This window comes from Astyanax mexicanus, chromosome 1, assembly GCF_023375975.1.
Source record: "Astyanax mexicanus isolate ESR-SI-001 chromosome 1, AstMex3_surface, whole genome shotgun sequence".
Lineage (NCBI taxonomy): Eukaryota > Metazoa > Chordata > Actinopteri > Characiformes > Acestrorhamphidae > Astyanax > Astyanax mexicanus.
Genome location: NC_064408.1, coordinates 121,077,031 through 121,365,388, shown reverse-complemented (window position 1 = coordinate 121,365,388; position 288,358 = coordinate 121,077,031). Strand labels below are relative to the sequence as shown.

The following is a 288,358-nucleotide window of genomic DNA, read 5'->3' as shown; positions in this document are numbered from 1 at the left end:
TTGACCCATGTGTGCATTAGAGGGGTAGTGATAGGCTACAAAAAGGGCTTTTATTCAAAAAGTAGAAAAAAATTAATAGAATAAGGATGTATGATGATTAAAAACAAGTAAATTATTAGTCTGTTTAATATGTTAAATACTGAATTATTATTATTATTATTATTATTATTATTATTTTGCAAAGATACAGAAAATTTACACTCAGCCAGGTCATTTTTAACCCATGTTGCACATCAAAGGGTTAATTTGTTATATTCTGTATATATTTTCAGCAAAGGAGATTTTGTGAGATGCTGTGAGGTTCAGATAGTGTTTGGACACCTGTGGAAAGTGCAAGATGGTGAAATCACCAGGAGATGGAGCCATAGTGTCGTGTGTACTGTTTAAGAACAAATTTCTTAAATAAAATAAAATAAATGGTAAGGTTTTATATAGTACAACAGAAACAAAAAAAAAATTAAACCTTTTTAGATTTTGTAAATAACAGCAAATTACCAAGATTCTGACTTTTATACACAGATTGTGTTATTAATAATACTACTACTACTAATAATAATAATAATAACAATAATAATAAAAAAGCTTCACAGAAAATGCTTAAAAAAAGAAAACCACTATCACAATATGTATTTTTTTAACCTATATACTTTTCTAAATAAACACCAACGCACCAGCTAAGTACTTATAACCAAAAGTTATTTTAGTTAAATAAAAAGTATTTATTGCTAAAATATATCGTAGAACCCCTCAGCCATACATTAAATTACATCAGAAATTAATGCAGCTCATTTTTGACCAATGCTGCACATTAGAGGGGGTGTGCATAATCAATCAATCAATCAACCGATCAATCAATATTTATTTAACCCTTGTGTGGTGTTCATATTTTTGTTACTCGTTTACTTTGTTACTTGTATTTAATTCAGCAAAATGAAGCAATTTTACATTAAAATTAGGGGTGGGAATCGATTACTATCTCACGATTCGATTCGATTCCGATTTTGGGGGCCACGATTCGATTCAAAATCGATTTTTGATTCAAAACGATTTGAATTATAAAAATTTCTGCTTCTGGCTTATGAATCTTATTGAAAAAAAAACCCTCCATAATATACACTGGTCCTGGAGCAAGTAATGTGTTACAAAAACAATAAAATGTGCAGGAATGTGGGTCCTCAGTGACAGAGGAATCACTGGGATATCACAATGACGTTAATGAACAATAAATAAATAATAAATAACACTGCTTTATTACCAGGCTACTAGCGGTGGTGTGTAGGTGACGCTGCTGGGCTGATGTGATGATAGCACTGGAGCGCTAAAGTTCAGGAGCAGCTGCTGATTAACTAGTTAATTTAAGGTCGTTGTATTTCTTCAGAAAGGGGGCAGGAGGTGGAGAAATTAATTCATATTGTCCATTCCTTAATTCCTCTGTGATGAGGAGCTGAAATGAGCTCTGATTAGCTTATTGTTATTTTTCCGTTCCGCCTTAAATGCTGCAGCCCGCAGCCACCTGTAGCGTTATTTAAGGTGGAACTGGAAAGTTAGCTTGTTAGCTAGCTAACAGTTACTGAAACTAACTACTAGCGATCTTTTTTATGCTTGTTATGAAGCATTCTGCCATAAAACATTAAAACTACACGTTAATCTAAGGTAATATAGTGCTTGTTCTGCCATCTTACCGGTGATTCTCAAACACCTACTACGCTCTGTGTGGGTCTGGAAGACCTCGGTTTGAAGGGACAAGCGGGTTGCCAGGTCCAACAAAAATACCCAGCCCAAAATCAGTCCAAAACCCGCCCCTCAGAATCGATTTTGGGACATTTTAAATCGATTCTGAATCGTAGTAAATGAGAATCAAGATTCTTATGTGAATCGATTTTTTGGCACACCTCTAATTAAAATGCTTTACACATGCTTGCTTCACCTAAATTGCAAGCAATATAAACAGCTTACATGGTTAATATTTGCCCTTTACCTTTCTTATGTTACATTTCTTTTAAAAAGTGCTACTCTTTTTTTATTAGTTTTTTAATAAAATGTAAAAGAAAATGAATTAAACTCAAGATATGAGTAGAAAATTAGTTTAGTTTCAAATTTACAAATGAAGCAATGTTTATTAGCCCTTGGCCAAACATACTGTATGTAATATAAATGTGTGTGGGTGGGGGGGGGGGGGGGGTGTACAGTGTGTGTTTATTGAAAATGTGTTTTGATATATGTTTTTCACAAAAAATGAGCCAATGCCAATGAGTTTGAGTTAGAAAAAATATTTTTTTAGTATCATTTGATGAAAAATGAAAACGGGTCCCACAGACCCGAACACCACACAAGGGTTAAACTCAGAGTACATTTATGAGTGGCTGTCATTTACAGTGTATCCAACCCAATAAATAAGGAAGTGATTGTCAAAGACAAATTATTATTAAATACAAAGACCCAGCATTTTAATAACAAATATAAGATATAAAATATATATATATATAAAACAAATAAGATAAAATAAGAATTTAGAAGGAATCATAAAATCATGGGTAATAAAAATAAGAATGCAATTACAGATGAATAAATAAAATAAAGTGCATAAAGGAGTAAAAAAAAAAAAAATTAAAAAAGTAATAAATAAAACAAAAAAAGAAATATATTAAAAATATGTTAAAAAAAGTAACTATAAAAGGAAAGTAAAAGGACTAAATCAAGCTGCACAAAGATGGTTGACAATCCAGTGGCTGAACTGTTGGAACACCGTGTACTATTCCTTTTTTTTTCTTCTGTGAAATGTTTTGGTACGTTTGTGTTTTCTGTTTCAGTTCCTCAAAAGAGCCGAAAAGCTCAGCGCAGTTTAATCACCTCCAAGATCACCAGCTCTTCACCTGAACGCAGTTTACACTGTTTCCGGCTGTGGGCCACAGGAATAGAACAGATTAAACGCTGATTTTTGCTGCACAAACCATCACAAACGCAGCGCTAACCAATGGAAATATGTTTATTTCATTTCTGATTATATGAGAGGCCAGCTTCACGACCATAAATTATTTTTTCTTATAAATCAATAACGATAACAGCACAAATACACACATCCTGCACCTGCACTACTGCTGCACTCATTCACTTTACCAGCCTTAAGTGTTGCCTACTCCTCAGTGAGGAAAGTAGCTATTGGCTGTCCTAGAAGTCGCTAGAAGTCGCTAAATGACGTCATCGCCTAATTTGCATAATACATGTTTTTGAAGCTGTAAAGGATTAGGGTTGTGGGACAGAGAAAAGTGAGTAAAAAACACCATAAATGTTTTAGAAATGTTACAAATGAACAACTTCTGGTGCTTTTTAAATAGGAGGTCACTTCTTTACAGTAACTTAATTTTTACATGAATTACATAAATGAGTTTTTTGCCATGTTCTTAAATGTAGTATTTTGGAGTAATGAGAAGTCAAACTTAGAAAAATGCCCATTTGGTTTTGCGTAAAAACAGAATTTGGACAGTAAATTAATGTTAAATAGTGGGAGGGGGCACCACAAGGCATTTGCGGTAATGTAACCATTTGTTACAGACGACAGACTCCAATCAGCACAAACTCTGGCCCTCAGAGGCTGGTAATTATACTCCGACTTATGACTCAGACTTCCTCAGCTGTAACTCACCTCCAGCATCACTCAGAGATCCAGCGCTCAACCAACACGCCTCCATGTGTCCTCAGCACCTTCCTGAGGGGACGCTCCGCTCTATGCAACATCTGGATGAATGCTGGGACACTGAGAGTCATTAGATTGTGTTTTTTTTGGGTTACGGCTCTATTTTTACCCTGGGTAACTTTCTGTCCTAATAATAATAATAATAATAATAATAATAATAAAAAGCTCGGTGCATCCCGCTGTCTTGACCTTCCTATTTAAAATAGCACGTTTTCTAAAAACAAAGCAGGAGAACAGAGTGTTCCTGTCCCTCCGAGCGTGGAACAGTATCCCGTCACACCCAGCGCCGGGCCCGTTCCAGTACAGCGAGTCCGGAACAGCGTGTCCTCTCAGCTGAGCACCAGCAGATCAGCGGGGATGCCATGTAAAACCGGTCTGTCAGCATCGGCCCCTGACTGCAGAACGACCTCACGTTTCTGCTGCTGCTGCTGCTGCTGCTGGCATCACACGAGCTTCAGTGGAGCCACAGGTACGAGGAACCAGAGTTCCAGTACGTCCTGAGATGTTGAAACTCAACTGGAACTCATGGAGTCTTTAAGAGTCATTATCAAAATGCTTTGTGTAAGACTTCACAGAAATCATATTTCCCATCTTGCGAGAGTCTGAAACAAAGAAAATGTGCAAGAATGCTTTGTAAAACCATTAACAATGATTAAAAATGTAAGGATTCAATGTGTCTGCATTGTAGATTAATACTAAAGTCATCCAAACTATGAAAAAAAAACATGTAAGTATTATTTATTATACCACAGTTAGTTTCGACACTGAAATGTGATTGGCTGAGCGAAGTTTTATGAGGACCGTATCAGCCGGTAATGCACTGTCTGTCTGTAAACGAAGCTCTCCATGTATTACTCCATGTATTACACCATATACAGGTAACCTAGCAACGATGCAGCGCTTACAAACCAAATACAAACCAAATGCAATGTCATTATTTATACACCACTGGGAGCTGCTGGATCCCATAGAGGCACAGTACAATAACGCCATGTCTTCACAGCAAAGACATGGTCCACAAATAAGCCCAGAGATTCAAAAATACACATTATTACACACATTATCAGCCACTAATATCAGGTTAAGAGTTTTTATTATTAAATAATAGCTTTAGTGTATGTATTTATCAGTTAATATAGGGTATTTTAAGCTGAATGTAAAATAGGTGAACCCTTGTAATTCTGCAGGTCTTACAAAAAAACTGTAATTCTTAAAAAAAAAAAAAAAAAACGTGCCAAAAAAACATAATTTAGGTCGGCCGGTCACTCCTGGGAAGGTTCACCAGTGTTCCATGTTTTCTCCATTAGTGAATTTCCTTAATAAATGGAATCATCAATTTAAAAAGTGTTTTGTTTTTTTATATATTTACTCAGATTATATTTGTCTGATATTAAAGTTTGTTTGATAACCTGTATGACAAAAATGCAACAATAAAATTCTGTAAGGAGCAAATACTTTTTTTTTCCCTCCCCTAAAACAAATAAGAACAATATGATGAGTTTATGGCCAATAAAAATACCAAATATGCAGATTTTAATTACTATACGTAGGGGCACCAAGTGGTCCAGCAGTCCAAACCGCTGCTACTTTGATCAGGAGATCGCTGGTTCGAATCCCAGTCATGCAGCTTGCCATCAGCTGCTGGAGCCCTGAGAGAGTACAATTGGCCTTGCTCTCTCTGGGTGGGTAGATGGCACTTTTTAGCCTCATCACTCCTAGAGTGATTTTGATTAGCATATATATATATATATATATATATATATATAATGTATATATTTGTACAGTACCTGTGCAATATTAAGTTCTACTAAATCACAGAATTTTAAAGCATGTGATTTAACAAAGCTGAATTGGAAAAACAATACAATTAATATTATGTATAAAACATTTATTATACTTAAATTCTAAGTACAGGTTCAGATAACAAAACTTATAAAGCTTATAAATTAATTTAAAAAAAAAACTTTAACCGTCATGTCTGATTATGTGTATGTAAATTTTCCCTTTAAATGTCCATATTTAGATATAGTAGCCGGGAATATCTCTGGCATTCGCTCATACAGTGCCAGTATGTCCCGGTACAGCATGTTCTCCACCACTCCACCACAACATTTCTGATGTTTATACACTCATCATGCATGTGAATGTTATGTGTTACAGCAATACTGTGCTTTTTTTTTTTTTTTTTTTGGAACATTTACTGATTGTTGTTGTGCTGGTGGAGAAATAGGGACATCACGCACACATGCTATATGGACAAAATTATTGGGACACTGTCACGCCTGGCCCTGTTTCCTGTCTGTCCTCGTGCCTGTGTTGTCCCACGTGACCCGTGCCCCTGTGTTCTGCCTGTGATTTTCCATTACCTCATGTCTCATTTGTAGCTCCACCCCTTCCCCAGGTGTTTCCACTCCCAGTGTGTTTCCTGTTTAGTTATATAGACTTCCTCTGTTACTTGTCCTCTGTCGGTCTTTGCACTGTCCCCCGTTGTCTGTCTCTCTGCGTTTCTCTGTCTCTCTCTGTGTTTCTTAGCCTCTCAGTGTTTCATTAGTCATTGCCCTAGGTCCTTGTTTAGTGTTTATCTCTGTTTGTTTCTAGTTTCCATAGTTTACTCCATTTCCCTGTTTAGTGTATTCATCCTCTGTCTAGTTTAGTTTCTTGTTTTATTTTCTTGTATATATATATCCCTAGTTTATTTCCCTTGCCCTGTTTAAGTTCATCCTGTCTAGTTTTATAGCCTCCTTGTTTATTTATCATTAGTCTCTCTCTCTTGTTTATTCCTAGTTTATTTTTCCAGCGTTTGTTTCTTGTTTATCACTAGTACCTCTTGTTTGTTTAGTTTTATGTTCTCTAGCCTCCCTCGTTTGTTTAGTTATTTTGTTGTTACGTGTTTACTTGTCTCTTTGTTTATTAAAATTCTCACCTTACCTTTGATTACGTCCGCCTCCTCGTCTCTCTGCCTGGGTCAACCCTGACAGACACACAAATCTTATTCATTTAGAATTTAATTTAATTGATTATTAATTAAGGAAGTAAGTAATATTTATTTATTTATTTATTTTTATTTATTTAATTTAGTAAATTATAATCTTCGCTGTTACAATGTGTATGTTTAGATTTTCAATTCATGTATAAATGTAGATTGTTAATGTGATATCATTTATTGATTGTATTTCAGTTTCACATTTGGTGCTTGGATACAATTAAAACATAAAAGACAAGTTACCTTTGGTTCCTACTTATTTCAAGGCCACTTTTGTTGGCTGTCTGTCGAGTTGGCAAGTAACGTTCAACAGTGGCAGAACAGTAAGGCACATTTTAAGCAACACTAGTAAGGAACAAGGATGTCCCACAGTAATCTACACAGATTTCTCTCCTGAAAACTGTTCATTTGGGTGATTAAAGAGCTTCTGTTTATTTAAAGTAAGCTTAGATTTCCAGTATTTTCAACTGGTACATGCCGCCTGATAGCGCTACACTGAGGAACCCTGAGTGTTCTGGTAAGCCAGGGTGATATTAGCTAGCGGTTCGTCCCATATAGCTTGTTTTAACACGGTAAACATGCAGACTACAGTCTGATATACTTACACCTCTGAACGGCGAACTAAACTGAAACTCCTGTATAACTCTGTACTTCAGCAGAGTGACTTTACTGCTCCTTAATACCTGACTGATAGAATTCATACATAAGGAGCACCGGATTATAAGGAGCTCTGATGATTCTTGGTCAAATGAAAGGATTTTAAGTGCACACACTTTGATTGCTGGACACATTCACTGTGGCATTGTTTCAATAAGCTTCTGCAGTGTTCAGTGTTGGGCACGTTACTTTAAAAAAAGTAATTAGTTACAGTTACTAGTTACTTCTCCAAAAAAGTAACTGAATTACTAACTGAGTTACTCCACTATAAAAGTAACTAGTTACCAGTAAAAGTAACTATTGCGTCACTTTTGTGTTACTTTTCCTTTTGAAGTTTAAAAAAAAAAGTTAATTGAGCGGCTAAAGTAACGTGTCGGAAATGGTAACGTGTTATAGTTACAGTCAGAGTAATTAGTTAGATTACTCCTTACTGAAAAAAGTAACGGCGTTAGTAATTATTCATTATTAATAACGCCATTATTTCCATCACTGGCAATGTTTCAAGGCTTATTTCAATCCAGTGTTTCTGGATTAATTTTTTTTACCAAGATCTTGCAGCAGCATTGATGATGGTAGAGTCTGACCAACCGCTGCACAAAGCAGCTCTTCTCCATCCAGCACATCCCAAAGATTCTCAATGAGGTTAAGATCTGGACTCTGTGGTGAACTCTCTCTCAATCCATGTGTAAAAATGATGATCTCATGCTCCCTGAACCCTGAACTCTTTCACAATTCCAGACCCATGAATCCTGACATTGTCAGAGTCAGCTGACCTCATTCTTTCAGACCACATACTGTTGCTGAACCTAAACCTGCAGACCAACTGCAGCATCAACCAACCCCACATCATTTACTCACTTACATCCAGATGGACTTGTTGAAGTAAGAGCCTGTTTAGTTTGAAGTGATAGAGAGGTTGCAAAGGTTAAAAAAAGGCTTTTTGATACATAAACCCACAAAATGAACCAATTGTATGAATAAATGTGGATAAACTGTGATAAAGCAGTAGGACACGGGCCATTTAACAAATCATTTGAAGCACATGTGGAACGTCTTGAAGAAGTCTGCTGGAGAAGCTTTCCAGGTGGCTCCTCAAGAAGCTTGTTGATAAAACGCCAAGAGTGCTGACGCATTTCCCTGTACTTAAAAACGAAACTCCAGTCTCAAGTATTTTGTTGCATTTAACAGGTTTTCTTTTTCCTGGATTGCCCTGTATTATATTTATCTCCATCCTTCTTCCCATCAACTCCAATAAGATTCTCTGTCCCTGCTGAAGAAAAGCATCTCCACAGCATGATGCCACCAACACCATGTTTCACAGTGGGTTGCTCTCATCTGAACACAGAAATCAGTTGTGGATCTCTGCAGCTCCTCCAGAGTGCCCATGAGTCTCTTGGCTGCTTCTTTGATCTTCTTTTATCAGTTTGGGGGAATGGCCATGACTTTGTAGGTTTGCAGGTGTAGAATATTTTTTTTATTTTTCAATATTGGATTGTACAGGGGTTGGACAATAAAACTAAAACACTTGGTTTTAGAGCACGATAATTTATTGTCTTGACGGAGATTGATGGACAGCCGTGGTTTTATGTTTTTTGGATACAATCCGGGTTAGCACCCGAACATCCCTTTCAGACAGCTTCCTCTTACAGCATCCACAGTTAATCCTGTTGGATGTGGTCGGTCCTTCTTGGTGGTATGCTGACATTACCCTGGATACCCTGGCTCTTGATGCATCACAAAGACTTGCTGTCTTGGTCACAGATGCTCCAGCAAGACGTGCACCAACAATTTGTCCTCTTTTGAACTCTGGTATGTCACCCATAATGCTGCGTGCATTGCAATATTTAGAGCAGAACTGTGATCTTACCCTGCTAATTGAACCTTCACACTCTGCTCTTACTGGTGCAATAATGTGCAATTAATGAAGATTGATCACCAGGCTGCTCTAATTTAGCCATGATGAAACCTCCCACACTAAAATGATGACAGGTGTTTCAGTTTCACTGTCCAACCCCTGTACATTGCTCCTTGGGCTGCTCAAAGCTTGGGATATGTTATTATAACCTAAACATAAAAAGTCTGTTTAGTTTGAAGTGATAAAACAGGTTGAAAAATTGCTTTTTTGGTACATAAACCCACACAAATGTCCCAATTGGATGAATAAATAGGGATAAACTGTGATAAAACAGTAGGACATGGGCCATTTAACACAGAGTTTAGAGCATATGTGGAGCTTCTTGAAGGAGTCTGCTGGAGAAGCTTCCCAGGTGGCTCCTCGTGAAGCTCGTTGAGAGAACGCCAAGAGTGCTGACGCATTTCCCTGTACTCAGAAACGAACAGAAAACCTGCTGATTCTAAACACACTCAGAACAGAAACCAGTTAACAGCTGAGCAAACTGTTAACTATTATAAACAGACTTTTTTTTAAAGATCACTTTAAAGCAAAAACAAATATATATGCAAATAAAGCTTTGAATTAAAACGATGGAATTAACTCTTACTAAAACAACCCACAGAGATAAAAAAAAATAATCTAAATACAGTGGCTTGCAAAAGTATTCAGTACCCCTTGAATGTTTCCACAGTTTGTCACCGTAAACCAAACAAAGTGAATGTATTTTATTGTAATTTTAAGTGACAGACAAACACAAAGTACTGCATAAGTGTGAAGTGGAACGAAAATGTTTTTATGAAATATGAAATTTTTATTAATACTCAGTAGAGCCACCATTCACTGCAATTACAACTGTAAGTCTTTTACCAGCTTTGCACATCTAGAGACTGAGATTTTAGATTTTTGCTCATTCTTCTTTATAAAACAGCTAAAGCTCAAACAAGTTGGATGAAGAGCGTCTGTGAACATCAATTTTCATGTCTCTCCAAAAACATCTAAACCATTCCACTGTAAGTTTGGCTGTATGTTTAGGGTCATCGTCTTGCTGGAAGGTGAATCTCCTTCCCAGTCTCAAGTCTTCCAATCAACTCTAAGCAGCTCCCCTGCTAAAGAAAAGCATCTCTACAGCACAATGCTGCCACCACCATGTTTCACAGTGGGGATGGATGCTGTGTTCAGGGTGATGAGCAGTGTTACTTTTCCTCCCCATATATCACTTTGCACTTAATTCATATTAATGAATGAATGAATGAATTTCAACTTATATAGCGCCTTTCTAGAAACCCAAGGACGCTTTACAATTAACACGTTTTACACACAAGCATACATTACACATTAACACTCATCCACACACTGGTGAGAAGCGGCAGCCAATAGCGCACAGCGTACTCTCAACCGGAAACCACCGTCCACCTGGATGACTGCATCGGGCACTACAGTAATTACCCAGGACAGAGTGCCAATCCATATCTGGGCACACACTTACACACACGCAAACCTACATACACACCACACACTTTACACATACACACCGGATCAATTTAGAATAATCAATTTTTCTGGACAATTTAGAGTATCCAATGTAACTGATCTCCATGTTTTTGGACTGTGGGAGGAAACCGGAGTCCCCGGAGGAAACCCACGCAGACACAGGGAGATCATGGAAACTCCACCCAGATAGGGACTTGAACCCAAAACCCCAGTGCTGGGAGGCGAACGTGCTAACCACTAAGCCACCGTGCCGCCCAATAATTAAGTATACTAGTCATATGTTATTTTCGCCACTATTTTATATAATTTAAGTATTTAATTTATTTAAATTATATTAAATAGTGGCGAAAATAACATACGACTAGTATACTATAATATGAATTAAGTGCAAATTTATATTATTTTAATTACAAATAAGTAGTAATTAAGTACAAATTATTGGTTCCTAAATAACATAATTTAAGTATACTTCTTTTTCACAAGGGCAGAACGTTCAACATTGGTCTCATCTGGCCACAGACCCTTCTTCCACATGTTTGCTGCAACTGCAAACAGCTACCCATATGTTTCTTTTAACAATGGATTTCTTTATGACACTCTTCCATAAAGGCCATATTTGTGGAGTGCATGACTTTTGATACTTGTCCTGTCGACAGATTCTCCCTCCTGAGCTGTGGATCTCTGCAGCTCCTCCAGAGTGACCATGAGCCTCTTGGCTGCTCCTCTGATTCCAGTGCTCTCCTTGCCTAAGCTGTCAGTTTGAGTGGATCATGGCCATGACTTGGTAGGTTTGTTGAAACAGTTGTAAAATACATTTTCTGGTTTATTTTTTGGTGACGGATTATAGAACAGTACTGCTTGTGATGCTCAAAGCTTGGGATATGTTTTTTATAACCTAACTTATAACCTAAAACCCAACTTTATCAATCTCTGATCTGTCTGGTGAGTTCCTTGGTCTTCATGATTCTGTTTGTTCACCAGTGACCCATAACAAACCACTCAGGCCTTCCCAGAACAGCTGTTTATATTTATACTGATAATAAATTACACAAAGCTGCACTCTATTAACTTATTCAGTGACTTTTGAGTGAGATTATTATTAGATAAAAAATTTGAGAACCATGCATCATTTTCGTTCCACTTCACACTTATGCAATAATTTGTGTTTGTCTTAAAATCTCAATAAAATGCATTTACGTTTGTGGTTGTAAGATGTCAAAATGTGGAAAAGTTCAAGAGGTAAGAATACTTTTGCAAGCCTATTTTTTTTACTTTTACTAATCTAAATATAATAAAATAAGTAAAATAGTAAAAAAAAATAACAAGTTGGAAATACCCCCAGTGGCTAAACTGCCCCAAAACTATCAAGCTTGGTGGAAATAACCCAATTAAACTATTTATACAGTGGATAAACCACAAAAAAAACACAAAACCATATACTGGATATTACTTGAATTTCTTGTCTCTTAATAAAGTGTTTGAGAGCATCAGTTAAAGTAAAGTAGTGAAGAGGTAGAGTTACAGGTATACAGTGAATAGAGAATATTTGAGTAATGTTCTAATCCAGATTATGAGAAGCAAGAACTACTCAACTAAATAAAGAAAAAAACCTAATGAAACTATATTTATAGTAGAAAAAACTGCCCCAAAAATACAAGCTAGGTGGAAATACCCCAATTAAATTATGTTTTACAGTGAATAAACTGCCCCAATACTACAAACTAGGTGAAAATAACACAATTAAAATATTTATAAAATAAATAAACTGCCCCAAGACTACAAAGCTAGATAAAAATAACCCAATTCAACTATTTATACAGTGGCTAAACTGCCCCAAAACTACAAAGCTAATTGGAAATAACCCAATTAAACTATTTTACAGTGTATAAACTGCCCCAAAACTACAAACTAGGTGGAATTACCCCAATTAAACTATTTTTACAGTGGATAAATTGCCAAAAAACACAAAACTATAGGATATACTGACCAAAAACACTACCCAGCGAGGAGTGAATAACTCTCAGGCTAATTTCAGTTAACAGCTGTGCTGAACTCATCAAGAGTTAATTACTTGAATTTCTTGTCTCTTAATAAAGTGTTTGAGAGCATCAGTTAAAGTAAAGTAGTGAAGAGGTAGAGTTACAGGTATACAGTGAATAGTGAATATTTGAGTAATGTTCTAATCCAGATTATGAGAAGCAAGAATTGATGGAACTGGCACTCATCAGGGCCAATTCCTTATGTGTTCCTTTATAGTCTGAATCACTTTACTGTTCATTTGCAATGTAGGAAAATCATAAAGACATTAAATCAGAAGAAGTGTCCAAAGGTTGACTGGTACTGTATGAAACATGTACAGTGAGTCCAAGAAGTATTTGATCCCTTGCTGATTTTCTTCGTTGGCCCACTAATAAAGACATGATCATTCTATACTTTTAATGGTAGATGTATTCTTACATGGAGAGACAGAATATTAAAAAGAAAATCCAGAAAATAAATCTAAGGAATATATATTAATTGATTTGTATTTCATGGAGTGAAATAAGTATTTGATCCCTTAGTATTCATTAGCAGTTCTGGCTTTTACAGACCAGTTAGACACTCCCAATCAACTTGTTACCTGACCTGAAGCCACCTGTTCTCACTAATCACTAAAACACCTGTCCACAGAATCAGACAGATCACACAGATTTCAAGTCTCCAACATGGGTAAAACCAAAGAGCTGTCACAGGACCTCAGAGTCAGAATTGTTGACCTTCACAAAGCTGGAATGGGCTACAAAAAGATTAGTAAGGTGTTGGATGTGAAAGTAACAACTATTGGTGCAATTATCAGAAAGTTTAAAGAGTATAACATGACAATCAACAGACCTCGGCCCGGTGCTCCAAAGAAGATTTCGCCTCGTGGGGTGGCAATGATGCTGAGAACGGTCAGAAATCGTCCTGCAACCACTCGGCAGGAGTTAGCAAATGACCTGAAGGCAGCTGGGACCACAGTTTGCAAGGAAACAATTGGCAACACTTTGCGCAACAATGGATTCACATCCTGCAGTGCCCGAAAGGTACCCCTGCTGAAGAGAGCACATGTGGAGGCGCGCCTCAAGTATGCCAATGATCATTTGAAAGATGAACCAAGTTATTGGGAGAAGGTTTTGTGGTCAGACGAGACCAAAATTGAAGGAGGAAGAAAAATGCTGCCTATGACCCCAAGAACACTGTGCCCACCGTCAAGCATGGAGGTGGAAGCATAATGTTTTGGGGGTGTTTCTCTGCCAAGGGTACAGGGCTACTTCACCGCATCACTGGGAAGATGGATGGAGCCATGTACTGCACAATCCTGAGGGACAACCTCCTCCCCTCTGCCAGGGATCTGAAAATGGGCCGTGGTTGGGTCTTCCAACATGATAACGACCCTAAACATACAGCAAAGGCAACAAAGGATTGGCTCAAGAAAAATCACATTAAGGTCATGGAGTGGCCCAGCCAGTCGCCAGACCTCAATCCGATCGAAAATCTATGGAGGGAGCTGAAGGTCAGAGTTGCCAAGCGACAGCCCACCAACCTTCATGATTTAGAGAGGATCTGCAAAGAAGAGTGGGCCAAAATTCCCCCTGGTGTGTGTGCTAAACTTGTGGTTAACTACAACAAACGTCTCACCGCTGTGCTTGCAAACAAAGGCTTTGCCACTAAGTATTGAGTGTGTTTGGCAAGAGGGATCAAATACTTATTTTCCTCATTGAAATACAAATTAATTAAAATATATTCTTTAAAATTATATTCTGGATTTTTGTCTTGATATTCTGTCTCTCCATGTTAGAATATATCTACCATTAAAAGTGCAGAAGGATAGTGTCTTTATTAGTGGGCAAACAAAGAAAATCAGCAAGGGATCAAATACTTCTTGGACTCACTGTATACGTATTTATAAAATTTGAAGGACTTTTTGCTGGTTTGTCTCTTTGCTTGGTTATTAAGTTATTTTCTTATTGGAAATAGAAGAAAACTAAAAGCTTGTTTAGTAGGTAAGCTTTTGAGTGGAACACTAAGATACTGTAGGTATACAGTGTTCTTTCTTCAGTCAGGTGGGATTAAGAGGGAATTGGTGTACTGAACTGTATCAGGACTCCTGGCAGCACAGATCCCAAAGGAGACAATATCTATCACTGAACGTCGAGCAGAGCTGGTCTGGGAACAGCAAGCTGTCTGAGTGGGCGGAGCCTTTATACATTATATCATCTCCAAACCCGAATACTTATTCTAACAATCTAAAGTACATAGTGTTATTCTCTCTGGAACATTTAGATCCAACCAGAACTCTCTGCTCGCTCCTACTGTGGTGGTGTTCCCCCTCGGGCTCATGGTGACCATATTGGTGCCAATGAAATGTTCTCATGTGCACAGCTGGTGCACATCATTGGGCAGTTTTGATGTTTTGATCACTTACAAGCGAAATTAAACGTTTTTAGTCTGTTTATTTAGTAATGTCTTCACATTTTTTCATCTGGCACACACGTTTTCCATGTCTCTTTCTAAATAAAGAAGAACTCCACACTACAAAAAGAGCTATTAGCTCATTAGCGTAGGAACCGAGGGCAACATTACCGCAGAACAAGCAGAAATTGGTTTAAAATAAACTTTTATTTTTAAAGAGCGCCAAAATCTGCACCCCCGCCATGAAAAGCACCTGCTCTCAGGAGCGGTAATAAACTTCGGGTTTGGGTTATATTAACGTTTATATTAACTGCTTCCAAAAATCTCTATAAAATGTAAAGTTACATTTTTTTAAATTGAAGGACAAGTGCTTTCAGTTGAAAAAAATCAAAATAGAGGACACAACACTACTGAGTTTTTTTTTTTTTAAGAATGGAGAATATGTGAGTATACCCCAGAATTATCATGCCAATACATTATAATTCTATATATAATAATAATAATATGATAATAATAATAACCAAATCTGTAATATTATTTTACATATTACGTGATAACTGACCTTCAAGTGACCTCTAAGTGACCTTTAGTTGAATTTAACTAATAATAAACAAAAATACAGAAAAATATATATTTAGTTCTAAGTCACTATAGGGTGGCCTTTGATTCATTTTAGCAAATGTGACACCCCCCCATGTCAAACCCACTACTTCACATTTGACTGCACTACTAATATTGAAAAAATATATATAATATGCAAAAAGATAGATGAAAATTATATGCAGTCAAAGATGTTAAAATAGACACTATAAAACAGTCCAAAAAATAAAAAATAAAATGCTGGGGATCCTTTCTGAGTCTTAAGTCTCTGGCGAGTCAGTTTGAGTCAAGTAATATATCATTTAAGCTAAAAGCTCTACAGTTGGTTGCGCACTCTCTCTGGCGGAATGGGATTCCAGGTAACAGAGAACATTCAGCAATGTGTTCAAGCCTTTCCAGGAAGTTTATCCTGTAATGTTACAGAAATAATGTTCCAGGAATGCTCTTGAAAAGTAACCACTAATTCATGTCAGTGAATGTAAGAACAAAGAGTCCTGGGAGGGAGGTGTCCAAATATCCCAGTGTCTATGAGCATCGTAAGACCATGTTTCGTCCCTGTTCACGTGATAATGTCCGCGATTCGTCATCATTGCCCTCGTTTTTTAAAAACGCCCAACGGCGATTATATGCCGTCCATCACTTTAACGCTTGCTCTGGATTGGTAACGTATTACAGTTTATAGGGTCAGTCTGGCTGCTGAGTGGTATAGGTAGTAAAACCTCAGTCATGTTTAAATGTTCAGTTTAAATGTTCAGTCTGGCTGCTGAGTGGTATAGGTAGTAAAACCTCAGTCATGTTTAAATGTTCAGAAGGGTGTCATTAAATTCGATTTCATCCAGCAGGTTCACCTGAGGTAGGTCAGCTGGGACGTCACCGAGAATACTACAGTCGAATGATGCAGTAATTAGACTGATAACGTTATCTTATTGATGGAGATCATATACAGAGCTGGTACACACTATCGCAGCGTGCAGTCTGGATGAATTATAAACCAGACGGGATAAACCATATCCTGTTCCTAACCTAATTCTGATGGGTTCATACTTTTCATTGGGTCTGGAATGGATTTTGGAGTTTCATGTTCTCAAACTAATCTCACACAGGTCCCATTTAGGCCCTAGATTTGTAGTGTACAACCCAGATAAGGCCCAAGCTTGGTCATATTGGTGGTCTAGATTGGTTTTGGTCATAGTGATGGTCTAACTTGGTCTTAGTCATACTGGTGGTCTAGTTTGGTCTTGGTCATAGTGATGGTCTAACTTGGTCTTAGTCATACTGGTGGTCTAGTTTGGTCTTGGTCATACTGGTGGTCTAGATTTCTTTTGATCATACTACTGGTCTAACTTGGTTTTGGTCATACTGATGGTCTAAGGTGGTCTTGATCATAGTGTTGGTCTAGCTTGGTCTTCGTCATACTGGTGGTCTAGATTGGTCTAACTTGGTAACCCTTGGCCAAACTTGTTGTCTTTCATCTCCATCTGGTCTTACTTATGGTCTAGCATGGTCAAATCTGGTCTTACTGATGGTCTAGCTTGGTAAAATCTGGTCATACTGATGGTCTAGCTTGGTAAACTCTGGTCATACTTATGGTCTAGCATGGTCAAATCTGGTCATACTGATGGTCTAGCTTGGTCAAATCTGGTCATACTGATGGTCTAGCTTGGTAAAATCTGGACATACTGATGGCCATGCTTGGTTTTGGTCATACTGATGGTCTAGCTTGGTAAAATCTGGTCATATTGATGGTCTAGCTTGGTTTTGGTTATACAGATGGTCTAGCTTGGTCAAATCTAGACATACTGATGGCCTAGCTTGGTTTTGGTCATACTGATGGTCTAGCTTGGTAAAATCTGGTCATACCGATGGTCTAGCTTGGTAAAATCTGGCCATGCTGATGGCCTAGCTTTGTTTTGGTCATACAGATGGTCTAGCTTGGTAAAATCTGGTCATACTGATGGCCTAGCTTGGTTTTGGTCATACTGATGGTCTAGCTTGTTAAAATTTGGACATACTGATGGCCTAGCTTTGTTTTGGTCATACAGATGGTCTAGCTTGGTAAAATCTGGTCATATTGATGGTCTAGCTTGGTTTTGGTCATACAGATGGTCTAGCTTGGTAAAATCTAGACATACTGATGGCCTAGCTTGGTTTTGGTCATACTGATGGTCTAGCTTGGTATATTCTGGTCATATTGATGGTCTAGCTTGGTAAAATCTGGACATACTGATGGCCTAGCTTGGTTTTGGTCATACTGATGGTCTAGCTTGGTAAAATCTAGTCATACTGATGGCCTAGCCTGGTTTTGGTCATACTGATGGTCTAGCTTGGTAAAACCTGGTAATACTAATGGCTTAGCTTGGTCTTAGTCATACTGGTGGTCCAACTGGGTCATTCTGGTGGTCTAGAGTGGTCTAGCTTGGTAATCCTTGGCCAAACTGGTTGCCTAGATTGATCAAGCTTCGTCATGTTGGTCAAACTAGTTGTCTAGCATGGTCAAACCTAGTCATACTGATGGTCTAGCATGGTCATCTTGGTTGACCCAGCACCCAAATAATAGGTGCTCTGTGTTGGACTTTCCAATGGGGTACTGAGTATTGAGGAATTGAAGAACAGGAGGAATAAGGTTAATGTGTTTGAGAGCATCAGTTGTAAAGTAGTGAAGAGGTAGAGTTACAGATATACAGTGAGGAGCTCTATTTGAGTGATGTTCTAATATTCCATAAGAACTACTCAACTAAGTGAAGGAAAGTTTAAAAACGTCATAATGATGAAACTGGTACTCATCAGAAATGATTCACAGAGTATTTTGGTTTGTTTAACACTTTAACTTGTACAGGTTTACTACATGATTCCTAATATAGTATATAGTAACAGCCCAGCTGGCATTTCAAGGTTGAATCAACTTGTAAAACAAATAAAACATGAACATACCCCCAGGTATGGTAAAGAATTGGAAATGGAAATAAAATCACTTTTCATCCCTCCATCCAACCGTTTTGTTTATATTGTATGGTGATGAAATATAAAATGCTAGTTCAAAAATTAAGTCAGAGGGTTAAGGACATTATGTTGTGTTGATTTAACGTTAAAAAATTTTAACGTTTGCACAACCATTTAACATTAAATGTTGATTCAATGTTGTTTCAACGTTGATACAACAGCAGACATTACTTCAACCACATTTCAACGTTAAAGATCAGTTGTGTGCCAGCTGGGAGTATTTAACTGCACGTGCATTTAAGTTCACTATATTTCTACTGCATGCACTAATGCATTCCCCAGAGTGTGTTTCTGCTGTGTGAGTGTGTGCATGTGCACGGGCATGTGCATGTGCATGCGCGTGTGAGCGCGCGCTCCGCCCAGCTCGGTGGAAAAGTGTGTCACTGGGTTAAAGTGAGCGCGAGGCGCTGGGCTGGGTGTAGGGGGCGTGGCCTCTTCAGCAAGAACATTGAGTACCCAAGAGCAGCAACCACCACTCACTCATCATTCACCTCCCCAGGCTCGAGCTGAAGCACGAGCTCGTATCTCCAGTACAGCATTGTTCTTCTGTTTTTATTTTATTGTTGGGAGGATTTGGGGAACTTCTGAGAACTCGAGGACTCCTGAGAGCTGAGTTGGATGGACATGGTCCTGTGTGCTGACTCCAGAGCTAAGTGCTGTGTGTGAACCAAAAACAACAGTGTTCATTGGTGTTAAAGCTGCTTTACAAACACTTCTGCTCTAAAGAAGATTTCTCACTGTCCTGCAAGAAGAAGCTGATTTTCTAGCTGGAGACATGGCAACCCAACCAGGTGAGAACCTCTCTGAGACTCTCAGGTTAATTACAGGTGGTGTGATGATGGTTAAAAAGAGTTAAATGTTGGTTATGAAGGTGGAAATGTATCCAATACTGACATACTTACTGCTTTATGTTGCATTTGATTCTGGTCTTGTTGGTTGACCAGCTTGGTCATGTTGGTCATACTGGTTGTATAGCTGCATTTGGTTAATCTTGGTCATACTGATGGTCTAGCCTTGTTATGCTTGGTTATATTGTTGATCAAACATGGCAAAGCTTGGTTAAATTGGTTGCCTAGCTTGGGTTTGATCCTATTGATGGTCTAGCCAAGTTAAGCTTGGTCATAACCTAGTTTTGGTCTACCCTAGTTAAGCATGGAAAGATTGGTAGTCTAACATGGCCAAGCTTGGTGAAACAGGTGGTATAGATTGGTAAACATTGGCCAACCTGGTTGTCTTTTTCAAGCTTGGTCATACTGATAGTCTAGCTTGGTAAAACCTGGTCATACTGATGGTCTGGCTTGATAAAATCTGCTAATATTGATGGTCTAGTTTGGTTAAACCGATGGTCTGGCCAAGTTAGGCTTGGTGATAACCTAGTTTTGGTCTACTCTTGTTAAGCTGGGTCAAATTTGTGGTCTAGCTTGGTCTTGGTCATACTGGTGGTCTAGACTGGTCTAGCAGATTGACCTAGCTTGGTAAACCTTGGCCAAACTGGTTGTCTAGCTTGGTCATACTGATGGTCTAGACTGGTCATAATCTTGTGTTGGTCTGCCCTAGTTAAGCTTGGTCAAATTAGTGGTTTAACATGGCCAAGCTTGGTCAAACTGGTGGTGTAGTATGGTCTTTGTCAAATTGGTGGTCCAACTTGGTTATACTGGTGGTTTAGATTGGTAATCCTTGGCAAAACTGGTTGTCTAGTTTGGTCAAATCTGGTCATACTGATGTTTCAGCATAGAGAGGCTTGGCACTGTTGGTAATGCATTGTTTAAACTGGTTGTAGCTTGGTTTATCATGCGTATATAGACCAGTAAAACCATCAAATTCTACCAAAAACAGCTCATCTATTGGTCCAGATCTAAGCAATTGAAATAGTGTTCTGCTGGTAGAAGAAGCTCGTGCTTATTTATCTGGTGCATGGTAAAGCAGCAGCTGCTATTTTGGTTCTGTAAGCCAAGCCTATGTGGGTTAGGAGTGAGACAGAGGGTGTGCGTGAGTGTGTGTCTGTGTACTAGTGCCTCGTGCTCACATGGACCGGCCACACGAGCCACGTGCGCGTGTGTACCTTCCGCGGCTCCTGATTGGTCGAGACGCGCGGATGACGCGCTCATTGCATAATTGCGTGCGGCGGCGCTGCAGCACCACGTGAGGGCAAGACTGACCCACATACACACTAGAGGAGGAGGGGAGGGGGGGGGGGTGTACACACACACACACACTCAGGCATTTAAACACTCCTTTGCTCAGCTATACACACACAATACACACCTATATGTGTGTATATAGGATATGTATATGTATATACATTACCCAGTATTGTATTGGAAGTCTGTGTGTGTGTGTGTATATATATATATATATATATATATATATTTATACAATAAGATCTATATTTGTATATATGTATTTTTGAATTAAGTTATTTTAAATAAAATCTGGGCAATATGACAATATATTATCCACATTTTATTTCTTTATTTATTGATCTATTTTAAGTGTTTTATTGTTTATTTTATTCTTGATGATTATGGCTCACAGCCAATGAAAACCCAAAAATCAGTCTCTCAGAAAATTAGAATATTGTATGTATATTATAAGACCAATCTGTACTTTTGGCTACAGTGTGGGCAGTGTGCCAAGTCCTGCTGGAAAATGAAATCTCCATACGCATCCCCATAAAAGTTGTCAGCAGAGGGAAGCATGAAGTGCTGTATGATTTTCCAGGACAACACTGCACTTTTATGAAGATGTGGATTTCATTTTCCAGCAGGACTTGGCACACTGCCCACACTGCCAAAAGTACCAACTGGTCTTATATTATATTTACATTTTTCATTGGCTGTAATTCACAATCATCAATCAACAATAAAAGAAATAAACGCTTAAAATACACATTTGTAACTGAATTACTGAAATAAATAAACATTTCAATGATATTCAATTTTTTTAAATACACCCCTATATGTATTTGTAGCGAGATAAAAATGGTCTTATTGATGGTCTAGCATGGATAGACAGATAAACTCTTTTTAAAGTTATATTAGAGTCAAACGCTCATATATAATCTATATATAGTAACAGTAACAAGTTTGGACACACCTTTAGAAATTTTAAATTTTAGTCTTTTAAAGTATCCTCAAGTGCAGTTACCGCGAAGACCATCAAAAACGTTATAACGATGAAACTGGCACTCATCAGGCTCGCCCCAGGATAGCAAAAACAAGAGTTCCCTCTGTTGTACAGGATAAGTTCATCAGAGTTACCAGCCTCATTTTCTACCAATATAGCTAGGCCAATTATCCCACTCATTCAGCTGCTAATTAGCTGTATATCCCTGTATATCACTAGTGATGCTACAACACCAGGAGGGTGAAGACTAGCACATGCCTCCTCTGATACATGTGAAGTCAGCCACCGCCTCTTTTTTTTAAAAACTGCTGTTGATGCAGCATTGCAGAGTAGCATCACAGCGCTAACACTCGGAGGAAAGCGCAGCGACTCGGTTCTGATACAGCAGCTCACAGGCGCAGCCTTGTGCTGATCCACATCACCCTAGGAGTGATGAGGGGAAAGAAAGAGCGCCATCTACTGTACCCTGTACACACCCAGAGAGAGCAAGGCAAGACCAATTGTGCTCTCTCAGGGCTCTGGCAGCTGTTTAACACGTTTTTTTTAAAAGTTACTACATGATTTCTTATGTGTTTCTTCATAGTCTGGATGACGTCAGTATTCATTTACAATGTAGAAAAAAAAATTCTAATAAAAATATTAAAATGAGATTCGGCCTAAAACCTACAGAGTGATCGTGCTGCAGCAGGAGGAGGAGGAGGAGGAGGAGGTGGGTGGGGAGGTGTTGGAGTTGGAGACCCCCATTCATAAACACAGGAAGTGGAGGCGGTGTGCTGTTTAGTGTTCACCATTAGAAGAACACAGCGGAGATATTCCTGGAATGGTCCAGCATTCCCAGTATTTCCTGCAGGGGCTGTGGGTGAACCGTGTGACCCGGCGGGGGCTGCTGGGTGGTCTTTAGGTCTGTGGGTAATGCGGGTAATGGGGTATTGGGTGGAGAAGCAGCTCACTGGTTTTATGTAAGAGTGTTATCCAGATCCAGTATATGAATGGAGAGATGATAACACAGAGATAACACACAGAGATAACACACAGAGATGATCTCAGGCTGGATGTAGGACACTGGAGGGGGAGGCTGGAGCTCTGCTGGACTCTCTATTAGAACATTAAAGTCCGCTGAGTCAGAGCTCAGATCCAGGCCAAGAGTCTGAATGTGACGTTTTTACTGGTAAATCATCAACTTCAGCTGTTTCCACTGTAATAATGAGGTTTATGCTGGTTTTTACTGGGAAAAAACAACATTTAACTTTATTAACAAAATATAGATATTTAATAACATTACATATTGTGTTTTTTTGTGTTATATTTCTGTTTTAGTTTGTTGAAATTTGTGACGTATCAAGTATGATGAAAAAAAAAGACATAAAAAGGCATATAAGGTCATATATCGTCGCTGTCCTATGAAAAACACTTTTCTCCATTTCCGTCGATTTTTAGTTTACTACATAATTTGAACAGACAAACTGTCCCTTACACTGTGCCAAAATTTCTTGATCAACGGACCAATAGAAACTCTTTAAAATGACCTGAAATAAACTCTTTTTACATTGACTTCTATTGAAAGTCTACAAGGTTTTTTCTCTCTCCTGTAAAGTTGCTATTTTTAAAAAATAAGTGTTTTTCATTGGACAGCGACGATATACAGAATCCAATTTTCTTTCTTTACTTACTTACTTACTTATTAAATAATTGGGTTCCACTTTAAAATAAGGCTCCTTTATAAATGGTCTATAAATAGTGTATAAAGGAGTTTATTAATGGTTATTTATTAGGTCATAAACCATTAATAAGCAGTTACAACACATAAATAGAATGTACCTAATAATGATTCAACATTGATTTATTTAATACACTGTTAAACCTCAGATCTTTCCATCAATCATCGTTAATATTTCTGTTAATAACTTTTCTATTCATTTAACTGTTTTTTTTTTTTATTGTTTTAAAATCTTCTGCATTGTAAATTAATACTAAAGTCGCCCAAATTATGAAGAAAAACGCATTATTATTAAATTATTTAGTAAACAAAGAAGTGTTAAACAAAGAACAATGTTTTATATTTTACATTCTTAGAGTCACCTGGAATTCAGGCTAGTTTCAGTTAACAGCTGTGCTGAACTCATCAAGAGTTAATAACTACTTGAATTTCTTGTCTTGTAAATTTGTGAAGAGGTAGAGTTACAGGTATACAGTGAATAGTGAATATTTGAGTAATGCTCTAATCCAGATTATGAGAAGCAACAACTAACCATTATACTGATGGAACTGGCACTCATCAGGACCACCCCAGGAAAGAGGTGTATAAAAAAAAAGTAAAGAATACACTGTACTGTACGTTTCTCTGACTGTATTTATATTTATTTATGTATGTTTCCTCAGCTGGAGTGATCGCCTACATCCGCAGTTCAGGCTTCGCCTCCAGCCCGGAGTCGAGTATGAGCGACAGCTCCAGCAGCCAATCGCCTTCAGCGTCTCCGCCCCCGCCCGCAGCCCCGCCCCGCAGAGTGGAGCTGCCCACCGCCGGCGCCCTCAGTGTGCCAAAACCCGCCCCCTCCCGCTCCGAGAGGAACACTCTGTCCACGGCCAAGAGCGGCATCACCAGTAAGTACTGGTTTCCTGTTATTAACCCAGCCGGACCAGTTTCCTCAATAAACACAGCCCAGCTGAGCTCACTTTCACCATTAACCCTAGTGAATAAAAAAAGTAGATTAAAGTATATTTAGCATTATTATACTATAGTGCACTAAAGTGTTCTTGTAGCCACTTTATTATTAATCAGTATATTTAAAGAGTGATAAAATGAAACAACTTTTTTAAAGTACTTATTATACTTTAATTACAGTATAAAAATAGTAAAAAAAAAAAAGTCTTACTTAAATTGTGCAAAGTGCGCTTAACTGTACTAAAATGAAACTATTTTAAATATATACTAAATATAAGTAACATTTAAACATTTAAACAACTTCATGTACAGTATGTAACCCTATATTTTAAATATGGTTAAAGTAAAATTCTAATACATTTAGTACATGAGTATTACAACTGTATCACTATTCATTATACACCAGGCATATTAGAAATATACTAGGAATATATGTTAAATATATGTGATCTATTTACATTAGAGTACAAATATAGTTCAAGTAACATTTAAACATTTAAACTACTTCATGTACAGTATGTAATAGAGGTGTGCCAAAAAATCGATTCACATAAGAATCTTGATTCTCATTTACTACGATTCAGAATCGATTTAAAATGTCCCAAAATCGATTCTGAGGGGCGGGTTTTAGACTGATTTTGGGCTGGGTATTTTTGTTGGACCTGGCAACCCTGGGGATAGCGCTTGTCCTTTCAAACGGAGATCTTCCAGACACACACAGAGCGTAGGTGTTTGAGAATCACCGGTAAGATGGCAGAACAAGCACTATATTACATTAGATTAACGTGTAGTTTCAATGTTTTATGGCAGAATGCTTCATAACAAGCATAAAAAAGATCGCTAGTAGTTAGTTTCAGTAACTGTTAGCTAGCTAACTAGCTAACTTTCCAGTTCCACCTTAAATAACGCTACAGGTGGCAGCGGGCTGCAGCATTTAAGGCGGAACGGAAAAATACAATAAGCTAATCAGAGCTAATTTCAGCTCCTCATCACAGAGGAATTAAGGAATGGACCATATGAATTAATTTCTCCACCTCCTGCCCCCTTTCTGAAGAAATACAACGACCTTAAATTAACTAGTTAATCAGCAGCTGCTCCTGAACTTTAGCGCTCCACTGCTATCATCACATCAGCCCAGCAGCGTCACCTACACACCACCGCTAGTAGCCTGGTAATAAAGCAGTGTTATTTATTATTTATTTATTGTTCATTAACGTCATTGTGATATCCCAGTGATTCCTCTGTCACTGAGGACCCACATTCCTGCACATTTTATTGTTTTTGTAACACATTACCTGCTCCAGGACCAGTGTATATTATGGAGGGTTTTTTTTCAATAAGATTCATAAGCCAGAAGCAGAATTTTTTATAATTCAAATCGTTTTGAATCAAAAATCGATTTTGAATCGAATCGTGGCCCCCAAAATCGGAATCGAATCGAATCGTGAGATAGTAAACGATTCCCACCCCTAGTATGTAACCCCATATTTTATATATGGTTAAAGTAAAATTCTAATACATTTAATGAGTATTACAACTGTATCACTATTTATTATACACGGAGTATATTAGAAATGTACTAAGAATATATGTTAAATATATGTGATCTATTTACATTAGAGTACAAAAATTTGCTTCTTGTTCCTGTCTTTTGTAAGCAGCACACTTCTAGTATACTTTGTTGGGTATAAAAATATATTTGAATATATTGTACAAAAATAATGTATGAATATAGTAAAAATATAAACAGTCAAATATAAATCTTTGCATATTTTTTGCATTTATACATTTTTTTGTAATTTATATATGTAACAATATATATTTAAAAAATGAATAAACAAGTAAATACATCGAAAAACATACTACATATACTGTATGGTATGAAGGGGTGTTACAACACAATGTTTGAAGACATTTTCACGATACATATATAAAGATACATTCAGATTTTCTAAAAGAACTTAATTATCATTAACTATTTTAAATATTCTTAAGTAACATTTAAACTACTGTATGTATGTATGTTTACAACCCTAAATATATTTTTAAAACATTTTACCAATGTAGTAATTTAATTTACTTTCTAAAAAGTTACATGATACATTGTACTTTAAGTGAACTTCTGTAACTTTTAACACACTTTACTAAAAATGTACAAAAGTATATTTAGAAATAAGTATTTTAGATGTATTTTGAATTATATTAAACAAAGAGTGTACTCCATAGTAGTCTATTTTTTTAATAAACACTATATTGTACTTTTTTAAAAAGTATGATCAAAGTTTACTTTTAAATATTTGATAAAGGCATAATATTAATGCACTTTTTGAAATATATTTTAAGTAAGTACATAAATCTGTTATTATATTTACAGCATGCTTAGACATTTCTCAATATGTTCTCAATAAGTACAATTAAGTTTTTTTTTTTCACCAGAGAATCTTCTGTGGCAAAAGTACTGTTTTGAGTTTTAAGTTTACAACAAGAATGTATGAATACAGTTAAAATATAAACAGTCAGATATATATGTCTTTGCATATATTTTGAATTTATACATTTTTTTTTTTGTAATTTATAATGTATGACCCACTTGTACTCCTCATTTCGTTGGACATAGTTGTGCCATGTCACATATATAAAACATAAAAAAATGAATAAACAAGTAAACAAAAAATTGTAGAAAATGTAGAAAAAGTTTGAATCGTGAAAAAAAGAGCAGCACTGTAATAAACACTGTTTTCTCGCTGTGTTCCACAGAGCTGAATGGGATGGTGCTGCTGTGTAAAGTGTGCGGAGACGTGGCCTCGGGTTTCCACTACGGCGTGCACGCCTGCGAAGGCTGCAAGGTAAGGACATAGTGTTGTGCCAGATCCCGTTTCACAGGCTATTGTTGGTGCCAGAAGGGAACACTTTAGACCCGGGCTGTGCCGGAACGTCTGGCACAGTTTAACCAGCTGAATCACTGGCTGCATTATTCTGCTTTAAACGCCTGGAACTACACCGTGTTCCCTCTCCTATCTTTTTCATTTAATGCTCCAGAGGCCCGCAGCCGTTTAATTAAAGCGCACCTGGCAACCCTGTGTGTGTGTGTGTGTGTGTTGCAGGGATTTTTCCGAAGGAGCATTCAGCAGAACATCCAGTATAAGAAGTGCATGAAGACGGAGAGCTGCACCATCGTCCGCATCAACAGGAACCGCTGCCAGCAGTGCCGATTCAAGAAGTGCTTATCGGTGGGCATGTCCCGAGACGGTGAGCTGATCTCAGACGCTTCGGTTTGGATGGATGGAGGGATATTAGATAGATGACAGGCTAGATACTGAACATGGATACACGGACAGTCAGACGGGAAGGGAGGCAGGTAGACAGATAAAGGGACAGACACTGTAAAGACACACAGTAGATACTCCAGCTACATGCTGGATATACAGACAGATGGGTAGATACTATAGATATTTATAGAAAGATAGATGACAGATGAACAAATGGATAAATTAATGAATGTATGGATTGATATTGTAAATAGATGATAGATAAATGAATGGATGGATGGATCGACACATGGATAATGGATTGAAGGATGGATGAATACTGTAAACAGATGACAGATAAAAAGATGCATGGATGGATGTGTATTGTAAATAGACGATAGGTAAATGGATAGATGGATGGATGAATACTGTTAATAGATGACTGATAAAGAGATGGATGAATGGACATGTATTTTAAATGGATGGATGGATGGATGGATGGATAAATACTGTTAATAGATGACTGATAAAGACATGAATGGACATGTATTTTAAATGGATGGATGGATGGATGGATGGATAAATACTGTTAATAGATGACTGATAAAGACATGAATGGACATGTATTGTAAATAGATGATAGAGAAATGGATGGATGGATTGATGGATAAATGAATAGATGGATGAATGAATAAATACTGTAGGTAGTTGACAAACTGATGGATGGATGGGTATCATAAATAGAAGATAGATAAATGGATGAATGGATAGGTACCATAAATAGAAGATAGATAAATGGATGAATGGATAGGTACCATAAATAGAAGATAGATAAATGGATGAATGGATAGGTACCATAAATAGAAGATAGATAAATGGATGAATGGATAGGTACCATAAATAGAAGATAGATAAATGGATGAATGGATAGGTACCATAAATAGAAGATAGATAAATGGATGGATGGATAAATGAATGAATACTGTAAATAGATAACAGAAAAACACACGGATGAATGGATGGATATATGTATGTATATAGGTGAATACTGTAAATGGATGATAGATAAAGGGATAAATGGATGAATACTGTAAATAGATTTCAGAAGAATAGATTGATAGAAAGACATATACTGTACATAGATATATAGACTGATAATCACACAGATGGATAGGTACTCTTTATAGATGGATAGATAGATTGCTATAAAATCGTTAATTTAATGGTGAATTGTTTGCTCTCCCGCAGCCGTGAGGTTCGGACGCATCCCGAAGCGAGAGAAGCAGCGGATGCTGCTGGAGATGCAGAACGCCATGAACAACATGATGAACGGCGGCCAGCTGCACAGCGACTGCACCGTGCTGCAGGACTCCGGCTCTTCCTCATCCTCGTCCTCCTCGCCTCCCTCGTCGCCGCAGTGCCCGCGGGACTCGGAGTCGGTCGTCTCCATGGAAACGTCGATGAGCTCCGCCTCGTCCTGTTCGTCGGACAGCGGCGAGGAGGACGCGCTGGGCTCCGGGCCAGCAGGGGGTGCCCTGTCGCCTCCGCTCACCGAGAGGCTGAGCGACAACTGTGTAGACGGACAGCGGCCGTGGAACAACGACGCCGACTTCACCAGCCATCACAAGTCTCCCTACGACCGCTGCCCGCGGATCACCAGCGGGTACCACACAGCACCGCCGCAGTGCAGCAGCGCCCCCAGTGGAGCACGAATGGATAACAGCGCTTACTGCCAGTACAGCAGACATAACATGAACGAGCTCGCCGCACAAGGAGGGAATCGAGGACACCTGGTGAGTTCGTGGTTGTGATGTACGCTTCATATTTTTTGCACTATAAGGTGAACCAAAAATCCTTTAATTTTCCCAAAATGCTCCTTAAGGTGCTCCTTATGTATAAATTCTACCAGTCAGGTATTAAGGAGCAGTAAAGTCACTCTGCTGAAGTACAGAGTTATACAGGAGTTTCAGTTTAGTTCTCCAGCACTGAGACTGGAGCAGTATTAGCATTAGCTAAAAGCTAACCGCGCTAAGCGCTAACTCTGCTAACTCTGCTAACTTTTGTGTTAAGAGGTGAGTATTATCAGCCTGTAGCCTGCTGCTAACCCCTGGCTAGCACTGCTGGAGCAGCATTAGCATTACCTGCTAACCACGCTAAGCGCTAGATCTTTCACCATTTAGAATTGAATATATCGACCTGTAGTCTGCTGCTAACCCCGGCTAGCACTGCTGGAGCAGCATTATCATTAGCCGCTAACTGCGCTAAGCGCTAGCTCTCTCGTTGTTATTAACATCATTTAATTTTTTCTAGAAATCAGGCCAAAAGTAATTAAATGGAGTGAAAAACCTTTAATTAGCACTTTTAAAAAGATCTTTTAGTTTAGTGTTATCTTTAGCTGTAACCGGGATGTTCAGTAAATACAGCTCTGAACAAAATGAAGAGAGCACTCCAGTTTCTGAATCAGTTTCTCTGATTTTGCTATTTATAGGTTTGTGTTTGAGTAAAGTGAACATTGTTGTTTTATTCTATAAACTACAGACAACATTTCTCCCAAATTCTGAATAAAAAGATTTTAGTCATTTATTTTTAGTCATTGCAGAAATCAATATTTGGTGGAATAACCCTGTTTTTTAATCACAGTTTTTATGTATCTTGGCATCATGTTCTCCTCCACCAGTCTTACACACTGCTTTTGGATAACTTTATGCTGCTTTACTCCTGGTGCAAAAAATTTAAGCAGTTCAGTTTGGTTTGATGGCTTGTGATCATCCATCTTCCTCTTGATTATATTCCAGAGGTTTTCTATTTGGTAAAATCTGTATATGTCACTTAGGGACTTTATGAGTTAAAATGACTGATGTATATTTAATTTTCCTACAGGTGTGTCCTATGAACACCTCACCTGTCGTAGACCCGTCGAAGCCCAGTCACGAGATCTGGGAGGAGTTCTCTCAGAGCTTCACTCCGGCTGTGAGGGAAGTGGTGGAATTAGCTCGACAGATCCCGGGTTTCCAGGAACTTTCCCAACACGACCAAGTCAGCCTGCTTAAAGCAGGAACGTTTGAGGTAAGAAATTATGTGTCATTATCTTAAACTCCCGTTAACAGCCTATTTTCATGCTTTTCTCACAGGAGCTCCACTGACTAAATACAACCTAGACAGACGTCAGCAGTCAGACGTTCATTGCTATCTTGGCAGTAGTGCACAAATCCAACTTTTACATCAATAATAAACAGAATACTAAATAACTGACACGTCCAGGTAGCTGCACTGTTAAAATAGCAATCCGCCAATGTCAGAGCTCACCTGACTCTTAAAGGGAATGATGAGCAAGTAACACACTGATTGGTTTATGTCACATTATGCAAATTACACCGTAAGTCAAAATAAGCCAATAATAAAGGAAATTATTGTATGATATGCTTACAACAGTATAAAAATGAGAAATATCAGATATAGTTTTACTTGCTAAAATTGCCGAGGAGGAGATATTTTATTATGATTATATTGCAATCGTATCGTACGCAATATAATATAAAAACACCTACATTTTTTAATATGGTGAACGAATATCATTTCATATCACTCACCCTAATTATCACATAAGGGGACTACTTTTTTTTTACTGTTTTCATCAAAAGAAAAAAGCACACTGTTCTCATTTCCCATTATATATATATATACAAACTAGAGACAGATTATATCTGTCCAGTATCATTTATTTTATTTTAATTCTGGATATATGGAGATATTTGGAGGACTGCATTATTATTAGTATCATGATATTCTGTTAGGATCATTGACTTCTGTTACAAATCTGATAAAATTATTGTATTTTTTAAAATATCTCAGTAAGGGGTGTGCCATATTATATTGTATGAAATAATAAAATAAAATTTTATATATATATATCTTTTTTTTTTTTTAGTGTTTTGTTATATTGCGAAATATTGTGATATTATTTTAGGGCCGTATCGCCCTCTCCTAATTGGTAGTGTCTTGTTTTATCTGAAAGATGCTCAGACCTGTCGCTGTAGAGTCTAATGTAAACGTAATTAATTATATAACTAATTATATAGTAATAATGTATTAATTACTAATAATTGTAGGGTTTAATGCTTGTTAAGTAGATGATAGTGTACTAGTTTATCCAGTTTAATGGTTTATTTCGGTTATTAATAGACACTAATCTCTGTGTGTGTGTGTGTGCTGCAGGTGCTGATGGTGCGTTTCGCCTCGCTGTTTGACGTGAGGGAGCGCACGGTGACGTTTCTGAGCGGGCGGAGGTACAGCGTGGAGACGCTGAGGTCGATGGGAGCCGGAGAGCTCCTCGCCTCCATGTTCGACTTCAGTGAGAAGCTGGCGGCTCTGCAGCTCAGCGCTGAGGAGGCCAGTCTCTTCACCGCCGTGGTTCTGGTGTCTGCTGGTAAGAACTTTCCCCTCTAACATTGAACCAAGAAGTGTCATAAAGCAGCGTTTCTAAAAGGAGAATTCTGGGCTTTTATTTTAGGTTTTAGGTTAGTTTTAGGTCAAATTGATGAGCGGCAAACTTTCAGACACCACTACAGGCTGATTAGATTGTTTTAATATAAATGCATTCCTACTTTTAGGACTTTTATTTTAGGTTTTAGGTTAGTTTTAGGTCAAATTTATGAACGGCAAACTTTCAGACACCACTATTGGCTGATTGATTGTTTCATTATATATGCCTCCCTACTTTTAGGACTTTTATTTTAGCTTTTAGGTTATTTTAGGTTAAATTTATGAATGGCAATTTTTTTAGGTCAAATTGTTAAACGGCAAACTTTCAGACACCACTATTTGCTGATTGATTGTTTCATTATATATGCATCCCTACTTTTAGGACTTTTATTTTAGGTTTTAGGTCAAATTTATGAACGTCAAACTTTCAGACACCACTATTTGCTGAATGATTGTTTTATTATATATGCATCCCTACTTTTAGGACTTTTATTTTAGGTTTTAGGTTAGTTTTAGGTCAAATTTATGAACGTCAAACTTTCAGACACCACTAGATGCTGAATGATTGTTTTATTATAAATGCATCCCTACTTTTAGGACTTTTATTTTAGGTTTTAGGTTAGTTTTAGGTCAAATTGATGAGCGGCAAACTTTCAGACACCACTAGATGCTGAATGATTGTTTTATTATATATGCCTCCCTACTTTTAGGACTTTTATTTTAGGTTTTAAGTTAGTTTTAGGTCAAATTTATGAACAGCAAAATTTCAGACACCACTATTGGCTGATTGATTGTTTCATTATATATGCCTCCCTACTTTTAGGACTTTTATTTTAGCTTTTAGGTTATTTTAGGTTAAATTTATGAATGGCAATTTTTTTAGGTCAAATTTTTAAACGGCAAACTTTCAGACACCACTATTTGCTGACTAGATTGTTTCACTATATATGCATCCCTACTTTTGTTTTTAGGTTTTAGGACTTTTATTTTAGGTTTTAGGTCAAATTTATCAACCATTATTTGCTGATTGATTGTTTCATTATACATTAATACAGACAGATATTCCTGCACAATCCTGTTTTTCTAACTATACTGATCCTACTTATCTAATTTCTTAACTACTTCCCCGTTCTCCAGATCGCACAGGCATCGAGGACGTGAGCTCCGTCGAGGCTCTGCAGGAGAACCTGATCAGAGCCCTGAGGAACCTCATCATGAGGAACCATTCCAACGAGGCGGCCGTCTTCACCAAGCTGCTGCTGAAGCTTCCAGAACTGCGCTCCCTCAACAACATGCACTCAGAGGAGCTTCTGGCCTTCAAGGTCCACCCTTAACTCTGAGACCAGCCTCCCAAAGTCCCCCGGACCCCCTCTTTCCTTCCTCCCGCGGACCAAAAAACGGGGGTTTTAGATTAAAACTGAACTGAATGTATTTACTGCAAGCAGTTTAGGGGTCCAAGCACCAGAGGTGTAGGAATCCCTGTGTTTTATATTGATTATATTATTACTACTATTATTGTCCTTTTAATTTTAAAGGCTTGAGGAACAGAGTGTTGGAAATGCTGTATTTTTCTGTAAATATATATATATATATAAATATACTTAACATATTATGTTTTATTACATTTGCACTCGTTAATGATTGCAGTATTGCAGTATTGGAGACGTATAAGAGATGTTTTACTGTTTAAAAGGACGTCGAGACAAACACTGAATGATGTTGAGACCCGTTTCTGACTAATGGCACAGAACCACTGCTGTTTTCTTGCCAAGTGTTGAGTATTGAGTCATAAGCGTATCGTCACTGTCACGCAAAAGCAAAAAAAAAAAAAAAAATCACAGTTTTTTAATATTTTGTCCATTTTTTATGACAATTGGTCCAGTTAAATACTCCAAAATATGGCTTGGGCTACAAAACAGGTTAAATTTTATGGTTTCCATTGCAATATGGCTACCCAAACTGTTCCCACATAGACATATCATCTAAGAAAGAGCATTAAAAGGTTAACAGACAGTTTCTCTCTCTGACTCCGGCCACTGATGCCGAAGAAGCAAGACTTTCTAAGAATTTCTAAATAGTGATTCCTTGAGCCACTAAGTATTTTGGTAACGCTTCCTATGAACCCTGTATTCATAATGCACTATATGACATGCATAATTCCTTATAATGACTGTAATACGCCAGTATTATAGTTCATAAGTTCTTACAGGGACATTCATAACACATTATAAACTACAAGTATAAGGGTTTATAAAGAAAGGGTTCATAAGAACATTGTACAATGTAGTCTTGCAGACTTTAAGTGAAGTGAGCACTTGAAGGCACTTAAAAACACACTTTACTTAAAGCCAGTAAAGAGCACTTATAATGCTCTATAAGACATTACAACAAGGCATAATACAATACAATCCCACAAATTTGAACAATGATACAGCGTCACAGTCACAATTAATTCATTCTTTTAAATATTTAAAACTTGATGTTTCTGGATTTTATTTTTTGTCAGAAAAAATCCAACTTAGTGTAAATGGGCCTCAACCTTCTGTGGCATTAATTATATTTTTTGGGAGAAAAGACATGCAAAAGTTTACAAAACAAATGTAAGAATATAGCAAGAATATAAATATATATATATATATAATATTTACATATTCTTGCTCATATATGTACAGCTATGGAAAAAATTGAGTTTCTCTGATTTTGCTATTTATAGGTTTATGTTTGAGTAAAATGAACACTGTTGTTTTATTCTATAAACTACAGACAACATTTCTCCCAAATTCCAAATAAAAATATTGTCATTTAGAGCATTTATTTACAGATAATGAGAACTGATAATTGACTGAAATAACAAAAAAAAGATGCAGAGTTTTAGACCTCAAATAATACAAAGAAAACAAGTTCATATTAATAAAGTAGTTTTAAGGGTTCAGAAATCAATATTTGGAGTTTTTTTTTTCATGCATCTTGGCATCAGGTTCTCCTCCACCAGTCTTACACACTGCTTTTGGATAACTTTATGCTTTACACTCCTGGTGCAAAAAACTAACTTTTTTTTTATTTAGGAAAATAAAAGAAACTCATTGTATTGGACGTGCACTGAGCCAATCAGAAGAAGCCCAGATATGAGTTTTTTTTTTGTTTTGTTTTTTGCGTGACAGTGGTTACTATGGCTGTTCTTATGCTTGCTTTTTTATGTGCACTACTCTTTTTTTACCCCTGTACGGAATAAAGAGGGGATATTACGCAGATGATCAGAGTTTCTGGACTATGTGCAATAGGTGCTAATGCGATGTTGTATGTGTAACTTCTTTTTGCATCCTTTTAGAAAAAAAAACGACTCCAAATGTAAATGTCACACAGTTGTCTTTGTGTTATTAATGTTATTACTGTTAAAATTGACGTTATGTTTGTTTTATTCATGAATGTATGACGGCTAGCAGCCGGGATGCACTCCGGCTCTGCGTTCGCTTTGAGTTTATTTTATTTTATTTTTGTGGATGCGCTGCTTTTTGCACATGGTAAAGTGGAACAGAACGGAACGGAACTGAAAAAACAAGCACAAATTACCGTTTTTACATATCTGTATTATCTATGCAGAAGCCCCTGGCATCACAGTGGTATGATACAGACTGGCACTCATTGGTCTGTTGACTTAAAAGACTGATTGGGGTCGTTTTAACAGGATTAAAGAAGAAGAATCGAATTCAGTATTCGGATTAACGCCTGCCGTTCGTCTTCCGTAAGAGAAAAAATACAGGAAACCTGCATGAAGCCTGATGATGACTCGTCATTCCTGCAACTAACAGAAGGGATTCTGTTATTTACGAAGCATAAGAAGACAGGAAGACGCATACGGATGGCCTTTTTTATAACGACTTGATGTGTTTTAATCCAGTCAGTATGGGAGTATGGGAGGAGTTTCTCCAGGAGCTCTGTAGCTCCGCCCCTTTTCCACCCCCCTTTTATCACTATGCAGCTCAACAATGCGGATTAACGCTCCTGTAACGAGTTACAGACCTAAAATCTCCATCATTTCTCCATTTTTGTCCACATCTGCTCTGTTGTGTTCTTCAGTTTCAGATAACTCTCTATATATAAAGTGTATAGCGTATGAATAAATATCTAAAAGTGAATTGTTGAATAAACGTTTCTGCTTTCTTATTTCACTAATAATCACACTAATAAAGTGTGAGAAAAGTATATCCATTTATTACTCTGCATGTAGAAGTATATTTGTAGATACTAGGGTTTAAAATAAGACTTCTGTAGAAGTTGAGGAAATATCAATTAAAGCTTTTTACTGGTTTTAAAAAAGTACTGGTGTTAAAACTACTTAAAGTATAAAAGTAAAAGTAATGTAAGAAAGAACAGAGTCCTATTGTGCACTGTTTTTTAAAATGTTAGGAGTAAAAAGTTCAGATAATTGTGTGAAAATGTAAGAAGTAGACATTAAAAGTCATCCTAAAAAATAAAAGAATTACTCCAGTAAAGTAGAGATAACCAACATTTCTACTTAAGTAACGTTTGTTATTTGACATCTCTGAAAATCAGTAACACACAGCTCTTACTTAAACGTACTGTTGACTTAATTTTAAAAAGCTAATTATAGATATTTATACAGCAGTTTTCATACTAAAACTCACATTACAGATCTCCATAACGCACTTTTTTTTTTCTTTTTTACATTTTTAAGTTATTAGTTATTAGTTGAAAGCCTGAAAAAAGGCTTAATTTTAATATACTAAACTTAAGTTACTAGGTTAAGTTTTCAGTAGCATAAAAATAAGTGAGAATTAAGTCAAACGTTTGGGAAAGTAACTCTTTTAAATGCTTTAAAATGACTTAACCTAGCTGGATACTGACGCCTTACTATTGAGAAAGCTTAAGTCCAATATTGTAGCGATAAAATCACTGTAACTAAGTGACTCATTATTTGAAAAACAAATTAATCAAAAATGCTAAGAATATTGTAAGTCACATGTCACATAATCTCAAAAATAAGGTCATTATTTTGTAATACCAAGTTAAAGAAACACCGGTCAGTAAATACAGAAAAAACACAATATGTTTTTAGAATTTGAGTATTTATTCACAAAATAGTTGTTCAGTATCACATAAACAGATTGTATGTTTATAATATACCGACACCAGGTCTTTCTGCAGTGCTGTGTTTCAGATAAAGTGCATAGTTTAGCCTGAGATTTAAAAAAACCCACAAAGAAAAGTCATCACATCGCATCAGATCGCATTCTATAGTCCTCATTTCTATAACAAACCCTAAAATCACACCAGCTATACAGGCCAAATCAGTTTTTAACTACTAAAACTCGAATTACAGATATTTATAATACAGTTTTACTACTAAAACTAGAATTACAGATTTTTATAAAACAGTTTTGCTACTATAACGCAAATGACCGCTTTCTATAATGCAGTTTACTACTAAAACTTAAATTACAGATCTCTATATGTAACGCCAGATAGAGGGGAGAGACGCGAGCCGAGTAAAATGAACAGACTGGTTTATTTACAGGCTGATAACCAGGTGTTATAAACAATAGAGCCAAACAAACAATAATCTCACCAGATACAAAAGACGTAGTCGTATATACAGTCCGTGTTCGAAACCAAAAGACAGTCCAGCCAAGCATTAAATCCAAAAGGGGCAAATCCAGAGACATAAACCAATAAACCAAAAACCAGGGTCGTAACGAGAGATCACACAAGAAAAACATAGAAGAACCGCTTAGTATGCAACAAAAGTCGACAATACCTCGCGAAGAATGTTTACATAGTGCTGCCTTAAATACTTAAACATGATCAGCATAACCCGGAACTTCCTCAGAACACAGGTGAGTCTGAGCGTCGGAGCGTAACGTGATTGGGCGAAGGAGAGCGACTGACAGTAACGTCATAAGCCAAAGGATTCTGGGAAATGGAGTCCGGCGGTGTGGAAGGAGAGTCGGGCTGCATGACACTATAACAGTTATAACTGCTAAAACCCATAATTACAGATTTCTGTAGCAAAGTTTTTACTACTTAAACTAAGATTACAGATCTCTATAATGCAGTTTTCTTAATAAAGCTTGAATTACATATATCTATAACAAAGTTGGTACTAATAAAACTATAATTACAGATCTCTATAACAGTTTTACTGCTAAAACTAAAATTACAGATCTTTGTAATGCAGTTTTTAGTACTAAAACTCAATTAGATATCAGAAATGTTGACTAGTGATATCAGATGTACATTTTTTTTTTATTGGTTTACATCAAATTTTACTCCCTCTTCTCTATATTTCTGTTTTTTTACTAAAAGAAGTCTCTAAAGAAATCTATATTTTATTTTTTACTAGCAGAAATTGTAATTACTTACATTTACACTGTAATTTTGACTAGTAAAGAATATAGTTTGAGATATACTATTATAAAAATATATAATAAATGCTGTATTATTACTAGTTAAATTTTAGATATCTAAAATATTGTTATTCAAATAAAAAACTACACATATTTAAAATGCACATTACTACTAGTCTAAACTATATTCAAAACTATTAGCATATTGCACTAATAGTGTAATTACTAATCAGAATGTATGAAATACAGTGTACATATATAAAATAATAATTTATACTAGTAATAAAGTGATAATATCTGTAAATTAATCTTTTTTAAATGTTAATATGGATAAATGTAAATCAGCGGTAACATATGACACGCATGAGCAAGACACTGTGCCCATTCCTAGAGCTATAAACACTGCAAACACTCGTGCAACAGCTGTGAACAGTGCAAGAACAGTGCATTTTCACAGCTACTGGTATGTCTAAGTTTAGCCATCAATCAAAATGAATGAAATCGATTAAAATTAAAAGTAAATATCAGTTCATTTGAGAAAGTTAGAGCTTATTAATGGATATTTACACTCAGCACTCATTCACACACACACTGGTGAGAAGCAGCAGCCAATCGTGCACAGCCTAATCTCAACCGGAAACCACCGTCCACCTGGAGGATGCATCCAGCACTGAGGAGCTGAGCTACAAACACTGCCAACACTCATGCAACAGCTGTGAACAGTGCAGGAAGGACAGGAGTTTCACAGCAACTGATGTGTTTAAATTGAGCCATCAATCAGCATAAATGAAAGCAATTAAAATTAAAAGTTAATATCAGATTATTTAAGAAAGTTCCAACTCATTAATGAATATTTTCTTTACTTTGGCATCCTTTCTAGAAACCAAAGTGTGCTTTGCAATCACGTTTTTACACACAAGCATTTACACTCAGCACTCATTCACACACACACTGGTGAGAAGCAGCAGCCAATCGTGCACAGCCTACTCTCAACCGGAAACCACCGTCCACCTGGAGGATGCATCCAGCACTGAGGAGCTGAGCTACAAACACCACAAACACTTGTGCAACAGCTGTGAACAGTGCAGGAAGGACAGGAGTTTCACAGCAACTGATGTGTTTAAATTGAGCCATTAATCAACATTAATAAAAACAAGTTAATTCGAGAAATGTCCAGCTAATTAATGGATATTTGTGCTTCTACAGCACATATTCAGCGCTGGCCGTATTTCGTCACACAGAAACTCGTGTCCCTGAGTGTAAAACAGGGAAATGACTGTAATTGTTCTCAGTTCTCCTCATCTTCTTGTGCTTCTGCATATTCAGTCTTGCAGGTCATTGCATCACTCGAACTTTGTAGATGTCTCTGCAGGCGTAACGGATGAAGTCATGGGCTAGCAGCTCTGCTCCTTCCCGTTCTTATCTCTGACTTAGTCCTGCAATCCACAGAAACGGCCAATCAACAGGAAGAAAACTGGGAGAAAACAGGAACAAATCAAAAAGAATAAAGAATACCTGGCTGAAGGTGTGCTGTAATAGCTGCTCTGCTCCAGCACCTCCTCAACCATGCTCTGGGGAAAAGCACAAACATACATTATGAGCCAGAGCCTGATTTAAACACAACATTTTTACATTTTTTTGTAATTTTAGAGTTAAAACTGACCATTTTTAACTACAGTGTTAAAGAACAGTGCAACACAAAATAAGCATAGGTCTTGAAAATGTTTTTTTTTTTTTCAGGTTAAATCCACTATATTTAAAACATTAAGTTACATATAGACCACAAATTGAATCAAATAAATCCACTGTTTTCTCGAAAAACACTTTCCACAGTATTAATAATATTTAATTTTTAATTATATTACATTATCAATAAATGTCTATTTTCACCTGTGTGTGTCCAATGTCTAAAATCACCTGTAAAGCTAAGGTAAGTTAAGTAAACAAGTTAGGTAAAAAAAAAAACAGTAAGCTTATATTTCCAGATTTCCACTAAGGCTGGGTGCAGCAGCATTAGAATTAGCCGCTAACAGACTGACTACACTGAGGAGCCCTGAGTGTTCCGGTAAGCAAATGCGATATTAGCCAGCGGTTTGTAACACGTAGCTTGTTTTAACATGATAAACAAGCAGACTACAGTTCGATATACTCTCCTTTGAATGGCGAAAGAGCTAGCGCTTAGCATGGTTAGCGGCTAGTGCTAATTCGGCTTCAGTCTGGAGTCTGGGTGCTGGAGAACTAAACTGAAACTCCTGTATAACTCTGTACTTCAGCAGAGTGACTTTACTGCTCCTTAATACCTGACTGATAGAATTCATACATAAGGAGCACCGGATTATAAGGAGCTCTGATGATTTTTGGGAAATTTAAAGGATTTTTAGTGCACCTTATAATGCAAAAACACGGTACAATATGAGGAATTATCTTACACACTGACCTGTATCTGCTCGTAGGTGATGCCCTCACGAAGACAGGAATAACCCGACTCCCCTGATAAAGATGTGAAATGCATTATTATTTATGATATAATACACTATATAGTGACAAAGTGATGAGACACCTGGTCATTTATTGCTTCTTCTAAAATAAAGCATATTTAAAAAAAAAAAGAATGTCTCCTGCTTTTGTTGGAGTAACTGTCTCAATTCTTAGCCTTCTAATGAATGCAATAACTAAAATCTTCCACCTGCATCGTTTAAATAGCAACAGTGCTTCTGAATAAATCTACACTGATGGGTGTGGTGGTCTAGAAGTGGGGTGTGTTCAGGTACATTTTTGGTGTATTGCTATCTTGGCAAAGGAAAACACAGGTGCTCCACTGACTGAATACAACCTAGACAGACGCCAACAGTCAGACGTTCATTGCTATCTTGGCACATAAACACGCAGCAGTGCACAAACCCATAGCGCATGCCTGTTGGCAGCTATGTAAACTTTTACATCAGCAATAAACAGAATGAACGAGGTTGAATAAGCACGTCCAGGTAGCTGCACCGTTAAAATAGTAATCCGCCAAAGTCAGAGCTCACCTGACTCTTAAAGGTAATGGAAAGTAACGCTGATTGGTTTATTTCATGTTACGCCCAAAATTAACCACACCTATGATTAATTAAGAGAATAAGTATGTGTCTTTTGTGTGTTTCAAGGTGTACTTTGCCCGTTGTTACGATAGCAAAGACACTGACACATCCTAAATCAAGCTGCATGGTTCATGGCTTGCCAACAGATTGCCAAAATATGGCCCTTGTTGTTAGAGCATGGTGTGGTTGCCAGGTCTGAGAAGAAAAATTGTGCTTAGTCTGTTTTAGTGAAGGCAGTGCTGTTACCCACACCGCTATACAACCACTGCTGCTTTAAATATCGTTTTAAGTGACATTCTAGGCAAATGTGCATCGTTGGTTCGAATCCCGGTTATGCAGCTTGCCATCAGCTGCCAGAGCCCTAGGAGAGCACAACTGTCCTTGCTCTCTCCGGGTAGGTACAGTAGATGGCCCTTTTTCTCCACATCACTCCTAGGGTGATGTGGATCAGCACAAGGCTGCGTCTGTGAGCTGATGTATCAGAACCGAGTCGCTGCGCTTTCCTCTGAGCCTTAGCGCTGTGATGCGACTCGGCAATGCAGTTCAAAAAGAGGCGGAGTCTGACTTTAAACGAATCGGAGTAGGTGTAGCTAATCAGCTAACAATGATAATCAGCATAGCTAAAGTTTGAGGAGAAAAAGCTGGTTAAAATAGTAAGTTAAAACAACCAAAAAACCCCTCACTAATTTCAGCACCTGACAGAACAGAAGGTGGTTTGCCAGTCTTACCATGTGCCTTAGCTGGGTGTCTGCTGAGAGACTGGACCCTAGGCCACCATTCCCTGCTGCCTGACACCAACTCCACCACCTCCTGGCTTCCCTGGAGGACCTATCAAAACAGGAAGTGGTTATGTTAATGCTAAAGCAGCTACAATAGTAATGGCTAATTACTGTATTATTAATTCTAGAATATTTAAAGGCACACTATGAATAACTTTTCTGTTCCTCTGCCCGCACAGCTCTCATGACTCTCGTGATTTTACATTCAGCTTAAAATACTCTATATTAACTGGAAAATATATACAGTTAAACTTTTATTTTAATAATAACAGCTCTTAACCTGATATTGGTGGCTGATAATGTGTGTAATAATGCATATTTATTTTTTGACTGCGCCACCTATTGGTGACATGGCATTTCTGCACTGTGTCTATGGGATGCAGCAGCTCCCAGTGGTGTTTAATGACATCGCATTTGGTTTGTGTTTGGTTTGTAAGCGCTGCATCTTTGCTAAGTTACCTGTATGTGGCAGAGTAATACATGGAGAGCTGCTGGTTACAGTGCATTACCGGCTGATAATGTCACTCATAAAACGCCTCTCAGCCAATCACATTGCAAGGTCAGAACTGTGGTATGTTACACATTATAGCACTCTCTTTCATGTATTATTGCTTAAATGTTGCATAGTGTGTTTTTGCTCTACTTGATATTTACTCCATTTGGTTGTACTGAAACAAAACCGCAGGGTTTTTAAGCTATAAGTAATCTGTGTTTATTTACACTTACACATTTGCATTTTTAGAATTAACATTTCTGAAGCCAGACAGCCCAGAAACACATGTATACTAGTGGTGACAATCGATTAATCAGATTAATTCTGACAATATTCTGTGATTAACTGCAATTAATCTCATTTGTTTTTCTTCTAAAGACGCAAGTTTTTATAGGGGATATTTAAATGTAAGTAAAATAATGAATGTAAGAAATGTAAAATGCAATTATTATATTGATATTAGCAGTGTCAGTATTAAAATACTTGTATATACTTGTGTGTTTGAGGGAAGATAAAGCCTGGATGTGGGATGCTGGAATAATGAATGCAGAATAAACTGGATGGAAGGAAACTTTCTTTTACTTCATGGTAAAGATCTCAGCTTGGTTGTAAGGATTTCTGATTTAGGAAGTGAGGGGGGATGACCATTTAAATGGCCTGGGGGAAATACTGTATGTAACGGCCAGTATTCAGTAATTTGTACACTGTCCCTTTAAGAGACTCTTACACTAAGTGCATGGGGCAAGTGTGTGTAGCTACGCTGAAAGCGTATAGAACCTGAGAGTGTGTTGGTGGTGCGTTAGGTCATGTATGAACTAATAAATAAACTTAGTGGCGCAATTAATGTGCGTTAAACCGATAATAATTGCATTACTGATCCAAGTGAACTGTGTGCATTAACCCTTTAATGCTGACAGCTTTACCTTATTGAGCTCCACCTTCAGGTGAAAGGGGCCGGTGCCACTCTGGAACAGGGATTTTTTAAAGCGCTCTATGGCTCTCCGCTGGAAGGTGCTGTTGGGTCCTGGAGGAAGCTGAGGATGTGGATTAATGTTACTAGTAAAATAGCTCCTTAATTATCGTATTTATCGTACTAATTAAGACACATTCAATAAAACTCCTATTGATTTGTGAGTGTCTCAGGCGCTGTCTCACCTGAGTGATGAATATGATCTTATGGAGTAATCCGAGGAGCCTCAGGTTGGGGTCCTCAATTTCCCGCACTTTTCTTTGGGACACATAGATTCCTCCTGATGCTAATGTACAAAAATATCGTCATTTAGAGCATTTATTTGCAGAAAATGAGAAATGGCCGAAATAACAAAAAAGCAGAGCTCTCAGACCTCAAATAATGCAAAGAAAACAAGTTCATATTCATAAAGTTTTTAATCACAATTTTTTTCATGCATCTTGGCATCATGTTCTCCTCCACCAGTCTTACACGCTGCTTTTGGATAACTTTATGCTCTTTACACTCCTGGTGCAAAAATTCAAGCAGTTCAGTTTGGTGGTTTGATGGTTTGTGATCATCCATCTTCCTTTAGATTATATTTCAGAGGTTTTCAATTTGGTAAAATCAAAGAAACTCATCATTTTCAAGTGCGCTCTATTTTTTTTCTGCACCGGTTCGCTTGTGGTAAGAATGTGATCTGTACTCATTCTGACCTAGCTATCAAATTTACTAAACTGCTGATCAGGTGCAGTTTAATCTGATATATTAGCCAAATAATATACTGCTATGAACAAAACACTGTCTCTGCTGCTTCATGCTGTTTACACACTAAGAGCGAGGTATGTGCAGCGTTCACTGCATTTTTTTTTCTTCATTTTTTTCATCCTATATATAATATATATTTTTGGTACTTAAAAATAAATACTTTTTCGAGTGCTAGATATTTATAAAGAGAAGTCACTTTAAAAGGCTGCATTTTATCACTAATAAAATGTTCATTTAGGTAATATATTGATGTTCAATAATGTGCATAACAGAGGGGTAACAATTTATAATGCATAATTTATTTCTTATCTCTATGCATGTCCTAATAAATGTGCCATAATTAATAAAGTATAAATTAATATAATGAATAAATAATTTGGAAAGATGTAGTTCAGACTTTATTGTACAAAGAAAAAGTAAAAATCAAAATTCATGTTCCATAAAAAGAAAATATTGCAATGTTTTAGTGGATTGTTATTTCAATATTATTTTCTATTCATTATAGATTATTTACATTACATTTGAATTATTTTTCTATTTAAGATCGTGGCTTTATTCATTGTCTATTTCTATTTAAACCACATGATTTCAGACACAAAATAATACACAATTAATTATAACTATATATATATATTTAGTTATTTTTCTCTCTATTTTATTCTCTACATTTTAATATCAAATATTGAAACAAGGGCTGTTACCTGGCCGAGCTTTAGACTTCACACAGTCTCCACTGAAAAACATAAGTCAAAAAGAACAGTAGATATTATAGAGATTTAACCAGGAAACCCAAAACACTGATGAAACAAAGCAACACCTATTATCTAAACACTGCACCACACCCTCAGTGTTCTGGTGTGGTATAATAAATAATATTAGACAGAAGACATCTGGAATGTCCTCCATAAAATGCCCCGAACCCTTTATGTGTATTAAGAAGAACACTATGTACAATTTACTCATTCAGGCAATTATCTGAATAAGACAAACCTGTGGCAACAGTGCCGTTTATAACACTATGTTCTGAATGATGTTATGAGATGTTATGCACTGAACTGGCTTATTCAGATCATTACAGACCAGAAGCTTCAGGCATTGATCATGTCATCATTGTTCATGTCATCAATCAGAAAGAGGACAAATTGTAATTTCAGTGATTTTCAGTGTGGAATTATTGTGGTTTAAGTGTTTCTAGGACTGTGAATCTTGTAGGACTGGTTGGAGCTGACAGAAAAGCTACAGTAACATTTGCTGGAGCACCACTGACTGCAAGAAATACACACGCATCTCAAAAAAAAATTGAATATCATTAAAAAGTTGCTTTATTTCAGTAATTCAGTAAATAAAACAGGGGTCTGCAATTAAGTTTGGCCACGGGCCAGATTTTTTCAAACCATTATGTGGCCACAAAAAAAAAAAAAAATCATTTTGGAAAATGAAGTGTAATAGGATGGAGTGCTACAGACTAGTAGCTCTCCAGCCCAGAGGGTTGTTGAACCCAATTGCAGAACAGTTGATCTAAAAGCAGGTAAACCCAAGTAGAAAGGAAAAATTAAATAAATAAACCAAGGAATAGGGAGATAGCGAAAAAAAAAAAGAACAGGCGGAAACTAAAGTCACGCTGAGCACGACAGAAAGGGAGAGAGAAAGGGGAGGAATGTAAACAAAAGCTCACCAGAGAAGATTTTTTTTCCCCATTAACGTTCTTTACAGTTCAAACAACTTCACAGGCCACATGTTACATGCTTCAGGGTTCATACACCTTTTAACTAATAAATTTCCATGATTTTTCCATGCTATTTCTATTACTATTCCATGGCTTCAAGGCAAATTTTCATGACTGTACGATTTTTAAACCATCAGTGCAGACATGGACAAAAAAAGACCAAAAATCAACTAAAACTATAATTAAAATTGATTATAGTAGGTCTAAAATGATAAAAATGTTGACATGCAATCTTTATTAATAATAAAATGTGTGTCAGATCCTGAGAGCTCCATTGTGTAGAGCTAAATTACTGAATTAATTCTGAGGTGATGGATTTTTTTTTTTTTTTTTAGCTCAAAATAGATTTTCTACATTGATAAACTGAAACACAAAGATTTGTAGACCAAACTTCCATGACTATTCCAAAACTTTCAGGGTGTTTTTATTTTTCTAAAACTTATCCAGGCCTGGAAATTGCTATTTTCAAATTCCATGACTTTTCCAGGTTTTTCATGACCGTACGAACCCTGATGCTTGCAGGCCACATCTGGCCCATGGGTCAGCAATAGTTTAAAATGTGAAATTTATATATATTATATAGATGTATTAAACACAGAGTGATCTATTTTAAACGTTTATTTCTTTTATTATTGATGATTATGTCTTACAGCCCAAAAAAAAAAAAAAAAAAAATCTGTGTCCCGGAAAATGTGAATATTATATTATAAGACCAATTGGTACCTTAGGCAGTGTGCCAAATCCTGCAGGAAAATGAAATCTGCATCTTTATAAAAGTTGTTAGCAGAGAGAAAACACTGCACTGACTTTAGACTTGATAATAAAACACAGTGGATCAACACCAGCAGATGACAGACATGTCTCTCCAAACCATCACTGATCATCAGTAAATTTTACATTTCATTTAAAGGAAATCAAGGGAGCAGAGTCTGGAGGAAGAGTGGAGAGACACACAGTCCAAACTGCTTGAGGTCTAGTGTGAAGTTTCCACCAATCAGTGATGGTTTGCAGAGACATGTCTGTCATCTGCTGGTGTTGATCCACTGTGTTTTATTATCAAGTCTAAAGTCAGTGCAGTTTTGTTTTCCCGCAAAATCTTACAGCACTTCATGCCTACCTTTGCCGTCCCATGACTTTTGACATGCCAGTGTATTCTCTGCTATCTGTAAAAACTTACCAAGCTTGGCTTTGTTCATCTGAGCAGCTGTCAGGTTGCTTGGCAGCATCTAGATTTTCCAGAAACATGAGATTCGTTAATTTCTCTACAGTATTAATAACAGCAAATTAATTTTTGTATTGCACACTATTCAGGCCCGGTGCAACAAGGCAAGCAAACCAATCAACTGCTTAGGTTGGTTAGGAACTGAATGCAATGACAAACTGTGTGGTTGCCCATTTAAATTCTGTGAGTTGTCAATGCATGAAAGTACAGCGACACTGTTATCAATGAATCCCCCTTATGGGAACTCCTCCCACAAGATAGATCCCACAAGTTTATGATAAAAAAAAATTGCATTTTGGAAATATAAGGTTTATCTTCTGACAGTGATGAAATATGTGTTTCCAGCACATACTAAAACTTACTTGGATTTTGCAGTAGACTGTCCTGAGCTGAGTCTGATCTCAGGACAGACCTAACTGTGGCCGGAGCATCACTGGATTCTGGGTCTGTTTTAAAACACAAACAGAGTTAGGTGATTTGGTTCTGATCTTATACATTAGGACACTCTATAATAGACACTCTATAATAATTACAGAGCGTAGTTCTGTATCTGTGTCTCTGTATTCTTTATTATTATCCTCCTTTCTGCCTGTTCTTCAACACTCAGGACCCCACAGGAGGGATTTTAGGCTGATTTTAAAACCGATCTGGTCGGATGCGACTGAATTTCATTAACGTGTCGAATTTTTGCTTCATCAGGCATCGTTCACTGCAAAATTCACTGCAAATATGCACATAAAAAGCCTTACTTTTGGATTGATGGCCTTTCTTTTATATATATATATATATATATATATATAGAAAGAGAGAGAGAAACTTTTTCGAGGAGATTTCGCTGAAGTCCTCAAATGATATGTGCAGCAGGTCACCAAAACCCTTCATATCATCCATATACATATGATATAAAAGAGGAAAACCAGTACTGTATATTGCATACATCGTTAAATACTAATACTGGATATTTAACTAACCAGCAGACAAAATTCCAGTCACTGAAGACCAGTGTTGGGCACGTTACTTTGAAAAAGTAATTAGTTATAGTTACTCGTTACTTCTCCAAAAAAGTAGTAGTAGAGTTACTAACGGAGTTACTCCACTGTAAAAGTAACTAGTTACCAGTAAAAGTAACTATCGCGTTACTTTTTATTATTCGCCCGTCAAAAAAAGGAAATCAATTATGCATTTACTATTATTACTAGAAAAATAACAAACGAAAATGAACCCAAAATGTTGACAAAAATATAATCTAACGAATTTCAAAAAAATAAAACGAAATTCTTCACAGAACCAAAGAAAATTACTAAAACTTGGAATACTGAAAAAAAAAAACGGAAAAACGGAAAAACGCATCTGGGGATGAAATTAAACAAACCAAGCCACACTCAAAGGAAATATGTATATAAACAAAACAAAATAATGGACAAAAATAACAATCTAATGACCGTTAAAATGGTATTAATATAACAGCTTCACCAAAAGAGAATAGAGCTTAGATCATGCCCAAAAAATCCGACCCAGCCGGAGCCCGTGCACATTCTGCCCAAGCCCGAACCATAAACTGTCATTATGAGCCCGAGTCCGACCCAATCCGCCCCATAAACTGTCTGTTTTCGGGCTGATTGAATGAGCGAAATATGATCAGAATTATGTTAATTAACACTGAAACATAGAAGCACAGAGCTATTATTTAATTAAAATGATTTTTATGAACAGCTACACACAATGCTGCAAGTCAAACGCTGAGGCGTTCACGTGCGCCCAGAGCTACGTGATCTCCTGTTTCTCTTTCATCTGCCTGGCGCTCATATTGTAATCCCATACATAGTTCTGCAGTTTCTCAGTGTTTTCTGTCGTATTTTGCGGCTAGCGCGAGCGCTGTACACAAGAACTAACGCCACGGACCACGAGGTGCCGCGCGCTCGGCACAACACCGCCCGCTGTACAACTCCGCTGTACAACAGCGCTTATAAATAAAATAAACACGAAAATGAGGGTATTCTATCAATAATTTCAGTTCGTTTTAGTTAGTTTTATAAACACAAAATACAGTTTGAGATAGTTATGATGTTTTTCCTTTTAATTACCGTTTTTATTAGATTCAGTTAACACAAATGTTTTTCACTTTCAGTTTTCGCTATTTCGTTCGCTTTAGTGAACAATAATAATTGGTTACTTAGCAACATTGTGATTATCACACCAGAGCTTTATATAAAACAAAAATAGGAGCCTGATTTCGGGTCGGTCCTCGGGTCAGGTCGGGTTCGGGCAGAGAATCTAAGCTCTAAAAGAGAAAGCAGCAGTACCACAAAAACCGGAGCAGCTAAAAAGAGCTTAACGTCCTTAAATCGGAACTTGGGTTGTCCACGGCAATCACTGAATTGATTAGAGCAGCAAATCGTCACAATTGTGCCTCACTTCACTACGCCAAACCACGTAAACCTACAGCCACAGCAGCCAGAAGCTCAAGTTCACCGGAAAGAGGAGGGGTTAACCAGGGCAAAGCGAAGTAAAAAAAAAAAAAAAAAAAAAAAAAAAAAAAACGTCTAAAGTAACGTGCAGTAACGGGGTGTCGGAAATGGTAACGGCGTTATAGTTACAGTCATAGTAATTAGTTAGATTACTCGTCACCCGAAAAAAGTAACGCTGTTAGTAACGCCGTTAGTAACGCCGTTAGTTTTAACGCCGTTACTCCCAACACTGCTGAAGACATGTATACACTAAGGTAGCAGCATACCACCAATTCCCTCTGTAAAATGGACAAAGCCTAGAGTCCATGTTGTCTCAGCCACCTGCGTGTCCATGTACGCATCTTCTTGTTACGTAGAACTTCAGCGCACAACAGGATGGCACAAGTTAGCACAGCTATGAGCTTTCTCATGATTCTGCAGGGCAACATGTTGTGCTGAACTGAGCGCTTGTACGCAGAAAGAGCTCTGTCTACGGTTTGACGTTTGATGTGCAGTGTGAAAATCTCAGGCGATGTTCTTACACGACAAACAAATCAAACAGGCAGTATGAGCTCTCCACAATGCACCTTATTAAAAGAATCACAGTGTCAGATACAGCAGTGCTGCTGGAGTTCTTAAACACTACTTAATATAATATGAAAAAATCAAATGTAAAGTTTGTGTGAGAGAGATATGTGAAATCATGGGCCATTATCTTACACCCTGCGAACTGTCTATTTTCATGCGGCATGCGTTTAAATAGCAGAGACTGTAAAAAAAGATGGACGCTGTGTCGCGTTCCCATTCGTTCAATGAAAATGAAGCCAAAATCTTCCTCCATGTTGGTGATCCTGAAACCCGATTCTGTAGAGCGCAGTAGAGACCAGAGGAGGGAGAAAGACTGTGGAGAGACAGCCTACTCATTTAAATAACTCCGCCCCTGAGGGCTGCCTCGAGGTCACAGGCTGCAGAGCGGGGCTGACGGTCTGTTATTGGTCCCGCCCATAACCAGCCCTTTTACAATAACCACACCTTTTTTGAATAGAGCTGAATAACGTTTTTAAAAACTTTATTTTTAAAGTTGTCTGTTTTGCCATTGAAACCTATGGGGATGGGTTGGGTTACACAGCTTTCTGCAACCGAACAGCAGGGGGCGCCCGACCTGTAGTGGCTTCACTTTTGAGAGACGATGGTTTGTCCAGCTATATACAGTCTATGTTAAATAGTAACAGAGCTTCTGAATACATCTACACTGATGGGTGTGGTGGTCTGGAAGTGAGGTGTGTTCAGGTAAATTTCTGGTGTATTGCTTTATATCTTGGCAACAGAAAACACAGGAGCTCCACTGACTGAATACAACCTAGACAGATGCAAACAGTCACATGTTCATTGCTATCTTGGCAACACAGGCTTGCTCCACCTACTGAACGCATGTACATGAGTTGCACAAGGTGTACTTTCCTGTTGTTAAGATAGCATAGACACACTGACACGCACTAAATCTAGCTACACAGTGCGTGGTTGATGGTATGCCTATTTTAGTAAATCACATATAAAATAAGGCCTTTTACGGACATTTCTTACCTTGATCTTGTCTTTCTCCATCAGCTGAATCACACAAATATAGGTCAGACTGGTGGCCATCTCGAAGTAGTGGATCTTTAAAGTCCATTTCCTGGAAATAATGATCAACATGCTGTTATTGTAAGATTAAGGGAACCTTAAGTAAAATACTAAATTATTTTAGTATTTACGGTCAACAGTAGGGGTGTGCCATATCGTATCGTACACGATAATATTGACAACATTTTTGAATATCGTGAACGATATTATACCCTGTAATATCGTGCCATAACACTCACGACTAATTATCACAGCAGGGTACTACTTTTTTGGCTGTTTTAAGCAAAATAAAAATTCACACATTTTTTTAAATTTCCTATTATATGTCTACCTGTCCAGTATATCTGTCCAGTATCATTTATTTTTCTTTAATCCTGGATATATGGAGATATATGGAGTGCATTATTATTAGCAGTATAATGACATTCTGAATCATTGACTTCTGTTACAAATCTGCTAAAATTCTTGTTTTTTTTTTTTAATAAATGTCTTAGTTAGAGGTGTGCAATAGCATATTGTATACAATAATAAAACGTAAGTTTTGTTTTGTTGCAGTAGTGTATTTTTTATTTTTTTGTCATATCACCAAGAGTATCGTTATCGTGATAATACCATGAAATATCGTGATAATATTTTAGGGTCATATCACCCACCCCTAGTCAACAGTTATAAAAGTATGGACACACCTTAAATTTATCGTTTTTTCATTATTTTAGGGTTTATACATTAATACATTTTCATTATTTTTCCATGATTTTTTCATGCCTTCAAAGCAAATTTTCATGACCATATGATTTTTAAAACATTAGTGCAGACATGGACAATAAAACCAAAAACTCAACTAAAACTATCATTGAAATTGATTATAGGAGACCTAAAATGAATCAGATAAAATGTCGACACACAAGCTTTAATAACAAAATGTGTGTGTCAGATCCTTAGAGTTAAATTGTGTTCGGCTTAATTACTGAATTAACTCTGAGCTGATGTATTTGTTTGCTTACAATAGATTTTCTCGATAAAATCGATAAAATAAAACACAAAGATTTGTAATCCAAATTTCCATGACTTTTCCAAAACCTTTTTGGGTGTTTTCATTTTTCAAAAACTCATCCAGGCCTGGAAATTGCTATTTTCATATTCCATGACTTTTCCAGGTTTTTCAAGACTGTACGAGCCCTGTAATTTTTGTTTCTGCAATGTTCTGCATTGTAGACTAATGCTAAAATCATCCGACAAAATATATGAAAATTATTTAGTTATTTAGTTATTTAGTTGTTAGAGTTGGTATACAGTGAATAGCTCTATTTGAGAATGTTCTAATGCAGATTATGAGAATAACTACTGAATTAAGTGAAGAAAACAACTATTTTAAGAAAAAATGAAGGTCAGTCAATCTGAAAAGAAGAATTTCAAGAACTTCAGTCACCACAAAGACCATCATCAACATTATAATGATGAAACTGGCACTCATCAGGACCACCCAAGAAAAGGAAGAGCAAGAGTTACGACAAGTTAACAGCTACCCAGAGAAGAGCACCTACATACTTCTTCACAGGGTATTTTAATTGTTTAACACTTTTTTAAGTTACTACATGATTCCTTATGTGTTCCTTCATAGTCTAGATCACTTCAGTATTCATTTATAATGTAGGGAAAAAAAATAATAAACCCCCTGAATGAGAAGGTGTGTGTTATAATGCTGTGAATTGTTAGAAATATGCTTTAAAATGTTTACTATAATCATTAACTTTACTAATATTAATACTAATCAAGGTAATTAAGTATAATTACAGTCATATGAAAACGTTTGGGCACCCCTATTAATCTTAATCATTTTTAGTTCTAAATATTTGGGTTTTTGCAACAGCCATTTCAGTTTGATGTATCTAATAACTGATGAACACAGTAATATTTCAGGATTGAAATGAATTTTATTGTACTAACAGAAAATGTGCAATATGCATTAAACCAAAATTTGACCGGTGCAAAAGTATGGGCACCCTTATCATTTTATTGATTTGAATACTCCTAACTACTTTTTACTGACTTACTGAAGCACAAAATTGGTTTGGTAACCTCATTGAGCTTTGAACTTCATAGCCAGGTGTATCCAATCATGAGAAAAGGTATTTAAGGTGGCCAATTGCAAGTTGTTCTCCTATTTGAATCTCCTCTGAAGAGTGGCATCATGGGCTCATCAAAACAACTCTCAAATGATCTAAAAACAAAGATTGTTCAACATAGTTGTTCAGGGGAAGGATACAAAAAGTTGTCTCAGAGATTTAACCTGTCAGTTTCCACTGTGAGGAACATAGTAAGGAGATGGAAGAGCACAGGGACAGTTCTTGTTAAGCCCAGAAGTGGCAGGCCAAGAAAAATATCAGAAAGGCAGAGAAGAAGAATGGTGAGAACAGTCAAGGACAATCCACAGACCACCTCCAAAGAGCTGCAGCATCATCTTGCTGCAGATGGGGTCACTGTGCATCGGTCAACAATACAGCGCACTTTGCACAAGGAGAAGCTGTATGGGAGAGTGATGCGAAAGAAGCCATTTCTGCAAGCACGCCACAAACAGAGTCACCTGAGGTATGCAAAAGCACAACTTTTTGTGAGTAGCTTTGATGAGTACAATAAACCTAATTTCAATCCTGAAATATTACTGTGTCCATCAGTTATTAGATATATCAAACTGAAATGGCTGTTGCAAACACCCAAATATTTAGAACTAAAAATGATTAAGATTAATAGGGGTGCCCAAACTTTTTCATACGACTGTAAATGCATTATGAATAAAGGTGTGATACTATGGTAGGCAACATGACTTAACATAAGCTTGCCCCACTGACCTAGAGGTCAGCTAAAGGGAAGGTGTTGACATGTTACGAGCAGAGCGGAAGAAGGCAGCTGAGACAGTCGCCACAAACTACTTCTCTAACTGTCTTTAACTTGCAAAATCTGGCTGTTAGCTCCTGGTCGTTAAGACCAGCCAGTTGTTAGCCAAACGGTATGTGTAAGAGAAATGAATTGAGAGACAAGATCTGATCAAGACCAGCCAGAACCATTTTTTTGGGGAACTGTCTAAGGTGCCTTCCTCCGTGACCTTGAGGTGTGGTTTGTCTATAAATGCTTGTGTCTGTGAAATACTCTTCAGACCATTTCTTTTGAACTCCTTGTGAGTGGAAGTGGTCCCCAGAGATCTCTGTACAAATAAGTTTTGAGGTGGACCTCCAGGTATCCAGTCTCAGTCAATCCTTTTCCCATTTCAAATGAACGCATGAGCATAGGCGTAGGAACCGGGGGTGATATATAGAAACAGGTGGATTTGTCCCCCCCAAAAATGATATCAGTTCGCTCAGGTCAGCTGTACTATTAATGAGGAGACAGACCGGACCAATCACGGAGCCGGTTCAGGTATTAAGTCACGCCTCTCAGTAGAAACAGCCAATCAGCTTGCTGGTTTTGCGGCGCGCAGAGCAGAGGCAGTTTGCTGTTGGGGAAGCCCCGCCCCCTCGCTGTGAGATTTAGCAGCGGGATCGGGATGCAGCAGTTTCAGCTGATTTTAAAACAGATCTGGATATACGGAGATTTTACTAACAGAAAGGTAACGGTAGGCTAACCACTTCAACTGTGATGATATGTTTCTGATAGCTGGTTAAAAATACACGTCTCTGAATCAGCACACAGTTTAAACACACTGTGATTAATAAACTCTAGCTGTGTTAGTGTGTAAGCTTATCTTTAGATTGGGAGTCAGGGTTAAAGGAAAAAAATAAAATATATATGGACATCTACACCTCCAGATTGGACATCTACACCTCCAGATGCAGGAAGAGGGCCACCTGCATCAGGAAGGATCCCACCCACCCAGCACATGCACTTTTTGTCCCGCTTCCCTCAGGACGGAGGCTGCGGAGCATCAAGTGCAAAACAACCAGACTGAGAAACAGCTTCATTCCGGAAGCTGTAAGACTCTTAAACTCCACTTAACAACACACTGCACTGACACCAAGGACAAATTACTGTACAAACACGGTCACTTTACCCGCACTGAGACACTTTATTTTCTACTGCTCTAATTCATTTCATGCTGCTATAGCACATTTGCACTCTGGACTTGTTGTTGCAACCTGTCTACTCTTTCTATTTATCTCATTTGGGGTATTTATCTTTAACTATTTTGTATATTCTATTTTTATTGTATTCCTTCATTGTACTTTTATCTATATATATATCTATTTAATAACAGCTCCTGGGTGTAAACTGGATCGTGAGATCACAATTTCGTTCCACCTCATGTACCACATAAGATGCGAATGACAATAAAATCTCCTTGAATCCTTGAATCCTAATGTTTCCCTGTACCTGATCAGCTAATCACTTTAATTTTCAAACTGTTTATTCATTTAGGATTACAGGACTTACTGTGAGCTATAATGAACGAAAATTGATTTAACTAACTAGTTATCTAGAAGCTGGATGTAGATGATCGCCAGAATTTAGTACAGTACTTTAAGTTGGTAGTTTAAAGCAGTTACTTAACCCCGATCACTGCCCTAAACTAGTGTTTTCCACCTGATCAGCTAATAAACAGAGTTTACCTGTTAAAATCCTTTAGCCCCCTATGGAGCCTAAATTAATCATGTATATCCACCAGAGGAAGCTGAATATGCAGAACAGTTTTAATATGCAGTAGAATATGTAAGAACAGGGTTGAGAAATACTGCTGTAACGTGACTTCTGTTCATTTGTATTTCACAGTAAGACCACATGTCCTGACGTTTATAAAAGTCTCTATGAAACGTAAAGTTACATTCTTTTACATAAAAGGACACCATCTTAAGAAGAGCTCTCAGTAGAAAAAAATAAAAGTGCAGGAGAAAATGTAAATATACAACAGAATTGACATGCCAATACATAATAATAATAATAATAATAATAATAATAATAATAATAATAATAATAATCTGTTATATTATTTTAAATATTAGGTGATAACTCAGACATTGCTTGCATAATTTTTCTAACAACAGTAGCTGTAATGTGGAGTAACATGTTTAGGTTGTAAAATCACCTTATAATAATAATTTACTTTTAATTAAAAGTAATTTCCACAAATGTTGTTCTAGGAAACTATTGGGTGGGCTTGGGTTCATATTGGCAAATGTGTCCCCCCCAATATCAAGCCCGCTCCTACGCCCTTGCGCATGAGTAACGCCAATATACAGGGTCAGAGGGCGTACTCAACAGACTCTACCTGAGGCATGGCTGAAGACCTGCTCATCAGTTTCATCCGGTTGCTCTCTAAGCAGTACTTCTGCGCTCTCCTCCGGTCTCGCTCGGCTCTCTTCTCCAGAGACACCTGAGAGCTGCTCAAACCGTCCATGAACCTCATCATCAGGTCACAGATCCTGGAACTGACCTCCACCACGTCTGGACGCGCGTCTGGGTTGGGCGTCAAACACCTGTCCAACAGACCACAGCAGCACCACAGCACGGGAGATGATTCATCAGTAAATCACATGATTAGAAACAAAAAAAATCACCCATTTATATCTGCAGGTGTTGGACAATGAAACTGAAACACCTGTCATCATTTTAGTGTGGGAAGTTTCATCATGGCTAAATTAGAGCAGCCTGGTGGCCAATTTTCATTAATTGCACATTATTGCACCAGTAAGAGCAGAGTGTGAAGGTTCTATTAGCAGGGTAAGAGCACAGTTCTGCTCTAAATATTGCAATGCACACAACATTATGGGTGACATACCAGAGTTCAAAAGAGGACAAATTGTTGGTGCACGTCTTGCTGGAGCATCTGTGACCAAGACAGCAAGTCTTTGTGATGCATCAAGAGCCACGGTATCCAGGGTAATGTCAGCATACCACCAAGAAGGACCAACCACATCCAACAGGATTAACTGTGGACGCTGTAAGAGGAAGCTGTCTGAAAGGGATGTTCGGGTGCTAACCCGGATTTTATCCAAAAAACATAAAACTATGGCTGATCAAATCACGCAGAATTCAATGTGCACCTCAACTCTCCTGTTTCCACCAGAACTGTCCATCACCGCAATAAATTATTGTGCTCTAAAAACAGGTGTTTCAGTTTCATTTTCCAACCCCTGTAAATATCTCTAAAGTGTCTCACCAGTTTATCATGTCTGTAACTCGTCCTGAATACGCAGTGTCCTCCACCGGCTCAAATGCAGCTTCTACGATCTAGACAGCATCAAAGCAGTTAATTTAAGATTTATTAGTAGATTAATTGAATTTAATTAAAGATTTATTGGTACACAACACTGAACAGCATTCATACAGTTTATACCCACTAATACAAACTGATAGTAAAATAAATACAATAGAGACAAAAAAGCTTATTTTCATTTTCATTGTTGTAACTGTTGTTAATTTTTTAGAGCCTGCACAAGAAAATAATTGCTGAAAATGTATCATTCTTTTAAAACTGGAGTGTTTATTTGACCCAGAAATAAATAAATAAATAAATGTTATATATTTTTTTAAATAAACAGAGGATAAAAAACTATAAATAATAAATAAATAGTGGTCCTCTAAATGCTGGTAAATCTTTAAATCGTGGACCATAAAATCATTGCCAGAATACTGTAGTCCCCCCAAAAAAGTTTATTTCTAAAGCTTTGGGACTCTAGTAAACCATAGTGATTCACTATTATTCACTAATGGAGAAAACATGGAACACTGGTGAAACTTCCCAGAAGTGACCGGCTTACCGACCTAAAGAAATTACTCCAAAAGGGCATGAACAACTCATCCAGAAGATCCCAAAAGAACCCAGAACAACATTTAAAGAACTGCAGGTCTCACACACTTGGGTTCTGCAGCAGGACAATGACCCAGAGCACACAAACAAGTTCACCTCTGAATGGATTAATAAAACTAAATGAAGGTTTTGGAGGAGTGGTCTAGTTAAAGTCTGATTGAGATGATGTGGATGATCTTAAACAGGATGTTTGTGCTGGAAAATCCTCCAGTGTGTCTGAATTAAAACAATTCTGTAAAGAAGAGTGGAACTAAATTCCTCCACAGAGATGAGAAAGACTCGTTGCTACTACTGAAGTTAGACAGGCTGTGTGTGTGCATGCCTCTATAGTGAGGTTTGTTACCTTGGTGGCGAGGGAGAGCATGTTGGTGCTGTAGAATGGAGGTTTGAGGGTGACCATCTGATACAGGATGCAGCCAGCAGCCCAAACATCAGCCTTCTCTCCATACGGCTCACTCTTCACTATCTCTGGACTAACACACACACACACACACAAAAATAACATCACTAATTACTATTACTACATATCACAAGTAATTTTCCCTGTATTACATATTTTTTTCCACTAAAAAAAAAAATAACCGCAGCCAGTAGTAACAATAAAATATAAAAACAAGATATATTACAAGTTTTGACTCTACTGAATAAAACAAAATGCTCTAATATAAACCATTTTATAAATTCAACAAAACAAGTATGTTTTGTCTTCTATTGAAAGTTGTTAATGATGGGTGCAAAAAACAAAGCTAAAAATGCATTCATGGCAATTATTTAAAAAAAGATATAAAAAACACACTTGTGATAAAAATGCCAGCTGAAGCACTAAAACAACACAGTACGACTGTCCTAAAACTAAGCCGCTGTAATAAAGGAAAACTGTGCTCTGCATGTCTCAAACCAAAAGTCTTCTCAAACTCTGGTAAAACTGATGGATAAAATTCTACCATAACTAACAATAATAGCTAAAATATTAGCACAACTAACAACGATACCTAATATATTAACACAGTAATAATAGCTAAAATACTAGGATAACTAACAATAATAGATAACATATTAGCATAGATAACAATCATAGCTCAAATATTAGCATGGCTCAAATATTTCCATAGCTAACAAAAATGGCTAAAATATTAGCATAGATAACAATAATAACTTAGCCTAAGCATAGCTAAGAATAATAACTGAAATATAAACATTGCTCAAATATTAGTATGGCTAACAATAATAGCTAAAATATTATCATAAATAACAAAAAATCCTAAAGTATTAGCATAGATTACTATAATGCCTTATATTTTAGCACAGCTAACAATAACAGCTAGAATACTAGCATAGCTATCGATAACAGCTCAACTATTAGCATAGCTAAAAAAACAGCTAAAATATTAGCATAGCTAACAATAATAGCTAAAATATTAGCATAACTAAAAATAATAGCTAAAATATTAGCATAGATAACAATAATATATATTATATTAGCATAGATAATAATAATTTAGCTCAAATGCTAAACAGTTTAGCTGTTAATTGTTAACAATGGTAAAACTGTGTATCTGTTATTGTTGGTTTATTATAACTGTTTTAGAATAAATAGCATTAATAGCTAAACTGTTTCAGCATGGTAAAAATAGGCTAAAAATTATGTGGCATTAAATGGATTACATGGAGTCCAATTAATTACCGCAATATTTAATAATTTATAGAGCTATATACAACAAAAATATACCAACCAGGAGTACAGAATGGTCCCGACCACAGACATCAGTTTGCTGGTCTCTTGTTTCTGCTTTGCCAGGCCGAAGTCGGCTAAAAAAACAAGATTTTTTTTATTCATGTTTTATGTGTGTTTTAATAATTAGTTATGATTTATGAATAATTGTGCTCCACTGACTGATTGTGACTTTATCTCTCTCTCCCAGCATGATGTTATTAGGAGTAAGATCTCTGTGGACGATCCTCTTCTCCTTGTGTAAATATCTCAGAGCCAGACATATCTACAATATATACAATATACACATACAATTCAGACATTCAAGAATCTGGAAAGCACCTAATGTAATATATAATACTGTAATAATGTAATAATGGCACCCAGATGTCTTAAACAATAACTGACAGTCTACATTAGAAACAGAAATAATATAAATGTAAATTGATGATTTTTTTAATTACCTGAATGAAAATATTCCACACTCTTTCTTCTGTGAAGGTTTGCTGCTTTTCCTTTAGTGAGCTGAAGTGGTCAGCAAGTGGTGCACCTTCCACAAGCTCCATTACAATATATAACCGATCACCTGATACGCAATAATAATTACTTGAATTACTTGAATTTCTTGTCTCTTAATGTGCATCAGTTGTAAAGTTGTGAAGAGGAAACCATGTATTTGTGTTTAAGACCAACTTTAAAATAAAGTGATATATAGCAGCAAATTTGCATTAGAATAGTTCAAATCAGAGAATCAGCTTCAAGCACCCTAAACCTGGTGGGTTTGGGAAGATAATGAATGGCGTATTGGTTCCATCTACAGGCCAAATTGGGTAATCACCTCAGTTTATGTATCAGTTTCTCTGATTTTGGTATTTATAGGTTTATGTTTGAGTAAAATGAACATTGTTGTTTTATTCTATAAACTACAGACAACATTTCTCCCAAATTCAAAATAAAAATATTGTCATTTAGATCATTTAACAAAAAAGATGCAGAGCTTTCAGACCTCAAATAATGCAAAGAAAACAACTTCACATTCATAAAGTAGTTTTAAGAGTTCAGAAATCAATATTTGGTGGAATAACCCTGGTTTTTATCCACAGTTTTCATGCATCTTGCCATCATGTTCTCCTCCACCAGTCTTACACATTGCTTTTGGATAACTTTATGCTGCTTTACTCCTGATGCAAAAATTCAAGCAGTTTAGTTTGGTTTGATGGTTTGTGATCATCCATCTTCCTCTTGATTATATTCCAGAGGTTTTTTAATAGGGTACAAATGAGGGAAAGTCATATTTTTTAAGAGGTCTCTTGTTTTTTTTTTTTCAGAGCGTTATCTTGGTATAGTTAACCTGAGATAATAAATTTGAGGGGAAAAAACAACTCAGGTGACCTTCCCAAATCTCAAAAAAAGCAGATAAATGAGTATTTAGGTTTGTTTAACACTTTTAAGTTACTACATCATTCCTTATGTGTTCCTTCATAGTATGGATCACTTCAGTATTCATTTATAATGTAGAAAAAAATATAGAATATAGAATATTTAACATTTAATGATGAATAATGGACACTTACTTTCTAAAAACGTCTTGAAGTATTTGACAATATTTGGATGTGCCATCTAGAAAACATATTAACATAAGTTCATTACATTAATAATTAATAAACTCATTGAAATAAGATACAGTACATCCAAGGTCTAAATAGAATGCACCTGTATAAACACACAGGGACAGTAAATCTACAGGAGAGATCAGTACTGTACTCATGACTGAGAGACAGTTTAAATGGCTGATACAGTGTTAATGTAAGCATAACAATGTCCGTGACCGAAATGGCTCCCTACTCCCTCATTAGTGTTGCGCTATTTAGGGAGACACTATGTAGTTCACTAAGTAGTGATAAAACAGGAGTGAATTCGGACACTACCTCATCATTATCATGCGCCAGCGCCGGTCGCATAAACACACACAGGTGAGAGAGGGGGTTGAGCCGTATTTAAAACTCCATAAACACACTGAACTGAGCTCTGAATTACAGTTAGTGAAGCTCTGAGCTGATCATTAAGTTATTTATCTGTCTGTTACATTTACTGTTTAAAAGATAATCCTCACATTACTGAACTTCATTAAGAAAACCTGAAATTAACAGCGCACACCTGCTCGCACTGTTGCCAGATTGGGTGGTTTTATGCTAAATGTCGAGTTGTGTCTGAATTTATCTGGAGGAAAGGCTGTGATTTGACAGGTGAACAAAACTACCAAGTGTTAGGAGTTTGGAAATTGAACTAATCAGTGCTGTAGTTAGATATCTAACCCTGCAGAGACAGAGCTTTTAGTCCTACTGATGGAAATTTGAAGCTGTGTTAATGTTCGTTATTATATGTATTTCTTTCTTTCATTGCTTGCAAGATTATTTTATGTACTGCATTTACTTTTTTGTTTCGTGTGTCCAATGATACAAGGCACAAAACACATAATACAAACATGCAGATAAACTCATTTAAATATCGTTTTTTGTAATTAGTGGTATTTAAGATAATTAAATTATTTTAGTTAAGATCATGTTGGAATAAACCCTGTAATATTGTTAATTTGACGAACATCAGCTGTTTGGGTGGTTTTCTCAGTATTTTGGCCGATTTGAAACACGTTTTACCCAGTGAATTGGTTTTGTCTGAATCCCTCTGTAACAATCTGGCAACCCTGCTGGCTCGCTGTCCGCCGTTTCTTCGGCTGTCTGTTGCTTAGTAGCGAAACCCGCAATGCATTTTGGGACACATTTAGCTCGCTTAGTAAGCAGTGATGTTTACTATAAATCATGATGCATTATGGGAGTTTTTAGTGCACTTAAAAAATCACGTTCGAATTCCCCCTTATGATTCGGACACTCAAAGAAAAATGGCTGACATACTCAATAGTGCCCTAACTAGTAAATAGGGAGCCATTTCGGTCACAGCCAATGTCTGTAATTAACATAAATGTAGTGTAAATGTTGAACTTGTTTAATCGCACTTGTTCTTCTTAAGACGCAAGTTTTTTATAGTGGATATTTAAATGTTAATAAAATAATGAATGTAAGAAATGTAAAATGCAATTATATTAATATTAGTGGTGTTTAGTGATGGGTTTGTCGCGAACGATCCGGTTCTAAGAGCCGGCTCTTTGAAATGAACGATGGGAGCTGGACAGCATAAAAATATACAATAAGAAAGAAAAAAAATGGAAAAAATATCGAAATATTAGGCCAGTGAAGGCTCATCATAGATTTCTAGAGTTTTTAGGCATTTCGTATTCTTAGGAATTCTAAAGGATTTCAAAAGTGAAGTAAAGTTGATGTTGTTCAGTGCTGTTTGCTTCACTGTATATATAGTTGCAAATTCACAAATAATATACACATTTAGAGACTGGACCTCTTTGTTTACTTGAGATGGGCCTTTGTTTTTGCATTTCATAACTAATTTTTGTATAAATAAAGCCATATTAATAATCCATATTTCATATAATGTATGTTTTTAGACTAGTAATTAATTTTACACATAATTTGGTAATAAATTCTCCCTAGAAAGAGCCGGAATTCCCATCACTAGTGGTGTTATTTAAAATACTAGTATATACTTGTATGTTTAAGTGGAGATAAGGCCAATGTGATGCACTGGAATAAAGAATGCATGATTAATTGAGGAATAGAGGAAACTTTTTTTTTCTGATTTTTTCCCATTTTCTCCCAATTTGATTATATAATTGTCCCACTCCTATGTGAGTCCTCATCACCAGTGGCACCTGCGACCCTATAGGTGGACACGTGTGAAGTCAGTCACCCCTTTTTTTGAGCAGCTGCTGATGAATCATTGCCTGAGCAGCTAGCGCGCTCGGAGGAAAGCACAGCAGCTAGGTTCCGATACATCAGCTCACAGATGCCTCGGGTCGCCCGGCGCCATCTTAAGTGCGAAGTGGAGAGAGCGCCATCTACCCACCCGGAGGGAGCAAGGCCCATTCTGCTCTCTCTAGGCGCCCTCAGCCAGCAGCTTGATGGTAAAGCTGCATGAGCGGGGGTTCAAACCTGCGACCTCCCGCTTATAGTGGTACCACTCAGTGCCCCTGAGGAAACTTTTTTTTACTTTATTATAAACATCTCAGCTTGGTTGTAAGGATTTCTGAATTAGAACTTAATTTGTTGAGTATAAAAATCTCAGGAAGTGTTTGGGGGGGATGACCATTTAAATGGCCTGGGGGAATTACTGTATGTAATGGCCAGTATTCAGTAATGTGTACACTGTCCCTTTAAGAGGCTCTTACAGTAAGTGTGCGGATATGTGTCCAGCTATACACTGAAAGCGTAGAGAACCAGAATGGGTGTTGTGCTGTATCCCGTAGATCACTGGACCAAGCTTCTATCTTTTATTTTTTTATTTGTGTATATAATGTGCTTTGGTGATGCATTAGTTCATGTATGAACTAATAAATAAGTAAGTGGAACATCTCCAGAGCAAGTCAGAGTGTTCTATCTGCTCCATGTGCTTCATGTTTCACCTGCCCCAAAGCTCTCTATCTGGGTCGGAGCTAAAAAGTCTGATCTGAGACCAGCTTTGGAGTGCTACAGCTGGACACTGCACAACTGGGGATGTCTCCTTTGCCATTGTGTTATCTGTGTTGGAGTTTTTTTAATCATTTAAAAAACGCTTTTTTAATGGTTTACCATTGACAGCACTAATGTAAACACATTCCTCAGCTCAGGCAGTAAAGATGTGCTACCTGTTCTTTGATGATGGTGAGCTCAGACACAATCTTTTCCACGTTTCTGTCTCTGGACTTTTTGTCGTTGCCGAAAGCAGGATTGTGAAGGTTGACCTCTTTCAGTGCCAGACAGTTCTGCGCACCCTGTTTACGCACCTTTCAACAGAAAAGACCATATCATCCTACACTGAGTCAACATAAGTGCAATAAGTGCAGTAATCGCAATAATCACTTACCCGCAGTAAACAGGATTATTTTAATCAACCAACCAACCAACCAACCAACCAATCAACCAACCAATCAACCAACCAACCAACCAACCAATCAACCAACCAAACAACCAACCAATCAACCAACCAACCAACCAACCAACCAACCAACCAACCAACCAACCAACCAACCAACCAACCAACCAACAGAATCAAATCAGAATCCATGTGTCTTTTTCATGCTTTTACACATTAGCATTAGCTCTATGTGCTTCTCTCTCGTACCCACAACACATCACTTGGTGCAGCTAAACAGCAAAAGCAAACCGCCTGGCCTTTATTCACCTCCTGGACCTGAGCTTCAGTACTTCAGAGCAGCTGTTTACTCTCCACTCCAGCAAAAGATGCTCCACATATGAGCTGCTAACTCATCCATTTCCCTTTAAAGCTATGAGTCTCTCCTCTCTCTAATATAAGTTTTTTTTGTTGTTGTTGGTGAAGAAGTCGACATTTATACAGGTATCAATGTGAGCACATGAGGCAATTCAGGGACGGATTCGGTTACATTACACACAGATACAGATCACTTACGTTTGTAAATGTTAACCATCAAGATCTGAGTAAAAAATCTGATTTGAGCAATGTGGTTTGTAATGTGAATGTAGCCAAAGTGTTTCCTATGGAAAAAGAGAGTTTGGGTACTGGACTGGGCAGTATTTCAAAGTGGCAAAAGGACTGAAATGAAGGAATGCATGTATTTTAATAAATCAAATTAAGCTAAGCAAGTAAAAGTCAAAATATTTTTAGATTTAATTTATTTTTAAATCTGCCTTGTACCGTAGTTACAACAGTTCCCATGCAGATAATTAATAACTAAAAATGATTGTTTTTACCTTGAAAACACTTCCAAAGGCTCCACTGCCCAGATGGTCCAGGATGGAGTAGCTATTTATCACTTTAATAGGCGGCCGGTTCTGGTTTACTGCCTCGATTCTCTCCCTCAATCCATCTAACTCTTCAGCCTGCGGAAAACAAAATCACCTTTAGACTCGAAAAAGAACTTATTGGTTACACATCTCTTTGTTTAAAATGTTGAAACACTGTATTCTGTTCATTTAGTACAGAATGTTCAGTTTTGGTTTCACACTGCAGTTTAGGGCGTTTTCACACCAGCACTGTTTGGTCCGGTTAAAACGAACTCTGGTCCGTTTGTTACTTTAGTGCGGTTCGATTGAGCAGGTATAAAAACAGTACGGTCTAAAGTGCTGCCACTATGAGTGGGAGGTCGCAGGTTTGAACCCCAGCTCATGCAGCTTTGCCATCAAGCTGCCGGCGCTCAGAGGGAGCACAATTGGCCCTGCTCCCTCCGGGTGGGTAGATGGCGCTCTCTCCCCACATCACTACTAGGGTGACGTCCACAGCACAGGGCGTCTGTGAGCTGATGTATCGGAACCGAGCCGCTGCGCTTTCCTCCGAGCACATTGTGATGCTACTTGGCAATGCTGCATCAGCAGCAGCTTGAAAAGAGGCGAAGTCTGGCTTCACATGTATCGGAGGAAGCATGTGTTAGTCTTCGCCCTCCTGGTGTGTTGGGGCATCAATGGTGATAGGGGGAGTCCTAATGAGTGGGTTGGGTAATTGGCCGTGTAAATTGGGGAGAAAATTGGAAAAAGTAATCGCACTCGGGTTCGGATCAAAAGAACCAGACCGAGACCTGCTAGAGGAGGTGGTCTCGATCCGGTCCCAAACAAACTCTGGAGCGGTTCACTTTGTGGTGAGAACGTGATCCGGTCTTGATCCGACCCAGCTACTAAATATAGTCCATTAATTTATTTATTTGAGCTAAACTGCTGAAGAACGCATTTTTAAACTGATATATTAGCCAGATAACGCTAATTAAAACATCTATGAAGGAACGCTGTGTTCATGCTGTTTACACGCGCTGTCTGTGCTGTGTTTACTGCTCACAGCCACGTGATGCACTTTACTATGTGTACATAATGTAGCATTTCAGCGTTCAGTGTTAAAGCAGCCTGTTATTTTCTCAGAGGACGTCATTCTGGACTGGAATAAAATCACAGAGGACACCCCCCCACAAAAAAAAGAGAAAATTACATCAGGACCGCCTAAGAAACTAATCCCACAAGCCATCAAACCAAGCTGAACTGCTTGAATTTTTGCACCGGGAGTGTAAAGCATAAAGTTATCCAAAAGCAGTGTGTAAGACTGGTGGAGGAGAACATGATGCCAAGATGCATGAAAACTGTGATAAAAAAAACAGGGTTATTCCACCAAATATTGATTTCTGAACTCTTAAAACTTTATGAATATAAACTTAACTTGTTTGTTTCCTTTGCATTATTTGAGGTCTGAAAGCTCTGCATCTTTTTTTGTTATTTCTGCCATTTCTCATTTTCTGCAAATAAATGTTCTAAATGACAATATGTTTATTTGGAATTTTTAATTGGAGGGGTTCGCTTGTGGTGAGAACGTGATTCGGTCTTGATCCGACCCAGCTATTAAATATAGTCCATATATTTGAGCTAAACTGCTGATAAACGCATTTTTAACTTGATATATTAGCCAGATAACGCTAATTACAACAGCTATGAAGGAACGCTGTGTTCATGCTGTTTACATGCGTGATCTGTGCTGCGTTCACTGCTCACAGCCGCCTGACTCAGTTTACTATGTATACATTGCTTAGCATTTCAGCGTTCAATGTTAAAGCAGCCTGTAATTTTTAACAAACACATACATGGTCGTTCTGAATGGGAATAAAATCACAGAGGACCCCCCTAAGAAGAGAAAATTACCCCAGAACCCCCTGAGAAACTAATCGCTACTAAAAGTTGTAGATTATTTTAAAAAACACATTTTTTTTATGGTGGTGTCTTATTCTTTTCAGATTTTAAGAGTTTGTAGTTCATTGTAGGCAAAATTCATAGAAAGAGTCCCAGTGGATATCAGCCCCCACACAGTGAACTGACCGTTAGCTGTGAGACTTTCTCCTGCAGAGGTTCGTACGCAGCGATGTCTCTGGCGTAGTGCCCGATGTCGATAAACATCTCGAACAGATCCGGCGGGAAGAGCCTTTATTCACAAATCACAGAGTTAAATTAAATAATGCACATTTAGTGATACTTTAGTGAAAAGTAAACTGCGATAATAAAGCTTACAGAGGAATGAAGCTAACACTCGTTTGCATTCATCGTTTTTTTGCACCTTTTGAACAGATGTCTGTTGCGCTCCATGCTGAAAAGGAAGCGCAGAGCCCTGAAAGCGTAACACTGAAACAAAATATTAAAATTTCAGCATGAAAAACAAAGATATTGCTAATTTCCTGTTGCTTTTTTTCTCTTCAGATTGTCAGAAAGCCTTGAAATACACAAATACAGAGCAAAAACTACAGAGAAAATTAAATAAGTAGCTAAATAAAATAATCTACTTTTTTTAAATTCACTCATGAACTTAATAAAAATGTTCTGTTTTACGCTAGCTAGAGATGCAGAAGTGTTAAACAAACCTTGGTCTACCTGTTACTTAGTACACCAGTGACGACCTTCTTCTGTGAAGCATTTAGGTGTCTCTTATTTGGGGCGGTCCCATCATTATAATGTTTTGGATGGTCTTTGTGGCGACTGCACTTGAGGATACTTTCAAAGTTCTTGAAATTCTTCTTTTCATTAACATCACTCAAATAGAGCTATTACTCACTGTATACCTGTAACTCTACCTCTTCACTACTTTACAACTGATGCTCTCAAACACTTTATTAAGAGACAAGAAATTCAAGTAATTAACTCTTGATGAGTTCAGCACAGCTGTTAACTGAAAGAAGGTTCTGGTTTATATAACACTTTTTTGTCTATTACATAATTCCACATTTTTGTCATAGTTTGGATGAGTTTACCTGCAGTGATGCTGCTTTTGGTCGTGTCTCTGAGCTTTGGGGCAGTATCAGTTTGCCCATTATGTACACTCCATTCTCCTGAAAGAGAGGGACAGATTACATACATGTCAGAATACAGCTCTGGAAAAAAATAAGAGAGCACTTTATGTATTTTAAATTATGAGTTTCTATCATTTTACCAAATTGAAAACCTCTGGAATATAATCAAGAGGAAGATGGATGATCACAAACCATCAAACCACCAAACTGAACTGCTTGAATTTTTGCACCAGGAGTGTAAAGCATAAAGTTATTTAAAAGCAGTGTGTAAGACTGGTGGAGGAGAACATGATGCCAAGATGCATGATAAAAAAACTGTGATTAAAAACCACCAGGGTTATTCCACCAAATATTGATTTCTGAACTCTTAAAACTTTATTATGATTATGAACTTGTTTCCTTTGCATTATTTGAGGTCTGAAAGCTCTGCATCTTTTTTGTTATTTCAGCCATTTCTCATTTTCTGCAAATAAATGCTCTAAATGACAATATGTTTATTTGTAATTTGGGAGAAACGTTGTCTGTAGTTTATAGAATAAAACAACAATGTTCATTTTACTGAACATTGAAGAACAGAGATGCTCTCTTCATTTTAGCAGAGCTGTATAGCAATAGAAATATAACTATAATTAGAACTGGACTGATTCAGGTACCTGTACCACGAGGTGGGCCGCTGTGTCGTCCAGCGCCAGCTCCGTTATTGCAGCGCAGCAAGCTAAGAGGATAAAAAATAAAGCTGTGTTTTTCAAAGCATGATCTCTCAGTGCACCTATACTATTAATTGGAATATTATCGTTAGGGGTGTGACATATCGTATCGTATGCAATAATATGGCCAATATTTTCACCCACCCCTAATAATTTAGGGTGTCAGTGTGTCTTTGCTATCATAACAGCGGGAAAAGTACAACTTCCACAGCTCAAAACAGGCAAAAGTCATGTACTAATTCTCTTCATTAATCATGGGGGTGTTTGGGACGAAACGTAAAATAAACCAATCAACATGTCACTTGACATTCCCTTTAAGAGTCAGGTAAGCTCTGACTTTGGTGGATTGCTATTTTAACAGCGCAGCTACCTGGATGTTTCTAACGCTTCTCAGCAGAGGACACTGACCTACTCGTTCACGCTTGTTCATGCCCCTGTGTTGACAGTTCACTGCCAAGATAGCAATGAACATCTGACTGTTGACGTCTGCGTCTGTCTAGGTTGTATTCAGTCAGTGGCGCACCTGTGTTTTCTGTTGCCAAGATAAACAATGAAAACTCCAGAAATTTACCTGAACACACCTCATTTACAGATCACCACGCCCATCAGTGTAGATATATTCAGAAGCTCTGCTGCTATTTAAACGATGCAGGTGCAAGGTGTGAAAATAGACTGTTGGCGGGGTGTAAGATAGCAATAAACATCACAGCCTAACTGATGGTGTAGGTGTTGGTTCTCACCAGAGTAGAGAGCCATAATGTTCTCCTCGGCCTCCGCTGGGCTCAGAGACTCAGGAACATGCTGTCTGTTCAGGCGGCCGGAAGCGTTAGCACTGGAGAGGATCTCTATAGACGAGCGGTCAGATACATACACTCGCTCTCTGAGGAGAAATAAACATGGACACAAGAAGTGGGACACTAAATGATCATTCATCTTTCCTTCTAAAATCAAGAGTATTTGTGGAGGATCATCACCCCATCCCATCTCCAACTCATCCCACTAGTACTGGATGGAGCTCCATTATTTCATTGAACACAGTTCCATTATACCCCTCTATCTAGGCGATACCTGGTATTGGCATGGTGCCGATAGGTTTGACTGATTTGTTTTTTTGCTCCAGATAATTCTATTCTATTGGAAATTCGCAAAACTGAGGCCTCAGGCCTTTTTTTTGCTCCAAATCCACCAGATTCAAAGAAACAGTTCATTGACCACCCCTTTCTGTGCTGCAAGGGGTGTATTAATGCAGGGAAATCACAAAATTTGAAACAATCTTGAGCCTTATTTTAGCATACTTTAGATGAGCTGTCAACAGCAGACAGTACTGCTTGATTTAGGGCGTCAGAGTGTCTTTGCTATCGTAACGATGGGAAAAGTACACCTTGCACAGCTCAAAACATGCAAAAGGCATGTACTGATTCTCTTAATTAATCATGGGTGTGGTTAACTTTTAGGCTATAACGTGAAATAAACCAATAATAAATCAGAGTGTCACTTGCCATTTTAAGCCTTTAAGAGTCAGGTGAGCTCTGACTTTGGCAAATTGCTATTTTTTTATTTATTCTCTTTATTTTTTTTTTTTAATGCGCTTGTGTTGACCATACAGTGCCAAGATAGCAATGAACGTTTGACTGTTGACATGTTTCTAGGTTGTATTTAGTTGGAGCACTTGTGTTTTTTGTTGCCATGATAGCAATACACCAGAAATTTACCTGAACACACCTATTTTCCAGACCACCACACCCATGAGTGTAGATTTATTCAGAAGCACTGTTGCTATTTAAACAAGGCAAGCAGAAGGTGTGAAAATAGACTGTATATAGACTGTAAATAGACTAGATAGAGCTCTTAAAGTGCATAGTAGAAGCATGTCTAGAAAGTCTAAATTCTGTATCATTATCCTCCTTTCAACATGTTCTACAATACTCAGTATTACCCACACAATATAAAACCACCACAGATCAGATATAAATATTATAATTATTATTATTTGGGCAGTGGGTCATTATTATTCACACTTCTACAGTGATTAGCACTGATTAGCATGGTGGTGGTGTTTGAGGTGTTAGTGTTACAGAGTAAATCAGACACAGCAGTGCTGCTGGAGGTTTTAAACACATGTTGTTCAGACTGTAGAGAGTAGTCAGTAGATGATCCATGCTGACCCGTGCAGGATGTGGAGGAGCTGCTGGACTCCGCCCCAGGTCCGGATCAGTTCGCTGGTGTGTGGATCCTGGCACAGCTGGACCAGAACCCACACTGAGCTCCACAGCAGTTTCAGGTCATCTTCATGGAGCATGCTCAGCAGCACGGGGACGCCCTCACACTGGCACACCTGCTCCCGCACACAGGGCACCGGGCTGAGCAGCCGCAGGAGCTCCACACTCAGCCTGCAGGGGGCGCACATCAAATACAATGCACATTAAATACTATTCACATGAAATACAACGCACATTAATTAATGCAGAACAGTTACACGGATGTTAGATGGTTGCTATGGTGTTACTAAGTGGTGTCATTTTTGTTGTTTTGTAATTTATTTGCTCATTAACTACTTCCAAATGATTGCAGTGATTCTGCTACATCTGCTATGTGGTTGCTTGGCAGTTGCTATGGTATCCCAGGTGGTTGTTATAGGGTTGCAAGGCAGTTGATGTGGCATTACAGGTGTTTGCAAAGTGATTACATTTTGGATTTCCTTAATGATTGCTATATGCTGTTGCTTTGTAGTTGCTAGGTAGTTGTTGTGGTATTCCAGCTGTTTGCAAGGTGGTTGGTTTTGACTTGCTTAGTGGTTGCTATTCTGTTGCTAGGTAGTGGTATCTCAGGTTTTTGCAGGGTGGTTGCGTTTCACTTGCATAGTGGTCGCTATGCTGTTGCTTGCTAGCAGCTACAGGTTGTGTTAGGAAATCTGCTCATTTACCTGCTCATTTTCCTGCTTTTATAGGAGTACCTGTCTCTATTGTTCACCGCAGGGTGGTTGCTTTTAACTTGCTTAGTGGTTGCTATGCTGTTGCTAGGTAGTTGTTGTGGTATCCCATGTGTTTGCAGGGTGGTTGCTATGCTGTTGCTAGGTAGCTGCTACTGTAGGTGATTATTAAGATGTCCCAGGATGCTGCTTTGGGGTTGCTTGGTGATTACTAAGCAATACTATGGTGTTGTAAAGTGGTTGGAAGTGGCAGTTGACATGGTATGTCAGGTGGTTGGTATGGTAAATTGCTCTGAAACCATAATAATTGTTTGGGAATTTAAATATATATTGTATATCCCCAGATAACATAAAGTTCCATTTTGTTCCATTTTACTTTTTGCAGCCAGGGTGTTGCCACACACAGCTTGGGCTGATTCTTGTATTATTATCGGCAACCGGGGTGTTGTTACAAGTGGTTCAGGCTGATTACCACATTATACTCCACATCAACACCAGGGATTTGGGCTGATTTTTGTATTGTACTCAACAACTGCCCTGTAAAAAAATTCATTGGCAAAAACTAGACAAAATATATGCAAATTAAGACAAATATATGTATATTATGCAACAAAAATCTGCCAATGGGGTAAGCAATTTTTTTAGTAATATTTATTACAAAAAGCAATGGCAAAATCTCAAAATGAGTGAAATAACACCTAAATCAAGCAAAAAAGTCCCTGTTTTTGGACACAAGAATCAGAATAACGTGATTGATGCTTGATTGTGCTTATTTTTAATTCAAATGACTAAGAATGATTAAGATAATTATCCCTAAAATAAGCAAAACAATCTAACACTTACACAATGCTTAGTAAGACAAAAAGTCTTATCAGAGAGGAAAATAAGATTTATTGCCTTAAATTTAGAAAATTTCACTTGCTAAGGTTTAGTTTTTTGCAGTGTGGAGTGTTGGAGTAAGTGGTTCAGGCTGATTCCCAAATTATATTCAGCAATTTTTGCTACCTGGGAGAAACCACTTCAGTTTCTGAATCAGTTTCTCTGATTTTGCTATTTATAGGTTTATGTTTGAGTAAAATGAACATTGTTGTTTTATTCTATAAACTACAGACAACATTTCTCCCAAATTCCAAATAAAAATATTTTAGTCATTTAGAGCATTTATTTAGAGCAGAAACTGAGAAATGGCTGAAAAAGGAAAAAAAGATGCAGAGCTTTCAGACCTCAAATAATGCAAAGAAAACATGTTCATATTCATAAAGAGTTTTAAAAGTTCAGATCATATTTGGTGGAATAACCCTGTTTTTTTATGCATCTTGGCATCATGTTCTCCTCCACCAGTCTTACACACTGCTTTTGGATAACTTTATGCTTTAGACTCCTGTTGCAAAAAAATTAAGCAGTTCAATTTGGTTAATTTTATGGTTTATTATGGTTTATATTCCAGAGGTTTTCAATTTGGTAAAATCAAAGAAACTCATCATTTTTAAGTGCTCTCTTATTTTTTTCCAGACTTATGTTAATCTTACCTTTTTGATAACCTGTCATATTCCTGCAGTATCATAAGAAGATCCTCCACGACGGACAGCTCCCCGATCTTCTCTTTACACAAAGGGCTATAAAACATTTTTATATTTTTATATAAGTCTAAAATATAGAAATATTGTATTGTAATATTCTGAATTGAGTGTGTATTTAAAAACCCACCTGTCTGCGAGAGTAGTGAGAGCCAGCAGAGCACCTAATAACACATTACTGTCCCGAGCTGAAAGCAGCTTTACCAGGGTCTACAGAAAGGTACAAACAGGTAAAATACTGCAGTAAATGTTCAAATTAACACATGCAACTAATTTGGAATCAGTAACGCATTACTATTAATTAATTACACCACCAGGTTTGACCCCAAATTCCCATCGTAATCTGGAGCGGTTCGTTTGTGGTGAGAACATGATGTGGTCTTGATCTGAACCAGCCATCAAATATTTTCCTTTTTAACTAAGCTAAACTGCTGATAAGGTGCAGTTGAATCTCATATATTAGTCAGATAATATACTGCTATGATCAAACGCTGTCTCTGCTGCTGCTCCATGTTGTTTACACATGTGGTCTGAGCTGCGTTCACTGCACGTCCGATTGAAAAAACACTGTGTTTAAAAGAGCAGCAGCATTTTTTTAGCATTCTGTGTTAAAGCATCTTCACACTACACCAGGGGTGTCCAAACTTTTTTTGTTGGGGGCCAGAAGGAGAAATATATTTGAAGTTACGGGCCACACTCTGTAATAAAACAAATAATGAAATATACCACTTTAAATAATACATTTTTCCTGATTACTTCATTTACACACCATTTTACTTGACTTACTATCTTTATCTTTGACAGGGTTGTTTAAACTAAGATTTTTCAAATTGATGTTTAATTTCATGATGTCTCTTAATATTAAACTCCTTAATTACGGCAACTTTTAGACTCTGTTTTTCTGCACTAGAAATGCGCACCCTCTCCGCTTTTAGACTCTTTGGCCCGCTTTTCTGTGCTAGAAATGCGCACTCTCTCCGCTTTTAGACTCTTTGGCCCGTTTTTCTGCGCTAGAAATGCGCACTCTCTCCGCTTTTAGACTCTTTGGCCTGTTTTTCTGCGCTAGAAATGCGCACTCTCTGCTTTTAGACTCTTTGGCCCGTTTTTCTGCGCTAGAAATGCGCACTCTCTCCGCTTTTAGACTCTTTGGCCCGTTTTTCTGCGCTAGAAATGCGCACTCTCTCCGCTTTTAGACTCTTTGCCCGTTTTTCTGCGCTAGAAATGCGCACCCTCTCCGCTTTTAGACTCTTTGGCCTGTTTTTCTGCGCTAGAAATGCGCACTCTCTCCGCTTTTAGACTCTTTGCCCCGCTATTCTGCGCTAGAAATGCGCACTCTCTCCGCTTTTAGACTCTTTGGCCCGTTTTTCTGCGCTAGAAATGCGCACTCTCGCCGCTTTTAGACTCTTTGGCCCGTTTTTCTGCGCTAGAAATGCGCACCCTCTCCGCTTTTAGACTCTTTGGCCCGTTTTTCTGCGCTAGAAATGCGCACTCTCTCCGCTTTTAGACTCTTTGGCCCGTTTTTCTGCACTAGAAATGCGCACTCTCGCCGCTTTTAGACTCTTTGGCCCGTTTCTGACACCTAGCGTTCAAACTTTGAATCTCACATTATAAAAGCCTGCTTAACAGCGGGCCAACTTTCATTCTATTTCTAAAATACCTTGCGGGCCGCTCCAAAAGAGTAAACGGGCCGCAAATGGCCCGCGGGCCGTAGTTTGGACACCCCTGCACTACACAGATATACAGGCTGGAACACAGAATATTCTCACTACAGTATATTTACTTTCTTACTCCTGCTACAAACAGCTCTGACCAATCAGAGGAGACGATGTGCTCGTGTGGTGTATTGGTGGGTATTTTGGTGCGTTTAGTTTAAATTTATGCCTGTGTGAAACCAAACCAAACAGAAACAGTGGACCATAGAAACTTTCACAACTACAGGTGTTAAAACGTTCTTTAATACTCAGCTAGTTAAGTTCTTTATTTTTTATTCCAAAGTATGTTGGCTTTATCTCCCCTCAAACATAATATAAATATAATTGCATTCTACATTTCTTACATTCATTCTTTTATTTACATTGAAATATCCACCAAGAACTTATGTTAAATATATGTGATCTATTTACATTAGAGTATAAATATGCTTCTTGTTCCTGTCTTTTGTAGATAGCACACTTCAAGTATATTTCGTTGGGTATAAAAATATATTTTAATATGCTACATTTAATATGTTACAAAGTTGCTTTAAATTTAAACGTGTTATTTAACACTGTATCCTATAATTTAGTTAAATGAATATTTTCCTAATTATAATTACAGAGCATTGACTTTCATTTTAACTGTTATATTATGTAATATCTAAATATATTTTTAAAACACTATAAAAACTTGCGTCTTTTGAAGAACAAGTGCAATTAGTAGCAGTTAATCACAGAATATTGTCGTGATAAATCTGATCATTTTTTTAACAGTTTAAACATATTTTTCCACTTTTTTTTTTTGCACAGACGAATTTCAAGCCTTTATCTGACCTTATGAGCGTCACATTCGGTCACCCACGGCCTCTGGTCTTCAGTTATGGACAGTTTCTGACACATATCTGCAATAGAAAAGGTAGAGAAAATGTAAAAAAAAAAGGAGAAGGTTGTCTGGTTTGTGGTTTGGTTTGTTTAAACGATGTGTTCATTGATTGGTATGGTGAATGGTAACTCACGGGTCATGGTCACCAGTTGCTCTTGTTCTAGTGCTTGGTCCCCATTTCCTAGATATGAACTGGCCACTGACTCCATATACTGAAAAAAAAAAACATGTATCTCTGTTTAAACGTGAAGCACCAGCTACTATAAAATTGTCAAACAGGTAAAAACAGCCTAAGCTGAGTTCCTAACTTGTGATTTTCAATGGTTAGAAAACCATCCCACAAATCCCACCCATCCCAGTCCCACAAATTGAAAGAATACAGCTTAAAAGTCTCTTATTTGGCAACACCCGCTGACCCGAATTCAGCACCCCTCGCCAGGAAAAGCACCCTTTCTCGGCAACATGAGCTATGTTGCCTAAATCTAAAGCTAAGACAATCTGCTGACATTCGTTTTTCTTTATTTTGACCAAATAAACTTGAATAAGTCTCATTTTACAAATCAATAACCCAAGAGGGGTGCTTTTCCTCGTGGGGTTGTTGAATTCAGCACAACACCAGACAACGAGCGCACAATTCAGCACCCCCGCCAGAATTTTTTTCCCCACAAATTCAAGGAATGCAGGCTAAAAGACATATATTTGGCAACACATTTATTTTGTCTTCGGAGCCTGTCACACACATCATATGTTGTTATGAACAAACCACAAAACAAAACTTAAACAACAAAGAAAAACATGCAACCTAAACAGATGTAACAACGTACAAGAACCAACAAAGGAAACAGGAAAAACAGGGCTATAAATACACACACAAGGCAGGTAAGGAAACAAGGAACACATGGGGAAGGTAACAAGGGGGCGGAGATACAGAAGAAACACATGTGAAGGCACTAGACGGGGGGCGGAGATGCATAAGAACAGACACAGCAGAGCACATGAAGGAAAACAACCCAAGAACTTGAACCAGAAAAATTAAGGATGATGCAAAAAGGTGTGTTGTTTTTGGCTGCAGAACTTTGAGGTACATTGAGACACCTATGCCCAAATGGCCTAAAGACCCCAAAATATCCAAAAATTGGACAAAATTTGTAAACTTTAAAAGGGCAGACTGAAAAGGATCATCCTCACACTCTGTTACTGTAGTGCTCACTTCATTTCAGAAGAATATAGCATTTGGAAAGCAGGTGTTTTTGCCAAATTCAGCAACCCCGCCAGGAAAAGCACCCCCTCTCGAGTTATCGATTAGTGAAATGAGATGTTTTCAAGCTTATTTGGTCCAAATAAACAAACTAATGTCAACGGATTGTCTCAGCTTTCAATTTAAGCGTCATAGTGCATGCTCCTGAGAGAGGGTGCTTTTCCTGGCAGGGGTGCTGAATGCCATTGGATCTTAAAACTGCCGCTTTTTGATTAGTGAGATGAGACGAATTCTAGGTTAGTATTCAAGTTACCTCTTCACAACTTTACAACTGATGCTCTCAAACACATTTTTAAGGGACAAGAAATTCAAGTAAAATCTAGTTTTACCTTTGCAAGGTGATTTAATCCATGTAGCTCAAAGAACACTTTCTGAAAGAAATGAAGGTTTAAAAGATTTAAAAAATACAATAGATTGCTATGTTATACAAACTGTCCATCGGTAATCATTAAATAAAAGATTTTAAATGCATTTTTATATGATATTTTATAAGGAGATAAAAAGTGAGTTATACCTGGTAACAAGGCTCTCTTATTAACAGTCTCAAGCAGATGAGAACTCTCAGGATATTTTCTGGTGAAGAATGGTGCAGCCAATCACTGCAATAGGAAAAATATAGATCTTCTATAGACCATCTAGTACATGAATTTGGTTTAGAAAGTCAGAATCAACTCATTTTGGACCATTTCTATTGAAATATTGACCATTTATCATGAAATATTCCCACAGACCTGCAGTTTAGCCTGTTTTTGATGAGGGCAGTGAAGATGTCCAGGAAGAGGGCCTGATGATGGTGATCAGCGAAGTGCCTCTGATCTCTATACTTTGCACTGTTGTGAAAAAAGCATCAGGAAAATGATTTACACCAATCAGCCATAACATTAAAACCACCATCTTAATGCTGTATTATATAGACCCATTTAAGATATACAAACATCGAGCCATTAAGTGTCACATAGGTGCCCAAGACTGCTTCCTGCTTCAACGCATCAATTTTTCTGCCTAATATGTGGTGTTACAGTACTTTGTTGCATTATAAGGTGCACTATCAATAAACATCTATTTTCACAAGTAAGGAACAGGGGTGTTGCCATGTTTTCCCTTTAATTCAGCAGTTTTGTTTACTTAGCTTAGCCTAGCAGCAGCGAGACCTGTAAAGCTTCTTCTATCCCGTAGTCTGGGAAGTAAAGGTGAGTTCCTCAACTCGTTCCCCACTACAATGGACTGTTAAGCATGGTGGTGGTAGCATCATGTCCTATAGGGCTGTTTTGGAACTGATACACTGTGCAAAGTGGATGGAACAATAAAAGAGGATCCCACTCATTGCCACATACCACTGGAACCAGATCAACAATTCTATTTATTTTCTTTTTAACGGTTTTAATTTTATGTCTGATTTCTTTATAATAGTCAATCAAACAATATAATAAGAAACCAGTGAAATCAGATCAAATATAATGCAAAATAAAGCATCATCAGATACCTAAAATTATCTAGCTCCGCTGCCTCTGTTGTCGAGTTCCTCACACTTTTCCGGTCATCATTTGCATGAGGTGAGTTTTGAGGTTTTCGGCCTCTAAACTGCCCGGCCACGACCTTCGAAGAACAAGTAAAGAGTTCAATCTTACCAGTTAAAAGTTTGAACACACCTTAAATTCAGTATTTTTTCATTTTTAAAAAAATGTTCTGCATTGTAGATTAATAATAAAGTCAACCAAATGCTTTAGAAAAAAACATATGGAATTATCTAGTTAACACAAAAAGGTGTTAAACAATCCAGAATATGTTTTTTTTATTTTACATTCTTCAAAGTAGCACCTCTTGCATAGATTAGACAGTTTTGAACATCTCTGCTGGATTTTCTCAGTCAGGTTTATGAGGTAGAGTTATTTGGAATTCAGGTATTCAGTTAACAGCTGTGCTGAACTCATCAAGAGTTAATTACTTGAATTTCTTGCCTCTTAATAAAGTGTTTGAGAGCATCAGTTAAAGTAAAGTAGTGAAGAGGTAGAGTTACAGGTATACAGTGAATAGTGAATATTTGAGTAATGCTCTAATCCAGATTATGACAAAAAAGAACTACTCGACTAAGTAAAGATTTTAAGAAATGAAGGTCAGTCAATCTAAAAATGATGAAACGGGCACTCATCAGGACCATCCAAAGAAAAGAAGAGCACAGGTTTCATCAGAGTATTTAGGTTTAAGTTACTTCATGATTTCTTATGAGTTCCTTCATAGTCTGAATCACTTCACTATTCATTTACTATGTAGATTTTCGGATCCTTTTGCTTGTAATGTATTGCAGATTTTTAAACATTTTTGTACCTGTTGTTTAGAAAAGGGGGACGAGACCAATGAAAGAAGCCTCTTCAGATCGAGCAGCTCTCTGAAAGTGAGCACACAGCATTTTAGGACAGAAGTGAGGAAACCTGAGTGTGTTTCTGAGTTAAATTAAGACTGAAACCCTCCTAAAATAGACTTACTTCTCCTTCGCTTTCTGAAAAGCTCTATCATGTCTCCTGGTTCCTCTCTCTGGGGGAGGCATTCTGATAGTGTCTGTCTCTCTCTCTCATCCCTGTAAATAGAGGACGGTAGATTAGCATAAAATCATGAAGTCCAATCAAACAATGGATTTCATATTTCTTTTAAAGTTGAGATAGTTTAGTGTTTAGTGCTTTAATAACAATATTCATATTTGAAGCCACAAATCAATTAAGTATCAGGAACTAAAATTATACAATATATCATAATATCGATACATTGTTACATCCCTAATCACAGACCAGACCAGTATAAACCAGACTAGGTTTGGTTTGCAACACCGGGGTGCTGATCAAGCAGAACCAGTATAAACCAGCATGTGTTGTGTTATAAATACTCATCAGCTCATCAACCGGCACACTCCCGGCATCTGTTATACTCTGCTGAACTGGTCAGACAGACAGACATATAGATAGATAGACAGACAGTGCTATACAGTAGACAAATATATGGATGGATGAATGGATTGATACTGTGCATGGATGGATGGATGGATGGATGGATGGATGGATGGATGGATGGATGGATGGATGGATGGATGGATGGATGGATGGATGGATGGATGGATGGATGGATGGATGGATGGATGGATGGATGGATGGATGGATGGATGGATGGATGGATGGATGGATGGATGGATGGATAGATAGATAGTTCTACAGTTCTGTACTGCAGATAGGTATATGGATGGATGAATGGATTTAATATACTCTGCATGGATTATAGATAAACAGATAGATGGATAGACTGACATATAGGTAGATCATTTAGACAGATGAATAGATAGCCTGCCAGACAGAGAGACAGTTATCTACTGAGGACAGACAAAAAGACAGGTCGATAGGCAGACAGAAGATGATAAAATAGGCAGACAACTACATACTGTAGACAGACAGACAGACAGATAGATAGATAGATAGATAGATAGATAGATAGATAGATAGATAGATAGATAGATAGATAGATAGATAGATAGAAAATCAGATAACTATATACTTTACATAGATAGATAGACAAGCAGATAACTATATACTGTACACAGACAGACAGACAGACAGATGATGGATGAATACTGTACATATAAACAGGCAGACAACTACATACTGTAGACAGACAGACAGACAGACAGACAGACAAGCAGATAACTATATACTGTACATAGATAGATAGACAAGCAGAGAACTATATACTATACACAGACAAGACAGACAGACAGACAGACAGACAGATGATGGATGAATACTGTAGATATAAACAGGCAAACAACTACTGTACACAGACAGACAGATGATGGATGAATACTGTAGATATAAACAGGCAGACAACTACATAATGTAGACAGACAGACAGACAGATAGATAGACAAGCAGATAACTATATACTGTACATAGATAGATAGACAAGCATAGAACTATATACTATACACAGACAGACAGACAGACAGATGATGGATGAATACTGTAGATATAAACAGGCAAACAACTACTGTACACAGACAGACAGACAGACAGACAGACAGACAGACAGACAGACAGATAGATAGATAGATAGATAGATAGATAGATAGATAGATAGATAGATAGATAGATAGACAAGCAGATAACTATATACTGTACACAGACAGACAGACAGACAGATGATGGGTGAATACTGTAGATAGTTAACTATATACTGTAGATAGACAGACAGACATATAGATAGATAGACAAGCAGATAACTACATACTGCACACAGACAGATAGACAAACAGACAGATGATGGATGAATACTGTAGATATAAACAGACAGACAACTACATACTGTAGACAGACAGAGACAGATAGATAGATAGATAGATAGATAGATAGATAGATAGATAGATAGATAGATAGATAGATAAGCAGATAACTATATACTGTACAAGACAAACAGACACACAGACAGATGATGGATGAATACTGTAGATAGATAACTATATACTATAGATAGACAGACAGACATAGATAGATAGACAAGCAGATAACTACATACTGCACACAGACAGACAGACAGATTTTATTATGTTGATAATACTGTAGATAGATAGATAGATAGATAGATAGATAGATAGATAGATAGATAGATAGATAGATAGATAGATAGATAGACAGACAAGTAGATAACCATATACTGTACACAGACAGACAGACAGACAGACAGACAGATTTTATTATGTTGATAGTGAAGGAAATGTAGAAGGTCATACTTTTTACTACATTTTAAACCACTTTAAACCATAATTCATGCTGGTCTAAACGTTTTATTTATCAAGGAAATTCGTATGCATGAAAATAAACTCACATAATCACACACACACACTTTACAGTAGTATAATTAATCAGAATTAGGTCAGGGTTCACACTGAAATGTAATTAATAAATCGTGTTTATATGCTGGGTTTTCTCACCTAACTCTATATAAATAAGGATAATCTGCTCCGTCCTGTTTCTCAAGGTCGCTATTTATTCATGTCAGTTTTGACACAACAACAACACGAACACGCGGTCCAATCAGCAGCCTCCATATTCCAACCGGGACAAAAATCAGCCAATCACACAGCGCGGTGTTGAGAGGCTAAGGCGTAGCCAGGGATACACCTGACGCTGCGGCGCGCTCCATTTACACCACCCGTTTTCAGACAAGTCCCGCCCTCACGTGCTGTGATTGGCTAGATGAAGCCTGACTGCTGCATTCTGATTGGTTGAGAGTTCTTTTAAACCGGAATGCAGGTGCGAAAAATAAATGAAAATCAGATAAACAGATGATTATTACTATTATGATCTTTTTTAATATCATAATAGTAATAAAACACAGTAAAACACAGGATAAACACAGTGTGTGCTAAGCTGAATACTTTAAATAGTAATAAAACAGAGTAGAACACAGGCTGAACACAATGTGGGTTCAGCTGGATACTTTAAATAGTAATAAAACAGAGTAAAACAAAGAATAAACACATTATGTGTTAAGCTGGATAGTTCAAATAGTAATAAAACACAGTAAAACAGAGAATAAACACATTGTGTGTTAACCTATATGGTTTAAATAGTAATAAAACACAGTAAAACACAGGATAATCACAGTGTGTGCTAAGCTGGATAGTTTAAAAGGTACTAAAACAGAGTAGAACACAGGCTGAACACAATGTGGGTCCAGCTGGATACTTTAAATAGTAATAAAACACAGTAAAACCAAGAATAAGCACAGTGTGTGGTAAACTATATGGTTTAAATAGTAATAAAACAGTAAAACACAGGATAATCACAGTGTTTGCTAAGCTGGATAGTTTAAAAGGTACTAAAACAGAGTAGAACACAGGCTGAACACAATGTGGGATCAACTGGATACTTTAAATAGTAATAAAACAGAGTAAAACACAGGATAAACACATTATGTGTTAAGCTGGATAGTTCAAATAGTAATAAAACACAGTAAAACAGAGAATAAACACATTGTGTGTTAACCTATATGGTTTAAATAGTAATAAAACACAGTAAAACACAGGATAAACACAGTGTGTGCTAAGCTGGATAGTTTAAAAGGTACTAAAACAGAGTAGAACACAGGCTGAACACAATGTGGGTCCAGCTGGATACTTTAAATAGTAATAAAACACAGTAAAACCAAGAATAAACACAGTGTGTGTTAAACTATATGGTTTAAATAGTTATAAAACACAGTAAAACACAGGATAAACACAGTGTGTGTTAAGCTGTATAGTTCAAATAGTAATAAAACAGAGTAGAACACAGGCTGAACACAATGTGGGTCCAGCTGGATACTTTAAATAGTAATAAAACACAGGGTAAACACAGTGTGTGTTAAGCTGGATAGTTTAAATAGTAATAATACAGAGTAGAACACAATGTGGGTCCAGCTGGATACTTTAAATAGTAATAAAACACAGGCTGAACACAGTGGGTATTAAGCTGGACAGTTTACATAGTAATAATACACTTTTTTTTTTTTTTTACATATATACAGCAGAATGTTTTGTACTACATAAATAGTGGAAAATCCACCTGCATTTAAGCTACTTCTTCCATTAGAAAGTAAAAAGCAAAGGAAAATAATTACGACCATCATCAATTTGTCTCTTTTAGCATGAAAAGTTTACTTTATTGTAAATCAGGACTGAAACAAGACATTTCTTCTGTTTCTACAGCTGATAAAACAGCGTGTTTACAGAGTAGCACTGTTAGCCCTCACCACCAAACAAGCACAGCATGAAATAATATTAAAACTAAAACACAGTATCAGTAAAAGCTTTTACAAGCCCCAGACTAAAATATATATTTCAGTTTGGGGCAATTTACTGCAAGCTAAGCTTACAAACAGCCATATTTTACACTTAACATGATATATTTACACATTTAACCTGATCGCTAATGCTAATCGCTAATGCTAATTGCTGTTAGCTTCCGCCTGCTAGCCTACAGCTTTAGCAGTTAAAACAAACACTTTAACTCAACTTATACCTCACATATTTACACTCTGGATGTTTTAATAACCTTTTAACTCTATTATTAACATTTTAAGCTCCTTACAAAACAGAAATACCCACTGATTTACTAATAATCTGACTTTATCTGGTAAGTTACTTATTATCTGAACTTACAGAGTCTGGTCTGAGTTCAGAGGAGCTCCGGCACAGACACGAGAGCACCGCTATTCCTCCTATTACACCTCAATGCAGCGCTGCAGTGAGTTTCAAGCTGTAATTTCACTTCTTTAAAAAGTTCAACAATCAAGGAAATCCTCCCTATCGCAGATGCCAAGAAGAGGGTGAAAGTGCAGAGGCATTTATCACAGCAGTACATGAGCTCGCAGAGCATTGTAACTTTGGCACACTGAAAGAAGAGCTAATCAGGGATAGAATTGTTGTGAGAATCAGAGACCACAGATTGTCTGAACTTTTGCAGCTAGATCCAGAGATTTAACTCTAAACAAAGCAATATAAAAAGTCTGCCAAAATGAAACTGTGAAAAAACAACAAGCTGTACTGCATGGCTCTGAGAATACAGGAGCAGCCAAGAGAATTAATGTAGATCAGGGGTGTCCAAACTAGGGCCCTCAGGCCATTTGCGGCTCGATTTCTTTTTTGGTAGTTTAGAAATAGAATGAAAGTTAGCCCGCTGTTAAGCAGGTTTTTATAATGTGAGATTCAAAGTTTGAACGCTAGGTGTCAGAAACGGGCCAAAGAGTCTAAAAGCGGCGAGAGGGAAGTTTTAGCGCAAAAAAACAGCCAAAGAGTCTAAAAGCAGAGAGAGTGCGCAGTTCTTGTGCAAAAAACGGGCCAAAGAGTCTAAAAGCGGAGAGGGTGCGCATTTCTAGCGCAAAAAAAAAACGGGCCAAAGAGTCTAAAAGCGGAGAGGGTGCGCATTTCTAGCGCAGAAAAACAGCCAAAGAGTCTAAAAGCGGAGAGGGTGCGCATTTCTAGCGCAGAAAAACAGCCAAAGAGTCTAAAAGCTGAGAGGGTGCGCAGTTTTATCGCAGAAAAACGGACCAAAGAGTCTAAAAGTGGAGAGAGTGTGCATTTCTAGTGCAAAAAACGGCCAAAGAGTCTAAAAGCGGAGAGAGTCTGCAGTTTTAGCGCAGAAAAACGGACCAAAGAGTCTAAAAGCGGAGAGTGTGCATTTCTAGTGCAAAAAACGGCCAAAGAGTCTAAAAGCGGAGAGAGTCCGCAGTTTTAGCACAGAAAAAGGGCAAATGAGTCTAAAAGTTGCCGTAATTAAGGAGTTTAATAGTAAGAGACATCATGAAATTAAACATCAATTTGAAAAATCTTAGTTTACACAACACTGTCAAAGATAAAGATAGTAAGTCAAGTAAAATGGTGTGTAAATGAAATAATCAGGAAAATGTATTATTTAAAGTGGTATATTTCATTATTTGTTTTATTACAGAGTCTTTGGCCCGTGACTTCAAATATATTTTCCTTCTGACCCCCAACAATTAAAGTTTGGACACCCCTGATGTAGATGCTATAAGAGGAAAAGTGAGAAACAAAACTGATGCTGTGTAAAAATACATCAGCATCAGTACCAAAAAGACTGCAGCAGCAGATGTGGTGCAGGAAAAAAGCATGCATGGAAGGACTGTCCGGCTAAGTGTCATAAGTGTCACAAAAAGGGCACTTTGCTGCTGCATGTCGTACATCTAAAATGGACTCTGTGCCTCATGGTGAATGTGAATCCTGCTCAGAGGACTTTGTTTTCCTTGGAGAATTGTCCTCATCTACTGCTTAAGAGTTCAAGAGTGGACAGAAATATTTTCTGTAAATGGAACATCATCCAAATGCAAATTAGACACATAAGCAGCAGTGTCAGCTGTACCAGAGGGTGTTTTCAGCAAACAACAAACTTGGTCATATCCTAGGGTGACCAGATTTGGGTTTCTGAAAAGGAGGACACCTTTTATCTCTGATATAACAGCTCAGTTCTAATTCTTCAGGTTAAAGGTGCTTCCTCCTTTAAGCAGCTATAACATGTATTTGTATCAGGCTACAAACAGGGCTGCTTTATGAATTCATGCAATGCAACTATGTCTTAAAAGCATATGACCCTGTTTTACTCTTATTCAGTGTGGGCATACCTTTTGATAATATTACTTTTATATTTTGTACACTTACATTTTAAGTTAACTGATCATTTATCAGTTTAAAAATCTGTTATTTCACTTGTTTTAGTGCTTTTTAAAACATGTTGATCCACAGCAAATATACTACAAAACTCAAACTATGCAGCCTTTTAACACAGCTTTAACCCAAATATCTAAAATAAAATGAAGTAGCCTAAAATACACACTTGCTGCTCATCCAGCACTTCTCATTCTTCACCGTTTGCTATTTTTATCAGCCATTGCCATGGCCTCACACTAAATGAAAAGTGTGAGTTTGGCAAGACCAAAATTATATTTGTTGGACACAAAATCACAGCAGACCCGAACAAGGTGAGAGCTATCCTCCAAATGCCTGAGCCAACCTGTGTGGCTCATGTTCGTAGAGTTATGGGCATGGCAAATTATCTAGCCAAATTCCTCCCGCGACTCGCTTCATTCACAACTCCATTGAAAGAGTTACTGAGAGAAAGAAATGAGTGGTGCTGGGGAGATCCACAGAGAACAGCTTTCTGCAAGCTGAAAGAAGAGCTGAGTTCACCAAAAGTATTGGCCCAGTATTCGCCAGAGAGAGAGAGAGACCAGGGTAGTAGCAGATGCATCCTCGTACGGCATCGGGGCTGTACTTACACAAAGACAAAGTGATGGCACGTGGAAACTTGTCAAGGCAAGGCAAGGCAAGGCAAGGCAAGTTTATTTATATAGCACCTTTCATACACAACGGTCATTCAAAGTGCTTTACAAATTAGAAAATACACAGAGAAATCAAATAAAAAAATAAAAATAAAGATAAGTCAAATTAAAAATATGTAAAAGAACAAAAAGAATTTGAAATAAAAATAAAATAAGAATAAAGCATGAATAAAACATACATGATTAAAACAAAGAGAAGTAAAATTAAAAACATGTAAAAGAACAACAAGGAATTGGAAATAAAATTAAAATAAGAAAAAACATAATATAAAAGTGCCGTTACAGAATAAAAGTGGGCGGAGCTGCAGTGTTTTAAGCTGAGCTGAAAGCCTGATCAAACATGTAGGTTTTCAGTCTGGATTTAAACATGTTTAGTGTTGGAGCTCTTCTAATACTCTCTGTTAACTGGTTCCATTTAAGAGCAGCGTAGTAACTAAACGCTGCCTCTCCGTGTTTAGTTTTTACTTTAGGCAGCTCTAGCTGACCAGTTCCTGATGATCTGAGAGTTCTGCTCGGCTCATACTGCTGGAGCACATCAGATAAATATGCTGGTCCTGCACCATTAACACATTTATACACCAGTAACAGTACCTTAAAGTCTATTCTGTAACATACTGGTATCCAGTGTAGGGATTTAAGGATGGGGGTGATGTGCTCCCTTCTTTTACTTCTAGTCAGAACTCTGGCTGCTGAATTCTGAATCAGCTGAAGCTGTTTGATGGTCTTTTTTGGGAGTCCAGTTAGGAGTCCATTACAGTAATCAATCCTACTAGAAATAAAGGCGTGGATGAGTTTCTCCAGATCTGCTTTAGACAGAAAATCTCTGATCTTATTTATGTTCTTGAGGTGATAAAATGCTGATTTGGTGACGGCTTTGACGTGACTGTTAAAAGTGAGATCAGAGTCCATTTGTACACCAAGATTACGCACTAGTTCTTTAGATTTTAGACTTTTTGAATCCAGATAGGTAGCTAGTCTGTGCCTCTCATTACTATTCCCAAATAAAATAACCTCTGTTTTATCTTTATTTAACTGCAGAAAGTTCTGTCCCATCCATTTATTTATCTGCTCAAGGCATTTACACAGTGAGTCAATGGGACCATAGTTGTTTGGGCAGAGGGCCATGTAGATCTGAGTGTCATCTGCATAGCTGTGGTAAGATATCCCATAGTCACGCATGATTTCACCCAGAGGAATCATATATAAATTAAATAAGAGTGGCCCAAGAATTGAACCCTGGGGTACACCACAGGTCACTGGCACAGTCTCAGACACATTATTTTCCATTTCCACAAAGTATTTCCTTCCTTGAAGGTATGAACTAAACCATTTTAGGACAGTTCCAGAAAGTCCAACCCGGTTCTCAAGTCTATCTATGAGAATGTTGTGGTCAATGGTGTCAAAAGCAGCACTGAGATCCAGCAGTAGTAGAATAGACATTTTTCCTGAGTCTGTGTTTAAGCGAATGTCATTGATAACCTTAATAAGCGCAGTCTCAGTACTATGATTGGGCCGGAAACCTGACTGAAATTGGTCTAGACAGTTATTTATGGACAGAAAGTGCATAACTTGCTTGAAGACAATTTTTTCAATTATTTTTCCAATGAATGGTAGATTAGAAATTGGTCTGTAATTGTTTAATAAGTTTGTATCTAAATTTTTCTTTTTTAAGAGAGGCTTCACAACGGCTGTTTTTAATGAATTTGGAAATTCACCCGACATGAGTGAGGTATTTACTATTTGAAGAATGTCTGCTGATATTGAGTAAAACACATTCTTTAAAAACTTGGTTGGTAATGTATCAAGACTGCAGGTGGATGATTTGAGATGTCTCACTGTATCAATTAAAACTTCTTCATTAATAGTATTAAACTGGGACATGTTGACTATGATGCATGGTTTTGGAGAGCACATGGGCTCCTTGGTGGATAGAGATGTACTGATGTCTTGCCTGATATTGTGGATTTTAGTATTAAAAAATTTAGCAAACTCATTACATCTCTCAGTTGAAACTGAGAGATGTAATGAGCAGTCTGTCCGGTGGTTTAGGAGCTTGTCTCTTCTTTTTGGGTTGTGGGGGGAGTTTGTTTAATACTTCCTCATGTTCATGTTCACTGGGCTTCATTTTGGTCCCCTTTACTAACTCCTTGATTGGGGAGTGTAATGGTGGTGAGAATGGGGGTTGCTGGGTCCGTGAGGCAGTAGGTGACTGTGGAGGAGAAGTTGTGCTGATTTTTTTCGCTGTACCTGAGGACTCGCTGACAGAGAAAGCGTCAGCCTTGTCCCTGCAGATACCAGCTTCTCCATGGTTGCTGGGAAGTTCAGGTGGGGTGATGATGGGGTGGAGATGGAGGATGATGATGATGAGGTAGAGATGGAGGATGGTGTGGAGTGTTCATGCAGTTGCGGTGTTTCCGGCAGCTGATACAGCAGATCATGGCTCCCGTCCGATAACTCCGCAGTCTCTGTGGGGGAAGGATGTTGTGTCTCTGTACTGCAGACAGTGTCCTTGGGTGTTAAAGCTGACGTGTCTTCACCAGTGGGAACAGAGAAATTGCACAGAGAAAAAATGAAGTTCTCTGACAGGAATTTGACTCCTCTCTTGTTGGTGTGCAGTCCATCTCGCCTGAAAAACTCTCTCTTTCCAAAAAACAGATTGAAATTGTCAATGAAGTTCAGTCCGTTTGACCTGCAGGTTTTCTGAAGCCAAATGTTTAAAGCCAACAGCCTAGAGAACATATTGCAGCCTCTTGCAGGCAGAGGACCACTGATGAATGTCTGAATGTTGAATTTGTGCAGTGTGGTAAAAAGATCATTAAAGTCCCTTTTTAACACCTCAGACTCCTCTTTCCTTGTATCGTTCTTTCCAACATGAACAATAATCCGTTTCACTGTTCTGTATTCAGCCAGTAGTGTTGGAAGCTTCTCATTCAGTTCAGAAACTGTGATGTTTGGCTCACATCGAACGATGAGTTTGTGATTATTTTTCATGCCATGAACAGAGTCATCCCCCAAAACAAGGGTGTCTGCTGTGGCCACAGCCTGGAGCCCTGTGGCTCTCCTGGGGTGTTTTGAATGGCTGAATCTTCTGGTTCTTTCTGTATCATACTGGCTGGTATTAGGAAAGTCATTGAGGTCTTGCAGTGGCTCAAATCTGTTTTGCAAACTAAGTGACTGGAACTGATTTCCTCTGGCTCTGTGCTCTGATCTCCGAGCAATAGCTTTAGCATTAGCATTAGCCAGATGTGCTATGTTAGCAGGAGTGGAGGATACTACAGAGCTGTATGTGGCATGCCGTTTGGGTTTAGCTCCAATGCGAACCCATTGCTGGTTTTGCCCATATCTTTCAGCTGTACTCACATTAGGGATGTCCACATGATCTGCTGGTCCAGTTCTGTTCGTCTCCACTGCTCGCTGCTCCGTTAAAATCCCTGCCCGTTGTCCGCTGGCAGCACTCCCACACTCCGATGGTCCTCGAACAGCGCAGAAATGCCAGTCCTTAAACTCCGATAACAAGGACCGAAAATTTGTTTCCAAAACAGTCATTCTTTGTAGAAGATTGTAGCAGTTCTGGCAGCACAGGTGCTCTGAACCCACACAAGGAGGCATCTTGTAGATTTCTTCTTTAGTACTCTACAGAAACTTGTCTGATTCCTGTGCCTATGGCTCTACTATAAAATGTCCAAAAGAAACTAGAAAACATAAAATAAGAAACAAAATATGGTAGTGCTAGTGCTAATCTAAATAATGAGCTCAGACACTGTAGCTCTAAAATGTCTAAAAATAAAGAAAAGTATGAAAGATAGCAGAGCTAAGCAGAGCTAAGCAGAGAAGCGTCTGAACGGCACAGAAGCAGGAAGCAAGTATATTTCAAGAGGGCTGAGTGACACTGAGAAGCGTTATGTGCAAATCGAAAAAAAAAAAACAAGCGCTTGCAGTAACATGTGCGTGTGAAATGTCGGTCTCATATCTTCAAGGCCTTCACTTCACAGTACTCACTGACCATAAACCACTCATACCACTGCTGGGTAGCAGAGGCCTAGATGAGTTACCACCCAGAATTCTCATATTTCACCTTCACCTCTTGAGATTCTTTGATGACTTACAACATTGCGGTGGAACCAGGTAGTATCCCTTTCAAAGTGTTTATTGTGACAAACGAAGCACCCAAAACCAAAAAAATGAACTATACACTATATACACTATTTACACTGGTTGGGAATTAACAGGCAGAATGATTGCTCCACCTCCAGACAACACTCTAGTTTACAAAGTGTCCAGGTCCCGCACAATCCAGGTGACCTGCGTCCCATATTAACCCCAGTGTGTATCATGGTAGTCCGTGCACCTGCCTTAAATACCTAATAGCCCTCCCCAGACTAAACCAACAGGTAAATCACATAACAAGCAGGTGGACAAATACACAAACACACAATATTTACAGGATATACAAACAATAGACAATACAGGCATGCATGCAACGACGGATATCCCAGTGAGTATTTACATAGGTATAACAGTAATTGATTTAGATAATGTTTTAATCCTTTGTTTTCTCCACAGGTACCCAGACCTAGACCTTAAGTGGCTGGGTGGCTCGCGCGCCACCATTTCTACAGGAGCCAGGTGAGTACTGTGTTATTGTGTCCGTAATGTGATTAATACAATGTACATAGGGGGTTCTTGGTGGATGGTGATGTGCTCAGGTGCCCTGACATAATCACAAACATGTTTCAGGGAAACAGCTCATAACTGCGGACACGCTGCTTCTTGCACCACTGGACACTATAGTGGCATCACTGCCAGAGACAGAGGCTCGTCTAAAACAGAAACAAGAGGCCCAAGCAACGGACAACACATGTCAGAAAGTAAAACACTACTGTTTAGCTGGCCGGCACTTTTGGCAAGTTAGAGCTGAACTGACCGTGGTGGACAATCTCCTCCTAAAAAGTGACAGATTATTAAATCTAGTTCAACTGCAGAAAGACATCCTTGAAAGGATCCATAAAGGACAACAGGGCATTTCTAAATGCCGAGCCAGAGCTCATCATTCTGTTTAGTGGACTGTGTGTCTCTCCACTCTTCCTCCAGACTCTGCTCCATTGATTTCTAAATAAAATGTAAAATTTACTGATGATCAGTGATGGTTTAGAGGAGAGACATGTCATCTGCTGGTGTTGATCCACTGTGTTTTATTATCAAGTCTAATGTCAGTGCAGTTTTGTTTTCCCACAGAATCTTACAGCACTTCATGCTTCCCTCTGCTACTGACAACTTTTATGGAGATGCAGATTTCATTTTCCAGCAGGACTTGGCACACTGCCCACACTGCAGAAAGTACCAATTGTTCTAATATAATATACAATTTTTCTGATTTTTGGGTTTTCATTGGCTGTAAGCCATAATCATCAACAATAAAATAAATAAATAAATATATAGATCACTCTGTGTATTTAATACATCTATATAATATATGAGTTTCACATTTTTAACTGAATTACTGAAATAAAGTAACTTTTTAAAGATATTCTAATTTTTTGGATGGCCCTGCATATGTTCATTGTTGATTATTTCTCCAGATAAATCGAAGTGGCAGAGCTCAAAACCACATCCTCAGAGGTCCCAGTGCGAGCGATTAAGGAAGCATTTGCACATCACGGAATCCCTGATGAGTTTCTTTCTGACAATGGACCTCCGTTTGTGTCGGAAACCTTTCGGAATTTTGAACGTGAGTTCAAACTCATACACATCACCAGCAGCCCACGTTATCCTTAAGCTAATTGGAGAGCAGAGTGGGCAGTGTGCACCCTCAAAGGACTGTGGAAAAAGGAGAGAGACTACAGTAAAGCACTGCTAGCGTACAGAGCAACATCTTTAGAGCATGTTTTCTCTCCCTCCCAGCTGCTAATGGGGAGACGCTTGCATACTACATTACCTCACCTTCTGGAAATTTGGCTCCAGCGTGGCCTAATCTCCAAGAGTTCCGCAAGAAGGATGAAGCAATGCGAGAGCGACAAGCAAGAATCTACAACCAACGTCATGGCTCTCGTCCAAATCCCAAGCTTCACACAGGGCAAAAGGTTTGGCTTGCTACAGAGCTTGTCCATGGTTCTGTCATTGGACCAGCTCATTCTTCAGCTCATTCATTTTTTTTTCAATCCCGGGCCTCTATGCATTGGCCACCATATATATAATTAATATATATAATAATATAATTATATATAATAATATATATAATTATTTTTTTCCCATTTTCTCCCCAATTTACACAGCCAATTACCCAACCCACTTATTAGGCCTCCCCCTATCACTAGTAATGCCCCAACACATCAGGAAGGTGAAGACTAACACATGCTTCCTCCGATACATGTGAAGTCAGCCACCGCTTCTTTTTGATGCAGCATTGCCGAGTAGCATCACAGCGCGCGTGGAGAAAAGCACAGCAGCTCGGTTCTGATACATCAGCTCACAGACGCCCTGTGCTGCAGACATCACCCTAGGAGTGATGTGGGGAGAGAGAGAGCGCCATCTACCCACCCGGAGGGAGAAGGGCCTAATTGTGCTCCCTCTGAGCGCCGGCAGCTTGATGGCAAAGCAGCATGAGCGGGGGTTCGAACCTGCGACCTCCCGCTCATGGTGGCGCCCTTATATATATATATTTTTTTTGCATGTCTTATCATGTTCCAATTTATAGCCAAACAAAAGAAAAAAAAAAAGGAATCCAAGTAGGTCCCCATTACTTCCCTCCCGTCACCTAAGTTCCCAAAACCCAAGCTACACATGGAGGATCTCCTAAACAGACACAGACAAACATTAACAGAGGTACACAGACAGGATCGACAAAGATCAACAATACAAAATGTATATGGGAATTACAATAAACACGCTGTGATGAGAAAGAGATCTTACTTGTAGATCTTACTTAGTTGAGACTTCTCAAGGGATGCTGAGGCGAAACAGGCGGCATCTACGTCCCACTGGAATTTGTCACAAGATCAGGAAGATTGTCTAGACCTCCTGATAGACTGGACATATAAGCATTGTGCTTTTAGGGGAAAAAAAGATGAAGGTAGTGAGAGTGTTGTGGCAAAATGGACTCTGTGTACATAGGGAAAAAAGTGTACCTGTTCTGTTTTGAAAGAAAAGAATGTAGTTCTGAAATGTGTTCAAGTTATTTGTATGGGGTATTTCTCATCTAAAAGGGGGAGGTGTACTGGTGGGAACTACGTTACCCAGAATGCTGTGTATGGGTGGGGGGCTGTAGGGGAAACAGTGATTAAAACAGGAATGAACTTCAGCTGTGTGGTGAGTCTCGTCTCCGTGTTAGCTGAATGTAAGCTATATTTATACACTAAACACTGTGTGTGTTAAGCTGGATACTATAAACAGTAATAAAACAGAGTAAAGCACAGGCTAAACACAGTGTGTGTTAAACTGGAGAGTTTAAATAGTAATAAAACAGAGTAGAACACAGGCTGAACACAATGTGGTTTCAGCTGGATACTTTAAATAGTAATGAAACAAAGTAAAAAAAAAACAGTGGTGTGGTTTGGTGTGAGAGAACAGAAGTGTAGTACAGGCCGTTCTCTCAGTATATTTAAGGAAGGAAACTGTGCAGCCCACCCAGATACCAGAGCTGTGCCCAGTATAAACACATTGTAAAGAACTGCAGAGAATAATACAGCCGCAGATATCAAAGGTAAGAGTCGTTTTATTATTATTATTATTATTATTATTATTATTATTATTATTATTATTATTAATATTGTTATTATTATTATTGTTATTGGTATTATTATTATTATTATTATTATAGATAATAATAGTTTTTTTTTCATGCTATATAGCTTGGTTATCTAATAATGAATCCGTTAGCTGTTATTATTCAATATACTGTTTAAGTTTTCCCCCAAACTTTTACACCTAAATATATATTAAATATATAATTTTTCCAAGTGAAATTTAAAAAGCATATATTTCGCAGTAAAACCTATTTCATTTTATTGTGTTTAATGTTTTTAGTAACTGTTTGATTATTTCACTTTTTATGTTTTACTTTTTATCATTTCTACTATGTTTACAGTTTGCTTGCATTGGATTATACTATTTAATTATTACTTAGATAACTCTATTAGATATTAAATGTTTATGTTTTTACTTTTTATCGTTTTTACTACGTTTACAGTTTGCTTGCATTAGATTCATACTATTTTATAATATTTGATTTTATATTAAATTAATATATTAATATAATCATATTTTTTGTCTATATTTAACATATTGTCTTAGATGCATTATAAATTAAGGCCCTATTCAAACTTTTATAGAAATTAACTTATGTATAATGTATAAAAAGGTGGATTAATTGTTTTATTTATTTATTTATTGATTGATTTGAAATATAAAATCAATCAAACTAAATGCATTTTTAAAAAATGTATTATTAATTATTAAATTAATGATTATGATGCTTAAAACAAGTTCTAAATCCATCTGATTGATTTAAATCATTATTAGAAAATTTGTATTATCTATATTTATTCTAAACATTTAAAGGAACTTGAACTGTTAGTTATTCAGTTATTGCAAGTAATATAATACAGGAAATTGACAAGTCCTGCACCTAACAGCTGGGGTTATGCATAGGGCTCAGGATATAAATCAGTTTAATATTTTAATTCTCAATTTTAATCTGTTTTCAGATCAAATTCCTTAATCCTGTTCAATGTAACATTTTATTTTATCTTATTTTTAGCGTGAGATCACAATTTCTTTTCACCTCATGTACCACATGTGACGTGAATGACAATAATGTCTCCTTGAATCTTTAAATTTAAAATTTATGTTTTCAGGTTTTTAGGTGAATGTAAACTCAGAATTTCAAACAATCAGGCAAAAAAATAATTCCGAATGAAATTCTGAGAGAAAAAAAAAGAAAATATTTCAGTTAATAGTTATTTAACTTTAATAAATGTTCTAAAGTAAAGTAAAGTAAAGTAGGTTTGATTAAATCATATAATTATTGTTATAAGATGCATCATCAGAACATATAAGATGCAACATCAGAACTCTTCTTGAAATTCTGATTGTGAGCGGCAGAAATAAAAAAACTATTTCTATTGTGATATGGATGAAAACCTATTTCTACTTCACTTCATTTTTGTTTATTCATTGTAATATTTTGGACTTTAGATTCAATCACTGTCATTAATAAAAAAAAATATTGTTCAATTGATCTCAATTGGTTTACATTTCAAGTTTAACCAATCAATCGATCAATCAATCAAACAAACTTTATATGAATCTTAATGTGCTTTGAGTTGGCCCTAATCTTCTATGTAGCTGAGCCAATGTATAAAATATAGACTAAAAATGTAAAAGACTACATTAAAATAATATAAAATGGAATCTAATGCAAGCAAACTATAAAAGCAGTAAAAAATAACAAAAAAGTAAAAATAATTATAAATTAAATAAATAATAAAAAATAACAATAAAATAAAACAACCAAAGCATACGAAAATCATATAAAATGTATAAAAAGCTAAAAAGCTAAATTTAAAAAAAATAAAGATGTGATAGCATAGTTACTTTGAAAATGTAACTTAGAAAAACTTACTTTATGGATTTCTTGATTTTAAAGGTACTTTTTTTTACTTGATTAGTTACTTCTTTCAGCAGCTTCCGACATCACCCCAATATCTTTTAACTAAGAAAAATGACATTAAAAGTAACACACAGTGACTTAGATAAGTAACTTTAATCTGATTAAAACTGGATTTGAAATAAAATGGTCAGAATAGAGTAACGTATTTCTGCCCAGATTAAGTCTAGTTTAAGGCTAGTCCTAGATTCTTTCTCTTCCTTTTGAACATTTTCATTAATTCTGTGTAGTCCATGACAAGGCTTGATTTGACAAGGTTTGAGAAACTGGCTTATAGAAGTTTTAATGGTTTAGTGACCTTGTTTTAAACCAGAATTTTTGTTGATATAACTTGTCAGAACACCTCTGACATTTACAAAAGACCTTTAAATGTGTTATTTAACTCTGTGTGTAGGTTTTTGTTCCGCACTGTCCTTATAGAACAGTTTCAGTGGTAACATTCTGTTTTTAATCTTGTAATATATATTTTATTATTTGAGTTCTTAGTTCTGGGGGTGTTATATTTATCTATCAGTAAAATATGCAATGCAAATGATATAAAACAATGTTAAACACTTTAATCCAAAACCTAATCCTAACCATCACTTGGAACTAGTCCTAACTTAAACTTTAAACCCAGTAAGAACGGACACTCCTAGGACCATTTTCACCCAGTCTTTTTCTTATTGTTGAATAATTAACACTGATCTTAACTGAGGCTTTAAGTGAGATCCTGCAGTTCTTTAAATGTTGTTCTGGGTTGTTTTGGGATCTCCTGGATGAGTTGTTCATGCCCTTTTGGAGTAATTTCTTTAGGTCAGCCAGTCACTCCTGGGAAGGTTCACCAGTGTTCCATTTGTGTTTTCTCCATTAGTGAATAATAGTGAATCACTGTGGTTCTCTGGAGTCACAAAGCTTTAGAAATGACTTTATAATCTTTTCCAGACTGATAGATGATCAATGATCTTTGTTTTCTCATCTGTTGTTGAGTTTCTTCAGATTGGGATATAATAATGTGTTGTTTTTGAGACCTTTTATCTGCTTCTTGTTGTCAGACAGCTTCTATTTAAGTGATTTCTTGATTCTACAGGTCTGGCAGTAATCAGGCCTGGTTGTTGTCAGTAGTGAAATTAAACTCAGCTTTTCAAAAAGTGTGAGGCAGGGTCAGTAACAAAATGGCATAGATAGTAAACAATACACCAGGGAGAGCAGGCAAAAGGGAATTCTAAAATACAGAAGAGCAATAAACCAAAGTAATGCGAGGGAAAAGAGATAGAAACTAGATTCAAAACGGGGCGACGAGGAACAGAAACGGGGGGAATTTATAAAAACAGGACAGGTGTCAATTATTAGAAGCTCGGTGAGTTAGAATCAGAGTTCACGGCAGGCACACTGTGACAACGTCAGCATTGACAATAAACAAAATAATAATCAAAAAATTGCTTTTTATATTTACTCCGGTTATATTTGTCTGATATTAAAGTTTGTTTGATAATCTGAAAAAAATGTAAATATGACAAAAAAGCAAAAACAAAATAATTCTGTAAGGGGGCAAATACTTATATAAGAACATATAAGATGAGTGTTAAACCTGACATAGTGAACATCATGAGAAACAAAAATGTTATGTAGGTGAAAAGAGTCGCCACAAAGTTCACACTGAACAAGGGCAGGAAACCCAGCACTGAGCCATGTGGTACACTGTGTACCACAAGCAGCACTGAGAAGTAGGGTGTATATCATTTCAGTTCAATGCTCTTCCTGACTGTAAGAATCTTCCTGTTTTTTTTATAGGAGAAATGTAACTTCATTTAATTCCATATTTATTTTATCACCTCAAAACAACTTGTTCAGTATGTGAACCCTTTGGGATTATACTTGGATTTCTGCATAAATTGGTCATTAAATGTGTTCTGATCTTCATCTAAGTCCCAGCAATTGACAAACACAGTCTGCTTTAACTAATATCTAAAAAGAATGATATGTTTGCATGGTTTTATTGAACACAACATGTTAACATTCACAGTGAGGGTGGAAAAGTATGTAAAGCTTTGGATTTAATAACTGGTTGATCCTCCTTTGGCAGCAAAAACATCAACCACTCATTTCCTGTAGTTGCAGATCAGACCTGCAGAACAGTCAGGAGGAATTCTGGATCATTCATCTTCACTAAACTGTTTCAGTTCAGCTATAATATTCTTGGGATATCTGGTGTGAATCTCTCTTGAGGTCATGATGCCACAGCATGTCAATTGGGTTCAGGAGGTCAGGACTCTCCAGAAGGCTCAGTATTTTCTTCTGTTGAAGTCGTTCATTGTTGATTTACTTCTATGTTTCGGGTCATTGTCCTGTTGCATCATCCATCCTCTGTTGAGCTTCAGTTGGAGGACAGATGGTCTTAATTTTTCCTGCTAAATCTCTTGGTAAACTTGGGAATTCATTTTTCTGTTGATGACGGCAAAATCCACATACTTTTCTCAACCTGCACTGTAAATGTTAACATGTTGTGTTCAATAAAAACAAGCAAACATCTAAGTTTGTTGTGTGGTATTAGTTTAAGCAGACTGTGTTTTTCTATTGTTGTGACGTAGTTGAAGATCAGAACACATTTAATCACCAATTTATGCAGAAATCCAAGTAATCCCAAAGGGTTCACATGCTTTTTCTTGTAACTGTATTATACAAAATATAATTTAATGCATATATTTTCTGTCTTTCACTTTTCTAGGATTCAGATGGCAGTAATGAAGAGAGACAGCATTCTCAACATTTTTCTAACTGGTAAAGTACCCAAAGTTTTGTTCAACAATCAGCCATAACATTAAAACCATCGCATTGTTTCTATACTAAGCATAACGGACACTAAAAGTACAGACTGTAGTTCTGTATCTGTTTCTCTGTATAGTTTATTATCATCTTAATTGCACTCTGTTCTTCAAAACTCAGAAAACCACAGGAAAGAAAACCACCACCACCACTTATTCTCAGCACTGCAGTGAATAACACAAATTAGCATGATGGTGGAGTATGATAATAGGGTTTAAAATACTTCTGTGGGAGTTAAAGCATTTAACTCTTTACTCTTTAAGTAAAAGTGTTTAAAAAAGTACTGCTTTTAAAACTAAAACTACTTAAAGTATAAAAGTAAAAGTAATGTAAGTTAGTAATGTAAAAAATAAAGCCATTAATTACTAAAGCTCAGGCCTATAGTGCTTTACTCCACCCCCCACTTTAACTTCTGTGGAAGTTAAAGCATTTAACTCTTTACTCTTTAAGTAAAAGTGTTTAAAAAAGTACTGCTTTTAAAACTAAAACTACTTAAAGTATAAAAGTAAAAGTAATGTAAGTTAGTAATGTAAAAAATAAAGCCATTAATTACTAAAGCTCAGGCCTATAGTGCTTTACTCCACCCCCCACTTTAACTTCTGTGGAAGTTAAAGCATTTAACTCTTTACTCTTTAAAGCTCACCTTCCGCGAAAATCCGATTTTTCTTGTTTTTTGTGGAATACAGTAGGTCTCTCCGTCTGCAGGAGCTAAGCAAAGAAATCCCCCCTCCCCCCCTCCCCCCCTCCGAAAAACGGGTGAATTTTGAATTATCTTTCTGCCTACGTAGGCAGAAACTCACAGACCAGCCCACCTTGGCTCGAGAAACTCCCAGAGGCGGAGCTGAAGCGACGCAACATCACCGCTCATCAGTTAGGAGGTGGGAGGCAGTGAGCGGCAGAGCGGTGGAGGGGCGTCGCAGTGCTCCTAGCCAATCAGAGGAGAGATATTTGAATGCTGTTTGCATGTATGAATATTCATGAGCAAAGCTGGAATCCGGTCATTTTGGACACACCCCTAAAACAGTCCATTAAAAAAGAGCTATACAGAGACACCTGAGCACTTTTTTTTTACAAAAACGGCTCACATGTCATTCATTCATACTAGAGACCACAACTAGACATTTTAAAATGAAAGAAAAAACGACGGAAGGTGAGCTTTAAGTAAAAGTGTTGTTTAAAAATATTGCTTTTAAAACTACTTAAAGGATAAAAGTAGAAGTAACGTAAGTTAGTAATGTAAAAAACAAAGCCATTAATTACTAAAGCTTAGGCCACACCCACAGAGTCTTATAACACAACACATTTTACACATCTATAAGCCATAATGACTATAATGTTCTATTTTTAAAATGTTAATGTTGATAATATAATTTGGGATTTTGCGCTAGGCTCTTCTCTAGTGTTTCAGCTGCATATATGCTGATTGCAAATTAATGTATTGTATTTAGTAGAATGTATATTAAAGCTATTAAAGCTTAGTTGGACCGGAGTTTATCTGGCTACATACGTCTGCTATGTTCTTGCTGGAGTGTGCAGGTGTGATGGATCACAGTATAAACCAATAGGGAGTCGGAATGGTATTTGTTTATATTTCTCTACATCCAATCACAATCAGATTCACTCTATCTGGATGGAGAGATTTATCTGGATAGGGGTTTTATTGAATGATGAGAAGCCGGAATGAAAACGAGCTGAAATGAAATAGGAGTAACAAGTCTGTTTTTATTAAAATGTAAGGAGTAGAAAGTTCAGATAATTGTGTGAAAATTTAATATTGTACTAAACTCTTCATTCTTCTGGTTTTTTTTTTTTACAGTTTCAGTGCTGATCTGTCTGTGCCATGGTAGGTGGGTTAATGTGCCACAATCAGTTACAGCTGTTAAGGGAAGCTGTGTCACGCTACCATGCAGCACCAGCTCACACTCTCATGTGATTTGGTACCAGTACGTCTCAGGTAGAGACCCAATAGTGTATTCCACAAACTATGGAGATATAACAGACCGTTTCAGAGGAAGAACATCAGCCCCAGGAAGTTCTTCAGCAGGAGACTGCAGCCTGAGGATCTACAGAGTTCGCCAAGGAGACAACAGTGAAAAGCTGTATCCATGGATCCAGCCTGACACCGGTAACGACTATCATCTCGTCCAAATATACATTGGTGAGTATTCACTAATACCAATTACAGCTTCACTGTACACAACACAGTGAGTTCAGGTAAATTTCTGGTGTGTTTCTATCTTGGTGGTGGGAAATACAGGTGCGCCACTGACTGATTAAAACCCTGACAACAGTCAACAGTAAGCCGCCCAATTCTATCTTAGCTTTTACAGCCACAATAAACAGAATAAAGAATAAAATAACATTAGTGTTCCCTTAAATGAGCTGCTGGTGTACCTTCACAGTCTAAATGAGCAGGTCAGTATCTGTCTCTGCTGAGACGCTTAAAAGCATTGTGCTGTTAAGATGCAATGGCGCCAAAGAGCTCCCCTGGTTCTTAAAGGAATTGAATCTGCCACACGGTTTATTTCATATTACAACCAAAACACACCCGTTATTAATTGACTGACTGACATTTGCACGTTTTGAGCCACGCAAGGCGTACTTTTGCACCCTCATGATACAAAAGACAGGGATCCGCATTAGGTGATCTTTAGTGTTGTCAGAAGTGGTAAAGTTGAGCAGATAAAACATAATACCCAGTTTTATGGGTTCATACTGTCTGCAATCGAATAAATGTCAGATAAAACGCAAGAAACCCTGCAGCTCCTGACTTTGGCTTGTACTTTCTCACAGTGAACCCTGAGAATCCCCACATTTCCATAGACAACCAACAAGTGGAGGGAAAACTGTTCTCTGCCACCTGCTCAATCCGTCATTCCTGTCCTTCATCTCCACCACCGGTCGAATGGATTGGCTTATCTAGTGTTTCTAACAGTGAGCCCACCACAAAGGAACAGGACGGACTGTGGACTACGGTCTTCCAAGCGAAGTTCAAACCAAGCCTTCAGGACCACGAGAAGTATCTCAGGTGCCAAAGCATCTTCAGCAGTCAAACAACTTACAGCAATGCCCTTCAGATCAACGTCTTATGTGAGTAAACCAGTCTACCACCAAAATTATAAAAAAACTTATAACTTACTAATCTTAAAAATCAGGAAATCACAATGTATGATTTTTTTTATTAATTTATTTGTGTTACTACTGCAAAATAAGTATTTGAACACCTGCCAATCAGCAAAAATTGTGGCCCTCAAATACCTGTTTGTCTGCCTCTAAAAAGTTCACCTCTACTCCTCTTATTATTCTAAATTAGAAGCACCTGACTGAGGTCGTTAGCTGCATAAAGACACCTGTCCACCCCACACAATCAGTAAGACTCCAACTACTAATGCCAGGTTCACATTACACGATTTTGGTCCAGTTTTTCAATCACCAACAGTTTTTCGTTGATCGCCAACAAAAACGTTGATTACTCAGCGCTTGCGCTGTTGCGTAGTGTGAACTACTGAAAGACTATGTTTAATATCTGACTCAGTCGGCGACTAGGAGTCAGGAGCAGCGGCTACATACAGCCAATGAGATCACAGAGAGAGAGAACCACGGGTCCAAAACATATCAGAGCTGTTTATGGAGAGTCTGACCATCCTACCATTCTTCCTGTTATATCAGTAAATGACTGTTAAACTCTAGAGGGAGCCCGTGAGTGAGTCCTGTATAAATAGGGGTGAATGGAGCTAAAAGCTAAAAACTTTAAATTTAAAATAACTTTGAACTACTTTCTTTAATTTTAGAAAGCAGAATAATGTATTTTACTAAAAAAAAACTAAGAAAGCATTTCTGTTTATCTAAAGAAAAAGCTGTAAAGCACTAGCTTACTGCTACTGTGAGCTGATTGGTTGGCGAGCTGATCCTGGAGATGCAGGTAGAGCATGTTTAAAGAGGTTACTGCAGTTAAAAATGATAAAACAAATTATGTCTGCGGTACTGAAACATTTGACATAGTTCTGTGTTGAGGACATAAGTACATATTTCAGTATAAAACTGATCAGACATTTATAAACTCTGATTTAGATTTTTTATAAACTCAGTTGCTTCATATGAACCCGTTCATGTTGGACTCACTTTAAGTGCGTATTCTCCTCTATAGAGATTCTCTGGAATGACATGGCTGCTTTTTTGGTGCGTTTAGTTTAGGTGTGTTCTCGTGACGAAACGTGTTTCTGGAGAGTTGTGAGGTGAGTGGGCAATTTCCTACAGTGAGAAATCGTGTAATTTGTGACACCATGTTGCTGATCAGTCATTTAGTGTGAAAGTCTCAACAGCTCAACAACCAGTCATGTAGTGTGAACAGCACAACGACTGAAGACTCAAAAGCCGTGTAGTGTATTAAGTGGGTAGTGGGTAAAATACACCAAAAAGTCATAGTTTAAAGTCATGCATGGCAGGGAAAGGCTCTTAAAATTGCTCATGACAATTCGGATGATCCAGAGGAGTCATGGGAGAAAGTTCTGAGGTCAGATGAGACCAAAATAGAACTTAATTAAGTTTTAATTCTACTCGCCGTGTTTGGACGATGAAGAATGATGAGTTCCATCCCAAAAACACCATCGTTACTGTGAAGCATGGGGGTGGAAGCATCATGCTTTGGCGTGTTTTTCTGCACATGGGACAGGGCGACTGCAATGTATTAAGGAGAGGATGACCGGAGCCATGTATTGCATCTATTGTGAGATTTTGGGGAACAACCTCCTTCCCTCAGTTAGAGCATTGAAGATGGGTCGTGGCTGGGTCTTCCAACATGACAATGACCCAACACACACAGCCAGGATAACCAAGGAGTGGCTCCGTAAGAAAAATATCAAGGTTCTGGAGTGGCCTAGCCTCCAGTCTCCAGACCTAAACCCTATAGAAAATCTTTAGAGGGATTTCAAACTCTGTCCAGAAACCTGACTGGTGTTAAATTTAACACACTATGTGCCCTATATTACACCCTGCGCAACTTGTGTCACGATGCTCTTTGCTATCTTACATCCTGTCAACAGTCTATTTTCACACCTTTTGCCCACACTGCAGAGCACGCACAAACACACACACACACTCACACACACACACTGCAGAAAGCATACATGACTTTTAACTTTTAACAATAAACAAAATAAAGAGTAAAATAATATTACTGTTTCCTTAAATGAGCTGCTGGTGTATCTTCGCACCGTAAACGTCAGTATCCTCTGCTAAAATGCGCAACAAATATTTGTGAAGATACAAACAAGTTTTTTTGTTTTTATCTTTTGAAATTCATAAGATTATATTTTTGTTAGTATTTTGGGTTTAGTTTTATATCATCAAATTCTTAAATGTTTTTTTTTTTATTATTTTAAAAAGCAGGTCTTATTTGCCTCACTGAGAAACTTTATATATAAAAGTAGACTAAAAAATATCGGGCAAAAATGACCTGCATGGCAGAGTGCCTAGACGAAAACCACTGCTGAGCAAAAACAACATTAAGGTCTCAATTTTGCAACAAAAAGACAACAACCGCAACTACATTAAGAAAATGCTTTGTCATCTTTTTGTTTGCATTGTAAATGTTGTTGTGATGTGCCCTTCTGGGCCACCGTACCCAGGACTTTGGGAAAATGCTCTGTTGACGGACAAGACAAAAGTGGAACTTTTTTGAAGGTGTGTGTCCCATTACATCTGGTGTAAAACTATAAAACACATAATTTCAGAAAAAGAACTGAATTATACTGAATGTTAAACATGGTGGTGGTAGTGTGATGGTCTGGGGCTGCTTTGCTGCTTCATGTCGAGAATGTCCGACCATCTGTTTGTGACCTCAAGCTCAGGTTACTTGGGTTCTGCAGCAGGACAATGACCCAAAACACACTAGCAAGTGCACCTCTGAATGGCTGAAGAAAAACAAAGTGAAAACTTTGGAGTTTCCTAGTTAAAGTCCTGATCTGAATCCTATTTTGATGCTTTGAGTTAATCGAAATAAATATTTATTTTTGAGGCAAAAACAAAGAATTCTGAGGGAGTTACGTGCTTTTGCAGTTTGCAGGTATTTCATTGAGTTTTGCTGTTTGCACTGAACTGTTTTGAGAAATGCACTCGTTGTGATGCCAATGTAAATCATAATGTGAGAAATGTACTAAATCAACTGAGAAAAACTGTAAGAGTGACAAACATGCAAAAAAGAAAACAACAAGAAATCATGAAGAGGGCAAACACCACTTTTTTCACACCACTGCACAAAATTGGAAAAATACAAAAAAAAAAAAACAAACATGATGCAACACATATTAGACACAATTAATAGACCTGAAAAATTGCAGATGTAACCCAATGATTCCTGACCAGAATGAAGCAGATATACAGATAGATATACAGATAGATAGACAGATAGATAGACAGATAGATAGATGCACTGTTGCACTGTGTTTAGCGGGCAGTATGCGCCCTCTACTGGTTTGTTGGCAATACAGCTTCCTAGCTTTTGAGCCTAACTATTATGCTGGCTTTTTTTTCGTGTTAGGCATTCCCTGTTGAAGCTATTGAGACCAAAATCTGTATCTACTTTGCTCTATATGCTTTTTATATAGGTGAGCACTTCCATAGCCATTTTAGTTGATTTTAGTGGATGTACTGTGTATATAAAATGGAGGATGCCATTTTGTTTTATTGTTTCTTCTATTTTTTTTTTTTTTGTTTGTACTAGAAATGGAAAAAAAAAAACATTCAGTAATTCAGTTGATATATTTTGAAATAACAGAACTTATTACCAAGAAGTGGTTGTAGTAGCTACATGTGTTGAAATAAATACTGAATCTATAAAACTATAACTATATATATATATACATAAATATTAGTTTATTATTGCATAAGCATATCACTAAAGTGTTGAATATTATAAGGGTATTTTAATATTGTTTTTTGTTGACATTTGGGATATTAATGTCGTAAATAAGTGATTTTATAATAATGATGATTATTATTATTTTTTTATTATTATTATTATTATTAATAGTATTTAAAGATATGTATTTTATTTTCATACACATGTATTGTGAGTCTGCAGTGAACTTGACTGAGAGAGGCATTCCCTGTTGAAGCTATTGAGACCAAAATCTGTATCTACTTTGCTCTATATGCTTTTTATATAGGCTTTTTATATAGTGAACTTGACTGAGAGAGCCTGCAGAGAACTTGACTGAGAGAGGAGAAACAAATACACAGACTGAAGCTGATTCCGGTGTCCTGAGCTTTATTCCATACACACACAACGCAGAAGAGGGTAGCAGCAGAGTGCAGACCGGCTACATCAGCAGTGATATTGTTTCCACAAATTTACTTTTGCAGTGATATTTTTTCCACACTGCACTTTGTTTTTACTTGTGTTGTCTTTGACTTATATTTAGGTTTGTTTGATGATTTGAAAGATTTAAGAGTGACCACCACGCAATAAATTAGGAAATTTAGGGGGGCAAACACTTTTGTACACCACTGTAGTGTGCATTAGCTTTTATTGAGAGAAAGGGAGTAAATAAATGAAGGAGGAAGATGGGGAGGAGGTGGGTGCGCACAGGTAGAGAGGAAGCAATGGTTTATATAGGGAGGAGAATGGGAGGAGTAAGGGCGTGGATAAAACTCCTAAAATTACGTTATTTAACTCCACTTTGCTAGTATTTCCCCACAACCTTGACTGAAGGAGAAGGAATAGAGAAGGGGGCGAACTCAGATGATTGGGCAGGAGTTCGGGGCAGCTTTGCTAGAAAAGTGAAGGTAATTAGTGCGGTAATGCAGGCAATGCCGACGATGGATATGGTGATGAAGGCAAGGAGGCAGGGACAGTCTAATTTCCCACAGTGAGAAATTGTGTAATTTGTGACCCTGTGTTTCTGATCAGTCATTTAGTGTGAAAGTCTCAACAACTCAACAACCAGTCGTGTAGTGTGAACAGCACAACGAATGGCTGAAGAAAAACGAAGTGAAAACTTTGGAGTTTCCTAGTTAAAGTCCTGATCTGAATCCTATTTTGATACTTTGAGTTAATCGAAATAAATATTTACTTTTGAGGCAAAAACAAAGAATTCTGAGAGAGTTACCTACTTTTGCAGTTTGCAGGTATTTCATTGAGTTTTGCTGTTTGCACTGAACTGTTTTGAGAAATGCACTCGTTGTGATGCCAATGTAAATCATGATGTGAGAAATGTACTAAATCGACTGAGAAAAACTGTAAGAGTGAGAAACATGCAACAAAAAAAAAGAAAAAAGAAATCATGAGGGCAAACACCACTTTTTTCACACCACTGCACAAAAATACAAAAAAAAAAAACATGATGAAACACATATTAGACACAATTAATAGACCTCAATAATTGCAGGTGTAACCCAATGATTCCTGACAGGGTGAAGCAGATATACAGATAGATAGATGGCTTTGATGCCGAGTGGCACAATTAATAGATGTGTGAGTGTGAAAGATATATGTGTGAATCTGCATTTTTAAATAAGATACAAAATGTGAGTGTGTGAGAAATATGTGTGAATGTTTGTGGGTGAGAGTGTGACATGTGCCTGAAAGCGGTGAGGAACAAGTGCAAATGTAGAAATAGTTTATTTTTAAATTTAATTTAAATGTCTTCCTTTTTTAAACAAAACATATGCTAATCCTACAATTTAAAAATATTTAAATCAGCAGTGATATTTTCATCATAATTTACCTCAGCAGTGATATTTTTTCCACAAATTTACAACAGAAGTGATATTTTTTTTACACTTCTACTTCACCACTGATATTTTTTACCAATAGTTTACCTCAGCAGTGATATTTTACCACAAACTTACCTCAGCAGTGATATTTTACCACAAACTTACCTCAGCAGTGATATTTTTACCACAAATTTACCTCAGCAGTGATATTTTTACCACAAATACTGGAAAAGTGTGAAGCTGAAGCCCCAAAATTTGATCAGAAGTTTGAGTACGGCAAGAAGATTGTGAGTAGGTCTGTAGCTGTGGAAGGCTTGGGATCTCTAGTGCTAGAGAATTTTGGAATGTGTGATCAGGTAGTCCTTGGGAGGCTCCTGATTCGAGCTGGTGAATTTGTGTATGATTGAGGGTAAAGTTACTTATCTATAATAGTGAGATCTGTCAGATGATTGTGACAGCAGGGAGAATATGACAGAATATGAGAAGCGAAGAAGTGGCTCTCGGTGACGTCTCTGATGAACAGAGAATAGGTGGTGGTTGGAAAGGGTGAGGAGATCAGAGTAGCAGTTGAGGAAGAATTAAGGCAGAGAGGTAATTAAGGCAGAGAGATAAAGGAAGAACGGGTAAGAACAAATGCTGGCAAGACGATGAAGGCAGTGTGGGGGTAGCATAGAGGATGAGGTCCAGGGAGCCAGAATCGGTTGAAGTGGAATATGGTGTCAAAGGACTTGTGGAATGATGCGCGTGGTGTAGTTTAAAAGCCCCAAAGAGAACGCCGCTGCTCCGTGACTCATAGCAGGTGCAACCAATGAAGGCAGACGGGGTGCCCATGGCAGTCCAACTTGACAGAAGCGAACAGAAGTAGGTCGATGATGGTTCGGAGGACGGAGACCATGGCGAAGACTATCATGAAGACGAAGACGATGAAGGCATTGATGGTGACGAATATCGGTAGATGGCGACAAAGATGACGGCGAAGGTAATTTGTGCGGTAATGCAGGCAATGATGATGGCAACGATGGCTATGTTGACGAAGGCAATGATGGTAATGGCGATGACAATGGCGGTGATGAAGGCAATGACTATGATAGTGGTGATGTGGGCAGAGATGGTGGCGATGATGGTGATTAAGATGTTCATGAAGATGATGATGGCGGTGATGAAGGCAATGACGATGATGGCAGAGATGTAGGCAGAGATGGCTGTGATGACGATGATGATGAAGACGGCCAAGATGACCATGAAGAAGGCAATGACGTAGGCAACGGCGATGATGGTGGTGACGCAGGCAGCGATGACCATGGTGATGAAGATGGCCATGATGATGAAGATGGCAGTGATAGTGGAGAAAACAATGAGGGCGACGATTATGGCGCCAAAGATGACAATGGTAAGGTGATGAAGGCGAGGGTGAAGGTGGCGAGGATGCGATGAAGGGGGTGAGGATGAAGAGGAAGGCGAGGATGATGAAGGCGAGGACGAAGATGATAGAGGGGCAGGAGCTGCTGGAGAGGCATGACGTGGGAGACAGAAGGCAGACAGGAAGCTATTGGAAGGGCAGCAGGGGCCGGGGCGTGGCTCAGGAAGGAAGAAGGCAGAGGCATAGCCGAGGGAGGACGGTGGGCAGACGGCTCACGGGGAGAGATGATGGGAGGTGGGCCAGGAAGACGGACAGACTGATGCAGGGATGATGGGGATGACTGGATGACTAGGGGTGGAGTTGGGATGACGGGGGAGAGGAGTTGGATGACGGAGGGAGGAAGAGGGGGATGACGGAGGGACGGGTTGGATGACGTGGGAGGGGTTGGATGACTAGTAATGAGAGAAAGAGAGAGAGGAGTTGGATGTGAGGGAGGGGTTGGATGATGAGGGAGGGGTTGGATGATGAGGGAGGGGTTGGATGACGTGGGAGGGGTTGGATGACGAGTAATGAGAGAAAGAGAGAGAGGAGTTGGATGTGAGGGAGGGGTTGGATGATGAGGGAGGGGTTGGATGATGAGGGAGGGGTTGGATGACGAGGGAGGGGTTGGATGACGAGTAATGAGAGAAAGAGAGAGAGGAGTTGGATGTGAGGGAGGGGTTGGATGACGAGTAATGAGAGAAAGAGAGAGAGGAGTTGGATGGTGAGGGAGGGGTTGGATGATGAGGGAGGGGTTGGATGTCGAGTAATAAGAGAGAGAGGAGCTGGATGATGAGGGAGGGGTTGGATTACGAGTAATGAGAGAGAGAGGGAGGAGTTAGAAGATGGAGGGAGCGGTTGGATGATGCCTAAAGGCACAGTGTGCATTGATAGGAGAGAGAGGAGGAGTGGCCACGCTCAAGTACCCAGTAAAGCCGCAGGTAGGCGGAGGGGGAAGAATGCCGGTTGGAGGGGGAAAACAGGGACGCCGGGAGGCAGGAGCGTGCGCACCAGGAGAGGCAGCGGGGAGGAGTCGACAAAGTCTGAAGGCGACCTCGCGGGAGCCAGGAGAGGAGACGCCAGCCGCTAAAGTTGGGAAAAAACACACCATTACCAGGGAATGCAGCTGGGAGCAGTGGCGGAGGAGAAGCCGGGGTGGAAGGGAACGACCGGAGGCAGGAGACATATAGGTGAAGGACCATAGCGGATCAGTAGCGGGAGCCAACACCACATGTGAGGTTGTTTGACAAGCAGGTAGAGAGGAAGTGACGGTTTATATAGGTCTGGGAATGGGAGGTGTAAGGGCGTGGATCAATCTCCGAAAATTACGTTATTTAACTTCACTTAAACTTCTGCATTGAGTCTTAAATCTTACAAATATAGAAATATATTACAAATATAGTGTATTTTTTACAGATGCCCCCTCAGATGTGAGAATACAGGCTGAAGGAATCAGTGTGGTTGAGGGTGGTTCTCTCTCACTCACATGTTCTGCTACCAGTAGACCTCCACCTTCTCGCTACGAGTGGTCTGTTTCTCAGATGGACACCACTGAGAAGTACAGTGGAGCAGAACATCGCTACACCCTTAAAAATATCCAGCGGGAGACCTCCGTTTCCTGCACTGTGTTTAACTCTGTTGGAGAGGGTCAGTCAGAGCAGCTCAAGCTGAACGTCCACTGTAAGTTATTATTGCTTTAAGTCTGTTTTTAGATTTTTGACCTAATATAAGAAATTCCCAAATTCAAATTATATAAAATATATTAAGGACCAAATAAAATATACATTTTATTAAGAGAACAACATATGTCCTTGAGTCCTTAAGCTAATATATTGAAACTCTTGATTCATATACTGAGCCTCAGCAGTGATATTTTACCATAAAGTTACCTTAACAGTAACATTTTTACCACAAAGTTTTCACAGCAGTGATATTTTTACTATACATTTACCACAACAAAGATATTTTTACCACACACTTACCTCAGCAGTGATATTCCTACCACACATTTACCTCAGCAGTGATATTCCTACCACAAACTTACCTCAGCAGTGATATTTTTTCACACATTTACCTCAGCAGTGATATTTTTTTCACACATTTACCTCAGCAGTGATATTTGTACCACAAATTTACCTCTGCAGTGATATTTACCATAGATTTACCTCAGCAGTGATATTTTACCACACATATTTTGCCTGATTCTTGCTGTGATCATGTTTCTGTAAAGCTGCTTTGTGACAACACCAGTTGTAAAAAGCGCTATACAAATAAATTTGATTTACCTCAGCAGTGATATTTTTTTACCACAAATTTACCTCAGCAGTGATATTTTTACCACAAGTTTACCTCAGCAGTGATATTTTTACCACACAATTACCTCAGCAGTGATATTTTTTACCACAAACTTACCTCGGCAGTGATATTTTTACCATAAATTTTCAAAAGCAGTGATATTTTTACCATAAATTTTCCACAGCAGTGATATTTTTACTATACATTTACCTCAACAAAGATATTTTTACCACACATTTACCTCAGCAGTGATATGTTTACCACAAATTAACCTCAACAGTCATATTTTTACCACTAACTTTCCACAGTAGTGATATTTTTTACCATAAATTTACCTCAGCAGTGATATTTTTGCCTTTAATTTACCTAGGCAGTGATATGTTTCCCCACACTTTAACCCCAGCAGTGATATTTTCCATAAATGGATCACATAAGTGATATTTTCCCACACATTTACCTCAGCCGTGAAATTTTTTAACAAAAAATTTACCTCAGTAATGCTATTTTTTACCACAAATTTACCTCAGCCGTGATATTTTTACCACAAATTTACCTCAGTAATGATATTTTTTTACCACAAATTTACCTCAGCAGTGACATTTTTGCCACAAATTTACCTCAGCAGTGATATTCCTACCACAAATTTACCTCAGCAGTGATATTTTTTACCACAAATTTACCTCAGCAGTGATATTCCTACCACAAATTTACCACAGCAGTGATATTTTTTACCATACATTTACCTCAGCACTAATATTTTACCAAAAATTTACCTCAGCAGTGATATTTTTACTACACATTTACCCCAGCAGTGATATGTTTACCGCAAATTAACCTCAACAGTAATTTTTACCACAAATTTTCCACAGCAGTGATATTGTACCGTAAATTAACCTTAGCAGTGATATTTTTGCCTTTAATTTACCTCAGCAGTGATATTTTACCATGAATTTACCTCAGCAGTGAATTTTTTTTTTTTACCACAAATTTACCTCAGCAGTGATATTTTACCATAAATGTATAACATCAGGGATATTTTTACAACAAATTTACCTCAGCACTGATATTTTTACAACAAATTTACCACAGCAGTGATATTTTTACCATAAATTTGCCTCAGCATTGATATTTTTACCACACACTTACCTCAGCAGTAATATTTTTTCCACAAATTTATGTCAGCAGTGATATCTTTTCCACACTGCACTTTGTTTTTACTTTTGTTGTCTTTGACCTATATTTAAGTTTGTTTTGTTTTAAAACATTTAAAAGTGACCACCATGCAAAAAAATTAAGAAATTAAGAGGAGGGACAAACACTTTTTACACCACTGTAGTGTGCATTACCTTTTTTGTTTTATCATTTCTTTTTAAAACGTTCTTTTAAACTTCTGCATTGAGTCTTAAATCTTACAAATACAGAAATAAACTTGCGTTTTGTGCTTTTTTGCAGATTCCCCCTCAGATGTGAAAATACAGGCTGAAGGAAACAGTGTGGTTGAGGGTGGTTCTCTCTCACTCACATGTTCTGCTACCAGTAGACCTCCACCTTCTCGCTACGAGTGGTCTGTTTCTCAGATGAACACCACTGTGAAGTACAGTGGAGCAGAACATCGCTACACCCTTAAAAATATCCAGCGGGAGACCTCCGTTTCCTGCACTGTGTTTAACTCTGTTGGACGGGGTCAATCAGAGCAGCTCAAGCTGAATGTCCACTGTAAGTTATTATTGCTTTTATTCTGTTTTTAGTTTTTTTACCTAATATAAGAAATTTACTCATTTAAATTATTTAAGATATATTGAGGACCAAATAAAATATGCATTTTATTAGGGGAACAAGATAATATGTCCTTGAGTTCTTGAGATTATGTATTGAAACTCTTAACTTCTGTACATATAGCATAAAAAAAGCATTAAAAAAATTAATACAGTAAAAAAAGACGACTGAAGATAATATATTGGGCAAAATATAATATATTGAGACTGTGAATGAATATATTAAAATCTATATATGGTACCAAAGACCATCGAAAACGCTATAATGATAATACTGGCACGCATCAGGACCGCCCCAGGAAAGGAAGGTTTCTACGCCCATAACCACTCCTCCACCAAACTACAGGTTACCACAGTCAAAAGCTAACATGGTTCAACCTAGATCTCATGGCTGGTGGTACCATGGCAGAAAATGTGTTACGTCAACACACACGACTAGGGAACAACTGCAGTCAACAAAACAAAAAAACATAAATTCCCTACACTCATATAACAGATAACAGTAGAAAGACCAGAATCAAAGCTTTATTCTGGTGTAGAGAGACAGATACATGACGACAGAGGCTGTAGTGACTCAAAACTACAAAACACCAATAAAAGAGGTGATGATTTAAAAAAAAAACTCTTTTTATCAGCAGGAGAAGCTTGATGTAAGCAGCAGCACAACGCAATCAAAACTGGCCAGCGTCCAGCAGAGCACATGATACGTTAATCAGAGTTACCAGCCTCAGAAACCTCAAGTTAATCTAAATGTATTTTGGTTTGTTTAAAATTTTTAAGTTACTACATGATTCCTTATGTGTTCCTTTATAGTCTGGATCACTTCAAAATCACTTCAAAATTGGCATCCAGCAGAGCGGAAAGAGTAGAGAACAGTTACACCATGAGTGTTGGGAAAGTAAAAAGTACGTTTCAGAAAGTTGTCTAGTTGTTACTCTCTTGTAACTCTCTTGTACCTGTAGAACCTAGTAAGTATTTTGAATCTACTGGTTCATCCAGAGAAGTTACACTTTGAGTAAAGTGAACTTACCTTCTAAACACGTGCTGTATTAAAAAACATTTTTAGGAGGAATTTAGGAGAAATAATAAAACTGAAACACCTGTCATTTTAGTGTGGGAGGTTTCAAGGCTAAATTGGAGCAGCCTGGTGGCCAATCTTCATTAATTGCACATTGCACCAGTAAGAGCAGAGTGTGAAGGTTCAATTAGCAGAGTAAGAGCACAGTTCTGCTCAAAATATTGCAATGCACACAACATTATAGGTGACATACCAGAGTTCAAAAGAGGACAAATGGTTGGTGCACGTCTTGCTGGCGCATCTGTGACCAAGACAGCAAGTCTTTGTGATGCATCAAGAGCCACGGTATCCAGGGTAATGTCAGCATACCACCAAGAAGAACCAACCACATCCAACAGGATTAACTGTGGATGCTGTAAGAGGAAGCTGTCTGAAAAGGATGTTCGGGTGCTAACCCGGATTGTATCCAAAAAACATAAAACCACGGCTGATCAAATCACGCAGAATTCAATGTGCTCCTCAACTCTCCTGTTTCCACCAGAACTGTCCGTCACCACAATCAATTATTGTGCTCTAAAACCAGGTGTTTCAGTTTCATTGTCCAATCCCTGTATAAATGTTTGTATTGTTAACTCACTGTTTTTTCCTGTTCCTCAGTTCCTCCCAAAATCCTGCTCTCTCCAAATTGCTCTGAGTGGGCTGGAGGTCTGCTCTGCGTGTGCCGAGCGGAGGCCGAGCCCAAAGCTAACGTCTCCTGGACGGTTGATGGACGCCATGCACGTTTCCCACAGTTCAATATCACAACCAGCTACAGCGGTACAGTGACGGTGTCGGAGTTAACCGGCCCACTGACCGGCAACGTATCCTGTACCGCATCCAACTACCTCTCCACAGACCTCCACCACACCACTGTCCTGATTCCACAGTCAGAAGGTACTGCAGGAGGAACGACACAGAGAGACAGAGATCCTGTTTAACGTCGTCTTCATGAATCTTCTGTTCTCTGTCTTACAGTAAACTCTGTTATAATAGCTGCTGTGGCTACTGGAGTAGCTGTTTGTGTCATCCTGGGAGTTACTGTGGTGGCTGTTCACCTGAGAAAGAGGTACATTTAGCTCAGATATTAATAATCAGTGATTACTTAGTTCATATTATATATACATTCATAATCCAGAAGCAGAAAAATATAAACTGTTTAAAAAAAGAGTTAAAAGCTCCAACTAGGTAGGATTGAGATTTTGTGCTTGTGGGCGCCCCCTACAGTTGCAGAGTGTAATAAATGTATACAGCACTGTCGTATATATCTTTTTAAAGAAGTAAAATGAATATATATATATATATATATAATTTAATATATGAAATGTTTACTTTATTGTAAATCACGACTGAAACAAGACATTTCTTCTGTGTCTACAGCTGATAAAACAGTGTGTTTACAGAGTAGCACTGTTAGCCCTCACCACCAAACAAGCACAGCATGAAATAATATTAAAACAGAAACACAGTATCAGTAAAAGCTTTTACAAGCTCCAGACTAAAATATATATTTCAGTTTGGAGCAATTTACTGCAAGCTAAGCTTACAAACAGCCATATTTTATTTAATAAAATATAATATTAATTATATTATAATATTAATATATTATATATATATTAAATAAATATATTAATATTATATTTAACCCGATCGCTAATGCTAATCGCTAATGCTAATCGCTGTTAGCTTCCGCCTGCTAGCCTACAGCTTTAGCAGTTAAAACAAACACTTTAACTCAACTTATACCTCACATATTTACACTCTGGATGTTTTAATAACCTTTTAACTCTCTTATTAACATTTTAAGCTCCTTATAAAAATAGAAATACCCACTGATTTACTTATAATCTGACTTTATCTGAACTTACCGGAGCTTCTCCTCACAGCAGCCTCTTTCCAGCACTGCGACCTGCTTTCAGACCTGTATGTAGTTCTAACAGTTCTACAAGGACTACAAAAACCCGCTATTTGGAGTTGGTTAATTCTTTACAGAAGATAACTAGTAGTGATGAGCACAGCAGCTCTTTTAGATGAACTGAATCATTAGAATCTGTTCACTAAAAAGATTCGTTCAACAGATTCGTTCATTTAAACGATTATTTTTGTGCTGTTCGTCTGTGCTGTACTATTGTGAGGAGAAGCTCCGGTGAGTTCAGATAAATAAGTACCAGATAAAGACAGATTATTAGTAAATCAGTGGGTATTTCTGTTTTGTAAGGATCGTAAAATGTTAATAAGAGAGTTAAAAGGTTATTAAAACATCCAGAGTGTAAATATGTGAGGTAGAAATTGAGTTAAAGTGTTTGTTTTAACTGCTAAAGCTGTAGGCTAGCAGGCGGAAGCTAGCAGCGATTAGCATTAGCGATTAGCATTAGCGATCAGGTTAAATGTGTAAATATATCATGTTAAGTGTAAAATATGTCTGTTTGTAAGCTTAGCTTGCAGTAAATTGCTCCGAACTGAAATATATATTTTAGTCTGGGGCTTGTAAAATCTTTTACTGATACTGTGTTTTAGTTTTAATATTATTTCATGCTGTAGTTGGTTGGTGGTGAGGGCTAACAGTGCTACTCTGTAAACACGCTGTTTTATCAGCTGTAGAAACAGAAGAAATGTCTTGTTTCAGTCCTGATTTACAATAAAGTAAACATTTCATGCTAAAAGAGACAAATTGATGATGGTTGTAATTAATTTTCTGTGCTTTTTACTTTCCGATAGAAAAAGTAGTTTACATATGCAGGTGGATTTTCCTGCATTTTTCAACACATTATTCAGGTCTGAAAGGGTTAAAATGTCTAGTTGTGTCTCTAGTATGAATGAATGCCCTGTGAGCTAGTTTTTGTAAAACCAGTGATCCGGTTAAACGCTTCCTTAGTCCGGTGGAGGAGTGGGTGGGGAGAAACGATAGAATTTTGGCTCTTGCTGATGAATATTCATAAATGCAAACATATTGCCTCTGATAACAGAACCAGGAGGCAGCGAGACAAACAACAGTTAGAAAAGTTTTAAAATAGACATTTTTACACTAATAACAGTTCTTACAATGTCATATGTTACTTTACAACCTGCTAATGCAGTTCAGACACTGATCTAGTCTTAGAGTCTCTGTAAAATGCAAAATCCACCGGAGATCCTATTTAAACCTATAGATACTTACACACAGAGATGGGTAGTCTGGGTCCAGAAAGCAAACATCTACCCAGAGACCCAATATTTTCCAGACACATTCATATTATACCATTTTATTTGAGCACTATTGTTTCATGCAATACTCTTTACATATCTCTCCACCATGAATGGATTCATACGTGCTTATTTTATGAGAAATTCATCTCACAAATTCTGGACAATTTTTCAGGCATTTAGCAGTATGTTTGCAATCAGTCAAAAACTAATTTTAAATCATTTACATTTGATTTTTTTTACTATGCAACAGTTAGATTTTATCAGAAAATTGTTCAGAAATTGTGTAATCAATTAAATTGGCATTTGAGACTCTTACATCGAATGATTAATTATCCACTCTCTATTTTTCCCCCATATTTTGCCACAGACGTCAAATAGCCCAAAAATCCACCTCCAGGTAAGATTCGTACAAATATTAAAGCAACGACAAATGAATACATTTTGTTTTTTTTTTGTTTCTTACATAGTAACTGAATAGTGAAGTGATCCAGACTATGAAGGAACACATAAGGAATCATGTAGTAACTTAAAAGTGTTAAACAATCCAAAAAACTCTCTGAAGAAGCATTTAGGTGATCTTATCTGGAGAGCTGTTAACTTGCAGTTTCTGAAGCTGGTAACTCTGATGACCTTATCCTGTACAACAGAGGAAACTCTTGCTTTTCCTTTCCTGGGGCGGTCCTGATGAGAGCCAGTTCCATCATTATAATGTTTTTGATGGTTTTTTTTGTTACTGCACTTAAGGATACTTTTAAAGTTCTTGAAATTCTTCTTTTCTGTTTGACTGCCCTTCATTTCTTCTTGAAAGTATTTTTCTTTATTTAGTTTAGTAGTTCTTGCTTCTCATAATCTGGATTAGAACATTACTCAAATATTCACTATTCACTGTATACCTGTAACTCTACCTCTTCACTACTTTACAACTGATGCTCTCAAACACATTAAGAGTCAAGAAATTCAAGTAATTAACTCTTGATGAGTTCAGCACAGCTGTTAACTGTTAAGCCTGAATTTCAAGTGACTCTGCCTCATAAAGCTGACTGAGAAAATCCAGCAGAGATGTGGAAAAATGTCTAATCTAAGAATGTGAAAAATAATACATAATCTGTTTGGTTTAACACTTCTTTTTTCTACCTTTACTAAATAATTCGATATGTTTTTCTTTATAGTTTGGATAACTTTTGTATTAATTTACAATGCAGATAATTTTAAAAAGAATAAAAAATAATGGAATTTAACCACTGAGTATTTATAGTTGTTTTTTATTTTTATTTAAAATGAGCATAATATATTATATTCTCTAATGTCGTTTAAATACTGCATTTTTTTCTTATAGTCAGCGTGCATGTTCAAATGAAAATTTAAGCAAAACTGCTGATGTGTGCGAATCCAATCTTTACGGTAACAATGTGAAGGATGACGATATTTACGCCAACACCATGGAGATAGAAGAGATTTCTACAGAGAAGGTACAAACCACTAACTCTAATTCATTAAAACACATTTTAACTTTTAAAAATTATCACTACCTCTTTTATATTTTTGTAACATTGTAACAGTCCATACTATATGTATGTGTATAAATCCATATTATATATTTATATGCTGAAAACAATGTTTCATGGGGTTCTTAACTAAAATACCATGTATTTACAACATTTATGAAAAATAATCGATTAAACAGCAGAAAATTTGGGTAAAATCTGCACTGTGACCTAATTTTCAGTCAGGTATTAAGGAACAGTAAAGTCTCTCTACTGAAGTACAGAGTTATACAGGAGTTTCAGTTTAGTTCTCCAGCACCCAGACTGGAGCACTATTAGCATTAGCTGCTAACCGTGCTAAGCGCTAGCTCTTTCACCGCTCAGAGGTGAGTATTATCAGCCTGTAGCTTGCTGCTAACTCCAGCTAGCACTGCTAGAGCAGCATTAGCATTAGCCGCTAAGTTAACTGTTCTAAGTGCTAGCTCTTTCACTGTTTAAAGGTGAGCATTATTGGTATGTACCCTGCTGCTAACCCTGCCTAGCACTGCTAGAGCAGTATTAGCATTAGCCGTTATCCGTGCAAACAAGCTACATTAAATCAAGATTTGTGGGATGAACCGCTAGCTAATATCACCCTGGGTTACCGTAACACTCAGGGTTCCTCAGTGTAGCGCTATTGGACGACATTTACTAGCGACATTTACTAAGCACTGCTAACCGCGGCTAAAATATTGGAAATTTAAGCTTACCGTAAATAAACAAAAGCACTTTACTCACCCAAATAAACAGTTTTTAGTAGAGAATTCTGTGTAGATGAATTAGAAGAAAAACATGGCCACACCCCTGTCCCTTACTAGTGTTGCTTAAAAGGTGCATTTTAATCCTGCGCACCTTATGTATGAAAATAGACCAAAAAATAGACGTTTGCTGATAATGATGCGCCTTATAATTTGGAAAATACGGTACTTGGGAAAAACTTAAATATTAAGGAACATTGTGCAATTTACATTCTAAAAGGAAATGGATTATTTTGCCTACACACACACAAACACACAAACATACACACTCATTATCAGCCTGCAACTCCTCAAACGGTCACTATTCATTCTGCCCACATAGACTACCAGTCAAAAGTTTTAAAACACTCCTTATTGTGTAGTACTTCAGTAGCAGTGCTTTTTAATTTTTAATTTTCATTTTATTAATGACTTTATTACTGCTAATCACTTCACCTGTCAGAAACTGCTGAAACTGAAAAGACTTAGACTGAAGAAGAGATTTGTAAAGCTGAGGTTAAGGTGCTGTTGCCATGTGGCTTAGCTAAAATCAGGGGGTTTAGTTACCCTGTGCAGTGTGCAGTGCTCGACTGAGCCAGTGGAGGGAGCCATTGTGTGAAAGAAGGTCTGATGCTGCAGTTGCATCTCAAAAAATTGAAATATGTTTGAAAAGTTACTTCATTTCAGTAATTCAGTTGAAAATGTGAAACTCATATATTATATAGATGTAATAACCCACAGAGTGATCTATTTTAAGTGTTTATTTATTTTATTGTTGGTCAATGATAATGGTGTATCAATGAAATTTGAATATTACATAAGACCAATTGGTACTTTTGGCTACAGTGTGGGCAGTGTGCCAAGTCCTGCTGGAAAATGAAATCTTCATAAGCATCCACATAAAAATTGTCAGAAGCAGAGGGAAGCATGAAGTGCTGTAAGATTTTGTGACACAAAACTGCACTGACTTTAGGCTTGATAATAAAACACAGTGGATCAACACCAGCAGATGACATGTCTCTCCAAACCATCACTGATCATCAGTAAATTTTACATTTCATTTGTAAATCAAGGGAGCAGAGTCAAGGTATGAGTAAAGATTTACAGATAAAGCCAGAGAGCGGTGAGCGCCGTTTCCTATACCTTCAAAAGACTCTTGGAAACCTAAGAAAACTGATACAGGAAGAGTCACGTCTGGCTGACCCACATGGAAACAGCAGCTTTAGCCTTTAGCTCTTTAGCTTAGCATGATTAAGGACTGAGTTTCAGTTTCAGCAGTGCAGAGAAAAGCAGTTTGTCTGGATCATACACCACTACTATTGGACTACTAAAAAAAATACAAATCTGGAAAAAAAATCACCTAAAAATTATACCAAATTAAAAACCTCTGCAATATAATCAAGAAATAGATGGATGATCACAAGCCATCAAACCAAACTGAACTGCTTGAATTTTTGCACCACAAGTAAAGGCATAATGTTATCCAAAAGCAGTGTGTAAGACTGGTGGAGGAGAACATGATGCCAAGACGCATGACAACTGTGATTAAAAACGGGTTTATTTCAGCAAATACTGATTTCTGAACTCTTAAAACTTTGAGTATGAACTTGTTTTCTTTTCATTATTTAAGGTTTGAAAACTCTTGGGAATTTGGGTGAAATGTTGTCTGTAGTTTATATAATAAAACAAAAATGTTCATTTTACTCAAACAAAAACCTATAAATAGCAAAATCAGAGAAACTGAAGTGGTCTTGTTTTTTCCAACACTGAATAGATTAGTGAGTAAAAGGTTCCTCGATTTTCAAAAGACAAAAAGTTGAGATTAAACATTGTTTTAAATTTTCAATTATTTATTATTTTTTTTCCATCTTTAACACTTTCAGAAGAGCAAAAGAAGAAAAGCACCTGAACCAAAGTATTTTATCGTGAGTATGAGGTTTTATTAATTTATAACAAGAAGTGTTTTTGCATACACACACCGACCCGTTTCTTTATCATAAATAATACATTTAATACATTTTCATGTCACATTTCATGATCATATAGGACACTCTGCATTTATATAGTATAATAATTAAAGACTGTAGTTCTGTGTCTGTTTCATTACATACTTTATTATTGCTCCTTTCACCCTGTTCTTCAATACTCAGGACCCCACAGTAGAGATAATTATTATTATTTGGGTGGTGTTTATTATTGTTCTCAGCACTGCAGTGATTAGCACTGATTAGCTAAATCAGATGTAAATCAGATGCAGCAGTGCTGCTGGAGTGTTTAAACACTGTGTTTAATCATCCTCATAAAGTGTTGATCATCCTCTAGTCCTTCATCACTGAGAATATTGCCCAAACGACATTCCTTCATCACATTTAATATCAACCAATACAATATTAGGTATAGTGACAGGTCTAGTGTAGAGCTATAGAGTTATCTCTGACTGGACTTAAGCTGATACAGGTGCAAGAAAAAGTATGCAAACCCTTTGAGTCACTCCAGAAGGCTCAGTATTTTCTTCTGTTGAAGTCGTTCGGTTGTTGATTTTACTTCTATGTTTTGGGTCGTTGTTCTGTTGCATCATCCATCCTCTGTTGAGCTTCAGTTGGGGAACAGATGGTCTTCCTGCAAGTTTTCCTGCAAAATCTCTTGGTAAACTTGAGAATTTATTTTTCCATTGTTGACGGCAATCCGTCCAGTCCCTGAGGCAGCAAAGCAGCCCCAAACACATGATTCTCCCGCCACCATGTTTCACAGTTGGGATGAGGTTTTGATGATGGTGTGTTGTGCCTTTGTTCTCCACACATAGCGTTGTGTGTTCCTTCCAAACAACTCAATTTTCGTTGTTTGGACAGCAGAGATTTCTACAAGTATTCAGCTGACCCTCTAGGATTCTTCCTCACCTCATTGATTCTCATTCTGTGCTGTGCTCTTACAGTCATCTTTACAGGACTTTACCACGCCTAGGAAGAGTAGCAACAGTGCTGAACTTTCTCCATTTGTGGACCATCTGTCTTACCGTGGACACATGAAGGCTTTTAGAGATACTTTTATAACCCTTTCCAGCTTCATGCAGGTCAACAATTCTTGAACTTAGGTCTTCTGAGAGCTTGATCTTTTGTGTGAGGTATGATTCACATCAAGCAATGCTTCTTAAGAGCAGCAAACTCAAAACTGGTTTGTGTTTTTATAGGGCAGGGCAGCTTTAACCAACACATCCAATCTCATCTCATCACATCGTGCCTTCAATTAGCTCTTAGAAAAGTCATTAGTTTAGGGTTCACATACTTCACATATAATATTTATGTGTGGTTTTAGTTTAAGCAGACTGCGTTTTGTCTATTGTTGTGATGTAGATGAAGATCAGAACACATTTAATGACCCATTTATGCAGAAACACAAGTATAATCCCAAAGGGTTCACATACTTGAAACTGTATAAGGGTGAAAGGTTCCACAGTGTTGGTAATGGTGTTTGCTCTCTGTGTTTGTCAGGATGACATGGATGACATCTATGCGAATTGCTGAGATCTTCTCGATATCTCCTCATCGTGATGACAGCTCTTCCTCCCAGATCATCTTCAGAAACCTTCAGTGCTACAGTACAATACCTGTTAAGATATTGCGCTGTTTTACATGCACTCAGTAATCTGATAAACCACTTTAACTGTGCAACCACTTTGGTTTTCTTCAAGAAATGCGATTTCTATTTTTTTATTGTGCTTTTTAGTCAAATACTGTGATTTAATTTAGAGACAATTAATATATAAGTAAACAAAGCTAAATTAAATATATATTTATATTTTAAAGTCAAACGAGCGCTGGATGTTAATCTACACAGATTTATCTCCTGAAAACTATTTATTTGGGTGAGTAAAACAATCCTGTTTATTTACAGCAAGCTTAGATTTCCAATATTTTCAACAGCGCGATTAGCAGCAGCGTTAGACGTTGTTAGCAGTGCTCAGCGCTAGTAAATGCTACCCGACAGCGCCACACTGAGGAACCCTGAGTGTTCCTGTAAGCCAGGGTGATATTAGCTAGCGGTTTGTCTCATGTAGCTTGTTTTTTAAAACGTTAATCGTGCAGACTATAGTCTGATAATACTTAACTCTAAATGTCGAAAGAGCTAGCGCTTACCGCAGTTAGCGGCTAATGCTAATACTGCTCCAGTCTCAGTGTTGGAGAACTAAACTGTAACTCCTGTATAACTCTGTACTTCAGCAGAGTGACTTTACTGCTCCTTAATACCTGACTAATAGAATTTATACATTTGGCAAAATTAAAGGATTTTATGTATGCTTTATAGTGCGAACAAATACAATATACATATATGTATGAATAAGTTTGTTTTTAAAAACGAGAAAAAAACATAGCAAATTAATTTAAGGTAAGTTTTTTGTTTTATATCTTAAATAGTATATCCTTATTATGTTAAATATCTTTTATTTAAATAAATTTTAATTTGAAAGTCTAAATATATAATATAAATATATAAAAAAACATTTTACAGTACATGATACAATGAAATATGTGTTGCTTTTAGAGATCTTTTATCTGCTTCATGTTGTCAGAAAGGTTCTATTTAAGTGATTTCTTCATTCTACAGGTCTGGCAGTAATCAGGCCTGGTTGTGATTAGTAGTGAAATTGAATTTGATCTGGTAGTTCAGTTTAAAATCAAATCTGCTTTTTATATTTACTCAGGTTATCTGTTTGTTTGTTTGTTTGATAATCTGAAAATGTAAGTATGACAAAAAAGGGAAAACTAATTAAATCTGTGAAGTTGCAAATACTTTTTTTTACAGCTCTGTATATATTTAATAAATATATTTAATAAATATATAAATGTTTATTAAGCAGCTGTTGTTGTATTTGTTGTTGTAATGTTGTTTAGATATTACTCTAAGTAACTGTTGATTAGGTTTTGACAGACTGACTAACAGTCCCCTAGTTTAAGTTTAAGATTAGAACACATTAATGCTATCGTAATGACGGGAAAAGTACACCTTTGCTTGGCTTGAAATATGCCAAAAGCTGTACTAATTCTCTTAATTAATCATGGGTGTGGTTAATGTTGGGCTTAACGTGGAAATAAACCAATCAGTGTGTCACTTGCCATTCCCTTTAAAAGCCAGGTGCGCTCTGACTTTGACTCTGACGGATTGCTATTTCTGGGGCGCAATTCACTTTGTTTTGACAATTCACTGCCGAGAGATACAAGCTTTGTTTCACATTCACACTTTTTTGGGAAACAGTGCAGAATATTGGGGTGAAGTGTATATTTTTTGGGTAAGAGTACATTTTATTGGGGTACAGTAAAGATTTAAACTAACGATTCTGGTTTATTATAGTGCATACTGGTGGTGAACACATATACAGCACATTAATGATTAATGATTTACTAAAGGTGGACCATTAAAGCTACTGTATAAAGTATTGCCATGTTGCAAAAAAGAGGAAATACATCTGCTATACATCATCACTGTACTGCAGACCATCATCATTAATAAAATAATGGTTAATAGCTCTTACGTCTTTTACACTTTCCCGTACTGTATCCTGTTTTAGCACGCTGACACCAGCGCACAGTTACAAATATAAGATAAAGGACTGGGCTGTGAATGTTACTAGGGGTGTTAGACATATATTTTTAAACTAACTGTAAAAATATTTTTGTTTAAACAAGAATACACACAGAAAAACACTCTCAAACACTCATTCATCATTCCAGCCCAGTAGATGGCGATGATACCACTCACAGTCTGATTTCAAACACATAAAAAATATATATATATTGTAAGAATGCATAACTAGATCTACTGCAAACCAAAATGCTAAGTAGGGGGCGCTTCTGAGCAAGTCTTTTTTATTTTTATTTTATTAATTTTCTTTCTAATTTTTTCTCACTTTTTTCACTCAATTTACAAGGCCAGTTATTCAACCCACTCATTAGGACTCCCCCTATCACTCATTAGGACTTCCCCCAACACTAGGAGGATGAAGACTAGCACATGCCTCCTCCAATACATTTGAAGTCAGACTCTGCCTCTTTTCCAACATTTGGAGGAAAGTGCAGCGACTCGGTTCCGATACATCAGCTCACAGACGCAGCCTTGTGCTGGTCCACATCACCCTAGGAGTAACATGGAAATTTAGAAGTTTAGAAATTTTACCAATTTTGTGTTTTTTAGCAGCATTTTGCAAGATAAACACAATGTTGGTACTGTTAAGTGTAAAGGTTAGTCACCCCCTCTTTTTTAAACAATACATGATTTTTTCGTATGTATTTTTTGTTTGTTTTAGTAATAAAACACAGGCTAAACACAGCATGTGTTAAGCCGAATCATTTAAATAGTAATAAAACACAGGCTAAACACAGTGTTTGTTAAGCTGAAACATTTAAATCAGTGGCGATTGCTCTAAGACTGCAAGGGAAGCTCAGCCTCCCCTAAAATGTAAAAAAATAGGTGATTAAATATATACTGTTGTGTGTACATGTCACAGATTAAATATGCGCTACAACGCGCTGAACTTTAGTTCAGAATCAGCTTCTTATCACTGGTAACGCCGCGGCTTTCCTCTCACTCATTCCTGCAGCTTCACAGCGCTGCTTTAAACAGTGCACAGACTTCAATAGCGGAGCAAAGCACGCGGCGAAACGAGACGAGTCATTGGATAAATGCTGGGCTTTTTCCCGCCCATCGGACGCTCAGCGTCTCTGGGGGTCTATGGAGCAGTGGGCTGGCCTCGGCCGGCCCGGACGCTCAGCTTCTGCATGATGATTGGATGATCTGTCTGAGGCGGAGTCCCTTTTTGATTGACAGCGAAATGAGCGAATCAGCGATCTTTTAGTGTAAAACTCCGTGATGGAAGCATTTTCATTCTGTTCTGAGTTGAACCGGAGACTTTCCTGATCCTTATAGCGGCATTTTCTTTATTAAAAACGACTAGCGACAAATCGAGCATCTATATCTGGTGCTTTTCTGTAGCTGCTTGTGTTTGGAGACTGACTTCTGTACTGTTGTCCCTGCCTTGTCCATCTCAGGACATAAATGAACAGGGGCCAGCAGTAAGTATTGTGTTATCATTAAAAATAATTTAAATAATTTAAATTAATAAAGGGATTATTTAAGGAAATTAAAACTGTGTGAAATAAATTTACGTGCATTTTTTTCCTTTACCAACTTTAAAGATTTTGCGTAATGTTTTTTTTTACTGATCATTTTATGTTTATTCATGTCACAGCGTCTTTTTTTATGTTATTGTTCAATGTTGTGTAGTGAAAACTTGAAAATAATGCCCTTTTTTTTTACAAAAAAAAAAAATCTCCGGGAGAGTAGAATTTACATATAAATAAAACTACATATGTTAAGATGTAGGCCAAAATTGAGCTTCCCCTCCTTGAAAGACCAGCATCCGCCACTGATTTAAATAGTAATAAAACACAGTAAAACACAGGCTAAACACAGTGTGTGTTAAGCTGAACCATTTAAATAGTAATAAAACACAGTAAAACACAGGCTAAACACAGCGTGTGTTAAGCTGAACCATTTAAATAGTAATAAAACACAGTAAAACACAGGCTAAACACAGCGTGTGTTAAGCTGAACCATTTAAATAGTAATAAAACACAGTAAAACACAGGCTAAACACAGCGTGTGTTAAGCTGAACCATTTAAATAGTAATAAAACACAGTAAAACACAGGCTAAACACAGTGTGTGTTAAGCTGAACCATTTAAATAGTAATAAAACACAGTAAAGCACAGTGTGTGTTAAGCTGGATAGTTTAAACAGTAATAATAGACAGAGTTGGAGCAGGATGTGAGGATGTACTGTGATATACGGTGTGGTTTGGTGTGAGAGAAACAGAAGTGTAGCACAGGCCGTTCTCTCACTACTCTAGATTTTTAAGGAAGGAAGCTGTGCAGCCCACCCAGATCTCAGAGCTGTGCCCAGTATAAACACACTGTAAAGACTGCAGAGACTAATACAGCCGCAGCCATCAAAGGTAAGAGTTATTTAATAATATTATAATTAATAATAATATTATAATTAATAATAATTATAATAATTTATTAGCTAAATTTTCTGACTTTTTACACCCAAATATATATTATTGGTTGTTCATTGGTTATTTCATTTTATTATGATTTTTTTTTTGTAAATATTATTTTACTGTATTTTTAAGTTTGACTCCTTTACTTTTATAGTTTACTTGCATTCGAAATTTATATTTTTTCTCAGCTAAATTGTAAATTAAGGCCCCACTCAATGAACTCAATAGACATAAAGGTAGATTGATTGTTTGACTGATTAATTTATTGTTTGATTGTATTGAAGAATAATATGCATTTTTTAATAATGAATGATTATGAGGCTTTAAACAAACTTTGCATCCATCTGATTTGAATAATTATTAGCCATTTATTAGCTATTTCTATTATTTAAGTCTTAACTAAACGTTATGAGAAACTTTGTTATTTAGTTATCACAGGATATCAATAGTTTATTATTCCTAATTCTTTTCAGATCAAATTTTTTATCCTATTTAGTGTAACATTTATCAGTTCAAATTAATTTTTTTTAATTAGACAATATTTAATTTTGTGTAAAATTCTATATTTCATTGTGAAGAAAAAATGGGTTTTCAGGTTTTCAACTTTAAATTTCAGAAAAAAATAAAAAATCAGAATTTCAGGAAAAAATAAAAACTGCATCGTTACTTAATTAATTTACATAATTATATTTAATCGATGTTCTAAACTAAAGTAATGCAGATTGGATTTACCCTATGATTTTTGTTACAAGATGCAAAAAGTAGAAAATTAGAACTCATCCTGAACTTCTGATTTTGAGCGTCAGAAATGAAAAACTAGAAATCTGGAAATATGGATAAAAAAAAACATTTTTTCTTCACTATATTCTGGTTTATTAACTGCAATATTTTGGACTTCGAATGGAATCCGTCATAATTATATAAAAAAATGTTTTACATTTTTACATTTCAAGTCTAATCAATCAATCTATCAATCAATCAAACTATCTGGAATTTATTGAGTGGGCCCTAATTCACAATGTAACATGAGCCAATACATTTAATAAAGTTAAAAAAAAACAAAAGACTGCATTAATATAATATAAAATGGAATCTAATGCAAGTAAACTATAAAATATATTAGAGATATTAAATAAATAAACAAACAAAAACAAACAAATAACTAACTAAATAAACCAATAAATGAGTGGAACTTAAAATATTAAACGGTAAAATACTTGAGCAATTACTAAAAAAAGAACATTAAAATAATAGAAGAAAATGGATATAGACTAAGAGTCAGATTCAGTGATGCCATAGTTACTTTAAAAAAGTAGCTTAGAAAAGGTTACTTTATGGATTACTTTATTTTAAAAGTAACTGAGTTATTTTAAGTTACTTTCAGCAGCTTCCAACAACATCCCAATATAAGACAAATGACATAAAAATAACGCACATTGACCTAGATAAATTACTTTAATCTGATTAGATTAGAGTAATGCGTTATTAAGTAACTAAATACTGATCAGAATAAGCCTAGTTTAAGACTGTTCCTAGATTACATACTTCTTCCAATTTAACATTTTCATTTAAAATGCTGTGTAGTTCATAACAAGGCTTAGTTCCTGTTTAAGAAACTGGCTTATAGAGGTATAATGGTCTAGTGACCTCGTTTTAAACCATGAAAAAAAGTTTCCTGATTTTACTTATCAGAACACCTCTGACTTTCACAAAAAGGCCTTTAAATGTGTTTTTTAATTCTTTGTGTAGGTTTCTGTTCCGCACTGTCCATATAGAACAGTTTCAGTGAGTGCAGTCTATTTTTAAACTTGTCTGTTTTAGTTGATTTTATATTTAAAACTAGTTCTTGTTCCATGCATGCAATACCCACATTCTTTTTGCGGGGCTTTTATTATTTCAGTAGAATGCTCCCTCAGACTGAAATAATATTCTTCTTTTTAGGAGAAATGTAACTTCATTTCATTGCTTTCTTTATTTTTTTTTCCAATTCAAAACAGTTTGTTTACATTTTTATGTAATGTATCTTTTATTATTTGAGTTATTAGTTCTGGGGGTGTTATATTTACAGCAGTTTTACAAGCAGATAAAAGATCTCAAAAAGCAGCACATTATTATTATACCCCCATCTGAAGAAACTCAACAACAGATAAGAAAACAAAGTCATTGATCATCTATCAGTCTGGAAAAGGTTATAAAGTCATTTCTAAAACTTTTTATTTCTAGTTCTCATCATATCAATCAACACCTGGTTTGGCAAATTACTGGTAAATGTGGTCAATCAGATGAGCTGCTGACGGAACTGAACATAATAATATACACATGCTGACTGAGGAGCATCCAGGAGAAATCTGGAATCTCTACACTTTATTCTTCAGCTTGGCTTACAGGATATAACATACTTAGTTCAAAATGAGAAAAAATCCTTGTTATGTTTTACTGTATTTATGTTTATTTGCATCTGTTCAAATCATATGTTTGCATTATTTGAGGTCTGAAAGTTCTGCATTTTTTTTGTTATTTCAGCCATTTCTCATTTTCTGTAAATAAATGCTCTAAATGACTAAAATATTTTTATTTGGAATTTGGGAGAAATGTTATCTGTAGTTTATAGAATAAAACAACAGTGTTCATTTTACTCAAACATAAACCTTTAAATAGCAAAATCAGAGAAACTGATTCAGAAACAGAAGTGCTCTCTTAATTCTTTCCAGAGCTGTGTATACACTAGGATAGCATGGTTTGACAGGGTAGCCACATCTCGACAGAACAACGGAACGAAACGAAGATAACTGCTTAACCTGACATAGTGAACATCATGAGAGACATAAATGTCATCTAGTCTGAGCTCGGAATTAATTAGAGGTTTAAACAGAAGCCACAAAGTTCAGACTGAACACGCGCAGGAAACCCAGCACTGAGCCCTGTGGTACGCTGTGCACCACAAGCAGCACTGAGAAGTAGGGCGTATATCATTTCAGTTCAATTCTCCTTCTGACTGAATCTTCCTGTTTTTATAGGAGAAATGTAGCTTCATTTCATTCCTTTAGAAAATATTTATTATTTTCTCACTGTAAAAAAACAATGTGTGCAGTATAATAAAATATAATATAAAATCGAATTTAATGCATATGTTTTCTGTCTTTCACTTTTCTAGGACTCAGATTGCAGTAATGAAGAGATACAGTTTTCTCAACATTTGTCTCACTGGTAAAGTACCCAAAGTTCTGTTCAACAATCAGCCATAACATCAAAACCATCGCATTGTTTCTATACTGAGCATAACGGACACTATAAGTTCAGACTGTAGTTCTGTATCTGTTTCTCTGTATAGTTTATTATCATCCTAATGGCACTCTGTTCTTCAATACTCAGAAAACCACAGGAGAGAAAACCACCACCACCACTTATTCTCAGTACTGCAGTGAATAACACAAATTAGCATGATGGTGGAGTATGATACTAGAGTTTAAAATACTTCTGTGGAAGATAAAGCAAACTCTTTACTCTTTAAGTAAAAGTGTTTAAAAAAAAAACACTGTTTTTAAAGCTAAAACTACTTAAAGTATAAAAGTAAAAGTAATGTAAGTTAGTAATGTAAAAAATAAAGCCATTAATTACTAAAGCTCAGGCCACACCCACAGAGTCCTATAACACAAAACACATTTTACTCATTTAAAAGCTATAATGTCTATTTTGGTTTAATGCATATTGCACATTTTCTGTTAGTACAATAAACCTCATTTCAATCCTGTTAGGTGCAGGATTTGTCCTGTATTATACTACTTGATATCTAGCTAAGCTAGTGACTGCTGTGAAGAGAACAGTTGACAACAGAGGGAATAGACCCTAACGGTGCCGCCATGGGCTGGCAATCCATGGTAGCAGCCACCATGGTTAACCATGTGTGTGCAACCAAGCAAGCTACATTGAGAAAGAGAAAAGCAATACCCCAGGAGTCAGCGAGAGCAGGGGTGGAAGATGACTCACAGGCGGATAACATGGTTACGGACTCTGGAACGGACATGACTACGAGAAGTGGGTTATGCATTGAGGCAGGTGGGGTGGTAAGTGGAAAGGAGATGCTGACTTGTGTGTGTGGGTGGAGCAAGGTCACATCAGTGAGAGGGCTGAGGATACACCAAGGAAAGATGAGGTGCTTGAGTGAAGGAGTGCAGGGGCCCCGCATTGAACAATACTTTGAACAGAATTGTTTGAGTCAGTCGGCTGAAGTCCAGTGGCAGGTTACGTGCCACAGTCCGCAGGATATCAATACCTTTGATACTAGGGAGGCTAACTTAAGCACAGAAGGAGTGGAGGATGAAGGAGGTGTTGATAGGTCAAAGGCTAACGGAAAGCAGATGGGTAGGGAGAAAGGAATCGGTCAAAGATCCAAAGTTAAATGGCCAGGCACAGGAGACAAGATGGCTTGGAGGAGTATTAATGATGATGATGAAGTTATGTTGGAGGGTTTTAAGGGAACAGGAGAGAGTAAATTGAACAGGCTAGGTAAAGTTATTTATGATTATGGAATGGCAAGATTTGGTGTTGTGCAGAGGAACGTAAAGGGTCAAGATGTAGTTAAATCAAGGCGGCAGGTAGAAATAGAAAAACTGGTTAAGGAATCAAGGTTACTCAGAAAGAAGTGGAAGAAGGGGAATGAGGCAGAAAGAGAGGGCATTGAGTTATTGCAGGAGGAGTTGAAAAGTAAGTTTGTGAAATTGCGGAGAGCAGAGGCTATGAGGAAAAGGAGGAAGAAGAAGGAGCATGCTAGGATAGAGTTCTTTAGAGATCCATTTAGATTTGTTAAGAGTCTGTTTAGTAAGGAGAAATCAGGAAATCTAAAGGTGGGAAAGGGGGAGTTGGAGGAGCACTTTCAGAAAGTTTACACAGAGAAGGAAAGGTCTAGAGACCTGGACCTACCAGCAGACATGCCGCCGCTAGGTGATGTGGAGTGGAAGATGGATGTTAGGTGGAGTGAGGTTCAGGAGGTGGTAAAGACTGCAAAGGCAGGTTCTGCCCCAGGGCCAAATGGGGTTCCATATAGATTATATAAAAGTGCACCTGATGTTTTGAAGTTTTTATGGAAACTAATGGCTGTAGTGTGGAAGAAGGGGATTATTCCAAAGGAGTGGCGCAGAGCAGGTGGAGTTCTTTTCCCAAAAGAAAAGGATTCTGTGGCTATTGATCAGTTCCATCCCATAAGTCTGCTGAATGTGGAGGGTAAGATCTTCTTTAGTGTGGTTGCACGTAGACTAGCAACATACCTGAAAAGAAATGTTAATTGATACGTCTGTACAAAAGGCAGGAATTTCAGGTTTTTCTGGTTGCATAGAGCATAATAGTATGATTTGGCACCAGATTCAAATAGCAAGAGCCGAGAAAAAGGATCTACATGTGGTGTTTTTAGATCTGGCTAATGCTTTTGGTTTGGTACCACATGCATTGTTGTGGAAGGCATTTGAATTTTTTATGGTTCCAGAAGAGATTTCAAGGTTAGTTAAAGCCTATTTTGAAGATATACAGTTTTGCTTTAGTGTAGGGGAGTGTGTCACGTCTTGGCAACAACTGGAAACAGGTATAATGGCAGGGTGTACAATTTCACTGCTAGCGTTTACGATGGCAATGGAGGTGATTATTAGGGCTTCTAAGTGGGTCGTAGGCGGGGAGAGGCTGCATGATGGCACCCAGCTCCCACCAATTAGGGCATTCATGGACAATATGACAACGTTAACGACTACGGTGCCATGTACCCGGCGACTACTAGGGAAGTTAAATGATAATCTTAGGCTGGCTAGGATGAAAGTTAAACCGAGCAAGTCTAGGAGTGTATCAATCATTAAAGGGAAGTTGATACAAGAAAGGTTTATGATGGAGGGAGAAGTCATACCATCTATATTGGAAAAGTCAGTTAAGAGTTTAGGTAGGTGGTATACTGCAACACTGAATGAAAAGAGCAGGTGGAAGGGTTGAGGACGGAAATGGTGGAGGCATTAATAGAATTGATAAGTCTTTTTTGCCAGGTAAATTGAAATTGTGGTGTCTGCAGTTTGGTTTGTTGCCTCGTCTAAGGTGGCCATTAACAGTTTATGATATTCCGATTTCTGCAGTTGAGAGGTTAGAAAGGGTTATGAACAAGGCTATAAGGACATGGTTGGGGGTGCCGCATTGCCTCAGTAGTGTGGCTTGGTGTGGGAGAGGGATGCTGGAACTGCCATTGACGAGCTTGGTTGAGGAGTTCAAATGTGCTAAGGTAGGACGTGAAATGCAGTTAAAGCAACAGCACCAGTGACTAGGTCTGGGAGAAAGTGGAATGCTCGAGAAGCAACTCAAGCAGCAAGGAGGGCACTGGAGCACAGGGATGTTGTGGGGCAGGTGCAAAATGGGAGGGCAGGATTAGGTTTAGGTGATTCGTGGAAAGCATTCGGCAAGGCCACATCACCAGAGAAAAGGCACATGTTTACAGGGTTTATTCGTGAGCAGGAGGAGGAAGCAAGGAGAGCAAAAGCAGCAGGGCAGAGTAAGCAGGGGCAGTGGATGAGATGGGAAAGTGTAGAGAAGCGGAGAATCACCTGGCGAGAGATATGGGGATTGGATACAGGTCGTCTAAAGTTTCTTTTGGGAGCTACATATGATGTTCTGCCAACGCCACAAAAATTTGCTCAGTGGGTGGGTGAGGATCCAAGTTGTAAGCTATGTGCAGGAAGTGGCACGCTGAAGCACATTTTGTCGGCATGTAAGGTGAGTTTATCCCAGGGGCGCTACACATGGAGGCATAATCAGGTACTTAGATCTCTTGCAGGTGCACTTGATAAGAAGCAGTTAGAAGTTATGCTGCGTGAGGGACAGCACAGTGGAGAAACAGCACAGTGCTTGAAAACTGCTGGGAAGTGGGCTGATGCACGAGATTGGAAGTTGTTAGTGGATGTAGGTAGTAAACTGCAGATCCCGGAGTGCATTCTGGTTACAACCTTGAGGCCGGATGTAGTATTGTACTCTGAAAGTAAGCGGATAGTGTATTTTATAGAGCTAACTGTTCCGTTTGAAGACGAGGTAGGTGGAGCTTATGAAAGGAAAAGGCTGAAGTATACAGACTTGGTAGCTAAGGTAAGAGAGCGTGGGTGGCAAGCATATATTAGACCGGTGGAGGTAGGTACTAGAGGCTTTGTAGCAAAGTCTGCCACAAGACTGCTGTCTGAATTCGTAATTAGAGGTCGTGTTCTGAGGACAGTAGTGAAAGAGTTGTCAGATGTAGCTAAAAGATCTAGTCAGTGGTTGTGGTTCAGAAGGGCTGAGGCTACGTGGGGAAGGGAATAAGTTTGTGCTTCAACAGCAAGCTTGGAGGGGGGTGGGTCTGGGACGCCAGACTTCACTGTTTAGCTTTCTTTAGGTGTCGTGGGCTTAATTCAGCGAAACACTGACGAAGGAAGGTGCCTGCCTGATGACCCCTGAGAAGAGCTTGCACTGAAGTTGGTGTTTAGAGTTTGGATGAAGGGGATTGGTGTGGTGCTGTTGTTTTTGTAGTTATTTGTCTCATGAGTTTTTGCAGACGTCTGAGTACTTGGCAGTTGAGGCAAGGACCATGAACATAGTTTGCTATGCTTCTGGATTCTTGTCGAGCCAGTATCAGATGGTAGTGGTTGCTGTGTTCTGCTCACGCAACTTATAATGTCATTTATTGTGTGTGATTGTGCTTAGGTAGGGTGCTGTGGTTAGTGTGTTGTTGTCATAGTTAAAGGAAGTTAAGCATAGATTAAGGAGGGATTCTGTTTGTTCATTGGTTATTTTTCGGTAGGTCTGGATACTTGGCAGTTGAGGCAATGGACCATGAACATAGTGTTAGGCTGTGCTTCTGGATCCTTGTCGAGCCAGTATCAGATTGTGGTGGTGTTGGATATTGTTGTTAGTTGAGTGAGTAGTAGATCCTGGCTGAGCTCTATGTATAACCCCAGTTGTTAGGTGCAGGATTTGTCCTGTATTATACTACCTGAAGTATTACTGTGTCCATCAGTTATTAGATATATCAAACTGAAATGGCTGTTGCAAACACCCAAATATTTAGAACTAAAATGATTAAGATTAATAGGGGTGCCCAAACGAGCTGAAATGAAATAGGAGTAATGAGGCTGTTTCTATTAAAATGTAAGGAGTAGAAAGTTCAGATAATTATGTGAAAATGTAAGTTCAGTATTTTTCTAACCTCTTTATTCTTCTGTTTTTTTTTTTTTACAGTTTCAGTGCTGATCTGTCTGTGCCATGGTCGGGACGTTCAGGTGCCAGAATCAGTTACAGCTGTTGAGGGAAGCTGTGTTACACTACCATGCAGCACCAGCTCGCACTCTCATGTGGTTTGGTACCTGAGCATTTCAGGTAAAGACCCAATAGTGTATTCCAGAAACTCTGGAGATATAACAGACAGTTTAAGAGGAAGAACATCAATCCCAGGAGATCCTTCACAAGGAAACTGCAGCCTGAGGATCGACAGAGTACGCTCAAAAGATAACAGTGCAAGTATGTATCCATGGATCCATCCTGACACCGATAACAAGTATCATTACATCAAAATAAACACTGGTGAGTATTCCCTAATACCACTCACAACTTTACTACTGTACACAACACAAGCCTTATATTCACCATGACCAGAAGCTCCGCCCATTTCTCTACTACAATACAGAGTTACAATATTCACTAATACCACTTACAACTTTACTGTACACAACACAAGCCTTATGTTCACCATGACCAGAAGAAGCTCCGCCCACTTCTCTACTACAATACAGAGTTACTATATTCACTAACACCACCTACTTAACTTTACTGTACACAACACAAGCCTTATGTTCATCATGTCCAGAAGCTCCGCCTACTTCTCTACTACAATACAGAGTTACTATATTCACTAATACCACTTACTCAACTTTACTACTGTACACAACACAAGCCTCATGTTCACCATTTCCATCCAGAAGCTCCGCCCATTTCTTTACTACAATACAGAGTCACTACAGTTGCAAGTAAAAGTATGTGAACCCTTTGGGATTATACTTGGATTTCTGCATAAATTGGTAATTAATTGTCGTCTGAGCTTCATCAAAGTCACAACAATAGACAAACACAGTCTGCTTAAACTAATACCACAAAAAAAAGATTTGTTTGCATGGTTTTATTGAACACATGTTAACATTCACAGTGAGGGGGAAAAAAAGGTATGTGAACCCCTAGACTAATGACTTTTCTAATAGCGAATTGGAGCCCGGATGAGATTGGATGTGTTGGTTAAAGCTGTCCTGTCCTATAAAAACACACACCAGTTTTGAGTTTGCTGTTATTAAGAAGCTTTGCTTGATGTGAATCATGCCTCTTACAAAAGAGCTCTCAGAAGATCTACGTTCAAGAATTGTTGACTTGCATGAAGCTGGAAAGGGTTACAAAAGTATCTCTAAAAGCCTTGATGTTCATGTGTCCACAGTAAGACAGACGATCTACAAATGGAGAAAGTTGAGACTGTTGCTACTTTCCCTAGGCGTGGTAAAGTCCTGTAAAGGTGACTGCAAGAGCACAGTGTGAGTCACACCAGATAGCTCAAAAATATTGCTGAACTGAAACAGTTAAGTGAAGAGGATTGATCCAAAATTCCTCCTGAACTCTGCGCAGGTCTGATCTGCAGCTACAGGAAACTTTTGATAGTTTTTTTTTATTGCTGCCAAAGGAGGATCAACCAGTTATTAAATCCAAAGGTTCACAGACTTCCCCCCATCACTGTGAATGTTAACATGTTGTGTTCAACAAAACCATGCAGACATATATATATTTTGTGTGGTATTAGTTTAAGCAGACTGTGTTTGTCTATTGTTGTGATGTAGATGAAGCTCAGAACATATTTAAAGTAATCCCAAAGGGTGCACATACTTTTTCTTGCAACTGTATATTAACTTATACCAGTTACAACTTTACACAACACAATCCTTATGAAACTCTTAGGGCCCTATCGTGCACCCTGTAAAAGGCGAGTCGTGATGCTTGTTGCTATCTTACACCCCGTCAACAGTCTTATTTTCAAGCCCTGTGTTCGCGCTATTAAAATAGATTCGGAGTTTATGAATAAATCTACACTGATGGGTGTGGTGGGCTGAAGTAAGGTGTGTTCAGGTAAATTTCTGGCGTTTTTTTATCTTGGCGGCAGGAAATACAGGTGCACCACTTATTGATTAGAACCCTGACAACAGTCAGCATTCAACAGTCAGCTGCCCAATCCTATCTTAGCTACTACATGCACAATAAACAGAATAAAGAATAAAATAACATTACTGTTCCCTTAAATGAGCTGCTGGTGTATCTGCACAGTGTAAATGAGCAGGTCAGTATCATTCCCTGCTGAAACGTGCAAAAGTGTCGCGCTGTTAAGATATGAACACGCCAAAGTCAGAGGTCATCTGACTCTTAAAGGGAATGATAACTGACACACTGATGATTAATTAAGAGAATTAATATGCGCCATTTGCACATTTTGAGCCATGCAAGGCGTACTTTTGCGCCCTCACGATACAAAAGACAGGGATCTGCAATAGACTTGGTATCTTTAGTGTTGTCAGAAGTGGTAAAGTTGAGCAGATAAAACATAATACCCAGTTTTATGGGTTCATACTGTCTGAAATCTAATAAATGCAAGAAACCCTGCAGCTCCTGACTTTGGCTTGTACTTTCTCACAGTAAAACCTGAGAATCCCCGCATTTCCATGGACAGCCAGCAAGTGGAGGGAAAACTGTTCTCCACTACCTGCTCAATCCGTCATTCCTGTCCTTCATCTCCACCACCGGTCGAATGGATTGGCTTATCTAGTGTTTCTAACAGTGTGACCACCACAAAGGACCAGGACGGACTGTGGACTTCGGTCTTCCAAGCAAAGTTCAAACCAACCCTTCAGGACCACGAGAAGTATCTCAGATGCCAAAGCATCTTCAGCAGTCAAACGACTTACAGCAATGCCCTTCAGATCAACGTCTTATGTGAGTACGCCAGTCTACTGTCAAAATAATAAAAACTATTATTTTTTTTTATTATTTGTCATTTTTACAGAGAGGAAAATAAGTATTTGAACACCCTGCGACTTTGCAGGTTCTCCCATTTAGAAATCATGGAGGATTCTGAAATTCCTTAATCTTAAAAATCAGGAAATCACAATGTATGATTTTTTTACTAATTTATTTGTGTGTTACTACTGCAAAATAAGTATTTGAACACCTGCCAATCAGCAAAAATTGTGGCCCTCAAATACCTGTTAGTCTGCCTCTAAAAAGTTCACCTCCACTCCTCTTATTATTCTAAATTAGAAGCACCTGACTGAGGTCGTTAGCTGCATAAAGACACCTGTCCACCCCACACAATCAGTAAGACTCCAACTACTCATGCAAGGATTTTGGGCCAGTTTTTCAGTCGCCAACAGTTTTTCGTTGATCGCCAACAAAAATTACTCGGCGCTTGCGCTGTTGCGTAGTGTGAACTACTAAAAGACGGTGTTTAATATCTGACTCAGTCGGCGACTAGGAGTCAGGAACAGCGGCTACATACAACCAATGAGATCACAGAAAGAGAGAACCACGGGTCAAAAACACACCAGAGCTGTTTATGGAGAGTCTGACCACTCTACCATTCTTCCTGTTAAATTAGTAAATGACTGTTAAACTCTAGATGGAGCCCGTGAGTGAGTCATGTATGAATAGAGGTGAATGGAGCTAAAAGCTAAAAACTTTCTTTAAATTTTAGAAAGCAGAATAATGTATTTTACTAAAAAAAACTAAGAAAGCGTTTCTGTTTATCTAAAGAAAAAGCTGTAAAGCACTAGCTTACTGCTACTATGAGCTGACTGGTTGGCGAGCTGATCCTGGAGATGCAGGTAGAGCATGTTTAACGGGTTACATCTGGAGTTCAAAATAATAAAACAAATTATGTCTGCGGTACTAAAACATTTGACATAGTTCTGTGTTGAGGACATAAGTACATATTTCAGTATAAAATTGATCAGACATTTATAAACTCTGATTTAGATTTTTTATAAACTCAGTTGCTTCACATGAACCCGTTCATGTTGGACTCACTTTAAGTGCGTATTCTCCTGTATAGAGATTCTATGGAATGGCATGGCTACTTTTCGTGTGCGTTTAGTTTAGGTGTGTTCTCGTGACGAAATGTGTTTCTGGAGAGCAGCCAGGTGAGTCTGTGATTTCCCACAGTGATAAATCGTGTAATTTGTGACCCTGTGTTGCTGATCAGTTGTGTAGTGTGAAAGTCTCAAAAACTGAAGGATTCACGATTACAGCACAACCAGTCGTATAGTGTGTACAGCACAATGACTGAAGACTTAAAAAGTCGTGTAGTGTAAACCTGGCATAACATGCCTAAGACCAAAGAGCTGTCCAAAGACACCAGAGACAAAATTGTAGACCTCCACAAGTCAATCTTAATCAGTGATCCTAAGAAAGGTTAGAAATCAGCCCAGAACTACACGGGAGGAGCTGGTCAATGACCTGAAGAGAGCTGGCACCACTGTTTCCAAGGTTACTGTGGGTAAAATACACCAAGACATCATAGTTTAAAGTCACATATGGCACTGAAGGTTCTTAAGTTTGTCCATGACCTTTTGGATGATCCAGGGGAGTCATGGGAGAAAGTTCTGAGGTCAGATGTAACCAAAATATAACTTTTTAGTCTTAATTCCACTCACCGTGTTTGGAGGACGAAGAATGATGAGTTCCATCCAAAAACACCATGGTTACTGTGAAGCATGGGGGTGGAAGCATCATGCATCATCCTTTTTTATTAAGGAGAGGATGACCGGGGCCATGTTTTGCGAGATTTCCCTCAGTAAGAGCGTTGAAGATGGGTTGTGGCTGGGTCTTCCAACATGACAATGACCCAACACACACAGCCAGGATAACCAAGGAATGGCTCTGTTAAAAAATTATATAGCTTCTGGAGTGGCCTAGCCAGTCTCCAGACCTAAACCCTATAGAAAATCTTTGAAGGGAGCTTAAACTCTGCGTCCAGAAACCTGGCTGGTGTTAAATTTAACACACTATGGGCCCTATCTTACACCCTGCGCAACTTGCGTCACGATGCTCTTTGCTATCTTACATCCTGTCTACAGTCTATTTTCACACCTTTTGCCCACACTGTAGAGCACGCACGCACACACACACACACACACACACTGCAGCAAGCATACATGACTTTTAACGTTTAACAATAAACAAAATAAAGAGTAAAATAATATTACTGTTTCCTTAAATGAGCTGCTGGCCTATCTTCGCACCGTAAACGTCAGTATCCTCTGCTGAGATGCGCAAAAAATATTTGTTAAGATACAAACAAGTTTTTTGTTCTTATCTTTTGAAATTCATAAGATTATATTTTTGTTAGTATTTTGGGTTTAGTTTTATATTTCATATTTAATTTTCTGTTATTATTAAATTTCATTATTTTTTAATTCTTTAAAAGAGTAGGCCTTATTTGCCTCACAGAGAAATGCTCTGACGTATTAAACTTTTATTTCGCTTAATGATTTATAATCCAGTGCACCTTATGTATGAAAATAGACTGAAAAATATTGGGCAAAATATGGCAGGGTGTCAAGACGAAAACCACTGCTAAGCAAAAACAATGATCCCCAGGTACGGTGGCCCAGAAGGACACATCACAACAGCAATTACAAAGCAAACAAAAATACGACAAGGCAACTAATTAAGAAAATGCTTTGTCATCTTTTTGTTTGCATTGTAAATGTTGTTGTGATGTGCTCTTCTGGGCCACCGTACCCAGGACTCTTGGGAAAATGCTCTGTTGACTGACGAGACAAAAGTGGAACATTTGGAAGGTGTGTGTCCCGTTGCATCTGGTGTAAAAGTAACACACAATTTCAGAAAAAGAACTGAATTATACTGAATGTTAAACATTGTGGTGGGAGAATGATGGTCTGGGGCTGCTTTGCTGCTTCATGTCGAGAATGTCCGACCATCTGTTAGTGACCTCAAGCTCAGGTGTACTTGGGTTCTGCAGCAAGACAATGACCCAAAACAAACCTATTTTGATGCTTTGAGTTAATCAAAATAAATATTTAATTTTGAGGCAAAAACAAAGAATTCTAAGGGAGTTATGTGCTTTTGTAGTTTGTAGGTATTTAATTGAGTTTTGCTGTTTGCACTAACTGTTTTGAGAAATGCACTTGTTGTGATGCCAATCATGATGTGAGAAATGTAACAAATCTACTTAGAAAAAGCTGTAAGAGTGAGAAACATGCAAAAAAACAAAAGAAATCATGAAGAGGGTAAACACCACTTTTTTCACACCACTGCACAAAATTGGAACAATACAAAAAAAAACATGATGCAACACATATTAGACACAATTAATAGACCTGAAAAATGGCAGGTGTAACCCAATGATTCCTGACCAGAATGAAGCAGATAGATAGATAGATAGATAGATAGAGGAACTTTGATGCCGAGTGGCAGCATTAATAGATGATCAGTGTGAGTGTGAAAGATATATGTGTGAATCTGCACTTTACAAGATACAGAATGTAAGTATGTGAGAAATATATGTGTGAACGTTTGTGGGCGAGAGTGTGATATATGCCTGAAAGGGGTGAGGAACAAGTGCAAATGTAGAAATAGTTTATTTTTAAATTAAATTTAAATGTCTTGCTTTTCAAACAAAACATATTCTAATCCTACAATTTTTAAAATACTTACATCAGCAGTGATATTTGTACCACACATTTACCTCAGCAGTGATATTTTACCACAAATCTATGTCCACACTGCTCTTTTTTCACACCACTGCAAAAAAATTGGAACAATACAAAACAACATGATGCAACCCAATGATTCCTGACCAGGATGAAGCAGATATATAGATAGATAGACAGATAGATAGACAGATAGATGGATGGCTTTGATGCCGAGTGGCAGCATTAATAGATGTGTGAGTGTGAAAGATATATGTGTGAATCTGCATTTTTAAATAAGGTACAGAATGTGAGTATGTGAGAAATATATGTGTGAATGTTTGTGGGTGAGAGAATGATATGTGCCTGAAAGCGGTGAGGAACAAGTGCAAATGTAGAAATAGTTTATTTTTAAATTAAATTTAAATGTCTTGTTTTTAAACAAAACATATTCTAAGCCTGCAATTTAAAACTATTTACATCAGCAGTGATCATTCTTACCACACATTTAACTCAGCAGTGATATTTTTACCACAAATGTACCTTAGCAGTGCTAGTCTTTCCATAAATTAACCTTAGCAGTGATTTTTTTCCACAAATTTACCTCAGCAGTGATATTTTTGCCTTTAATTTGCCTCGGCAGTGATATGTTTTCTCACACTTTACCTCAGCAGAGATATTTTTACCACAAATTTACATCAGCAGTGATATTTTTCCACAAATTTACCACAGAAGTGATATTTTTGTTACACTTGTACTTCACCACTGATATTTTTTACCAAAAGTTTACCTCAGCACTGATATTTTTACCACAAATTTACTTCAGCAGTGTTATTTTTACCACAAATGTACCTCAGCACTGATATTTTTACCACAAATTTACCAGAGAAGTGATATTTTTGGAACGTGTCATCGGGTAGTCCTTGGAAAATTTGAGCTGGTGAATTTGTGTATGATTGAGGGTAAGGTTAATTATCTAGGATAGTGAGATTTGTCAGACGATTGTGAGAGCAGATTTACATAAGTAGAAGGGAGAAAATGGTTTTAAGGTGTTGCGAAATGAAGGTAGAAATGTAACCTGCGCAGGGCATGAAATACAGTAAGACAGAATATGAAAAGCGAAGAAGATGCTGATTGAGAGCGCAAGGCTCTCGTTCACGTCTTTGATGAACAAAGAATTGGTGGTGGTTGGAAAGGGTGAGGAGATCGGTGTAGAAGTTGAGGAAGAATTGAGGCAGAGGTACTTAAGGCAGAAAAGTAAAGGAAGAATGGGAAAGAACAAATGCTGGCAAGATGATGAAGGCAGTGTGGGGGCATAGCATAGAGAATGAGGTCCAGGGAGTCAGAATCGGGTGGAGTGGAGTATGGTGTCAAACGACTTGTGGAATGATGCGCGTGGTGTAGTTTTACAAGCTGGGCAGAGATGGTGGTGATGATGGTGATTAAGATGGTCATGAAGATGATGATGGCGATGATGGCAGAGATGTAGGCAGAGATGGTGGCATGAAGAAGGCAATGACGTAGGCAACGGCGATGATGATGGTGACACAGGCAGAGATGGGGTCGATGACGATGGTGATGAAGATGGCAGTGATAGCTGCGAAGACAATGAAAGTGACGATAATGGCACCAAAGATGACTATGGTAAGGTGATGAAGGCGAGGGTGAAGGTGGCAAGGATGCGATGAAGGGGGTGGGGATAAAGATGAAGGCGAGAATGATGAAGGCGAGGATGAAGATAACAGAGGGGAGGAGGCTGCTGGAGAGGCATGGTGTGGGAGACAGAAGCCAGACGGGAAGCCATTGGAAGGGCAACAGGGGCCTGGGGCGTGGCTCAGGAAGGACGAAGGCAGAGGCATAGCCGAGGGAGGACGGTGGGCAGACGGCTCATGAGGAGAGATGATGGGAGGTGGGCCAGGAAGACGGACAGACTGATGCAGGGATGATGGGGATGACTGGATGACGAGGGGCGGAGTTGGGATGACGGGGGAGAGGAGTTGGATGATGGAGGGAGGAAGAGGGGGATGACGGAGGGACGGGTTGGATGACGTGGGAGGGGTTGGATGACGAGTAATGAGAGAAAGAGAGAGAGGAGTTGGATGTGAGGGAGGGGTTGGATGACGTGGGAGGGGTTGGATGACGAGTAATGAGAGAAAGAGAGAGAGGAGTTGGATGGTGAGGGAGGGGTTGGATGATGAGGGAGGGGTTGGATGACGAGTAATAAGAGAGAGAGGAGCTGGATGATGAGGGAGGGGTTGGATGACGAGTAATGAGAGAGAGAGGGAGGAGTTAGAAGATGGAGGGAGCGGTTGGATGATGCCTAAAGGCACAGTGTGCATTGATAGGAGAGAGAGGAGGAGTGGCCACGCTCAAGTACCGCCCAGTAAAGCCGCAGGTAGGCGGAGCCACGGCCGCCCAGCGGCCGGGGGGAAGAATGCCGGTTGGAGGGGGAAAACAGGGACGCCGGGAGGCAGGAGCGTGCGCACCAGGAGAGGCAGCGGGGAGGAGTCGACAAAGTCTGAAGGTGACCTCGCGGGAGCCAGGAGAGGAGACACCAGCCGCTAAAGTTGGGAAAAAACACACCATTACCAGGGAATGCAGCCGGGAGCAGTGGCGGAGGAGAAGCCGGGGTGGAAGGGAACGACCGGAGGCAGGAGACATATAGGTGAAGGACCATAGCGGATCAGTAGCAGGAGCCAACACCACATGTGAGGTTGTTTGACAAGCAGGTAGAGAGGAAGTGACGGTTTATATAGGTCTGGGAATGGGAGGTGTAAGGGCGTGGATCAATCTCCGAAAATTACGTTATTTAACTTCACTTAAACTTCTGCATTGAGTCTTAAATCTTACAAATATAGAAATATATTACAAATATAGTGTATTTTTTACAGATGCCCCCTCAGATGTGAGAATACAGGCTGAAGGAAACAGTGTGGTTGAGGGTGGTTCTCTCTCACTCACATGTTCTGCTACCAGTAGACCTCCACCTTCTCGCTACGAGTGGTCTGTTTCTCAGATGGACACCACTGAGAAGTACAGTGGAAAAGAACATCGCTACACCCTTAAAAATATCCAGCGGGAGACCTCCGTTTCCTGCACTGTGTTTAACTCTGTTGGAGAGGGTCAGTCTGAGCAGCTCAAGCTGAACGTCCACTGTAAGTTATTATTGCTTTAAGTCTGTTTATTGTTTTTTGACCTAATATAAGATATATTGAGGACCAAATAAAATATACATTTTTTTAGGGGAACAAGATAATATGTCCTTGAGTTTTTGAGATTATGTATTGAAACTCTTGACTTATGTACATATAGCATAAAAAAATTAATAAATTAATACAGTAAAAAAAGACGATAGAAGATAATATATTGGGCAAAATATAATATATTGAGGCTGTGAATGAATATATTAAAATCTATATATGGTACCATGGACGCACCTTAAATTCTGTATTTTTTCTTTTTTTTTAAGTTCTAAAGTCATCAAAAAAAGTTAAACAAACCAGAATATGTTTTATATTTTAGATTCTTCAAAGTAGCTCCTCTTATTTAGATGTCAGTTTTATGAGGTAGAGTCACCTGGAATTCAGCCTAATTTCAGTTAACAGCTGTGCTGAACTCAAGAGTTAATTACTTTAATTTCTTGTCTCTTAATGTGTTTGAGAGCATCAGTTGTAAAGTAGTGAAGAGGTAGAGTTACAGGTATACAGTGAATAGTGAATATTTGATTAATGCTCTAATCCAGACCTTCATTTCTTAATGAAGTCCGAGTTAATCCGAGACATTTCAAGAACTTTCAAAAGTATCCTCAAATGCAGTCGCTGCAAAGACCATAGAAAACGTTATAATGAGTTTCTCCAGCGGTGGAGCAGATTTGCGCTGCTGTGGAGCTCTGTTTTTACGCACATAACCACTCCTCCACCACACTACCGGTTACCACAGTCAAAAGCCAACATGGTTCAACCTAGATCTCATGGCTGGTGGTACCATGGCAGAAAATGTGTTACGTCAACACACACGACTAGGGAACAACTGCAGTCAACAAAACAAAAAAAAACATAAATTCCCTACACTCATATAACAGATAACAGTAGGAAGATCAGAATCAGAGCTTTATTCTGATGTAGAGAGACAGATACATGACTACAGAGGCTGTAGTGACTCAAAACACCTATAAAAGAGGTGATGATTTAAAAAAAAAAACTCTTGTTATCAGCAGGAGAAGCTTGATGTAAGCAGCAGCACAACGCAACCAAAACTGGCCAGCATCCAGCAGAGCGTCCAGCAGAGCACATGATACGTTAATCAGAGTTACCAGCCTCAGAAACCTCAAGTTAATCTAAATGTATTTTGGTTTGTTTAACATTTTTAAGTTACTACATGATTCCTTATGTGTTCCTTTATAGTCTGAATCACTTCACTAATCATTTACTATGTAGGACACAAATAAACTAAAACATTAAATAAGAAGGTGTGCCCAAATTTTTACTTGTACTATATATACAGGGGTTGGACAATGAAATTGAAACCTGGTTTTAGAGCACAATAATTTATTGTGGTGACGAACAGTTCTGGTGCAAACAGGAGAGTTGAGGTTCACATTGAATTCTGCCGTTAGCACCCGAACATCCCTTTCAGACAGCTTCCTCTTACAGCGTCCACAGTTAATCCTGTTGGATGTGATCAGTCCTTCTTGGTGGTCTATTTGTGCTTTTTCACAGATGCCCCCTCAGATGTGAGAATACAGGCTGAAGGAAACAGTGTGGTTAAGGGTGGTTCTCTCTCACTCACATGTTCTGCTGCCAGTAGACCTCCACCTTCTCGCTACGAGTGGTCTGTTTCTCAGATGAACACCACTGTGAAGAAGAGTGGAGCAGAACATCGCTACACCCTTAAAAATATCCTGCGGGAGACCTCCGTTTCCTGCACTGTGTTTAACTCTGTTGGACGGGGTCAATCAGAGCAGCTCAAGCTGAACGTCCACTGTAAGTTATTATTGCTTTTATTCTGTTTATAGTTTTTGACCTGATATAAGAAATTCACAAATTCAAACCAACCATGAATTTGCCTCAGCAGTGATATTTTTACCATAAATTTACCTCGGCAGTGATATTTATACCATGAATTGACCTCAGCAGTGATATTTTTACCATAAATGTTCCTCAGCAGTGATATTTTTACCATAAATGTACAAATGTGTGAGCTAGACTTAAGAGACTCAACTTTATTCTGAGGTAGAGAGACAGATACATGACTACAGAGGCTGTAGAGACTCAAAACTACAAAACACCGATCAAAGAGGTGATGAGTTTTAGAAAAAAACCCTCTTGTTATCAGCAGGAGATGCCTAGTGTAAGCAGCAGCACAACGCAACCAAAACTGGCATCCAGCAGAGCGGAAAGAGTAGAGAACAGTTACACCATGAGTGTTGGGAAAGTAAAAAGTAAGTTTCAGAAAGTTGTCTAGTTGTTACTCTCTTGTAACTCTCTTGTACCTGTAGAACCTAGTAATTATTTTGAATCTACTGGTTCATCCAGATAAGTTACACTGTGAGTAAAGTGAACTTACCTTCTAAAACACGTGCTGTATTAAAAAGCGAAACCCAATATTTTTATTTGGAATTTAGAAGAAATAATAAAACTGAAACACCTGTCATTTTAGTGTGGGAGGTTTTATGGATAAATTGGAGCAGTCTGGTGTTCAATCTTCATTAATTGCACAGTGCACCAGTAAGAGCAGTGTGAAGGTTTAATTATCAGGGTAAGAGCACAGTTCTGCTCAAAATATTGCAATGCACACAACATTATGGGTGACATACCAGAGTTTAAAAGAGGACAAATGGTTGGTGCACGTCTTGCTGGCGCATCTGTGACCAAGACAGCAAGTCTTTGTGATGTATCAAGAGCCACGGTATCCAGGGTAATGTCAGCATACCACCAAGAAGAACCAACCACATCCAACAGGATTAACTGTGGACGCTGTAAGAGGAAGCTGTCTGAAAAGGATGTTCGGGTGCTAACCCGGATTGTATCCAAAAAACATAAAACCATGGCTGCTCAAATCACGACAGAATTCAATGTGAACCTCAACTCTCCTGTTTCCACCAGAACTGTCCGTCACCACAATAAATTATTGTGCTCTAAAACCAGGTGTTTCAGTTTCATTGTCCAACCCCTGTATAAATGTTTGTATTGTTAACTCACTGTTTTTTCCTGTTCCTCAGTTCCTCCGAAAATCCTGCTCTCTCCAAATTGCTCTGAGTGGGCTGGAGGTCTGTTCTGCGTGTGCCGAGCGGAGGCCGAGCCCAAAGCTAACGTCTCCTGGACGGTTGATGGACGCCATGCACTTTTCCCACAGTTCAATATCACAACCAGCTACAGCGATACAGTGACAGTGTCGGAGTTAACCGGCCCACTGACCGGCAACGTATCCTGTACCGCATCCAACTACCTCTCCACAGACCTCCACCACACCACTGTCCTGATTCCACAATCAGACGGTACTGCAGGAGGAACGACACAGAGAGACAGAGATCCTGTTTAACGTCGTCTTCATGAATCTTCTGTTCTCTGTCTTACAGGAAACTCTGTTATAATAGCCACCGTGGCTGCTGTTTGCGTCATCCTGGGAGTTACTGTGGTGGCTGTTTACCTGAGAAGGAGGTACATTTATCTCAGATATTAATAATCAGTGGTTACTTAGTTCATATTATATATAAATTCATAATCCAGAAGCAAAAAAATATAAAATGTTTAAAAAAGAGTTAAAAGCTCCACTAGGTAGGATTTGAGATTTTGTGCTTGTGGGCGCCCCCTACAGTTGCAGAGTGTAATAAATGTATACAGCACTGTCGTATATATATTTTTAAAGAAGTAAAATGATATATATATATATATATATATATATATATAATTTTAATATATGAAATGTTTACTTTATTGTAAATCACGACTGAAACAAGACATTTCTTCTGTTTCTACAGCTGATAAAACAGCGTGTTTACAGAGTAGCACTGTTAGCCCTCACCACCAAACAAGCACAGCATGAAATAATATTAAAACAGAAACACAGTATCAGTAAAAGCTTTTACAAGCCCCAGACTAAAATGTACATTTCAGTTTGGTGCAATTTACTGCAAGCTAAGCTTACAAACAGCCATATTTTACACTTAGCATGATATATTTACACATTTAACCCGATCGCTAATACTAATCGCTAATGCTAATCGCTAATGCTAATCGCTGCTAGCTTCCGCCTGCTAGCCTACAGCTTAAGCAGTTAAAACAAACACTTTAACTCAACTTATACCTCACATATTTACACTCTGGATGTTTTAATAACCTTTTAACTCTATTATTAACATTTTAAGCTCCTTACAAAACAGAAATACCCACTGATTTACTAATAATCTGACGTTATCTGAACTCACTGGAGCTTCTCCTCACAGCAGCCTCTTTCCAGCACCGCGACCTGCTTTCAGACCTGTATGTAGTTCTAACAGTTCTACAAGGACTACAAAAAACGTTAGATTAACCGAGTTGGTTAATCCTTTACAGAAGATAACTAGTAGTGATGAACACAGCAGCTCTTTTAGATGAACTGAATCATTAGGATCTGTTCACTAAAAAGATTCGTTCAAAAGATTCGTTCATTCAAACGATTCTTTTGTGCTGTTAGTCTGTGCTGTACTATTGTGAGGAGAAGCTCCGGTGAGTTCAGATAAATAAGTACCAGATAAAGTCAGATTATTAGTAAATCAGTGGGTATTTCTATTTTGTAAGGATCTTAAAATGTTAATAAGAGAGTTAAAAGGTAATTAAAACATCCAGAGTGTAAATATGTGAGGTATAAATTGAGTTAAAGTGTTTGTTTTAAAGCTGTAGGCTAGCAGGCGGAAGCTAGCAGCGATTAGCATTAGTGATTAGCATTAGCGATCGGGTGAAATGTGTAAATATATCATGTTAAGTGTAAAATATGGCTGTTTGTAAGCTTAGCTTGCAGTAAATTGCACCAAACTGAAATGTACATTTTAGTCTGGGGCTTGTAAAAGCTTTTACTGATACTGTGTTTCTGTTTTAATATTATTTCATGCTGTGCTTGTTTGGTGGTGAGGGCTAACAGTGCTACTCTGTAAACACGCTGTTTTATCAGCTGTAGAAACAGAAGAAATGTCTTGTTTCAGTCCTGATTTACAATAAAGTAAACATTTAATGCTAAAAGAGACAAATTGATGATGGTTGTAATTAATTTTCTGTGCTTTTTACTTTCCGATGGAAAAAGTAGCTTACATATGCAGGTGGATTTTCCTGCATTTTTCAACACATTATTCAGGTCTGAAAGGGTTAAAATGTCTAGTTGTGTCTCTAGTATGAATGAATGCCCTGTGAGCTAGTTTTTGTAAAACCAGTGATCTGGTTAAACGCTTCCTTAGTCCGGTGGAGGAGTGGGTGGGGAGAAACGATAGAATTTTGGCTCTTGCTGATGAATATTCATAAATGCAAACATATTGCCTCTGATAACAGAACCAGGAGGCAGCGAGACAAACAACAGTTAGAAAAGTTTTAAAATAGACATTTTTCCACTAATAACAGTTTTTGCAATGTCATATGTTACTTTACAACCTGCTAATGCAGTTCAGACACTGATCTAGTCTTAGAGTCTCTATAAAACGCAAAATCCACTGGAGATCCTATTTAAACCTATAGATACTTACACACCGAGATGGGTAGTCTGGGTCCAGAAAGCAAAAATCCACCCCGAGACCCAATATTTTCCAGACACATCCATATTACACCATTTTATTTAAGCACTATTGTTTCATGCAATTCTCTTTACATATCTCTCCACCATTAATGGATTCACACGTGCTTATTTTATGAGAAATTCATCTCACAAATTCTGGATAATTTTTCAGGCATTTAGCATTACATTTGCAACCAATCAAAAACTCCTTCTAAATGATTTACATTAGATTTTTTTTACTACGTAACAGTTAGATTTGATCAGAAAATGGTGCAGAAATTGTGTAATCAATTAAACTGGCATTTGAGACTCTAACATTGAATGATTAATTATCCATTCTCTATTTTTCCCCCCATATCTTGCCACAGACGTCAAATCCCCCAACACTCTACCTCCAGGTAAGATTCATACAAAAATAAAAGCAACGACAAATTAATAAATTTTGTTATTTTATTTCTTACATAGTAACTGAATAGTGAAGTGATCCAGACTATAAAAGAACACATAAGGAATCATGTAGTAACTTAAAACAAACCAAAATACCCTGTGAAGAAGCTTTTAGATGCTCTTATCTGGAGAGCTGTTAACTTGCAGTTTTTTCTTTATTTAATTAAGAAGTTCTTGCTTCTCATAATCTGGATCAAATATTCACTATTCACTGTATACCTGTAACTCTACCTCTTTACTACTTTACAACTGATGCTCTCAAACACATTAAGAGTCAAGAAATTCAAGTAATTAACTCTTGATAAGTTCAGCACAGCTGTTAACTGTTAAGCCTGAATTTCAAGTGACTCTGCCTCATAAAGCTGACTGAGAAAATCCAGCAGAGATGTGGAAAAATGTCTAATCTAAGAATGTGAAAAATAAAACATAATCTGTTTTGTTTAACACTTCTTTTTTCTACCTTTACTAAATAATTCGATATGTTTTTCTTTATAGTTTGGATAACTTTTGTATTAATTTACAATGCAGATAATTTTAAAAAGAATAAAAAATAATGGAATTTAACCACTGAGTATTTATAGTTGTTTTTTATTTTTATTTAAAATGAGCATAATATATTATATTCTCTAATGTCGTTTAAATACTGCATTTTTTTCTTATAGTCAGCGTGCATGTTCAAATGAAAATTTAAGCAAAACTGCTGATGTGTGCGAATCCAATCTTTACGGTAACAATGTGAAGGATGACGATATTTACGCCAACACCATGGAGATAGAAGAGATTTCTACAGAGAAGGTACAAACCACTAACTCTAATTCATTAAAACACATTTTAACTTTTAAAAATGATCACTACCTCTTTTATCTTTTTGTAACATTGTAACAGTCCATACTATATGTATGTGTATAAATCCATATTATATATTTATATGCTGAAAACAATGTTTCATGGGGTTCTTAACTAAAATACCATGTCTACAACATTTATGAAAAATAATTGATTAAACAGCAGAAAATTTGGGTAAAATCTGCACTTTGACCTAATTTTCAGTCAGGTATTAAGGAACAGTAAAGTCTCTCTACTGAAGTACAGAGTTATACAGGAGTTTCAGTTTAGTTCTCCAGCACCCAGACTGGAGCACTATTAGCATTAGCTGCTAACCGTGCTAAGCGCTAGCTCTTTCACCGCTCAGAGGTGAGTATTATCAGCCTGTAGCTTGCTGCTAACTCCAGTTAGCACTGCTAGAGCAGCATTAGCATTAGCCGCTAAGTTAACCGTTCTAAGTGCTAGCTCTTTCACTGTTTAAAGGTGAGCATTATTGGTATGTACCCTGCTGCTAACCCTGCCTAGCACTGCTAGAGCAGTATTAGCATTAGCCGTTATCCGTGCAAACAAGCTACATTAAATCAAGATTCGTGGGATGAACCGCTAGCTGGGTTACCGTAACACTCAGGGTTCCTCAGTGTAGCGCTATTGGACGACATTTACTAGCGACATTTACTAAGCACTGCTAACCGCGGCTAAAATATTGGAAATTTAAGCTTACCGTAAATAAACAAAAGCACTTTACTCACCCAAATAAACAGTTTTTAGTAGAGAATTCTGTGTAGATTAATTAGAAGAAAAACATGGCCACACCCCTGTCCCTTACTAGTGTTGCTTAAAATGTGCATTTTAATCCTGCGCACCTTGTGCAGAAAATAGACCAAAAAATAGACGTTTGCTGATAATGATGCGCCTTATAATTTGGAAAATACGGTACTTGGGAAAAACTTAAATATTAAGGAACATTGTGCAATTTACATTCTAAAAGGAAATGGATTATAGGGGTGGGAATCGTTTACTATCTCACGATTCGATTCGATTCCGATTTTGGGGGCCACGATTCGATTCAAAATCGATTTTTGATTCAAAACGATTTGAATTATAAAAATTTCTGCTTCTGGCTTATGAATCTTATTGAAAAAAAACCCTCCATAATATACACTGGTCCTGGAGCAGGTAATGTGTTACAAAAACAATAAAATGTGCAGGAATGTGGGTCCTCAGTGACAGAGGAATCACTGGGATATCACAATGACGTTAATGAACAATAAATAAATAATAAATAACACTGCTTTATTACCAGGCTACTAGCGGTGGTGTGTAGGTGACGCTGCTGGGCTGATGTGATGATAGCAGTGGAGCGCTAAAGTTCAGGAGCAGCTGCTGATTAACTAGTTAATTTAAGGTCGTTGTATTTCTTCAGAAAGGGGGCAGGAGGTGGAGAAATTAATTCATATTGTCCATTCCTTAATTCCTCTGTGATGAGGAGCTGAAATTAGCTCTGATTAGCTTATTGTATTTTTCCGTTCCGCCTTAAATGCTGCAGCCCGCTGCCACCTGTAGCGTTATTTAAGGTGGAACTGGAAAGTTAGCTAGTTAGCTAGCTAACAGTTACTGAAACTAACTACTAGCGATCTTTTTTATGCTTGTTATGAAGCATTCTGCCATAAAACATTGAAACTACACGTTAATCTAATGTAATATAGTGCTTGTTCTGCCATCTTACCGGTGATTCTCAAACACCTACGCTCTGTGTGTGTCTGGAAGATCTCCGTTTGAAAGGACAAGCGCTATCCCCAGGGTTGCCAGGTCCAACAAAAATACCCAGCCCAAAATCAGTCTAAAACCCGCCCCTCAGAATCGATTTTGGGACATTTTAAATCGATTCTGAATCGTAGTAAATGAGAATCAAGATTCTTATGTGAATCGATTTTTTGGCACACCTCTAATGGATTATTTTGCCTACACACACACAAACACACAAACATACACACTCATTATCAGCCTGCAACTCCTCAAACGGTCACTATTCATTCTGCCCACATAGACTACCAGTCAAAAGTTTTAAAACACTCCTTATTGTGTAGTACTTCAGTAGCAGTGCTTTTTAATTTTTAATTTTCATTTTATTAATGACTTTATTACTGCTAATCACTTCACCTGTCAGAAACTGCTGAAACTGAAAAGACTTAGACTGAAGAAGAGATTTGTAAAGCTGAGGTTAAGGTGCTGTTGCCATGTGGCTTAGCTAAAATCAGGGGGTTTAGTTACCCTGTGCAGTGTGCAGTGCTCGACTGAGCCAGTGGAGGGAGCCAGTGTGTGAAAGAAGGTCTGATGCTGCAGTTGCATCTCAAAAAATTGGAATATGTTTGAAAAGTTACTTCATTTCAGTAATTCAGTTGAAAATGTGAAACTCATATATTATATAGATGTATTAAACACACAGAGTGATCTATTTTAAGCATTTATTTATTTTATTGTTGATCAGTGATTATGGTGTATCAATGAAATTTGAATATTACATAAGACCAATTGGTACTTTTGGCTACAGTGTAGGCAGTGTGCCAAGTCCTGCTGGAAAATGAAATCTTCATAAGCATCCACATAAAAATTGTCAGAAGCAGAGGGAAGCATGAAGTGCTGTAAGATTTTGTGACACAAAACTGGACTGACTTTAGACTTGATAATAAAACACAGTGGATCAACACCAGCAGATGACATGTCTCTCCAAACCATCACTGATCATCAGTAAATTTTACATTTCATTTGTAAATCAAGGGAGCAGAGTCAAGGTATGAGTAAAGATTTACAGATAAAGCCAGAGAGCGGTGAGCGCCGTTTCCTATACCTTCAAAAGACTCTTGGAAACCTAAGAAAACTGATACAGGAAGAGTCACGTCTGGCTGACCCACATGGAAACAGCAGCTTTAGCCTTTAGCTCTTTAGCTTAGCATGATTAAGGACTGAGTTTCAGTTTCAGCAGTGCAGAGAAAAGCAGTTTGTCTGGATCATACACCACTACTATTGGACTACTAAAAAAAATACAAATCTGGAAAAAAAATTAAGAAATCACCTAAAAATTATGAGTTTTTTTTATTTTACCAAATTAAAAACCTCTGCAGTATAATCAAGAAATAGATGGATGATCACAAGCCATCAAACCAAACTGAACTGCTTGAATTTTTGCACCACAAGTAAAGGCATAATGTTATCCAAAAGCAGTGTGTAAGACTGGTGGAGGAGAACATGATGCCAAGACGCATGACAACTGTGATTAAAAACAGGTTTATTTCAGCAAATACTGATTTCTGAACTTTTAAAACTTTGAGTATGAACTTGTTTTCTTTTCATTATTTAAGGTTTGAAAACTCTTGGGAATTTGGGTGAAATGTTGTCTGTAGTTTATATAATAAAACAAAAATGTTCATTTTACTCAAACAAAAACCTATAAATAGCAAAATCAGAGAAACTGAAGTGGTCTTGTTTTTTCCAACACTGAATAGATTAGTGAGTAAAAGGTTCCTCGATTTTCAAAAGACAAAAAGTTGAGATTAAACATTGTTTTAAATGTTCAATTATTTATTATTTTTTTCCATCTTTAACACTTTCAGAAGAACAAAAGAAGAAAAGCACCTGAACCAAAGTATTTTATCGTGAGTATGAGGTTTTATTAATTTATAACAAGAAGTGTTTTTGCATACACACACCGACCTGTTTCTTTATCATAAATAATACATTTAATACATTTTCATATCACATTTCATGATCATATAGGACACTCTGCATTTATATAGTATAATAATTAAAGACTGTAGTTCTGTGTCTGTTTCATTACATACTTTATTATTACTATTATTGCTCCTTTCACCCTGTTCTTCAATACTCAGGACCCCACAGTAGAGATAATTATTATTATTTGGTTGGTGTTTATTATTGTTCTCAGCACTGCAGTGATTAGCACTGATTAGCTAAATCAGATGTAAATCAGATGCAGCAGTGCTGCTTGAGTGTTTAAACACTGTGTTTAATCATCCTCATAAAGTGTTGATCATCCTCTAGTCCTTCATCACTGAGAATATTGCCCAAACGACATTCCTTCATCACATTTGATATCAACCAATACAATATTAGGTATAGTGACAGGTCTAGTGTAGAGCTATAGAGTTATCTCTGACTGGACTTAAGCTGATACAGGTGCAAGAAAAAGTATGCAAACCCTTTGAGTCATTCCAGAAGGCTCAGTATTTTCTTCTGTTGAAGTCGTTCGGTTGTTGATTTACTTCTATGTTTTGGGTCGTTGTTCTGTTGCATCATCCATCCTCTGTTGAGCTTCAGTTGGAGGACAGATGGTCTTAAGTTTTCCTGCAAAATCTCTTGGTAAACTTGAGAATTTATTTTTCCATTGGTGACGGCAATCCGTCCAGTCCCTGAGGCAGCAAAGCAGCCCCAAACACATGATTCTCCCTCCACCATGTTTCACAGTTGGGATGAGGTTTTGATGATGGTGTGTTGTGCCTTTGTTCTCCACACATAGCGTTGTGTGATCCTTCCAAACAACTCAATTTTCGTTGTTTGGACAGCAGAGATTTCTACAAGTATTCAGCTGACCCTCTAGGATTCTTCCTCACCTCATTGATTCTCATTCTGTGCTGTGCTCTTACAGTCATCTTTACAGGACTTTACCACGCCTAGGAAGAGTAGCTACAGTGCTGAACTTTCTCCATTTGTGGACCGTCTGTCTTACCGTGGACACATGAACATCAAGGCTTTCAGAGATACTTTTATAACCCTTTCCAGTTTCATGCAGGTCAACAATTCTTGAACGTAGGTCTTCTGAGAGCTTGATCTTTTGTGTGAGGTATGATTCACATCAAGCAATGCTTCTTAAGAGCAGCAAACTCAAAACTGGTTTGTGTTTTTATAGGGCAGGGCAGCTTTAACCAACACATCCAGTCTCATCTCATCACATCGTGCCTTCAATTAGCTCTTAGAAAAGTCATTAGTTTAGGGGTTCACATGCTTCACATATAATATTTATGTGTGGTTTTAGTTTAAGCAGACTGCGTTTTGTCTATTGTTGTGACGTAGATGAAGATCAGAACACATTTAATGACCAATTTATGCAGAAATCCAAGTAATCCCAAAGGGTTCACATGCTTGAAACTGTATAAGGGTGAAATGTTCCACAGTGTTGGTAATGGTGTTTGCTCTCTGTGTTTGTCAGGATGACATGGATGACATATATGCGAATTGCTGAGATCTTCTCGATATCTCCTCATCGTGATGACAGCTCTTCCTCCCAGATCATCTTCAGAAACCTTCAGTGCTACAGTACAATACCTGTTAAGATATTGCGCTGTTTTACATGCACTCAGTAATCTGATAAACCACTTTAACTGTGCAACCACTTTGGTTTTCTTCAAGAAATGCGATTTCTATTTTTAGATTGTGCTTTTTAGTCAAATACTGTGATTTAATTTAGAGACAATTAATATATAAGTAAACAAAGCTAAATTAAATATATATTTATATTTTAAAGTCAAACGAGCGCTGGATGTTAATCTACACAGATTTATCTCATGAAAACTATTTATTTGGGTGAGTAAAACAATCCTGTTTATTTACAGCAAGCTTAGATTTCCAATATTTTCAACAGTGCGATTAGCAGCAGCGTTAGACGTTGTTAGCAGTGCTTAGCGCTAGTAAATGCCACCCGACAGCGCCACACTGAGGAACCCTGAGTGTTCCTGTAAGCCAGGGTGATACTAGCTAGCGGTTTGTCTCATGTAGCTTGTATTAAAACGTTAAACGTGCAGACTATAGTCTGATAATACTTAACTCTAAATGTCGAAAGAGCTAGCGCTGCAGTTAGCGGCTAATGCTAATACTGCTCCAGTCTCAGTGTTGGAGAACTAAACTGAAACTCCTGGATAACTCTGTACTTCAGCAGAGTGACTTTACTGCTCCTTAATACCTGACTAATAGAATTTATACATTTGGCAAAATTAAAGGATTTTATGTATGCTTTATAGTGCGAACAAATACAATATACATATATGTATGAATAAGTTTGTTTTTAAAAACGAGAACATAGCAAATTAATTTAAGGTAAGTTTTTTGTGTTATATCTTAAATAGTATATCCTTATTATGTTAAATATCTTTTATTTAAATAAATTTTAATTTGAAAGTCTAAATATATAATATAAATATATAAAAAAACATTTTACAGTACATGATACAATGAAATATGTGTTGCTTTTTGAGATCTTTTATCTGCTTCATGTTGTCAGACAGGTTCTATTTAAGTGATTTCTTCATTCTACAGGTCTGGCAGTAATCAGGCCTGGTTGTGTTTAGTAGTGAAATTGAATTTGATCTGGTAGTTCAGTTTAAAATCAAATCTGCTTTTTATATTTACTCAGGTTATCTGTTTGTTTGTTTGTTTGTTTGATAATCTGAAAATGTAAGTATGACAAAAAAGGGAAAACTAATTAAATCTGTGAAGTTGCAAATACTTTTTTTACAGCTCTGTATATATTTAATAAATATATTTAATAAATATATAAATTTTTATTAAGCAGCTGTTGTTGTATTTGTTGTTGTAATGTTGTTTAGATATTACTCTAAGTAACTGTTGATTAGGTTTTGACAGACTGACTAACAGTCCCCTAGTTTAAGTTTAAGATTAGAACACATTAATGCTATCGTAATGACGGGAAAAGTACACCTTTGCTTGGCTTGAAATATGCCAAAAGCTGTACTAATTCTCTTAATTAATCATGGGTGTGGTTAATGTTGGGCTTAACGTGGAAATAAACCAATCAGTGTGTCACTTGCCATTCCCTTTAAAAGCCAGGTGCGCTCTGACTTTGACTCTGACGAATTGCTATTTCTGGGGCGCAATTCACTTTGTTTTGACAATTCACTGCCGAGAGATACAAGCTTTGTTTCACATTCACACTTTTTTGGGGAACAGTGCAGAATACTGGGGTGAAGTGTATATTTTTTGGGTAAGAGTACATTTTATTGGGGTACAGTAAAGATTTATACTAACGATTCTGGTTTATTGTAGTGCATACTGGTGGTGAACACTAGAGGTGGGTGGATCGATCCAAATATCGATAATATCGATACCAACGCTGGTATTGGTATTGAGCAATACTCGTGTAAAAATATCGATATTCAAGCTTTTTTCTCTGCCGCACGCACTGACTGCTTCGCACGAGATTCACCACAGTCTACTCTCTGGTCTCTTGTTGTTGCACATGCGTCACATGGCTCAGCAAAGCCAGCCAAACCGCCACGCAGGTAGGCTCAGCCTGGCCCCGCCCACTCAGCGCTCTCCTCTCCTCGACACGCCTCTACCTCAGGAGATTTGTGTTGAGTGATATTTTTTTACACTCTGTTTATTTAAGAAAAACTTGCATTTGAATTGCACTGAAAGGAAGACAATTCCTTATTTTTTATTGTTTTTCCAAATGACAATTCTATTAAAAAAGAAACAAAGAAACAAAGAACTAGAAAATATGTCTAGTGAGGGGAGAATTTTTATTTTATTTTTTTATTTTATATTTAAACTTTGTTTTGTTACTGTTCCATTGTTTCTAAACAAAAAATGTTGATTGTGATACTAAAGTATTTTGTTATCACTTACAATGTTTGGAGAAATTATATCCTAGGTTTTTGGATCATTTGGATCTATAAAGCTTAAATATTAAAAAGTATCGGTATCAGTATCGATATCGGCAATACTGGCCCTGCGTTTACTTGGTATCGGATCGATACCAAAATTCCCGGTATCGCCCACCTCTAGTGAACACATATACAGCACATTAATGATTAATGATTTACTAAAGGTGGACCATTAAAGCTACTGTATAAAGTATTGCCATGTTGCAAAAAAGAGGAAATACATCTGCTGTACATCATCACTGTACTGCAGACCATCATCATTAATAAAATAATGGTTAATAGCTCTTACGTCTTTTACACTTTCCCGTACTGTATCCTGTTTTAGCACGCTGACACCAGCGCACAGTTACAAATATAAGATAAAGGACTGGGCTGTGAATGTTACTAGGGGTGTTAGACATATATTTTTAAACTAACTGTAAAAAATATTTTTGTTTAAACAAGAATACACACAGAAAAACACTCTCAAACACTCATTCATCATTCCAGCCCAGTAGATGGCGATGATACCACTCACAGTCTGATTTCAAACACATAAAAAATATATATATTGTAAGAATGCATAACTAGATCTACTGCAAACCAAAATGCTAAGTAGGGGGCACTTCTGAGCAAGTCTTTTTTATTTTTATTTTATTAATTTTCGTTCTAATTTTTTCTCACTTTTTTCACTCAATTTACAAGGCCAGTTATTCAACCCACTCATTAGGACTCCCCCTATCACTCATTAGGACTTCCCCCAACACTAGGAGGATGAAGACTAGCACATGCCTCCTCCAATACATTTGAAGTCAGACTCTGCCTCTTTTCCAACATTTGGAGGAAAGTGCAGCGACTCGGTTCCGATACATCAGCTCACAGACGCAGCCTTGTGCTGGTCCACATCACCCTAGGAGTAACATGGAAATTTAGAAGTTTAGAAATTTTACCAATTTTGTGTTTTTTAGCAGCATTTTGCAAGATAAACACAATGTTGCTACTGTTAAGTGTAAAGGTTAGTCACCCCCTCTTTTTTAAACAATACATGATTTTTTCGTATGTATTTTTTGTTTGTTTTAGTAATAAAACACAGGCTAAACACAGCATGTGTTAAGCCGAATCATTTAAATAGTAATAAAACACAGGCTAAACACAGTGTTTGTTAAGCTGAAACATTTAAATCAGTGGCGATTGCTCTAAGACTGCAAGGGAAGCTCAGCTTCCCCTAAAATGTAAAAAAATAAGTGATTAAATATATACTGTTGTGTGTACATGTCACTGATTAAATAAGCGCTACACCGCGCTGAACTTAGTTCAGAATCAGCTTCTTATCACTGGTAACGCCGCGGCTTTCCTCTCACTCATTCCCGCAGCTTCACAGCGCTGCTTTAAACAGTGCACAGACTTCAATAGCGGAGCAAAGCGAGCGGCGAAACGAGACGAGTCATTGGATAAATGCTGGGCTTTTTCCCGCCCATCGGACGCTCAGCGTCTCTGGGGGTCTATGGAGCAGTGGGCTGGCCTCGGCCGGCCCGGACGCTCAGCTTCTGCATGATGATTGGATGATCTGTCTGAGGCGGAGTCCCTTTTTGATTGACAGCGAAATGAGCGAATCAGCGATCTTTTAGTGTAAAACTCTGTGATGGAAGCATTTTCATTCTGTTCTGAGTTGAAACGGAGACTTTCCTGATCCTTATAGCGGCATTTTCTTTATTAAAAACGACTAGCGACAAATCGAGCATCTATATCTGGTGCTTTTCTGTAGCTGCTTGTGTTTGGAGACTGACTTCTGTACTGTTGTCCCTGCCTTGTCCATCTCAGGACATAAATGAACAGGGGCCAGCAGTAAGTATTGTGTTATCATTAAAAATAATTTAAATAATTTAAATTAATAAAGGGATTATTTAAGGAAATTAAAACTGTGTGAAATAAATTTACGTGCATTTTTTTCCTTTACCAATTTTAAAGATTTTGCGTAATGTTTTTTTTTACTGATCATTTTATGTTTATTCATGTCACAGCGTCTTTTTTTATGTTATTGTTCAATGTTGTGTAGTGAAAACTTGAAAATAATGCCCTTTTTTTTTACAAAAAAAAAAAAAATCTCCGGGAGAGTAGAATTTACATATAAATAAAACTACATATGTTAAGATGTAGGCCAAAATTGAGCTTCCCCTCCTTGAAAGACCAGCATCCGCCACTGATTTAAATAGTAATAAAACACAGGCTAAACACAGCGTGTGTTAAGCTGAACCATTTAAATAGTAATAAAACACAGTAAAGCACAGTGTGTGTTAAGCTGGATAGTTTAAACAGTAATAATAGACAGAGTTGGAGCAGGATGTGAGGATGTACTGTGATATACGGTGTGGTTTGGTGTGAGAGAAACAGAAGTGTAGCACAGGCCGTTCTCTCACTACTCTAGATTTTTAAGGAAGGAAGCTGTGCAGCCCACCCAGATCTCAGAGCTGTGCCCAGTATAAACACACTGTAAAGACTGCAGAGACTAATACAGCCGCAGCCATCAAAGGTAAGAGTTATTTAATAATATTATAATTAATAATAATAATATTATAATTAATAATAATTATAATAATTTATTAGCTAAATTTTCTGACTTTTTACACCCAAATATATATTATTGGTTGTTCATTGGTTATTTCATTTTATTATGATTTTTTTTTGTAAATATTATTTTACTGTATTTTTAAGTTTGACTTCTTTACTTTTATAGTTTACTTGCATTCGAATTTATATTTTTTCTCAGCTAAATTGTAAATTAAGGCCCCACTCAATGAACTCAATAGACATAAAGGTAGATTGATTGTTTGACTGATTAATTTATTGTTTGATTGTATTGAAGAATAATATGCATTTTTTAATAATGAATGATTATGAGGCTTTAAACAAACTTTGCATCCATCTGATTTGAATAATTATTAGCCATTTATTAGCTATTTCTATTATTTATGTCTTAACTAAACGTTATGAGAAACTTTGTTATTTAGTTATCACAGGATATCAATAGTTTATTATTCCTAATTCTTTTCAGATCAAATTTTTTATCCTATTTAGTGTAACATTTATCAGTTCAAATTAATTTTTTTTAATTAGACAATATTTAATTTTGTGTAAAATTCTATATTTCATTGTGAAGAAAAAATGGGTTTTCAGGTTTTCAACTTTAAATTTCAGAAAAAAATAAAAAATCAGAATTTCAGGAAAAAATAAAAACTGCATCGTTACTTAATTAATTTACATAATTAAATTTAATCGATGTTCTAAACTAAAGTAATGCAGATTGGATTTACCCTATGATTTTTGTTACAAGATGCAAAAAGTGGAAAATTAGAACTCATCCTGAACTTCTGATTTTGAGCGTCAGAAATGAAAAACTAGAAATCTGGAAATATGGATAAAAAAAACATTTTTTCTTCACTATATTCTGGTTTATTAACTGCAATATTTTGGACTTCGAATGGAATCCGTCATAATTATATAAAAAAATGTTTTACATTTTTACATTTCAAGTCTAATCAATCAATCTATCAATCAATCAAACTATCTGGAATTTATTGAGTGGGCCCTAATTCACAATGTAACATGAGCCAATACATTTAATAAAGTTAAAAAAAAAAACAAAAGACTGCATTAATATAATATAAAATGGAATCTAATGCAAGTAAACTATAAAATATATTAGAGATATTAAATAAATAAACAAACAAAAACAAACAAATAACTAACTAAATAAACCAATAAATGAGTGGAACTTAAAATATTAAACGGTAAAATACTTGAGCAATTACTAAAAAAAGAACATTAAAATAATAGAAGAAAATGGATATAGACTAAGAGTCAGATTCAGTGATGCCATAGTTACTTTAAAAAAGTAGCTTAGAAAAGGTTACTTTATGGATTACTTTATTTTAAAAGTAACTGAGTTATTTTAAGTTACTTTCAGCAGCTTCCAACAACATCCCAATATAAGACAAATGACATAAAAATAACGCACATTGACCTAGATAAATTACTTTAATCTGATTACTGGATTAGAAATAGAAATGCTGGATTATTCATTAGTGAAAAAATGGTCTGATTAGAGTAATGCGTTATAAAGTAATTAAATACTGATCAGAATAAGCCTAGTTTAAGACTGTTCCTAGATTACATATTTCTTCCAATTGAACATTTTCATTACAAAATGCTGTGTAGTTCATAACAAGGCTTAGTTCCTGTTTAAGAAACTGGCTTATAGAGGTTATAATGGTCTAGTGACCTCGTTTTAAACCATGAAAAAAAGTTTCCTGATTTTACTTATCAGAACACCTCTGACTTTCACAAAAAGGCTTTTAAATGTGTTTTTTAATTCTTTGTGTGGGTTTTTGTTCCGCACTGTCCATATAGAACAGTTTCAGTGAGTGCAGTCTATTTTTAAACTTGTCTGTTTTAGTTGATTTTATATTTAAAACTAGTTCTTGTTCCATGCATGCAATACCCACATTCTTTTTGCGGGGCTTTTATTATTTCAGTAGAATGCTCCCTCAGACTGAAATAATATTCTTCTTTTTAGGAGAAATGTAACTTCATTTCATTGCTTTCTTTATTTTTTTTTCAATTCAAAACAGTTTGTTTACATTTTTAAGTTATGTAATGTATCTTTTATTATTTGAGTTATTAGTTCTGGGGGTGTTATATTTATTTATGAGTAATATACAGTTCATTTTTAGCAAAGAAAAAGCTTCTTATCTGTGCAGTAAGTGATTATTATCTCGGTAAAACACCAACATTACAATAAATACAAACAGCAGTTTTACAAGCAGATAAAAGATCTCAAAAAGCAGCACATTATTATTATACCCCCATCTGAAGAAACTCAACAACAGATAAGAAAACAAAGTCATTGATCATCAGTCTGGAAAAGGTTATAAAGTCATTTCTAAAACTTTTTATTTCTAGTTCTCATCATATCAATCAACACCTGGTTTGGCAAATTACTGGTAAATGTGGTCAATCAGATGAGCTGCTGACGGAACTGAACATAATAATATACACATGCTGACTGAGGAGCATCCAGGAGAAATCTGGAATCTCTACACTTTATTCTTCAGCTTGGCTTACAGGATATAACATACTTAGTTCAAAATGAGAAAAAAATCCTTGTTATGTTTTACTGTATTTATGTTTATTTGCATCTGTTCAAATCATATGTTTGCATTATTTGAGGTCTGAAAGTTCTGCATTTTTTTTTTTTTGTTATTTCAGCCATTTCTCATTTTCTGTAAATAAATGCTCTAAATGACTAAAATATTTTTATTTGGAATTTGGGAGAAATGTTGTCTGTAGTTTATAGAATAAAACTACAGTGTTCATTTTACTCAAACATAAACCTTTAAATAGCAAAATCAGAGAAACTGATTCAGAAACAGAAGTGCTCTCTTAATTCTTTCCAGAGCTGTGTATACACTAGGATAGCATGGTTTGACAGGGTAGCCACATCTCGACAGAACAACGGAACGAAACGAAGATAACTGCTTAACCTGACATAGTGAACATCATGAGAGACATAAATGTCATCTAGTCTGAGCTCGGAGTTAATTAGAGGTTTAAACAGAAGCCACAAAGTTCAGACTGAACACGCACAGGAAACCCAGCACTGAGCCCTGTGGTACACTGTGCACCACAAGCAGCACTGAGAAGTAGGGCGTATATCATTTCAGTTCAATTCTCCTTCTGACTGAATCTTCCTGTTTTTATAGGAGAAATGTAGCTTCATTTCATTCCTTTAGAAAATATTTATTATTTTCTCACTGTAAAAAAACAATGTGTGCAGTATAATAAAATATAATATAAAATCGAATTTAATGCATATGTTTTCTGTCTTTCACTTTTCTAGGACTCAGATTGCAGTAATGAAGAGATACAGTTTTCTCAACATTTGTCTCACTGGTAAAGTACCCAAAGTTCTGTTCAACAATCAGCCATAACATCAAAACCATCGCATTGTTTCTATACTGAGCATAACGGACACTATAAGTTCAGACTGTAGTTCTGTATCTGTTTCTCTGTATAGTTTATTATCATCCTAATGGCACTCTGTTCTTCAATACTCAGAAAACCACAGGAGAGAAAACCACCACCACCACTTATTCTCAGTACTGCAGTGAATAACACAAATTAGCATGATGGTGGAGTATGATACTAGAGTTTAAAATACTTCTGTGGAAGATAAAGCAAACTCTTTACTCTTTAAGTAAAAGTGTTTAAAAAAAAACACTGTTTTTAAAGCTAAAACTACTTAAAGTATAAAAGTAAAAGTAATGTAAGTTAGTAATGTAAAAAATAAAGCCATTAATTACTAAAGCTCAGGCCACACCCACAGAGTCCTATAACACAAAACACATTTTACTCATTTAAAAGCTATAATGTCTATTTTGGTTTAATGCATATTGCACATTTTCTGTTAGTACAATAAACCTCATTTCAATCCTGTTAGGTGCAGGATTTGTCCTGTATTATACTACTTGATATCTAGCTAAGCTAGTGACTGCTGTGAAGAGAACAGTTGACAACAGAGGGAATAGACCCTAACGGTGCCGCCATGGGCTGGCAATCCATGGTAGCAGCCACCATGGTTAACCATGTGTGTGCAACCAAGCAAGCTACATTGAGAAAGAGAAAAGCAATACCCCAGGAGTCAGCGAGAGCAGGGGTGGAAGATGACTCACAGGCGGATAACATGGTTACGGACTCTGGAACGGACATGACTACGAGAAGTGGGTTATGCATTGAGGCAGGTGGGGTGGTAAGTGGAAAGGAGATGCTGACTTGTGTGTGTGGGTGGAGCAAGGTCACATCAGTGAGAGGGCTGAGGATACACCAAGGAAAGATGAGGTGCTTGAGTGAAGGAGTGCAGGGGCCCCGCATTGAACAATACTTTGAACAGAATTGTTTGAGTCAGTCGGCTGAAGTCCAGTGGCAGGTTACGTGCCACAGTCCGCAGGATATCAATACCTTTGATACTAGGGAGGCTAACTTAAGCACAGAAGGAGTGGAGGATGAAGGAGGTGTTGATAGGTCAAAGGCTAACGGAAAGCAGATGGGTAGGGAGAAAGGAATCGGTCAAAGATCCAAAGTTAAATGGCCAGGCACAGGAGACAAGATGGCTTGGAGGAGTATTAATGATGATGATGAAGTTATGTTGGAGGGTTTTAAGGGAACAGGAGAGAGTAAATTGAACAGGCTAGGTAAAGTTATTTATGATTATGGAATGGCAAGATTTGGTGTTGTGCAGAGGAACGTAAAGGGTCAAGATGTAGTTAAATCAAGGCGGCAGGTAGAAATAGAAAAACTGGTTAAGGAATCAAGGTTACTCAGAAAGAAGTGGAAGAAGGGGAATGAGGCAGAAAGAGAGGGCATTGAGTTATTGCAGGAGGAGTTGAAAAGTAAGTTTGTGAAATTGCGGAGAGCAGAGGCTATGAGGAAAAGGAGGAAGAAGAAGGAGCATGCTAGGATAGAGTTCTTTAGAGATCCATTTAGATTTGTTAAGAGTCTGTTTAGTAAGGAGAAATCAGGAAATCTAAAGGTGGGAAAGGGGGAGTTGGAGGAGCACTTTCAGAAAGTTTACACAGAGAAGGAAAGGTCTAGAGACCTGGACCTACCAGCAGACATGCCGCCGCTAGGTGATGTGGAGTGGAAGATGGATGTTAGGTGGAGTGAGGTTCAGGAGGTGGTAAAGGCTGCAAAGGCAGGTTCTGCCCCAGGGCCAAATGGGGTTCCATATAGATTATATAAAAGTGCACCTGATGTTTTGAAGTTTTTATGGAAACTAATGGCTGTAGTGTGGAAGAAGGGGATTATTCCAAAGGAGTGGCGCAGAGCAGGTGGAGTTCTTTTCCCAAAAGAAAAGGATTCTGTGGCTATTGATCAGTTCCATCCCATAAGTCTGCTGAATGTGGAGGGTAAGATCTTCTTTAGTGTGGTTGCACGTAGACTAGCAACATACCTGAAAAGAAATGTTAATTGATACGTCTGTACAAAAGGCAGGAATTTCAGGTTTTTCTGGTTGCATAGAGCATAATAGTATGATTTGGCACCAGATTCAAATAGCAAGAGCCGAGAAAAAGGATCTACATGTGGTGTTTTTAGATCTGGCTAATGCTTTTGGTTTGGTACCACATGCATTGTTGTGGAAGGCATTTGAATTTTTTATGGTTCCAGAAGAGATTTCAAGGTTAGTTAAAGCCTATTTTGAAGATATACAGTTTTGCTTTAGTGTAGGGGAGTGTGTCACGTCTTGGCAACAACTGGAAACAGGTATAATGGCAGGGTGTACAATTTCACTGCTAGCGTTTACGATGGCAATGGAGGTGATTATTAGGGCTTCTAAGTGGGTCGTAGGCGGGGAGAGGCTGCATGATGGCACCCAGCTCCCACCAATTAGGGCATTCATGGACAATATGACAACGTTAACGACTACGGTGCCATGTACCCGGCGACTACTAGGGAAGTTAAATGATAATCTTAGGCTGGCTAGGATGAAAGTTAAACCGAGCAAGTCTAGGAGTGTATCAATCATTAAAGGGAAGTTGATACAAGAAAGGTTTATGATGGAGGGAGAAGTCATACCATCTATATTGGAAAAGTCAGTTAAGAGTTTAGGTAGGTGGTATACTGCAACACTGAATGAAAAGAGCAGGTGGAAGGGTTGAGGACGGAAATGGTGGAGGCATTAATAGAATTGATAAGTCTTTTTTGCCAGGTAAATTGAAATTGTGGTGTCTGCAGTTTGGTTTGTTGCCTCGTCTAAGGTGGCCATTAACAGTTTATGATATTCCGATTTCTGCAGTTGAGAGGTTAGAAAGGGTTATGAACAAGGCTATAAGGACATGGTTGGGGGTGCCGCATTGCCTCAGTAGTGTGGCTTGGTGTGGGAGAGGGATGCTGGAACTGCCATTGACGAGCTTGGTTGAGGAGTTCAAATGTGCTAAGGTAGGACGTGAAATGCAGTTAAAGCAACAGCACCAGTGACTAGGTCTGGGAGAAAGTGGAATGCTCGAGAAGCAACTCAAGCAGCAAGGAGGGCACTGGAGCACAGGGATGTTGTGGGGCAGGTGCAAAATGGGAGGGCAGGATTAGGTTTAGGTGATTCGTGGAAAGCATTCGGCAAGGCCACATCACCAGAGAAAAGGCACATGTTTACAGGGTTTATTCGTGAGCAGGAGGAGGAAGCAAGGAGAGCAAAAGCAGCAGGGCAGAGTAAGCAGGGGCAGTGGATGAGATGGGAAAGTGTAGAGAAGCGGAGAATCACCTGGCGAGAGATATGGGGATTGGATACAGGTCGTCTAAAGTTTCTTTTGGGAGCTACATATGATGTTCTGCCAACGCCACAAAAATTTGCTCAGTGGGTGGGTGAGGATCCAAGTTGTAAGCTATGTGCAGGAAGTGGCACGCTGAAGCACATTTTGTCGGCATGTAAGGTGAGTTTATCCCAGGGGCGCTACACATGGAGGCATAATCAGGTACTTAGATCTCTTGCAGGTGCACTTGATAAGAAGCAGTTAGAAGTTATGCTGCGTGAGGGACAGCACAGTGGAGAAACAGCACAGTGCTTGAAAACTGCTGGGAAGTGGGCTGATGCACGAGATTGGAAGTTGTTAGTGGATGTAGGTAGTAAACTGCAGATCCCGGAGTGCATTCTGGTTACAACCTTGAGGCCGGATGTAGTATTGTACTCTGAAAGTAAGCGGATAGTGTATTTTATAGAGCTAACTGTTCCGTTTGAAGACGAGGTAGGTGGAGCTTATGAAAGGAAAAGGCTGAAGTATACAGACTTGGTAGCTAAGGTAAGAGAGCGTGGGTGGCAAGCATATATTAGACCGGTGGAGGTAGGTACTAGAGGCTTTGTAGCAAAGTCTGCCACAAGACTGCTGTCTGAATTCGGAATTAGAGGTCGTGTTCTGAGGACAGTAGTGAAAGAGTTGTCAGATGTAGCTAAAAGATCTAGTCAGTGGTTGTGGTTCAGAAGGGCTGAGGCTACGTGGGGAAGGGAATAAGTTTGTGCTTCAACAGCAAGCTTGGAGGGGGGTGGGTCTGGGACGCCAGACTTCACTGTTTAGCTTTCTTTAGGTGTCGTGGGCTTAATTCAGCGAAACACTGACGAAGGAAGGTGCCTGCCTGATGACCCCTGAGAAGAGCTTGCACTGAAGTTGGTGTTTAGAGTTTGGATGAAGGGGATTGGTGTGGTGCTGTTGTTTTTGTAGTTATTTGTCTCATGAGTTTTTGCAGACGTCTGAGTACTTGGCAGTTGAGGCAAGGACCATGAACATAGTTTGCTATGCTTCTGGATTCTTGTCGAGCCAGTATCAGATGGTAGTGGTTGCTGTGTTCTGCTCACGCAACTTATAATGTCATTTATTGTGTGTGATTGTGCTTAGGTAGGGTGCTGTGGTTAGTGTGTTGTTGTCATAGTTAAAGGAAGTTAAGCATAGATTAAGGAGGGATTCTGTTTGTTCATTGGTTATTTTTCGGTAGGTCTGGATACTTGGCAGTTGAGGCAATGGACCATGAACATAGTGTTAGGCTGTGCTTCTGGATCCTTGTCGAGCCAGTATCAGATTGTGGTGGTGTTGGATATTGTTGTTAGTTGAGTGAGTAGTAGATCCTGGCTGAGCTCTATGTATAACCCCAGTTGTTAGGTGCAGGATTTGTCCTGTATTATACTACCTGAAGTATTACTGTGTCCATCAGTTATTAGATATATCAAACTGAAATGGCTGTTGCAAACACCCAAATATTTAGAACTAAAATGATTAAGATTAATAGGGGTGCCCAAACGAGCTGAAATGAAATAGGAGTAATGAGGCTGTTTCTATTAAAATGTAAGGAGTAGAAAGTTCAGATAATTATGTGAAAATGTAAGTTCAGTATTTTTCTAACCTCTTTATTCTTCTGTTTTTTTTTTTTACAGTTTCAGTGCTGATCTGTCTGTGCCATGGTCGGGACGTTCAGGTGCCAGAATCAGTTACAGCTGTTGAGGGAAGCTGTGTTACACTACCATGCAGCACCAGCTCGCACTCTCATGTGGTTTGGTACCTGAGCATTTCAGGTAAAGACCCAATAGTGTATTCCAGAAACTCTGGAGATATAACAGACAGTTTAAGAGGAAGAACATCAATCCCAGGAGATCCTTCACAAGGAGACTGCAGCCTGAGGATCGACAGAGTACGCCCAAAAGATAACAGTGCAAGTATGTATCCATGGATCCATCCTGACACCGGTAACAAGTATCATTACATCAAAATAAACACTGGTGAGTATTCCCTAATACCACTCACAACTTTACTACTGTACACAACACAAGCCTTATATTCACCATGACCAGAAGCTCCGCCCATTTCTCTACTACAATACAGAGTTACAATGTTCACTAATACCACTTACAACTTTACTGTACACAACACAAGCCTTATGTTCACCATGACCAGAAGAAGCTCCGCCCACTTCTCTACTACAATACAGAGTTACTATATTCACTAACACCACCTACTTAACTTTACTGTACACAACACAAGCCTTATGTTCATCATGTCCAGAAGCTCCGCCTACTTCTCTACTACAATACAGAGTTACTATATTCACTAATACCACTTACTCAACTTTACTACTGTACACAACACAAGCCTCATGTTCACCATTTCCATCCAGAAGCTCCGCCCATTTCTTTACTACAATACAGAGTCACTACAGTTGCAAGTAAAAGTATGTGAACCCTTTGGGATTATACTTGGATTTCTGCATAAATTGGTAATTAATTGTCGTCTGAGCTTCATCAAAGTCACAACAATAGACAAACACAGTCTGCTTAAACTAATACCACAAAAAAAAGATTTGTTTGCATGGTTTTATTGAACACATGTTAACATTCACAGTGAGGGGGAAAAAAAGGTATGTGAACCCCTAGACTAATGACTTTTCTAATAGCGAATTGGAGCCCGGATGAGATTGGATGTGTTGGTTAAAGCTGTCCTGTCCTATAAAAACACACACCAGTTTTGAGTTTGCTGTTATTAAGAAGCTTTGCTTGATGTGAATCATGCCTCTTACAAAAGAGCTCTCAGAAGATCTACGTTCAAGAATTGTTGACTTGCATGAAGCTGGAAAGGTTTACAAAAGTATCTCTAAAAGCCTTGATGTTCATGTGTCCACAGTAAGACAGACGATCTACAAATGGAGAAAGTTGAGACTGTTGCTACTTTCCCTAGGCGTGGTAAAGTCCTGTAAAGGTGACTGCAAGAGCACAGTGTGAGTCACACCAGATAGCTCAAAAATATTGCTGAACTGAAACAGTTAAGTGAAGAGGATTGATCCAAAATTCCTCCTGAACTCTGCGCAGGTCTGATCTGCAGCTACAGGAAACTTTTGATAGTTTTTTTTTTTATTGCTGCCAAAGGAGGATCAACCAGTTATTAAATCCAAAGGTTCACAGACTTCCCCCCATCACTGTGAATGTTAACATGTTGTGTTCAACAAAACCATGCAGACATATATATATTTTGTGTGGTATTAGTTTAAGCAGACTGTGTTTGTCTATTGTTGTGATGTAGATGAAGCTCAGAACATATTTAAAGTAATCCCAAAGGGTGCACATACTTTTTCTTGCAACTGTATATTAACTTATACCAGTTACAACTTTACACAACACAATCTTTATGAAACTCTTAGGGCCCTATCGTGCACCCTGTAAAAGGCGAGTCGTGATGCTTGTTGCTATCTTACACCCCGTCAACAGTCTTATTTTCAAGCCCTGTGTTCGCGCTATTAAAATAGCTTCGGAGTTTATGAATAAATCTACACTGATGGGTGTGGTGGGCTGAAGTAAGGTGTGTTCAGGTAAATTTCTGGCGTTTTTTTATCTTGGCGGCAGGAAATACAGGTGCACCACTTATTGATTAGAACCCTGACAACAGTCAGCATTCAACAGTCAGCTGCCCAATCCTATCTTAGCTACTACATGCACAATAAACAGAATAAAGAATAAAATAACATTACTGTTCCCTTAAATGAGCTGCTGGTGTATCTTCACAGTGTAAATGAGCAGGTCAGTATCAGTCCCTGCTGAAACGTGCAAAAGTGTCGCGCTGTTAAGATATGAACACGCCAAAGTCAGAGGTCATCTGACTCTTAAAGGGAATGATAACTGACACACTGATGATTAATTAAGAGAATTAATATGCGCCATTTGCACATTTTGAGCCATGCAAGGCGTACTTTTGCGCCCTCACGATACAAAAGACAGGGATCTGCAATAGACTTGGTATCTTTAGTGTTGTCAGAAGTGGTAAAGTTGAGCAGATAAAACATAATACCCAGTTTTATGGGTTCATACTGTCTGAAATCTAATAAATGCAAGAAACCCTGCAGCTCCTGACTTTGGCTTGTACTTTCTCACAGTGAAACCTGAGAATCCCCGCATTTCCATGGACAGCCAGCAAGTGGAGGGAAAACTGTTCTCCACTACCTGCTCAATCCGTCATTCCTGTCCTTCATCTCCACCACCGGTCGAATGGATTGGCTTATCTAGTGTTTCTAACAGTGTGATCACCACAAAGGACCAGGACGGACTGTGGACTTCGGTCTTCCAAGCAAAGTTCAAACCAACCCTTCAGGACCACGAGAAGTATCTCAGATGCCGAAGCATCTTCAGCAGTCAAACGACTTACAGCAATGCCCTTCAGATCAACGTCTTATGTGAGTACGCCAGTCTACTGTCAAAATAATAAAAACTATTATTTTTTTTTATTATTTGTCATTTTTACAGAGAGGAAAATAAGTATTTGAACACCCTGCGACTTTGCAGGTTCTCCCATTTAGAAATCATGGAGGATTCTGAAATTCCTTAATCTTAAAATTCAGGAAATCACAATGTATGATTTTTTTACTAATTTATTTGTGTGTTACTACTGCAAAATAAGTATTTGAACACCTGCCAATCAGCAAAAATTGTGGCCCTCAAATACCTGTTAGTCTGCCTCTAAAAAGTTCACCTCCACTCCTCTTATTATTCTAAATTAGAAGCACCTGACTGAGGTCGTTAGCTGCATAAAGACACCTGTCCACCCCACACAATCAGTAAGACTCCAACTACTCATGCAAGGATTTTGGGCCAGTTTTTCAGTCGCCAACAGTTTTTCGTTGATCGCCAACAAAAATTACTCGGCGCTTGCGCTGTTGCGTAGTGTGAACTACTAAAAGACGGTGTTTAATATCTGACTCAGTCGGCGACTAGGAGTCAGGAACAGCGGCTACATACAACCAATGAGATCACAGAAAGAGAGAACCACGGGTCAAAAACACACCAGAGCTGTTTATGGAGAGTCTGACCACTCTACCATTCTTCCTGTTAAATTAGTAAATGACTGTTAAACTCTAGATGGAGCCCGTGAGTGAGTAATGTATGAATAGAGGTGAATAGAGCAAAAAGCTAAAAACTTTCTTTAATTTTAGAAAGCAGAATAATGTATTTTACTAAAAAAAAACTAAGAAAGCGTTTCTGTTTATCTTAAGAAAAAGCTGTAAAGCACTAGCTTACTGCTACTATGAGCTGACTGGTTGGCGAGCTGATCCTGGAGATGCAGGTAGAGCATGTTTAACGGGTTACATCTGGAGTTCAAAATAATAAAACAAATTATGTCTGCGGTACTAAAACATTTGACATAGTTCTGTGTTGAGGACATAAGTACAGGTGCTGGTCAACGAATTAGAATAATTTGAAATAGTGCAATCATGAAATTCTTTGAATGCAGTTTTTGTGCAGAAAGCAAATCAGGTGTTCACCGCACCTGTCCTACTCGTTAGACTAATCACAGAACTCGTTACCTGGAAAAAAATGTGCTCAGCTGAGCTTTCCAAAAGGCCCATTTAGGCCATTTAACTGTGACACTGTTGTTTTATTGAATTAGAATAATGGAGAAACCGTTTCATTGAATTAGAATAAATGCTGGAATTTTTGTTTTCTGTGAAGAGTGTTCACTGTGCAGTATAAAGTCAGGGTTGAGTAGAATTTCTAAGTTGTAAAATCAATCATGGGTAAGCAGCGCGACCTCTCAACCGGAATAGTGGCTCAAATTCAAGCCCTTCGCCAACTGTTCCGGCGTCCGAAAAACTTCTGCTCGCGACAACAAACAGCTGAGAAAGATCGCAGTCAGCAACTGGTTCAAGTCCACTTCCGAGCTCACCGACTTGTGGAACAAGCAGACCGGCGCTGACGTCTCCAGATCAACCACTTACCGTCGTCTGCGCGAACTCGGCTTCAAATCTCGCGTTCCAGCAGTAAAACCGATGCTGAACAAGAAACAAATGGAGAAACGGCTGAAGTGGGCCAAAGAACACGGCGAGTGGACTGCTGAAGACTGGCAGAAAGTGGTCTTCAGTGACGAATCACGCTTCTGCATCTCCTTCGGTGACCAAGGTCCTCGTGTCTGGCGTCGTGGTGGCGAAACCTACAACCACGAGTGCGTGAAAAGATCCGTCAAGTTTCCCCAGAGCGTTATGGTCTGGGGATGCATGTCCGCTCGAGGTGTAGGGAAACTCTGCTTCCTCAAGAAGACTGTCAATGCTGCCGTATATCAAGATGTTCTGGAAACGTTCCTGATTCCGACTGTTGAGGAACAGTTCGGCGAAGAAGACTTCATATTTCAACAGGATCTTGCACCGGCTCATGCGGCAAAGTCGACCAAAGATTGGTTCACTAAAAAACAGCTTGAAGTTTTGGCATGGCCGGCCAACTCGCCTGACCTCAATGTCATTGAAAACCTTTGGGCCATCGTCAAGCGGAAAATTCGCGACAGAAAGCCTACTACGCTGGACCAACTGAAGCAGAACATCGCCACTGCCTGGGAAGCTGTGAGTGCGGAAACTTGCGACAAGCTGGTCAAATCGATGCCGCGGAGACTTCAGGCAGTCATACAAGCCAAGGGGGCAGCCACAAAATACTGAGAAAGTGATGATTGTAATTATAATAAAAATTATTCTAATTCAATGAAACGGTTTCTCCATTATTCTAATTCAATAAAACAACAGTGTCACAGTTAAATGGCCTAAATGGGCCTTTTGGAAAGCTCAGCTGAGCTAATTTTTTTCCAGGTAACGAGTTCTGTGATTAGTCTAACGAGTAGGACAGGTGCGGTGAACACCTGATTTGCTTTCTGCACAAAAAATGCATTCAAAGAATTTCATGATAGCACTATTTCAAATTATTCTAATTCGTTGACCAGCACCTGTACATATTTCAGTATAAAATTGATCAGACATTTATAAACTCTGATTTAGATTTTTTATAAACTCAGTTGCTTCACATGAACCCGTTCATGTTGGACTCACTTTAAGTGCGTATTCTCCTCTATAGAGATTCTATGGAATGGCATGGCTACTTTTCGTGTGCGTTTAGTTTAGGTGTGTTCTCGTGACGAAATGTGTTTCTGGAGAGCAGCCAGGTGAGTCTGTGATTTCCCACAGTGATAAATCGTGTAATTTGTGACCCTGTGTTGCTGATCAGTTGTGTAGTGTGAAAGTCTCAAAAACTGAAGGATTCACGATTACAGCACAACCAGTCGTATAGTGTGTACAGCACAATGACTGAAGACTTAAAAAGTCGTGTAGTGTAAACCTGGCATAACATGCCTAAGACCAAAGAGCTGTCCAAAGACACCAGAGACAAAATTGTAGACCTCCACAAGTCAATCTTAATCAGTGATCCTAAGAAAGGTTAGAAATCAGCCCAGAACTACACGGGAGGAGCTGGTCAATGACCTGAAGAGAGCTGGCACCACTGTTTCCAAGGTTACTGTGGGTAAAATACACCAAGACGTCATAGTTTAAAGTCACATATGGCACTGAAGGTTCTTAAGTTTGTCCATGACCTTTTGGATGATCCAGGGGAGTCATGGGAGAAAGTTCTGAGGTCAGATGTAACCAAAATATAACTTTTTAGTCTTAATTCCACTCACCGTGTTTGGAGGACGAAGAATGATGAGTTCCATCCAAAAACACCATGGTTACTGTGAAGCATGGGGTGGAAGCATCATGCATCATCCTTTTTTATTAAGGAGAGGATGACCGGGGCCATGTTTTGCGAGATTTCCCTCAGTAAGAGCGTTGAAGATGGGTTGTGGCTGGGTCTTCCAACATGACAATGACCCAACACACACAGCCAGGATAACCAAGGAATGGCTCTGTTAAAAAATTATATAGCTTCTGGAGTGGCCTAGCCAGTCTCCAGACCTAAACCCTATAGAAAATCTTTGAAGGGAGCTTAAACTCTGCGTCCAGAAACCTGGCTGGTGTTAAATTTAACACACTATGGGCCCTATCTTACACCCTGCGCAACTTGCGTCACGATGCTCTTTGCTATCTTACATCCTGTCTACAGTCTATTTTCACACCTTTTGCCCACACTGTAGAGCACGCACGCACACACACACACACACACACACTGCAGCAAGCATACATGACTTTTAACGTTTAACAATAAACAAAATAAAGAGTAAAATAACATTACTGTTTCCTTAAATGAGCTGCTGGCCTATCTTCGCACCGTAAACGTCAGTATCCTCTGCTGAGATGCGCAAAAAATATTTGTTAAGATACAAACAAGTTTTTTGTTCTTATCTTTTGAAATTCATAAGATTATATTTTTGTTAGTATTTTGGGTTTAGTTTTATATTTCATATTTAATTTTCTGTTATTATTAAATTTCATTATTTTTTAATTCTTTAAAAGAGTAGGCCTTATTTGCCTCACAGAGAAATGCTCTGACGTATTAAACTTTTATTTCGCTTAATGATTTATAATCCAGTGCACCTTATGTATGAAAATAGACTGAAAAATATTGGGCAAAATATGGCAGGGTGTCAAGACGAAAACCACTGCTAAGCAAAAACAATGATCCCCAGGTACGGTGGCCCAGAAGGACACATCACAACAGCAATTACAAAGCAAACAAAAATACGACAAGGCAACTAATTAAGAAAATGCTTTGTCATCTTTTTGTTTGCATTGTAAATGTTGTTGTGATGTGCTCTTCTGGGCCACCGTACCCAGGACTCTTGGGAAAATGCTCTGTTGACTGACGAGACAAAAGTGGAACATTTGGAAGGTGTGTGTCCCGTTGCATCTGGTGTAAAAGTAACACACAATTTCAGAAAAAGAACTGAATTATACTGAATGTTAAACATTGTGGTGGGAGAATGATGGTCTGGGGCTGCTTTGCTGCTTCATGTCGAGAATGTCCGACCATCTGTTAGTGACCTCAAGCTCAGGTGTACTTGGGTTCTGCAGCAAGACAATGACCCAAAACAAACCTATTTTGATGCTTTGAGTTAATCAAAATAAATATTTAATTTTGAGGCAAAAACAAAGAATTCTAAGGGAGTTATGTGCTTTTGTAGTTTGTAGGTATTTAATTGAGTTTTGCTGTTTGCACTAACTGTTTTGAGAAATGCACTTGTTGTGATGCCAATCATGATGTGAGAAATGTAACAAATCTACTTAGAAAAAGCTGTAAGAGTGAGAAACATGCAAAAAAACAAAAGAAATCATGAAGAGGGTAAACACCACTTTTTTCACACCACTGCACAAAATTGGAACAATACAAAAAAAAACATGATGCAACACATATTAGACACAATTAATAGACCTGAAAAATGGCAGGTGTAACCCAATGATTCCTGACCAGAATGAAGCAGATAGATAGATAGATAGATAGATAGAGGAACTTTGATGCCGAGTGGCAGCATTAATAGATGATCAGTGTGAGTGTGAAAGATATATGTGTGAATCTGCACTTTACAAGATACAGAATGTAAGTATGTGAGAAATATATGTGTGAACGTTTGTGGGCGAGAGTGTGATATATGCCTGAAAGGGGTGAGGAACAAGTGCAAATGTAGAAATAGTTTATTTTTAAATTAAATTTAAATGTCTTGCTTTTCAAACAAAACATATTCTAATCCTACAATTTTTAAAATACTTACATCAGCAGTGATATTTGTACCACACATTTACCTCAGCAGTGATATTTTACCACAAATCTATGTCCACACTGCTCTTTTTTCACACCACTGCAAAAAAATTGGAACAATACAAAACAACATGATGCAACCCAATGATTCCTGACCAGGATGAAGCAGATATATAGATAGATAGACAGATAGATAGACAGATAGATGGATGGCTTTGATGCCGAGTGGCAGCATTAATAGATGTGTGAGTGTGAAAGATATATGTGTGAATCTGCATTTTTAAATAAGGTACAGAATGTGAGTATGTGAGAAATATATGTGTGAATGTTTGTGGGTGAGAGAATGATATGTGCCTGAAAGCGGTGAGGAACAAGTGCAAATGTAGAAATAGTTTATTTTTAAATTAAATTTAAATGTCTTGTTTTTAAACAAAACATATTCTAAGCCTGCAATTTAAAACTATTTACATCAGCAGTGATCATTCTTACCACACATTTAACTCAGCAGTGATATTTTTACCACAAATGTACCTTAGCAGTGCTAGTCTTTCCATAAATTAACCTTAGCAGTGATTTTTTTCCACAAATTTACCTCAGCAGTGATATTTTTGCCTTTAATTTGCCTCGGCAGTGATATGTTTTCTCACACTTTACCTCAGCAGAGATATTTTTACCACAAATTTACATCAGCAGTGATATTTTTCCACAAATTTACCACAGAAGTGATATTTTTGTTACACTTGTACTTCACCACTGATATTTTTTACCAAAAGTTTACCTCAGCACTGATATTTTTACCACAAATTTACTTCAGCAGTGTTATTTTTACCACAAATGTACCTCAGCACTGATATTTTTACCACAAATTTACCAGAGAAGTGATATTTTTGGAACGTGTCATCGGGTAGTCCTTGGAAAATTTGAGCTGGTGAATTTGTGTATGATTGAGGGTAAGGTTAATTATCTAGGATAGTGAGATTTGTCAGACGATTGTGAGAGCAGATTTACATAAGTAGAAGGGAGAAAATGGTTTTAAGGTGTTGCGAAATGAAGGTAGAAATGTAACCTGCGCAGGGCATGAAATACAGTAAGACAGAATATGAAAAGCGAAGAAGATGCTGATTGAGAGCGCGAGGCTCTCGTTGACGTCTTTGATGAACAAAGAATTGGTGGTGGTTGGAAAGGGTGAGGAGATCGGTGTAGAAGTTGAGGAAGAATTGAGGCAGAGGTACTTAAGGCAGAAAAGTAAAGGAAGAATGGGAAAGAACAAATGCTGGCAAGATGATGAAGGCAGTGTGGGGGCATAGCATAGAGAATGAGGTCCAGGGAGTCAGAATCGGGTGGAGTGGAGTATGGTGTCAAACGACTTGTGGAATGATGCGCGTGGTGTAGTTTTACAAGCTGGGCAGAGATGGTGGTGATGATGGTGATTAAGATGGTCATGAAGATGATGATGGCGATGATGGCAGAGATGTAGGCAGAGATGGTGGCATGAAGAAGGCAATGACGTAGGCAACGGCGATGATGATGGTGACACAGGCAGAGATGGGGTCGATGACGATGGTGATGAAGATGGCAGTGATAGCTGCGAAGACAATGAAAGTGACGATAATGGCACCAAAGATGACTATGGTAAGGTGATGAAGGCGAGGGTGAAGGTGGCAAGGATGCGATGAAGGGGGTGGGGATAAAGATGAAGGCGAGAATGATGAAGGCGAGGATGAAGATAACAGAGGGGAGGAGGCTGCTGGAGAGGCATGGTGTGGGAGACAGAAGCCAGACGGGAAGCCATTGGAAGGGCAACAGGGGCCTGGGGCGTGGCTCAGGAAGGACGAAGGCAGAGGCATAGCCGAGGGAGGACGGTGGGCAGACGGCTCATGAGGAGAGATGATGGGAGGTGGGCCAGGAAGACGGACAGACTGATGCAGGGATGATGGGGATGACTGGATGACGAGGGGCGGAGTTGGGATGACGGGGGAGAGGAGTTGGATGATGGAGGGAGGAAGAGGGGGATGACGGAGGGACGGGTTGGATGACGTGGGAGGGGTTGGATGACGAGTAATGAGAGAAAGAGAGAGAGGAGTTGGATGTGAGGGAGGGGTTGGATGACGTGGGAGGGGTTGGATGACGAGTAATGAGAGAAAGAGAGAGAGGAGTTGGATGGTGAGGGAGGGGTTGGATGATGAGGGAGGGGTTGGATGACGAGTAATAAGAGAGAGAGGAGCTGGATGATGAGGGAGGGGTTGGATGACGAGTAATGAGAGAGAGAGGGAGGAGTTAGAAGATGGAGGGAGCGGTTGGATGATGCCTAAAGGCACAGTGTGCATTGATAGGAGAGAGAGGAGGAGTGGCCACGCTCAAGTACCGCCCAGTAAAGCCGCAGGTAGGCGGAGCCACGGCCGCCCAGCGGCCGGGGGGAAGAATGCCGGTTGGAGGGGGAAAACAGGGACGCCGGGAGGCAGGAGCGTGCGCACCAGGAGAGGCAGCGGGGAGGAGTCGACAAAGTCTGAAGGTGACCTCGCGGGAGCCAGGAGAGGAGACACCAGCCGCTAAAGTTGGGAAAAAACACACCATTACCAGGGAATGCAGCCGGGAGCAGTGGCGGAGGAGAAGCCGGGGTGGAAGGGAACGACCGGAGGCAGGAGACATATAGGTGAAGGACCATAGCGGATCAGTAGCAGGAGCCAACACCACATGTGAGGTTGTTTGACAAGCAGGTAGAGAGGAAGTGACGGTTTATATAGGTCTGGGAATGGGAGGTGTAAGGGCGTGGATCAATCTCCGAAAATTACGTTATTTAACTTCACTTAAACTTCTGCATTGAGTCTTAAATCTTACAAATATAGAAATATATTACAAATATAGTGTATTTTTTACAGATGCCCCCTCAGATGTGAGAATACAGGCTGAAGGAAACAGTGTGGTTGAGGGTGGTTCTCTCTCACTCAAATGTTCTGCTACCAGTAGACCTCCACCTTCTCGCTACGAGTGGTCTGTTTCTCAGATGGACACCACTGAGAAGTACAGTGGAAAAGAACATCGCTACACCCTTAAAAATATCCAGCGGGAGACCTCCGTTTCCTGCACTGTGTTTAACTCTGTTGGACGGGGTCAGTCTGAGCAGCTCAAGCTGAATGTCCACTGTAAGTTATTATTGCTTTAATTCTGTTTATAGTTTTTTGACCTAATATAAGAAATTTACTCATTTAAATTATTTAAGATATATTGAGGACCAAATAAAATATACATTTTTTTAGGGGATCAAGATAATTTGTCCTTGAGTTCTTGAGATTATGTATTGAAACTCTTGACTTATGTACATATAGCATAAAAAAAGCATAAAAAATAAATTAATACAGTAAAAAAAGACGACTGAAGATAATATATTGGGCAAAATATAATATATTGAGGCTGTGAATGAATATATTAAAATCTATATATGGTACCATGGACGCACCTTAAATTCTGTATTTTTTCTTTTTTTTAAAGTTCTAAAGTCATCAAAAAAGTTAAACAAACCAGAATATGTTTTATATTTTAGATTCTTCAAAGTAGCTCCTCTTATTTAGATGATCAGTTTTATGAGGTAGAGTCACCTGGAATTCAGGCTTTTAGTTAACAGCTGTGCTGAACTCATCAAGAGTTACTTGAATTTCTTGTCTCTTTATGTGTTTGAGAGCATCAGTTGTAAAGTAGTGAAGAGGTAGAGTTACAGGTATACAGTGAATAGTGAATATTGATTAATGCTCCAATCCAGACCTTCATTTCTTAATGATTAATGCTCCAATCCAGACCTTCATTTCTTAATGAAGTCAATCCTAGACATGTCAAGAACTTTCAAAAGTATCCTCAAATGCAGTCGATGCAAAGACCATCGAAAACGCTATAATGATAATACTGGCACGCATCAGGACCGCCCCAGGAAAGGAAGGTTTATACGCCCATAACCACTCCTCCACCAAACTACAGGTTACCACAGTCAAAAGCTAACATGGTTCAACCTAGATCTCATGGCTGGTGGTACCATGGCAGAAAATGTGTTACGTCAACACACACGACTAGGGAACAACTGCAGTCAAAAAACAAAAAAACATAAATTCCCTACACTCATATAACAGATAACAGTAGAAAGACCAGAATCAAAGCTTTATTCTGATGTAGAGAGACAGATACATGACTACAGAGGCTGTAGTGACTCAAAACTACAAAACACCTATAAAAGAGGTGATGATTTAAAAAAAAAAAACTCTTGTTATCAGCAGGAGAAGCTTGATGTAAGCAGCAGCACAACGCAACCAAAACTGGCCAGCGTCCAGCAGAGCGTCCAGCAGAGCACATGATACGTTAATCAGAGTTACCAGCCTCAGAAACCTCAAGTTAATCTAAATGTATTTTGGTTTGTTTAACATTTTTAAGTTACTACATGATTCCTTATGTGTTCCTTTATAGTCTGAATCACTTCACTAATCATTTACTATGTAGGACAAAAATAAACTAAAACATTAAATAAGAAGGTGTGCCCAAATTTTTACTTGTACTATATATACAGGGGTTGGACAATGAAATTGAAACCTGGTTTTAGAGCACAATAATTTATTGTGGTGACGAACAGTTCTGGTGGAAACAGGAGAGTTGAGGTTCACATTGAATTCTGCCGTTAGCACCCGAACATCCCTTTCAGACAGCTTCCTCTTACAGCGTCCACAGTTAATCCTGTTGGATGTGATCAGTCCTTCTTGGTGGTCTATTTGTGCTTTTTCACAGATGCCCCCTCAGATGTGAGAATACAGGCTGAAGGAAACAGTGTGGTTGAGGGTGGTTCTCTCTCACTCACATGTTCTGCTGCCAGTAGACCTCCACCTTCTCGCTACGAGTGGTCTGTTTCTCAGATGAACACCACTGTGAAGAAGAGTGGAGCAGAACATCGCTACACCCTTAAAAATATCCTGCGGGAGACCTCCGTTTCCTGCACTGTGTTTAACTCTGTTGGACGGGGTCAATCAGAGCAGCTCAAGCTGAACGTCCACTGTAAGTTATTATTGCTTTTATTCTGTTTATAGTTTTTGACCTGATATAAGAAATTCACAAATTCAAACCAACCATGAATTTGCCTCAGCAGTGATATTTTTACCATAAATTTACCTCGGCAGTGATATTTATACCATGAATTGACCTCAGCAGTGATATTTTTACCATAAATGTTCCTCAGCAGTGATATTTTTACCATAAATGTACAAATGTGTGAGCTAGACTTAAGAGACTCAACTTTATTCTGAGGTAGAGAGACAGATACATGACTACAGAGGCTGTAGAGACTCAAAACTACAAAACACCGATCAAAGAGGTGATGAGTTTTAGAAAAAAACCCTCTTGTTATCAGCAGGAGATGCCTAGTGTAAGCAGCAGCACAACGCAACCAAAACTGGCATCCAGCAGAGCGGAAAGAGTAGAGAACAGTTACACCATGAGTGTTGGGAAAGTAAAAAGTAAGTTTCAGAAAGTTGTCTAGTTGTTACTCTCTTGTAACTCTCTTGTACCTGTAGAACCTAGTAATTATTTTGAATCTACTGGTTCATCCAGATAAGTTACACTGTGAGTAAAGTGAACTTACCTTCTAAAACACGTGCTGTATTAAAAAGCGAAACCCAATATTTTTATTTGGAATTTAGAAGAAATAATACAACTGAAACACCTGTCATTTTAGTGTGGGAGGTTTTATGGATAAATTGGAGCAGCCTGGTGTTCAATCTTCATTAATTGCACAGTGCACCAGTAAGAGCAGTGTGAAGGTTTAATTAGCAGGGTAAGAGCACAGTTCTGCTCAAAATATTGCAATGCACACAACATTATAGGTGACATACCAGAGTTCAAAAGAGGACAAATGGTTGGTGCACGTCTTGCTGGCGCATCTGTGACCAAGACAGCAAGTCTTTGTGATGTATCAAGAGCCACGGTATCCAGGGTAATGTCAGCATACCACCAAGAAGAACCAACCACATCCAACAGGATTAACTGTGGACGCTTTAAGAGGAAGCTGTCTGAAAAGGATGTTCGGGTGCTAACCCGGATTGTATCCAAAAAACATAAAACCACGGCTGCTCAAATCACGGCAGAATTCAATGTGCACCTCAACTCTCCTGTTTCCACCAGAACTGTTCGTCACCACAATAAATTATTGTGCTCTAAAACCAGGTGTTTCAGTTTCATTGTCCAATCCCTGTATAAATGTTTGTATTGTTAACTCACTGTTTTTTCCTGTTCCTCAGTTCCTCCCAAAATCCTGCTCTCTCCAAATTGCTCTGAGTGGGCTGGAGGTCTGCTCTGCGTGTGCCGAGCGGAGGCCGAGCCCAAAGCTAACGTCTCCTGGACGGTTGATGGACGCCATGCACGTTTCCCACAGTTCAATATCACAACCAGCTACAGCGGTACAGTGACGGTGTCGGAGTTAACCGGCCCACTGACCGGCAACGTATCCTGTACCGCATCCAACTACCTCTCCACAGACCTCCACCACACCACTGTCCTGATTCCACAGTCAGACGGTACTGCAGGAGGAACGACACAGAGAGACAGAGATCCTGTTTAACGTCGTCTTCATGAATCTTCTGTTCTCTGTCTTACAGGAAACTCTGTTATAATAGCCACCGTGGCTGCTGTTTGCGTCATCCTGGGAGTTACTGTGGTGGCTGTTTACCTGAGAAGGAGGTACATTTATCTCAGATATTAATAATCAGTGATTACTTAGTTCATATTATATATAAATTCATAATCCAGAAGCAAAAAAATATAAAATGTTTAAAAAAGAGTTAAAAGCTCCACTAGGTAGGATTTGAGATTTTGTGCTTGTGGGCGCCCCCTACAGTTGCAGAGTGTAATAAATGTATACAGCACTGTCGTATATATATTTTTAAAGAAGTAAAATGATATATATATATATATATATATATATATATATATATATATATATATATAATTTTAATATATGAAATGTTTACTTTATTGTAAATCACGACTGAAACAAGACATTTCTTCTGTTTCTACAGCTGATAAAACAGCGTGTTTACAGAGTAGCACTGTTAGCCCTCACCACCAAACAAGCACAGCATGAAATAATATTAAAACATAAACACAGTATCAGTAAAAGCTTTTACAAGCTCCAGACTAAAATGTACATTTCAGTTTGGTGCAATTTACTGCAAGCTAAGCTTACAAACAGCCATATTTTACACTTAGCATGATATATTTACACATTTAACCCGATCGCTAATACTAATCGCTAATGCTAATCGCTAATGCTAATCGCTGCTAGCTTCCGCCTGCTAGCCTACAGCTTAAGCAGTTAAAACAAACACTTTAACTCAACTTATACCTCACATATTTACACTCTGGATGTTTTAATAACCTTTTAACTCTATTATTAACATTTTAAGCTCCTTACAAAACAGAAATACCCACTGATTTACTAATAATCTGACGTTATCTGAACTCACTGGAGCTTCTCCTCACAGCAGCCTCTTTCCAGCACCGCGACCTGCTTTCAGACCTGTATGTAGTTCTAACAGTTCTACAAGGACTACAAAAAACGTTAGATTAACCGAGTTGGTTAATCCTTTACAGAAGATAACTAGTAGTGATGAACACAGCAGCTCTTTTAGATGAACTGAATCATTAGGATCTGTTCACTAAAAAGATTCGTTCAAAAGATTCGTTCATTCAAACGATTCTTTTGTGCTGTTAGTCTGTGCTGTACTATTGTGAGGAGAAGCTCCGGTGAGTTCAGATAAATAAGTACCAGATAAAGTCAGATTATTAGTAAATCAGTGGGTATTTCTATTTTGTAAGGATCTTAAAATGTTAATAAGAGAGTTAAAAGGTAATTAAAACATCCAGAGTGTAAATATGTGAGGTATAAATTGAGTTAAAGTGTTTGTTTTAAAGCTGTAGGCTAGCAGGCGGAAGCTAGCAGCGATTAGCATTAGTGATTAGCATTAGCGATCGGGTGAAATGTGTAAATATATCATGTTAAGTGTAAAATATGGCTGTTTGTAAGCTTAGCTTGCAGTAAATTGCTCCAAACTGAAATATACATTGTAGTCTGGGGCTTGTAAAAGCTTTTACTGATACTGTGTTTCTGTTTTAATATTATTTCATGCTGTGCTTGTTTGGTGGTGAGGGCTAACAGTGCTACTCTGTAAACACGCTGTTTTATCAGCTGTAGAAACAGAAGAAATGTCTTGTTTCAGTCCTGATTTACAATAAAGTAAACATTTCATGCTAAAAGAGACAAATTGATGATGGTTGTAATTAATTTTCTGTGCTTTTTACTTTCCGATGGAAAAAGTAGCTTACATATGCAGGTGGATTTTCCTGCATTTTTCAACACATTATTCAGGTCTGAAAGGGTTAAAATGTCTAGTTGTGTCTCTAGTATGAATGAATGCCCTGTGAGCTAGTTTTTGTAAAACCAGTGATCTGGTTAAACGCTTCCTTAGTCCGGTGGAGGAGTGGGTGGGGAGAAACGATAGAATTTTGGCTCTTGCTGATGAATATTCATAAATGCAAACATATTGCCTCTGATAACAGAACCAGGAGGCAGCGAGACAAACAACAGTTAGAAAAGTTTTAAAATAGACATTTTTCCACTAATAACAGTTTTTGCAATGTCATATGTTACTTTACAACCTGCTAATGCAGTTCAGACACTGATCTAGTCTTAGAGTCTCTATAAAACGCAAAATCCACTGGAGATCCTATTTAAACCTATAGATACTTACACACCGAGATGGGTAGTCTGGGTCCAGAAAGCAAAAATCCACCCCGAGACCCAATATTTTCCAGACACATCCATATTACACCATTTTATTTAAGCACTATTGTTTCATGCAATTCTCTTTACATATCTCTCCACCATTAATGGATTCACACGTGCTTATTTTATGAGAAATTCATCTCACAAATTCTGGATAATTTTTCAGGCATTTAGCATTACATTTGCAACCAATCAAAAACTCCTTCTAAATGATTTACATTAGATTTTTTTTACTACGTAACAGTTAGATTTGATCAGAAAATGGTGCAGAAATTGTGTAATCAATTAAACTGGCATTTGAGACTCTAACATTGAATGATTAATTATCCATTCTCTATTTTTCCCCCCATATCTTGCCACAGACGTCAAATCCCCCAACACTCTACCTCCAGGTAAGATTCATACAAAAATAAAAGCAACGACAAATTAATAAATTTTGTTATTTTATTTCTTACATAGTAACTGAATAGTGAAGTGATCCAGACTATAAAAGAACACATAAGGAATCATGTAGTAACTTAAAACAAACCAAAATACCCTGTGAAGAAGCTTTTAGATGCTCTTATCTGGAGAGCTGTTAACTTGCAGTTTTTTCTTTATTTAATTAAGAAGTTCTTGCTTCTCATAATCTGGATCAAATATTCACTATTCACTGTATACCTGTAACTCTACCTCTTTACTACTTTACAACTGATGCTCTCAAACACATTAAGAGTCAAGAAATTCAAGTAATTAACTCTTGATAAGTTCAGCACAGCTGTTAACTGTTAAGCCTGAATTTCAAGTGACTCTGCCTCATAAAGCTGACTGAGAAAATCCAGCAGAGATGTGGAAAAATGTCTAATCTAAGAATGTGAAAAATAAAACATAATCTGTTTTGTTTAACACTTCTTTTTTCTACCTTTACTAAATAATTCGATATGTTTTTCTTTATAGTTTGGATAACTTTTGTATTAATTTACAATGCAGATGATTTTAAAAAGAATAAAAAATAATGGAATTTAACCACTGAGTATTTATAGTTGTTTTTTATTTTTATTTAAAATGAGCATAATATATTATATTCTCTAATGTCGTTTAAATACTGCATTTTTTTCTTATAGTCAGCGTGCATGTTCAAATGAAAATGTAAGCAAAACTGCTGATGTGTGCGAATCCAATCTTTACGGTAACAATGTGAAGGATGACGATATTTACGCCAACACCATGGAGATAGAAGAGATTTCTACAGAGAAGGTACAAACCACTAACTCTAATTCATTAAAACACATTTTAACTTTTAAAAATGATCACTACCTCTTTTATCTTTTTGTAACATTGTAACAGTCCATACTATATGTATGTGTATAAATCCATATTATATATTTATATGCTGAAAACAATGTTTCATGGGGTTCTTAACTAAAATACCATGTCTACAACATTTATGAAAAATAATTGATTAAACAGCAGAAAATTTGGGTAAAATCTGCACTTTGACCTAATTTTCAGTCAGGTATTAAGGAACAGTAAAGTCTCTCTACTGAAGTACAGAGTTATACAGGAGTTTCAGTTTAGTTCTCCAGCACCCAGACTGGAGCACTATTAGCATTAGCTGCTAACCGTGCTAAGCGCTAGCTCTTTCACCGCTCAGAGGTGAGTATTATCAGCCTGTAGCTTGCTGCTAACTCCAGCTAGCACTGCTAGAGCAGCATTAGCATTAGCCGCTAAGTTAACCGTTCTAAGTGCTAGCTCTTTCACTGTTTAAAGGTGAGCATTATTGGTATGTACCCTGCTGCTAACCCTGCCTAGCACTGCTAGAGCAGTATTAGCATTAGCCGTTATCCGTGCAAACAAGCTACATTAAATCAAGATTCGTGGGATGAACCGCTAGCTGGGTTACCGTAACACTCAGGGTTCCTCAGTGTAGCGCTATTGGACGACATTTACTAGCGACATTTACTAAGCACTGCTAACCGCGGCTAAAATATTGGAAATTTAAGCTTACCGTAAATAAACAAAAGCACTTTACTCACCCAAATAAACAGTTTTTAGTAGAGAATTCTGTGTAGATTAATTAGAAGAAAAACATGGCCACACCCCTGTCCCTTACTAGTGTTGCTTAAAATGTGCATTTTAATCCTGCGCACCTTGTGCAGAAAATAGACCAAAAAATAGACGTTTGCTGATAATGATGCGCCTTATAATTTGGAAAATACGGTACTTGGGAAAAACTTAAATATTAAGGAACATTGTGCAATTTACATTCTAAAAGGAAATGGATTATAGGGGTGGGAATCGTTTACTATCTCACGATTCGATTCGATTCCGATTTTGGGGGCCACGATTCGATTCAAAATCGATTTTTGATTCAAAACGATTTGAATTATAAAAATTTCTGCTTCTGGCTTATGAATCTTATTGAAAAAAAACCCTCCATAATATACACTGGTCCTGGAGCAGGTAATGTGTTACAAAAACAATAAAATGTGCAGGAATGTGGGTCCTCAGTGACAGAGGAATCACTGGGATATCACAATGACGTTAATGAACAATAAATAAATAATAAATAACACTGCTTTATTACCAGGCTACTAGCGGTGGTGTGTAGGTGACGCTGCTGGGCTGATGTGATGATAGCAGTGGAGCGCTAAAGTTCAGGAGCAGCTGCTGATTAACTAGTTAATTTAAGGTCGTTGTATTTCTTCAGAAAGGGGGCAGGAGGTGGAGAAATTAATTCATATGGTCCATTCCTTAATTCCTCTGTGATGAGGAGCTGAAATTAGCTCTGATTAGCTTATTGTATTTTTCCGTTCCGCCTTAAATGCTGCAGCCCGCTGCCACCTGTAGCGTTATTTAAGGTGGAACTGGAAAGTTAGCTAGTTAGCTAGCTAACAGTTACTGAAACTAACTACTAGCGATCTTTTTTATGCTTGTTATGAAGCATTCTGCCATAAAACATTGAAACTACACGTTAATCTAATGTAATATAGTGCTTGTTCTGCCATCTTACCGGTGATTCTCAAACACCTACGCTCTGTGTGTGTCTGGAAGATCTCCGTTTGAAAGGACAAGCGCTATCCCCAGGGTTGCCAGGTCCAACAAAAATACCCAGCCCAAAATCAGTCTAAAACCCGCCCCTCAGAATCGATTTTGGGACATTTTAAATCGATTCTGAATCGTAGTAAATGAGAATCAAGATTCTTATGTGAATCGATTTTTTGGCACACCTCTAATGGATTATTTTGCCTACACACACACAAACACACAAACATACACACTCATTATCAGCCTGCAACTCCTCAAACGGTCACTATTCATTCTGCCCACATAGACTACCAGTCAAAAGTTTTAAAACACTCCTTATTGTGTAGTACTTCAGTAGCAGTGCTTTTTAATTTTTAATTTTCATTTTATTAATGACTTTATTACTGCTAATCACTTCACCTGTCAGAAACTGCTGAAACTGAAAAGACTTAGACTGAAGAAGAGATTTGTAAAGCTGAGGTTAAGGTGCTGTTGCCATGTGGCTTAGCTAAAATCAGGGGGTTTAGTTACCCTGTGCAGTGTGCAGTGCTCGACTGAGCCAGTGGAGGGAGCCAGTGTGTGAAAGAAGGTCTGATGCTGCAGTTGCATCTCAAAAAATTGGAATATGTTTGAAAAGTTACTTCATTTCAGTAATTCAGTTGAAAATGTGAAACTCATATATTATATAGATGTATTAAACACACAGAGTGATCTATTTTAAGCATTTATTTATTTTATTGTTGATCAGTGATTATGGTGTATCAATGAAATTTGAATATTACATAAGACCAATTGGTACTTTTGGCTACAGTGTAGGCAGTGTGCCAAGTCCTGCTGGAAAATGAAATCTTCATAAGCATCCACATAAAAATTGTCAGAAGCAGAGGGAAGCATGAAGTGCTGTAAGATTTTGTGACACAAAACTGGACTGACTTTAGACTTGATAATAAAACACAGTGGATCAACACCAGCAGATGACATGTCTCTCCAAACCATCACTGATCATCAGTAAATTTTACATTTCATTTGTAAATCAAGGGAGCAGAGTCAAGGTATGAGTAAAGATTTACAGATAAAGCCAGAGAGCGGTGAGCGCCGTTTCCTATACCTTCAAAAGACTCTTGGAAACCTAAGAAAACTGATACAGGAAGAGTCACGTCTGGCTGACCCACATGGAAACAGCAGCTTTAGCCTTTAGCTCTTTAGCTTAGCATGATTAAGGACTGAGTTTCAGTTTCAGCAGTGCAGAGAAAAGCAGTTTGTCTGGATCATACACCACTACTATTGGACTACTAAAAAAAATACAAATCTGGAAAAAAAATTAAGAAATCACCTAAAAATTATGAGTTTTTTTTATTTTACCAAATTAAAAACCTCTGCAGTATAATCAAGAAATAGATGGATGATCACAAGCCATCAAACCAAACTGAACTGCTTGAATTTTTGCACCACAAGTAAAGGCATAATGTTATCCAAAAGCAGTGTGTAAGACTGGTGGAGGAGAACATGATGCCAAGACGCATGACAACTGTGATTAAAAACAGGTTTATTTCAGCAAATACTGATTTCTGAACTTTTAAAACTTTGAGTATGAACTTGTTTTCTTTTCATTATTTAAGGTTTGAAAACTCTTGGGAATTTGGGTGAAATGTTGTCTGTAGTTTATATAATAAAACAAAAATGTTCATTTTACTCAAACAAAAACCTATAAATAGCAAAATCAGAGAAACTGAAGTGGTCTTGTTTTTTCCAACACTGAATAGATTAGTGAGTAAAAGGTTCCTCGATTTTCAAAAGACAAAAAGTTGAGATTAAACATTGTTTTAAATGTTCAATTATTTATTATTTTTTTCCATCTTTAACACTTTCAGAAGAACAAAAGAAGAAAAGCACCTGAACCAAAGTATTTTATCGTGAGTATGAGGTTTTATTAATTTATAACAAGAAGTGTTTTTGCATACACACACCGACCTGTTTCTTTATCATAAATAATACATTTAATACATTTTCATATCACATTTCATGATCATATAGGACACTCTGCATTTATATAGTATAATAATTAAAGACTGTAGTTCTGTGTCTGTTTCATTACATACTTTATTATTACTATTATTGCTCCTTTCACCCTGTTCTTCAATACTCAGGACCCCACAGTAGAGATAATTATTATTATTTGGTTGGTGTTTATTATTGTTCTCAGCACTGCAGTGATTAGCACTGATTAGCTAAATCAGATGTAAATCAGATGCAGCAGTGCTGCTTGAGTGTTTAAACACTGTGTTTAATCATCCTCATAAAGTGTTGATCATCCTCTAGTCCTTCATCACTGAGAATATTGCCCAAACGACATTCCTTCATCACATTTGATATCAACCAATACAATATTAGGTATAGTGACAGGTCTAGTGTAGAGCTATAGAGTTATCTCTGACTGGACTTAAGCTGATACAGGTGCAAGAAAAAGTATGCAAACCCTTTGAGTCATTCCAGAAGGCTCAGTATTTTCTTCTGTTGAAGTCGTTCGGTTGTTGATTTACTTCTATGTTTTGGGTCGTTGTTCTGTTGCATCATCCATCCTCTGTTGAGCTTCAGTTGGAGGACAGATGGTCTTAAGTTTTCCTGCAAAATCTCTTGGTAAACTTGAGAATTTATTTTTCCATTGGTGACGGCAATCCGTCCAGTCCCTGAGGCAGCAAAGCAGCCCCAAACACATGATTCTCCCTCCACCATGTTTCACAGTTGGGATGAGGTTTTGATGATGGTGTGTTGTGCCTTTGTTCTCCACACATAGCGTTGTGTGATCCTTCCAAACAACTCAATTTTCGTTGTTTGGACAGCAGAGATTTCTACAAGTATTCAGCTGACCCTCTAGGATTCTTCCTCACCTCATTGATTCTCATTCTGTGCTGTGCTCTTACAGTCATCTTTACAGGACTTTACCACGCCTAGGAAGAGTAGCTACAGTGCTGAACTTTCTCCATTTGTGGACCGTCTGTCTTACCGTGGACACATGAACATCAAGGCTTTCAGAGATACTTTTATAACCCTTTCCAGTTTCATGCAGGTCAACAATTCTTGAACGTAGGTCTTCTGAGAGCTTGATCTTTTGTGTGAGGTATGATTCACATCAAGCAATGCTTCTTAAGAGCAGCAAACTCAAAACTGGTTTGTGTTTTTATAGGGCAGGGCAGCTTTAACCAACACATCCAGTCTCATCTCATCACATCGTGCCTTCAATTAGCTCTTAGAAAAGTCATTAGTTTAGGGGTTCACATGCTTCACATATAATATTTATGTGTGGTTTTAGTTTAAGCAGACTGCGTTTTGTCTATTGTTGTGACGTAGATGAAGATCAGAACACATTTAATGACCAATTTATGCAGAAATCCAAGTAATCCCAAAGGGTTCACATGCTTGAAACTGTATAAGGGTGAAATGTTCCACAGTGTTGGTAATGGTGTTTGCTCTCTGTGTTTGTCAGGATGACATGGATGACATATATGCGAATTGCTGAGATCTTCTCGATATCTCCTCATCGTGATGACAGCTCTTCCTCCCAGATCATCTTCAGAAACCTTCAGTGCTACAGTACAATACCTGTTAAGATATTGCGCTGTTTTACATGCACTCAGTAATCTGATAAACCACTTTAACTGTGCAACCACTTTGGTTTTCTTCAAGAAATGCGATTTCTATTTTTAGATTGTGCTTTTTAGTCAAATACTGTGATTTAATTTAGAGACAATTAATATATAAGTAAACAAAGCTAAATTAAATATATATTTATATTTTAAAGTCAAACGAGCGCTGGATGTTAATCTACACAGATTTATCTCATGAAAACTATTTATTTGGGTGAGTAAAACAATCCTGTTTATTTACAGCAAGCTTAGATTTCCAATATTTTCAACAGTGCGATTAGCAGCAGCGTTAGACGTTGTTAGCAGTGCTTAGCGCTAGTAAATGCCACCCGACAGCGCCACACTGAGGAACCCTGAGTGTTCCTGTAAGCCAGGGTGATACTAGCTAGCGGTTTGTCTCATGTAGCTTGTATTAAAACGTTAAACGTGCAGACTATAGTCTGATAATACTTAACTCTAAATGTCGAAAGAGCTAGCGCTGCAGTTAGCGGCTAATGCTAATACTGCTCCAGTCTCAGTGTTGGAGAACTAAACTGAAACTCCTGGATAACTCTGTACTTCAGCAGAGTGACTTTACTGCTCCTTAATACCTGACTAATAGAATTTATACATTTGGCAAAATTAAAGGATTTTATGTATGCTTTATAGTGCGAACAAATACAATATACATATATGTATGAATAAGTTTGTTTTTAAAAACGAGAACATAGCAAATTAATTTAAGGTAAGTTTTTTGTGTTATATCTTAAATAGTATATCCTTATTATGTTAAATATCTTTTATTTAAATAAATTTTAATTTGAAAGTCTAAATATATAATATAAATATATAAAAAAACATTTTACAGTACATGATACAATGAAATATGTGTTGCTTTTTGAGATCTTTTATCTGCTTCATGTTGTCAGACAGGTTCTATTTAAGTGATTTCTTCATTCTACAGGTCTGGCAGTAATCAGGCCTGGTTGTGTTTAGTAGTGAAATTGAATTTGATCTGGTAGTTCAGTTTAAAATCAAATCTGCTTTTTATATTTACTCAGGTTATCTGTTTGTTTGTTTGTTTGTTTGATAATCTGAAAATGTAAGTATGACAAAAAAGGGAAAACTAATTAAATCTGTGAAGTTGCAAATACTTTTTTTACAGCTCTGTATATATTTAATAAATATATTTAATAAATATATAAATTTTTATTAAGCAGCTGTTGTTGTATTTGTTGTTGTAATGTTGTTTAGATATTACTCTAAGTAACTGTTGATTAGGTTTTGACAGACTGACTAACAGTCCCCTAGTTTAAGTTTAAGATTAGAACACATTAATGCTATCGTAATGACGGGAAAAGTACACCTTTGCTTGGCTTGAAATATGCCAAAAGCTGTACTAATTCTCTTAATTAATCATGGGTGTGGTTAATGTTGGGCTTAACGTGGAAATAAACCAATCAGTGTGTCACTTGCCATTCCCTTTAAAAGCCAGGTGCGCTCTGACTTTGACTCTGACGAATTGCTATTTCTGGGGCGCAATTCACTTTGTTTTGACAATTCACTGCCGAGAGATACAAGCTTTGTTTCACATTCACACTTTTTTGGGGAACAGTGCAGAATACTGGGGTGAAGTGTATATTTTTTGGGTAAGAGTACATTTTATTGGGGTACAGTAAAGATTTATACTAACGATTCTGGTTTATTGTAGTGCATACTGGTGGTGAACACTAGAGGTGGGTGGATCGATCCAAATATCGATAATATCGATACCAACGCTGGTATTGGTATTGAGCAATACTCGTGTAAAAATATCGATATTCAAGCTTTTTTCTCTGCCGCACGCACTGACTGCTTCGCACGAGATTCACCACAGTCTACTCTCTGGTCTCTTGTTGTTGCACATGCGTCACATGGCTCAGCAAAGCCAGCCAAACCGCCACGCAGGTAGGCTCAGCCTGGCCCCGCCCACTCAGCGCTCTCCTCTCCTCGACACGCCTCTACCTCAGGAGATTTGTGTTGAGTGATATTTTTTTACACTCTGTTTATTTAAGAAAAACTTGCATTTGAATTGCACTGAAAGGAAGACAATTCCTTATTTTTTATTGTTTTTCCAAATGACAATTCTATTAAAAAAGAAACAAAGAAACAAAGAACTAGAAAATATGTCTAGTGAGGGGAGAATTTTTATTTTATTTTTTTATTTTATATTTAAACTTTGTTTTGTTACTGTTCCATTGTTTCTAAACAAAAAATGTTGATTGTGATACTAAAGTATTTTGTTATCACTTACAATGTTTGGAGAAATTATATCCTAGGTTTTTGGATCATTTGGATCTATAAAGCTTAAATATTAAAAAGTATCGGTATCAGTATCGATATCGGCAATACTGGCCCTGCGTTTACTTGGTATCGGATCGATACCAAAATTCCCGGTATCGCCCACCTCTAGTGAACACATATACAGCACATTAATGATTAATGATTTACTAAAGGTGGACCATTAAAGCTACTGTATAAAGTATTGCCATGTTGCAAAAAAGAGGAAATACATCTGCTGTACATCATCACTGTACTGCAGACCATCATCATTAATAAAATAATGGTTAATAGCTCTTACGTCTTTTACACTTTCCCGTACTGTATCCTGTTTTAGCACGCTGACACCAGCGCACAGTTACAAATATAAGATAAAGGACTGGGCTGTGAATGTTACTAGGGGTGTTAGACATATATTTTTAAACTAACTGTAAAAAATATTTTTGTTTAAACAAGAATACACACAGAAAAACACTCTCAAACACTCATTCATCATTCCAGCCCAGTAGATGGCGATGATACCACTCACAGTCTGATTTCAAACACATAAAAAATATATATATTGTAAGAATGCATAACTAGATCTACTGCAAACCAAAATGCTAAGTAGGGGGCACTTCTGAGCAAGTCTTTTTTATTTTTATTTTATTAATTTTCGTTCTAATTTTTTCTCACTTTTTTCACTCAATTTACAAGGCCAGTTATTCAACCCACTCATTAGGACTCCCCCTATCACTCATTAGGACTTCCCCCAACACTAGGAGGATGAAGACTAGCACATGCCTCCTCCAATACATTTGAAGTCAGACTCTGCCTCTTTTCCAACATTTGGAGGAAAGTGCAGCGACTCGGTTCCGATACATCAGCTCACAGACGCAGCCTTGTGCTGGTCCACATCACCCTAGGAGTAACATGGAAATTTAGAAGTTTAGAAATTTTACCAATTTTGTGTTTTTTAGCAGCATTTTGCAAGATAAACACAATGTTGCTACTGTTAAGTGTAAAGGTTAGTCACCCCCTCTTTTTTAAACAATACATGATTTTTTCGTATGTATTTTTTGTTTGTTTTAGTAATAAAACACAGGCTAAACACAGCATGTGTTAAGCCGAATCATTTAAATAGTAATAAAACACAGGCTAAACACAGTGTTTGTTAAGCTGAAACATTTAAATCAGTGGCGATTGCTCTAAGACTGCAAGGGAAGCTCAGCTTCCCCTAAAATGTAAAAAAATAAGTGATTAAATATATACTGTTGTGTGTACATGTCACTGATTAAATAAGCGCTACACCGCGCTGAACTTAGTTCAGAATCAGCTTCTTATCACTGGTAACGCCGCGGCTTTCCTCTCACTCATTCCCGCAGCTTCACAGCGCTGCTTTAAACAGTGCACAGACTTCAATAGCGGAGCAAAGCGAGCGGCGAAACGAGACGAGTCATTGGATAAATGCTGGGCTTTTTCCCGCCCATCGGACGCTCAGCGTCTCTGGGGGTCTATGGAGCAGTGGGCTGGCCTCGGCCGGCCCGGACGCTCAGCTTCTGCATGATGATTGGATGATCTGTCTGAGGCGGAGTCCCTTTTTGATTGACAGCGAAATGAGCGAATCAGCGATCTTTTAGTGTAAAACTCTGTGATGGAAGCATTTTCATTCTGTTCTGAGTTGAAACGGAGACTTTCCTGATCCTTATAGCGGCATTTTCTTTATTAAAAACGACTAGCGACAAATCGAGCATCTATATCTGGTGCTTTTCTGTAGCTGCTTGTGTTTGGAGACTGACTTCTGTACTGTTGTCCCTGCCTTGTCCATCTCAGGACATAAATGAACAGGGGCCAGCAGTAAGTATTGTGTTATCATTAAAAATAATTTAAATAATTTAAATTAATAAAGGGATTATTTAAGGAAATTAAAACTGTGTGAAATAAATTTACGTGCATTTTTTTCCTTTACCAATTTTAAAGATTTTGCGTAATGTTTTTTTTTACTGATCATTTTATGTTTATTCATGTCACAGCGTCTTTTTTTATGTTATTGTTCAATGTTGTGTAGTGAAAACTTGAAAATAATGCCCTTTTTTTTTACAAAAAAAAAAAAAATCTCCGGGAGAGTAGAATTTACATATAAATAAAACTACATATGTTAAGATGTAGGCCAAAATTGAGCTTCCCCTCCTTGAAAGACCAGCATCCGCCACTGATTTAAATAGTAATAAAACACAGGCTAAACACAGCGTGTGTTAAGCTGAACCATTTAAATAGTAATAAAACACAGTAAAGCACAGTGTGTGTTAAGCTGGATAGTTTAAACAGTAATAATAGACAGAGTTGGAGCAGGATGTGAGGATGTACTGTGATATACGGTGTGGTTTGGTGTGAGAGAAACAGAAGTGTAGCACAGGCCGTTCTCTCACTACTCTAGATTTTTAAGGAAGGAAGCTGTGCAGCCCACCCAGATCTCAGAGCTGTGCCCAGTATAAACACACTGTAAAGACTGCAGAGACTAATACAGCCGCAGCCATCAAAGGTAAGAGTTATTTAATAATATTATAATTAATAATAATAATATTATAATTAATAATAATTATAATAATTTATTAGCTAAATTTTCTGACTTTTTACACCCAAATATATATTATTGGTTGTTCATTGGTTATTTCATTTTATTATGATTTTTTTTTGTAAATATTATTTTACTGTATTTTTAAGTTTGACTTCTTTACTTTTATAGTTTACTTGCATTCGAATTTATATTTTTTCTCAGCTAAATTGTAAATTAAGGCCCCACTCAATGAACTCAATAGACATAAAGGTAGATTGATTGTTTGACTGATTAATTTATTGTTTGATTGTATTGAAGAATAATATGCATTTTTTAATAATGAATGATTATGAGGCTTTAAACAAACTTTGCATCCATCTGATTTGAATAATTATTAGCCATTTATTAGCTATTTCTATTATTTATGTCTTAACTAAACGTTATGAGAAACTTTGTTATTTAGTTATCACAGGATATCAATAGTTTATTATTCCTAATTCTTTTCAGATCAAATTTTTTATCCTATTTAGTGTAACATTTATCAGTTCAAATTAATTTTTTTTAATTAGACAATATTTAATTTTGTGTAAAATTCTATATTTCATTGTGAAGAAAAAATGGGTTTTCAGGTTTTCAACTTTAAATTTCAGAAAAAAATAAAAAATCAGAATTTCAGGAAAAAATAAAAACTGCATCGTTACTTAATTAATTTACATAATTAAATTTAATCGATGTTCTAAACTAAAGTAATGCAGATTGGATTTACCCTATGATTTTTGTTACAAGATGCAAAAAGTGGAAAATTAGAACTCATCCTGAACTTCTGATTTTGAGCGTCAGAAATGAAAAACTAGAAATCTGGAAATATGGATAAAAAAAACATTTTTTCTTCACTATATTCTGGTTTATTAACTGCAATATTTTGGACTTCGAATGGAATCCGTCATAATTATATAAAAAAATGTTTTACATTTTTACATTTCAAGTCTAATCAATCAATCTATCAATCAATCAAACTATCTGGAATTTATTGAGTGGGCCCTAATTCACAATGTAACATGAGCCAATACATTTAATAAAGTTAAAAAAAAAAACAAAAGACTGCATTAATATAATATAAAATGGAATCTAATGCAAGTAAACTATAAAATATATTAGAGATATTAAATAAATAAACAAACAAAAACAAACAAATAACTAACTAAATAAACCAATAAATGAGTGGAACTTAAAATATTAAACGGTAAAATACTTGAGCAATTACTAAAAAAAGAACATTAAAATAATAGAAGAAAATGGATATAGACTAAGAGTCAGATTCAGTGATGCCATAGTTACTTTAAAAAAGTAGCTTAGAAAAGGTTACTTTATGGATTACTTTATTTTAAAAGTAACTGAGTTATTTTAAGTTACTTTCAGCAGCTTCCAACAACATCCCAATATAAGACAAATGACATAAAAATAACGCACATTGACCTAGATAAATTACTTTAATCTGATTACTGGATTAGAAATAGAAATGCTGGATTATTCATTAGTGAAAAAATGGTCTGATTAGAGTAATGCGTTATAAAGTAATTAAATACTGATCAGAATAAGCCTAGTTTAAGACTGTTCCTAGATTACATATTTCTTCCAATTGAACATTTTCATTACAAAATGCTGTGTAGTTCATAACAAGGCTTAGTTCCTGTTTAAGAAACTGGCTTATAGAGGTTATAATGGTCTAGTGACCTCGTTTTAAACCATGAAAAAAAGTTTCCTGATTTTACTTATCAGAACACCTCTGACTTTCACAAAAAGGCTTTTAAATGTGTTTTTTAATTCTTTGTGTGGGTTTTTGTTCCGCACTGTCCATATAGAACAGTTTCAGTGAGTGCAGTCTATTTTTAAACTTGTCTGTTTTAGTTGATTTTATATTTAAAACTAGTTCTTGTTCCATGCATGCAATACCCACATTCTTTTTGCGGGGCTTTTATTATTTCAGTAGAATGCTCCCTCAGACTGAAATAATATTCTTCTTTTTAGGAGAAATGTAACTTCATTTCATTGCTTTCTTTATTTTTTTTTCAATTCAAAACAGTTTGTTTACATTTTTAAGTTATGTAATGTATCTTTTATTATTTGAGTTATTAGTTCTGGGGGTGTTATATTTATTTATGAGTAATATACAGTTCATTTTTAGCAAAGAAAAAGCTTCTTATCTGTGCAGTAAGTGATTATTATCTCGGTAAAACACCAACATTACAATAAATACAAACAGCAGTTTTACAAGCAGATAAAAGATCTCAAAAAGCAGCACATTATTATTATACCCCCATCTGAAGAAACTCAACAACAGATAAGAAAACAAAGTCATTGATCATCAGTCTGGAAAAGGTTATAAAGTCATTTCTAAAACTTTTTATTTCTAGTTCTCATCATATCAATCAACACCTGGTTTGGCAAATTACTGGTAAATGTGGTCAATCAGATGAGCTGCTGACGGAACTGAACATAATAATATACACATGCTGACTGAGGAGCATCCAGGAGAAATCTGGAATCTCTACACTTTATTCTTCAGCTTGGCTTACAGGATATAACATACTTAGTTCAAAATGAGAAAAAAATCCTTGTTATGTTTTACTGTATTTATGTTTATTTGCATCTGTTCAAATCATATGTTTGCATTATTTGAGGTCTGAAAGTTCTGCATTTTTTTTTTTTTGTTATTTCAGCCATTTCTCATTTTCTGTAAATAAATGCTCTAAATGACTAAAATATTTTTATTTGGAATTTGGGAGAAATGTTGTCTGTAGTTTATAGAATAAAACTACAGTGTTCATTTTACTCAAACATAAACCTTTAAATAGCAAAATCAGAGAAACTGATTCAGAAACAGAAGTGCTCTCTTAATTCTTTCCAGAGCTGTGTATACACTAGGATAGCATGGTTTGACAGGGTAGCCACATCTCGACAGAACAACGGAACGAAACGAAGATAACTGCTTAACCTGACATAGTGAACATCATGAGAGACATAAATGTCATCTAGTCTGAGCTCGGAGTTAATTAGAGGTTTAAACAGAAGCCACAAAGTTCAGACTGAACACGCACAGGAAACCCAGCACTGAGCCCTGTGGTACACTGTGCACCACAAGCAGCACTGAGAAGTAGGGCGTATATCATTTCAGTTCAATTCTCCTTCTGACTGAATCTTCCTGTTTTTATAGGAGAAATGTAGCTTCATTTCATTCCTTTAGAAAATATTTATTATTTTCTCACTGTAAAAAAACAATGTGTGCAGTATAATAAAATATAATATAAAATCGAATTTAATGCATATGTTTTCTGTCTTTCACTTTTCTAGGACTCAGATTGCAGTAATGAAGAGATACAGTTTTCTCAACATTTGTCTCACTGGTAAAGTACCCAAAGTTCTGTTCAACAATCAGCCATAACATCAAAACCATCGCATTGTTTCTATACTGAGCATAACGGACACTATAAGTTCAGACTGTAGTTCTGTATCTGTTTCTCTGTATAGTTTATTATCATCCTAATGGCACTCTGTTCTTCAATACTCAGAAAACCACAGGAGAGAAAACCACCACCACCACTTATTCTCAGTACTGCAGTGAATAACACAAATTAGCATGATGGTGGAGTATGATACTAGAGTTTAAAATACTTCTGTGGAAGATAAAGCAAACTCTTTACTCTTTAAGTAAAAGTGTTTAAAAAAAAACACTGTTTTTAAAGCTAAAACTACTTAAAGTATAAAAGTAAAAGTAATGTAAGTTAGTAATGTAAAAAATAAAGCCATTAATTACTAAAGCTCAGGCCACACCCACAGAGTCCTATAACACAAAACACATTTTACTCATTTAAAAGCTATAATGTCTATTTTGGTTTAATGCATATTGCACATTTTCTGTTAGTACAATAAACCTCATTTCAATCCTGTTAGGTGCAGGATTTGTCCTGTATTATACTACTTGATATCTAGCTAAGCTAGTGACTGCTGTGAAGAGAACAGTTGACAACAGAGGGAATAGACCCTAACGGTGCCGCCATGGGCTGGCAATCCATGGTAGCAGCCACCATGGTTAACCATGTGTGTGCAACCAAGCAAGCTACATTGAGAAAGAGAAAAGCAATACCCCAGGAGTCAGCGAGAGCAGGGGTGGAAGATGACTCACAGGCGGATAACATGGTTACGGACTCTGGAACGGACATGACTACGAGAAGTGGGTTATGCATTGAGGCAGGTGGGGTGGTAAGTGGAAAGGAGATGCTGACTTGTGTGTGTGGGTGGAGCAAGGTCACATCAGTGAGAGGGCTGAGGATACACCAAGGAAAGATGAGGTGCTTGAGTGAAGGAGTGCAGGGGCCCCGCATTGAACAATACTTTGAACAGAATTGTTTGAGTCAGTCGGCTGAAGTCCAGTGGCAGGTTACGTGCCACAGTCCGCAGGATATCAATACCTTTGATACTAGGGAGGCTAACTTAAGCACAGAAGGAGTGGAGGATGAAGGAGGTGTTGATAGGTCAAAGGCTAACGGAAAGCAGATGGGTAGGGAGAAAGGAATCGGTCAAAGATCCAAAGTTAAATGGCCAGGCACAGGAGACAAGATGGCTTGGAGGAGTATTAATGATGATGATGAAGTTATGTTGGAGGGTTTTAAGGGAACAGGAGAGAGTAAATTGAACAGGCTAGGTAAAGTTATTTATGATTATGGAATGGCAAGATTTGGTGTTGTGCAGAGGAACGTAAAGGGTCAAGATGTAGTTAAATCAAGGCGGCAGGTAGAAATAGAAAAACTGGTTAAGGAATCAAGGTTACTCAGAAAGAAGTGGAAGAAGGGGAATGAGGCAGAAAGAGAGGGCATTGAGTTATTGCAGGAGGAGTTGAAAAGTAAGTTTGTGAAATTGCGGAGAGCAGAGGCTATGAGGAAAAGGAGGAAGAAGAAGGAGCATGCTAGGATAGAGTTCTTTAGAGATCCATTTAGATTTGTTAAGAGTCTGTTTAGTAAGGAGAAATCAGGAAATCTAAAGGTGGGAAAGGGGGAGTTGGAGGAGCACTTTCAGAAAGTTTACACAGAGAAGGAAAGGTCTAGAGACCTGGACCTACCAGCAGACATGCCGCCGCTAGGTGATGTGGAGTGGAAGATGGATGTTAGGTGGAGTGAGGTTCAGGAGGTGGTAAAGGCTGCAAAGGCAGGTTCTGCCCCAGGGCCAAATGGGGTTCCATATAGATTATATAAAAGTGCACCTGATGTTTTGAAGTTTTTATGGAAACTAATGGCTGTAGTGTGGAAGAAGGGGATTATTCCAAAGGAGTGGCGCAGAGCAGGTGGAGTTCTTTTCCCAAAAGAAAAGGATTCTGTGGCTATTGATCAGTTCCATCCCATAAGTCTGCTGAATGTGGAGGGTAAGATCTTCTTTAGTGTGGTTGCACGTAGACTAGCAACATACCTGAAAAGAAATGTTAATTGATACGTCTGTACAAAAGGCAGGAATTTCAGGTTTTTCTGGTTGCATAGAGCATAATAGTATGATTTGGCACCAGATTCAAATAGCAAGAGCCGAGAAAAAGGATCTACATGTGGTGTTTTTAGATCTGGCTAATGCTTTTGGTTTGGTACCACATGCATTGTTGTGGAAGGCATTTGAATTTTTTATGGTTCCAGAAGAGATTTCAAGGTTAGTTAAAGCCTATTTTGAAGATATACAGTTTTGCTTTAGTGTAGGGGAGTGTGTCACGTCTTGGCAACAACTGGAAACAGGTATAATGGCAGGGTGTACAATTTCACTGCTAGCGTTTACGATGGCAATGGAGGTGATTATTAGGGCTTCTAAGTGGGTCGTAGGCGGGGAGAGGCTGCATGATGGCACCCAGCTCCCACCAATTAGGGCATTCATGGACAATATGACAACGTTAACGACTACGGTGCCATGTACCCGGCGACTACTAGGGAAGTTAAATGATAATCTTAGGCTGGCTAGGATGAAAGTTAAACCGAGCAAGTCTAGGAGTGTATCAATCATTAAAGGGAAGTTGATACAAGAAAGGTTTATGATGGAGGGAGAAGTCATACCATCTATATTGGAAAAGTCAGTTAAGAGTTTAGGTAGGTGGTATACTGCAACACTGAATGAAAAGAGCAGGTGGAAGGGTTGAGGACGGAAATGGTGGAGGCATTAATAGAATTGATAAGTCTTTTTTGCCAGGTAAATTGAAATTGTGGTGTCTGCAGTTTGGTTTGTTGCCTCGTCTAAGGTGGCCATTAACAGTTTATGATATTCCGATTTCTGCAGTTGAGAGGTTAGAAAGGGTTATGAACAAGGCTATAAGGACATGGTTGGGGGTGCCGCATTGCCTCAGTAGTGTGGCTTGGTGTGGGAGAGGGATGCTGGAACTGCCATTGACGAGCTTGGTTGAGGAGTTCAAATGTGCTAAGGTAGGACGTGAAATGCAGTTAAAGCAACAGCACCAGTGACTAGGTCTGGGAGAAAGTGGAATGCTCGAGAAGCAACTCAAGCAGCAAGGAGGGCACTGGAGCACAGGGATGTTGTGGGGCAGGTGCAAAATGGGAGGGCAGGATTAGGTTTAGGTGATTCGTGGAAAGCATTCGGCAAGGCCACATCACCAGAGAAAAGGCACATGTTTACAGGGTTTATTCGTGAGCAGGAGGAGGAAGCAAGGAGAGCAAAAGCAGCAGGGCAGAGTAAGCAGGGGCAGTGGATGAGATGGGAAAGTGTAGAGAAGCGGAGAATCACCTGGCGAGAGATATGGGGATTGGATACAGGTCGTCTAAAGTTTCTTTTGGGAGCTACATATGATGTTCTGCCAACGCCACAAAAATTTGCTCAGTGGGTGGGTGAGGATCCAAGTTGTAAGCTATGTGCAGGAAGTGGCACGCTGAAGCACATTTTGTCGGCATGTAAGGTGAGTTTATCCCAGGGGCGCTACACATGGAGGCATAATCAGGTACTTAGATCTCTTGCAGGTGCACTTGATAAGAAGCAGTTAGAAGTTATGCTGCGTGAGGGACAGCACAGTGGAGAAACAGCACAGTGCTTGAAAACTGCTGGGAAGTGGGCTGATGCACGAGATTGGAAGTTGTTAGTGGATGTAGGTAGTAAACTGCAGATCCCGGAGTGCATTCTGGTTACAACCTTGAGGCCGGATGTAGTATTGTACTCTGAAAGTAAGCGGATAGTGTATTTTATAGAGCTAACTGTTCCGTTTGAAGACGAGGTAGGTGGAGCTTATGAAAGGAAAAGGCTGAAGTATACAGACTTGGTAGCTAAGGTAAGAGAGCGTGGGTGGCAAGCATATATTAGACCGGTGGAGGTAGGTACTAGAGGCTTTGTAGCAAAGTCTGCCACAAGACTGCTGTCTGAATTCGGAATTAGAGGTCGTGTTCTGAGGACAGTAGTGAAAGAGTTGTCAGATGTAGCTAAAAGATCTAGTCAGTGGTTGTGGTTCAGAAGGGCTGAGGCTACGTGGGGAAGGGAATAAGTTTGTGCTTCAACAGCAAGCTTGGAGGGGGGTGGGTCTGGGACGCCAGACTTCACTGTTTAGCTTTCTTTAGGTGTCGTGGGCTTAATTCAGCGAAACACTGACGAAGGAAGGTGCCTGCCTGATGACCCCTGAGAAGAGCTTGCACTGAAGTTGGTGTTTAGAGTTTGGATGAAGGGGATTGGTGTGGTGCTGTTGTTTTTGTAGTTATTTGTCTCATGAGTTTTTGCAGACGTCTGAGTACTTGGCAGTTGAGGCAAGGACCATGAACATAGTTTGCTATGCTTCTGGATTCTTGTCGAGCCAGTATCAGATGGTAGTGGTTGCTGTGTTCTGCTCACGCAACTTATAATGTCATTTATTGTGTGTGATTGTGCTTAGGTAGGGTGCTGTGGTTAGTGTGTTGTTGTCATAGTTAAAGGAAGTTAAGCATAGATTAAGGAGGGATTCTGTTTGTTCATTGGTTATTTTTCGGTAGGTCTGGATACTTGGCAGTTGAGGCAATGGACCATGAACATAGTGTTAGGCTGTGCTTCTGGATCCTTGTCGAGCCAGTATCAGATTGTGGTGGTGTTGGATATTGTTGTTAGTTGAGTGAGTAGTAGATCCTGGCTGAGCTCTATGTATAACCCCAGTTGTTAGGTGCAGGATTTGTCCTGTATTATACTACCTGAAGTATTACTGTGTCCATCAGTTATTAGATATATCAAACTGAAATGGCTGTTGCAAACACCCAAATATTTAGAACTAAAATGATTAAGATTAATAGGGGTGCCCAAACGAGCTGAAATGAAATAGGAGTAATGAGGCTGTTTCTATTAAAATGTAAGGAGTAGAAAGTTCAGATAATTATGTGAAAATGTAAGTTCAGTATTTTTCTAACCTCTTTATTCTTCTGTTTTTTTTTTTTACAGTTTCAGTGCTGATCTGTCTGTGCCATGGTCGGGACGTTCAGGTGCCAGAATCAGTTACAGCTGTTGAGGGAAGCTGTGTTACACTACCATGCAGCACCAGCTCGCACTCTCATGTGGTTTGGTACCTGAGCATTTCAGGTAAAGACCCAATAGTGTATTCCAGAAACTCTGGAGATATAACAGACAGTTTAAGAGGAAGAACATCAATCCCAGGAGATCCTTCACAAGGAGACTGCAGCCTGAGGATCGACAGAGTACGCCCAAAAGATAACAGTGCAAGTATGTATCCATGGATCCATCCTGACACCGGTAACAAGTATCATTACATCAAAATAAACACTGGTGAGTATTCCCTAATACCACTCACAACTTTACTACTGTACACAACACAAGCCTTATATTCACCATGACCAGAAGCTCCGCCCATTTCTCTACTACAATACAGAGTTACAATGTTCACTAATACCACTTACAACTTTACTGTACACAACACAAGCCTTATGTTCACCATGACCAGAAGAAGCTCCGCCCACTTCTCTACTACAATACAGAGTTACTATATTCACTAACACCACCTACTTAACTTTACTGTACACAACACAAGCCTTATGTTCATCATGTCCAGAAGCTCCGCCTACTTCTCTACTACAATACAGAGTTACTATATTCACTAATACCACTTACTCAACTTTACTACTGTACACAACACAAGCCTCATGTTCACCATTTCCATCCAGAAGCTCCGCCCATTTCTTTACTACAATACAGAGTCACTACAGTTGCAAGTAAAAGTATGTGAACCCTTTGGGATTATACTTGGATTTCTGCATAAATTGGTAATTAATTGTCGTCTGAGCTTCATCAAAGTCACAACAATAGACAAACACAGTCTGCTTAAACTAATACCACAAAAAAAAGATTTGTTTGCATGGTTTTATTGAACACATGTTAACATTCACAGTGAGGGGGAAAAAAAGGTATGTGAACCCCTAGACTAATGACTTTTCTAATAGCGAATTGGAGCCCGGATGAGATTGGATGTGTTGGTTAAAGCTGTCCTGTCCTATAAAAACACACACCAGTTTTGAGTTTGCTGTTATTAAGAAGCTTTGCTTGATGTGAATCATGCCTCTTACAAAAGAGCTCTCAGAAGATCTACGTTCAAGAATTGTTGACTTGCATGAAGCTGGAAAGGTTTACAAAAGTATCTCTAAAAGCCTTGATGTTCATGTGTCCACAGTAAGACAGACGATCTACAAATGGAGAAAGTTGAGACTGTTGCTACTTTCCCTAGGCGTGGTAAAGTCCTGTAAAGGTGACTGCAAGAGCACAGTGTGAGTCACACCAGATAGCTCAAAAATATTGCTGAACTGAAACAGTTAAGTGAAGAGGATTGATCCAAAATTCCTCCTGAACTCTGCGCAGGTCTGATCTGCAGCTACAGGAAACTTTTGATAGTTTTTTTTTTTATTGCTGCCAAAGGAGGATCAACCAGTTATTAAATCCAAAGGTTCACAGACTTCCCCCCATCACTGTGAATGTTAACATGTTGTGTTCAACAAAACCATGCAGACATATATATATTTTGTGTGGTATTAGTTTAAGCAGACTGTGTTTGTCTATTGTTGTGATGTAGATGAAGCTCAGAACATATTTAAAGTAATCCCAAAGGGTGCACATACTTTTTCTTGCAACTGTATATTAACTTATACCAGTTACAACTTTACACAACACAATCTTTATGAAACTCTTAGGGCCCTATCGTGCACCCTGTAAAAGGCGAGTCGTGATGCTTGTTGCTATCTTACACCCCGTCAACAGTCTTATTTTCAAGCCCTGTGTTCGCGCTATTAAAATAGCTTCGGAGTTTATGAATAAATCTACACTGATGGGTGTGGTGGGCTGAAGTAAGGTGTGTTCAGGTAAATTTCTGGCGTTTTTTTATCTTGGCGGCAGGAAATACAGGTGCACCACTTATTGATTAGAACCCTGACAACAGTCAGCATTCAACAGTCAGCTGCCCAATCCTATCTTAGCTACTACATGCACAATAAACAGAATAAAGAATAAAATAACATTACTGTTCCCTTAAATGAGCTGCTGGTGTATCTTCACAGTGTAAATGAGCAGGTCAGTATCAGTCCCTGCTGAAACGTGCAAAAGTGTCGCGCTGTTAAGATATGAACACGCCAAAGTCAGAGGTCATCTGACTCTTAAAGGGAATGATAACTGACACACTGATGATTAATTAAGAGAATTAATATGCGCCATTTGCACATTTTGAGCCATGCAAGGCGTACTTTTGCGCCCTCACGATACAAAAGACAGGGATCTGCAATAGACTTGGTATCTTTAGTGTTGTCAGAAGTGGTAAAGTTGAGCAGATAAAACATAATACCCAGTTTTATGGGTTCATACTGTCTGAAATCTAATAAATGCAAGAAACCCTGCAGCTCCTGACTTTGGCTTGTACTTTCTCACAGTGAAACCTGAGAATCCCCGCATTTCCATGGACAGCCAGCAAGTGGAGGGAAAACTGTTCTCCACTACCTGCTCAATCCGTCATTCCTGTCCTTCATCTCCACCACCGGTCGAATGGATTGGCTTATCTAGTGTTTCTAACAGTGTGATCACCACAAAGGACCAGGACGGACTGTGGACTTCGGTCTTCCAAGCAAAGTTCAAACCAACCCTTCAGGACCACGAGAAGTATCTCAGATGCCGAAGCATCTTCAGCAGTCAAACGACTTACAGCAATGCCCTTCAGATCAACGTCTTATGTGAGTACGCCAGTCTACTGTCAAAATAATAAAAACTATTATTTTTTTTTATTATTTGTCATTTTTACAGAGAGGAAAATAAGTATTTGAACACCCTGCGACTTTGCAGGTTCTCCCATTTAGAAATCATGGAGGATTCTGAAATTCCTTAATCTTAAAATTCAGGAAATCACAATGTATGATTTTTTTACTAATTTATTTGTGTGTTACTACTGCAAAATAAGTATTTGAACACCTGCCAATCAGCAAAAATTGTGGCCCTCAAATACCTGTTAGTCTGCCTCTAAAAAGTTCACCTCCACTCCTCTTATTATTCTAAATTAGAAGCACCTGACTGAGGTCGTTAGCTGCATAAAGACACCTGTCCACCCCACACAATCAGTAAGACTCCAACTACTCATGCAAGGATTTTGGGCCAGTTTTTCAGTCGCCAACAGTTTTTCGTTGATCGCCAACAAAAATTACTCGGCGCTTGCGCTGTTGCGTAGTGTGAACTACTAAAAGACGGTGTTTAATATCTGACTCAGTCGGCGACTAGGAGTCAGGAACAGCGGCTACATACAACCAATGAGATCACAGAAAGAGAGAACCACGGGTCAAAAACACACCAGAGCTGTTTATGGAGAGTCTGACCACTCTACCATTCTTCCTGTTAAATTAGTAAATGACTGTTAAACTCTAGATGGAGCCCGTGAGTGAGTAATGTATGAATAGAGGTGAATAGAGCAAAAAGCTAAAAACTTTCTTTAATTTTAGAAAGCAGAATAATGTATTTTACTAAAAAAAAACTAAGAAAGCGTTTCTGTTTATCTTAAGAAAAAGCTGTAAAGCACTAGCTTACTGCTACTATGAGCTGACTGGTTGGCGAGCTGATCCTGGAGATGCAGGTAGAGCATGTTTAACGGGTTACATCTGGAGTTCAAAATAATAAAACAAATTATGTCTGCGGTACTAAAACATTTGACATAGTTCTGTGTTGAGGACATAAGTACAGGTGCTGGTCAACGAATTAGAATAATTTGAAATAGTGCAATCATGAAATTCTTTGAATGCAGTTTTTGTGCAGAAAGCAAATCAGGTGTTCACCGCACCTGTCCTACTCGTTAGACTAATCACAGAACTCGTTACCTGGAAAAAAATGTGCTCAGCTGAGCTTTCCAAAAGGCCCATTTAGGCCATTTAACTGTGACACTGTTGTTTTATTGAATTAGAATAATGGAGAAACCGTTTCATTGAATTAGAATAAATGCTGGAATTTTTGTTTTCTGTGAAGAGTGTTCACTGTGCAGTATAAAGTCAGGGTTGAGTAGAATTTCTAAGTTGTAAAATCAATCATGGGTAAGCAGCGCGACCTCTCAACCGGAATAGTGGCTCAAATTCAAGCCCTTCGCCAACTGTTCCGGCGTCCGAAAAACTTCTGCTCGCGACAACAAACAGCTGAGAAAGATCGCAGTCAGCAACTGGTTCAAGTCCACTTCCGAGCTCACCGACTTGTGGAACAAGCAGACCGGCGCTGACGTCTCCAGATCAACCACTTACCGTCGTCTGCGCGAACTCGGCTTCAAATCTCGCGTTCCAGCAGTAAAACCGATGCTGAACAAGAAACAAATGGAGAAACGGCTGAAGTGGGCCAAAGAACACGGCGAGTGGACTGCTGAAGACTGGCAGAAAGTGGTCTTCAGTGACGAATCACGCTTCTGCATCTCCTTCGGTGACCAAGGTCCTCGTGTCTGGCGTCGTGGTGGCGAAACCTACAACCACGAGTGCGTGAAAAGATCCGTCAAGTTTCCCCAGAGCGTTATGGTCTGGGGATGCATGTCCGCTCGAGGTGTAGGGAAACTCTGCTTCCTCAAGAAGACTGTCAATGCTGCCGTATATCAAGATGTTCTGGAAACGTTCCTGATTCCGACTGTTGAGGAACAGTTCGGCGAAGAAGACTTCATATTTCAACAGGATCTTGCACCGGCTCATGCGGCAAAGTCGACCAAAGATTGGTTCACTAAAAAACAGCTTGAAGTTTTGGCATGGCCGGCCAACTCGCCTGACCTCAATGTCATTGAAAACCTTTGGGCCATCGTCAAGCGGAAAATTCGCGACAGAAAGCCTACTACGCTGGACCAACTGAAGCAGAACATCGCCACTGCCTGGGAAGCTGTGAGTGCGGAAACTTGCGACAAGCTGGTCAAATCGATGCCGCGGAGACTTCAGGCAGTCATACAAGCCAAGGGGGCAGCCACAAAATACTGAGAAAGTGATGATTGTAATTATAATAAAAATTATTCTAATTCAATGAAACGGTTTCTCCATTATTCTAATTCAATAAAACAACAGTGTCACAGTTAAATGGCCTAAATGGGCCTTTTGGAAAGCTCAGCTGAGCTAATTTTTTTCCAGGTAACGAGTTCTGTGATTAGTCTAACGAGTAGGACAGGTGCGGTGAACACCTGATTTGCTTTCTGCACAAAAAATGCATTCAAAGAATTTCATGATAGCACTATTTCAAATTATTCTAATTCGTTGACCAGCACCTGTACATATTTCAGTATAAAATTGATCAGACATTTATAAACTCTGATTTAGATTTTTTATAAACTCAGTTGCTTCACATGAACCCGTTCATGTTGGACTCACTTTAAGTGCGTATTCTCCTCTATAGAGATTCTATGGAATGGCATGGCTACTTTTCGTGTGCGTTTAGTTTAGGTGTGTTCTCGTGACGAAATGTGTTTCTGGAGAGCAGCCAGGTGAGTCTGTGATTTCCCACAGTGATAAATCGTGTAATTTGTGACCCTGTGTTGCTGATCAGTTGTGTAGTGTGAAAGTCTCAAAAACTGAAGGATTCACGATTACAGCACAACCAGTCGTATAGTGTGTACAGCACAATGACTGAAGACTTAAAAAGTCGTGTAGTGTAAACCTGGCATAACATGCCTAAGACCAAAGAGCTGTCCAAAGACACCAGAGACAAAATTGTAGACCTCCACAAGTCAATCTTAATCAGTGATCCTAAGAAAGGTTAGAAATCAGCCCAGAACTACACGGGAGGAGCTGGTCAATGACCTGAAGAGAGCTGGCACCACTGTTTCCAAGGTTACTGTGGGTAAAATACACCAAGACGTCATAGTTTAAAGTCACATATGGCACTGAAGGTTCTTAAGTTTGTCCATGACCTTTTGGATGATCCAGGGGAGTCATGGGAGAAAGTTCTGAGGTCAGATGTAACCAAAATATAACTTTTTAGTCTTAATTCCACTCACCGTGTTTGGAGGACGAAGAATGATGAGTTCCATCCAAAAACACCATGGTTACTGTGAAGCATGGGGTGGAAGCATCATGCATCATCCTTTTTTATTAAGGAGAGGATGACCGGGGCCATGTTTTGCGAGATTTCCCTCAGTAAGAGCGTTGAAGATGGGTTGTGGCTGGGTCTTCCAACATGACAATGACCCAACACACACAGCCAGGATAACCAAGGAATGGCTCTGTTAAAAAATTATATAGCTTCTGGAGTGGCCTAGCCAGTCTCCAGACCTAAACCCTATAGAAAATCTTTGAAGGGAGCTTAAACTCTGCGTCCAGAAACCTGGCTGGTGTTAAATTTAACACACTATGGGCCCTATCTTACACCCTGCGCAACTTGCGTCACGATGCTCTTTGCTATCTTACATCCTGTCTACAGTCTATTTTCACACCTTTTGCCCACACTGTAGAGCACGCACGCACACACACACACACACACACACTGCAGCAAGCATACATGACTTTTAACGTTTAACAATAAACAAAATAAAGAGTAAAATAACATTACTGTTTCCTTAAATGAGCTGCTGGCCTATCTTCGCACCGTAAACGTCAGTATCCTCTGCTGAGATGCGCAAAAAATATTTGTTAAGATACAAACAAGTTTTTTGTTCTTATCTTTTGAAATTCATAAGATTATATTTTTGTTAGTATTTTGGGTTTAGTTTTATATTTCATATTTAATTTTCTGTTATTATTAAATTTCATTATTTTTTAATTCTTTAAAAGAGTAGGCCTTATTTGCCTCACAGAGAAATGCTCTGACGTATTAAACTTTTATTTCGCTTAATGATTTATAATCCAGTGCACCTTATGTATGAAAATAGACTGAAAAATATTGGGCAAAATATGGCAGGGTGTCAAGACGAAAACCACTGCTAAGCAAAAACAATGATCCCCAGGTACGGTGGCCCAGAAGGACACATCACAACAGCAATTACAAAGCAAACAAAAATACGACAAGGCAACTAATTAAGAAAATGCTTTGTCATCTTTTTGTTTGCATTGTAAATGTTGTTGTGATGTGCTCTTCTGGGCCACCGTACCCAGGACTCTTGGGAAAATGCTCTGTTGACTGACGAGACAAAAGTGGAACATTTGGAAGGTGTGTGTCCCGTTGCATCTGGTGTAAAAGTAACACACAATTTCAGAAAAAGAACTGAATTATACTGAATGTTAAACATTGTGGTGGGAGAATGATGGTCTGGGGCTGCTTTGCTGCTTCATGTCGAGAATGTCCGACCATCTGTTAGTGACCTCAAGCTCAGGTGTACTTGGGTTCTGCAGCAAGACAATGACCCAAAACAAACCTATTTTGATGCTTTGAGTTAATCAAAATAAATATTTAATTTTGAGGCAAAAACAAAGAATTCTAAGGGAGTTATGTGCTTTTGTAGTTTGTAGGTATTTAATTGAGTTTTGCTGTTTGCACTAACTGTTTTGAGAAATGCACTTGTTGTGATGCCAATCATGATGTGAGAAATGTAACAAATCTACTTAGAAAAAGCTGTAAGAGTGAGAAACATGCAAAAAAACAAAAGAAATCATGAAGAGGGTAAACACCACTTTTTTCACACCACTGCACAAAATTGGAACAATACAAAAAAAAACATGATGCAACACATATTAGACACAATTAATAGACCTGAAAAATGGCAGGTGTAACCCAATGATTCCTGACCAGAATGAAGCAGATAGATAGATAGATAGATAGAGGAACTTTGATGCCGAGTGGCAGCATTAATAGATGATCAGTGTGAGTGTGAAAGATATATGTGTGAATCTGCACTTTACAAGATACAGAATGTAAGTATGTGAGAAATATATGTGTGAACGTTTGTGGGCGAGAGTGTGATATATGCCTGAAAGGGGTGAGGAACAAGTGCAAATGTAGAAATAGTTTATTTTTAAATTAAATTTAAATGTCTTGCTTTTCAAACAAAACATATTCTAATCCTACAATTTTTAAAATACTTACATCAGCAGTGATATTTGTACCACACATTTACCTCAGCAGTGATATTTGTACCACACATTTACCTCAGCAGTGATATTTGTACCACACATTTACCTCAGCAGTGATATTTGTACCACACATTTACCTCAGCAGTGATATTTTACCACAAATCTATGTCCACACTGCTCTTTTTTCACACCACTGCAAAAAAATTGGAACAATACAAAACAACATGATGCAACCCAATGATTCCTGACCAGGATGAAGCAGATATATAGATAGATAGACAGATAGATAGACAGATAGATGGATGGCTTTGATGCCGAGTGGCAGCATTAATAGATGTGTGAGTGTGAAAGATATATGTGTGAATCTGCATTTTTAAATAAGGTACAGAATGTGAGTATGTGAGAAATATATGTGTGAATGTTTGTGGGTGAGAGAATGATATGTGCCTGAAAGCGGTGAGGAACAAGTGCAAATGTAGAAATAGTTTATTTTTAAATTAAATTTAAATGTCTTGTTTTTAAACAAAACATATTCTAAGCCTGCAATTTAAAACTATTTACATCAGCAGTGATCATTCTTACCACACATTTACCTCAGCAGTGATGTTTTTACCACACATTTAACTCAGCAGTGATATTTTTACCACAAATTCTCCTCAGCAGTGATATTTTTTTACCACAAATGTACCTTAGCAGTGCTAGTCTTTCCATAAATTAACCTTAGCAGTGATTTTTTTCCACAAATTTACCTCAGCAGTGATATTTTTGCCTTTAATTTGCCTCGGCAGTGATATGTTTTCTCACACTTTACCTCAGCAGAGATATTTTTACCACAAATTTACATCAGCAGTGATATTTTTCCACAAATTTACCACAGAAGTGATATTTTTGTTACACTTGTACTTCACCACTGATATTTTTTACCAAAAGTTTACCTCAGCACTGATATTTTTACCACAAATTTACTTCAGCAGTGTTATTTTTACCACAAATGTACCTCAGCACTGATATTTTTACCACAAATTTACCAGAGAAGTGATATTTTTGGAACGTGTCATCGGGTAGTCCTTGGAAAATTTGAGCTGGTGAATTTGTGTATGATTGAGGGTAAGGTTAATTATCTAGTAGGGGTGGGAATCTTTTACTATCTCACGATTCGATTCGATTCCGATTTTGGGGGCCACGATTCGATTCAAAATCGATTTTTGATTCAAAACGATTTGATTTATAAAAATTTATTGAAAACTTATTGAAAAAAAAGCCTCCAAAATATACACTGGTCCTGGAGAAGGTAATGTGTTACAAAAACAATAAAATGTGCAGGAATGTGGGTCTTCAGTGACAGAGGAATCACTGGGATATCACAATGACGTTAATGAACAATAAATAAATAATAAATAACACTGCTTTATTACCAGGCTACTAGCGGTGGTGTGTAGGTGACGCTGCTGGGCTGATGTGATGATAGCAGTGGAGCGCTAAAGTTCAGGAGCAGCTGCTGATTAACTAGTTAATTTAAGGTCGTTGTATTTCTTCAGAAAGGGGGCAGGAGGTGGAGAAATTAATTCATATTGTCCATTCCTTAATTCCTCTGTGATGAGGAGCTGAAATTAGCTCTGATTAGCTTATTGTTATTTTTCCGTTCCGCCTTAAATGCTGCAGCCCGCTGCCACCTGTAGCGTTATTTAAGGTGGAACTGGAAAGTTAGCTAGTTAGCTAGCTAACAGAAACTGAAACTAACTACTAGCGATCTTTTTTATGCTTGTTATGAAGCATTCTGCCATAAAACATTGAAACTACACGTTAATCTAAGGTAATATAGTGCTTGTTCTGCCATCTTACCGGTGATTCTCATACACCTACGCTCTGTGTGGGTCTGACGGTAAGTTCAAACTGCAGCGGCCACGGTCGCTTTGGGCAGTGGGAGGCGGAGCGAAAAACGCTTCGTGCCGCTGCAGTGTGAACTTACCGTGAGGGGTAGGGCCAAGGGAAGAAATGGGATTGGACCTTAGAATCGATTTTGGGACATTTTAAATCGATTCTGAATCGTAGTAAATGAGAATCAAGATTCTTATGTGAATCGATTTTTTGGCACACCTCTATTATCTAGGATAGTGAGATTTGTCAGACGATTGTGAGAGCAGATTTACATAAGTAGAAGGGAGAAAATGGTTTTAAGGTGTTGCGAAATGAAGGTAGAAATGTAACCTGCGCAGGGCATGAAATACAGTAAGACAGAATATGAAAAGCGAAGAAGATGCTGATTGAGAGCGCGAGGCTCTCGTTGACGTCTTTGATGAACAAAGAATTGGTGGTGGTTGGAAAGGGTGAGGAGATCGGTGTAGAAGTTGAGGAAGAATTGAGGCAGAGGTACTTAAGGCAGAAAAGTAAAGGAAGAATGGGAAAGAACAAATGCTGGCAAGATGATGAAGGCAGTGTGGGGGCATAGCATAGAGAATGAGGTCCAGGGAGTCAGAATCGGGTGGAGTGGAGTATGGTGTCAAACGACTTGTGGAATGATGCGCGTGGTGTAGTTTTACAAGCTGGGCAGAGATGGTGGTGATGATGGTGATTAAGATGGTCATGAAGATGATGATGGCGATGATGGCAGAGATGTAGGCAGAGATGGTGGCATGAAGAAGGCAATGACGTAGGCAACGGCGATGATGATGGTGACACAGGCAGAGATGGGGTCGATGACGATGGTGATGAAGATGGCAGTGATAGCTGCGAAGACAATGAAAGTGACGATAATGGCACCAAAGATGACTATGGTAAGGTGATGAAGGCGAGGGTGAAGGTGGCAAGGATGCGATGAAGGGGGTGGGGATAAAGATGAAGGCGAGAATGATGAAGGCGAGGATGAAGATAACAGAGGGGAGGAGGCTGCTGGAGAGGCATGGTGTGGGAGACAGAAGCCAGACGGGAAGCCATTGGAAGGGCAACAGGGGCCTGGGGCGTGGCTCAGGAAGGACGAAGGCAGAGGCATAGCCGAGGGAGGACGGTGGGCAGACGGCTCATGAGGAGAGATGATGGGAGGTGGGCCAGGAAGACGGACAGACTGATGCAGGGATGATGGGGATGACTGGATGACGAGGGGCGGAGTTGGGATGACGGGGGAGAGGAGTTGGATGATGGAGGGAGGAAGAGGGGGATGACGGAGGGACGGGTTGGATGACGTGGGAGGGGTTGGATGACGAGTAATGAGAGAAAGAGAGAGAGGAGTTGGATGTGAGGGAGGGGTTGGATGACGTGGGAGGGGTTGGATGACGAGTAATGAGAGAAAGAGAGAGAGGAGTTGGATGGTGAGGGAGGGGTTGGATGATGAGGGAGGGGTTGGATGACGAGTAATAAGAGAGAGAGGAGCTGGATGATGAGGGAGGGGTTGGATGACGAGTAATGAGAGAGAGAGGGAGGAGTTAGAAGATGGAGGGAGCGGTTGGATGATGCCTAAAGGCACAGTGTGCATTGATAGGAGAGAGAGGAGGAGTGGCCACGCTCAAGTACCGCCCAGTAAAGCCGCAGGTAGGCGGAGCCACGGCCGCCCAGCGGCCGGGGGGAAGAATGCCGGTTGGAGGGGGAAAACAGGGACGCCGGGAGGCAGGAGCGTGCGCACCAGGAGAGGCAGCGGGGAGGAGTCGACAAAGTCTGAAGGTGACCTCGCGGGAGCCAGGAGAGGAGACACCAGCCGCTAAAGTTGGGAAAAAACACACCATTACCAGGGAATGCAGCCGGGAGCAGTGGCGGAGGAGAAGCCGGGGTGGAAGGGAACGACCGGAGGCAGGAGACATATAGGTGAAGGACCATAGCGGATCAGTAGCAGGAGCCAACACCACATGTGAGGTTGTTTGACAAGCAGGTAGAGAGGAAGTGACGGTTTATATAGGTCTGGGAATGGGAGGTGTAAGGGCGTGGATCAATCTCCGAAAATTACGTTATTTAACTTCACTTAAACTTCTGCATTGAGTCTTAAATCTTACAAATATAGAAATATATTACAAATATAGTGTATTTTTTACAGATGCCCCCTCAGATGTGAGAATACAGGCTGAAGGAAACAGTGTGGTTGAGGGTGGTTCTCTCTCACTCAAATGTTCTGCTACCAGTAGACCTCCACCTTCTCGCTACGAGTGGTCTGTTTCTCAGATGGACACCACTGAGAAGTACAGTGGAAAAGAACATCGCTACACCCTTAAAAATATCCAGCGGGAGACCTCCGTTTCCTGCACTGTGTTTAACTCTGTTGGACGGGGTCAGTCTGAGCAGCTCAAGCTGAATGTCCACTGTAAGTTATTATTGCTTTAATTCTGTTTATAGTTTTTTGACCTAATATAAGAAATTTACTCATTTAAATTATTTAAGATATATTGAGGACCAAATAAAATATACATTTTTTTAGGGGATCAAGATAATTTGTCCTTGAGTTCTTGAGATTATGTATTGAAACTCTTGACTTATGTACATATAGCATAAAAAAAGCATAAAAAATAAATTAATACAGTAAAAAAAGACGACTGAAGATAATATATTGGGCAAAATATAATATATTGAGGCTGTGAATGAATATATTAAAATCTATATATGGTACCATGGACGCACCTTAAATTCTGTATTTTTTCTTTTTTTTAAAGTTCTAAAGTCATCAAAAAAGTTAAACAAACCAGAATATGTTTTATATTTTAGATTCTTCAAAGTAGCTCCTCTTATTTAGATGATCAGTTTTATGAGGTAGAGTCACCTGGAATTCAGGCTTTTAGTTAACAGCTGTGCTGAACTCATCAAGAGTTACTTGAATTTCTTGTCTCTTTATGTGTTTGAGAGCATCAGTTGTAAAGTAGTGAAGAGGTAGAGTTACAGGTATACAGTGAATAGTGAATATTGATTAATGCTCCAATCCAGACCTTCATTTCTTAATGATTAATGCTCCAATCCAGACCTTCATTTCTTAATGAAGTCAATCCTAGACATGTCAAGAACTTTCAAAAGTATCCTCAAATGCAGTCGATGCAAAGACCATCGAAAACGCTATAATGATAATACTGGCACGCATCAGGACCGCCCCAGGAAAGGAAGGTTTATACGCCCATAACCACTCCTCCACCAAACTACAGGTTACCACAGTCAAAAGCTAACATGGTTCAACCTAGATCTCATGGCTGGTGGTACCATGGCAGAAAATGTGTTACGTCAACACACACGACTAGGGAACAACTGCAGTCAAAAAACAAAAAAACATAAATTCCCTACACTCATATAACAGATAACAGTAGAAAGACCAGAATCAAAGCTTTATTCTGATGTAGAGAGACAGATACATGACTACAGAGGCTGTAGTGACTCAAAACTACAAAACACCTATAAAAGAGGTGATGATTTAAAAAAAAAAAACTCTTGTTATCAGCAGGAGAAGCTTGATGTAAGCAGCAGCACAACGCAACCAAAACTGGCCAGCGTCCAGCAGAGCGTCCAGCAGAGCACATGATACGTTAATCAGAGTTACCAGCCTCAGAAACCTCAAGTTAATCTAAATGTATTTTGGTTTGTTTAACATTTTTAAGTTACTACATGATTCCTTATGTGTTCCTTTATAGTCTGAATCACTTCACTAATCATTTACTATGTAGGACAAAAATAAACTAAAACATTAAATAAGAAGGTGTGCCCAAATTTTTACTTGTACTATATATACAGGGGTTGGACAATGAAATTGAAACCTGGTTTTAGAGCACAATAATTTATTGTGGTGACGAACAGTTCTGGTGGAAACAGGAGAGTTGAGGTTCACATTGAATTCTGCCGTTAGCACCCGAACATCCCTTTCAGACAGCTTCCTCTTACAGCGTCCACAGTTAATCCTGTTGGATGTGATCAGTCCTTCTTGGTGGTCTATTTGTGCTTTTTCACAGATGCCCCCTCAGATGTGAGAATACAGGCTGAAGGAAACAGTGTGGTTGAGGGTGGTTCTCTCTCACTCACATGTTCTGCTGCCAGTAGACCTCCACCTTCTCGCTACGAGTGGTCTGTTTCTCAGATGAACACCACTGTGAAGAAGAGTGGAGCAGAACATCGCTACACCCTTAAAAATATCCTGCGGGAGACCTCCGTTTCCTGCACTGTGTTTAACTCTGTTGGACGGGGTCAATCAGAGCAGCTCAAGCTGAACGTCCACTGTAAGTTATTATTGCTTTTATTCTGTTTATAGTTTTTGACCTGATATAAGAAATTCACAAATTCAAACCAACCATGAATTTGCCTCAGCAGTGATATTTTTACCATAAATTTACCTCGGCAGTGATATTTATACCATGAATTGACCTCAGCAGTGATATTTTTACCATAAATGTTCCTCAGCAGTGATATTTTTACCATAAATGTACAAATGTGTGAGCTAGACTTAAGAGACTCAACTTTATTCTGAGGTAGAGAGACAGATACATGACTACAGAGGCTGTAGAGACTCAAAACTACAAAACACCGATCAAAGAGGTGATGAGTTTTAGAAAAAAACCCTCTTGTTATCAGCAGGAGATGCCTAGTGTAAGCAGCAGCACAACGCAACCAAAACTGGCATCCAGCAGAGCGGAAAGAGTAGAGAACAGTTACACCATGAGTGTTGGGAAAGTAAAAAGTAAGTTTCAGAAAGTTGTCTAGTTGTTACTCTCTTGTAACTCTCTTGTACCTGTAGAACCTAGTAATTATTTTGAATCTACTGGTTCATCCAGATAAGTTACACTGTGAGTAAAGTGAACTTACCTTCTAAAACACGTGCTGTATTAAAAAGCGAAACCCAATATTTTTATTTGGAATTTAGAAGAAATAATACAACTGAAACACCTGTCATTTTAGTGTGGGAGGTTTTATGGATAAATTGGAGCAGCCTGGTGTTCAATCTTCATTAATTGCACAGTGCACCAGTAAGAGCAGTGTGAAGGTTTAATTAGCAGGGTAAGAGCACAGTTCTGCTCAAAATATTGCAATGCACACAACATTATAGGTGACATACCAGAGTTCAAAAGAGGACAAATGGTTGGTGCACGTCTTGCTGGCGCATCTGTGACCAAGACAGCAAGTCTTTGTGATGTATCAAGAGCCACGGTATCCAGGGTAATGTCAGCATACCACCAAGAAGAACCAACCACATCCAACAGGATTAACTGTGGACGCTTTAAGAGGAAGCTGTCTGAAAAGGATGTTCGGGTGCTAACCCGGATTGTATCCAAAAAACATAAAACCACGGCTGCTCAAATCACGGCAGAATTCAATGTGCACCTCAACTCTCCTGTTTCCACCAGAACTGTTCGTCACCACAATAAATTATTGTGCTCTAAAACCAGGTGTTTCAGTTTCATTGTCCAATCCCTGTATAAATGTTTGTATTGTTAACTCACTGTTTTTTCCTGTTCCTCAGTTCCTCCCAAAATCCTGCTCTCTCCAAATTGCTCTGAGTGGGCTGGAGGTCTGCTCTGCGTGTGCCGAGCGGAGGCCGAGCCCAAAGCTAACGTCTCCTGGACGGTTGATGGACGCCATGCACGTTTCCCACAGTTCAATATCACAACCAGCTACAGCGGTACAGTGACGGTGTCGGAGTTAACCGGCCCACTGACCGGCAACGTATCCTGTACCGCATCCAACTACCTCTCCACAGACCTCCACCACACCACTGTCCTGATTCCACAGTCAGACGGTACTGCAGGAGGAACGACACAGAGAGACAGAGATCCTGTTTAACGTCGTCTTCATGAATCTTCTGTTCTCTGTCTTACAGGAAACTCTGTTATAATAGCCACCGTGGCTGCTGTTTGCGTCATCCTGGGAGTTACTGTGGTGGCTGTTTACCTGAGAAGGAGGTACATTTATCTCAGATATTAATAATCAGTGATTACTTAGTTCATATTATATATAAATTCATAATCCAGAAGCAAAAAAATATAAAATGTTTAAAAAAGAGTTAAAAGCTCCACTAGGTAGGATTTGAGATTTTGTGCTTGTGGGCGCCCCCTACAGTTGCAGAGTGTAATAAATGTATACAGCACTGTCGTATATATATTTTTAAAGAAGTAAAATGATATATATATATATATATATATATATATATATATATATATATATATATAATTTTAATATATGAAATGTTTACTTTATTGTAAATCACGACTGAAACAAGACATTTCTTCTGTTTCTACAGCTGATAAAACAGCGTGTTTACAGAGTAGCACTGTTAGCCCTCACCACCAAACAAGCACAGCATGAAATAATATTAAAACATAAACACAGTATCAGTAAAAGCTTTTACAAGCTCCAGACTAAAATGTACATTTCAGTTTGGTGCAATTTACTGCAAGCTAAGCTTACAAACAGCCATATTTTACACTTAGCATGATATATTTACACATTTAACCCGATCGCTAATACTAATCGCTAATGCTAATCGCTAATGCTAATCGCTGCTAGCTTCCGCCTGCTAGCCTACAGCTTAAGCAGTTAAAACAAACACTTTAACTCAACTTATACCTCACATATTTACACTCTGGATGTTTTAATAACCTTTTAACTCTATTATTAACATTTTAAGCTCCTTACAAAACAGAAATACCCACTGATTTACTAATAATCTGACGTTATCTGAACTCACTGGAGCTTCTCCTCACAGCAGCCTCTTTCCAGCACCGCGACCTGCTTTCAGACCTGTATGTAGTTCTAACAGTTCTACAAGGACTACAAAAAACGTTAGATTAACCGAGTTGGTTAATCCTTTACAGAAGATAACTAGTAGTGATGAACACAGCAGCTCTTTTAGATGAACTGAATCATTAGGATCTGTTCACTAAAAAGATTCGTTCAAAAGATTCGTTCATTCAAACGATTCTTTTGTGCTGTTAGTCTGTGCTGTACTATTGTGAGGAGAAGCTCCGGTGAGTTCAGATAAATAAGTACCAGATAAAGTCAGATTATTAGTAAATCAGTGGGTATTTCTATTTTGTAAGGATCTTAAAATGTTAATAAGAGAGTTAAAAGGTAATTAAAACATCCAGAGTGTAAATATGTGAGGTATAAATTGAGTTAAAGTGTTTGTTTTAAAGCTGTAGGCTAGCAGGCGGAAGCTAGCAGCGATTAGCATTAGTGATTAGCATTAGCGATCGGGTGAAATGTGTAAATATATCATGTTAAGTGTAAAATATGGCTGTTTGTAAGCTTAGCTTGCAGTAAATTGCTCCAAACTGAAATATACATTGTAGTCTGGGGCTTGTAAAAGCTTTTACTGATACTGTGTTTCTGTTTTAATATTATTTCATGCTGTGCTTGTTTGGTGGTGAGGGCTAACAGTGCTACTCTGTAAACACGCTGTTTTATCAGCTGTAGAAACAGAAGAAATGTCTTGTTTCAGTCCTGATTTACAATAAAGTAAACATTTCATGCTAAAAGAGACAAATTGATGATGGTTGTAATTAATTTTCTGTGCTTTTTACTTTCCGATGGAAAAAGTAGCTTACATATGCAGGTGGATTTTCCTGCATTTTTCAACACATTATTCAGGTCTGAAAGGGTTAAAATGTCTAGTTGTGTCTCTAGTATGAATGAATGCCCTGTGAGCTAGTTTTTGTAAAACCAGTGATCTGGTTAAACGCTTCCTTAGTCCGGTGGAGGAGTGGGTGGGGAGAAACGATAGAATTTTGGCTCTTGCTGATGAATATTCATAAATGCAAACATATTGCCTCTGATAACAGAACCAGGAGGCAGCGAGACAAACAACAGTTAGAAAAGTTTTAAAATAGACATTTTTCCACTAATAACAGTTTTTGCAATGTCATATGTTACTTTACAACCTGCTAATGCAGTTCAGACACTGATCTAGTCTTAGAGTCTCTATAAAACGCAAAATCCACTGGAGATCCTATTTAAACCTATAGATACTTACACACCGAGATGGGTAGTCTGGGTCCAGAAAGCAAAAATCCACCCCGAGACCCAATATTTTCCAGACACATCCATATTACACCATTTTATTTAAGCACTATTGTTTCATGCAATTCTCTTTACATATCTCTCCACCATTAATGGATTCACACGTGCTTATTTTATGAGAAATTCATCTCACAAATTCTGGATAATTTTTCAGGCATTTAGCATTACATTTGCAACCAATCAAAAACTCCTTCTAAATGATTTACATTAGATTTTTTTTACTACGTAACAGTTAGATTTGATCAGAAAATGGTGCAGAAATTGTGTAATCAATTAAACTGGCATTTGAGACTCTAACATTGAATGATTAATTATCCATTCTCTATTTTTCCCCCCATATCTTGCCACAGACGTCAAATCCCCCAACACTCTACCTCCAGGTAAGATTCATACAAAAATAAAAGCAACGACAAATTAATAAATTTTGTTATTTTATTTCTTACATAGTAACTGAATAGTGAAGTGATCCAGACTATAAAAGAACACATAAGGAATCATGTAGTAACTTAAAACAAACCAAAATACCCTGTGAAGAAGCTTTTAGATGCTCTTATCTGGAGAGCTGTTAACTTGCAGTTTTTTCTTTATTTAATTAAGAAGTTCTTGCTTCTCATAATCTGGATCAAATATTCACTATTCACTGTATACCTGTAACTCTACCTCTTTACTACTTTACAACTGATGCTCTCAAACACATTAAGAGTCAAGAAATTCAAGTAATTAACTCTTGATAAGTTCAGCACAGCTGTTAACTGTTAAGCCTGAATTTCAAGTGACTCTGCCTCATAAAGCTGACTGAGAAAATCCAGCAGAGATGTGGAAAAATGTCTAATCTAAGAATGTGAAAAATAAAACATAATCTGTTTTGTTTAACACTTCTTTTTTCTACCTTTACTAAATAATTCGATATGTTTTTCTTTATAGTTTGGATAACTTTTGTATTAATTTACAATGCAGATGATTTTAAAAAGAATAAAAAATAATGGAATTTAACCACTGAGTATTTATAGTTGTTTTTTATTTTTATTTAAAATGAGCATAATATATTATATTCTCTAATGTCGTTTAAATACTGCATTTTTTTCTTATAGTCAGCGTGCATGTTCAAATGAAAATGTAAGCAAAACTGCTGATGTGTGCGAATCCAATCTTTACGGTAACAATGTGAAGGATGACGATATTTACGCCAACACCATGGAGATAGAAGAGATTTCTACAGAGAAGGTACAAACCACTAACTCTAATTCATTAAAACACATTTTAACTTTTAAAAATGATCACTACCTCTTTTATCTTTTTGTAACATTGTAACAGTCCATACTATATGTATGTGTATAAATCCATATTATATATTTATATGCTGAAAACAATGTTTCATGGGGTTCTTAACTAAAATACCATGTCTACAACATTTATGAAAAATAATTGATTAAACAGCAGAAAATTTGGGTAAAATCTGCACTTTGACCTAATTTTCAGTCAGGTATTAAGGAACAGTAAAGTCTCTCTACTGAAGTACAGAGTTATACAGGAGTTTCAGTTTAGTTCTCCAGCACCCAGACTGGAGCACTATTAGCATTAGCTGCTAACCGTGCTAAGCGCTAGCTCTTTCACCGCTCAGAGGTGAGTATTATCAGCCTGTAGCTTGCTGCTAACTCCAGCTAGCACTGCTAGAGCAGCATTAGCATTAGCCGCTAAGTTAACCGTTCTAAGTGCTAGCTCTTTCACTGTTTAAAGGTGAGCATTATTGGTATGTACCCTGCTGCTAACCCTGCCTAGCACTGCTAGAGCAGTATTAGCATTAGCCGTTATCCGTGCAAACAAGCTACATTAAATCAAGATTCGTGGGATGAACCGCTAGCTGGGTTACCGTAACACTCAGGGTTCCTCAGTGTAGCGCTATTGGACGACATTTACTAGCGACATTTACTAAGCACTGCTAACCGCGGCTAAAATATTGGAAATTTAAGCTTACCGTAAATAAACAAAAGCACTTTACTCACCCAAATAAACAGTTTTTAGTAGAGAATTCTGTGTAGATTAATTAGAAGAAAAACATGGCCACACCCCTGTCCCTTACTAGTGTTGCTTAAAATGTGCATTTTAATCCTGCGCACCTTGTGCAGAAAATAGACCAAAAAATAGACGTTTGCTGATAATGATGCGCCTTATAATTTGGAAAATACGGTACTTGGGAAAAACTTAAATATTAAGGAACATTGTGCAATTTACATTCTAAAAGGAAATGGATTATAGGGGTGGGAATCGTTTACTATCTCACGATTCGATTCGATTCCGATTTTGGGGGCCACGATTCGATTCAAAATCGATTTTTGATTCAAAACGATTTGAATTATAAAAATTTCTGCTTCTGGCTTATGAATCTTATTGAAAAAAAACCCTCCATAATATACACTGGTCCTGGAGCAGGTAATGTGTTACAAAAACAATAAAATGTGCAGGAATGTGGGTCCTCAGTGACAGAGGAATCACTGGGATATCACAATGACGTTAATGAACAATAAATAAATAATAAATAACACTGCTTTATTACCAGGCTACTAGCGGTGGTGTGTAGGTGACGCTGCTGGGCTGATGTGATGATAGCAGTGGAGCGCTAAAGTTCAGGAGCAGCTGCTGATTAACTAGTTAATTTAAGGTCGTTGTATTTCTTCAGAAAGGGGGCAGGAGGTGGAGAAATTAATTCATATGGTCCATTCCTTAATTCCTCTGTGATGAGGAGCTGAAATTAGCTCTGATTAGCTTATTGTATTTTTCCGTTCCGCCTTAAATGCTGCAGCCCGCTGCCACCTGTAGCGTTATTTAAGGTGGAACTGGAAAGTTAGCTAGTTAGCTAGCTAACAGTTACTGAAACTAACTACTAGCGATCTTTTTTATGCTTGTTATGAAGCATTCTGCCATAAAACATTGAAACTACACGTTAATCTAATGTAATATAGTGCTTGTTCTGCCATCTTACCGGTGATTCTCAAACACCTACGCTCTGTGTGTGTCTGGAAGATCTCCGTTTGAAAGGACAAGCGCTATCCCCAGGGTTGCCAGGTCCAACAAAAATACCCAGCCCAAAATCAGTCTAAAACCCGCCCCTCAGAATCGATTTTGGGACATTTTAAATCGATTCTGAATCGTAGTAAATGAGAATCAAGATTCTTATGTGAATCGATTTTTTGGCACACCTCTAATGGATTATTTTGCCTACACACACACAAACACACAAACATACACACTCATTATCAGCCTGCAACTCCTCAAACGGTCACTATTCATTCTGCCCACATAGACTACCAGTCAAAAGTTTTAAAACACTCCTTATTGTGTAGTACTTCAGTAGCAGTGCTTTTTAATTTTCATTTTATTAATGACTTTATTACTGCTAATCACTTCACCTGTCAGAAACTGCTGAAACTGAAAAGACTTAGACTGAAGAAGAGATTTGTAAAGCTGAGGTTAAGGTGCTGTTGCCATGTGGCTTAGCTAAAATCAGGGGGTTTAGTTACCCTGTGCAGTGTGCAGTGCTCGACTGAGCCAGTGGAGGGAGCCAGTGTGTGAAAGAAGGTCTGATGCTGCAGTTGCATCTCAAAAAATTGGAATATGTTTGAAAAGTTACTTTATTTCAGTAATTCAGTTGAAAATGTGAAACTCATATATTATATAGATGTAATAACCCACAGAGTGATCTATTTTAAGCATTTATTTATTTTATTGTTGATCAGTGATTATGGTGTATCAATGAAATTTGAATATTACATAAGACCAATTGGTACTTTTGGCTACAGTGTGGGCAGTGTGCCAAGTCCTGCTGGAAAATGAAATCTTCATAAGCATCCACATAAAAATTGTCAGTAGCAGAGGGAAGCATGAAGTGCTGTAAGATTTTGTGACACAAAACTGCACTGACTTTAGGCTTGATAATAAAACACAGTGGATCAACACCAGCAGATGACATGTCTCTCCAAACCATCACTGATCATCAGTAAATTTTATATTTCATTTGTAAATCAAGGGAGCAGAGTCAAGGTATGAGTAAAGATTTACAGATAAAGCCAGAGAGCGGTGAGCGCCGTTTCCTATACCTTCAAAAGACTCTTGGAAACCTAAGAAAACTGATACAGGAAGAGTCACGTCTGGCTGACCCACATGGAACCAGCAGCTTTAGCCTTTAGCTCTTTAGCTTAGCATGATTAAGGACTGAGTTTCAGTTTCAGCAGTGCAGAGAAAAGCAGTTTGTCTGGATCATACACCACTACTATTGGACTACTAAAAAAAATACAAATCTGGAAAAAAAATTAAGAAATCACCTAAAAATTATGAGTTTTTTTATGTTACCAAATTAAAAACCTCTGCAATATAATCAAGAAATAGATGGATGATCACAAGCCATCAAACCAAACTGAACTGCTTGAATTTTTGCACCACAAGTAAAGGCATAATGTTATCCAAAAGCAGTGTGTAAGACTGGTGGAGGAGAACATGATGCCAAGACGCATGAAAACTGTGATTAAAAACAGGTTTATTTCAGCAAATACTGATTTCTGAACTCTTAAAACTTTGAGTATGAACTTGTGTTCTTTTCATTATTTAAGGTTTGAAAACTCTTGGGAATTTGGGTGAAATGTTGTATGTAGTTTATATAATAAAACAAAAATGTTCATTTTACTCAAACAAAAACCTATAAATAGCAAAATCAGAGAAACTGAAGTGGTCTTGTTTTTTCCAACACTGAATAGATTAGTGAGTAAAAGGTTCCTCGAGTTTCAAAAGACAAAAAGTTGAGATTAAACATTGTTTTAAATTTTCAATTATTTATTATTTTTTTCCATCTTTAACACTTTCAGAAGAGCAAAAGAAGAAAAGCACCTGAACCAAAGTATTTTATCGTGAGTATGAGGTTTTATTAATTAATAACAATAAGTGTTTTTGCATACACACACTGACCTGTTTCTTTATCATAAATAATACATTTAATACATTTTCATATCACATTTCATGATCATATAGGACACTCTGCATTTATATAATATAATAATTAAAGACTGTAGTTCTGTGTCTGTTTCATTACATACTTTATTATTACTCCTTTCACCCTGTTCTTCAATACTCAGGACCCCACAGTAGAGATAATTATTATTATTTGGGTGGTGTTTATTATTGTTCTCAGCACTGCAGTGATTAGCACTGATTAGCTAAATCAGATGTAAATCAGATGCAGCAGTGCTGCTTGAGTGTTTAAACACTGTGTTTAATCATCCTCATAAAGTGTTGATCATCCTCTAGTCCTTCATCACTGAGAATATTGCCCAAACGACATTCCTTCATCACATTTGATATCAACCAATACAATATTAGGTATAGTGACAGGTCTAGTGTAGAGCTCTCTCTCGTTCTCAGTGAGAGGAGTGAACGAGGAGAAAGCAACGCCTCCACCGAAGGCGTTGCTTTCTCCTCGTTCACTCCTCTCACTGAGAACGAGACACTGGCTCTCCTAACACGTAGCCGTCCTACTACGTGTCCGCTTGACCCAATTCCTTCAAACCTACTGCAAACTATCGCACCTGCAATCATTCCGGCTATCACTCACACGATCAATGCCTCTTTAACTTCTGGTGTATTCCCCACTGCTTTCAAACAAGCACATGTGACACCACTGCTTAAAAAGCCTTCTCTCAACCCCGCCCAGGTTGACAACTACAGACCGGTCTCACTGCTACCCTTTCTCTCTAAAACACTAGAAAGAGCAGTTCTAAATCAGGTCTCTGGCTTCCTCTCCCAGAATGACCTTCTGGACCAGAACCAATCTGGGTTCAAAAAAGGACATTCTACCGAGACGGCTCTGTTGTCTGTGACTGAAGCGTTGAAAACTGCCAGAGCTGCAGGTCAGTCCTCAGTGCTCATTCTGCTGGACCTCTCGGCCGCATTTGACACAGTCAACCATGACTTCCTCCTAACTATACTCTCAAACATGGGGATCGCAGATAATGTGCTGTCATGGTTCAGATCATACCTCACTGGGCGCTCGTTCAAGGTGTCGTGGCAAGGACAGCTGTCCTCAGCCCGCTCCTTATCCACTGGGGTTCCCCAAGGTTCGGTACTGGGACCCCTTCTCTTCTCCATATACACCACCTCTCTTGGTCAGGTTATCCGCTCACACGGATTTTCCTACCATTGCTTTGCTGATGACACCCAGCTATACCTGTCGTTCTCACCTGAAGATCACTCAATCTCTGCACGGATTTCGCAGTGTCTCTCTGACATATCCTCATGGATGAGGGAGCATCACCTTCAATTAAATCTCTCAAAGACTGAACTTCTGGTTATACCAGCAAAACCATCTTTTCAACACAACTTCTCTATAAGTATCGACTCTCTCTCTCTCTCACCGACAAAGGTTGCTAGGAACCTGGGTGTTATGGTTGATGACCAACTCTCCTTCACGCACCATGTGGCCTCAGTTGCTCGGTCCTGCCGCTTTGCGCTCTATAACATCCGAAAAATTAGACCGTTCCTGACGCAACAGGCCACCCAACTCCTGGTGCAAGCGGTCGTCATCTCACGCCTCGACTACTGCAATGCCCTGCTAACTGGCCTCCCGGCCTGTGTAGTAAAACCACTCCAGATGATCCAGAACGCAGCAGCACGTCTGGTCTTCAACCAGCCAAAACGGGCACATGTCACCCCGCTGCTCATTGAGCTCCATTGGCTACCAGTTGATGCTCGCATCAAATTCAAAACTCTTACAATTGCCTACAAGGTGATGTCAGAACAGGCTCCTTCCTACCTGCACTCGCTCCTGAAGGCTTACGCTACCTCCCGGCCGCTGCGCTCCTCCAGTGAACGTCGCCTCGCTTTGCCAAACATTCACACAAAGCAATCCAGACTGTTCTCATACAGAGTTCCCCAATGGTGGAACAAACTACCCTCCACTACCAGATCAGGAGAATCTCTCGCTATCTTTAAGAAACTCCTGAAGACAGAGCTCTTCAAAGAGCACTTACTCTCTTAACACCTCTAACACACTAACTACTTCTAACCTCATTTCCTTCTTCCTCTCCTTCACTCCTCTATCCTATTATTCCCCTTTGTCCTCCTTTTATCCCTATCCAAAGACGTTTTACCTTTAAAACTTATTTTACATTGTACTTGACTATTGTAAGTCGCTTTGGACAAAAGCGTCTGCCAAATGTAATGTAATGTAATGTAATGTAATGTAGAGCTATAGAGTTATCTCTGACTGGACTTAAGCTGATACAGGTGCAAGAAAAAGTATGCAAACCCTTTGAGTCACTCCAGAAGGCTCAGTATTTTCTTCTGTTGAAGTTGTTCGGTTGTTGATTTTACTTCTATGTTTTAGGTCGTTGTTCTGTTGCATCATCCATCCTCTGTTGAGCTTCAGTTGGAGGACAGATGGTCTTAAGTTTTCCTGCAAAATCTCTTGGTAAACTTGAGAATTTATTTTTCCATTGGTGACGGCAATCCGTCCAGTCCCTGAGGCAGCAAAGCAGCCCCAAACACATGATTCTCCCTCAACCATGTTTCACAGTTGGGATGAGGTTTTGATGATGGTGTGTTGTGCCTTTGTTCTCCACACATAGCGTTGTGTGTTCCTTCCAAACAACTCAATTTTCGTTGTTTGGACAGCAGAGATTTCTACAAGTATTCAGCTGACCCTCTAGGATTCTTCCTCACCTCATTGATTCTCATTCTGTGCTGTGCTCTTACAGTCATCTTTACAGGACTTTACCACGCCTAGGAAGAGTAGCTACAGTGCTGAACTTTCTCCATTTGTGGACCGTCTGTCTTACCGTGGACACATGAACATCAAGGCTTTTAGAGATACTTTTATAACCCTTTCCAGCTTCATGCAGGTCAACAATTCTTGAACGTAGGTTTTCTGAGAGCTTGATCTTTTGTGTGAGGTATGATTCACATCAAGCAATGCTTCTTAAGAACAGCAAACTCAAAACTGGTTTGTGTTTTTATAGGGCAGGGCAGCTTTAACCAACACATCCAGTCTCATCTCATCACATCGTGCCTTCAATTAGCTCTTAGAAAAGTCATTAGTTTAGGGGTTCACATGCTTCACATATAATATTTATGTGTGGTTTTAGTTTAAGCAGACTGTGTTTTGTCTATTGTTGTGACGTAGATGAAGATCAGAACACATTTAATGACCAATTTATGCAGAAATCCAAGTATAATCCCAAAGGGTTCACATACTTGAAACTGTATAAGGGTGAAAGGTTCCACAGTGTTGGTAATGGTGTTTGCTCTCTGTGTTTGTCAGGATGACATGGATGACATATATGCGAATTGCTGAGATCTTCTCGATATCTCCTCATCGTGATGACAGCTCTTCCTCCCAGATCATCTTCAGAAACCTTCAGTGCTACAGTACAATACCTGTTAAGATATTGCGCTGTTTTACATGCACTCAGTAATCTGATAAACCACTTTAACTGTGCAACCACTTTGGTTTTCTTCAAGAAATGCAATTTCTATTTTTTCATTGTGCTTTTTAGTCAAATACTGTGATTTAATTTAGAGACAATTAATATATAAGTAAACAAAGCTAAATTAAATATATATTTATATTTTAAAGTCAAACGAGCGCTGGATGTTAATCTACACAGATTTATCTCTTGAAAACTATTTATTTGGGTGAGTAAAACAATCCTGTTTATTTACAGCAAGCTTAGATTTTCAATATTTTCAACAGCATGATTAGCAGCAGTGCTAGACGCGGTTAGCAGTGCTTAGCGCTAGTAAATGCCACTCGAAAGCGCTACACTGAGGAACCCTGAGTTTTCTGGTAGCCAGGGTGATATTAGCTAGCGGTTCATCTCATTATCTTGTTTTAACACGTAAAACATGCAGACTACAGTCTGATAATACTTAACTCTAAATGCCGAAAGAGCTAGCGCTGCAGTTAGCGGCTAATGCTAATACTGCTCCAGTCTTTGTGCTGGAGAACTAAACTGAGTGGCTTTACTGCTCCTTAATACCTGACTGTTAGAATTAATACATAAGGAACACCAGATTATAAAACACACTGATGATTTTTGGAAAAATGAAAGGATTTTAAGTGCACCTTATAGTGCAAAAAATACGTTTTATTTTTAAAAAGGATTCATTAAAGGTACGTTTTTTTTGTTTAATATCTAAAATTTTAAATTAATATCTACTTACGTGTTAAATATCTTTTTAAAAGTTTATTTTAAGTTAAAGGTCTTCATAAATGTAAAAAAAAAAACCAAACAAAAAAATTATTTCCAAGTATTTACATCTGGATCTGATACACAGTTCAGAAGATTCAGCACCTTCTGTCTGAACCCACTTTTAGTTTAATATAATTCAGTATACTTATAAATACTTATTTCCAAATATACTTTTGTACATTTTTAGCAAACTGTGTTAAAAACAACTGTTACTGTAGTTCACTTAAACATATCGTAACTTTTTAAAAAGTAAATTAAATTACTACATTGGTAAAATGTTTTAAAAATATATTTAGGTAATGTAAAAAAACAACATACAGTACATGTTAAAATTTAAAAATTGCTTTTAGAGATCTTTTATCTGCTTCATGTTGTCAGACAGGTTCTATTTAAGTGATTTCTTGATTCTACAGGTCTGGCAGTAATCAGGCCTGGTTGTGTTTAGTAGTGAAATTAAACTCAGCTTTCCAAACAAATTACAGTTAATTCAGTTTAAAATCAAATCTGCTTTTGATTATTATTTACTCAGGTTATCTGTTTTTGTTTGTTTGATAATATGAAAAATGTAAGTATGACAAAAAAAGGAAAACAAATTAAATCTGTGAAGTCGCAAATAAGCAGCTGTTGTTGTATTTGTTGTTGTAATGTTGTTGAGATATTACTCTAAGTAACTGTTGATTAGGTTTTGACAGACTGACTTACAGTCCCCTAGTTTAAGCAGACTGTGTTTGTCTATTGTTGTGACGTAGATGAAGATCAGAACACATTTAATGACCAATTTATGCAGAAATCCAAGTAAAATCCCAAAGGATTCAGATACTTTTTCATGCAACTGTATAGGCAAGCAGTCAACCGCACACAGTGCAGTGTGAATTAGGGAGTGTCAGTATGTCTTCGCTATCGTAATGACGTGAAAAGTACACATTTACTTGGCTTGAAATGCGCAAAAGGCATGAACTAATTCTCTTAATTAATCATGGGTGTGGTTAATGTTGCGTTAACATTAAAATAAACCAATCAGTGTGTCACTTGCCATTCCCTTTAAGAGCCAGGTGCGCTCTGACTTTAGCGGATTGCTATTTCAATGGCACAGCACTTCTGTTTTTTACAATTCACAATACAAGCCTTGATTCAGATTCACACTTTTTTGGGGAACAGTGTAGAATATTGTGGTGCAGTAGATATTTTTGGGTAAGAGTACGTTTTATTGGGGTACAGTATAGATTTTAACTACTGATTTTGGTTTATTATTGTGCATACTGATGGTGAACAAAAATACTGTATATTAATGATTAATGATTCACTAAAAGTGGAGCATTCAAGCTACTGTATAAAGTATTGCCTTGTAGCAAAAAAGAGGAAATAGCTGTACATCATCACTGTACTGCAGACCATCATCATCATCATCATCATCATCATTAATAAGTTAATGATTAATAGCTCTTACGTCTTTTACACTTTCCCGTACTGTATCCTGTTTTAGCACGCTGACACCAGCGCACAGTTCAATAGATAAGATAAAGGACTGGGCTGTGAATGTTACTAGGGGTGTGAGACATCTATTTTATATATAGTTTATATATATATATATATATATATATATATATATATTCAAACTATCTGCAAAAATATTTTTGTCCAAACAAGAATACACACACAAACACTCTCAAACACATATTTATCATTCCAGCCCAGTAGGGGGCGATGATACCACTCAAAATTTGATTACAAACTAGGGGTGGGCGATATAGCCCTAAAATAATATCATGATATTTCATGGTATTTTCGCGATAACGATATTCTTGGCGATATGACAAAACAAAAAAAAAGCAAAAACCAAAAAAATATATATTTCAAGAATACACTAAGGCAACAAAATGAAAATAAGAAAAAATTATTTTATTTTTATTATTGCATACAATATGATATGGCACATGCCTAACTTAAAAAAAAAAGGACTACAAAGTAAAATAAATGATACTGGACAGATATAATCCGTCTCTAGTTGATATATAATGGGAAATAAGAACAGTGTGAATTTTTCTTTTGCTAAAAACAGTAAGAATTACAGAAGAACTACTGTAAGAATGCAAAACTAGTTTTACTGCAAACCAAAATGATCAATTTACATGGCCAATTATCCAACCCACTCATTAGTACTCCCCCTATCACTAGTGATGCCCCAATGCCAGGAGGGTGAAAACTAGCACATGCCTCCTCCGATACATGTGAAGTCAGACTCCGCCTCTTTTCAAACAGAGAATTTGGAGGACAGCGCAGCGACTCGGTTCTGATACAGCAGCTCACAGATGCGGCCTTGTGCTGATCCACATCACCCTAGGAGTAACAAGGAAATTTTGTGTTTTTCAGCAGAATTTTGCAAGATAAACACAATGTTGCTACTGTTAAGTTCAGAAGGTAGAAGTACGTTTTATTTGTTTTATTTTATATAGCTGTTAACCAATTATTTGTTTGCTATAAATCACCCCCTCTTTTTTAAACAATATATGATTTTTTCATATGTTATTTTTTTTTTTTTTACAATATATTTTACAGTTTTTAGTTCATTTGTTTTCCTTACAGGCTCTGGCAGCTTACTGCAAAAATTTATACACTGGATTTTGTGCTATTTCCAGATTATTGACTAAACCTAAAGAGCTTAAATGGCAAAAATACTTGATTTAAGCGATTGAGGGTTCTATCAAATACCCTAAGTTTATGAATAAATTTATACTGAATCATTTAAATAGTAATAAAACACAGTAAAGCACAGGCTAAACACTGTGATTGTTCTGCTGAATAGTTTAAACAGTAATAATAGGCTGAGTTGGAGCAGGATGTAATGTGATATACGGTGTGGTTTGGTGTGAGAGAAACAGAAGTGTAGCACAGGCGGTACTCTAGATTTTTAAGGAAGGAAGCTGTGCAGCCCACCCAGCTACCAGAGCTGTGCCCAGTATAAACACAGTGTAAAGACTGCAGAGACTAATACAGCCTCAGCCATCAAAGGTAAGAGTTATTCAATAATACTATAATTAATATAATAATAATAATAATAATAGTAATAATTTATCAGTTCACCCAAATATATATTACTGGTTGTAAAACTTCATAATTTCATTTTGTTATGTTTTTTGTTTTTGTAGTAAATATTATTTTACTATATTTTTACTTTTACAGTTTACTTGCATCCGATTTCTATTTTTATTTTAAATGTAAAAATGTAAGGCTTGAATGTAAATGAAGGCCCCACTCAATGAACTTAATGCACGTAAAGGTGGATTGATTGATTGATTGTTTAATTTATTGATTTTGGTTTTGAAATATAAAAAGGGGCTTTAAACAAGGTTCTGCATTCATCTGATTTGAATAATTATTAGCCAATTTCTATTATTTACGTCATTACTAAACCTTATAAGAAACTTACTGTTATTTAGTTATCACAGGATATCAATAGTTTATTATTCCTAATTCTTAATCTTACTCTGTTTTCAGATCTATTTTTTTATCCTGTTTAGTGTAACATTATCCAAATGTAATTTTATAAATTAGACAATATTCAATTTTGTGTAAAATTTATTAATTCTAAATTCTAAACTAAAAAATATACCATAACATTATTCTAATTATGACCTGCAGAAATTAAAAACTAGAAATTTGGAAATATAGATGAAAACCCATTTCTTATTCACTATATTTTGGTTTATTCACTGAAATGATTTAAACTTTGGATTAAATCATAATTATCAATTATATAAAAAAAAAACTATTGTGCAATTGATTGTTTTACATTTCAAGTCTAATCAATCAATCAATCAATTAAACTTTATATAAACCTGAAGGCGTTGAGTTGGCCCTAATTTACTATGTATCTGAGCCTATGCCTAAAATACAGATAAAAAATTAAAAAACTACATTAATTTAATATAAAAAGGAATCTAATGCAAGCAAACTATAAAAGCAGTAAAAATGTCAAAAAGTAAAAGAGCAGCAACATAGATATTAAAGAAATAAACCAAAAATGAGTGGAATTTAAAAATAAAACGGTAAAATACTTAAGCAATTAATAAAATAGAACAATAAAATAATAGAAGAAAAAAATTGTAAAAAAAAAACAAAACAAAACTAAAGCATAAGTAAACCAAAAAATCATATAAAGCATAAGCTACAGTTAAATAAAACAGTTACAGGCTGTATGGAGGTGGATACAGACTAAGAGTCAGATTCAGTGATGCCATAGTTACTGTGAAAAAGTTAGAATAACTTTTAAGCAACGCTCAGTGACCTAGATAAGTAACTTTAATCTGATTACTGGATTATAAATAGTAATGCTGGATTACTTACTAGTGAAAAAATGGTAAGATTAGAGTAATACGTTACTAAGTAACTAAATACTGATCAGAATAAGCCTAGTTTAAGACTATTCCTAGATTATATATTTCTTCCAATTGAACATTTTCATTTAAAATGCTGTGTAGTTCATAACAAGGCTTAGTTCCTGTTTAAGAAACTGGCTTATAGAGGTATAATGGTCTAGTGACCTCGTTTTAAACCATGAAAAAAAGTTTCCTGATTTTACTTATCAGAACACCTCTGACTTTCACAAAAAGGCTTTTAAATGTGTTATTTAATTCTTTGTGTGGGTTTTTGTTCCACACTCTCCTTATATAACAGGTTCAGAGAGTACGGTCTGTTTTAGTTGATTTTATATTTAGAACTAGTTCTTGTTCCATGCATGCAATACCCACGTTCTCATTATTCCTAGAAATTGTGAAGAAATAGGGCATGTATCATTTCAGTAGAATGCTTCCTCTCTTACCGAAATAATCTTCCTCTTTCCTCTTCCTCTCTGATTTAATTCGTGATAACACACGACCTCGAGTGTTCTGTTGCTTTTATACAACAGTTTCTTTTTACAAAATGAATAAAGAAAATAAATCAAAGAACTTTAAGGAATTCAGTTTGAATATGCTTTAATATGGACTGTGCCTTCCGCCAAAAAGTAGTTCCACCACAACTGTAACAGAACTGAAACTTAACTACAAAACGGTGTATGGTTCAGGCAGACTAACACCACGAAAGTAAGCTTGAAATCTAAATTGGGAATAAGTGAAGATGGTAACGTTAGGAGCGTGAAATAACGCTAATACTCTCCTCTCCTGCTCCGTGGAGTCGTCTTCAGGTGAACGCTGCGCATCTTTTGAGCATTTCTGCTTGTTTTTGCTGGGTGGTGTTGGTTTTAGCTAGCCGGCTGGACTGTGGTTAGGTTAGCGTAGCTTGCTTTAGCTCAGCATTAGCTTAGCGTAGCTTAGCCTAGCCTGGCTGGTTACCGTTCTGGCTGTCAGACGGCATTAGCCGAGCGATTTTCTTTCCCTTTTTTCCACGAAAGACGAGTCAGCACCGCGGGCGAGCGTGTCGCGGCTGAGTGCTAGCCTGTGCTAAGCTAACGCTGCTGCGGGTGTCCTGTGTATATACGCCGTTCCTCGGCAACGCGTCCGCGGAGTGATACAGGTTTAGTGTGAGAAAGCTGTGATGTTATCACAAATATCATCACGGCTAGACCACTTCTCAACCAATCAGATTGTGAGGTTGGAACTAACTGTTGTATAATATCTCAGTAAAACACCAGCATTACAACAAATACAAACAGCAGTTTTACAAGCAGATAAAAGATCTCAAAAAGCAGCACATTATTATTATACCCCCATCTGAAGAAACTCAACAACAGATAAGAAAACAAAGCTATTGATCATCTATCAGTCTGGAAAAGGTTATAAAGTCATTTCTAAAGCTTTGGGACTCCAGAGAACCACAGTGATTCACTATTATTCACTAATGGAGAAAACACAAATGGAACACTGGTGAACCTTCCCAGGAGTGACCGGCACTTTACTGTTTTCCTTAAAACATCTCCTAATCTCTCCACATCTGAGTTTAATAAAGTTATTTCTAGTTCTAATCATATTAATCAACACCTGGTTTGGTAAATTACTGGTAAATGTGGTAAATCAGATGAGCTGCTGACGGAACTGAACATATTATACACATGCTAGCTGAGGAGCATCCAGGAGAAATCTGGAATCTCTACACCAGGGGTCACTAATAGGCGGACCGCGGTCCGGGTCCGGACCCAGACGTTGTCCAATGTGGACCCAAACCGATAAACTACTGAGAAGGATTTAATTCTGACTGTGGCGGAACTTTTCTTGTCTTTAAGGTCTACCGTGATTTGTGCGCAGTAAACTCACAGACCAATCACGTGTGGTGTAAGATCACCAAACATTCTCCTCTGCCAATCAGATCTGTGCAGACGAGGGGACGCAGCCAGGAAAAAAAAAAAAAAACATTTTAAAGAGATCGGGAGCCCAAGAACTGGTGGAAAAACGAGAACGGGGGGAAACTAAAGACACACCGAGCACGACAGTGAGACAGAAATGTGCACACAAAATCTGGCCAGAGAGGCATGTAATCATTATTATATATTTTTTTCATCATAATTCAAACAACCTCATGGGTCAGATGTTTCATGGGTGATTCTTAGAATTTGTGCACTTTTAGAGTCCTGGGTCATATTTTTAAAAATAATTGCAATTTTTGACAAATACCACTTTCTGTAGGGAAATGGTGATAAAAAAACTCTTATAAAAATTTACCACCTTTTAAATATGATTTTTCAATACTTTTCATTCACATGGAAGTTGCAAAATCACAGTTTTCTCCTTGTCTCACCCCCAGAGTTTCAAACTTCCACAATAAAAAAAAGTTAAAAATATCATTTATATGAGAATTGTTGATGCAGTTGTAGTAGGGAATACTGAAATAAATAAAATATATAAACATATCTGATTTGAGTCCACTGTCAATATTATTTTTTTATACAAAATATACCTGTCTCACAGCACTGGCGTCATTTCCACCACAATGCCTACTTTCCCTTTAAAAAAGTTCTGGTGAAAGATTGTTTAGGTTATTTCCATGGAAATGTAAAGTGACATCAGAGCACATGTTGGACATGGAAGCCATCATCCATTTTTTATTAAAAAACAGTATAAATGTCATTTCCACCACAGACATTTCCATCACACTTCCCTCTGTGGTGGAAATGACATCTCAGATTATAGACATGAGTGATATAGATTGTTTTAAGTAAATAAATTCATTTAATAGGCCCCCTTAACTTTTACTATATACAATAGCTGCGGTCCAATCTGAAGGGAGCTGCCCAACTAGGCAGCATTTGCAGGCAGCATAGGCGCGCTCCCGAGAAAAGGACTGTCCCATACGGAAGGTAGCATGTGCTGCCTACCTGGGCAGCTGCCTTATTTTACCCCGGTTCTGAAGGCAGCGTGAGATGTATCCTTCACGGCGAAGGCAATCCCATGATGCATTTCACCAGCTCAGAGTTCCAGCTCTCAGATTTAAAAACATGGCGGACGGAGCCGGCACTGCGAGGGAATTTCTGTACAAATGTAAGTAATTCCCTCCTGTATTTCCACTCACCGCTGCGTGGGTTTATCAAACTAGCATATTTGTTTTAAGTTGTTTTCCATTGTTGTTTTCGCCTGTACTTTATTTAATGTAAGACCTGACCGGCGGAAGCTACCGTTAGCTTATCGCGCTAATTTACCGGGTAAGCTAACACGCATCTAGCCGACTTACAGACTACCAAACGCGGCTGCAGCGCTGAGGAAACCCCCGCTAGGAAACAAAGATACCCTGGCCGTCCAGTATAAAAAGTTTTAAAAGTGATTTACTGTGTAAATAGTTTAATTGTTAGAGGGAATAACTGTAGACTTACCTGTAACTCAGTGATTTAATGCTTAAATAGTTTAATTGTTAGAGGGAATAACTAGATTTACCTGTAACTGAGTGATTTACTGTGTAAATAGTGGAATTATGAGCGTGTTCTCCATAAACCACTGTTACTAATTCAGATTTATTTTTTCCACAGGGATGAACGTGGGCCGGGGAAGGTGAACGCTGGTCAGACCGGCTGGAGGCAGCGTTAGCTCCCTTTATGAATATATATATTTTTTCTTTGAATGTAATAAAGTTTTCTCTCTTAACATTATTATTTTTGCTTGCTGTGTTTTATAGTCACTATGCTTATTGTAGTATCACATCTCAACTAGTGGGTATGGGTAAATAAAAAAAATTCAAGTTTATGAATCATGTTATGTTTGTGTTTTATGCAACTAAAAGGTAAAGATAAATTAGCTGACTCTGTATGAATGTACTATTGTGTGAAAACGTAAGCATACAAAATATTTATTATATTATGGTTTCATTACTCATGCATTTCTACGAAGCATCTAATCAAAAATAAATTAAATACATAAATAAAACTGACCATACTCTGAGAATGAAGTGAGGAAAAGTGTATAATTAAAGTAAATCATGAATATTTAAATATCTGTAATATTTGGATGAGTAAAAGAGAAATAGCTGCCGCTGCATTGAGATTTATCCCGAGGTAAGTGATCATTAACTTTAGTTATTTATAAACAGCTCACGAGCACAGCGCGCTAGACGGGATGACGTATGCTGACTCCAGAGCGTGTCCCGAACGCGCTGCCTTATAAGATCCCTTATGGGTGAAAATGCTGCCGAACGAGGGAGCTGCCTTTGAAGGCATTGACTACCTAGGCAGCTCCCTTCAGATTGGACCGCAGCTAATATATACTTTATACATTTACAATGTACTTTAATAATTTTATTTTATCTGGTTTTAAGATAGCACCAAACGAAAGAACGATTACAAGCCTACAGGGACAAAATAAAAGCCGACCCCATAAAATATGAGGAGAAACTTGTTGTTTACCACATGTACTGTTACAGTTTTTTTTTTTTTGCCAAAAAGCCAGAATTTAGATGTTGGCTTATTGCAACACTAAAATGAACAGATGTGGTTGGTTTTCACATGGTGTTGTAAATAAAGTTGAATAATTTATGTTTTTTCTAATAAATATATCTACATTTTCTCTCTGTGTTTAGTCATTGTCATTTCCATCACCGCACATATTTTTCACAAAATTTCCAAAAATTAGTCAGCTCATATTAAAATCATATTTACATTTATTGATGGCTTGCATTACTTTATGTAACAAAACAATTTTTTTATTATTTACAAGGACCTACCCAAAGTAATACTGCATTTCACACTGTGAAAAATGTACAGTTCAGCATTTGATGACAGATAATTTAGGTCATTCAGAAATGAATTATTGTTGTAAATTGTAGTAACTGGTATAAATAGTGAAGCTAATGGTTCTAGAAAATTCTAGGATTTTTTAATTATTGCACTGTTTATTTATATGTGGTAGATGTGGTAGAAATTACAGATAAAATGTAAAAAAAAAAAAATTAGTCTTGTAAATTTAGTTTGAAATCTAATGGATCTTAATACTACATTGGTTATTTAAGCTTATGAAGCTGTGTGAGTTGAATTTGTATAATGTTTTTTTTTACTTCAAAAGGCCAAAGGTGCACGTAATCTAAGAATCACCCATATATATATATATATATATATATATATATATATATATATATATATATATATATATATATATATATACACACACACACACACACACACACACACACAGGATATGGTTAAAAATGGCCCGGACCTTGGACTGATGAAATTTTCTCCCACTGGACCATACTGAATTCTAGTTAAATACCCCTGCTCTACACTTTATTCTTCAGCTTGGCTTACAGGATATAACATACTTAGTTAAAAATGAGAAAAAAATCCTTGTTACGTTTTACTGTATTTAAGTTTATTTGCATCTGTTCAAATCATATGTTTGCATTATTTGAGGTCTGAAAGCTCTGCATCTTTTTCAGGGCAGGAAACCCAGCACTGAGCCCTGTGGTACACTGTGCACCACAAGCAGCACTGAGAAGTAGGGCGTATATCATTTCAGTTCAATTCTCCTTCTGACTGGAAGAATCTAACTGTTTTTTAGCTTCATTTCATTCGTTTAGAAAATCTTTATTATTTTCTCACCGTAAAAAAACAAAGTGTGCAGTGTAATAAAATATAATACAAAATCGAATTAAATGCATATGTTTGTGTCTTTCACTTTTCTAGGATTCAGATTGCAGTAATGGGGCGACACAGCGTTCTCAACATTTATCTAACTGGTAAAGTACCCAAAGTTCTGTTCAACAATCAGCCATAACATTAAAACCATTGCATTGTTTTTATACTGAGCATAACAGACACTGTAAGTACAGACTGTAGTTCTGTATCTGTTTCTCTGTATACAAAGTCAAAGTCAAAGTGGTTTTTATTGTCATTTCAGCTATATACAGAGTACACAGTGAAACGAAACAACGTTCCTCCAGGGACCATGGTGCACATAAACACAGTGTAGACAGAACAGAAGTGCAACAGTACAAAAGTGCAGAAAGACAATACAACACAATACAGACAAAGAATAATAAATATCAAAACAGTGTGCATTACCTCTATTACGTAGTGTGCAATAGAGTCCAGTGAGGTAGTAGGGTTTTTTTTTAGTGCTTTCATTTTCTGGGGTAAGTGGGGTAGAGTGACAGTACAGAAAAGAAATAGAAAAGAAACAGTTCAGTCTCTGCAGTTGAGGAGTCTGATGGCTTGGGGGTAGAAGCTGTTGCAGAATCTGGTTGTGCTGGACCGGATGCTGTGGTACCTTCTTCCCGAAGGCAGGAGGGAGAACAGTCTGTGTGAAGGATGGGTGGGGTCATTCACAATGCTGGTTGCTTTGCGGATGCTGCGGGTGGTGTAAGTGTCCGTACTTTAATACTTTATTATTATGCCAATTTCACCCTGTTCTTTAACACTCAGAACACCACACAGGAGAGAAAACCACCACAGAGCAGCTATTATTATTATATTTAGGTCATTCTTATTCTCAGCACTGCAGTGAATAACACAAATTAGCATGATGGTGGAGTATGATACTAGCTTTTACCTTTTTAAGTAAAAGTGTAAAAGTACTGATTTTAAAACTACCTAAAGTATAAAAGTAAAAGTAACATAAGAGGAAAGAATAAAGCCATTAGGACACAGAGTCCTATAAGTGCGGTTTGCAGCTAATGCAGCTCCAGCAGTGCTAGCCGGGGTTAGCAGCAGGCTACAGGCCGATAATACTAAACTCTGAACGGCAGAGTTTAGCGCTAGGGCTGACTGGTTAAATTTATACATAAGGAGAACCGGATTATAAGGCACACTGACGATTTTATTTATCACAATCAGATTCACTCTATCTGGATGGAGAGATTTATCTGGATAGGGGTTTTATTGAATGATGAGAAGCCCGAATGAAAACAAGCTGAAATAAAATAGGAGTAACGAGGCTGTTTTTACTGTAAAATGTAAGGAGTAGAAAATTCAGATCATTGTGTGAAAATGTAAAAAGTAGAAGTAAAAATTAATCTGAACAATAATTAATCCAGTAAAGTAGAGATAACTTAACTTTAACTCTTCATTCTTCTGTTTCTACAGTTTCAGTGCTGATCTGTCTTTGCCATGGTCGGGACGTTCATGTGCCAGAATCAGTTACAGCTGTTGAGGGAAGCTGTGTTACACTACCATGTCGCACCAGCCCACACTCTCATGTGGTTTGGTACCTTCACAGACAATTATCATCCCCAGTAGTGTATTCCAGAAAGACTGAAGATATAAGAGACGATTTCAGAGGAAGAACATCAGCCCCAGGAAGTTCTTCAGAAGGGGACTGCAGCCTGAGGATCTACAGAGTTCGCCCAGAAGACAATGATGAAAATCTGTATCCATGGATCCATCCTGACACCGGTAACGACTATCATCTCATCAAAATAAAAACTGGTGAGTATTCATTAATGCCACTTACAACTTTACTACTGTACACAACACAAGCCTTATATTCACCATGTCCATCTAGAAGCTCCGCCCACTTCTCTACTACAATACAGAGTTACTATATTCACTAATACCACTTTACTACAACTTTACTACTGTACACAACACAAGCCTTATGTTCACCATGCCTATCTAGAAGCTCCGCCCACTTCTCTACTACAATACAGAGTTACTATATTCACTAATACCACTTACAGCTTTACTGTTAAGATACGAACGCACCAAAGTCAGAGCTCACCTGCCTCTTAAAGGGAATAATGACTGTCATGCTGGTTTGTGCTTTTTCCAGTGAAACCTGGGTATCCCCGCATTTCCATGGACAGCCAGCAAGTGGAGGGAAAACTGTTCTCCGCCACCTGCTCAATCCGTCATTCCTGTCCTTCATCTCCACCAACGGTCAAATGGATTGGCTTATCTAGTGTTTCTAACAGTGTGACCACCACAAAGGACCAGGACGGACTGTGGACTTCAGTGTTCCAAGCAAAGTTCAAACCAAACCTTCAGGATCACGAGAAGTATCTCAGCTGCCAAAGCACCTTCAGCAGTCAAACGATGTCCAGCAAAAAACTTCAGATCAACGTCTTATGTGAGTAAACCAGTCTACCACCAAAATAATAAAAACTATAATTAAACCCTTCTTTTTGATTATTTGTCGTATTTACAAGAATTCCAAATTTGTGAAAAAGTATCTCCATTCATTACTCTGTAGGTAGAAGTATAGATACAAGGGTTCAAAAGACTTCAAGCTTTTTACTCTTTAAGTAAAAGTGTAAAAGTAAAAAGATTTCAAACCTACTTAAAGTATAAAAGTACCATAAATTATTTATTGCTTTTAAACAACATTTTTTTTTTACAAAATGAATAAAGAAAATGAAAAGACCCTCAAGAAATCTATAATAATTATGCTTTAATACGGACTGTGCAACAAGTCACAACAAGTGAACCGTAACAGAACTGTAACTACAAAACGGCGTATGGTTTATACATGCTAACACCATGAACGTTAGCTTGAAATCAAATTTAGGAAAAAATGAAGAACAGTGAAATTTAAGGTGGTTAATAATTAATTTAGGACTTTTTTATAACGCTGAAACTCTCCACTCCTGCTACCTGGAGTCGTCTTCATGTGAGAGCTGTGCGTTTGCGAGCATTTCTGCCTGTGTGCTGGGTTGTTAGCTTAGCATTAGCTTAGCCTAGCCTAGCCTAGCTATCCAGCTATCAGACTGCAGCCGAGGTGACTGATGGATTTTCTTTCTTTTTTTTCCACAAAATTCGAGCCAACACAGCGGGCCACATGCAAGAGTGCTTTGGCTGGGTGCTAGCCTGTGCTAAGCTAATGCTGCTACTGGAGGTGATGAATCATCACCAATCTAACTGGGCTCACACTGCACCCATAGGCACAGCGAACCAGCACTTGGTTCTTGGGGAGCTCATAGACTGTATATAGCTGGACAGAGCATCGTCTCTCAAAAGTGAAGCCACCACAGGTCGGGCGCCCCCTGCTGTTCGGTTGCAGAAAGCTGTGTAACCCCACCCGTCCCCATAGGTTTCAATGGCAAAACAGAAAACTTTCAATCACGTTTTTTTACCAATATACTGTAACTCTACCTCCATTATTTAAATGCAGCAGCTAGTGTAACCTCTGCTTATATTGTTAAATGTTTATATCCCCACAGAATTCATTTTTTAAAATGTTATTCAGCTCTATTCAAAAAGGTGTGGTTATCGTACAAGGGCTGGGTTACACCTAGCCGGGGTGGGACCAATGACTGTATGGGCGGGACCATACACTGTGTATAGCTCTGTGGAGGCAGCCCTCAGGGGCGGGTTTATTTAAATGAGTAGGCTGTCTCTCCACAGTCGTTCTCCCTCCTCTGGTCTCTACTGCGCAGACTCGGGTTTCACACCCTGCGCAAGTTCTGTCACTATGCTCTTTGCTATCTTACATCCTGTCAACAGTCTAATTTCACACCTTGTGATCACAATGCAGACCATGCACACACCCGCTCACACACACACGGACGCACTGCAGCAAGCAAACACAACTTTTACCTCAACAATAAACAGAATAAAATAACATCGCTGTTCCCTTAAATGAGCTGCTGGTGTATCTTCACAGCATGAAAGTGCAGGTCTATGGAGCCCCTAAGTTGATATCATGTTACTGAGTTAACAAGTTAATTAAGGCGTGGTCACAGCTTATTAAGGCGTGGGAATAAGTTAATTCAATCGTAGCTGTTAAGGCGTGGCCACAAGGTTTTTTGTTTCACAGCTAACAAAGCAAGCAGATCTCAGAGGCTGTGCACAATATAACTGTGTAAGGAAGATAAACGGCTCTGCATACTGTCCGCGCCCGAGCCAATCAGCTTTTAGAATAAGAATTAAGTGTCTTTAACTTATAGTTATTCCATGTCTCACTGCAAGAGACTCCAAAATATCACCATCATTCATTCAGAGATTAAAATAATCATAAACCAATTCACCAACTATCCATTTTCTTACTAAAGATTATCGCTTGGATTAAAAGGAGCTTTGATATAATATTCAGTATATATTCTTCATTAGCATTCATTAACAGAAAAGCAAGCTTTATTATTCTCCGGCTAGATTGAATGAACTCCTTCCCACGCCTTAATTATCTTCCCATGCATTAGAATCTTGTTCCCATGTTTATTTATCTCATTCCCACACCTTAGGATCTCGTGGCCATGCATTATTATTATTTTTTTTACATAATGTCAGCTTAGGGGCTCTGTACAGGTCAGTATCCTTTGCTCAGATGCAAAAAGCTCTGTGCTGTTAAGATACAGACAAGTTTTTTTGTTTTTATCTTTTGAAATTCGTAAGATTATATTTTGTTAGTATTTTTGGTTTAGTTTTATATTTCATATTTATTTTTCTGTTATTATTAAAGTTATTTATTTTGTAAAAATTAAAAAATTTTATGTTTTATAAGCCAGTGCACCTTATGTATGAGAATAGACTGAAAATACTGTGCTAAAATGTCCTGCATGGCAAAATGCCAAGATGAAAAACACTGATGAGCAAAAAGAACATTAAGGCTCGTCTCAATTTTACCAGAAAACATCTTAATGATCCCTAAGACTTTTAGGAAACTGCTTTGTGGATTGACGAGACAAACGTTAAACTTTTTTGATTGTGTGTTCAATTACATCTTATATAAAAGTAACACAGCATTTCAGAAAAATAACTTTATAGCTACAGTAAAACATGGTGGTGGTAGTGTGATGACGGTCTGGAGCTGCTTTGCTGCTTCATGACCTGGAAAACTTGATGTGATAAATGGAACCGTGAATTCCGCTGTCTACCAAAAAGTCCTCAAGCTGAAATGAACTTGGGTTCTGCAGCAGGACAGTGACCCAAAACACAGCACCTCTTAATGACTAAATGGCCAAAGTAAATACTTTGGAGTTTACTAGTTAAAGTCCTGACCTGAATCCGATTGAGATGCTGTAGCATGATCTTAAAAAAAGGTGGTTTATGCTTAATAAACCCTCCAATGTGGTGGAATTACAACAATTCTGTAAAGAATTGCAAGTTACAGCAAACGATTGATTGCAGTTGTTGGTGTGTTAAGTGTGGCCCAACCAGTTATTAGGTTTATGGGGTAAACACTTTTTCACACAGGGCCATGTTAAAAACTGCATTTTGTGTTTATTTGTGTTGTCTTTGACTAATATTTAAATTTGATGGATCATCTGAAACATTTCAGAGTGACAAACATACAAAAAAACAAGAAATCATGAAGAGGGTAAACACCACTTTTTTCACACCTCTGCACAAAATTGGAACAATACAAAAAAACATGATGCAACAGATATTAGACACAAGTAATAGACCTGAAAAATTGCAGGTGTAACCCAATGATTCCTGACCAGAATGAAGCAGATAGATAGATAGATAGATAGATAGATAGATAGATAGATAGATAGATAGATAGATAGACAGACAGACAGACAGACAGACAGACAGACAGACAGACAGACAGACAGACAGACAGACAGACAGATAGATAGATAGATAGATAGATAGATAGATAGATAGGCAGCATCCACAGATGTGTCAGTGTGAAAGATATATGTGTGAATCTGCATTTTTAGATGAGATACAGAATGTGAGTATGTGAGAAATGTGTGTGTGAATGTTTGTGGGTGAGAGTGTGTCTGAAAGGGGTGAGGAACAAGTGCAAATGTAGAAATTGTTTATTTTTATATAAAATGTGTTACTTTTTTGGCATTTAATAAATAAATGTCTTTCTTATCAAATAAAAAATATTCTAATCCTAAAATTTAAAAAATATGTATTGAACAAATTTCATATTTTACTTAATTTCAACTATTAATTCATGCTATTCTAGTTACACAGTTAGCTAGCTCAGCACTGTTATTTTTTACCATAAATTTACCTCAGTAGTGATATTTTTTACCATAAATTTACCTCAGTAGTGATATTTTTTACAACAAATTTACCTCAGTAGTGATATTGTTTACAACAAATTTACCTCAGCAGTGATATTTTTACAACAAATTTACCTCAGTAGTGATGTTTTTACAACAAATTTACCTCAGTAGTGATATTTTTTACAACAAATTTACCTCAGCAGTGATATTTGACGACAAATTTACCTCAGCAGTGATGTTTTTACCACAAATGTACCTCAATAGTGATGTTTTTACCACAAATTTACCTCAGTAGTGATATTTTTTACAACAAATTTACCTCAGTAGTGATATTTTTACAACAAATTTACCTCAGCAGTGATGTTTTTACAACAAATTTACCTCAGTAGTGATATTTTTTACAACAAATCTACCTCAGTAGTGATATTTTTACAACAAATTTACCTCAGCAGTGATGTTTTTACAACAAATTTACCTCAGTAGTGATATTTTTACCACAAATTTACCTCAGTAGTGATATTTTTACCACAAAGTTACCTTAGCAGTGATATTTTTACGACAAATTTACCTCAGTAGTGATATTTTTACCACAAAGTTACCTTAGCAGTGATATTTTTACAAAAAATTTACCTCAGTAGTGATATTTTTTTTACAACAAATTTACCTCAGTAGTGATATTTTTTACAACAAATTTACCTCAGTAGTGATATTTTTACAACAAATTTACCTCAGCAGTGATGTTTTTACAACAAATTTACCTCAGCAGTGATGTTTTTACAACAAATTTACCTCAGTAGTGATATTTTTTACAACAAATCTACCTCAGTAGTGATATTTTTACAACAAATTTACCTCAGCAGTGATGTTTTTACAACAAATTTACCTCAGTAGTGATATTTTTTACAACAAATTTACCTCAGTAGTGATATTTTTACCACAAAGTTACCTTAGCAGTGATATTTTTACAACAAATTTACCTCAGTAGTGATATTTTTACAACAAATTTACCTTAGTAGTGATATTTTTACGACAAATTTACCTCAGTAGTGATATTTTTACCACAAAGTTACCTTAGCAGTGATATTTTTACAAAAAATTTACCTCAGTAGTGATATTGTTTTTACAACAAATTTACCTCAGTAGTGATATTTTTGCAACAAATTTACCTTAGTAGTGATATTTTTACCACAAATTTACCTTAGCAGTGATATTCTTACAACAAATTTACCTCAGTAGTGATATTTTTACAACAAATTTACCTCAGTAGTGATATTTTTACCACAAATTTACCTCAGTAGTGATATTTTTACAACAAATTTACCTCAGTAGTGATATTTTTTACAACAAATTTACCTCAGTAGTGATATTTTTACCACAAATTTACCTTAGCAGTGATATTTTTACAACAAATTTACCTCAGTAGTGATATTTTTACAACAAATTTACCTCAGCAGTGATGTTTTTACAACAAATTTACCTCAGTAGTGATATTTTTTACAACAAATTTACCTCAGTAGTGATATTTTTACAACAAATTTACCTCAGTAGTGATATTTTTGCAACAAATTTACCTTAGTAGTGATATGTTTACCACAAATTTACCTCAGTAGTGATATTTTTATAATATCTGTTAAAATGCTAACTGAAAAAATACACTGCTGAGCAAAAAGTACATTAATGCACATCTCAATTTTACCAGAAAACATCTTGATGATCCCTTAAGATTTTCGGGAAAATATGGATATACAGCTCTGTGGATTGACGAGGCAAACTTTTAACTTGTTGCATCGTGTGTTCAATTACATCTGATATAAAAGTAACACAGCATTTTAGAAAAATAACTTTATAGCTACAGTAAAACATGGTGGTGGTAGTGTGATGACGGTCTGGAGCTGCTTTGCTGCTTCATGACCTGGAAAACTTGCTGTGATAAATGGAACCATGAATTCTGCTATATACCAAAAAGTCTTCAAGCTGAACTTGGGTTCTGCAGCAGGACAGTGACCCAAAACACAGCATCAAGTCCACCTCTTAATGACTAAATGGCCAAAGTAAATACTTTGGAGTTTACTAGTTAAAGTCCTGACCTGAATCCGATTGAGATGCTGTAGCATGATCTTAAAAAAGGTGGTTTATGCTTAATAAACCCTCCAATGTGGTGGAATTACAACAATTCTTTAAAGAATTGCAAGTTACAGCAAACGATTGATTGCAGTTGTTGGTGTGCTAAGTGTGGCTCAACCAGTTATTAGGTTTATGGGGTAAACACTTTTTCACACAGGGCCATGTTAAAAACTGCATTTTGTGTTTAATTGTGTTGTCTTTGACTAATATTTAAATTTGATGGATCATCTGAAACATTTCAGAGTGACAAACATACAAAAAAACAAGAAATCATGAAGAGGGTAAACACCACTTTTTTCACACCTCTGCACAAAATTGGAACAATACAAAAAAACATGATGCAACAGATATTAGACACAAGTAATAGACCTGAAAAATTGCAGGTGTAACCCAATGATTCCTGACCAGAATGAAGCAGATAGATAGACAGACAGACAGACAGATAGATAGATAGATAGGCAGCATCCACAGATGCGTGATGTGAAAGATATATGTGTGAATCTGCATTTTTAGATGAGATACAGAATGTGAGTATGTGAGAAATATATGTGTGAATGTTTGTGGGTGAGAGTGTGATGTGTGTCTGAAAGGGGTGAGGAACAAGTGCAAATGTAGAAATTGTTTATTTTTATATAAAATGTGTTACTTTTTTGGCATTTAATAAATAAATGTCTTTCTTATCAAATAAAAATTATTCTAATCCTAAAATTTAAAAAATATGTACCGTATTTTTCGGACTATAAGGCGCACCGTATTATAAGACGTACTATCAAAGAACGCCTATTTTCTGCTATTTTTCCATACATAGGGCGCATCACATTATAAGGTGCGTTAAGTGACACTAGAAAGGGTGCCTATATCAAAGTGAACAGGGGTGGCGCCATGTTTCCCTTCCCCCACCGGGGGTGGTCGCTTGCCGGTGGAGCGTCTCAGTATACAAATCTAGCTCTTTCAAAGTCAAACGAGTGCTGGATATTAGAGGTGGGCGATACCGGGAATTTTGGTATCGATGAGATACCAAGTAAACGCAGGGCCAGTATTGCCGATATCGATACTGATACCGATACTTTTTAATATTTAACCTTTTGAGACCCTGCGTCCTCATATGTGGACGTTGTATTTCTGCTCCTCCGCCATTTCTGCACCATACTTTATTTTCTTAAACGTTGACCCTTTGGTCTGATATGTCGACACTGCCCATACCATCTGGTGATAGTCACATGACATCATTACACTCAATAAATTAAAAACAAGATGGTGGGAATCCCAGACAAATGTTTCTACAGCCAGTCGAGACAGAAACACGGGCCAGGATTTTATGTTTGAAACTACACAGCAAAAAGGTAAGTGTTAAATTAACTCCCACAGAGTTGATCTTAACTCTTTTTCAGGGTTTATATTCTGTAGCTCCACACTCTTTCGAGTTAAATCAACACTTTCAAAATAGTTAAACATTTAACACCTTGCCAGAGTTCCTTTATAACTCACATTTGTATTTCTTTAACTTGCTAAATTGTTACACTGTAACACTGGAAAGAGTGAAAAAAAAATAGAAATGAGAAGAAGATTAGTCAATTGATATGACTTTTTATTATTTAAGATCCAAATGATCCAAAAACCTAGGATATAATTTCACCAAACATTGTAAGTGATAACAAAATACTTTAGTATCACAATCAACATTTTTTGTTTAGAAACAATGGAACAGTAACAAAACAAAGTTTAAATATAAAGTAAAAAAATATTTAAAAATAAAATAAAAATTCTCCCCTCACTAGACATCTTTTCTAGTTCTTTGTTTCTTTGTTTCTTTTTTTTAATAGAATTGTCATTTGGAAAAACAATAAAAAATAAGGAATTGTCTTCCTTTCAGTGCAATTGAAATGCAAGTTTTTCTTAAATAAACAGAGTGTAAAAAAATATCACTCAACACTAATCTCCTGAGGTAGAGGCGTGTCGACTCGAGGAGAGCGCTGAGTGGGCGGGGCCAGGCTGAGCCTACCTGTGTGGCGGTTTGACTGGCTTTGCTGAGCCATGTGACGCATGTGCAACAACAAGAGACCAGAGAGTAGACTGTGGAGAATCTCGTGCGCAGCAGTCAGTGCGTGCAGCAGAGAAAAAAGCTTGAATATCGATATTTTTACACGAGTATTGCTCAATACCAATACCAGCGTTGGTATCGATATTATCGATATTTGGATCGATCCGCCCACCTCTACTGGATATTAATCTACACAGATTCCTCTCCTGAAAACTGTTTATTTGGGTGAGTAACGTGCTTCAGTTTATTTACAGTAAGCTTAGATTTCCAGATGTCCACTAAGGCTTGCTGCACCAGCGTTAGCATAGCTATCCGCTAGCACGCTAGCTAGTCACCTAAACTAGTAAAGTTAACCCAAACTTAAACGACAGCGTTACACTGAGTAATCCTGCGTGTTCTGGTAAGACAGTGAGATATTAGCTAGCGATTCGTCCCCCGTAGCTTGTTTTAACACGGTAAACAAGCAGATTACAGGCTGATAAAACTCACCTCTGAGAGAGTTAGCGCTTAGCATCTAGCTAATGCTAGCCAGGCAAAGCAGCACAGACTTACAGGCCGATAACTCACCTCTGAACGGTGAACGCTTAGCGATTAGCATCTAACTCTAATAATACTGCTCCAGCAGTATTAAAAGTGCTAAATTTAGAAAATACTGATCTCTGAACAGTGAAAAAGCTAGCTAGCTAAGCGGTTAGCATCTAGCTAATGCTATTGCTGCTCCAGCCTCGGAGCGGCACGGCTCTGCACGGAGTGTGTGTTTACTGCTCCTTACACCTGACGGGTAAAATTTAGATAATACTGATCTCTGAACAGTGAATAAGCTAGCTAATGCTATTTGCTGCTCCAGCCTCGGAGCTGCACGGCTCTGGACTCTGTATAGCACTGAAACTCTGTATAACGCTGCACGGAGTGTGTGTTTACTGCTCCTTACAACCTGACGAGTAAAATTTAGATAATACTGATCTCAGTGAATAAGCTAGCTAGCTTAGCGGTTAGCATCTAGCTAATGCTATTGCTGCTCAGCCTCGGAGCTGCACGGCTCTGGACTCTGTATAGCACTGAAACTCTCTATAACGCTGCACGGAGTGTGTGTTTACTGCTCCTTACAACCTGACGAGTAAAATCCATACAAAAGGTGCACCGTATTATAAGACGCACTGTCAATTTTTGTGAAAATTAAAAGTTTTTAAGTGCGCCTTATAGTCCGAAAAATACGGTATTGAACAAATTTCATATTTTACTTAATTCCAACTATTAATTCATGCTATTCTAGTTACACAGTTAGCTAGCTCAGCAGTGTTATTTTTTACCATAAATTTACCTCAGTAGTGATATTTTTACCACAAATTTACCTCAGTAGTGATATTTTTACAACAAATTTACCTCAGTAGTGATATTTTTTACAACAAATTTACCTCAGCAGTGATATTTTTACAACAAATTTACCTCAGTAGTGATATTTTTTACCACAAATTTACCTCAGTAGTGATATTTTTTACAACAAATTTACCTCAGCAGTGATATTTGACGACAAATTTACCTCAGCAGTGATGTTTTTACCACAAATTTACCTCAGTAGTGATGTTTTTACAACAAATTTACCTCAGTAGTGATATTTTTTACAACAAATTTACCTCAGTAGTGATATTTTTACAACAAATTTACCTCAGCAGTGATGTTTTTACAACAAATTTACCTCAGTAGTGATATTTTTTTACAACAAATTTACCTCAGTAGTGATATTTTTACAACAAATTTACCTCAGCAGTGATGTTTTTACAACAAATTTACCTCAGTAGTGATATTTTGTACAACAAATTTACCTCAGTAGTGATATTTTTACCACAAAGTTACCTTAGCAGTGATATTTTTACAACAAATTTACCTCAGTAGTGATATTTTTACCACAAATTTACCTCAGTAGTGATATTTTTACCACAAAGTTACCTTAGCAGTGATATTTTTACAACAAATTTACCTCAGTTGTGATATTTTTACCACAAAGTTACCTTAGCAGTGATATTTTTACAACAAATTTACCTCAGTAGTGATATTTTTTTTTACAACAAATTTACCTCAGTAGTGATATTTTTGCAACAAATTTACCTTAGTAGTGATATTTTTACCACAAATTTACCTTAGCAGTGATATTTTTACAACAAATTTACCTCAGTAGTGATATTTTTACAACAAATTTACCTCAGCAGTGATGTTTTTACAACAAATTTACCTCAGTAGTGATATTTTTTACAACAAATTTACCTCAGTAGTGATATTTTTACAACAAATTTACCTCAGTAGTGATATTTTTGCAACAAATTTACCTTAGTAGTGATATTTTTACCACAAATTTACCTTAGCAGTGATATTTTTTACAACAAATTTACCTCAGTAGTGATATTTTTACCACAAATTTACCTTAGCAGTGATATTTTTACAACAAATTTACCTCAGTAGTGATATTTTTACAACAAATTTACCTCAGTAGTGATATTTTTGCAACAAATTTACCTTAGTAGTGATATTTTTACCACAAATTTACCTTAGCAGTGATATTTTTACAACAAATTTACCTCAGTAGTGATATTTTTACAACAAATTTACCTCAGTAGTGATATTTTTGCAACAAATTTACCTTAGTAGTGATATTTTTACAACAAATTTACCTCAGTAGTGATATTTTTACCACAAATTTACCTTTGCAGTGATATTTTTACAACAAATTTACCTCAGTATTGATATTTTTATAATATCTGTTAAAATGCTAACTGAAAAAATACACTGCTGAGCAAAAAGTACATTAATGCACATCTCAATTTTACCAGAAAACATCTTGATGATCCCTTAAGATTTTCGGGAAAATATGGATATACAGCTCTGTGGATTGACGAGGCAAACTTTAAACTTGTTGCATCGTGTGTTCAATTACATCTGATATAAAAGTAACACAGCATTTTAGAAAAATAACTTTATAGCTACAGTAAAACATGGTGGTGGTAGTGTGATGACGGTCTGGAGCTGCTTTGCTGCTTCATGACCTGGAAAACTTGCTGTGATAAATGGAACCATGAATTCTGCTATATACCAAAAAGTCTTCAAGCTGAACTTGGGTTCTGCAGCAGGACAGTGACCCAAAACACAGCATCAAGTCCACCTCTTAATGACTAAATGGCCAAAGTAAATACTTTGGAGTTTACTAGTTAAAGTCCTGACCTGAATCCGATTGAGATGCTGTAGCATGATCTTAAAAAAAGGTGGTTTATGCTTAATAAACCCTCCAATGTGGTGGAATTACAACAATTCTGTAAAGAATTGCAAGTTACAGCAAACGATTGATTGCAGTTGTTGGTGTGTTAAGTGTGGCCCAACCAGTTATTAGGTTTAGAGGGTAAACACTTTTTCACACAGGGCCATGTTAAAAACTGCATTTTGTGTTTAATTGTGTTGTCTTTGACTAATATTTAAATTTGATGGATCATCTGAAACATTTCAGAGTGACAAACATACAAAAAAACAAGAAATCATGAAGAGGGTAAACACCACTTTTTTCACACCACTGCACAAAATTGGAACAATACAAAAAAACATGATGCAACACATATTAGACACAATTAATAGACCTGAAAAATTGCAGGTGTAACCCAATGATTCCTGACCAGAATGAAGCAGATAGATAGATAGATAGATAGATAGATAGATAGATAGATAGATAGATAGATAGATAGATAGATAGATAGATAGGCAGCATCCACAGATGCGTGATGTGAAAGATATATGTGTGAATCTGCATTTTTAGATGAGATACAGAATGTGAGTATGTGAGAAATATATGTGTGAATGTTTGTGGGTGAGAGTGTGATGTGTGTCTGAAAGGGGTGAGGAACAAGTGCAAATGTAGAAATTGTTTATTTTTATATAAAATGTGTTACTTTTTTTGGCATTTAATAAATAAATGTCTTTCTTATCAAATAAAAAATATTCTAATCCTAAAATTTAAAAAATATGTATTGAACAAATTTCATATTTTACTTAATTTCAACTATTAATTCATGCTATTCTAGTTACACAGTTAGCTAGCTCATCACTGTTATTTTTTTACCATAAATTTATCTCAGCAGTGATATTTTTACAGCAAATTTACCTCAGTAGTGATATTTTTTACAACAAATTTACCTCAGCAGTGATATTTTACAACAAATTTACCTCAGTAGTGATATTTTTACAACAAATTTACCTCAGTAGTGATATTTTTTACAACAAATTTACCTCAGTAGTGATATTTTACAACAAATTTACCTCAGCAGTGATATTTTTACAACAAATTTACCTCAGCAGTGATGTTTTTACAACAAATTTACCTCAGTAGTGATATTTTTTACAACAAATTTACCTCAGTAGTGATATTTTTACGACAAATTTACCTTAGCAGTGATATTTTTACAACAAATTTACCTCAGTAGTGATATTTTTTACAACAAATTTACCTCAGCAGTGATATTTTTACAACAAATTTACCTCAGTAGTGATATTTTTTACAACAAATTTACCTCAGCAGTGATATTTTACAACAAATTTACCTCAGTAGTGATATTTTTACAACAAATTTACCTCAGCAGTGATGTTTTTACAACAAATTTACCTCAGGTAGTGATATTTTTTACAACAAATTTACCTCAGTAGTGATATTTTTACCACAAAGTTACCTTAGCAGTGATATTTTTACAACAAATTTACCTCAGTAGTGATATTTTTTTTTACAACAAATTTACCTCAGTAGTGATATTTTTACAACACATTTATCTCAGCAGTGATATTTTTGCAACAAATTTACCTTGGTAGTGATATTTCTTACCACAAATTTACCTTAGTAGTGATATTTTTACCACAAATTTACCTTAGCAGTGATATTTTTACAACAAATTTACCTCAGTAGTGATATTTTTACAACAAATTTACCTCAGTAGTGATATTTTTGCAACAAATTTACCTTAGTAGTGATATTTTTACCACAAATTTACCTTAGCAGTGATATTTTTTACAACAAATTTACCTCAGTAGTGATATTTTTACAACAAATTTACCTCAGCAGTGATGTTTTTACAACAAATTTACCTCAGTAGTGATATTTTTTACAACAAATTTACCTCAGTAGTGATATTTTTACAACAAATTTACCTCAGTAGTGATATTTTTTACAACAAATTTACCTCAGCAGTGATATTTTTACAACAAATTTACCTCAGTAGTGATATTTTTTACAACAAATTTACCTCAGTAGTGATATTTTTACAACAAATTTACCTCAGTAGTGATATTTTTTACAACAAATTTACCTCAGCAGTGATATTTTTACAACAAATTTACCTCAGTAGTGATATTTTTACAACAAATTTACCTCAGCAGTGATGTTTTTACAACAAATTTACCTCAGTAGTGATATTTTTTACAACAAATTTACCTCAGTAGTGATATTTTTACAACAAATTTACCTTAGCAGTGATATTTTTACCACAAAGTTACCTTAGCAGTGATATTTTTACAACAAATTTACCTCAGTAGTGATATTTTTTTTTACAACAAATTTACCTCAGTAGTGATATTTTTACAACACATTTATCTCAGCAGTGATATTTTTGCAACAAATTTACCTTAGTAGTGATATTTCTTACCACAAATTTACCTTAGTAGTGATATTTTTACCACAAATTTACCTTAGCAGTGATATTTTTACAACAAATTTACCTCAGTAGTGATATTTTTACAACAAATTTACCTCAGTAGTGATATTTTTGCAATAAATTTACCTTAGTAGTGATATTTTTACCACAAATTTACCTTAGCAGTGATATTTTTACAACAAATTTACCTCAGTAGTGATATTTTTACAACAAATTTACCTCAGCAGTGATGTTTTTACAACAAATTTACCTCAGTAGTGATATTTTTTACAACAAATTTACCTCAGTAGTGATATTTTTACAACAAATTTACCTCAGTAGTGATATTTTTACAACAAATTTACCTCAGTAGTGATATTTTTTACAACAAATTTACCTCAGCAGTGATATTTTTACAACAAATTTACCTCAGTAGTGATATTTTTACAACAAATTTACCTCAGTAGTGATATTTTTACAACAAATTTACCTCAGCAGTGATATTTTTACAACAAATTTACCTTAGCAGTGATATTTTTACAACAAATTTACCTCAGCAGTGATGTTTTTACAACAAATTTACCTCAGTAGTGATATTTTTTACAACAAATTTACCTCAGTAGTGATATTTTTACAACAAAGTTACCTTAGCAGTGATATTTTTACAACAAAGTTACCTCAGCAGTGATATTTTTACAACAAATTTACCTCAGTAGTGATATTTTTACAACACATTTATCTCAGCAGTGATATTTTTGCAACAAATTTACCTTAGTAGTGATATTTTTACCACAAATTTACCTTAGTAGTGATATTTTTACCACAAATTTACCTTAGTAGTGATATTTTTACAACAAATTTACCTCAGTAGTGATATTTTTACAACAAATTTACCTCAGTAGTGATATTTTTGCAACAAATTTACCTTAGTAGTGATATTTTTACCACAAATTTACCTTAGTAGTGATATTTTTACCACAAATTTACCTCAGTAGTGATATTTTTACAACAAATTTACCTCAGCAGTGATGTTTTTACAACAAATTTACCTTAGCAGTGATGTTTTTACAACAAATTTACCTTAGCAGTGATATTTTTACAACAAATTTACCTCAGTAGTGATATTTTTACAACAAATTTACCTCAGCAGTGATGTTTTTACAACAAATTTACCTCAGTAGTGATATGTTTTACAACAAATTTACCTCAGTAGTGATATTTTTTTACAACAAATTTACCTCAGTAGTGATATTTTTGCAACAAATTTACCTTAGTAGTGATATTTTTACCAAAAATTTACCTTGGCAGTGATATTTTTAACAAAAATTTACCTCAGTAGTGATATTTTTACCACAAATTTACCTTAGCAGTGATATTTTTACAACAAATTTACCTCAGTAGTGATATTTTTACAACAAATTTACCTCAGTAGTGATATTTTCGCAACAAATTTACCTTAGTAGTGATATTTTTTACCACAAATTTAACTTAGCAGTGATATTTTTACAACAAATTTACCTCAGCAGTGATATTTTACAACAAATTTACCTTAGCAGTGATGTTTTTACCACAAATTTACCTCAGCAGTGATATTTTTACAACAAATTTACCTCAGTAGTGATATTTTTTACCACAAATTTACCTCAGCAGTGATATTTTACAACAAATTTACCTCAGCAGTGATATTTTTACAACAAATTTACCTTAGCAGTGATATTTTTACAACAAATTTACCTCAGCAGTGATGTTTTTACAACAAATTTACCTCAGTAGTGATATTTTTTACAACAAATTTACCTCAGTAGTGATATTTTTACAACAAAGTTACCTTAGCAGTGATATTTTTACAACAAAGTTACCTCAGCAGTGATATTTTTACAACAAATTTACCTCAGTAGTGATATTTTTACAACACATTTATCTCAGCAGTGATATTTTTGCAACAAATTTACCTTAGTAGTGATATTTTTACCACAAATTTACCTTAGTAGTGATATTTTTACCACAAATTTACCTCAGTAGTGATATTTTTACAACAAATTTACCTCAGTAGTGATATTTTTACAACAAATTTACCTCAGTAGTGATATTTTTGCAACAAATTTACCTTAGTAGTGATATTTTTACCACAAATTTACCTTAGTAGTGATATTTTTACCACAAATTTACCTCAGTAGTGATATTTTTACAACAAATTTACCTCAGCAGTGATGTTTTTACAACAAATTTACCTTAGCAGTGATGTTTTTACAACAAATTTACCTTAGCAGTGATATTTTTACAACAAATTTACCTCAGTAGTGATATTTTTACAACAAATTTACCTCAGCAGTGATGTTTTTACAACAAATTTACCTCAGTAGTGATATGTTTTACAACAAATTTACCTCAGTAGTGATATTTTTTTACAACAAATTTACCTCAGTAGTGATATTTTTGCAACAAATTTACCTTAGTAGTGATATTTTTACCAAAAATTTACCTTGGCAGTTTTATTTTTACCAAAAATTTACCTCAGTAGTGATATTTTTACCACAAATTTACCTTAGCAGTGATATTTTTACAACAAATTTACCTCAGTAGTGATATTTTCGCAACAAATTTACCTTAGTAGTGATATTTTTTACCACAAATTTAACTTAGCAGTGATATTTTTACAACAAATTTACCTCAGCAGTGATATTTTACAACAAATTTACCTTAGCAGTGATGTTTTTACCACAAATTTACCTCAGCAGTGATATTTTTACAACAAATTTACCTCAGCAGTGATGTTTTTACAACAAATTTACCTCAGCAGTGATATTTTTACCACAAAGTTACCTTAGCAGTGATATTTTTACAACAAATTTACCTCAGTAGTGATATTTTTTACAACAAATTTACCTCAGCAGTGATATTTTTACAACAAATTTACCTCAGTAGTGATATTTTTTACCACAAATTTACCTCAGCAGTGATATTTTACAACAAATTTACCTCAGTAGTGATATTTTTACAACAAATTTACCTCAGCAGTGATGTTTTTACAACAAATTTACCTCAGTAGTGATATTTTTTACAACAAATTTACCTCAGTAGTGATATTTTTACCACAAATTTACCTTAGCAGTGATATTTTTACAACAAATCTACCTCAGTAGTGATATTTTTACAACAAATTTACCTCAGTAGTGATATTTTTACAACAAATTTACCTTTGCAGTGATATTTTTACAACAAATTTACCTCAGCAGTGATGTTTTTACAACAAATTTACCTCAGCAGTGATGTTTTTACAACAAATTTACCTCAGTAGTGATATTTTTTACAACAAATTTACCTCAGTAGTGATATTTTTACAACAAATTTATCTCAGTAGTGATATTTTTACCACAAATTTACCTTAGCAGTGATATTTTTACAACAAATCTACCTCAGTAGTGATATTTTTACAACAAATTTACCTCAGTAGTGATATTTTTACAACAAATTTACCTTAGCAGTGATATTTTTACAACAAATTTACCTCAGTAGTGATATTTTTACAACAAATTTACCTCAGTAGTGATATTTTTACAACAAATTTACCTCAGCAGTGATGTTTTTACAACAAATTTACCTCAGTAGTGATATTTTTTACAACAAATTTACCTCAGTAGTGATATTTTTACAACAAATTTACCTCAGTAGTGATATTTTTGCAACAAATTTACCTTAGCAGTGATATTTTTACAACAAATCTACCTCAGTAGTGATATTTTTACAACAAATTTACCTCAGTAGTGATATTTTTACAACAAATTTACCTTAGCAGTGATATTTTTACAACAAATTTACCTCAGTAGTGATATTTTTACAACAAATTTACCTCAGTAGTGATATTTTTACAACAAATTTACCTCAGCAGTGATGTTTTTACAACAAATTTACCTCAGTAGTGATATTTTTTACAACAAATTTACCTCAGTAGTGATATTTTTACAACAAATTTACCTCAGTAGTGATATTTTTGCAACAAATTTACCTTAGTAGTGATATTTTTACCACAAATTTACCTTAGCAGTGATATTTTTACAACAAATTTACCTCAGTAGTGATATTTTTACCACAAGTTTACCTTAGCAGTGATATTTTTACAACAAATTTACCTCAGTAGTGATATTTTTACAACAAATTTACCTTAGCAGTGATATTTTTACAACAAATTTACCTCAGTAGTGATATTTTTACAACAAATTTACCTCAGTAGTGATATTTTTACAACAAATTTACCTCAGCAGTGATGTTTTTACAACAAATTTACCTCAGTAGTGATATTTTTTACAACAAATTTACCTCAGTAGTGATATTTTTACAACAAATTTACCTCAGTAGTGATATTTTTGCAACAAATTTACCTTAGTAGTGATATTTTTACCACAAATTTACCTTAGCAGTGATATTTTTACAACAAATTTACCTCAGTAGTGATATTTTTACCACAAGTTTACCTTAGCAGTGATATTTTTACAACAAATTTACCTCAGTAGTGATATTTTTGCAACAAATTTACCTCAGTAGTGATATTTTTGCAACAAATTTACCTTAGTAGTGATATTTTTACCACAAATTTACCTTAGCAGTGATATTTTTACAACAAATTTACCTCAGTAGTGATATTTTTACAACAAATTTACCTCAGCAGTGATGTTTTTACAACAAATTTACCTCAGTAGTGATATTTTTTACAACAAATATACCTCAGTAGTGATATTTTTACAACAAATTTACCTCAGTAGTGATATTTTTACAACAAATTTACCTCAGTAGTGATATTTTTGCAACAAATTTACCTTAGTAGTGATATTTTTACCACAAATTTACCTTAGCAGTGATATTTTTACCACAAATTTACCTTAGCAGTGATATTTTTACCACAAATTTACCTTAGCAGTGATATTTTTTACAACAAATTTTCCTCAGTAGTGATATTTTTACAACAAATTTACCTCAGTAGTGATATTTTTACAACAAATTTACCTCAGTAGTGATATTTTTGCAACAAATTTACCTTAGTAGTGATATTTTTACCACAAATTTACCTTAGCAGTGATATTTTTACAACAAATTTACCTCAGTAGTGATATTTTTTACAACAAATTTACCTCAGCAGTGATGTTTTTACAACAAATTTACCTCAGTAGTGATATTTTTTACAACAAATTTACCTCAGTAGTGATATTTTTACCACAAAGTTACCTTAGCAGTGATATTTTTACAACAAATTTACCTCAGTAGTGATATTTTTTTTTACAACAAATTTACCTCAGCAGTGATGTTTTTACAACAAATTTACCTCAGTAGTGATATTTTTTACAACAAATTTACCTCAGTAGTGATATTTTTTACAACAAATTTACCTCAGTAGTGATATTTTTACCACAAAGTTACCTTAGCAGTGATATTTTTACAACACTTTTACCTCAGTAGTGATATTTTTACCACAAATTTACCTCAGTAGTGATATTTTTTACCACAAATTTACCTCAGCAGTGATATTTTACAACAAATTTACCTCAGTAGTGATATTTTTACAACAAATTTACCTCAGCAGTGATGTTTTTACAACAAATTTACCTCAGTAGTGATATTTTTTACAACAAATTGAGGGAATTATTAATTAAAATTAAAACTGAGAGAATTATTAATTAAAGTAACAGAATAATTTATTAAAACTGAGAAAATTAGGGGCTTCCGGTTTAATGGCGGCGTAGTCAGACGTGTTTGTACTTGCTCCCTGGGGCACGATTATTTTTGATAATAAACAGAACTCTCTTTTGCTTTTTCTACGCTTAAAAAGTAAGTTTTAGAACCCCGGAACTAATTTTTATTGGTCATGTCGAGAAATCTGAGAGATAGAGCTGGTTCTAAGCCTAACTCATCGGACCCCGCTGCTATGCTAACTTCCCGACGGACCGACGCGGCTACACCGGCAGCAGCTACAGTTCCAGCCCAGACGGAGAGCTCCTCCTCCGGCCTCGCGCCTCGCGGGGACCCGAGCGCGGGAGAGTGTCTGATATCACAGGAAAGTAGCTCACCGCTCTCTCCCACTGCAGGCTCATCTTTCGATGGTGACACCCCTCCGAAATGGTTCACGGCGTTTAGCGAACAATTTGACCAGAAAATGGAGAAAACCATTAAAATCCTGAATGAATCACTTCAACCGATCTGCGAACGACTCGAATCATTGGAGCGGATATTCGACTCTCACTTGAATAATTTCGCTGAATTGGAGTCTACACTGACTGTCCACGACACCCGGCTGGAGCGGCTCGAGCGGGAGTGCGACTTGCTTAGGCACTCAAATACCTCGCTAGTGGAGAAGTTAGACGACCTGGAGAACCGATCTAGAAGATGTAACCTGCGTATCATCGGGATTCCGGAGGGGTTGGAGTCAACGGATCCGATCGGGTTTGTGACGGAGCTCCTCAGGGAGTTGTTCGGCTCCAGTCTGTTTCAGAGTCAGCCGGTTATTGAAAGAGCCCATCGACTCGGCCGCTCGACCAAGGCAGGAGGAAACACTGGTGGAAGACCCCGGGTTATGATTGTTCTCTTCCATAGCTTTCAAGACAAGGAGCGGGTCATGAGGAAAAGCAGAGACGAGCTCGTATACAAGGGAAATAAACTGCGTTTCTTCCCGGATTACAGCGCGGAGCTGTCCCGCAGACGAGCTGCGTTCCAACCAGTAAAGGCAACCTTATTTCAGAGGGGGGTCCGCTTCACACTACTTTACCCTGCCAGACTCCGAGTGATGGTGAATGGAGTGGCCAGGATCTTCGAAACCCCAGACGCGGCGCAGAAGTTTTGCGACGAACAGTCACCCTAAAGGGCAGGTCAGCAATGACTAAAAATGCCATCACTGAGGCTGTTGACTATGATAAAGGCCAGGTTCGTTTGGCATGTTTACTGTTGGGGTGTTATTTGAAGTGGGCACCGCAGAAATGGACATAACAGTAAAGCAGTTTTTCTTGTCTTAATTTTTATATATATATGTTAGCCCATCTGGAATAGAAGTTTGAGTATTCTTAATTTGCAATAACAATGATGGGAAAAAAAATTATGAAAAGGTTCTGTATGGGCAGTTATAATTAAGAATTCTCTACCCAACACATTTAGACCGGGTCACTGTTCAGGTTTTTGTATCGGTTCATAGAGTGTCTGTCAAATAATGTTCTATTATACAGTTGTTTAACCCCAGGGCCCTGGGGAGTGGGTATTAGGGATTTTTGCTGTAAAATATAACTCAGGGCACCGTTACTGGAAGTAGAAGTCTGTTTGAGTTTGAGGAATGTTTTTTGGGATTGGGGTTGGTCTCTCCCCTCCTTTTTTTTTTTTTTTTTTTTTTTTTTTTCTTTTCCCCTCTTTCTCCCCACTAGTCACTTTGTTATTCCCTACCACTGCTTCTTAGCTTTAAACTTTATCTATGTACACCATAAGAGCAGCCGACCGACAACACAAACCGATGAGATTTATTTCTTGGAATGTTAAAGGATTACAATCCCAGACCAAGACAGTTAAAGTCTTTTCTCATCTCAAAACTTTAAGCACAGATATTGTCTTTCTTCAGGAGACCCACTTAGCCAAATTAGAACATAATAAGTTGCGTAAATTGTGGGTAAATCAAGTTTTCCACTCTAACTACAACACAAAGGCGAGAGGAGTTGCTATCTTAGTTAATAAAAGGGTTCAGTTTATACCAAGTGAAATAATTTCTGATCGGGAGGGAAGATATATCATTGTAGCGGGTCATCTGTTCCAGGAGCAGGTGCTACTGGTTAATGTTTATGCCCCGAACTGGGATGATGAGAACTTTGTGAAAAGGCTTTTATCTACTCTCCCAAACCTAGACTCACACAAACTTATTTTTGGGGGGGACTTCAATTGTGTTATGAATTCAGTCTTAGATCGATCTAGCTCAAAAACAACTTCGCTCTCTAAAATGGCCCGATATTTGTCGTATTTTATGGAAGATAACAGTTGTGTGGACCCCTGGCGCACATTACACCCCTTCAACAAATCATTCTCTTATTTTTCGCCAGTACATCAGTCATATTCTCGTATAGATTATTTTTTTATTAACAGTGAGCTCCTGGATTCTGTTACCCATGTCGATTATTTGGCCATAGTTATATCTGATCATGCCCCTCTTCAAATGGACATGAAGTTTGGTCTTTATCATAAAGATCCTCCGCAGTGGCGCTTAAATCCACAGTTTCTTACAAAGGAATCTTTTTGCTCCAGGATTTCAGACTCCATTGACTTTTTTTTAGCTACTAATAGGTCAGATTCGATTTCCAAGTCAACATTATGGGAATCTCTGAAAGCTGTACTGAGGGGAGAAATAATCTCATCCTCTTCATATGAAAACAAACTTAGGCGAGTCCGAATGGAGGACATTTCTCAATCAATACTTAATTTAGATAGAAAAATATCTGAAAAATCCTCCCCAGATTTGCTGAAATCACGCACAGACCTCCAGGCGGAATTCAACCTCCTCGCGACAGAAAAAGCAGAGGCTCAAATTTGGCGTATGCGTGGTCTGACATATGAGTTTGGTGAGCGGGGCAGTCGATTATTGGCCCATCAACTGAGGAGACTTACTGCTTCCAGATTAATATCCCAAATTAGGGATTCATCAGACAACATAGTAACCCATCCCAAGGAAATTAACAAAATTTTTGTCAAATACTACACAACATTGTATTCCAGTGAATGCTCCCCCAATCCGGATATAATGCACTCATTTTTGAATAAACTAAAACTGCCTAGTTTAGACCCTGACACTATACAGAACCTGGAGGACCCTATTACACTAGAGGAGATCGTAGATGCAATTTGCTCTATGAATAGTGGAAAAGCACCAGGCCCAGATGGCTTTGGTATAGAGTTTTATAAAAAGTTTAAAGAAAAATTATCCCCCCTTCTCCTGGAGGTGTTTGAGGAATCACTTGAAAATGGTTATCTTCCCCCAACTTTTACTCAGGCAACAATCTCTCTTATACCGAAAAAAGACAAAGATCCAACTCTATGTGGCTCCTATCGACCCATCAGTCTGCTTTGTAACGAGCACAAAATTCTTGCTAAAGTGCTGGCCAGGCGTTTAGAGTCAGTCCTTCCCTTAGTTATTTCAGATGATCAAACTGGCTTTATCAAAGGACGTCATATTTTCTCTAACATTCGTAGGCTTTTAAATATTGTTCTGTCTTCCAACTCCTCTAATGTTCCTGAGACAGTTGTTGCATTGGACGCTGAGAAAGCATTTGACCGTTTAGAATGGAAATACCTCTTTTCAGTCTTACATAAATTTGGCTTTGGGAATAATTTTATATCGTGGGTCAAGCTTCTTTACGCCTCCCCTTCAGCTAGAATACGTACTAATTCTATTCTCTCTCCTTTTTTTTCCTTACATCGGGGTACTCGTCAGGGTTGCCCGTTAAGCCCAGCTTTGTTTGTTTTAGCTTTGGAACCTTTGTCTATTGCCCTCAAAGAATCGTCAGACATACAGGGTATTATACGCCATAACATAGAAAATAAAGTCTCTTTGTATGCTGACGATCTTTTGCTATATATTAGTCACCCCTCACTTTCAATTCCTGCTGCTCAGGTCATTTTAAAAGAGTTTGGCTCCTTTTCAGGATATAAGTTAAATTTTGATAAGAGTGAATATTTTCCTCTTAATTTTCTTACAGTCCAAATAGCTCAAACCAACATCCCCTTCCGACTAGCTCAAAAAAGTTTTAGATACCTTGGTATTCATATAGCTCATACTTTGGCCTCCATTCAAGAATCTAATTATTCCCCTCTTATGTCCTCCATTAAGAGAGACTTCCAGAGGTGGAGCACTCTCCCTCTATCAATTGCTGGTAGAATTCAAAGTGTCAAAATGAACATTCTTCCCAAGTTTTTGTTTTTGTTTCAATGCCTTCCAGTATTCTTGCCCAAATCTTTTTTTAAGACCCTCGATAAGGCCATTATAAATTTTGTTTGGAGCGGAAGGATTCCTCGTGTTGGCAAACTAACTCTGCAGAGGCCCAAAGATCAGGGGGGACTGGCCCTACCAAATTTTTTACTTTACTATTTTGCAGCCAATATACACAAGATTGGTTTTTGGATTAATGCACCAACCATCAACTGGTGTGTACTGGAATCGCTATCATGCCATTGCTCATCTCTGAAGGCACTAATATTTTCTTCCCTCCCATTGTCCCCTTCCCGATACTCTTCTAATCCTTTAGTTATAGCTACACTGAAGATTTGGTTACAGTTCCGACGACAGTTTAGTTTCCTCTCAGCCTCGACCTTAACCCCGATCGACAACAATCACTTATTTACACCCTCTACACTAGATCGCACATTTGGCTCCTGGAAAAGATTAGGTATTACTTCTTTTAGAGACCTGTATGATGATGATGCCTTTTACAGTTTCTCCGGACTGTGTTCTAAATATAACATCTCACGCACCAATATGTTTCGATACTTTCAAATCCGCCATTGTGCTCAAACACTTTTTGCCACATTTCCAGGACGACCACCTGAATTACCTTGGGAACGTCTGTTTCTGATTCCCGTTCATTCAAAAGGGTTGATATCACAACTTTATAGTATTCTTATGTCCTTCACTGATTTCCCCTTAGCAGTAAGGTCTAAATGGGAGCAAGAACTTGGATTTGTGATTGAAGAGGAGCTTTGGAGCAAAATATTAAAAAGAATACATTCGTCCTCTTCTTGTCCTAGACTGAATTTAATACAGTTCCGACTAGTCCATAGGACATACCTATGCAATGCTAGACTGGCAAGTATATATCCCGGGGTGGACCCCCGGTGCCCCCGATGTGGTAAAGACCCTGCTACCCTACTGCACATGTTTTGGGCCTGTACAAAGCTTGAGAAATATTGGAAGGCAGTATTTAGTTCTTTAAACGATGCGTTTGGTATTGATGTCAGCCCCAGCCCACTACTTATTGTGTTCGGAGTACATTTGGAATCTTCCCTTAAGTCTGGAGTGGTTGAGGCACTAAAATTTGCGCTCCTTTTAGCTAAAAGAAGAATTCTTCTTGGGTGGAAAGCCTCTACAACACCCTCACATGCCCTGTGGTTAAAAGATGTAATGTTCTTTCTCAATTTAGAAAAGATTAAATTTAGTTTGAGAGGGGTGGCAGACATGTTTGGTTTGGTCTGGGATCCTTTTATCACATACTTTAAACAGTTGTCCAATTTAAATGAATAGGAGCAGAGTGGTAGGGGGACTTGATTGGTTGTATTTTATTTTAGTTATTCAATTTTTTTTTTTTTTTTTCTCTGTTTTTCATTTATTATTATTAATATTATTATTATTATTATTATTACTATTATTAATAATGTTTACATGTATGTGTATGTTTTTATATGTGTATTTAATCTATAAATGACTGTATTGTCTACATGTATGCTTGTACAGGTGGGAGACCTGGGAGGGAGAAAAGGGGGTTTGTTAGGGAGAGGGGATAAGTTTAGGGGGTAGGGGGCTCAGAGAGGGGGGGTTAGATAGCGGGGTGGGGTGGGGTGGGGGGGTTGTTTTAAGGATTAAAGAATAAAAAATGTTTGTTAGGGAGAGGGGATAAGTTTAGGGGGTAGGGGGCTCAGAGGGGGGGGGGGGGGGGTTAGATAGCTGGGGGGGAGTTGATTTTGGGGTTAAAGAATAAAAAAATGTTTGTTAATGTAACATTGAAATTAATCAATAAAAAAAAAAAAAAATTAAAAAAAAAAAAAGAAAAAAAAAACTGAGAAAATTATTAAAGTAACAGAATAATTTATTAAAACTGAAAGAATTATTAATTAAAGTAACAGAATAATCTATTAAAACTCAGGGAATTATTAATTAAAGTAACAGAATAATCTATTAAAACTGAGGAAATTATTAAAATAACAGAATAATTTATTAAAACTGAGGGAATTATTTACTACATCAAGGAAAGTAATGGCTCACCGCTGCCGAGACCTCTCAGCTCTCCGCTGTCCGGCTGCGTTAAATGCTCGACCGCAGCAGCGGAGGGGCTCGACAGCGGTGAGCCAATACTTTCCAAAATAATTCCCTTAATTTAAAAATATATATATTTCCATAATTTAAAAATCTCTCGCACTCGCCACCATCTTGTTTTTTTATGAAGCAAGCTGGAGAAGCCAGTCGCAATGCATGTTGGGATGCAGTACACCGCGAAGATAGCTCTCCATGCACACTGCACAATCGGAGCGGAGTAGTACACCATCCGGGTACCTGTAGTGCAATACAGATCCTCAGTTTGGTCGCATACTGCGTACTGCATCTAGCTTTAGGCAAATTTAGTAAGTGAGTAATATGTAGTATGCCATTCCGAATACAGCCACAGAGTCTGGTTTGAGCCAGGCCCCTAGCTTTTCCCTTCCAAAACGTGCCACCGGAAGTGTGCTGCTGAGGAATGAGAGGACCATTTGAGCAAAGCTATCCATTCACTTCCATTCATTTCGGGGTTTGGTCTTTGAACCAATAATAAATGTATTTCTAAGCTGTTTTCGATTATGACACGGCCCGTGTTCTTTTCTACAAAGAACGGATTTTCTGCGATTTGATCCATAAGATTAATAGTCTGTTCATAGCTTTAGAAAATAACATTTTTATACAACTATGCTAACGATGACGTTAAAAATACTACTACTATCAGTTATAATACATTGTAGATAGTAGGATAGTAGTAAATAGAAGTAAGATAGACTATGAGAATTATAATGTATAGATATAACTGTAATTTATATTACACATTTATTATTCTTATTACTGAGTTTCTAAATGCTTGTTATATAGAAAACTATGAATATTTTTCAGTAAATCCGTGGACTAATATTGGATATCTGTAATTCTAGTTTTTATCTGCTGTTTATTCAATAAAAGCCCCATTTTGGGACGGAATGGAGCTTTTCTCACTGTGGAGTAAATAGTTCTTTGCAGCTCCTATAAACAGTACGGTTGTTTGCACGGAAAACATATATATATATATATATGCGTATATATATTTACGTCATGCTGGCGCCTGCGCAATCTCTCACTTTCCCGGTTAACGCCCCACGAGAAGCCGATCAGGAAGTGACACGATTGGCCTCACCTGGCTCCATTGAAATCAGCGGGATGGCTTGGTCCAGTTAATATATACTGTCAATGGTTTGAGCTCAGAGGAGCTCCGGCACAGACACAAGAGCACCGCTATTCCTCCTATTACACCTCAATGTATAATCCAGTGCACTTTATATATGAAAATAGACTGAAAAATATCTGTTAAAATGCTAACTGAAAAAATACACTGCTGAGCAAAAAGTACATTAATGCACATCTCAATTTTACCAGAAAACATCTTGATGATCCCTTAAGATTTTCAGGAAAATATGGATATACAGCTCTGTGGATTGACGAGGCAAACTTTAAACTTGTTGCATCGTGTGTTCAATTACATCTGATATAAAAGTAACACAGCATTTTAGAAAAATAACTTTATAGCTACAGTAAAACATGGTGGTGGTAGTGTGATGACGGTCTGGAGCTGCTTTGCTGCTTCATGACCTGGAAAACTTGCTGTGATAAATGGAACCATGAATTCTGCTATATACCAAAAAGTCTTCAAGCTGACATGAACTTGGGTTCTGCAGCAGGACAGTGACCCAAAACACAGCATCAAGTCCACCTCTTAATGACTAAATGGCCAAAGTAAATACTTTGGAGTTTACTAGTTAAAGTCCTGACCTGAATCCGATTGAGATGCTGTAGCATGATCTTAAAAAAAGGTGGTTTATGCTTAATAAACCCTCCAATGTGGTGGAATTACAACAATTCTGTAAAGAATTGCAAGTTACAGCAAACGATTGATTGCAGTTGTTGGTGTGTTAAGTGTGGCCCAACCAGTTATTAGGTTTATGGGGTAAACACTTTTTCACACAGGGCCATGTTAAAAACTGCATTTTGTGTTTATTTGTGTTGTCTTTGACTAATATTTAAATTTGATGGATCATCTGAAACATTTCAGAGTGACAAACATACAAAAAAACAAGAAATCATGAAGAGGGTAAACACCACTTTTTTCACACCACTGCACAAAATTGGAACAATACAAAAAAACATGATGCAACAGATATTAGACACAAGTAATAGACCTGAAAAATTGCAGGTGTAACCCAATGATTCCTGACCAGAATGAAGCAGATAGATAGATAGACAGACAGACAGACAGACAGATAGACAGACAGACACAATTAATAGACCTGAAAAATTGCAGGTGTAACCCAATGATTCCTGACCAGAATGAAGCAGATAGATAGACAGACTGACAGATAGATAGATAGATAGATAGATAGATAGATAGATAGATAGATAGATAGATAGATAGATAGGCAGCATCCACAGATGCGTGATGTGAAAGATATGTGTGTGAATCTGCATTTTTATATGAGATACAGAATGTGAGTATGTGAGAAATATATGTGTGAATGTTTGTGGGTGAGAGTGTCATATGTGTCTGAAAGGGGAGAAAAACAAGTGCAAGTATAGAAGTTGTTTATTTTTATATAAAATTTGTTACTTTTTCTTGGCATTTAATAAATTAAATGTCTTTCTTTTCAAACAAAAAATATTCTAATCCTAAAATTTTTAAAAATATTTATTGAACAAATTTCATATTTCACTTCATTCCAACTATGAATTTACCTCAGCATTGCTATTCTAGTTACACAGTAAGCTAGCTCAGCAGTGTTATTTTTACCATATATGTACCTCAGCAGTGATATTTGTACCACAAATTTACCTCAGCAGTGATATTTTTACCACACATTTACCTCAGCAGTGATATTTGTACCACAAATTTACCTCAGCAGTGATATTTTTACCACACATTTACCTCAGCAGTGATATTTTTACAACAAATTTACCTCAGCAGTGATGTTTTACCACACATTTACCTCAACAGTGATATACCACACATTTACCTCAGCAGTGATATTTTTACCGCATATTTACCTCAGCAGTGATGTTTTTACCGCATATTTACCTCAGCAGTGATATTTTATATATATATTTTTTTACATATATTTAAGTTTGTTTGATGATTTGAAACATTTAAAAGTGACCACCATGCAAAAATATAAGAAATTAAGAGGAGGGACAAACACTTTTTACATCACTGTAGTGTGCATTACCTTTTTTGTTTTATCATTTCTTTTTAAAACGTTCTTTTAAACTTCTGCATTGAGTCTTAAATCTTACAAATACAGAAATAAACTTGCGTTTTGTGCTTTTTTGCAGATTCCCCCTCAGATGTGAGAATACAGGCTGAAGGAAACAGTGTGGTTGAGGGTGGTTCTCTCTCACTCACATGTTCTGCTACCAGTAGACCTCCACCTTCTCGCTACGAGTGGTCTGTTTCTCAGATGAACACCACTGTGAAGAAGAGTGGAGCAGAACATCGCTACACCTTTAAAAATATCCAGCGGGAGACCTCCGTTTCCTGCACTGTGTTTAACTCTGTTGGAGAGGGTCAGTCTGAGCAGCTCAAGCTGAACGTCCACTGTAAGTTATTATTGCTTTTATTCTGTTTATAGTTTTTTGACCTAATATAAGAAATTCACAAATTCAAATTATATAAAATATACTGAGGACCAAATAAAATATAAATTTTATTAAGAGAACAACTTAATATGTCATTGAGATAATATATTGAAACTCTTGATTCATATATATATATATGGGGAAACATTCTATCTAATCCTGGCTGTGAAGGAAATGGAGTTAGACAAGGGGGACTTCTATCTCCAGCCTTTTTCAACTTATATATGGACAACCTTTCCAAACTACTGGGGAGGTGTAAGACAGGATGTTTGATAGGGAATACTCTTTTAAACCATTTGATGTATGCAGACGACCCGGCTATTATGTCCCCCAGCACTGTTGGGTTTCAGCAGCTCCTGATTGTGTGCTCTGAGCATGGGGCTGAGTTTGATGTACAGTACAATGCAAAAAAGAAAGAGTGTTGTGTTGATATGTAGAGTAGGGGTGGGCGATATGGCTCTAAAATTATATCGCAATATTTTATTCACGATAACAAAACACTGAATTAGAAAAAAATATTTAGACTTTTTATTATCAAACCAAAGCCAAGCCATCAAACCAAACTGAGCTGCTTGAATTTTTGCACCAGGAGTGTAAAACATAAATTTATCCAAAAGCAGTGTGTAAGACTGGTGGAGGAGAACATGATGCCAAGATGCATGAAAAAACTGCGATTAAAATCCAGGGTAAGAGCAGAGTGTGAAGGTTCAGTTAGCAGGGTAAGAGCACAGTTTTGCTCAAAATATTGCAATGCACACAACATTATGGGTGACATACCAGAGTTCAAAAGAGGACAAATTGTTGGTGCACGTCTTGCTGGAGCATCTGTGACCAAGACAGCAAGTCTTTGTGATGTATCAAGAGCCACGGTATCCAGGGTAATGTCAGCATACCACCAAGAAGGACCAACCACATCCAACAGGATTAACTGTGGACGCTGTGAGAGGAAGCTGTCTGAAAGGGATGTTCGGGTGCTAACCCGGATTGTATCCAAAAAAAACATCCACTGATCAAATCACGGCAGAATTCAATGTGCACATCAACTCTTCTGTTTCCACCAGAACTGTCCGTCACCACAATAAATTATTGTGCTCTAAAACCAGGTGTTTCAATTTCATTGTCCAACCCCTGTATAAATGTCTGTATCGTTAACTCACTGTTTTTTCCTGTTGCTCAGTTCCTCCCAAAATCCTGCTCTCTCCAAGCTGCTCTGAGTGGGCTGGAGGTCTGCTCTGCGTGTGCCGAGCGGAGGCCGAGCCCAGAGCTAACGTCTCCTGGACGGTTGATGGACGCAGTGCACTTTTTTCAAACTTCAATATCACAACCAGCTACAGCGGTACAGTGACGGTGTCGGAGTTAACCGGCCCACTGACCGGCAACGTGTCCTGTACCGCATCCAACTACCTCTCCACAGACCTCCACCACACCACTGTCCTGATTCCACAGTCAGAAGGTACTGCAGGAGGAACGACACAGAGAGACAGAGATCCTGTTTAACGTCGTCTTCATGAATCTTCTGTTCTGTGTTTTACAGGAAACTCCCACACTGTTATAATAGCTGCTGTGGCTGCTGGAGTAGCTGTTTGCGTCACCCTGGGAGTTACTGTGACGGCTGTTTGCCTGAGAAAGAGGTACATTTATCATCTTAATGATGTTACTTTAGTTAATTCAGAAGCAGAAAAATGTAAAATGTGAGCTGTTTTTTGTGAAAAAAAAAAGTGCTCCGGTGATTCAGTATAACGCTGCTTTAGTCCGGTAAAGGAGTGGATGGAGAAAAATGACAAGATTTTGGCTCTTGCTTATGAATATTCATATATGCAAACATATCACCTCTGATTGGCTAACAGCACTGCTCTGCAGTGAGTCTAGGGCAAAGTTCACATTACCAGGCTAAAGTGACTCAAATCATTGAGATTTTTTGTGGCTCAATGTGGCTCAAACTTAATTTTTTCAAATCAGATTTTGAGTCACTTTCATATGTGGTCCTAAATCGGATATGTATCCGATCCACAGACTTCATGCGTCTTTTTGCTCTTACGCATTTGCATTAGCGTTAGCATTAGCACTACATGCTTCTCTCTCATACCCACATTCTATCTCTTGGTGCAGCTGTGCAGCTATAGCTAGAAAAACAGCAAAAGCAAACCGCCTGTCCTTTTTCACCTCCTCGACCTGAGCATGAACTTCAGACCAGCTGTTTCCTGTTTCTCCACTCCAGCAAAAACCTCTCCACATATGAGCTGCTAACTCATCCATTTCCCTTTATAAAGCTACGAGTCTCTCGTCTCTCTAATATGAGTTTTTTTTTGTTGGTGAAGAAGGAGACGTTTTGTTTATACAGGTATCAGTGTGCAGCATGTGAGGCAGGGACAGATTCAGATTCGTTCACATTACACACAGAAACAGATCACTTACATTTACAGTGAATGTGAATCATAAAGATAGACCAATCGGATCTGAGCAAAAAATCAAAAAAGATTTGAGAAATGTGGCTTTACCGTTCACATTCATGTGGCATGTCCGTGGATCGGATACTAAATATCTGATTTAGGACCACACATGAAACATTAGCCTGGTAATGTGCGAAATGAACGTAGCCTAAATGATTTACATTTGATTTTCTAACTTTGTAACTATTACATTTTGTAGGGAATTGTGCGGAAATTGTGTAATTGATTAAATTGGCCTTTGAGACTCTAACACTGAGTGATTCATTATCTGTTCTCTGTTTTTGCCACAGACGCCAGATCCCCCCAAAATCCATCTCCAGGTAACACTCGTACAGTTTAAAAGCAACAATAAATGAACAAATGATTGAGTTTTTAAATATGGGGTGATTCACTGAATAAGCAATTTTTTTAATTATTTTTTTATGTAGTAACTTAAAAGTGTGAAACAAACCAAAATACTCTTATCTGGGGATCTGGTAACTCTGATGAACTTATCCTGTACAGCAGAGGAAACGCTTGCTTTCTTGGGCTGGCCCTGATGAGTGCCAGTTTCATCATTGTAATGGTTCTGATGGTCTTTGCTTTAAAAAAAACCCCACATTTTTTGTTACTAAATAATTCTATGTGTTGTTCTTCATAGTTTGGATGAATTTAGTAGTATCCTAAAATGCAGACCATTTTAAGAATAATGAAAAATATGGAATTTAACCACTGAATATTTATAGTTGTTTTTCATTTTTATTCTCTAATGTCTATTAAATACTGCATTTTTTTCTTATAGTCAGCGTGCAGGTTCAAATGAAAATTTAAGCAAAACTCCTGACGTGTGCAAATCCAGCCTTTATGGTAAGAAAGCGAAGGATGAGGATCCTAACGCCATCTCCAGGGAGCTGCCGGAGATTCCTACAGAGAAGGTACAACCCACTGGTGTCACGTCCTTAAGTCCTTTTTTTTTTCCTGTTTTCCTCCATGTGCCCCTGTCTCTGTTCATTTGTAGCTCCGCCCCCTCGTTACCTGTGCGCAGGTGTTTTCTGTTAGACCATGTGTTTAAATAGCCCCCCTGTTTCTGTCTTCCTCGTCCGGTGTTGTGCGTTTCACGTCCGTCATGTTGCACGATTCTTTGTTATTTCAGTATATAGTTTTCTCCTTGTTTCTTGTTGTTTTTGATTTAGTCTGGGTTTATTGTTTGTTTGTTTTCTTATATATATAAAAAAAAAAAAACACCCGTTTGCGTTGGCGTCCGCTCACCGTGTCCTCTCCTTGCTGCTGCTGCATTCCTGGCACCTGGCCCTAATTCAGTAAAACACATTTTATTTAAAATAAATGATGACTACCTATTTTATCTTTTTGTAACCTTGTAACAGTCCATACTATTACTATATACTGTATATTCATATTATGGATATGTGTATATGCTGAAAACAATGTTTATGGGGTTTACATAATCAATTAAAAAACTGAACATTTATAGTAAAATCTGTACTGTTACCAAATTTCAATTTTTTAAGAACTAAATACAAAAAGTAGGTTAAAAAAACACTTGAGATTTAAAAGGAGAAAATATTGGTACACAAGTTTGAATCACTTTAATTTAATTTCAATTTTAAAATCCTTAAAAAAAAAAAAAAAAATCATGCGTCCTTATGTATGAATTCTACCAGTCAGATTGTCAGGATAAGACCCAGGCAGGGAGACAAGGAGGCGGACGCAAGTGCAGGTAAGGGCGAGATTTAATAAATAAATAACAAATAAACAAATAAACGAGTAAACAAAGAACAAAGAAACAAACCAGAACAAACCAGCGATAATAATAATAATAAACAAATAAAACAGGGTAGGGAAATATATACAAGGGAATAAACAAATAAACACAAAGCAGGGGTATATACAAGGAGCTAGGGAACACGTAAATAAACAAGAAACTAGAAACATAAACAAGAGATAAACACAGAAACTACGGCTCGAAGAACAGAGGCTATGAAACACTGAGACAAACTATGAAACACAGAGAGAGACGAACGACAGGTGAAGGTGCAAAGACTGACGAAGACAAGGTGCCACAGGAAGACTATATAACACACAAGGGAAGTGGAAACACCTGGGGCTAGGGGGCGGAGCTACAAATAAGACACGTGGTGGAAAACTACAGAGACAGGAGACACAGAGGAGCAGGGGTCACGTGGGAATAACACACAGGCACGAGGACAGACGGGAACAGGGCGAGGACGTGACACAGGTATTAAGGAGCAGTAAGGTCACTCTGCTGAAGAACAGAGTTACACAGAAGTTTCAGTGAAGTTTCTCCAGCACTAAGGCTGGAGCAGTATTAGCATTAGCTGCTAATCACAACATTCATTCTGTCCACATAGACTACCGGTCAAAAGTTTTAAAACACCCCAATTGTTTTGTAGTCCAGTAAAAGAGCTTTTTTTTATTTTATTATCTTATCAATGTATTTTATTACTGCTTATAACTTCACCTGTCAGACTAACTCTAATTCATTTGTTCTCTGCTGAAACTGAGACTTAGTCCAATTATGCTAAGCTAAAGAGCTAAAGGCTAAAGCTGTTTTCGTGTGGGTCAACTAAAATCAGGGGGTTTACTCCAAATCTGAAGCCCTGTGCAGTGGAGGGAGCCAGCGTATCAACATAGTCAGACAAGAAGACAGACCTGACACAGATCTGAACATCTGTCTGATGCTACAGGTGCTTTTTCCATAAAAGTTGTCAGTAGCAGAGAGAAGCATGAAGTGCTGTAAGATTTTGTGGGAAAACAAAACTGCACTGACTTTAGACTTGATAATAAAACACAGTGGATCAACACCAGCAGATGACAGACATGTCTCTCCAAACCATCACTGATCATCAGTACATTTTACATTTCATTTGTAAATCAAGGGATCAGAGTCTGGAGGAAGAGTGGAGAGACACACAGTCCAAACTGCTTGAGGCTTGATGTCTAGTGTGAAGTTTCCACCAATCAGGGGAGCTCAATTTTGTTAACTTAATGTTAACTTAAACTTGTAAAAACAAAAATGCAGTAATATGACTTTAAAAGCTTACAATTAGGCAATTCAACTGGAAAGCAGACAAAGTAAATTTGACACCAATTTTATATTAATATATAATAAACGTTCATGTAAACACTTGTGAACAAAATGTGCCGCTAGTTGGTTTGTAGTTTAATTACCTAATTTGGTGTTTTTTCAGTACTTTTTTCTCTTTCTAGTCTGTTTTGGGTTTAAACGAGTGCCATAAAGTCCTGTTCAGTTCCTGTTCAGGTGGGTATTAGAAGGACCAGGTATAACTCTGTAACTATTAAAAGTAAAAGTCTTTTCTTTAGATAAATTACAGATAAAGTCAGAGAGCTGTGATTTCTGTTTCCTACACCTTCTTCAAAAGACTCTTGGAAACTGGAGAAAACTGCTACAGGAAGAGTCACGTCTGGCTGACCCACATGGAAACAGCAGCTTTAGCCTTTAGCTTAGCATGATTAAGGACTGAGTCTCAGTTTCAGCAGTGAAGAGAAGAATTAGAGTTTGTCTGACAGGTGAAGTGATTAGTAGTAATAAAATAATTGATAAGGTAATAAAATAAAAAAAACAGCTTGTCTGGGTTATAAAGCACTGCTACTGGACTACAAAAATTTTTTTTGACCGGTAGTGGACCACATTCCCCTAAGTACATTTTCATGGCTGTTACCAAGTTATTATACAGTGGCATAAAAAAGTCTATGCACCTCTAGAGAAAATATCGTCGCAGTCCTATGAAAAACACTTATCTCCATTTTTGTCGATTTTTAGTTTACGACATAATTTGATCAGCCAAACTGTCCCTTACACTGTGCCAAAATTTCTTGATAAATGGACCAATAGAAACTCTTCAAAATGACCTGAAATAAACTATTTTTACATTGACTTCCATTGAATGTTTAGAAGGTTTTTTCTCTCTCCTGTAAAGTTGCTGTTTTGGAGATAAGTGTTTTTCATTGGACAGCGACGATATACAGCTCTGGAAAAAATAAGAGATCACTTAAAAATGATGAGTTTCTTTGATTTTACCAAATTGAAAACCTCTGGAATATAATCAAGAGGAAGATGGAAGATCACAAACCATCAAACCAAAGTGAACTGCTTGAATTTTTGCACCAGGAGTGTAAAGCATAAAGTTATCAAAAAGCAGTGTGTAAGACTGGTGGAGGAGAACATGATGCCAAGAAGCATGAAAAAAACTGTGATTAAAAAACAGAACCAGGGTTATTCCACCAAATATTGATTTCTGAACTCTTAAAATTTTGAATGAATATGAACTTGTTTTATCTTTGCATTATTTGAGCTCTGCGTCTTTTTCTTGTTATTTCAGCCATTTCTCATTATTTTCTGCAAATAAATGCTCTAAATGACATTTTTTTATTTGGAATTTGGGAGAAATGTTGTCTGTAGTTTATAGAATAAAACAACAATGTTCATTTTACTCAAACATAAACCTAAAAATAGCAAAATCAGAAAAACTGATTCAGAAACTGAATGTCTCTTTTTTCCAGAGCTGTACATCACTGTGAATAGGTTAGTGAGTAAAAGGTTACTTGATTTTTTGAAGACAAAAAGTTAAAGATGATTAAATCATGTTTAAATTTTTTAATAAATTACTTTTTTTTTATTTCCATCTTTAACACTTTCAGATGAGCAAAAAAGGAAAAGCGCCCAATCCAAAAGATTGCTTGGTGAGTATGGGATTTTATTTATTTATAACAATAAGGGTTTGTGCAAAATACACTGAACAAGCTAAACATTATGACCACCTCTTTGTTATTACTCCTACTATTAATCTTTTCAGCTCCACTAATCTGATAGGGACATGCTGTAGTTGTATAATGATTACAGATTGTATTTCTGTATCTGTTTCTCTGCGTACTTTATTATTATTATCCATTCACCTAGTGCTGGGCGATTATGGCCTAAAAAAATAATCTTCTAATTTTTTATTATAATCGATTATTTCCCCCATATTAAATATGACAAAACTACAGATGACAAAAGAAAGGGTTCAAAACTATATTTAACTGTGTCACTATTTATTATATACCAGGTATATTATTAGAAATGTATTAAGAATTGATGTTAAATATATGTGATCTATATTTACATTAGAGTACAAATATACATGCTTCTAGTTTCTGTCTTTTGTAAGTAGCACGCTTCTAGTATACTTCATTGGGTATAAAAATATATATTTTAATATACTCTACTACAACATTTTTAGCTTGTTACTTTGTTATTTACTTTACATTTTTTATTTGACATTTGACAGAGTTACTTAACACTGTATCCATTAATAAACTTTTTTAATTACAATTACAGAGCATTGCAATTTGACATTTTAACTGTTATATTAATGTAATACGTAAATATATTTTGAAAACATTTTACCAATGTAGTAATTTAATTTACTTTCTAAAAAGTTACGTCATACATTGTACTTTAAGTGCACATCTGTAACAGCTGTTTTCAACACACTTTGCTAAAAATGTACAAAAGTATATTTGTAAATAAGTATTTTAAAAGTTTTAAATTACATTAATCTGAAAGTGTACTTCATAAACTCAGTCCTGTTACTGGAACTCACTCCTGTTACTGGAGCTCACTGCTGTTACTGGAACTCACTCCTGTTAATGGAACTCACTCCTGTTACTGGAGCTCACTGCTGTTACTGGAACTCACTCCTGTTACTGGAGCTCACTGCTGTTACTGGAACTCACTCCTGTTAATGGAACTCACTCCTGTTACTGGAGCTCACTGCTGTTACTGGAACTCACTCCTGTTAATGGAACTCACTCCTGTTACTGGAGCTCACTGCTGTTACTGGAACTCACTCCTGTTACTGGAGCTCACTGCTGTTACTGAAACTCACTCCTGTTACTGGAACTCACTCCTGTTAATGGAACTCACTCCTGTTACTGGAGCTCACTGCTGTTACTGGAACTCACTCCTGTTACTGGAACTCACTCCTGTTAATGGAACTCACTCCTGTTACTGGAGCTCACTGCTGTTACTGGAACTCACTCCTGTTACTTTTTATGTTTTAAATAACAGGACTGAAAGTAACAGGAATGAGTTTTTAGCATAGCGTGAAACATAGCTAAACAACGACTATGCTAACAGCACAAGGACACTGAGCACATTCTAGTTCATTTTTATTTTTGGGTTTAATGCCCCTATTTTACAAATAGGCTGTAAAATAATATAGTACACCACAATGTTTTTTGTTGTCAATAAGTGTTTATTAAATTAAGTGAAGCATACAAAGTGTTGGCGTAATTGGCTCAATAATTTATAAATATTAATTCCGTGGCAAACAACTTTTTATCAGTACTTTAAAGTAAAATAATAATTTTATATGTTTTCATATATAAAAAAACAATAGTTTATAAATAAATGGCTACATTTATTATTGCATTTTGTGTGTTACAGTGCAGTCTATAAATATTCTGCCTATAAATAGTCTAATAAATAGAATAACATAAATATAACTGTTAACTATAAATAGTTAACAGTGCATTTCCCAAAGGATAACAGTCATTTATCGCATTTATTATTATTCAGTAAAATAATAGATATTTTGACAGGTCTACTTTAGAGCTATAGATTTATTTTTGACTGGACTTAAGTTGATATAATGATAAAAAGTTCCACAGTGTTGGTAATGGTGTTTGCTCCCTGTGTTTATCAGGAGGAAATGACTGAGATCTACGTGAATTGCTGAGATCTTCTCAAAATCTCCTCATCGTGATAATGGCTCTTCCTCCCAGATCATCTTCAGAAAACCTTCAGTGCTACAGTACAATACCTGTTAAGATATTGCGCTGGTTTGCATGGTTTAAACACTTTAACTGTGCAACAACTCCGTTTTTTTTTTCAAGAAATGCAATTTCTGTTTTTTTTTATTGTGCTTGTTAGTCAACTACTGTAATTTAGTTAGAGACGATTAATATATAAGTAAACTATTACAAGTAGACTATTTACATTCTAGATTCTCACTGAAGGCATTGAAACTATGAATGAACACATGTGGAGTTTTATACGTAACAAAAAAAGGTGAAATAACAAAAAAACATGTTTTATATTCTAGTTTCTTCAAAATAGCCCCCCTTTGCTCTGATTACTGCTTTGCACACTCTTGGCATCATTCTCTCAATGAGCTTCAAGAGGTGGCCACCTGAAATGAAAAGTTTTCCAACACTCTTGAGGGAGAAGGAGTTCCCAGAGGTGTTTATTAGCACTTGTTGGCTCTTTGTCTTCTTCACTCTGTGCTCCAGCTCACCCCAAACCATCTGGATTGGGTTCAGGTCCGGTGACTGTGGAGGTTCAGCTCTTTTTTTATTAAGTACATAAAACTCCACATGTGTTCATTCATAGTTTTGATGCTTCAGTGAGAATCTACAATGTAAATAGTCATGAAAATAAAGAAAACGCACTGAAAAAGAGAAGGTGTGTCCAAACTTTTGGCCTGTACTGTATATTT

The 288,358-nt window shown here is 37.5% G+C and overlaps 5 protein-coding genes and 6 long non-coding RNA genes across 11 annotated transcripts; 8 read left to right on the top strand and 3 right to left on the bottom strand.

The window, feature by feature from the left end:
* Positions 1 to 19,210: 19,210 nt before the first annotated feature.
* On the top strand, positions 19,211 to 36,404 carry nr1d2a (nuclear receptor subfamily 1, group D, member 2a). Its single transcript, XM_022666406.2, has 8 exons — positions 19,211 to 19,541; positions 24,256 to 24,477; positions 27,296 to 27,384; positions 27,643 to 27,787; positions 29,035 to 29,579; positions 30,667 to 30,852; positions 32,002 to 32,212; positions 33,406 to 36,404. The coding sequence occupies exons 1-8, from the start codon at positions 19,526 to 19,528 to the stop codon at positions 33,600 to 33,602; spliced, it is 1,611 nt and encodes a 536-aa protein (XP_022522127.2). The 5' UTR covers positions 19,211 to 19,525; the 3' UTR covers positions 33,603 to 36,404.
* Positions 36,405 to 37,336: 932 nt separating this feature from the next.
* nek10 (NIMA-related kinase 10) lies at positions 37,337 to 83,416 on the bottom strand. Its single transcript, XM_049467555.1, has 36 exons — positions 83,141 to 83,416; positions 80,658 to 80,749; positions 80,500 to 80,560; positions 79,658 to 79,770; positions 78,906 to 79,004; positions 78,689 to 78,773; positions 78,504 to 78,545; positions 77,050 to 77,128; positions 76,868 to 76,935; positions 74,470 to 74,549; positions 74,292 to 74,378; positions 71,999 to 72,223; positions 70,574 to 70,713; positions 69,780 to 69,841; positions 69,088 to 69,165; positions 68,400 to 68,464; positions 68,165 to 68,267; positions 66,068 to 66,196; positions 64,984 to 65,121; positions 61,805 to 61,850; positions 60,695 to 60,816; positions 60,414 to 60,516; positions 60,253 to 60,328; positions 58,863 to 58,992; positions 57,869 to 57,939; positions 56,978 to 57,185; positions 51,682 to 51,772; positions 48,013 to 48,096; positions 47,606 to 47,654; positions 45,404 to 45,435; positions 44,141 to 44,241; positions 43,909 to 44,019; positions 42,442 to 42,541; positions 41,071 to 41,123; positions 40,149 to 40,204; positions 37,337 to 40,069 (listed from the first exon to the last, which is right to left on the bottom strand). The coding sequence occupies exons 2-36, from the start codon at positions 80,717 to 80,719 to the stop codon at positions 40,021 to 40,023; spliced, it is 3,198 nt and encodes a 1,065-aa protein (XP_049323512.1). The 5' UTR covers positions 80,720 to 80,749; positions 83,141 to 83,416; the 3' UTR covers positions 37,337 to 40,020.
* A 12,095-nt stretch (positions 83,417 to 95,511) lies between these two features.
* Positions 95,512 to 237,250, top strand: LOC125783645 (B-cell receptor CD22-like). Its single transcript, XM_049467556.1, has 16 exons — positions 95,512 to 95,743; positions 100,416 to 100,468; positions 102,330 to 102,671; positions 103,307 to 103,603; positions 112,044 to 112,307; positions 146,865 to 147,128; positions 148,692 to 148,955; positions 185,440 to 185,703; positions 221,459 to 221,722; positions 223,344 to 223,607; positions 224,846 to 225,121; positions 225,203 to 225,284; positions 227,751 to 227,780; positions 228,492 to 228,624; positions 232,257 to 232,298; positions 235,703 to 237,250. Exons 2-16 carry the CDS (start codon positions 100,423 to 100,425, stop codon positions 235,733 to 235,735), a joined length of 2,865 nt encoding a protein of 954 aa, XP_049323513.1. The 5' UTR covers positions 95,512 to 95,743; positions 100,416 to 100,422; the 3' UTR covers positions 235,736 to 237,250.
* Positions 107,040 to 107,851, top strand: LOC111192864 (uncharacterized). The gene is made up of 2 exons (XR_007427198.1): positions 107,040 to 107,118; positions 107,693 to 107,851. It is a non-coding gene; the product is annotated as an uncharacterized LOC111192864 (long non-coding RNA).
* Positions 115,213 to 186,295, bottom strand: LOC125784406 (uncharacterized). The gene is made up of 3 exons (XR_007427199.1): positions 185,849 to 186,295; positions 184,923 to 185,817; positions 115,213 to 115,319 (listed from the first exon to the last, which is right to left on the bottom strand). It is a non-coding gene; the product is annotated as an uncharacterized LOC125784406 (long non-coding RNA).
* LOC125784423 (uncharacterized) lies at positions 117,570 to 120,406 on the top strand. The gene is made up of 3 exons (XR_007427221.1): positions 117,570 to 117,897; positions 119,305 to 119,334; positions 120,274 to 120,406. It is a non-coding gene; the product is annotated as an uncharacterized LOC125784423 (long non-coding RNA).
* Positions 146,903 to 149,188, bottom strand: LOC125784413 (uncharacterized). Its single transcript, XR_007427208.1, has 3 exons — positions 149,101 to 149,188; positions 148,788 to 149,069; positions 146,903 to 146,960 (listed from the first exon to the last, which is right to left on the bottom strand). It is a non-coding gene; the product is annotated as an uncharacterized LOC125784413 (long non-coding RNA).
* LOC125784355 (uncharacterized) lies at positions 149,127 to 159,548 on the top strand. Its single transcript, XM_049467688.1, has 7 exons — positions 149,127 to 149,413; positions 150,194 to 150,469; positions 150,551 to 150,632; positions 153,081 to 153,110; positions 153,822 to 153,954; positions 157,596 to 157,637; positions 159,209 to 159,548. Exons 1-7 carry the CDS (start codon positions 149,221 to 149,223, stop codon positions 159,239 to 159,241), a joined length of 789 nt encoding a protein of 262 aa, XP_049323645.1. The 5' UTR covers positions 149,127 to 149,220; the 3' UTR covers positions 159,242 to 159,548.
* LOC125784416 (uncharacterized) lies at positions 188,132 to 190,720 on the top strand. Its single transcript, XR_007427212.1, has 3 exons — positions 188,132 to 188,445; positions 189,847 to 189,876; positions 190,588 to 190,720. It is a non-coding gene; the product is annotated as an uncharacterized LOC125784416 (long non-coding RNA).
* Positions 237,251 to 243,972: 6,722 nt separating the features above from the next.
* Positions 243,973 to 244,704, top strand: LOC111194583 (uncharacterized). Its single transcript, XR_007427197.1, has 2 exons — positions 243,973 to 244,102; positions 244,585 to 244,704. It is a non-coding gene; the product is annotated as an uncharacterized LOC111194583 (long non-coding RNA).
* A 4,113-nt stretch (positions 244,705 to 248,817) lies between these two features.
* Positions 248,818 to 287,832, top strand: LOC103044382 (sialic acid-binding Ig-like lectin 5). Its single transcript, XM_022673921.2, has 8 exons — positions 248,818 to 249,109; positions 278,086 to 278,349; positions 279,566 to 279,841; positions 279,923 to 280,019; positions 281,129 to 281,158; positions 281,620 to 281,752; positions 285,519 to 285,560; positions 287,567 to 287,832. Exons 1-8 carry the CDS (start codon positions 248,839 to 248,841, stop codon positions 287,597 to 287,599), a joined length of 1,146 nt encoding a protein of 381 aa, XP_022529642.2. The 5' UTR covers positions 248,818 to 248,838; the 3' UTR covers positions 287,600 to 287,832.
* Positions 287,833 to 288,358: the final 526 nt, after the last annotated feature.

What these genes read in the sequence shown, in the direction of transcription:
- LOC125783645 (XM_049467556.1), top strand. Translation starts at nt 100,423, where the DNA reads ATGGCAGTAATGAAGAGAGACAGCATTCTCAACATTTTTCTAACTG. An exon ending in TCTCAACATTTTTCTAACTG is followed by an intron (nt 100,469 to 102,329) that starts GTAAAGTACCCA and finishes TTTTTTTTACAG; the next exon opens with TTTCAGTGCTGATCTGTCTG. An exon ending in GCTGTTTACCTGAGAAGGAG is followed by an intron (nt 225,285 to 227,750) that starts GTACATTTATCT and finishes ATCTTGCCACAG; the next exon opens with ACGTCAAATCCCCCAACACT.
- nr1d2a (XM_022666406.2), top strand. An exon ending in GGTGGGCATGTCCCGAGACG is followed by an intron (nt 27,788 to 29,034) that starts GTGAGCTGATCT and finishes GCTCTCCCGCAG; the next exon opens with CCGTGAGGTTCGGACGCATC. An exon ending in GAGGGAATCGAGGACACCTG is followed by an intron (nt 29,580 to 30,666) that starts GTGAGTTCGTGG and finishes ATTTTCCTACAG; the next exon opens with GTGTGTCCTATGAACACCTC.
- LOC103044382 (XM_022673921.2), top strand. Translation starts at nt 248,839, where the DNA reads ATGGACAGCCAGCAAGTGGAGGGAAAACTGTTCTCCGCCACCTGCTCA. An exon ending in ACTTCAGATCAACGTCTTAT is followed by an intron (nt 249,110 to 278,085) that starts GTGAGTAAACCA and finishes GCTTTTTTGCAG; the next exon opens with ATTCCCCCTCAGATGTGAGA. An exon ending in GCTCAAGCTGAACGTCCACT is followed by an intron (nt 278,350 to 279,565) that starts GTAAGTTATTAT and finishes CCTGTTGCTCAG; the next exon opens with TTCCTCCCAAAATCCTGCTC.
- LOC125784355 (XM_049467688.1), top strand. Translation starts at nt 149,221, where the DNA reads ATGACTACAGAGGCTGTAGAGACTCAAAACTACAAAACACCGATCAAA. An exon ending in AAGAGATTTCTACAGAGAAG is followed by an intron (nt 153,955 to 157,595) that starts GTACAAACCACT and finishes TAACACTTTCAG; the next exon opens with AAGAACAAAAGAAGAAAAGC. An exon ending in CTGAACCAAAGTATTTTATC is followed by an intron (nt 157,638 to 159,208) that starts GTGAGTATGAGG and finishes TGTGTTTGTCAG; the next exon opens with GATGACATGGATGACATATA.
- nek10 (XM_049467555.1), bottom strand. Translation starts at nt 80,719, where the DNA reads ATGCCTCCCCCAGAGAGAGGAACCAGGAGACATGATAGAGCTTTTCAG. An exon ending in GCAACTGGTGACCATGACCC is followed by an intron (nt 76,936 to 77,049) that starts GTGAGTTACCAT and finishes TTTCTATTGCAG; the next exon opens with ATATGTGTCAGAAACTGTCC. An exon ending in TGAAGGTGGAGCTCAATAAG is followed by an intron (nt 42,542 to 43,908) that starts GTAAAGCTGTCA and finishes CTGTTTTGATAG; the next exon opens with GTCCTCCAGGGAAGCCAGGA.